The sequence below is a fragment of the Falco punctatus genome, assembly GCF_963210335.1.
Source record: "Falco punctatus genome assembly, chromosome: 14".
Lineage (NCBI taxonomy): Eukaryota > Metazoa > Chordata > Aves > Falconiformes > Falconidae > Falco > Falco punctatus.
Window position 1 is genome coordinate 16,642,684 of NC_137594.1, and position 241,752 is coordinate 16,884,435.

The 241,752-nt window shown below is 39.9% G+C and overlaps 1 protein-coding gene and 2 long non-coding RNA genes across 4 annotated transcripts; 2 read left to right on the top strand and 1 right to left on the bottom strand.

Moving 5' to 3' along the window:
- Window positions 1–52,346: 52,346 nt before the first annotated feature.
- LOC308073255 lies at window positions 52,347–72,823 on the bottom strand. The gene is made up of 2 exons (XR_013931963.1): window positions 68,790–72,823; window positions 52,347–68,380 (listed from the first exon to the last, which is right to left on the bottom strand). It is a non-coding gene; the product is annotated as an uncharacterized lncRNA (long non-coding RNA).
- A 24,368-nt stretch (window positions 72,824–97,191) lies between these two features.
- Window positions 97,192–211,434, top strand: NKD1 (NKD inhibitor of WNT signaling pathway 1). Of its 2 annotated transcripts, XM_080411229.1 has the most exons (10): window positions 97,196–97,449; window positions 97,590–97,622; window positions 97,826–97,983; window positions 167,282–167,339; window positions 186,195–186,301; window positions 188,945–189,040; window positions 197,532–197,679; window positions 198,707–198,791; window positions 203,719–203,849; window positions 204,610–211,434. In XM_080411229.1, exons 1-10 carry the CDS (start codon window positions 97,425–97,427, stop codon window positions 205,182–205,184), a joined length of 1,416 nt encoding a protein of 471 aa, XP_080267355.1. In that variant the 5' UTR covers window positions 97,196–97,424; the 3' UTR covers window positions 205,185–211,434. The 2 variants fall into 2 exon arrangements, with proteins under 2 accessions (XP_080267356.1, XP_080267355.1); XM_080411230.1 differs by lacking the exon at window positions 188,945–189,040 and having other exon boundaries at window positions 97,192–97,449.
- LOC308073254 lies at window positions 167,352–171,823 on the top strand. The gene is made up of 2 exons (XR_013931962.1): window positions 167,352–169,638; window positions 169,670–171,823. It is a non-coding gene; the product is annotated as an uncharacterized lncRNA (long non-coding RNA).
- Window positions 211,435–241,752: the final 30,318 nt, after the last annotated feature.

The following is a 241,752-nucleotide window of genomic DNA, read 5'->3' on the forward strand; positions in this document are numbered from 1 at the left end:
CCAAAAAAATCTAATATTTAATCCCAATTGAGATCAAACGTTGAACTACATATTAGTCAGCTGTATATTTTTTAGTAAAGTGTGGTTGTTGGTTTTCAAATGTGTATGAAATAAGTAAATATATTGAAATGTTTCACCCTGAGATTTTTATATTGCTTTTTCTAATGGGAAAGGTTCTTTTATTCTTCGGTGGGTTAATTATTCTTACATAATATCTTTAGGCACAGGAGTTGTGAAGGCAGCTGATAATCCAGGAAGAGAGGGTCAAAAGAGTCTCCTGTATAGATAAAAGTTTCCTGAACATTCATATTTGCAGGGAAATGTAAGAAAAATGTTTCAGTTTGAAGGAGTCTCCCCACCTTTTGGAGTTCCCTAAATAGTTATGAGGGTATAAAAGCTAACATCTTCCCCTAAGCTGAAGTTCTTTCCTGTGAATGGGTGTATACCAAGTCCCTGGCTGTGCGGGCAAGTAAGCACCTATGACTTGTCACCTGGAGGTAGGGAGGGTGAAGTTTTCCTTCCTTTTACTTAAGCATGGTTGTCTTTCCTTTCTTTCCTTCGGTGTGTCTTTCCATTTTTTTAGTGGTGATGCGACTGAATTGTAAATGGTTGTGAAGTTTGCAAATAGTTGTATTTGGTTTCATTTTAATATGGCTTGAGATAACTGATTTCCGACTAAGTTGCATTGTATTCCTGCAAGGGTAGTGATCCTTAAAATGTGGCCGCTCTTCTAGTGCCCTGATTTCCAAGACATTTCTCTGTGGCACATAAAGGATAGCTGACCATACCAGATCTCTGCTGGGCTGTTTGATTTAAGAAAGAATAACACAGCTACATGTGTGGAAAAAGTGCTTTCTGATGACCTATAATAGCCACAAGAATTTGTTGGCATGTGGAAATGTAATTAGGAACACCTGGATCCCAGGAGTGCAGGAGGGAGTTTGTGGGACAGGATTTGAGCCAGGAGCATGATGTGCTGAAGTTGTGAGTAGAATGACTAGTGACAATGGTGTTAATTATGTGTGTTGGCAGCATATAAAAATATGCCTGTTGTATTGCATCTTTTTATGGTAGATGCAGAAAAAAAGCACAAGGTTGAAACTATGCAGCAAGAGTCATGGCCAGAATTAATTTAGACTGATAACTTCTAGTATCTAAGTATGTACAGTACCTAAATTCCATTTGAGCTGTACATATCTTTGCATCTAGCTGCATTCCAGTTTCATAGTAAAGCTGAGCTTCTAACCTTTTATTTTCATCTTGGACTAAAATATTTAGTGCAGGACTGAGCTTTTTGAAAATTAAAAGGGAAAAGAATTCAAAAAAGCAAAGCTGCAGTTTACAGAGACCCAGATAGATAAACTCTTGAGTGTAAAATATAGAGCTAATGGGGTCTAATGCAGATATTACTGCATGACCTGGTGATAGGAGGGCTCCTAAAGAGGTGTGGAGTCAGTTTGAAAATATAAGGGCCAGACTAAGCAAGTGAAAAAGGACTGCTCTTCTACTGGGAGGTTCTGGAATATCAGCCTGGCAAAGTAAATGCAATGTGGAAAGAGATCACACAATAGAGAAAGCAGGAGGCCACTTTTTTTTCCACGCCATTTGTACTCCATGGGGGCTTACACCTGAACAGCAATAAATTTGTCAGAAACCTTGTCAAACAGCTGGTGGATTACTGAACATTTTAATTGCACTGCATTTGGTTACCTTTGCTGGGTTGCTTCAGCATATTGTGCATCAGTCAGCCGCTTTTATTTATATCATAATTACATATGATTATTTATATCAGCAAAAGTTGTTTCCGCATCTGTGCGGTGAGTGAGCATAGCGTGATGTATTCTAAAGTGCTTCCTTGTAATTTTGTCAGTATGTGTGAAATTTCAGAAATAAGAAGGCTAGTTTTTAATAAAAACTGATATTACAAAATTTATTGGGGCCATCAAAGCTACTTTCCAAAGCAAGTTTTTATGGAGATGATTTCTTTTAATTCCCTGCTCAGCAAAGTCTCAGGTGAGCTACCAGTATAGGAAACTAGCTGCTTAGAAGATGTTTTGCTCCAGACATTTTGTGTTACAGGCAGATGAATGGAAGACTGCATCAAAGAGCTTTGGTTTTTTTCATGGTTCAGTGTTCAGGTGGAATACGAGTGCAACCAAAGCAAATGCTGTCAGCCTTACATTCATCTCAGGAACCTTTCCTCCCTTCCCTTGAGAGAAAGTGAGCTGAGAAAAAGGAATCTATAGAGTTGCATCTAAAATTCCCTAATTATTTCAAGTGATATTTCTGGGGGGAATTAAAAAGTGTGAGGCTAAAATGAAGCAGATTTTTTTCTGTTGTTGTTCTCTTTTTGTTGCTTGTATATGACTGCCTGTTTTAAGGTATCTGCAAGACAATATGCATGCATCAGTATGTAGTGAAGAATTACTCTGTTTTTAAGCTATCTTAATATTTCCAGTGGTTCCAGTGATCGATATGTCAGAGTTTGAATTACATTATAATACTGGAGATAGAATTTTGTGGGTTTTGTTTTTTGTTTTGTGTTTTTTTTTTTTAATTAATTTGGCACAATTAAATATATGCACTGAGATCTCTTAGCAGCTTAAGTTTGGTAGAGACTTAGTTCATCACTGACTTCACGCCTGCTCAGCTTTCTGCATGAACATTGCTATTTCTGATTTTACTGACAGGAAATTGCATCATCTTAAGTTCATCTGGTACTCACTGTAGTAATAAATTAACTTACTAATGCTTCTACATTTGTGAACAGTAAGATGGTTAGCCCCCTCAAAAAACTGCCCAAACTCATATTTCAGACTGGCAAGTATATAATGAGGTTATGACTGTATAGCTGTAGAAAGTACAGGTGCTAATTGGAGAGATTTTGCAAGTGATTGGCATATGAAAGCGGCATATACTTTTGAGACACTTCAGAAAAAATGAAGTATAAAGATGGTGCTCTCCATTAGTTGTTTCTCTTAAACCATATTTTCCTGGAGATACATCGCTAAATATTACAGAAAGTTGTGATCCTTACAAGAGTGATGTCTTGCAGCACAATCTTTTACAACTGCTGTTGCTATGATGTGGTTCTTTTGAGGCAGTATTTCTTGATGTGCCACAAAAATTATGCTGGCGCAAACTAAAATTTATGAGGAAACATAGCTGCAAATGTATCTGTTAACATGATATATCATTTAATGGAAGTATTAAGTAGGAATTGGCCCATCTGTATAGGATCAGACACCTGGCCAGATTTTCACTGTAAAGATGTGACTGTGTCTTTCACTGGGATACAGGTTTTGGTGAAGAACTCAGAGGAGTACCAGTCCTGTTCTTCCTTGCCTGGTCTTTCTTTGGCCCATCCTGGTCTGCTTTCGAGCCATGTGTCTTTATGCTCTGGGAAACAATATCTTTATTGGAACAGAAAAGACAGTGAATTAAATATGGGCATATGAGAGAACACGAGGGAAGGCAAGGAGAACAGAAGCACTTAGTGTTACCACTTGTGCAGGTGGATCTCTTCAGGTGCTAACAAGAACCACCCTGTGAAAAGTCTGATACGTGGGAAGGTAGTGAGAAAAAAAAACATATTCTGTTGGCAAGAATAGGTATAATTTTGTGTAAAAGTTTAAGAATATTAGTAGCAAAGTAATAATTAAATGCAAGGTCTTTGGTGCTTTCTAAAATGCATTGCAAGCACCATTAAATGTAAACTGAATTTTCTTTTTAAAAACCCAAAGCAATATTAAAAAAGGGGCCGTGAAACCATCACTACCAGTAATTGGGAATTTATCATGCAGCTACTGTGCTGCCAGCTAGCATCAGGTTATGGTATATGGTATAGAAGGTAACAAACTGAGGGTTTCTTAAATAGCAGTCCTGATGTTAGTTCATTGGGTTTTGCAACTGCATTCATTTACATTTCCAAATGTTTCTGAGACATAATATATTTAATTTTTCAATCTCATTTCAGTAGGATAGACAAGTATGTTTATTTCAAAGTTGTGTTAAGACAGAAGAAGATGCGCAATGGCCATGTAATAAGCCTATGGCAAATCAGGAATATAAATTAGGAGAGAAGAGTTTCACTTTAGATTCCGGATTCCTGCTCTAACATTAGGCACCTAGAATATTTTACAGTAAAAACACAGTTGTGTCTAGACTTTAGTGTCTATTGGGCTATATGGCAACTAAGGGAGAGTTTTATTGATCAGAATTTTGTTCGCAGGTGTTCATGCTTGTCTGGCCAAGCGTACACCTGCTATTTGTTTTTTTTTTTAATTTTGGCCTTGCGTTATTAATCCCACAATCTGTTCTTAATCTAAAATTCTTAAATAGTTCTGTCTAGAAAAAGATGGTAGAATTGGATTGACAGTCAATTTTATTTTACAGTTGGACAAATACAAACCTCTGCAGTTGAATGGACTTTCTGTTCTGTGATGTTTTCCCAATGAACCTTGAAGAGAAAGTTGTAACTGCATGTAGCATTCCTTTGAACGTCAGAGGGCTAGAGGGCTAAATCACAGCTTAAGGCTTATAAGTCAAAATAATTTTTTTCATGATATCCACATCCCCTTTGTCATTTAGTTATGAAATTAAGATGATGTGGTGCAGTGGGATGTTTTTACATAAGGACCGTAAGTTACTGGTTGTGCCTGTTTCTGTTTTACAGCACAGCTCATAGTACATTAATATACCCCTTTAGAATGCTAGTTGCTCAATCAGAAAGGTCCATCAGTCCAAGCCACTTTATATGGGAATTACATTTATAATTTCTTGTATTGATATTTTTATTCTTTTTTATTTTTTAAATAATTCTCCCTTACTGAAGTCCTGGAATAAAGAACTCATTTTAAATGAGTTGTTGTCAGCCTAGGGTCTGGCCTTTATCCTCATTCCTTAACATTAGCCTGAAGGTTTAATTCAAGTTGTATTTAGTGGAATACTTTTGTAGTCCTTCATTTACATGTATGCCAACAAGCTTAAATGCACTGCAACCTTGGAAGACTTTCAAAGGAAGTAATAATTCCTCTGAAATAGGTCTTTTCAAAGCTTTATCTTGTTCTTTCTCTTTTTGTTAATCTTGGAGCCCCTTAGCATGTCAAAGCAATTTTTCTAATGTCACATCTTCTAGACATTAGCATGAAAGAGCTTTAAAAGATGATTTGAGAAAGAATAAATGTTGAATGAGCATTTATTATAGAACCGTTTATGCTACATTTGCATTTTGACTATATTTTTGACGTGAAATGTTTGAAAAGCAGGCTAATTCGAAAGTCAATAGTCTCTAAACAATGTATACTATAAGTCTGTTTACACTGAGCTGTTTCCTTTGTGCATTAATTTACAAAAATAAGATTTCATTAGGCTTAAGCTGATTTGTATATAGGGATGAGATTAAACTAGTCTCATTAGTCTTAACATTGAAATGGTATTCCCTTTAGAAATTTGGAAGTGCTCAAATGTTCCTCTCTAAGTTACATTCAAGAGAATAGGGGAAAACTCATCCATCAGTTGATATTGATCTTTTTTGTGTTCTGGTTCCTTCCAATTCAACTATTATGGAAATTAATTACTGAATAATACCCAGGTCTGGAATTAGAAGAATAAGATTTATTTATTACAGTACTACAAAGATATTTAAACAAATTTATTTTAGATTTTGAAAACATGGCAGACTGAATTTGTCTTAGTACATAGTGGCTAACAGACTACAGTTGTGCGTAATTTAAATGATTTTGTTTATCTTTGTGTGTGGAGACTGGCCAGATAACATTTGGAACATTGATAGCAGTAGTTGTATGCTACCAGGCTAACATATCATGTTTCATCCATGTGGGTATGTTATCCAAGACATTCTGGGGAAAGTAGCTACAAGAATTTCAGTTTTCAGGCATCACAAGGCTATATATGTCATTTTAAAAGTCCATGCTGTTGTGGCGTTTCTGGAAATACTACTTTGCAGACAGCTTGCTAATTACCAAAATTTAAAGGAAAGTAAGAAAAAAAGAAAAAAGGATCATTCTTCCATTGTTACATTTCCAGTGAAATCTCAGCTTTATAGAGGCATAAAAATACTAAATTAAATTACAGATATGTTACAAATATCTCTAATGGTCTGGAAAAAGATAAAACCAGGGATGGTGTGAGCACCCAGCAGGCAGTAGAAAAAAACTAGACTAGCTATGCCTTCAGTCACCCTACATGGTTGACAGGACTACTATCATAGCCCCCAGGTCTGTGATATGATACAGACTTGGAGATCTATTGATCTTTTAACTCCAGAAGAGAAGTTCCCTCTTCTCTATAGAGGTCCAGTAATTACATTCTTCATAAAAAATATTGTCTTTTAAAAATTGTTATGCATATTCATACATATTAACATTAGTTAATATTATTTTGAGAATTACTGATGTGAAAGGATTTTTTTTTTTTAGTATAGCAGGTTTTATCATAATTTTGGGATTATTATTTTCATTTTCTGGATGACATTTTTGTTGCAATTTCTGAAATGTTCCTGTTACTGAGTCCTCAGTATGAGAAGGACTCAGAGTGCAGTAACAAAAGAAGATGTAGCACAGAGAAGGAAGGGAGCATTTAACCATTGCGTAAGTCCCATAAGGAATAGTCTTTAAGTAATGCATAGGAAACCCACTTTTTCCTCATCTGCACTATAGATCCAAGTGTTGCTGCCATCCAAAGAGGAATTGCAATTTTCCCAGCCTAGAAACATTAAAATAATGCTAATAATCCATCATTCTGATGTCAAGAAAGCCATAAACATTGCTAGAATGGCTAATGTACAATTACACAGAAACTACCCTCCTTAAACAATCCTTTTTAAGTTCTCACAATATACAGAGGGCAAATCTTGTGGTGCCAAGTTGTAGAGATCAAAGGTCCTTGGTAGTAGCAAGGATTCTAAAGTGCCAACAATATCAAAAAAAGGGGAATCCACAAAAATGGAGCAATTTTTCCATGGGTGGTCTTGGAAGGTGTATTTTTCACTCCTCTTGAGATATCTGGGTTACTTTTTAAAGGAAGCTCAGTTGAAATATATATTCTCGGAGCAGAGACACTGAAGAAGATTCAGGAGACGACTAAATAAAAAATGGCCTAGTGTAGGTATGTATACATCTTAAGGTATAGAAAAGATGCATGGACTATTTTATTAGGTGTTTATGTGTATTCATGTGGAGATATATATATATATATATGCAGACAAGTGTGATACATAAGTACACATACATGTGTGTGTGTGTGTGTGTTATGTATTTAAATATCAGTTGCCAGTGCTACCTGAGGATCTTGTAACAATTATTCTAAGACTTGCAGTGGCAGTCTAATTGAGAGGGGATGTCAGGGAGGGTTTTAAATCTGAAACATAACAGACCTTAAGTGGACACCCCCTGGCCCCAAGTCTTCAGGTGGCATTTACTGCAAGAGAGTACGTAAAAAGCAAGTTGCTCTTGCTGTTATTCTCAGACACACACATGCATATATGCAGGGAAAGAAAAAGAAACTATTTGTGAACTTTCTGAATAAGGTAAGAGTGTTCTCATAAAAGTAGGATTTTTAAAAAGGAATTGTTGAAAATGGCCTAAGAATAAAACTTTTGAACACTGTCTCCTTTTTTTCCTTGGTATGAATAAAAGCTGTAGCCTTTAACCTTTTCAGGTCTTTCTATCCTTTTTCTGAAGAGATTTACATGAGAGATGTTCTTTTTTGTTTGAGTTGTTTGATATAGGTGATGATCATGTAAGTGCAAGGGCCTATCTTTCTCAGGATCTTAGACCTCAGTACTGAGCTAGAAGCTTGCTCTCAGCAGTGGATAGCAGATGAAAATAGCTCTGTCCTCTGTTAAATGTTATTTCTCTGGAAGCTTTAGCATTTTGGGGCTAATGCTTTAGGACTTGGGTGCCTACAAACCCTAGCCTTCAGATAAAACTGTAAGAGGTTGTGTAATACCCTGGGTAATCCTAAGAGGACACCTACTAGTATGAAGTAGTTGCCTGGGGGCTGAACTTCATCAGTCATGACATCCATAGTAGTCTTGTGTCCCTTCTCTCTTTTTATATATGCAAGTGGGCTTTGCTCATACATTTAGAGATGAGAAGAGAAACGTTCTTTAAATGGGAGACTCCTAGGGAAATACTAATTCAGAAGGCAACAGTCCTGTTGTCTGAGTAAGTTCTTGCCCTATGCATGTCTTCTGGAAACACAATACTAAAGCATAGCAATTCAAGAAGCAGAATGCTTGTAGCTGGAATTTAATATAAAGTCCCAATCACTTCTGTATGTTAGAGATTTTGTGGCTTCTTTTATGTGAATAAATAATAATAGACTAGGCAAATACTGGCCATCCTGAAGTTGATTTTAAACAGGAAAAAGAAAAAAAAAAAAGAAAAAAAAATCCTATTCCATTTACTAGGTCTAGGATTTAATTTATTTGCCCTAATAGATGGGGTTTTTTTTTTCAAATTCCAGCTAAATTAGTTTTTCTGCTTGCTGTGTATTATCTTGCAGCTTGACCATTTCTTTCTTTATTGCCATTCAAGACTTGCTTTCCAAAATGTATTCCATGTTATTTCCTCTTCAGCAGGAGGAATTATTGAACAGAAGGAGCAGTTCAGCAATTTCACCGTGTTTCACAGTGCTTTGCATAATGACTGCCTTACATTATATTCTCCTCTTTCCTTCCCAGCTCTCATTTATTGTATCAGTGATTGCTAAAATTTTTGTTTGCACTACTATGTGGGGTTGTAGCAACAGTGACTGTTGATCTGACAACACCTACTACTGTATTTTGCAAAGCTTGCTCTGAATACTGTGGTAAGAACAAGTAGTTTCTAAACTTACCTGTGACAGGTGGGTAAAAAAGGACTCCCCCCCAGTTATGCTCATCTGCTGTAATAAAACCCTTTTCTAAATAAATCTTGCTTCACTAGAAATGTAGAGACATAGGGACTAGAAAGCACACAGAACTTAGTTTTCAGAAAGACAGGAACTGGAGACCACAGTGGCCACCTTCTCTGACAATAGCCTTGTGCTCCCTCCTAAGCAAACCGTAGCCATACAAACAGGGTCAAAGTTCAGTGTTTGGCAGAACCTGAATTGTGTTTACATATTTCGATATGAGCCACAATATCCTATAAGATAATGTCTGCAATTTCTGCACGTTTGGGTCACTTTCACCCTTCTTAAATTACTGCTTCTGCTTTTTACTTTTCTATTCTGAATGAGCCTTGGTGTTCCAGGTTAATTTAATCCAGTTCATGTACCCAATAGCTTTATTGTTTGGTAATGTCCTCTCCTGATATTTCTTGACTTTGTCCCCATTTTTGTTTTCCTTATGTAATCCTCCTTTCCGGATTTTAATTTTAAAGTTAATTCACTTTATTCAGAAACATTCCTTTCAATACAGACATATTTTCAATAGTCAAATATATGGTCCCGTTCTATAAATAATTTACTCTCTTTCACACTACTTGTTAGACTAGTGTTGTATTACTTCTGATATATTTGTGAAAAGTTTAATACATGAAATAAGAATAAATAGCAATAAACGCTGACATCTTAATTTCTTTCTCATGAGCATAAAAAAATAGAATAACATGGAAATTCTGCTCTGAGATGGATGCTTCAGTGTTATGAATATATGCTTGGAAAAACGTGAAAATGACCAATGGTGAGGTGAAAGTATTAGTTCTACATTTTATATTTTTTAAGTTTAAAATTGTCACTCTTACAACTCACTTGCTGAAAAGAAATGCAGCTTTCAATAATAAAAGAACTCTGTAGGACAGGTATTGTTCTATTACAGTGCCCTGTTCTACTTAAATTTAGAAGGCTCAGAACAGTGCAAATAGTCTGGAAGTTTGTCAGGTGATTATTTTACAAGGAATCACAGATCTGCTGAGCCTCACCATTGTGCAAATTTCTTAAAGTTACCACTGCTGCTTAATTCTTCTGCACACAGAACTTTCTAGTTAAAACTTCTGCCTAGTTGTGTTTTTGGAAGATAAGGGAATGTTAAGTATAATGTAGCAAAAGCTGACCCCCGATAACTGTGCACACATAAAAAAAAAATCACCAAAGGTTGCTTTGTCCAATTCCCTGAAAATAGAAAAGAGGGAATGAAAAAGAGAGGTGCCCAAGAGATTTCGAACAGATGATTACCTTTTGAGGTACAGGCTAGGAGCTCATGGAAAAGGCAGAAGTCAGACTTCAGAATTAGTGAATCCCCTTGAAAGCTAAACAGCTCACTGGTTTCTCAGACTGGTTTCTCATTGCTTCTGGCTCCCTGTAGGAGCCCAGCAACCTTAGGACCAGAACTGATCTACTTCCGTTGTTCCTGTTTTGATGTTCTTGAATATGTTAAGGTATTCATTGGAGAGCAATGTCTGAGGTTGAGTTGTTGATCAGCAATTAAACAGAACATATAACTTGTCCAGGTGTTAATTAAAATGTTAATTCACACTGCTGTTTTAGAGTGACATCAAATGGGACGTGCTATACAAAATTATATTCTAGTAACTCTCCCTGATGACAGGGAGGCATGTCTTTTACTAACATCTCATTTTTTCCCTGTCTTTGGGTCCTGGTTAGTCAATTGTTACTTTGATACTTTTGCTGGTATAAACAAAACTTTCATGTTGAATGGCGGTTGGTGTGCTTCCATGGAGAGAATATACACAATGCAGATGTATATCCAATCCTCATGTCTCCCACACAGTCTCATAAATAGGCATTAAGCTCTATTTATGCCTATTCATCCCTGTACATTGACATGGAATATAAGAATGTGCTGGTCCTGCTTTTTTCCATGTTATAATTAACTGAACAACTCTAAGTTTCAACACAGTGTGATAAAACCTGTATGTGAAATAGGGCTCCAGGGATGCTGTTTTGTTGGTTGTGTCACGTTGGCATTCGGAACGCTGAGGTGGGATACAGATGGGTTTCTGTGGAACAAGGCTGGTTTACCCCAGCTTAGCATCTGGCTGCTGTTTTTCATTGGATCCAATTTGGTATTTGGTGATTGAGCAAAACTCCAACTGACTTCACTTAGAGGTTACCCTGAGTATGATCTAGTGTAGTAAGTCTTTGTAGGTGTAACATCACAAGTTTCATATGCATATGGAGGTAAAAATTGTATTCATGTAAGTTAACGAAACAAACCCATGAACTCTTCCCAGGCTGCTCAGGTCAAAGGTCCCCCATAGCTCCCTACCACCCAAGATTAATATTGTTTGGGTCATGAAGGAGGAGAATTCTGCAGGTACCAATAGCTGGGACTTGTCTGTCCAATTAATAATCAGAAAGAAATGCAAATATAAAGGGGAACTTGTAGTGATCCTACTATTAAAGCATTAAATATTTTTTAACATAAGACCACTAAGTCAGACTTCACTAAAGCATTTGAAATTAGGACCTCTTTAAAAAAAATAGAGCAGTTGGAAGGAAAAAAAAAAAAAAGCTTCAAAGCTGCTTTTTCTCCCCCTTGGAAACCTGTTGGTGTTAGGATAAAATGAATAGAGAAAAGAGAAAGGTTTGCCTTCTAATAAAGCATCTGTTGCCCACTTTGAACATTTCTTACTTCTTTGTGAGTGTGTCTCTTCAGTTAGAGCGACTACTGACAATGAAGAACAGAGGTATTGAAAAAGACAATACCTGTTATATAGCCAATATTTCTGATTTCATGTCACTTTGAACAGAATCTTCATTTGACCACATGCTGTGTCCAAAAGGAATTTCTTTGTTGGCTGATCCAAAGATGCCATAAGATGCTCAAAAAAGTAAACTGCAGGGATCTGTTCAATAAGAAAGATAAAAACAAATCTTACAATTCATTCAGTGCAATGCTATCACTTTTAACTTCAGCCTATTTTGGCATGCTGCATAAAAACTGAATTCAAATGACTTGTGCTTTTTTCCCCTTTCTTTTAATGTTGTTAATTCTGGTCATGGACTGTAGATTTCCTTCGTCTTGGAAATAAAAGGTAATAAAATAAACAACTTCACATAGATTCAAAATGTCAGAAGGAATAAGATGTGCACGTACATCACTGGGTTGTTTAGAAACCCATGGACAGTAATTATTGCCGCTGAATTTTAGCTGCTGTAACCAAGCTTTGTGAGAGCTACCCTCCACAAAAGATTTTCAGCCTTTCACAGTTAGAGGTTCTCAGATTTGGCTGAGATACACACCTGAGTGATTCAGCAAAATTTTGGCCAGACCTCAGACACTTTATTTTTTCTGTCGGCTGTGAATGTTTACAATTCAAGGCCAAAATGGGAGGAGATTGTATTCCAAGGGCTACCTTCATCTCTTCTCAGTCAGTTTTTGTCCTGCTTGCGATGGATAAAGTCAGCTCATGACTGGCCATTGAAGCATTAAGCAAAGGCAAAGTAATGAAGTATAATCTTAAAGCTTGACCTAATTCAGCTGAGTTTAATGAAAAAAAAAGACATTTTAATTTTAAATGGATATAGGAAATTATGAAGTTTTATATAGACAAACATTTGGATCTTTGAATAGTTTAGAATAGATAAGGTTGCAAAGATGGGTTCCTTCGCAATTTTTTTTTCTTTTTTTTAATACTTTAAAGCTCTCAAAACTTTCTCCTCACATTTTTTCCTACTTAGCCTCAAGTCTATTTTAGAATTTGAAGAAAAGCATTTGTCTTTTAGCTTGTTGGGGATTTTTGGTTAGTGGGTGGATTGTTTTGGGGTTTTTTGGTGCTTAAAAATATTTATGCTTTTTCTTGTAAATCACACTATTAATAAATGGAAGGAGGGCACCTGTGGGACTCAACTCAGTCAAGAGTTGTAAGGCACTCAATGACGATGATTTTAATTACTCAGATTTAGTTAATGACACAGATTCCTACATGTGTGAGTTGTAAAGATGCTCTGAGATACTCACATAGTACAATAGTGAGAATTTTTAGCACATGGATATAATTATTACAGTTGAATTTTGTTGTGATTATAGTCTAGTACTATTAGTCATGTGAACTAGTATATTGGATTTTTAAATTTTCAAGCTAGCTTTAATTTCTCACTTGCAATGTCTTCAATATAAGAAATGTAGCATGCTTTTGGAAGGAGTTGGGGGAGGTTATACAGAAATTACATTTATCAGACACTTTATGGTATTTATATGAAGCCTTGTGGTGATAAAGAGAAAACAAGACGTGAATGCATCTTACAAATGTTACAAACAATTGGTGTTACAGATGGAAACTGAGATTGATTTCAATATCAGTGCGGATCATACCACAATACAATAAAAAAATTGGTATTCAAAATCAAACATGCCATCAATCAAATTTAGTGCCAGAGACAGCACAGGATTTCGCAAGAAATAGTCTCATGACATGATCCTACTCTTTGAACTCAGTAGGAAAGCTCATCGACGTTAATGCAGCAGGGCTGAGTCCTTGCAGAATAACCTGTTCCTACAGAGAAAAGTGTCTCTGTAACCCTTTCTTTAACAGTAGTTGGCTTATAAACAGACTGATGAGGACTTGAATCCCTTCTAAATAATAACTTAACCTCCTTATTTAATAATGATATTCCTGTAAATATCTAATTCCTTGTTCAATCTCATTCATGTCTCAGACTCAAATTTGTCATTTTGTCATGAGTTCCATAGGTTTAATAGCTGTTTTGTTGAATGTTTCCTTTCATTGGTTTTATATTTATGGCTTTCCTTTTTAATTCACTTTACCTTTGTATGTATTTTGAAAGAGAGCAAACAGGAAATTAAACTTGTTATCTATGTTCTTTATTACTGCTAAATACTGTTTTAGGTCACCTTTCTCATTTCCTCCACAAAATATAAGGATTTTTCTGAGTCCTAATTAAGTTTACCTGGGAAAATACCTGTGCCAGCTTGCAAAAATTTAGGAGAGATCAAAAGAGTAGTCTGAAAATAGTTTCTAGAATATTTTCTGTTCATTCTATAATATTTTTAAACCTGTCAGTTTGTTTCTCAATGAAAAGTTAAAATATTAATTATGGAATCCCTGGAGTCATGAAGGAGCAATGTATCCACGTAAGTCTGAGATAGGTCTAGAAGATCCTAGCCCTTTAAGAAAAGATGACACAAGCTTTGGGGAATACAGGTTTGTGCATGGCATACAAAATGGGCAAATGAACTCTGCCCTTGTATAAGCTTCTCAGGACCAGTCGTTCCTTAATCCAGTATGGCAGAAACAATCAGGTTCTGCAGTGAAGCTGACCAGGCTTGCTCTGGGATGGGGAAGGGTGGCAGGATTTGTGCTGACAGGCCATGTTACTAACCAGATTTGAGGAAGAGTCCCGTTCACTGTTGGTTCCATTTCAAATGAGGGCACAGCAGATACTCCTATTTAATCATTAGCAATTTACCTCTAGGCTGTCCACCCTCTGTCTCATTTGAACTCCTTGGTCCACAGCCACTTCCAGGTTTCCTGAGGGATTTACTCTTTGAATTATGCATTCCTTTTCTCCAGTCATCAATAATGTTACTCGGAGCAGATGTATGTTCTGTAATTGATTAGTTATCTCTTCATGGCAAATAATAGGTTTTGTGATCAAGTAAGCAGGTTCATAGATTCCCTTGATCAAAGCGTCAGAATCTGATTCTGCTTACTATAAAGAACGTGCTTTGAAGTGGATCAGCACTCAGGTAATTCAATTATCTTCTTCTGGAGAATTCATCTTGAAAGGAGGTCATTTGCTCAGGTATGAAAGAGGGTTTGTTTCCATTATGACCCATCTTGTGACTTTGTCAGCCTCAGAAAAAAAGGAGTATATGAAGATTATTTACTATATCTGAGAGGTAAAGATGTGGTTTAGGTTTCTTTAATTCTGTAGTTTGAATAGATATGATAATGTCTCTAAAATGGATCCCATATTATATTCATCTGTATCTGACCATTACTACTATTAAAAAAAAATGAACAGTTACCCAGTTTAAACTTACTCTGCAGTAGGACTTTCAGAGTACTATACAAACTGAAATTTTTGCCTATGTTTGCTTGTCAGCTGGTTTATTAGTTCTTATCCTCCTCACAATTCTGGATAAACTCCATTTTTCAAACCAGGCATTAGTAGTCATTTTTTTTTTTTCTGTCTTTTTACATATGGCTGAAAGTTTCTAAGGGATATCCAGTAATCCAGGAATTATTTTTTTCCACACTTTTTCTTTCCCAGGAGTGTATCAACATTTCTTATTTCATTATTAAATTAGATCAATGTTTCTGATTTAGGTACCAAAGGAACTTTAATATAAAGAGAAAAGTACTGCCAAATACTACTTTACAGCTGAGAACTCCCCCAAAAAAGTAATGGAAAACAGTGAGGCATTTTTAATTTGAGCAATTTTAAACATTTGAATTATGTTATTAATTTCCTTCTTAAACATGAATTCTTTAGTGTCATTCATACTGTAGATGCATATGAAGTTTGCAGCACAGTTCCCCAATGCAATGGACAGGTGTTTCATACAAGGCCTATAAAAGATCGTGTTGGTACTGAAATCTTTCTTCAGGTCTCAGTTAAGGAGATATGGTGGTGCATAATTGCTCTGTAGCATGACGGTTTCATCCTGAGAGCATCAGGAAGACTCCAAATGGATGGAAGAGATTTTTCCTCAGATGGGGACATAATATAAAAATGTGCTAAACCAAAGTAATTATTTTTTTCTTTTTTTTTTTCTTCTACTCCACAACATGCCTACTATAACCTTTCTTTTCTTATTCTCAGTGGGTAGACCAGGTACTAGAGGGACCCTTTTTCTCTCTAATTTGGGTGGGCCTGGTGGCTGTAGGATCTGACAGACACTGCAGTGTTAAAACTAACATGAAGGCTGAATGCAAGGAAAGAATTCAGTTAAGAATATGGAAAAATCAGCCTTTTAACTATAAAAGTAACAGCCTCTTTCTGTGGCATGTGGAATATTTGAAGGGGGGGGGGGGAAATTACATAGTCTTTTATTCTCTCTTTCTTTTTTCTTCCCTTTTTTGGATTTGCTTTGATGAATTCCATGGCGGTCATGGTACTCCAGTTCCCATCTCCATAACAAAGGGCAACACAACCTGACAGGATCCAGTAGGGAACTTCCAGTTAGGAGTCTCCACCTCGATGTTTTCTTTCCTGTCTTTCTTTGGCCTTCAGGATCATAGCTCCCCAGGGCAGAAAAGAGAAAAATGTGAAGGTATCATAACATCTTTATAAACAAGTTCTCTTACACATTCTTTATTATTATGGGGCATCAGGGAACATACAACAACCATATTTCCTGAAGTGGTGGTATACAGGGTTTGTAGTTAGCTTGAGTTATGTGAGGTTTCACTTTAGATCTCATACCATCTTTTGCTGGTGGATGTTCAGTGGCCCTTGGTAAAACTGCCCATAGTAGAGGACAACGTGGTCCCCCAGATTCAGTGTTTGTAAGAACTGACAAATCCTGCCAAGTACATCTTTCTAGCCAGAAGGCAGAAAGATATAAATTGAAATAGCTGAAGAAAAATGAAAAATAGCCAACCTTTGAGAGTTTAAAAGGGAGCAGTCTCCTTAGGACCATGTGGAATTGCTGAAAGAATTCTTTAACCTTCTTGCTGTGAAGAAATGCCTTTTTTTGTGAAAAGGTAGCCAGGCCCACAAAAGTATATTGAGGATTTAATCTTTCTTCTTTCTTCAGTTGGTGTCACTTGTGTCTCCTCCTTGCTCTTTAGGTTCCTCCATGTTTGCCTACCTGCGGCCCTTTTGAGATACCTTCTGGGATAAGAAATGTTTCTCTGTACAATTTTGATGGGAACTTTAAAGTGGAGACAGAGGCTTCAGGCTCCTTGCTCTGGCTGGCTTTTTTTACATTAGTTTTGTCTCATTTGGGTGACCTGTGAGATTAGCCCAAGCTAATTAAGACTTCCACAGCGTTCCATAATTTCAGAATCTTCGTGCACACATACGCACACACTTTTTGTGTTAAAAGTATTTATGGAATTATGAAAATAGGAAATTCAAATTAAGTTTGCACATGATTCTTCTGCACATTGCCTGGTTCTGCTCTCTACCCATCTCACCTGTTCTACATTTCTTATCTCCTGGGGCCATATTTCTAAGTATCTCAAAGCATGGTATGTAAACCACTTTATCTGAATGGTGTGAGGATTCATTTTCTTACTAGAGTATGGTTACAGCATTCTTTTTCCATAGAGTAAAGTTGATTTAGGTATATTTTCAGGAGAAAAGGAAATAATTCCTTTCTGCAATCCAGACAATGATCTGCTTTTATGACTAAGGCATTTTCTTGTTTGCTAGCTCCATGGTCTTTTTTTCTTAGAGACTATCATAAGTTTTAAAATAATTGCTCTTGATTCTGGTTCTGCATGTCCTTTTTTCTTGGTTATAACTCTCTCTATATAACAACAATAATTCAACTGTAATGTTTTGTACGTTCTTCCTTTAAGGAAGTGCAGTGTCTTTCGTTATTCTGAGTCTTACTGACCAAAGCTATTCTTTCTATGAAACATAAGGAGTGGTCTGAAAGCAGACATTCTTCTAGATATGGATAGTTAAGGTGGCCAGAAAGATGCTTTTGCCCAAAAGAGGGTTCATGCATCCTTTAACAAAACAAACACAATTTTAATCCACTTTTCCCCTTCCTAGTGTAGGGGTTGCTGAAAGCTATCTTTGCTTGTAGAAAAGGAAGTAAACTTTCTGTTTGACTACTTTAATAATGGCATGAATTGCTTGCTCCCAGATTTTAAAATCCTTGAAGTGACTTCTTGGGCTTGAGGCCTGAAGTTACATTTATTCCCAAGTGGGTATAAGTATTTACAAGAAATTTTGTGGTCCTGTTCCGTTGGGGTGGTCCCTTTGCCTGCCTGAGCTCTGTGTTTCAGCTGTGTGAACCTGAGTTAGATGACCTAATTTAGTTTGCCTATGTCTGTCTATTCTGTAGACTGAGTAAGAGACAAGGCTGCCTGTTCCAAGTTGTCTCTAAAGCACCTACTGAAAATAGGACCCTGGTTTTGGTTAAACCTCCTAGGTGCTAACATATTATTATTAATAATGATTATAAGAGGTTAGTTAGTAGCCTGCATTTTACCAACACAGATGAATAGAATGCTCTTCTCTGGGAAGTCGTTAGTGTGGGAACTGCAGGATGAGACTTTTTTGATTGTGCAGTGCAGGATATATGTAGGTCAAGCTCTTAGTGCTGTTTGGCCTGCTGAATCAATACCTCATCCTCCATTACATATATCTTCTATGGAGTAATAATACATTGCTTTGGCACAGTTGACCTAATTTAATTATTACTATTCTACATGAACCTATGTAAAGTATTTTGAAGTGGAAAACTGCAATCAGAAAGAAAAGAAAAGAAATTACATAGCTGCTGCTTAGATTCTACTGCTTCTGTAGGAGTAAAGTCCATTTAGTATAATGAAGGTAGTTGCATAAGATACTGTTGCATTACAGTGTGGACGTGACTGTGGAGTTATTCCGTTGAAAGCCACAGAACACTGACAAAATGTAGACGTGTGAATGCTGGAGCAGTAGCCAAGCAATGAGGAAGTTAAGTGGATGAGACTGTTGGAATGGAAACCAAAATCATTAAATGTAGGTGTCAGGATTTTGACATGTGACTGTGACTTCAGGCAGTTTTGCAACTGATACTGAAAAGAAAAGAGAAAAAAAGAAACATCCTATTAAAAAAAAAAAAAAGTTTTCAAACTTTACAGACCAGAAATATAAGTCATTTGAACAAATCACTGAAACCACTCTTACGGTTTTGATATGTTGTACTTCTTGAATAGATGTAGTTTGTTGTGGTCCATCAGTGGAGTGGCAACGGAGCGTCTGGACTGACCAGTTGGGGATGCCTGGAGTCCAACTGGTGTAACGCTGCTCCCTGTTGTGTCAGCAAGGCTCAGGCCTGTGGGTTTGGGAGCCCTGTCTGATGGGTGAAAGAAATGGATGCTTAATTCTTTCTTCTTTTTCTTCTTCTCTCTCTCTCTGTATATGCCTACCGCTGTATCTTACACAAACTTTGAGTCATTAGTGGACTACCTGCTGTAGAGATCTCTGGGCTTTACAAAATCTGGCAGTCTCTCTGTCACTGGAAAGGAGATCTAAATCAAATCACAGCAGAGAAGAAGAAAAATTTCTCTTATGAGAGCTGTCACCTTGCTTTTAAAGGTGGCTAGGATTTGAAGAGGAAAAAAGTATTCAGAAAGAATGTATTTCCATAATCCAGCCAACTTTTTCTACCTTAAAATATTTTATCATTGTACAGGGAGTTTTCTTTTGTCTCCTTGGTCTCTGTGACCTCATATGTGACTGGTCCCTCACAGCACGGTGTGCACAGTAATCTTAATCTATCCCATCCATGGAAGACAGTAGCTACTGACTGTGATAAGTCCTGTGAATAACTTCTGGAATTAAATAATGTTATGATAATATCAATTATACATGTTATAAATATATGTCAGTTTCCAGCTGAAAATTGCGTCTTAGGTTTTCCAGAATAAGTGGAACTGTGGATCTGATGGCAACAGAGCTGTGGTATGTCTCTGTTCTGTATTCCATTTAAAAATAAGGATAACAAAGAACTCCTAATTGTCTTGAACTCAGCACTGTGGCTGGACTGCAGTAAAGATTTGAATTATATCTTTGCTGTGGTGAAATGTGTTTGGTTCTGCATAAGAAATTTTGCCAATATCATGTCTACACTTGTGCGTTGTGAATGTATAAGTCTTGTGATTTTTTTTCAGCACGCTGACATTGCTGTTATTTCTTTTCCTTTGTCTCTCTCCATATGAGGGGGGGGGGGGGAAAAGAAGACAAAGAAACCCACCAGGCTCTGGTGCCAGATTGTACTGCTAGAAGCCCCTCTGGCACCAGACAGAGCGAGCACCTAACTCGTTTTCTTGCACTTCTGGCAAATCAGATTGGTTTTAACTGGAGTATATTTTTCTTCATATGAAAACACTTTTAGCAGCTTGGTTAGGACTTTATCTTTCACAGTGCTGTGTTCATGTCAGTGTCAAGTAACATCTGAAATAAATGAGTGATCTCTTCTTCCTCTTGTGAATATTCTGTGTGTAATATGTGTTTCAACTTCCACAAACCTCAGTGGCTTTCTAGAATTACAAGCTACAGGATATTTGCAATCCAAAATACTTCATTTCACAATTAAGTTGTCTACTAATTGATAAAGCATCTCTTGTGTCCTTTTGAAAAAGTCAGGCTCTAAAAGATGGAGGAAATGAAAACTCCAGTATGACAGCAATTCCACCCAAGCAGTATGATTAACGTGCTGGGATGGATTCTCAGCTGTGCTGAGTTTGGCCTCCATGAAGCTGAGCAGAGCCAGAGAGAGTGGTGGCACTGAGCCACCTTTCCAGTCCTTTGATCCTGGGCCAGCCAGGGGCAGAACTGGCTGTCTGCATACTTTAAAGCAACCTAAGAGGTGTTTTAAACTGTGCAGTTATAAGGATGAGGTAGGGGCTGCTACCCCAGCCCACCTTCAGTGGTATCCTGGGCATTGCTGTCTTCTGCTCCCCAGCCTAGCTTGTGACCCCATCACTTGTCACCAGGAATCCTAACTGCATCTTTACAGTTACTGCTTTTAGAAGTAAAAAAGCAGCCATAGTCAGAGGCAAAAATATTGCCTATTACATTTACACATAGCAAGAAATACCTCTTTCACCAATATATTACTCTTAGGAACAAACCTATTTTTAATTATTCATCTTGATTTTGGTGTCTAAATCCATTCTATTAAGTGTTACTATTAATCTTGAATACATATCTTATTTTTAAAATTTCTATTTACCATTAAGTGTTTACCACTACAGGTATTTCAGGAAATGACATTTGCATTTTTGGAAAGCATTTGCATATTAGAAAAACACATGTTTCCTGGATTAGGGTGAAACACTCACATTTTGGAGTGAAAATGTTTCACTTGTTTCTTAAATTTACAAAATTTTACTTCCCAGGATTTTATTTTGTGGTAGTTTTGTGGTGATCTTAACTCTGAGAAAATATTATTTCTTCATTAATCATGTTCATAAATTACATACTTGTGAACTGCTTGAGATGAATGTGTTTATGACAAATATCCATTAGACTTTTCTACTGTGTTGCAATTTTCTGGATTTGAAATTTTCAAAGTATTCTGTTTGAATTTTTCTTTTCAAAGGTAAGAGCTATTTAAAATAGAAGGCTTGCTACTCACTGCTACTGGAGTGCTCTTTGAACTAGGTTGTCTAGATTTTTCCCTTTGGATGAGACCTTTATAGAAGGAGGGACAGATGATCCTGTGTATCTTCCCAGTGTGTGGTTTCTGAAACATCTGGTGCTGGCTCTGTTGGAGACAGAGGAGTGGGGGGACAGGGAAGGGGGGAGGAAGCATTCTTCTGGAAAAACTGCTTTTTCTCTTTTGTTTATTTTAAATTCTTAGTCTGAATGTCTTCAGATTGCTCTAGTTCTGAAATTTCTGGCTTTCCAGTTGATGTTAGTGAAATGTTATGTCCTCATAACATGCAAGTGTAAAAATAATACAAAGAAAGAGTTGCATGGTACACTGTTCCTGAAATAATACTGCTTAGTGATCAAGCTAGCAAAGTCTGCATCTTTGTACAAATCTGTACTTAACTTTCATGTTTATAAATTGTGACTGGATTACCTTGCAGCTTTAATATTCCATTATCCTATCTAATTTTCAGAGCTCATTGAAAGAAAAAAAAATCACAGCTTTGAGAGTCAAATATTTTTTTTTTTTTTAATATGGACATTTGATTAAATTTTTTGTCCTATATATTTCTTCAGCTTTACTATTTTTCTAATTATTTTCACGTTTTTAAAAACTAAATTCATTTTGTAAAATGTTTTTATTTCACCTGATGCCATCAGAACACCTTCAAAAGGCTGTGTAGAGTTCCTACTGCCTCTGCTGCAAGACCAGTTCCATTCAGTCCATACTTCATGAAAGTGAAGGCCTGATGCCTGTCTGCTGTGTCCGTGCATGCATGGGTGTATTGCACAACATGCTGGCACCTTTACGGTGAGGGAAGTACTACACCCATCCCTACCCCAGGCTGTATTAGGTGGCACAATGGCACAGACCTTCTCTGGTCTTAAACCACTAGGAAACAGTGATCATCGTTCAGATGTTCAAAATCTTTGTCTCTTACTTCATTTGGAAAAAGAAATGCGTTTCCCTAATCTTTTTTCAATCTCTAAGTCTGAAAAATAGGTTAAAAAAACCAAAACAAAACACAAACCAGTCTCAAAATACATGAAAAACTTTGTGATGGAGAAGTGCTAGTGCCTTGTTCCTTTGAAGCAGGGACATCAAATTTCAGATAAACCTTTTTCTACTCCCATGAAAAATGTACAAGATATTAACTGCTGAAAAAATGTTTATAAATTACCATCTGTTTCTTCCTAAATGGTTCAGGTTTAGAAGATAGCATTTTGAAACAAGATTAGGAGATTTGGAAAGGCAAGGCAGTGCAGCTATAGGGAGGTGTAGATAAAAGCAGGAAGCTAACCATGACAGGGAAGTTCATAGAAGACTGAGACCCAGAGAGCAGCATTTTGGAGGAAGGAGATGGAATTTAAAGGGAGAGCATACGCTGGGTAAAGGCAAGAGAGACTTTTAGCTGCACTTTAACTCCCTAACCAATGACACAGAAGCTCTGTGCTAGCTAGTCCTGACCCAGCTTTAGCTTGAGCCTTATCCTTTCCTCTCCCTTAAAGAAAATAGTTTTTATTCGTTTTCAACCAAAAACATCAGAGTGTGTTCACAAGGGAGTAGTGTCCATTGCATGACTGGAATCCCTTTCATGCCTTTTCTTCTCTATTTCTATCACCGGTTTAGGAATATGTTCTCCTTCTTGAGACTTTACAATTCCCATTGATGACAGTAGACCAAAATTTTTCCTATGACTTTTTTTTTTTTTTTTTTTTTTTCTAATCAGCTTCCAATGGGAAACCTCAAAGGGCTTAATGCTGACGTCAGCATCTGAGGATACTTGGTACTTAAAAGAATCAAGACCTTAGAAAAATTACTTCCTATAGTAGTAGTAAAGCTGACCTAGTATATTTCCAAAATAGTCTTTTCTGTGAGATATTAAGCTAACAAGTTGTGTTAAACTCATGTGTCATGCTTTGAAAGATTGAGAGTTTAGAAGTGGGAAGCTCTCTAAAATCACGAGAAAGATGAAAAAGGAGAGAAACAGAGGAACAAGAGGGGAAGGACAACGTAAGGCAATTTCCCCTAACCCTCTGTGACCAAGGCAGGCTCAGAAAGTTACAGTCTGTCAGATCGAAAGAAACAGTTGGCAGGTACTTTACTCAAGTGAGTAAGATTTCAAAAATGGGAAAAATAATGAAGGGCTGTATGTTAAAGGTTTCTGAAGCTTTCAAAGAGCTCCTCTTCTACCAGTTATGTTTCTGTACATAAACCAGAACGGCTTGTAGTCTCTTGAATTTTTTTCTCTAACACATCTTTCTAGAAGTCTTTAACTCCAAAGTATTCATTTATAACCATATTTACAGTGTAAAATTGATTCATGAATTAGTAGCTGTGTACTACTTGAAACTTTTCATATGTTATAAAAAAGTCATTAATTTATCTTTGAGAAAATTCCAAAACCAAGTGCTTGACTTAAGGTCAGCACTACTTAGCAGCAACTAAAACATCCATGTGTTATTAACATTATTCCTATACTAAATCCAAAACACAGCACTGTACAAGCTACTAGGAAGAAAATTAACTCTATCACAGCTGAAACCAGGACAGTGGCACTGCTTTTTCCTGCTCCAGCATGGTGCTTTTCAGGCACAGCAGGTTGACACGCAGCAGTGCAGGCCAGGAGAGCAGCAGTAAAGCTGTGCTGTTGTGGACCACCATGTGCTCGTCAGCAGTGTCTTTGCTCAGAGCATCCTCCCTAGCACAGGAAAATGCTCCTCCCATGACCAAACACCCCACTGTCTGTCTATGAGTCAATGCATCAGGGTTGCACGGAATTGAGAGGATCAGCCATACAGTATTGTCATCCCTAAGTACTGAAAATTAATGATATTTTAAATAAATAAAATTAGAACTTTATTTTCTGGTTTGTGGGCTTGTAGGCTATATTTGAGTGACTTTTCTCAGAAACCGCAAAGGCTAAAACTTTCCTTCTTTTGAGATTCTTATGTTAACTAGCTCCAGATGTTGTAGCTGTAAGAAAATAAGTACTGGGAGAGTTATAACTGTATCATTCATGTGCAATATTGGGAAGAGCAATCTGAAGAAGCTGGTAGTAAGAGGCAACATTGAAGGCAATTAGGTGTAGCTGAGCAGATAAATATTTGAGAAGTAAAATGTATCCATGGAGGATAATGAAAGATAGTTTGGGGTTTCTCTGTGACCACTAACTGCAGAAGGGTCATTGGATTAGACCAGAGTAAAAGGAAAGTAGGTATCTCATTTTCTGTTTCTACACCGTGTACAGAGATGCTTTAAGGGAGCCTTTACAGAATGCATCTTTGAAAGGCCAATGTTTACTGTAGAAAGGAGGAAATTCTCTCTAGAATAATTCACACATAAAATAGATTCAAACTTTGCATACTCTTTACACGAGATCTGAGGTGTTTTATCTGTATGAAGCTGTATATTGCTGGTCTTGCACTGACTAGTGCATGTGGATAGGCATACTTGTAGCAAAATATTTAAAGCATAGAGGTTAAAAAAGATGCCATTAGTGATGGATTCTACAGTAAACATTCTCTTTGAGAAAATGTGTCATAGTATATATTGTCCTCTATAAATTGTACTATTTTGTGGTTTAGAAAAACTGCAGGGAAATTGGATATTAGGATTGGGTTTGCTTCCATGACTCTGAGACATCCTGGCTTAATAGCAAAATTCAAGACAGTATGTAAAAAGTATGAGGAAATCAACATAGTAGTCACACTGTATTGATGCATTTAATGCTTGCTTTTGGACTATCGTTATTAATATGTCTGAGTTTTATCTGATTACCACACTGATGTTCAAGAACATGCACACAGTAACATACATTGAACTCTTGTTAAGGCATTTTGAAAAATAGAAGGATATCAATTAATTCCATGCAAGCTGCTGAAGTAAACTGTACTGTAAATGCAAATCCTTCCTGATGCTGAGGACGACAGTTGCATTCACTAACATGCAGGTGTAGCTGTACTTGAAGAGACTGATACAAGAGACAGCAGAATTGTAGTGGATTAAAACAGTGTTATCAGATGGGGCTGGGGCTTAGATTTTTTTTTAATTTGTGAGGAGAGCAAATCTACGTTTACTTTCAGACAGTTTAGAAGTTGCCCCAGGAAGCCTGGCTCAGATTCCCAAGGGCTGTAACCTTCTCTGCATGCAAAGTGTGCAGAAGGGGCAAGGCAGCACTGCTGGAGCTGTGTGGGAAGCACCGAGCAAACCGCTGCATGGAACAGCAGCACCAGTACCTGCACCCTCACTGCCTGCCCCTGCTTGACACACAGGCTGCCAGCTGTGCTGCCCCATGAATTATGCACTGTTTATATGCTATGAAAATCAACTTGCAGTTAGGACTGCGCTTCCACCACCTAACTCATACTCACAGAATCTGGGGCACATTATACACAGGTCTCTGAGATGAAAGGCCAGCCGTGAGCTAGCCATTCTTCCATCAAATCCTTTCAGTCAGTCAATCTCTAATGAGAAACACTAAGGAACATGTTTCCAGCTCTTCTCTGGTTTTGGCCAACTTCTAAAAGGAGTCTAATTGTCTACATGTGTGTTGTTCAGTTGAAACTGTCAGAAAACAGTCTATCTGGCTGGGTTTAAAAGTTAGCTCTGATCCTGTCAACCACGTTACTCTCATTTAAGCTGGAGGTTAAATTCCATTGATATTTTAGGTGCATACTCTACTACAGTGCACAAAGGAAAACTAAGTAATTTCATTCGGTCTGAGACCCCAGTGGGTTAATGAAATGTTCTTAAAATAAACAGCTCGCTGGTGTATTTGCTAGCTTTATTTAGGTTGAGTAATCAACGTAATGATATTGTTTTGAGATTATAGACCTCAAATAAGTGGGCAGAGTTGACAATTAATGCTTCTGTATGTAAAATGATATCTACCTATTTGTATAATGTAAAAGAAAAATATTAACATGCTCTTTAATGCTTTTGAAAGAGAAAAGGTGTGTTTCGTTAACAGCAATTTTTAAAACTTTCCCACCATTAGAAAAAAGGCTTATTTTTAATATGCATTGTCATATTAAAAGTCGGTCTTCCTTTAGCAGCAAGAAGGAACTTACTAAAAAATACAGGTTCACCTTATTCATTGTCACATATTAAAATCATGACTTGTTTTGCCTGTGTTAGCATCTGACTATTAATGTATTTCTAAAAATAACCTTTAAATTGAGAGCTTTTTGCTTTTGATCAATTACATTGCAGTACATACATGTGATAGAAATTTATTTAACTACAATTCAGATTAGACACTAGCCAATCTGGTGGTTTTTGTTTGGTACCTTAAGTGACATATTTTGTGCTTGCTTGTTGCCCATACATTACACATGCACAGAGGCTGTTTTTTGCCTACTGGCACTGAACTTTTGGAGAGGAATGAAACAGTCTTTTCCTTGCTATTTATTTTAAAGAAGAAAGCTAGGAGGTGCTCATATTTTTGGTAGGCACATGTGGAACAAGCGTGTAATTGTATGACTGATCCAGCAGATTGTTTAGCTGTATATCGTGGTATGCCATTTAGGGGAACAATCTGAGCTATGAATTCTGTGGAGCAAAAGAAGATTAATGTATGAAAATGCCCTACTCACATACCCCGTGTGTAATTATGCAGACTATTGCATGCATCTCTAATGCGCACATTTTACTTTTAGTCCAATCTGCTATATCCATGAGACCATACAGACAAAAGATATATTGGTCATTTTCCAGGCATCTTAGGATGATGAAATGGCTAATATAGTCCAAGTACATGGAACATCACAACTGTGTTGCATAGGGCTGTAGCAATGTGATGGATTGTGTGTCTAGTTGCCCTCAGTTATTCTCATTTTCATTGTAAGCTGGAAATTCTTGGGATAAATTAAATACCTGAAAAGTATTTGGAATACAGACAGCATTTATTTTATTTTTACTTTTTTTATCTTTTGAATGTAACTTCATCAAACAGTCCCACAAGGTAAAACTACTTGGTGAAAATGCTGCAAGCATGTGCCTTGTACTTGTGTAACCAGTTCTGTTTGTTTATTTATTTATATATATATTTTTTTTTTTCAGACAATGCATCAGTACTTCAGGCAACTTCTTAATGCCTCAAAGTGCCTCAAACCTCAGTATACCTTAAAGCACCCTTAGAGCATGGTGACACACAGCATCCTAGGCCACATGGAAACAGAAGTGTTACAAAGCAGTAGCAGCAACCATCTGTCGTGTTTCTGATATCAGTGAACCGCAACAAGGAAAGGTAAGAGGAAACTAATCTGTGGGATGGAGAACTTAAGCAGCAAGTTCCTAGGCTTGTTTCTGTGCCATGTAAACAGAAAGTGCAGCAGATGCACTCCCTGTCTGCTACGGTATAGTAACATAAATATAAAGGAGACATTAATGCTATGAAGTAATGTTGGTAAGTTAACTCTTAATGTATTGCATCACTCAAAATATGACATTAACTTCAATAGAGGTTAGATAACTAGATATTATTGCTGTATAGATGGACATGTAAAACAACATCTGCGTTCTGTAGAGTGCTACCTTAGCAGCTTTTTTAAGGAGTGATTTTTTTGCTGATGTCATGTGCTGTGAGTTGCTGGTCACATATAAGTTCTCTGTTGACTCACCTTTCTCCTGAAACTTTCCATAATAGTTCTGTGCAATACTGTGATGTCCATTAATAGTGGAAAAGCTGTGATCAACAGCACCGGGGAAGGCTTACTTCTGTCTTACAAAGGAGGCATTTGAAGCGCAGGCCAGATCTTGCCTGAAGCCATTTAGTAGCAATGCTAGGAAGAGGAATGATGAGTCTTGACAGTGTTCATTTCACCAAATTGCAGAAGTTGCTACTGTTCATCCCTTTTTCTTATACAACTTGACTGCAATGTAGAGGTTGCTATAAAGACTTGCCTAATTATGGAGATTTGCAAGAACAATTAGTGAGTCAAGGAAGTGAATAAACAATTAGTGAGTCAAGGAAGTGAATAAACAATAGCTTCTTACAATGATTGAAGGAGACATAATACAGTTGAAAATGGTTACATTTTGAGGACTATCTTTGTAATTCTTAATATTATTTAATACAGAAGAGGAAAAAGAAGCAGGTCTTCTATATATTTATAGAATGCAATGTATATAAATTTACTATTCATGTAATTCATGTGTTATCAATTGCAAAACAAACAAAAAATTGAAAAAGGAATACTCAGAACAATTTAACAAACTAATGCTCATTTGCTTAGGCCTTGACAGCTTGAATCTGCAAAGTCAAGCCCTTGTCAAAGGTACTGAGGAATCTCAGCTTTGTGGCTGCTAAAGAACTTGAATTTACTCAGCAGCACTTCCCTGGATTGGAATTTGGGCCGCCAAAAATAATCTGATAGATGACAAGATCCCCGAAAATTGAAAGAAAAGATGTGATCTTAGCCAAAGTATGTGTACAGTTTGGGGAAATTCTGTTACAGCTTTTAATCTGATGATGTATTCAGTTTGGCTGTTGTTCCATTCTGACCATATTGTGATGAAATGTTTAAACCAGCATAGCTATTTTACTGCCTGGATAAAGATTTAAGTAAGTATTCTGATTTGGCAGAACAAAATGCCAAAAAAACCAGCCAACACTTTTACACATTGTTTCAAGTGTTTGTGTATTCATATCAGGTGGGCAAAATAATTCAGAAAAGTAAATTCTGACTGACATGACTGAATTCACACATATCATACCTGTACAGGATCAATAGAAATTTTGAAGGTAGGTCTCCTCTGAGATACTCAGTGTATCTATGAATGTCTGAATTGTTTGTTCCATCCAATAGGCTGGTGTCTTGGCCCCAGGGGTGTGAAATAGTTAAGTGATAAATATTTGAGCACTTACACATTGCTTTCAGAACAAAAAGATGGGTCAGTTTCAGTGGAAAATATTCTATATTGAGGTAAAAGCTTGGTTTTCTGTGGAAAAGGTTAATTTTGAAGAAATAACAGCATAACTAAACTAAAATCATCTCCCAAAGGAATGCAGGAAATATTTGTTACTACATGTCCATTTACAAAATGTTGTGAACTCTTGGCTTTGAAAATGATTTCTAAAGTTCAAAGGAAGAAGTTTCCCATTTTTGGGGTGAGGGTATGTTGCTGTCATTAGCGTTGCTTTAATGAGGAATAGTGGGAAGAACTATGAATATGAATTTGTATTATTCAGTGTAAAGCCATCTGCTTTTTGCTGTAATGTGAGAGACACAGAACTAGAGCGAATAGAGACACCACCATCACTACCCTAACAAAGGTCTGTGATTTCTAAAGGGTATTGATTTCTCTTTAATACTTCAAAGAAACCAACCACCCTTCTCTGTCCAACTTTAGGCTTGAGACTTCCGAGCTTTTCTTTTAAGGACAAGTTATGAACTGCTGAAATGTAGGGGTTTATCATAGAACCCCCAGTGCAAGCTGAGCTCTGGCCATAGTACAATTTAAATTATTTATGCACAGCACTGTGTTCAAACCATGTGCACATTTGTCCTTGTCAGTCAACAAGTGTTCTATTAATCAAACAGGAACCCTGGTGCGCTCATTACAAAAGTAAGAACATTGAATTTGGGATGGTATTTTTAGTGCTTTTGACAGACAGGGATTATTAAGCTGTCACTCCCTCTTTTCTGCCAACTCCCCTATCTTCCTCCCCTTCTTCTGCAATGCATTGTCATTTTATTATTAAGAGCACACTAATAGTTAAACGACAGGAACCCTAAACCCCTGACTAGTTCAGTGACATGACAGGTTATTTTTTCCCTCTATTCCCTGTCCAAGAACCCCTGCTGATCTTCCCAGCATGCAGTGCTGTGTGACCCTTAACATCTGGCAGTGATTAATTGTCTTAGTGTCATAGCGATCGCCTTCCTCCCTCTGATCCTCACTTACTTTGTTCTCTCTTTTAAAGCCAGTGTGCTGGAACCTTTTCTTCCCACTTTTAAATCTGTCCAGTATCCAGGATACTGTGTGTGTCTACTGCGATACAACTTGAAAGAAACCGAAACAGTTAGTTATCTGGCCCTGAAAGTCTGGTCATGGATTCAGAGGGCTTTCTGTTCACTGAAGGGGTGTGCTTGAAAAACAGCACTAACTAGAATGACACAGATCTTGTTGAACTTGATCCGGATCTCAGGTCCCTTCTAAGCAAACAATGCAATTATGGGAAACACCATTTTCAGCAGACAGATGCGGTATTGTGTAGAAGGCTGTTGGCTGAAGCTTACACAACGTTACATAGATTAAGGGCCTGACACCTCCTGACAGCAGTTGCCCCTTTGTGCTCAGCTCACCCTGCAGTACCATGCTGCTGCAAAGGTTTGAGCCCTGTCTGGGCCTGAGCTCTTCTTGCTCAACTCCCACCGAGTTAGGCAGGGTTCCTGCACAGGTCCCAAGGACTGGTGCGTAGGCTTCAGTGCCGCCATTGCCTGGGGTGAAGCTAAAACAGAGAGGGTGTTTGCAAGTGAATTTTGTTGGTTGAGCAATATCTAGGGAGTGCTGGTACGCGCTTTAAACGGTTGTGTGATAAGATTACTGGTGGAAGAGGAGAAGACTGTATCACTGAGATAAGTGTCAGATGTCCTCATTCTGCTCTCAAGCCTTGGTAGACTCCTCATGTGACTTTTAAGAATCATTTTAATCCTGCCTCAGTTTCTCCTATTGTAAAATAAAGACAGTAACTGCTTTGAGGTAAGGGAGGCTTAGAGTTTTTGGAGATCATTATTGTTCCTGTATGAATATGAGGTATTGCTAGGCAATTATTTATATCTGTGTATTAAAGATCAGCTGCCAGACATGGGGAAAGCAGTGTAAGAGGGAGGAAGGAGGCCACGTTGTGCAGAATTTTTTTTTAGATTGCTTAGATTCAGGATGCCTGTGATCTATTCACAGTTTGGCAACTTGCATGGGTAAATTACCAACTGCTCTAAACTTCCATTTCCTTGCATGCAAACGGAGGATGAGCTAATAGTCTTCTCTGCAAAAAGACTAACCCTCTTAACATTTGAGGATGAAAGGTAAAAATAAACAATTGTTTTAAATCCTGGTTGAATAGCAGAATACATGCACTGAACTTAAACTACTCTTATATTTACATTTTAAGGCAAAATATCTGAAAGGCGGTTTCTCCTTCACTTACCTACTGAATGTTGAGTTCAGAGTCTCTCTGTCTCCCATGACACACATGCCTCACAAATAGATTTCTCCAGAGCAGTGTTATGTTCTAGCTCTCCATGTATTTCAAATTACTATAAGGACATTTATTTCCTATTTCAAAACCAAAATAGTAAAATGGAGTGCATGGCCTGTTCTAGTTGCTAAGCAACACTTTGTAACGTGCATCCTGCATTTTGCTGTGCCATTTGGCAATTCACACAAGATCTTGTTTGTTCATTTCCAGTCTAGTAACATTGGTTGCTATATTTCAAGTGCCAGTATAGATCAAAGTATTTCCTAGAAGGATAAACATGTTAACTGGCAGAGAGTGGATGATTAACATCAAGCACAAGCCTTTTAGTATAAAGGACTTGGCATGTCATCCATTGGCAAAGCTATTCAAATGAATGCCATCTATACCTAACAGATGTGCCACTAGGGAGTTATCCTCCTCTTTCCAAAGTACTGCTTGCTGTGCTGGTGTGACTGAATAAGGATGATAGCCACTGCTGAGCTTTGTAAGCCACTGAGCCAAATGCTGTTGTCAGGCATGGTAGTGTATCTGGAGATCTCTTCTGACTTTGCTTGAGCTACTTCAGTTTTGCATCTGTATAACTAACGGTAGAATTATATTGAACTGCTATTTTCTCTTTCTCTGCCCTTTACGAACACTTACAAGCAAACCAGAGTCTAATGCTTGACTACTTACTATTACTTGTCTCCCATAAACTCCAAGTGTACGCCTAATGAAAGTTATCTTTAAGTAGGGAACATTCATTCCTCATAATAAGGCAGGACGTAGCTAGTTTTTACTATGCTCTCTGCATTTCCAGACTTCTGATTAAAAACTGCAGATGATCTAATTCACTTTGTTAGCACACTATTTGGAGGGGAGAGCTGAAAGAGGGTTGGTTAGGCAGTGCTAAAAAAGCATGCAAGAAAGAAAATTTTAAAAAGCTGTATATAGCACGTATTTTTTCCCCTTAGTCTCTGTTTTGTCATCGCCAGCTACTTGTGCATTTGTGTGGCATCTTTAATTTGCAACATGTGTCAGAATCTCAGTGGTACTGTATACACTGGACCAAATGTCAGATACTAAGAAGCATACTCATTAAAAGCACTACTAAGTGAGGAATGCTGTGGTGCAATGTTAAGTTTGACATGGGTGGCAACAATTTTGACTCAGTTACAATATTCCAAACCCTACAGAAAAGCTGAGGGGAATTTAAAAAAAAACCTGTATTCCTGTTGTAGAATACTAGAGGATAGGTCCACAAGTGAACATTTCCCGTTACAGCCACTAAAATTAGGAGATTATCTAAGTAATTCTTATAAAACTTTATTGGGTTAGTTGTGTGTCATTGTGAGTATATTTTATGGTTTCCCTGGATGAAAACTTACCTGCCAGCAGTACTGGTAGAACTGTAAGTGCTAGAAGTGATTCGTTGATTGAAGAAGCAAGCCGGGTACTCTCTTGTGCAGTCATATTGTTATCCGAACCTGATAGTATGGCCAAGGTCAGCCATCTGTTCAGACCTTTTTTTCCTTGATCATATACCCTATCTCAGACATGATTGTAAAGAAGAGGATGAAGAGAGAGGTAAGGCAGATTTGCCTTGTGTGATCAGAGAGCACAGGCAAGAGGCAGATTCTTTACACTGTCAGAACTGTGTACAGCTGGGGAGAATCATCCCTCTCATTTCATGGCAAATAATCAGTTTCATATTTTCTGTGGCAACCATGAATATACTACAGCCTTAGCTCTAGGCCTATAGGTAAAGTGATTTGCTGTGACTGCTTTTCTGTTTGACCCCAGAGAGCTGAGGATTCTCCAGCAAGTCCATGGTGAGCAGAGCGATGTTCTGTCCTGTCTGATACAGCAGCCAGAGCAGACTCAGGCTCATTATCTTGTAGCTGTATGGGCAGATACTTCTCACTGATCTAGAAATACATTAAAGAAGGTCTTTCTCATGCACAGGAGGAATGCACATAAGTCAAAAGATGGTATTATAAAATTGACATGTACTATCTTTAAATCATATTCCCTGTTGTTCATTTTGCTTTTTTCTTAATATTGGAATCATTATACTGATTTCTACTGAGCTGGCTAGATCCTTTAGCCAAGCCATGATGCTGAGGTAGCATGAAATGAGAACAGCACCTCAATAATACTCTACATGCCATGGTTCTTCAAGTTTTAATTTTTGAACAGCTTCAATGTTGATTTGGGAGCTCATAACTTGCTTCTCAGAATGGAGTGTGTTTTTTGTAGATATGCCTGTAATAATTGCGGTTAAAAATAAAATTAAATGACACAGCAAAAATATACTTAAGATTTGAAGTGTAATGGTGCAAAGAAAACTAATTTGTGTAGTCTTGGCCCAGATTTATACAGCTATCTAACACTGATTATAAGCTTAAATGCCCACAATGTAATGTCAGCTTTTCAATCCAGCATTTGTTTTTGAGACTATCTAGGACTCCAGTGTAAACACTGCAGGGGTTGGAAAGAATTGGGGATAGGGAGTCATACTGCTCCTTTGTCATGTTGTGATGTTCTGGGCTTCAAGTTTAAGTGCTCTGATTTGCCTTTCTGTGTATACCTCCACCTTCTCTGAGGAAGCAGCAAATTTATGCTCCTAATGTTTGCCACTGTGACCTGCACCTATCTCTAAACCAGCCTTAAGTAGATAACGCGATGACAAGATAACATCTTTTTAGTGTCAAATGATGGTTTCCCATGGCAGATACCAACGAGGAAGCCGCAAGCTGTAAGTGGGAGCAGCCACAGCAGTCTCCATGCCACTTGTGTCAGGGGACCTGACTGGAAGGGGTAACAGGGTCCCACCATGATACGCATGCACACAGTGCACAAGAGCAGCCCCAAGGCAGCCTGCAAACGGAATGTAAACAGCTTTGCACCGCGTGTTTCACCCCCCCCCCCACCCCCCACCCCCGCTGCTGTCCCTGATGACACCTGAGCAAAGCAAATGAGGGAGATTTTCCTACAGAGAAACCGAGGCTAAAAAAAAGTTGGAGACGCATGTGTATCTGCCTCACGCAGGTGCTTGGCGAGCATGTTTGCCCCATCACCAGAGTGGTGCTGCCTGCTGTGGATCATGCTGTGCCTGTCCTGCCCTGTGTGGGCGTCCCTTTGGCAGGCAGGAGGTAACACGTTTGGAGCAGCAGCTGCTGTTTTCTGTGGCCGTGGGTGTCACTGCAAAGGCACTTGGGCATAGTTGGTCTTGGAGGGCAGGACTTGGGACAGCATTAGCTGTAAGGCTGCAGGCAATAATACTAAGCTCTGGTTGTCATTTTAACTGAGTATTATGTAAATCAAATAGACTAGCTGTTAAATTAAAGCGTGAGAAAGTAATGCCTTCAGGTAATGCCCACTGCAGCCAAGGCACTGGATTTTAAAGAAATATGGAATTTGTGATTTCCGTATTTCTTTCCATGGGAGATGGAAGTAAAGGCTCAGAAAAACCCTAATTATTGACTTCCCTAAGGAGACACACTGACAGCTCCCCACACACAGAAATTAACAGTGTCAGGGCAAGCCGGTGTGACCACAGAGCTGATCAGCTTATCGCACAGATCCTTTCTGAGGGTAAACTAGACCCATTTTTACATCCCATGGGAAATAAGTGACTTTTTCAACAGGGCTTGCAATAATGAAGAATTTATCAGATGGAAAATTTTAAGTCTTTTGCCATCAGAAATGTCCATATGCAGTATCTTGGGTGTTCAATCGAATGTGAATTCTGGTATCTCATAGTAAAATCTCATTTGGAATGAAGCATGAAAATTTAAGAATATGTCATCTTATTGATTTAGTGTCTATATTAGCTTTGAATGTTTCTTAAGAAAATATAATTTAAAAAATTTTAAACACTTTTCTAAGGTTAATCTATGCATTACATATAGTTAACTATTGCAATGAATAGTTTTTGAGGTATAGCAAAAGGACAAAAGTTCTAGATTAGGACTACATTGCAGCAATATTTTAAATTAAAATGCAGGTTTAAGTTTGTAAAAATTTACAATTAATCGAAATATCTTCTCACTTTGAAAAAAATTATACTGTTTTCTTTAGAAAAAGTAATTTTACCAGGATGTTCCAACTATTGTTCAAGTATTGAGAAAACACTTCAGGTGTGGACCACTGATGGTGTTGTAATGCAGGGTGACATTGGTATTCTGAACAGTTAGATTAGCAGTATCGCTGGGCACATGACGATTACCCAAACTCATGAGAATTTTCAAGATTTAATATTTTTCCTGGAGCTAGGATGAAAAGCCAATCTAAATATTACTAAAATGTAAAATCTCGTAGAAATTTGGACTGAGTCTATGGAGACATTCCAGTTTTATTTGTTGACTTTCAATGTTATAAACTCAGTTTAATGTGCTTTTTTGAAAATCTGAATGAAGAAGGGAACTTCCTCATTTGGAGATACGTTCTTTTAATTTCAATAACTCTTCCATTTCCCCTCCTTGTTTGAACAGGGTTGTTTGGGTTTTTTTGAGCTATTGAATTTTTAATGGATTGGCATATTCAGATGAAAATGAAATTGTGAAAACATTCCTGGCCATCTCTGTATAATCTCTGCGTGTATTTAAAATATAATTATCAGTAAGTTGGGTGCACTTGAAATTAGATCACAAACTCATGTAGAAATCAAAATACAGTTTATATAAACACCCTTTCATCTGTCCCATTTTAGAATAGATAGTTTACAAATGTTTTTTATAAAAGTAACAGACAGCAAAGATAAAATCGCAGTGGAAAAAAATAATTGAGACAAAGAAGGAGATAGTTATCTTTCCTACAGATTTTTACTGCTGGCTGCTTTTTGTTGCCTTGCTGCGTGTTTGCATTAATGCCTGAAAAATAGTATATGACCAGATAATTCACAGACAGTCACTAACAAATAATTATCCTTCTTGATGCTTACTGACGACTGAATATAGTCTTTTACTTTGGTGCATTGTAAATTGTCGGGTAATTGCCTAAAGACTGATTTTGATCCCGTTTACACCAATAGAGTAATAAATAGAGTATAGCTACATTTGCTTCAGAGGAGATAATCCAGATATCCAGTGTGCAAGTGGAGACCAGTGATGAGTGGTGTTCCTCAGGGGTCGGTACTGGGACCAGTGCTGTTCAACATCTTTGTCAGCAACGTGGACAGTGGGATTGAGAGCACCCTCTGCACGTTTGCTGACAACACCAAGCTGTGTGGTGTGGTTGACACACTGGAGGGAAGGGGTGCTGCCCAGAGGGACCTTGACAGGCTTGAGAGGTGGGCCTCAGCAAACATCATCAAGTTCAACAAGGCCAAGTGCAAGGTCTGGTGCACGTGGGTCAGGGCAACCCCCAGGATCAATGCAGGCTGGGTGGAGAATGGGTCGAGAGCAGCTCTGCAGAGAAGGACTTGGGGTGGACAAAAACCTCAACATGGCCCAACAACGTGTGCTTGCAGCGCAGAAAGCCAACCGTATCCTGGGCAGAATCGGAACAAGCATGGCCAGCAGGTCGAGGGAGGTGGCTGTCCCCCTCTGCTCCTCTCTCACAGAGGACCCCACCTGGAGTCCTGCGTTCAGCTCTGGGGCCCCCAACGTCAGAAGGACATGGACCTGTTGGAGCGAGTCCAGAGGAGGGCCACGAAGATGATCAGAGGGCTGGAGCAGCTCTCCTGTGAAGACAGGCTGAGAGAGTTGGGGTTGTTCAGCCTGGAGAAGAGGAGGCTCCGGGGAGACCTTACAGCAGCCTGCCAGTCCCTGAAGGGAGCCTGCAGGAAAGCTGGAGAGGGACTTTTTATGCAAGCATGTAGTGACAGGACAAGGGGGAACGGCTTTAAACTGAAAGGGGAGAGATTTAGATTAGACGTTGGGAAGAAATTCTTCACTGTGATGGTGGTGAGACACTGGAAGAGGTTGCCCAGGGAAGCTGTGGATGCCCCATCCCTTGAAGCATTCAAGGCCGGGTTTGCTGGGGCTTTGAGCAACGTGGTGTAGTGGTAAGTGTCCCTGCCCATGGCAGGGGGGTTGGGACTACATTGTCTTTAAGGGCCTTTTCCAACCCAAACCATTTTATGATTCTATGATATACGTTGCTTAATTAAACCCAGAATCTAATCCTTTTTTGTCTTATTTGATGTATGTGTTGGTATACACTGACAGGAAAGCAGTCAGTGTCATGGTAGTTATGCTGAAGATAACTCTGAGGTAGATTTGCATTGAAATTTTAGTCAATTTTTGTTTGATAAATCCCTCTCCTACTCTAAACAGGTGTGGGTGTTCTCTCGGGTTCTGGCAGCATTGCAGCAGGTCTGTTCAAGCACAGCTTACTCGCAGGAAATACCATTGACTATCACAGGGATTTTACACCTGGAGCTCTTGGAAGCTGGGCCAAGAGAGCACCCACAGATTAAATCGACATTGTGGACTTGAGAAATTACCTTATGGTACAGCATATCCCTTAATTTCTTTTAGATATCAGTGACATCTTGGATCCCTATGATATACTGTCTAGGAAACTGCTGCACCAATGTGGTTGGGTAGTATTTCAGCCTGTACCCAGCAAATTAACTTCTATGGAGACTAGCTTGGTAAGGATATGTGATCTTGGTAGCCTTAGTGAGAAAAGCTGTGATGTGGGCCCCCTTGATATTCTTAGGAATCATAATGATTCATGTACAAACACACAGTTTATATTCCCTCCATAACCTTACCAGCAAGGGAAGGAAAACTTCTATCCCTTGGCAAGAGTCCCCAGTGTACTCAGAGCTGTTGGCTGCATTTGTGTGTTTATGAATTCTAACAACTCCATCAGAAATGTTGTCACCCGATACCTGGGCTCTAGCCACAATAACTACATTTCCAAATGTTTAAGCATAGTTTGCTGTTAGGAACGTGCTCTCAACTGTATTATATAGTTACTATAAACAGTACGATATCATGTGATTTTTTTTTTTTTTCCAATTTACTCCCTAATTTTTCTAGTCAAGGATGAAATACGCATGGCATTACTTCCAGACTTCTTGTGTTTTCTGTTTTTCAGTGCTATAGAGATAGCTTTCTCTTCTTTTTCTTTTTCTTTTTTTTTCTTTTTTTTTTTTTTTTCCCTAAGACCTTATATCCTGAGATACAGAGCACAGAGACACAGTGGAGAGACCACCACCATTGGAGTTAGTACAGAATGTGCATCTGGCATTTTGAAAACATTGTTTGGCCTCCTGGAGAGAACCAGTATAATTTTTCATCTGGAAAGTATTCAAAGGGTATTTGCTGGGAAGGAAAGTTGTAGCTGTGTAATACAATTTCACAGACAAAAGTTGCAGAGGCACTATCCAAACAAAATGGGGTTATGGAATGTGGGGGGGCAGGGGGGGGGGGGGAAACAGGATGAGAAAAAATAGTGAGTAATAGTTTTATTGCAAAGGGAACAAAATGTCTCTTCATATTGTTTTGGATCAATAACAGTGTCCTAAAAGACAGAACTCTGAGGAGAAAAATTACTATCTCCACAGAGAAAGGAAGAAATTTACTATATTTTTGTGTGTCATTGGAAGGATCACAAAGTACCTATCAATCTGACTAAGTCAATGAAAACTCTTCTTTAGATTTCCACAGATGTTGGCTCAAGCCAAATTTGCATAAAGGGTTCTGAGAGGGTTGGAGGGGTAAACAGTATCTTCTCCGGGCTGAAGCAGCAGAGTAGTAAGAGCAGAAAGTCCCAAACTGGTAACAGGGGAAAGAACCTGCTTTCTCTAGATCACATGGAAGTTTCCAGTACAAAGCTGGCAATTAGGATTTTAGGGATGAGACCAATTTTTGGCCTAATGGATATTTTAGAAGTGTATATAAATAAACAAAACTAATTTATGTTTCAAGTAGGTGTAAAAAAAAAAAAAAAAAAAAGTAGTCTTGAATAAATCCTGTGAAGCAGAAAAGAGCATAAGAGCAGATGTTTACAGTATTTTATTCCTTGGCTCTAACTCTATTTTGCAAAGCTCACTGAGAAATATTTCACCAGTCATGTTTTCTTTAAGTATGATGAAAGCTCTGTTTATTCACATCAGAGTAAGAAAATAAATTTCTGTATATCTCTCTAGACTTCTGTTACCATAACAGGTCAGCTTCAGTGTGTTTATCTCAGGGAGATAAAATGTAGATAGGAAGAATCACCAAGTGACCAGCCTCAAGTCACACAGTGAACCAACTCATTGCAGAGCAGTTAATGAGTCTGTCTAGTGACAGACTGTCCCAGTAACCACTGGACCTGAAAACTTGCTTGTTCTGCAAACAGACCTAAGCACTGCATGTGTAAGTTTTGCTTGCCCACTTTCAGGTAACTTGTCTCTTTTGCATATTGCAGGGTGTTTCTTCATTTTCTTCTTAGTTAGCTAAACACAGGAAAGGCACCTCAATTCCATTCATGTAAGATCAGCCTTTTGGCAGCCATACAGTTTTCAGGAGGAAAAAAGGAAGAGCGCATTAGGAGTAAGATGTCAGGCTGTTTTAAGTGCAGGATGTTCAAACAGCGGGTCCTTGTTAGAAGTGTGTAATTTTTGGACATGTCCCGAGCCTAGACTATGTGCAGCACAGTAGCATTTCCAGAAACGAGTAGTGGGAGAAGTTTTTATCATTATATCACACAACATAAGACAAAATTTGTTTTTAAAACCCCAAAGTCTTTGAGTCTTTGAGTGCATAAAAGGCATTATTTCTGTATGGTTGTTTTTGTTACCTTATTATAAGCTTTAAAAAAAATGAGGAGGTTTTTACTCCTCAGTTTTGGAGGGAAAAAGTTGCTTCCAGGGTGAGATTTGGCATGCAAAGTCTCTGGCCAGAGCAAATTTTTAAAGCTGTATCATAAACCTCTGAAAGTAGGAGTTTATAATAGAAATGCAGACATACAGTTAATTATATCGTCATGAATGGCGCCACTATAATTAGCTAACTTCTATATGATGCCAAGTTTTAAAGTATTTTCTTTTATGGTACTGGATATCAAAAGCTATTTATGTTAGTTTCTTTCATTTTTTCTTTTATTGTCTTACTGACCTGGCTCACCAGGTTAGTAAAATGGCTTGCAGATTTTTCTTCAGTTCTGAAGAACCTTTGCAGCCTCGATGGTTAACAGATCTCTAGAACCTGGGGTGTCAAAGGGAGTGGATTCCCTCCAAAGGTAGGCGGGAAGATACCAGCAGAAGCAGACTGCTCTGAATAACCTCGGACTTGTGGTTCCCATTGAAGGGCTTATTTTGAGATCACTGACAATCTCAGCTGGTCAGGAATCTGCTGATATTTGGGTATTACATATACTTTTAAGGTGATGGTTTTAAAGAAAGATAAAATACAGAGAAGAAAAGGAATATAATCTGTTTCATAAATGCAATATTTCCTACAGGTTCAAAACCAGAGAAAGGTGCTAACAACAGAGGCAAGGAGATTATGGGATAAGAAAAACTCCTTCCTTAAGTTTTTGTTTCCAAGTAACTGTAGCCCTTTTGCAGCTCATTGCTTTTTAGGTGCATTATAGCACACACAGGGATCACCATTTCACCCGTCACTGAAACACAGTTTCCTCTGGAACTGAATATAAAAAGCATTAAAAAAATGTGGCCAGGGCTATTGTTTGTGTTGCAAAGTAAAGATGAATGTATTGGTCAGTTAAAAACCAGGAGAATGTGTGCGCTAACCACAAATGCTCAAATATTATTTTATAATATTTATAAATTTATAATTTATAACGATAGCTTAATAGTCATTATAATTTGAATATCCAGGCAAAATCTGTGCCTGTTTTTTAAGTTGATAACGTTGACTTTTCATAATATTTTTTCATAGTGAATGTAAAATTTTCATTTTATCAAAGAATATCCACATGCATATACTAGCATCCTTAAGTTGCTAATAATCTTTATTATTTAACACATCTATATTTATGTGTGTGTATATAAAACTATTATTAGTATTCATATGCTTCATATCAGTTTTCTCAATTATAACTGATAAGTATTTGGAGATGAAATTTTAGTTCAAATAAATTGCACCCTGTAGGTTGTGGCTCTTTAAGGATGGTCTCAATTGTGCTGCCCCAGGGAGGTATTTTTGTCTATGGATGATATGTAAGGTGATATGTTAAGGCAATCCTACTTCTGTTATTTTGTATGAGACTATGTGAACTACTACTGTTCTAGGAGTGTTTGGGAAGCAGACGTTAATAGTCTTTACAATCTGATAGTCCTGAATCATTATGTCCGACTGGCTGTTTTCTGCTCATCTGCATTTCTTCTAATCTGCCATCTAATTCTATCTCTTCCAATAAAACTTCCGATGGTGATTTTTAATGTATTTTGTTATGCATTGACAACACAGTAGGAATTAACATGGATTGTGCTGTACTTTTTGGGGAACCTCTTCCTTCTCTTGGCTGTGTGCTTGTCACCTTTCCACAACAGCTCTTTTTAAGATCATTTTTGGTTATATGCTATTTACTGGCTACAAGGAGTTCCACACATGCTATTACCCTGTACAGAGCTGTACATAATGCAAATGAATGACATGAGCTCAGTTACCACACAGTCCCTTTTGTCATGTGTTTTATAGGATCCTCAGGTGGATCCTTCCAGCTCTGATGCATATGAGAAATCCTGCTGACTGCAGCAGAACTGCCCAAGTGAGTAAGGAATGAGGCCCTGGCCACTGAGTGAAGAATAGTAACTTCTGCTCACACAGGGCATGTCAAATCAGTGGCCACCAGCCAGTGTGATGGAATTAATGAGGTGAAACAGTAGCCAGCACTGACAAGTTGGGATAAACTCACAGAGTTGCAGCGCCACATCCAATTACTATATTTCATTGTTATTCCTTGGAGATGGGGACCCTCTGACAACCTCTATGAAATCTGAACTGGAAATCCTGGGAACAGAAAAAGCAAGTAGGAGTAAAGCGCATGCTGATCTCCTTTAAAAAAACCCCACCCTAACACTGAGAAAGCCTTGTCTTTCTTTTCTGTCCCTGACTTTGCTACAAACTCTGCACTTTGCTGCCTGGCAGGAAGTGTTAGAATAAATTGCTTTCAAATAAAAAGAGAGATAAAAGTTAGGAAAATGTTTTTTTTTGGCTGTGCTTAATTTTGTTGTTCTGTTGGAAATGACACTTTTACATTTTGACACAAAGCATATTTTGATCTAAACTTCATGTCTAAACCAAATTGGACTATCAAGATTCCTGGGACTGCTTTAAAAAAATAAAAGCTAAGGCATCTTTTTCCATTCCAAATAAGGGCATTTGCTAGTAAAGGAACCAGAGAATTAGTCCGAAGAGTGCAAAAAATGTGTTGATGCCAATGATGTTTTACTCCATAAAATACTTCACTCAACCATAGATTCCAACACATATGAGCAAAATAACAGCCTGGAGGAATGATTCATGTGGAATTATTTAATTCTGCTCAGCAGAGTGCTACTTTTAGCTGGGAAAAATCTTCTCATAGACTGGTAGGCAACAGAATATCCAGTACAAAGCCAAATGACATCACCGGCTTCTCTGTGTAACAAAAGGCCAATGGCATCCCCCCTTGCTGAGTGAAAATTAGCAGCAGGTCTTTGCACAGTGCACATACTTTGAGAAGAGGGAATTGTGTCATTGTTATTTGCTATTTCCGCAAGCTGACACTTATCTTGTAAGCACATCAACTGTTTGCTTTAGCTCCACAAGCCATTTCCTATACATTATTTCAGTTAGTCATGCTGTTCTGCATTGTGTGCAAAAGAGGTTAAATTCCACATGTAGAGAAACCAAAGATGAACGAGAACTATCTAAATAATTGTTTTAGAATGGGAACAACTATTCATTTCTTTTAAGAGTGACTGTGTGGGTAAACTGTTTAAGACTTTTGCTTCTACTATGTTTGAAGCCAGATCAGCACATCAAACTCTTAAACTTGAAAATAAATTAGATCAACTCAAATTCTGCCAGTTGACTGAATTAGGATCATAACTTTTTCTTATTTTTACATCCTCAAAAGCACACAGAGTTATCAGGAGAAAAAACAGAGTTGACTGTAGTTGCAAACAGTGGAATATATCAGGGATTTTTTCATACGTATTTCCATATGTGAAGAAATACATTTTTGTAATTGTTGCATCTTTGCAGACTTTGCCCACTTTTATTAGCAAATGTTCTTCTTTATGGCTGTTGGGGAATTGTATCCTTGTTAGGGAATTGTATGTGATCTAGTATTTTATTTTATTTTTTAGCTCTAATATCATTGAAGCTTTGGATTTGGTTCTGTCTTTTTACAGTAATGTTTGCTTACTCTTTGTTTTTATTTAATTAAACTATACTGTCATGTATAGTGCTGCGCTGTACATCTGAGAATATAAAAAAGAAAACTGTAACCCCTTAAGCACAAAGGGAAAGTAAGAGGAGAAAAAGAAAGCAAAACTATAAGAGAATACAACATTCTTTGGCAAATAATAATGCATATTTTATTCAGCTTGGTTTGAAAGATTGTAAGATTCTGTTAGAGAGCTAGAATATAGCTCAGTATATTCTTTCAGTCTCTTGGCCCTATAATAAGATCCTGAGAAATGAATTTCCTTAATCCATGGTTGGATACAAACTTAACAGTCAAGATTTTCACATTCTGTAGGTTTCTGTAATAGAAAGAGTTCTAATACTCCAGTGATACAGAGTTCACGGGGGTTTTTCTTGTTCTCACTGTCTCATTCGGGTGTAACTGTATTAACATCACTGCTCTTCATCTTTTCTTTATTTTTAAATATCCCAGAACAATATTATAAAATCCTTACAGAGAGAAATGTAAAAAGTTATGGCTTCAATTTACCAAACACTTAAGCAAGTGCTTAATTTAAAGCATGTGGATAATCCAAATTTGCTTCAGTCACTGGCTTCTGGACCAGAGCCAACACATTTGGAATGTATCCTGCATATTTATTCTACTATATACATGATTCTATCTACGTGTGCAAAGTTGTTTGTGATTAAATTTGTTGATTACAGTAACTGGATTGAAATTTAACCCTAGCATTCAAGGCAAAATATCTATGTAAATTTTGTTTTTTCCTTTCTTGAAAAGTAGTAAAACCCCCTTAAATTTGGTTTGATTTTTTTCAAATAAGGAAAAATGATCAGATCTGTGGCCTTTGATATTCTCCAGACGTTTCTTTTGATGCTTAAGTGTACTAGAAGTATCTGGAGAAACTGCAGCCAGTTTTCTCATCACATTTCTCTGTTAATTTTCTGTTTGATTCTCCAAGTATTTCCCAGAATAGATTTTGTGGAAAAAGCTTCCATTTTAGCAGTTAATCTGAAAAATATTTCTTCTTTTGAGATTTAATATTGATTGTTTGCAATATTAAAATAGTGCTGCTGTTCCAGTCTGTCCTTTGCACCTGTCCTCCCTGGTGGCCGTTTTCTAAAAAATTTAAGGGATTGTCTGGTAGCTCAATACCACCTAGATCGTGTGTGTATGTGTTTAAATTGTGTGTGTGTGTGTATATATATATATATATATATGTATATAAAAATATAAATCTGACAGAGAGAGGAAAACAATTTGTATTTCATTAGTAACAACTAACTGGTAGTAAAGAGCAAATAAAACGCTCTAAAAAGAAAGAAGCTGATGTTTCTAAATGATCTGGCTGGACTCCTACATTATGTACTTTTATTCTTAAAGAAACTGTAATCTCAATGAGTTGCTGTTCTCTGTCATTGCCTGCCTACCGTGTTATACAGAACAAGCACAAGAATACATTATTCTTTTGCAGAAAATTTGCATGGCCCTAACTGATAAAGTCCATCCTTTGCCATCAACAGGAAGGACTAATGTATTTGTGTTGGTATTCGTATTATTCATTTCAGAAATGTTGTTGAGGGTGAAGGGCTTCCAGGATGGCTATAGCGATCCTACAAAATGTTTGATGTGCTACTCTAGGAAGCAGAAATTTCCTTTGGTTAGTTGGATAGAAACTTAGACTCTTTGTTCCCTAGTTCTCTGATTCCTGGACTACTCTCTTCAAAAGAAATTTCATCTTTTTGTGTTATTTTTAAAACAGGAAGAAACAGTTTTTTCTTTGTTTTTATCACTGAAAGCAAAACTTGAAAGAACTTTTTAACAGAATTATAGAAACATAAGCATCTGTTTTCCTATCACTGGTGAATAGTTACATGTCTCAAAGGAAGCTCCATTCCAGCATGACTTGCTTCCATCCACACCTAAGCTACCAGCATGTGGTGTAGTCATCAGTGGCAATGGGGGAGTTGATATTGTTCAGGTGCACTAACAAGTGGAAACCTTCCTTGTGGAAATGTCCTCATAGAAATGGTGCACAAAGCTATTTACAAAGTTTTTTAAATGAGACAGTTAAAAATCTTTGGTGTTTGTGCAAGGTACAGATTATTAGTTTCTTCTAGTTTGCAAGGGCCAGATTCAAGTCAACCAAAGCATGAGTGCCAAAGAGATTCTTCCTATGGTGCTCCGATCTTACTTTCATTTGCATGTGATCTGGCCCAGATTTGAAATGAAGCTGAATTTTATGTCCTCTCTTGGTTCCTCTGGGGGTTTAATTCCTGAAAGTGAGACTGTGAGGCCTACTTAAAGTTTAAAAACCCAGAAGGTCAATATGCTGAATATTGTTGAAAATAAGGATAGAATGCGTTGTCTGTGACATTACTGGAGACCACAGGTCTTTCTTGAAGGTCTTTCTTGAGACTCCAGTCAGCTCCCATCCTTTCACCAGACTCCTAAAAAGGCATATTAGTATTCTACAACGATAACAAGTGACAGAAATGTCAGACCAGCTCTCAGGACCTTGGCGTCTGTTAGGGGTAGACGACGTATGAGAGTTTCAAAAGGAACAAATAAATAACAAATGGTAGCATTAGCTTGTTCAGAATTATGCTTCTCTAGAGTAATGTCACTATTTGGGATGACTTCAATATGATGGCCTACATTTTGACCAGTTTGCTTTCCTCCTCCTGTTCTCCTTCAGAAGATCTCTAATGGACATAGTAGAAATTACCCTGAGCTATTAGTTCTGCTTTCATCTTCAGAGGCGTCGGGTTTCTTGAATCCTTTTTTTCTTTTTCTTTACTGGAGACAGTCAACAGAGTATGAAATTACTAACAGAAGAATCAAGGCTCCTGAACAACTTACTGCTATTCTTTTTCCTTTTTAACTGTTCAGCTTTCCTTTTCTTTTTTTCTTCTCCATGTGAGCATTTATGCAAAAGTTTTAAGGGCTATAGGTGATCTCTTCTTTATTTACCCACTAATCAGTAAGACACTTAGATCCTGCTCAGTAAGTCAAAATCTGAAGTCTCAGTACTAATTACATCTTTTCATTTGATGATTATGAATACTTTACCTTGTTAGCTCACATTTGAGTGCTTCATTCTGAAGTCTGCAAGAGTCAAGACTCTTCTATTGAAATGTGTTAAAGGAGGGACTGCTAGTTTTTACATTGTAGAGATAAACGTTATATATGTATTTCAGCTGAACAATAATATCTTCTCTTGCATATCTGTGCAGCCAGTGTAGAAGTATGGAGTGAAAGGGTCAAGTCTTTTGTTAACCCAGGAGCTACCTTTTGTTCTTGTTAGACCCAAAGGTAATGATGCCTTCCAATTAGCATGAATCAGTGCAATGTTAAATGAATGACTAGAAAGCAGAGGGAGGAGGGGCAGTGGAACTAGCAAGTGGGATGCTATAAACCTTGAATGAAGATTTGGGCTGTGAAAATTCACCTAACTACACTCATTGTTTATCTCTCTCTCACATTCCACTTATGTGTTATAGCAACCTTCGTTTCCTTAGGCTAACTTGCTATCTGGAAGTAAATACTGAATTACCACTAATGTAAACTTTATACTTATCTACTTGCAAACTGCAGGGCTTTTGACATCAGAGGTGCCATAAAGTATACCCACTTGAAAGGGTAGTATATGGCTAATTTATTGACATGCATTCCTGATCTAACTGCTGAAGAATGGTGATTCTCTAGGCATAAGTTTTGTGAGTGACTTTCAAACAGCTTTTGAACTGATTTGAAACATGCCTTTGGCAAAGAAATCACTGGTTGCTCTGAAGTAAACAAGGTGACTATACTGGTCACCAGCTATTACTGTGTAACACCAAGGAATTTTCCTTCTAAAGTGTGTCAGCAGTGGTGCAGACAGAGGAACCTACTAAATTCATGCTGTCAGACAGGGGAATTTATGGAAACCTGCATGTTGACAGGCTGCAGCTGAATGCATAGAGAGGATCAGATAGGCAAAGCAGGTGGTTTATGAGAAGTGTTTCATACACAGAAGTGTAAGATGCAACCTTTGTTCTATTAGGAGACATGGCTTTACTACAGATAAGGTACTGAATTTCAAAGAACTCAAGTACTTACAAACCAATGGTGAAACAGAAAACTAGTTTGGCTACTCATGCATGCTGAGAGAGTCTGACCGTGCTGGAGAATGCATGTTTTATTAGCCTGAGATTGGTACAACTGTTAGTTGCATGACTGTAAAACTTTAATGAATTTTCATGTGAATTCCCTTCAAACACTGCTCTTAACACTGTTAAGAAATTACCTCCAGGCATGACTTAAGAGTTATATTTTGTAGGAGAAAATATATTAGGTTTTTTTTTTTTTTTTTTGGTAATAGATTTTGAGAAGACATTTCTCCGCTAGCAGTTTCCTTAGTGGGCAAGTCTCCAGGCCTAGGAAATAGAAAGCAGTATTGCTTGAAGTTACACAAAAATTATATTATCTACCCACCTATCTGGCCACAGTAGCTACCTGCCTCACATGCTTTAGCAATGAGGCATTACACCATAACAATGTGATTTCTTCTAGGCAAAGTATTTAGAGTTTTATAGGTTAGAACAAGTGCAGTGCTTCTTTCTGGCAGCATCAGACCTGTATGACTGGCTGGCTGACTGCCTTGTTGTATGTAGTCTGTTGCAAGCAGGGGGTTCTGGTTTTCTATCACTTTCCACAGAGTAGTAAAGATGAAGTCTGAGCCAGCCAACACAATTAATAGAAAAGTGCATACATATTCTATAGATTTAAACAAAGTTAGATTAAAGGCATTGTGTACAAAAAAGGAAAGTACTTCAAATGTAAATATTTTGAATTATTTGTGTATTTACAGAATTTTTTCTTTTTCTTTGGACTTAACCAAAGTAGCCACATAAAGATTCAATACCTGCTTTTGTATTTTGAAGGCATGTGTCTCCCAGTGGTAGTTGGTGCTGCGGGGAAGGAGATGATGAGGGAAAGAAAGGTTCAGAGAAACACCTGACAAAATTTCATTAATGAAGTGTAGATGTGAGATAACAGCTTGACCTTGCTGACTGACTACATTCTTGCATCCTTTCTATAGAAAATACTGTTTACTGGAGAGCAGCTTCCTACAGCAGTATTCCAGCCTGCTGACAGAACTCTGTTACAGCACAGAATTAGCAATGCCAGGATGAGGCCACAAAATTTCTATGGATGCTCTGGACCTAGCACATCAAAACAATTTCAGTGTGTGAATTGCAGGTTTGACTGAGGGGTAATTAGAGGATGAGGAAGGAAACAATTATTCAAAGGGTACTCAAGATGTTAATTAATAGTACGGAAAATGCAGTTAGACTTGGATGATTTTTAAAAATAATTTTCAGGTTAACTGGATTAATTAAGCTATGCAAAGAGGGAAATACTTAAATACACTGGGCCACATACTGTTTTGGCTTACAGGCTTGCTGTAGCTACTCCACTAAAGTCAGAGTAAAGGGTGGGAGTGTCCACGTTTTGGAGTTACATGCTAACAGCTGGTCATATCTGTGATCTTTTACCTCTTGATCTTTTCTTAATCCTCCAAGCATAGGCTTAGAAGCAACAGCTTTCTATGCCAAAGTGTAACTGCTGATATTTTCCAAGCCCCGTTTGCAGCTTGAGTAGTTTGGTACACTTAAGCTATATGTTTGACAACATACGGCTTTGTGATCTGGGAGGGAGCATTACATTTGGAATCCAGAGGGGACAAAGCAGAATTCAGTACTTTCTAAAGGAAAGTTGAGAGTTTGTTGTTTAGGGTAAGTATACGAAGTTAGTATAAATTTAAGGAATGGATTTTTGCAATAAATTCATTCAAAGGTCTTGAAGATAATTTTAATCTAATGTTATACTCTAACAAATGTACAAGCAACAATTAAGCAGCAACGTCATCTTGTCAGAGATGCGGTCTATACTTACAGATCTCCTTACTTGTTACGGGTAATTTCTGTTTCCTGGAGCATTTTATTTGTACTGTTTACTTTTTAGGGTCTGTCATCGATTAAACAAATCTTAGGGGATTTTATGAAAACTTAACTAGAGTACAACTTGTCCATGTGTCCTTGTTCTGTTTTTCTAAAACTACACCAAAGTTGGAACCAAAGTATGTGTGTGGGAAGGACATATGGCTAGGTAGAAGACAACATATGTCTTCAGTATGCACTTACCATGCAGCTAGTTTAGACAGCATCTGTTGTCTGTTTAAACAGCTTTTTTTTTGGTGATGATGGGTTGGTTTTTTTTGTTTTGGTTTTTTTTTGCTTTTTTTGGGGGGAGGGGGGGAGAGGGGTGCAATCTGTTTAAAGGGGACCTGCAGAGAGAGGGAGGGGAAGGGTTTCTGTCTGTTTTCTTTTTTTCCTTACGTTTAAGGAAGAATTGCTTTGGCTTGCCTTTTGCCTTAGAAATATCAGGACTCTGAAGCATGATCTTTCATTGTTTTGTTGCAGGCATTTTTAGATGACTAAGGCTCTGGGAGTTCTTGTCACCTTTAAATGGAAGGGGGAGTAGGCGTGGAATCCTAACAAAGATGATTTCTCCAAGCTCTCCCAGTGAAATGCATTTATATTTCTGTTACCCTTGGAGCACTTGGCCACCTTATGCATAGTTAGGACCCTGCAAGGCTCTTTCGTGTCACGAGCTTTATTTAACATATGTATTTGGCATGTGTTGTGGTGATCTGTTATTGCAGTTCAGGCTGCACATATTTATTTGGTGGGAGCAGATGTTCCTCCTCTTGCCCCCTGGGAGCCCCTGTTCAGCAGGCAGCTGCTGCTGTACCCAAGCACTGAAGAATTAGGAGAGGCACAAGAAGAGAAGTCTGACCTGGCCCCAGGTTTAGTCCAAATGCTGAAGAACAGCTGCCCTGAGCTCTCCAGAGCTGCACCCTTCACTGAGCAGGCACCTACCTGAATCCACAAGCCCTAGCAGTCTCCAATTTGCCACCAAGACTTCCCACCCCAAAACCCTGACATACACAGCAAGCTTTGAGTGGCTCCATGACCTCCCTCCCCTGCATCACGTTTTAATAGTCATGAGCCTGCAACCAAAATCAGCTATTAAAGAATTTACATAAAACCTCACACGTGGAGGAGGCCAGAACTTGGCAACTGCGGTGGTGTTTTGCTAAGCGAGTACAAATATAGAGGCAGACTCAATTTTGGCAGGAAAGAATTCCCAACTCATTTAATAGGCCTTTCATATGTGCGACCTCTCAGAAGTCTCAAATCAACTGGTTTGCCACTTGTCTTCTAATTTCCAAGGAAAAGCAGAGTAGGCAGACCTGGATTTGTATGGTGCTTGTTGTTTTAAGAATTCTCATACTAGAAAGAAAAAGGGGAGACAGGAGAGGAGAGTATCATTTGTCATATGAGAATTGTAATTGCTCAAATGAATACTTTTAGTATTTTAATTTGAATTCTCTTGGGGCCTCTTGGTATCATGAAAAAAATATGTGTAGTTAGGAGCTTCAGTTTTAAGTTGGCCCTCAAATCTCACAGGCTGGATGAAACCCCACGAGTTTACGTGCTACAGACTCCAGGCAGTCTGACCCATAAGTATGCTTCTAGTTTCCACAGCCTTGAGTGAGAGGAGCACACAAATCAATTAGATAAAGGAAGACACGTTTTAAAAATGTTTCACTATTGTCCCCATTGATTATTTATCCATTATTATTTTTATGCTAAAGCCTCAGCCAACAGAGTGAATAAATTTCATAACTAAAAATGAGACAATATATCGTGTCTTATTTTTAGCAGGACAAAGTGTCCTTGATTCTAGTAACTAATAAGGGGAGTAACTTCATGGAGGCAGATACGTTACTGTAGGAAATGGGAAGAAGAGGACAGAAACAATTAGAATAGAAAGAGACATCTGTTGCTTTTTCCAAACACTTTTCAATAGTTGTGGGAGAACTATCACACAACTGCATCAAAGAAGTCCTCCTTCTCTACAAGTTACCTTTGCTGCAGAAGTCACATGCGAGAGAGCTATAGTGTGACTGCAAAATCAGCTGGAAAATGGTATGTTGAGAGTAATCACCAATAGCTCCCTCTCAAAGTGGATGTTGGGATTTTGCAAATGTCTATTATGGATCCAATGTGGTTCAATAACATTATCAATGAGTGTAGATGTAAAAGTAAGTTTATGTTTCAGATGTACAGTGGTGAGAGGCTGCAAGGAGGTAGGAAGTGAGTGCTGGAATTCAAAATGCGGCATAAGAAGTGACTTGTTCTTTCTGCCCCAGTCATCAGGCATATAGCCTTGGTTGGAGAGTTGGATAGGTGTGAACAAATTGGAAAGAATCCAGAGGAAAGCAAGGAGAATAAGCAGAGGTGTTGCAAACATGGCTGAGGAGGAATGATTGAAAGAAGTAGGATTCTCTATTTAAAGAAGACTAACAGAAGACAGAATATGCAAATGTGCAAAAGCTGTGAGAAGAAGAAAGGAATAATCTATTCTCCACATCTGTGAGGCACAGGGAGGGAAATAATGAGCTTAGCTTGTGTCAAGTGACTTCTGGTTTAATGTTGGGGTTGGTTTTTTTTTTGGGGGGGGTTTGTTTTTAAATATATCTCTAATTGTTAAGATTAAAAAAAAAATGCTAATGCGCAGGGAGGTGTTGAAGCTTCATTTTGGACATCTTCAGATAAACATCTGCCAGAAATAACAAGAGTATAATTGATGCTGCTCTGGGGTAAGGCTGCGCAAAATACCTTTTCGAAATCCTTTCTGGCCTTATTTACTATTATTCTCTACTGCTGAGTGCTTCAGGCTCAGTACATAGCTTGCTTACTCCTGCTCCTCTTCTGTATATCTTTCTGCCTATCTGTGAAAGGCTAGGGTACCCAGTTGGGGGCTAGGATGCCTCAGTTCTCCTGCACCAATAGGCACAGTGAATTAGTTTTGGTAAACCCTATGTTCCTTTTAGACCTACATAATTTGAATTCAGTTTTCAGCAACTTTTCTCCCAGTCAAGACATCTAAATTCCACTTTTGGACCCATTGTGTGGTAACTACACTGCCAAACCTGTCTGAGTGCTGATTTGCATATTCAGTTATAAGAGTGGGATAGCTTTTCAAGAGCTGTATGTTTGCATATGGGTTCGGCTGCATTAAAGGAAAAATGAAGATGTGGAAATAAATTAAGCAATGTTAAATAGTTGCTAGAGGTTTGATTGAGGCGCTGTAAGGATCAAATGCTAACTTTATTTTTGGACAATATTTAACCACTGTATCAGAGTATTCTTCAACTACTGATCCATATAATATGCCTTATATTTTAAGGTATTTTTTTTTAGCAGGAAGAATGCAGAAGTAATTTTAATGTAAGTAATTTTATTTATATGCACCCCAAACCTATTTGTATACACAGGGAGCTCCAATTACAGTGTAATTAGAGTAACATGAGAGGCTTAAGATCAGGAGTTCACATTTATATTTGTAAATACTCCACTAACTTCTAAAACACTCTTCAAAGATGTTTATTATCTCCATTTTCTGATTGATAGGGCTGTCATACTTTTAAATACAAACCACATTAGCATTATCAGAGAGAGAGTTTTCATCTATGTACAAGACCTTTATTACTTGAATGCTGGAATGATCATAACTAAGATAATTGAAGCAAGAAACAAGTATGTGGATGGGAGTAGGAAAAAGATAAAGAGCCTGAACACATATTTCTATTGCATCATTGCATCTAAATATAATCTACATTTTTATTATTACTTTTACTAAACTCTAATAGCTGCTTGTATAAAAAACCAAAATGGGACCATGAGCAGTACAGCACACTGTGGTTTTACTTTACAGGAAAGGTTTGGGGATTTGGGAGATGATACAGACCTTCAGAATCTTGAAAAAAATCTTCATTTGTTTTATAAAGTGTATGACAACATTGATCCATCCAGTGCTGTCCAAAGAAAATTTTGTTCTATGCGATCAAGTCACTTACTGGCATTGAATGCTGGAAGTGGTGTGCACACAGCAGATTCATCTGTTGATTCACATATTACCAATAGGTTATGGCAGGGTTTAGTCTCTGGATGTTGTATGTTCTGTTCCTTTCAGGAAGATATCTTTTGGACTGGTTGTTATTCCTGGAAATAAACCTTTTAAAGAAGCCTGGCAAATATCTATTGCTCAAAGACAAATGTGGAAAACCAAGGGATTTTTGGCAAAAACAGATTAAAAGTAACATTACCTAAAATATATGATTTTAAAAATCTGTTTTTACAGTCTTTACTCAAGTAAACTGCCATCATCCGTAGCTGGGATTTCTGTAATGTTGTCTACAAGGAAGGATTCTTATTTTCTCCTTTTGTTTTTCAGTAGTTGATTCTGGGGGAATATTTTATGATTAATTGATTGCTGAGAATGGTTCACCTTTATATCAAATCAACCCGTTAAGATTACTCATTCTGGGATAACAGGTTAGGATTAGAGTCTGGGAACTGAAGGCCCTCAGAGCTGGAAATCCACTGAAGTTCTATTCAGCAAGAGAGCTCAACCACTGGTGTGATCCATTCTGCTCTGTTTGGTGTAGGGGTTGAGATGGGGGGACTGGAGGCTGTCAGAGCTGGATGTCCTGTGCAGGCATGCCCAGCCTGGAGACCTGAGATGAGGGCTGGTTTAAAGATGGAGCTGTACTTAATGCACATTTGGGGTCAGAGGGACTGAGTCAACAGCTTAAAGGAGGTCTCAATTTTTAATGAAAAATACCTTTTCCCAGTGTATTTTGAAGATGTTCTATTTGCAATTACTGTGGAAAGTCAATGTTGTGTTGCTGTTGAGGTGCCTTGTGGCATAAAAGATGTAACACTGTTCTTCAGTGAGTTGTGGGCCGGCTTCTGTTGATCAAACTTAGTTTTAATAGTAAGCAATAAGTGCAGTAAAGCTTAGATAGCCTTTTTTTGTTAGTTTGCAGATTTGCTTCTTCCGACATTTTCAGTACAGAAATTTATTTTTGTAAGCTCTTGGCGAAGAGGTAAACAAATAATTTTTCTTTGGGAGATAGTAATTCCATCTGCTAATTTATTCTCTAGTGCAGCCATGTTGTCAATTGGTTAACTCTTTCAGAAGGGAAAGAAAGAGGACAAAATAGTCTCTCTTTTGCTCCATGGAGACTTCCTAAAGCTAGTATGCTCCATTAGTTGAAAAGAAAAAGAAGGCAAAAGGCATGTGTTTCATAGCACCACCAGTATTACATCCATGAAGCATGAATTCCTCACATAGAAAAAGAGCCGAAAGAAACATCCTTGGAATAAGTATATTAGCAGTAGCTCTGTTGATATGAGTAAGATGGGGTGGGAGAGAGATGATTTTATTAACAGCTAGGATTTGGTTTGTAGTTTCTAGAAAAGATGAATTTTCTATGAGGCCGCCTCCCTGCTGCAGGAGAAATGAAGGAGAATCTGGATGTGAAAAACAGTTGCAGTGGCTGCAGAGGCAGAGAGCTCTTTCTGAGATGTACATGTGTAGGAGGCTGGGCATCAGCCCAGCCCTGGGGAGGTGGGGGGACACCACTTCCCTTTCTCCCTCTTCATATTTGGGCTGCTTGGGATCTCTGAGGAGGGAGAATGGCTCTGCTGCAGTGAGGTCCCAAGAGAGACAGGATGGAACTGAATCTTAAGAATTGGGTCTTTACTTGCTCTTTGGAGCTGTTTTATTTTTGCGTTGTAAGCACCATTCTCAAAACCTCCAAGGAAGGAGAATTTTTTTCCCCACTCCAGAGGACTGGTCTTGCCCTTTCTAGCTAGGGACGTAGGTCTAGAAATTACTCCAGTAGTCATACATGAAGCTAAATAGCTTCTCTTATTCTGAGATAGTAGTCTTCGACAGTAAATGCTTTTCTAGCAGCGTTACAAAAAGCTGAATAAATGTTTAGCAAACCATGCTTCAAAGATGGTCAGGACCATGGTTTCAACAGGAACTAGGGATGTGTTGCTGTAGCTTCTACGGTATGGATTTAGCACCAAGAAATGAGACTGAATATGAAACAGCACAGGCCACAGTTACTGCAGTATATAATCTCATGTGAAAATCCAAACAACTGGGACTCACCCAGCATGCAAAAAAGTTTAATGGGACTAGAGGGAACAGTGGACTTGAAACAGTGCTGGTTCTGCTGAAATCTGAATCTATGCAGGGCGTGGGGGAGTAGCTGCTATACTATCACCACTAAATTGCTGTTTATAGCTTTATGGAATTCTCTGCAATTCCTGCTTCTCCCCATGTTTTATTAATCAAAGTGAGGACTTTTGCTGAAAGTCGCAGGGTATTTCTTCTGTACCACTTGCTTAAGTAAGGAGGAGGGATTCACTGTGTCTTCCAAGGGGTTGACAGTGTTTCTGTCCTTTCCTTGTGCCCTCCCCCAGCCTCCATTTTATTCTGGGAAAAACACTGCTGGAACACACCTGTGGGTAGGTGGACTAGAAAGAGATTTTGTGTTTCAAATGCCTTTGACTCAGAGATGTAAGCACTATCTACTGTTCTTCCTGTCTGTCTTGTTTAATAAATTCATCCTTCCTTGCAAAGGAGACTTTGGAAGGGGATGACATTACATCCTCAGCTGAATCCCTTTCCATGAAGGACTATAAAGGAGCTTTCTTCATTCTACCTCAAATGGTGGCTTTTAAGAAACTGTTACCTAGTAAGAAATGCTTCTTGAATCAGTCTATTTTTTTTTTCTCTCTTAAATGCAAATCTCCTACTGTGTTCTTAGCACTTTGCATTTATATGACACTTTTCATCCAAGGCTTTAAAACTGCAGCGTGTTATTATTTTCCCTAAAGTAAGAAAATTTTACTTAAGATACATGTTTTTAATTAGACTAAACAAACAGTAACAAAATCATGGCCCTGATTCTACAGGCTGATCCCACTGATTGAACCCAGCTCTCATGAATTCTCTGTGAAACAGGGGCCTAACTTCAGATGCCTTTCTTCTGGAAATGAAGGAGCTCAGCTGCACCACATGATTAGTTTTTTTAAGCAAATAACTTTTTGGCTATCAATGAAGGGAGCCCAGGAGGAATGACCTGCAGGTGTGGAGGAAAATTTAACTTCCCAACCATGCAGTACTAATTCTTTGTTCTGCTGATGTAGGATTAGAGCTCAATGGGATAGAAAAGATCAATGACATTTTAAGGCTTTGTCTATATGGGGGTAGGATTTTTATGTTCTCAGCACCCATAACTGGGACCAGATTTTTCAGTACTACTCAGCTCCCACTAGATGATTAAGTATATACTTGACATTAAAAACAGCTCAACACCAAATGTAGTGAACTCCTGAAAATCCATCCACTTGTAGACCTAAGTTCTCTTTCCAGAAACACAACTCTGTAATTTTCTCACATTCTTAATACGCCAAAATAGCACATAAAATGTGTAGTGTGGGTGACACTACTGTGAACCTGAGCTAGTTGCAATTAATGGTGTCTGGTCACTGTTGTGGAAATTCCATTAGCAAAGATCCCAAAGTAGACCCAACCTAGAGGTAAGCAAACTATTTAGGAGATAATTAGTAATTATTCAAACTGTTTCTCAAGGCACTATGGAAACTTAAACCACAAAACTCTCTGAAGTTTAGAACATTCTTGTATTAGTAATCTGTATTACGGATTTCTGTGATTTGGATAGATCTGAATAGATGATTTTAAACATGAAGATTTTATCCCCTATTGTTTTTATTCTAGAAGCAGCAAAGTAACTTGCTAAGGAAAGACTCTTTTTATTTTTTTTTATTTTTTTTTTCTTTGACCAGAAGTAAAAACGGTCTACAACTCTCTTAGGAAAGGTCTGTTAAAGTGCTTGTGTTTGGCAAGTACATGCGCATATACTTTTTACAAGGGCATGTAGTGATAGGACATGAGGTAATGGCTTTAAGCTGAAAGAGAATAGATTTAGATCAGGTACAAGAAAGAATTTCTTCACTGTGAGAGTGGTGAGGCACTTGGGAAGAGGTTGCCCAGAGAAGCTGTGGATGCCCCATCCCTGGCAGTGTCCAAGGCCAGGCTGGATGGGGCTTAGAGCAACCTGGTCTAGTGGAAGGTGTCCCTGCCCATGGCACGGGGTTTGGAACTAGATGGTCTTTAAGGTCCCTTCCAACCCAAACCATTCTATGATTCTGTAGTATTTGAAGGATATTAATCTAATCGGTCATAACTTGTAAGAAGGTCAGCACTCAGAGATCCCATTAATCTAATTTTTAGATTAAAAAACTAATTATCCAGACAAATTTGAGCCAGATGACAGTACTACAGTGATTTCTGGTCCCCATGTCTTTGAGTTCTTCTGGACCCAAATCGGTGCTGTAGAATTTTGCCTTCCAGCAGCTTCTCTGAGTGCTGAAGGAGGTGGGACTCCCCTGAAAGCTGACATGACACCTAGAGCTACTGGTGAGACTGCTTTACAAATATTAGGTTTTTCACCTGAGTGAGAGGCAATAGTACTGTAATTATACAGTATAGCTTTGCTAATGTAGCTAAGAGCCCATGAAGAATACTTTGCCATGTTGGTATACAAGCACAATGATCACAAACCCTGTGGAAACACAGCCTGGTTGGATGGTGCAACTAGATTGACAGGCTTCCACTGCTTATGTGATTCTTTAGGTGATGAAGGTCAGTTTATTTTTAGTATGTGCTTGGCTGAAAAATCTGTTAGTTAAGATTCCACTTTGAGGGGCTTGGAAGTTGTGGGGATTTATGGTTTTTTATTTTGTCTTGTTTTGAAGATATAATGAGGACTTTGCACTGGAAGCCTACAGCAATCCTGTTATGCTGTGATTAATGTCACTGTATAATTCTGACAAGCTGAAGCCCTCCCAGGGTGCTCATTCATCATGGATCTCTCTATAGCTCTTATTTATTTATTGAACAACATGTAAGCACAGTTCCCTTTTTTGTTTAATGTATCAGCATTTCAGTGTATGTGGACTTCAAGGTTTCAGTTTTGTTGACAATAATGAGATCATCCAGACAATTATCATTTGATTTTCACTTCACTAGTGAGGAAGATTAAAGAAAAGTTAAGGAGCTTTGTCTGTTTCCTGTTACCCGTTTACTGAGGGGGAAGAAAAACTAACTGTTTAAAATGTATAAATTATGAGACTATAGATCACGCTCAAACAGTACGTGAGGAGACTGCATACCATTAGTTCATTGGATTTTTGAATGGGTCAAGCTGGCTTTCTGCCAAACTAAACCATGATTTGGATCCCCACTTCAACAGCGTGTATAAGTTAAGGGCCAACATGTACTTTATGTGCGTACCATGTACGACTGTTTGTCCAGCTCATACACCATCAGGTTCGCAGTGCAGAAATCCATTGCTTGCAGAAGAAGGATCTATACCTAGTATCAGCATTTTGTTAAGGCATCCAGGATCCTGCAGGCTCCCTGCACTGCCATCTTTCATTTGTAGAATAAAAATGGATGAGAAATTGAACACGAACTTGTAATAGGATGCCACACAAGGTTCCAAAATCAGGGACATACAGTGTCATAGGCTAGGCTGGGAACAAGGACACAGGTCACATTCTTTAACACGTTGGAAACTGCTCAGATACTGCCTTGATAGGTGATGTATGAGTTTGAAAAGAAAGTGGTTCTCAATAAAGAAGTAACACTACACCTACAAGACAAAGCACTGCTATGGACACTTTAAGATTGGACAAAAATATCAGAAAGTTGGAGGGAATTCAGAAAACAGCCACAAGCGTGATTAAAGAGCATGGAAAGATGATGGCAAGAAAAGATGAAAAGAACTAGACTTGCATAGCTATATGATGATTAAGAAGGCGCATAAACGTCTACAGCTAATTGAAGGATATAAATGTAAAGGAAGGAGCGTAACTGTCTGGGGTGTTATGAGGGCTTGTAACTGGGAGTAGTTGGATGAAATTAATCAAACAAAAATTTAGGTTGGGAAATTTCCAAACAGTGGACCATATGTTCCCTTCTGGCATAAAAACGTGTGAAGGGGAACAAAACACTCTGAAAACCATGTGGCTTTTGAAGTGCAGCTGTTGTTCCACATTCTCTCCCCTGCTCTGTGAAACTAAGGGCCATGGCCAGGTTTCTGAAGTGCACATACTATCAACACAAGTGTTAGAAAAACCAGGAAATCACTAGTTAAGCTTATCCACCCCTTGAAGTCCCAGTTACAAGTTGTACCTTTGCCTTTCAACCTTGCCCATTTTTACTTCCCACGTCTCCTCCCTCCACCCAAACCTTGACTCCCACTGAGGCAGAGTGTTTAAAAGTTTATGTTTTTCCTTTGCTGGAAAGTTGATTGAGGCTTTGAAGTATGATTGATGTGGGGACAGCCTTTCAGTTTGGGTTATGTTCAAGTGTGTGGTACTAAAAGGATGGATAAAGAAGGGAGTTGTACAGTGTTTAACAGTGTAACAGTGTTTAATATCAGTCCTGATAAATAATTTTAGTACCTCCCTCCCCTTCAACAGCTAATGCATGTGGCTGAAGTTACCACACTGTATGGAGAGCAGAGTTCTTCATGGCTTCTAGTTAGCAGGTAGAAATGCTGTGGAAGAAGGAATTTGGTTTTATACCTTGCTAAGATAAGAACTCAGTACCTAATTTCTGGGTGTATGATATAAATACGTGGGTGACCTCCACTGGGTCGTGGGTTTTGTTTTGTGTTGGTTTGGTGTGGTGGCAGTTTGTTGTTTCATTTGTTGGGTTTGTGTTTTTAGTTTGGTTTTTTGTTGTTGTTGTGGTTGTTGGGTTTGGGGTTGTTTTTTTTTTGTTTGTTTGTTTTTGTTTTACAAAGTTAGGAAGACCACAAGCAACCATTTTGGCAAACTTAAGAATAACTCTTGCTTTTTGATGGGATTCTCAACCTCACATAGTCCCTGATGCCCTCCAAATTACTCCTCCAAATGCTTCCTAACTTCCCACTGCTCCACACTCCCCACAGCTGCACTCCAGATTGTCCAGTGAAAAATTACTATGTCATGTTTGGGGACTAAATCCAATCATTCATATATTTCAGCAAGCCTGAAATCTATTTGTTTAAATGCTTGTCTCAACATTAATTGTACAGTCATTGCTGATTTCTTCTCAATAAAAGCCCACAAAGCAGATTTAGTCATACAGGGATGGTATTTTGATTTTCTGTTTGCATTTTTCTAAAGGAAACACTTTGTCCAAAACAGTTCTCCCATTTCTAGATTTTAAGGAGACATTGGTCATTGGATAGTAAGTAGGCTAAAGGAGTTTGAAGGAGTTCAGTGTATTAAAAGCAAAGTCCTTAAAGAAATAAACAATTTACATTTTGCACTAAACCAGTTATATTTAGATGAAATTTGCTGCTGATATAAAGAGGTAATTTTTTGCTGCCCTACAGTAGGTCTACAGTTGTTCAGGGTAGTCTTCATGCCTTTGTATTATACTGTAAAAGCTATAGACCGTCTAAGCATTACTGGTGATAAATTTTGACAATAGTAATTGCTCTATTTGATAAACATTTAAGAGTGTCAGTACTACTGAGTTTTATTTTGTCAATATATGCAAGTAAATAACAGCATATTAACCAAAACCTAGCAACAAGTCTTTTTTTAATGTTCATTTTAATATTCTCAAACACCAAACAATAAAAGAAATAGACCTGCACCCAAACTGGATTAAAATTTCATCAAAAGCACAAAGGCAAAAGAATTCTGAATTAACTGAACCTTTGCCTCCTGCTGTGTATCTAGATGTTGCTGGCGTTCCCTAACCTTGATTAGTGTCGACACCAAAGGCTATATGTTATTGTAGATCAACTCGCACAATTACTGCTGACATCTTTAATCTAGCTTTTTAAGCATAAAAAAGATATAACAGTCTAGCGTTCAGAAGCAGGAGCTAGACAATTTCAGAACTGAAATAATGTGCCCATTTTTAACAGGAAGAGTAAATTAACCACTGGAACAATTCACCTAGTGACACATTGCTTTTTCCTTCACTTGAAATCTTTGTATTAAGACTGGGTATCTTTTAAAAAGAGGTGCTGTAGATCAAACAAAAATAATGGTTTTGATGCAGAAATTAATGGTTGTGATTCTTTTGCCTATGTTACCCAGGAGATCAAATACAATAGTTGTAATAGCCTATTTGGGTTGCCACGTCTAGTGATTCAGTGAGTGAATTATGTATTCAGCAACATAGCTATAGACAAATAAATACTGAGATATCTAGCTTTCATTTATTTGCTATTTATATGAGATATGCTTACCTTCAACATTCTCTGTGAAGAAAAGCAGTGTCTAGATTTTAAAAAGATTGACAGGCGATTTAACAGACGTACTGCTTCACTTACTTTATTTCAGTAAATAGAAACATTTTGTGATTATGTTACCACATGAAGTTTCTTCAAACAAAAGATGAGCTGGCAATTGTAATAATTTCTATTATGTTGTCAAGATTTTCTAACTTCTAAAAACTGCCTTAAAATGTGTTCGCACACAAAGTGATGTATTTAATTTCCCATTTCACGAGGATAGCTTAACAGAGAGGTTTGATTGATCTCCAGACAGAATTTTAAAAGAGCGTGTATACTGAGTGTATGGGGTTTTTGTTTTGTTTTAATTTGTTTTGGTTTTAGTAATAAATACAATGACTTAAGTCAATTTGTTTAACAAAGCAGACTGGGACTTGGTGAATCACCTTAATAGGTTTCAGAGATGACTTTTTAATTCATTGTAGTTCTTAAGCTATTGAAAGCAGAAAATGAATTAATTATATCTTTTAAAAACAATAACAACAAACTCAAGTCTAATGACTTCATGGAATGATTTCAAAGTAATGTTGCCCCTGGTGGAAAAATGGGAGCCGCCTGCTTTCCAAATGAGCTGCACCTGTGCAGCTCTCATAAAGGTTAAAAACATATCAAAGAGTTTCATCTGTGCAGGGCCTTCTGGGACATGCTAAATGGATTCAGAAGTTGGAGGAGGATCAGCACTCCTGGCATCATGTGCTGTGTTACCGTTGGTCCCTGTTTCCTGTTAATTGTGATACTGCCAGAGAAAGACTATTTTTCCGGTCTCTTATAAATAAATAATAATAAAAAAAGAGTCAGCCTGCAGGCATGGGATCTGCTGCCTTTTCTTGCTGCAGAGATGCAGTCATCTGGTTTTAGTGCTCAACATCTAATAGCTGGCATATGGACAGAGTGCAGCGTTCTGTGCAGCTCCCCTGGCTTCTCATAATCATCAGTTGAGATCCATTATTTCAGCAGGTGTGCATGGCTGCCTCACTCTCAGAAACTGAAGATGTGTGGCTGTAGCCTCTCAAATAAAACTGTTAATAAAATTTTAACGGGTTACATTCCCATTCTACAAAATGGGCAGTGTCCTTGGGGAAACACATGGGGCGAGACTTCATTTTGTAGTGCTGTAAAACTAACTGAAGAATGATAAAATGAATGATAAACCCCAAATTAGTTGAGTACTACAGATGTATGTGCTCTTAAGTACACGTTTGTCTTCAGGAAAACAGTTGTATGCTGAATGCGTGTGGCTTTTTCCTAGGTTTGTACCTCCTGTCATTATTCTATGTGCTCAGATTAATGTAATTGGTAGAAACCAGGTATCAGAAATTCTAGTAGTGGCCAGGTTTGGTTGGATTTCTTTTGCAAAATACATTCAACAAAGAGAAGCTGATGTACAGCTCCCATCACGTTCCAGCTCTACCGTTAATAGCAAAGTTTGAGTAAGATGTGTCAGTAACAAGCTGTAGGAGCTAAGAGATGATGGCAACAGCAGGAGGCTGGTAGCATCCCATAACATAGCTATTACGGAAGTGCACATATCTTTAAAGATGTATTTATATTTCTGAGTAGTTCCTTCTCCTACAAACAAGAAATTCTAATAGCATGTTTAGCACCATCACCCTCACCAGCTGCCCTATTTCTGATATGAAAATCAGAAGCAGCAGCATGTATCTTTGTACATCTGTTTCCATGTTCCAAAATTACACGTCACATGATATAGAGGGAGGCTGAGTTAGTAATGCCTGTAGAAACTTTAATCTTTGTACTTGCATTTATTTATTTGTAGACGGGCTTACTCTTGTTTCATTCTTTGCACTTCCTTTCAAGAGGCAGAGCCATTCAATTGTCTAGTTACGGGACAATAACAAATCTATTTTATGACAATGTTGGCATATCACGCTCCCAGCTAGGAACATGGTCTTGAGATCGTTTATTCACTGGAACATGAGGACTATGTTTGTGAATAAGGCTCTGCAGGATGAGGCTACATTCTTGCAAGTTTAATTAGCCTGGGGTGGGGTGGGGTGGGGGTGGGGGGTTGAAAGAATGGAGAGCTACCACTTAGCCAAGGCTCTTTTGAATGGAGACATTTCTCTGCAGTGCTGCTTAAATCTGTGCTATCTGAATTGTGCTGGCTGTAATGTGTGGCTCTGAAAGACAAATAGCTAGGCACTAATGTAGCTAAGCCTGGAAAGTCCAACTGAAATCAAGGAACGTTAAACATTTCATTCATTACAAATGAATAAACTTGAGCTCAAGGTCAACGTTTTCTGTGTATAAATGAATACTGATTAGATGTAGCAACAAGGTAGCAATGTAACAGTGCAGAAATCACAGTTATCTTCATTTTTTTTCCGAGGTGACTGCTGACACGCTATGGTATACATTAGAGCACATCCATGACTTCTTCATGCTAGCTGCCAGCCACAGTGCTGAGTGCCGGTGAGCGCCTAGAGGCTACTGTGTGTGCTTCCCAGCTGTGTGTTAACAAAAGCTCTGAAATCACAAGCTCCAGGAAAAATATGGGTTGACTGTACAAGTAATCAGAATTGACTATTATTTTTCCTCTGTCTTCTGAGCTTTTTAACTATAAAGGAAATCACTAAATTAACTAAACAGCCCCATCAGATTTCAGCTAGGAAGTTCACCGTGGTTGCTGTGTCCTCGCAGAATTTGAGTCTCCAATGTTATTGTTATTGTCTCCAACTCTCCTGTCTTATGAGGCCTTTCACTACCCTACATATCTTTACTCATTGTTTGCCTACTCCTTTTTCACATCCATGTTCTTCTAGCTAATTCCCTTCCCCTTGTTCCTTTTCCTAAAAAGTTTCAGTGTGTGACAGGAGGCAGAGCAAACAGTGTTGTACCTTACAGAGTGGAAGCATAGAGCCATATGGGAGTAAAAGCAGCTGAGCTTAAGCTGTGAAAGATATGGTGAGAAATGCGTCTTTATTAGAGGCAGAATATTTGTCATGTGCAAGTGAAGACTATAAATGAGAGATTTTTGTCCCAAATCTATAGAGAAAAAAATGAGAGGTAACCATAACTTTGTAAGTGGAAAAGAAGTCATAATGCATTCAAATTGACATCTGTATATATGAAGAAATTTTTAAGCACCACTTCAGGTCATGAAACTGGAATTGAATTGTGGAAAACGGTTTAAGTTTTTGCAGTTTCTTTAGATCTCAATGGATATACACTGGTCATGCTTAGAAAGTGTTTTCTTCTCTTTTTATTATTATTATTATTATTATTATCTAATGAACTCTCCTCTCCCATAGCCTGTTACCTAGTTACTGAAAGGGAAAGAAAATCAGCTGTTTAAAGGGTACAAATTATAAGACTATGTTACATCCAGACAATACGTGAGGAGTCTGTGTGCCATTGGGAGTTCTGCATAAGGTAAACCTGTGTGTGCACTTGACAGGTCACTGAGTCAGCCCCCTACTTAGAGTGTGATTCCGTGGTCAAGATGCATCTTGGTATGTGTTGGAGATGTTCATACACTGCAATTCATTACAGTGTCAACTTCCTTCTCAAAAAGAATTTATATAAAGGATTTGTATTTAATTTTAGTCTCTTGCTAAGATCACCATTTCAGTCTTTGGAGCAGGGGGAGGTGTTTCAATTAAAAAGCAAATGCTTGTGCAGGCAGAAAGGTGTTTTTCTAAAAAAGCAGTATGCTTCCTGAAAGAGTCAGTCAAATCAACCAGAAATAAAGTAGAAAAATCTTTCCTGGTTTGACTGCAACTCAGATTTTGATGTTTGCCTGGAAACAACTCTGGACAACACCTGGTTTTCATTTGCCAGCACCTGGTCAGCAAAACTTTGAAAGCTGTTTCTACCTCTGTACCTCTCTGTATTGCCCCAAATATTTTTCATAGTATTCTGAATATAGGCCTATGTGTTAGCCCAACTTTGCTTCATGTTAATGCACACAATTGTCATGCTTTAATGTTCTACCTATACTACATGAAGGTATATGACGTAACATCTTTTGGAATTCACCCTGAAATGTAGAAGAGATGCAACTTTTAACTCTCCAGGACAGTATATTTATTTCAAAACAACTGAGCTTGCATGGCCTATAATTTTCTCCTCCATTGGAGCAGTATCCTGTATGAAGGAGTTTGAGAAGCAGGGTGTATTATGTCTTCTGCAAAGGGATTTTTTTGCAGTTTCTTAATCTGTTGCAGCTCGGACAGATGCCCAGTTAACTACTAGACATTGATCTAATCTGCAACATCAGGCACATTGCAAAAGTTCCACAGCTGATGGAGCAGACAAGGTGACAGCTAGAAAACCCATTCCTGAACAGCGTACTCCATTTGTTAGACTTATCTTTTTAAACTGAAATATGTTGACAAATGTGCCTTTATAAGGTAAACTGGTACAGCTTGAACACAATCTGCTGGACAAATTGACAATCAGTTACGTTAGCATCTAGAAAAGGCTGTATAGTAAACCCCTTCATATCTCTTCTTTGGCTTTTACTTTTAGTTGTGAGGAAGTGAAATTTCAACTCCCCCCCCCCCCCCCCCCCCCCCCCCAAGCCAGACAGGATAGAGAAGAGACTGTCTTTTGGAGAAATTGAGGAAAAAAGAAGAGATAAAATAGTTATAAGAAATACCGTTTTCCTTATTTTAACAGTGTTTCTTAACTAATGTTGTCATATTGCAGTCATGTACTATATAGTTGTCAACAGCTCATGAAAAAAATGTGCATTGTGATGCTTCCTCAGGGCATTCATTTCATGTTAAGACCTGCCTACTTTTTAACCATTGTTCTTGCCTTTTACAGTAAGTGTGCCACTGGACATGCTGAGCTATGTAAAAAATATTTGTACTATATTTGAACTCTGACTTGGGTGTTTAGAGACTGACTTAAGCTTTGTTCTTCTCACATCTTACAGAGCTTAAACTACAGTATGTGATGTTTTAAATGTGGTCCCTGAGCCAAGTTGTTTCCTCCCTAGAACATGCGTTAAGCATCAGCTCTCGCCCATCATTTGCTGGGATTGATAATGTGCCAAGTCTTGAAGTCTTGACTCAGTTCTTACTCCGACAAGACTCCCATGGAAATCAATGGAAGTTTTGCCTGATTAAATACTTCTGGATTCCTCTCCAAAACATTTGGCTTCTTTATATCAGGCACGTTTGGAAAAATCCAAGATTTTAGCCCCTGTAAAGTGGGATTATCAAAATCTTAACTGATGGAGGACATTCTGAAGGCAAAATACCCAGGGGCCTGCTTGCCGGCAGTGGAACACTGCCTATGTTTTAAACCCCAACCAAAACAAACCCAAAGGCTGCAGGACAATATATAATCTAAAAAGCAGTTAAACTTATCTGGCAGTATCCACATATGAACAACATGAGATGACGTTGTCTTCTTCCACTGTAAGGTGATTGATCAACGACTTGTGTTATTCAGAGCTGCTTTGAGACTAAATAGGCTATGAGACATTACATATAAAGATTTTTCCCCTGTTTGTGAAAATTAGAAAAACTAACTATGCAATAGATGCATACAGAAAGACGTACTGCAGTTTAGTAAACATTTCATTGCAATCAATTTCAATGAATACCAAAAACCACTTCAGGGTTAACATAATCACCAGAAATAAACAGAAATTAACTTTAATGATCAGCTTTTAATGTATGAGTATCATCCAACTCTTATTTTATAAACATGCTTAGGTTTTCATAAAACTTGGCATGCTTTATGTCAGACAATACACGTTGCTTTGAAAACAATATGTTTTGCAGCTGGAAAAAGAAGCCATTTGGGGGGTATAGGAAAAAATAATGTCTATACATTCTTCATCATTCTGCCATGGAGTAAATCTGGTTATTTTAAGACACATGCAACTTTCATTTTTTGGTGAAAGCAAAGGAAGTGAAACAGTTTTCAGACAGAGTAAGAAGTAACATCATGTGAACCAAAACTAGATGTAATTTTTTTAGTTATTCTACAAAATCTGTGCCGCTCTGTGGAGCATGAGAATTCCATTCTGTACTCTTCAGTCCTGGTGGTATGATTATCCCAGTCGGGCCCTGCAGTTACACAGGATGGCGCACATCTTTGTTGTGTCTTCATTTGTCTTCCTTGTGAGGTATGTGCACATAGCTCACATACCATATGTGCACATCCTTGTGAGATGTGCACATGCGTGCAGGGCTATGATCTGATTGGCATCACAGAGACATGGTGGGATGACTCATGACTGGAGCGCTGGAATGGAAGGATACAAGCTCTTTAGGAAGGACAGGCAAGGGAAAGGAGGAGGGGGTGTCATGCTTTATGTCAGCAACTAGCTGGAATGCTGTCTGGGGATGGATAAGGAGCTGAGCGAGAGCTTATGGGTCAGGATTAAAAGGAGGGCAGGGACAAGGACAGGTGTTATTATAGTGGGGTTTTTCTACAGACCACCTGACCAGGAACACCGGGTGGATGAAGCGCTTTATAGGCACATAGAACCTGCCTTACATTGACAAGCCCTGATCTTCATGGGGGACTTCAACCACCCTGATGTGTGTTGGAGGGACAGCACAGCAGGGCATAGGCAATCCAGAAGGTTCTTGGAATGCATTGATGATACCTTCCTTCTCCAAGTGATAGAAGAGCCAATGAGGAGAGCTGCCATGCTGGACCTTGTCCTCACCAACAAGGAGGAGCTGGTGGGGAATGTGAAACTTAAGGGCAGCCTTGGCTGCAGTGACCATGAAATGGTGGAGTTCAAGATCCTTAGGGCAGCAAGGAGGATGCACAGAAAGCTCACTACCCTGGACTTCAGGAGAGCAGACTTTGGCCTCCTCAGGGATTTGCTTGGTAGAGTACCATGGGATAGAGCTCCAAAGGGAAGAGGCATCCAAGAAGCTGGTTAATATTCAAGGATCACCTCCTCCAAGCTCACTAGGCATGCATCCCAACAGAGAGAAATTTGTGTGAAAAAGCCAGGAGGCCTGCATGGATGAACAAGGACTTCCTGGACAAAATAAAACACAAAAAGGAAGCCTACAGGGGGATGAAGTAAGTACAGGTGGCCTGAGAAGAATGCAGAGAAACTGTTTGAGCAGCCAGGGATCAGGTTAGGAAAGCTAAAGCCCTGATAGAATTAAATCTGGCCAGGGACATCAAAGGCAACAATAATAATAATAAAAAAGCTTCCATAGGTATGTCAGTGATAAAGGAAGCCTAGGGAATGTGTGAGCCCTCTCCAGAAGGAAACAGATCTGATTACCCAGGATATAGAGAAGGCTGAGGTGCACAATGACTTTTCTCCTCAGCCTTCACCAGAAAGCATTCCAGCCAACCACCCAAGTCACAGAAGTTAAAGGCAGGGACTGGTAGAATGAAGAACTGCCCACTACAGGAGAAGACCAGGTCTAAGACTATCTAAGGAACCTGAAGGTGCAGAAGTCCATGGGACCTGATGAGATGCATCTGTGGGCCCTGAGGGAACTGACAGATGAAGTGGCTAAGCCATCGTCCATCATATTTGAGAAGTTGTAGCAGTTCAGTGAAGTTCCCACTGTCTGGAAAAGGGGAAACAAAACCCCCATTTAAAAAAAATGAAAATAAGGAAGACCCAGGAAACTACAGGCCATTTAGTCTCACCTTGGTACTTGACAAGATCATGGAGCTTTTTTCCTCCTGGAAACAATGCCAAGGCACATGTAAAATAAGGAGGTGACTGGTGACAGCCAGCATGGCTTCACTAAGGGCAAGTTGTGCCTAACAAATTTGGTTATTCTTCTGTGACAAGGTTACAGCACTGATAGATCAAGAAAGAGTGACTGACATCATCTACCTGAATTTCTGCAAAGCTTTTGTCACTGTCCTGCACAACATCCTTGTGTCTAAACTGGAGAGACATGGATTTGATGGATGGACCACTCAATGGATTGCGGTCAATGGCTCCGAGTTCAAGTGGAGACCAGTGATGAGTGGCATTCCTCAGGGGTCGGTACTGGGACCAGTGCTGTTCAACATCTTTGTCAGCAACGTGGACAGTGGGATTGAGAGCACCCTCTGCACGTTTGCTGACAACACCAAGCTGTGTGGTGTGGTTGACACACTGGAGGGAAGGGGTGCTGCCCAGAGGGACCTTGACAGGCTTGAGAGGTGGGCCTCAGCAAACATCATCAAGTTCAACAAGGCCAAGTGCAAGGTCTGGTGCACGTGGGTCAGGGCAACCCCCAGGATCAATGCAGGCTGGGTGGAGAATGGGTCGAGAGCAGCTCTGCAGAGAAGGACTTGGGGTGGACAAAAACCTCAACATGGCCCAACAACGTGTGCTTGCAGCGCAGAAAGCCAACCGTATCCTGGGCAGAATCGGAACAAGCATGGCCAGCAGGTCGAGGGAGGTGGCTGTCCCCCTCTGTTCCTCTCTCACAGAGGACCCCACCTGGAGTCCTGCGTTCAGCTCTGGGGCCCCCAACGTCAGAAGGACATGGACCTGTTGGAGAGAGTCCAGAGGAGGGCCACGAAGATGATCAGAGGGCTGGAACAGCTCTCCTGTGAAGACAGGCTGAGAGAGTTGGGGTTGTTCAGCCTGGAGAAGAGGAGGCTCCGGGGAGACCTTACAGCAGCCTGCCAGTCCCTGAAGGGAGCCTGCAGGAAAGCTGGAGAGGGACTTTTTATGCAAGCATGTAGTGACAGGACAAGGGGGAACGGCTTTAAACTGAAAGGGGAGAGATTTAGATTAGATGTTGGGAAGAAATTCTTCACTGTGATGGTGGTGAGACACTGGAAGAGGTTGCCCAGGGAAGCTGTGGATGCCCCATCCCTTGAAGCATTCAAGGCCGGGTTTGCTGGGGCTTTGAGCAACGTGGTGTAGTGGTAAGTGTCCCTGCCCATGGCAGGGGGGTTGGGACTAGATGATCCTTAAGGTCCCTTCCAACCCAAACCATTTTATGATTCTGTGTGTACTGGTTCCACTGCAAAGTACACTTGTCCTGCAGCGCAGACACAGCTTTACAATAGCTCTGACAATGTGAACAAAGATCAGGTTGTGATTCTTTCCGTTGCCTGGAGAGACGTGTTAAAGGAGTAGTGCCTTGGCTTTTGGAAAGAAAGCATATCATATTTCTCTCCAAAGTCTTTTTCCAGCTGTCCAGGAACTGCATAGTGAGATTGTGGGATTATGACTACACTGTGACATGAAGAGTTGTTAAAGCCTACGGAACCCTATGACTCACGCTTTATTTCCCAATGACTATTAGCCCAGCTGCAGTTTTGACTTAGAACATTCACATATTCAGGAAGAGTTGGCTTGTGTTATCTTTTGGCAGACTGTTCTGTAGCATGTATGGTTTGCTTGTGTCTGGTCCATGCAGACTTAGGAGCAATAGCCTAGGCCCATGCTAAAATGCCAGGCATGCTTCAGCAACTATAGGTACCCTTTTCTGCTCTGATACCTGCATTTTATTTTCCTTTCCTTTACTATTAAACAAAGCTTATGATCTTAGAACGGATTCACTATTGCTGTGCAACCTGCACAGACACTACTTTTTCTTGTGCCTCCCAAAAGTACAATGTTTGGGCTGAGACAGACTCTTAATATGGGAACGAGGTTTTAGCTTTGAACTGGGGGTGGGCCAAGCCCTGAAAATGCGTATAAAAACATCAGCAAGGCTGACTTTGTGGCCACACACTGTTACACTGCATATGGAGGGTAAGAGCAAAGAACTATTTGCAGGGGAGGATTCTTTAGGATGGAAGCTGCTGAGTTCAAGATGGAGCAGGGCTAGGCAAGAGCCCAACTTGCTGTGTGCAAAATGTTCTCCATCCTACAAGAGCAAGTTGGGAGGGAAACTGCCTCCAGTCAGCTCACAGCTGTGTTTGGAACCAGATTGCACTGCAAGTTTTGAATGCTTCTTGCTTTAGTTCCTGTATGGTCAGTTAGCAAGGGGAAGATAGATGTCCGAAGGACAGATGCAACGGTAATGATAACTAAAGCTAGGGAGCCATTATCTGGTCAGCTGTTCTCCAGACTCTTGACTTCATGTACAAAGAGAGTAGTCCTGAGGTCTCTAAAAAAATGAGCATGATTGCACCATGAAATATGAACAAAGCTACCTTCTTTGAAGCAGGGAGACATATTCAAAAAAATTAATTTTATTTTTTTTCACCAGTTCATTTGTCTTTCTACTCTCCTATTTAATACCTCTGGAACTCCCTCTGCTTCCACAGGGCCTATGGATGCTCCTCATCGGGTAGCATCACTCCCTGCTAAGCCAGAAAAAGTTAAAAAGCTTTACACTACTTCTTTTCTCTGAATCTCTTGGAGTGAGTCTGTTTTATCTTCTCTGCCTTTCAGCTTGTATGCTCTTTTGGCAGGAACTGTTGGCCTGATTCTGATCTTATCTGAAGTGTGTAAATCAGAACAAAGCCCTGTGCCTTCGTGTGAGATATGGGAGCAAACAGCCTGGCATGGTGTATGGCATTAGGTACTGCCAAGAATTCCATTTGGATTTGCAGCAAAAGGGAATTCTTAACCAGGTTCAGTTTATACAAAGGGCAGTTTGCTACTTCAAAGGGAGTCAAATAAATAGAATGACTCAATACTGAAACAGAAGTGGAGGTAGTAGGGATCACAGTAGTGAGTTTTAAAGGCATTTGTTAGAAAAAGTCTGTAGAAGGAGGATAATGTGAAAAAGAGGGTAAGAGTCAATTTAGCACAGGTATGAAGAGTCAGTATAGATTCATTTTTCTGGAACATATTAAGGTGGTAAGACACCTGATATTTTGTTGAAAATCCGATGATTATCCTTTCATTGTCTATTATGACTATGCTTATACCCTCGGAAAGGGATGGAGGTCGCATCAGACTGAATGGAGAGCAGCCATGGTAACTAGTCAGTGTAAGCAAAAGTATAATTTTAAAAAAAGAGTGATTTTCAATTTTAAGGTTCAGTGTTCTGGCCAGCAGTGATTTCGGCAGGAATACAGAAAAAAACATACAGTATTTTAAAGTGACTAGTGGTAACACCACGACTTTTAATTGTTAATTTTGGACTGACACAGCTATGCATCTCTTGGTAACATCTTTGCAATTTGCCTTTTATGTTAAAAGTAGGAAAGAAGTTATCTTTTAGGAGAAAAGAAAATTTCCAAATTCCCAAATTTCTTTCTTTGCATTTTTGCAGTCAGTGCTTATGTACACGTATGGATTTGCCAACCAATCTATAATATATTATGATAGCTATATTGCTGTAAATTACACCACCAGAAATGTAGTGGAAAAACTTTACGGGAGTTTTTCTGATGGTAAATTTTATTAGGCAGAGAAATTCTTCAAGGATGCTAACATTTGCTATCTCAAAATTTTCCCTGCACTGGAAAGTTTGAAAGCATCCTTGAGATCCATTGCTACTGAAGTTGCACAACTCAGCTAGCAAAATCATGCATCTCAGTCTCACTTGCTTCCAATACAATATTGCTAAAAGTGGGAGAGCTCAGTTTGTTTCACTTCAAGTGAAGGAAGCACTTTTTCATAATTTATGATTCAACTGCAGCACTTACCAACACAGAATTTTGTGGAAACCAAATAAATTCAAGAAAGGATTAGACCTATGTCTAATTAAGCACCACTGCTGGGTTGCAGACTGTAATTCAAGTAGTTCCTAAATTTCCACTTGTTGGAATCAGGAAGGATGATGGAGATAGACCTCTGCATACCTTGTTCCTCTCTTTAACAGCTTGTAGTGCTTAGAAACACGATACTGAATCATTAGCTTGACAAAGTGTGGCAGATCCTACACTTTTAATACTCATGAGACTCCTCCTGGAGATGCACAATGAAAGGGTAAAAGGGTAAAAAAATTTACAAGGTTTTGGACTCAAAGACCTCCAGAGTCACTTCCAATCTAGATTATTAAATAATTCTGCGATTATCAGATTTGAGGGAACTTGGCAGTATGTCCAAATCACTACTATTGCAGGAAATATCCCCTTTCTGTCTCTTCAGTCTCTTTTACAAGTTGATCAAATTCCCTTTTCAGAATGGTAGGGTCAGTGAAAAAAACATGTCTAGGGAGCTTTCCAGCTTCAGCTTCTGTGCACTGCTCTTTTCCTCTTTGAGGTTAGGTCCAGTGTTTATAATTTAATGTCAGTTACAACTCATTGCTTTCCTCTTCACATAGGATCAGATACCATCAATCTAGAGCTAGTGTTCTTTGACCCACACAGCTGGGGATTCCCTGACTGAGAAGACCTCTCTCTTCCCTCCAGTAACTTAAGAGTAATAACCATTTATGACAGTGTGTCAACTGAGAGATTTCTAACTGCATATATTTGCCAAAATTAGACTTCAGTAAGCCTACCAGAAAGAGATTAGGACTTTTTCATTAGTTTCCTTGCTTTGTGTCTTCATAAATATGGAAACGAAATTCCTTTTCCATTCATTATGCCTTCTGTTCCCATACTACCAAACTGAGGATCCTGTCCTGCCTGCAAATCCCCCGTCACAGCACTCACTCTTACCTCATTAGACAGCTGGATGAACTCTGCTTTGCTGATAGAGAAGCCCTAAGCTACTCAAGGCTCTGTAAAAGTGCAAACATCAAAATGTGTTTTCCATGGGGAAAAAAAACATCAAGAAAATGGTATTTCTTTTCTTTCCCAGTCTTAAACCTGCACTAGTTTGCAGGAACCAAAATGTTGTGTGTCATATATATTTCATGCATTTTCAGCATTTCCCCATGCTTTTCAAGAATAATTTATGCTTATTTGTTCCCTTAGTATTGTTCACCCCTGAAAATATTTTACTTCAGATTTTTTTTTAAAGTTGTCATTATTCCAACATGTGTAATGTAGGTGTACTATAGAGGTCTTCACTTAAAAGGAAGGTTTAATTTAAATACAATCTAAATGTTAGAAATGTTTTTCTTTTATACCTGGCTCATAACCCTATCGTAGTTCACAAAATATAGAAATCTATTCGTAGTACTTCAGTTCATAAAGGTTTTATTTTGAAAGTCTTAGATCTTGCGATCTGTACTTCAAGTCACACGAACAATACCATCTGTCTTAACTTTTTACATCTGCCAGATCCTCTTCTTGCTGATTTCTGGTTGATTTAATACTCTTCCAGATGAGCAATTGGCCCCTTTGTCTAGTCTCTCATTTCCCGAGTGAAAAGAAGTGACCTTAAGAATGTCCACACTCCCTGCAGCCCAGCCGTGACAGAACTGCCTGCCTGTTCCTTGCGTGCAGCACTTTTCTCTCACAGCAATTTCCCTTCACAGTAATTTCTTTCATAACCAAATTTGGCTGAAAGAGAACAGACTGTGGCTCTCCTCTGTGAGTATGGAATCTCTATTTTTATTTTGATTTGTTGTTTGGTTTTTTGTATGTCAGTGTTCTACATACTTCGCCTTGTCAACTATGTTTACTCTAGAGTAGGAAAAGACATGCTGGTCAGAAAATGACATGGAGTTGAGCAGTTGCTGGACTGCTCTTGTATCATTCTGTAACTGGGTTATCAGCTCACATTCAGGGAGCTGAAACCGGATATTTCTGCATTAGAGGCACAAGGAGAGCTTTTGATTTGAAGTGCTCCATATCTAACTATTTCTTTGTGATACTCATCTTGAGATTTCAAGAGGAAGGTTAAATTGGAGACTTATTTTATAGATGGCTTTAGGCTTTATGCTTCTCTTACTCACTTACCATGTGTTGGGCCTTTCTTGTACCAGGGAAGTTGTGAGCTCTTCCACAGCCCAACATGTGAACTCCTGTTTTCCCTGTTCAACCTCATTGTCACAGTGCACTAGCATTTCTGCCTTTTTTGCCTCTTTGAAGTGAAGAAGTTGGTAATCCAGAGCGGGCTGGCAGAGAGTGGGAGACACCAGAATGAAAAAAATGCTGCTCTGAAAATACCATCTTAATGTTGTGTCCTGATGTTAAAATTCATGTAAGTAGCTGTCAGTGTATGCAGACCAGAAGCTAAAGCTGTTTGTGTGCTGTCTAACATAGCAGGGGAGCCTTTTGATTTGCTGAACAGCTTTGTCTAGATCCATAGCTGCTTCTTTGCATGCTTAATATTATCTTTACAGTTCTAAGAACAGATAAGCTTTCTGACCCTCAACAGGATCATCAGATAGATCTTCTTAACAGCTATTATACTGATTATTTTTTTAATAGAAAATGCACTCACAATTCTGCATTAACATTGGGATTATTTTCAAGATACAAGCACCCTCAAAAGAGCCTTCAGAGTGAATAGAGCTTTTTTCCCATTTTGTTGTCTTTATATCATCAAATATAATCTGGCAATGAGTTTATCTGCTCTGATCATCCTCTCAGCTTCAGTTATTATCCCCCCATAGTCATGGGCTGTCATTAGCTGGGCACACTAGATACTCTAGAGTATTAATGCTTTGTGAGTATCAACGCTTTGCATACTTGCTGGATTGCTTTCAAGCTTGGTAAGTGTCCGGCAATGATAACTGGATAATCTGTGGTTTTATCAAAACATCCATATAGTTAATACTTCAGTTAAACATGACTAACTTATTTCCAAGCACCCATTTCGTGACCTTCTTGAGGAATCAGTTCTCTTATAAACTATAGATTTACTTCTGTTATGAGAAGCATCTGCTGTCTGATCACAAGCTAATATTTTCCATTTGTTCAATAGTCCTGCTTTTACATGTGACCCTACTGATAGGTACCTGGATTCCAATCAGCATTACTGTTGTGACATTGCTAATGTGTTTCATCCCATGGATGTTGTACCTGAACTCAGCATAGTGTCTCCACCCTAATGTATTCTAGGTTCTTAACTGGCTTAGGCAATGTTAACAATCCCTTCCACATAACTTCAGCATTTGTTTAGACATTCTTCCTGAATAAGATTGTGGCATAGTGAATTGAGATTATTTTACAACACAGGTCTTCAGTACAGGCATCAGTTCCTTACCATTTACCTCCAATTGGCTTTCCTTTTCTTTCCATCATGCTCTGTGGCAAGATGAGCTCAGGCTCCGTATTTTGTTAGGCAATTTGGGATAACAGCTAGGCTCTGTTAGGATTCATAGATGTTAACACATTTGAGGAATACAGTGAATGTAGACAGGGCAAGATGGCATTGTGACAGGAAAGTGAATTTGCGTGGATACTGAGCTGTATTAAAAGGGTGTGTCAGGCCTTAAATATGCATAGCATGTGTTTTTTTCCTGTGAAGAATACAGAATCTACAGAATTGGATCTCTGAATCACTGTTGCCATTTCATATGGCTAAAACTTTTAGGAAAGTTTTGAAAATAAGCAAATGGAGGTGACTTGACTGGAAAGCAGAGACTGGGAGGTGTTATCCCATAGATGCCTTGATAAAGGCCCTATTTTGTAGCAACTTTTTGATGTCTGAGCTGTGTGAACGCATGTTTCAAAGTCAAAAAAGTGTCCTAGAAGTGTTCGTTCTAGATCAGGGACTAGCAGGCCAGGGGCACTTCCACTCTACTCTGTTTTGGAAGTTGGAAGTTCAGAAATGAAACTTGGGTTTCCTTCTTTGTGAAAGGACTCCATACCCTGTTTTTGCTGCAGGTTGATCTTTGTTTAACAATCTCATAACAGGATGAGCAAACAGCTTCAAAAGAGTCAGAATGAAATATCCATTGCTGACCATTTAGAAAAACTCACGATCAGGGTCTTTAGTAAGACTAAAGACTTCATCATCTAAACTAACACACAATATAGATGTTTGTTAGCTTGCCAGCTCCAACGGACTTCAGCAAAAGCTTTAACCGGAGAATTTCAGACTCTGAAAAGGCTCAGTAGTAACTCATGCATAATGCCATATCCTGCACCTTTATTTCAATTTGAAGCACTGGGATTTCATTCTGTGATGGAAAAAGCACTAACCATGATTATCTGAAACAAACTGCATATTGGAGTGCTTCATTTACCAGATGATTCACTGTGGCATACTGTTCTGATACGGCATCCCTCTTAGGTAAGTATTTTGGCACTCTATAAGCTATTCTTGAAAGAACAAATCCATTGTTCCAGTCAATGAAGTGGGAATATTTTCAGTTGTGTAAATTCTGGATGTACTCATGCTTTTTCGTGAGCCAATTCTTTCAGGTATATTTACCCTAGATATTAACAGGAGTTAACAGAGGCACAAGGAGCCATCTGGTTTTTGTCTTATTCAGTTTTGTTTGGATGACTTTACCTGGTAATTGCTCTGGTTGGGATAGCATTTGCTGTTAATTTTTCAACCTAGTGATAATGGATAAAGCATTATTACCATCCTTATATGTGAGCCTGTTTGTGGTTTAAATCTGTAAATCTATGGCAGCAATGCATGATTTGTCCAGATCATAAATTTGCTTTCCTTAAAATTTAAGTAGAAATGCCCTACTGATCTAAAATCTGTTGCTAGGAGTTACACCACTATGGAACATAAACATCACCTCTACTAAAGCACACTCTTACTTCTGTTGCATGCTCACCCTCCATCACTGGCCTCTGGGTTCAATCTGTAAAAACTTTGACTCATGGATAGTCTAGAAAATGAGCAGTCTTTGTGTGCATTTGTACGTATATGTGTATGGAAGGGGTGAATGAACTCTTAAAACTGCCAAACCACAATTTGCTGACCACTAAAAGGGTTTCTCTTTCTCATCCAACCCATGTTGAAGTTTTCACATACTGGAAAACTCACAAATAAGTCTCCTATACCCTTTGAAGCTCTGTGCATCTGTGATCATCTGGGGACCTGGCCAGTCTTTTTAAAGGAATTTTTTTCATGCTACCAGGTTTAATGTCTTCATTTAATGCTCCAGTTGTTCCCATTTACTCTTTTTTTTTCTACCAGCTGAATTGATTGCTTTTGCTAATTGCACAAAAATATCTCAAAATACCTCAGACTTCCTCTTTCCCAAAATATACATCAGGCTCTGAGTTGTGCTGCCTCAGCTCAAAGCAATCAGTTGGTGTCTTTTTCAGCTCCAGTTGCCTTCCTGTTCAGTGGGCTGCTGAAAGGGAAAGGTTCAAGTTCTATGGGCAAATCCACAGCCTCTTGAAATGACTGTTGCTTCTTTTTTTCTCACCTGATCTTGATCTGCAAGTCCAAATGCATCTGTGTATAAACTAGTTCATTGCCTGTTTATCCTGGAAGACCTTACAAGCACTTGAATATGCCAAAAATAGAAGTTTCCTCAAGTCCTTTGCCAGTTCAGGTGGGGTCTCTTCCTTCCCTCCTGACTTCTACTTCCCAGCTGTGGTGTGGCCAGCTATGCCCTGTGCGGGCTGGTTCAAGGGTATCAAGGGCTGGTCCTGGACTGGAGTGATCCCATTTTTTGGAGGGGAAAAAAATTTTGCAACATCGTTGGTGCTAGATCAGACTAGCTGACTGCTAAAAAAACTTCTGCCCTTTCTGACCATCTTGTGAGCCATTCATTTGAGTTTGACATTGAGCTGAAAAAATGCCAGAGCTTGCACTTTGGCTTAGCAGGAATAGCAACTTGAAATTTCTGGGCTTATACTTCAGATCTCATTGCTAACACCACTAATCCCTTTTTGACCTAAGGGGCTCACCAATTTTAGCTTGTTTCTGTTGGGAGGAGAACTTGACTATGGAGTGAAGTATTTCTCTGGGATAATTCTGTTTAGTTACAAAGAATATGTACTGGGGCCTGTTTGCCCGAGTACAGCAGGGATTAACGACAGAAATCGGAGATCTAGGCCTTTGTCCAGCCAGCCCTCTACTCTAAAACTCTTTTTCTTAACTCTTCTCAGATCATGTCACCTCTGTTTGCCTTGGATTTCTTTTTGCTGCCTTCATTTGTTCTTTCATTACTTCTTTCACATGCTGAAAGATGCAGCACAAAAATTGAGTACAAACCTCTCTGTCATTGCATTTTTAATTGAACCCCAATTCAATTCCTGCCGGCAAGGATCAGCCCATTCCAAAGTTTTTCCGGGGATTCTTTTCTTTCAGCTGTCACTTAACCAAAGGAAAACTAATGGAAATTATCTCACATTCAGTAGAATGACTTGTTTGTGTGGTACCAACCAGAGTATTTTGAAACAAGAATTCTCCATTGATGTTCACTAGAGCAAACAGCCAACAAATGGAGTCACGTTTCTGTGGGCATGTTCTGGAAGTCTGAGCATATCTCCAGAAAGGTACCCATTTAGGAATTAATGATAATTTTGGTCTCACTGTGTTGAAAGTTATAGATGAATTTGTGGAAGTGGAAGTAGGAAGAATGCATCACTTCAATTTAGTAGAATGGTGCATCACTTTTGTTCATCTACCCAAGAAAGGACATACTTACCTCAGAAATGCATGCCTGTGAGTTGGGAGTGACTTACACTTGACTGTGTTTCTTGGCTATCTTTTAGTGTTTGGGGAAGAAGGTGGAGGAGGATGTTCTTAACAGAGGAAGTTGTGTCAAATATTATGCCCTACTTTTTTGCATCAGCTGAATTGCAAGTACAAAATGAGGATGGGCATTGGACTTTCAGCTGTAGTGAATAACTTCTAAAAAGGGGTGGATAAGAAAGTTCTGTGACTGTTCAGCCTACAAGTTCTGGTCATCTCTAGCAAACTTACAAACTAATCAAGATACTTGGTCTGTACTCTATCTGTCTTTGGTAATAATATAAAATAATTTGTGAAAGTTTCACCCCCAGCAAAATAGATTACACAGAAGTAGTGGCATCAAGAGCACACGGTAGTATATTAAAAGGTATTTTTAAAGGTTCTGCTGGGAAGGAAAGAATATGTAGAGATACAATCAGAAAAGTTTCTATAGTACAATACAACTTTAGCGTTTTAGTGGTTATGATCATATATCATCTGACTTCTCAGTGTGAGCAGTGCTTGTCTTTCTCTCCGTGTAGGGCACTTGCCCTAGACTGGTCTAGACATGGTCTAGAGCTGGAGTTGGTAGCTATCAGTAAACTCCTTGTGACTCTCTCATGTTCAAATATTAAATATTTATTTCATCAGTTTTAACTGGGTACATTATAAATGCTTTTCCTGGAGAGCTGATAGGAAGGCCAGGGCCCTACTCATGGCAATTCGGAAGTGCTGAGTCTCTTAGTAATTATTAATTTTAAAAAAGAATACTTTAAAAAAGAACATGTTTAGTGAGCAAAAGAGACAATTAAGGGCTTAACTGTAGAGATCATCAGGAAATATGTCTTTGATCCTCAAATAAAATCAAGAGAAGCTGAAAAGAGAAAGAATTCTCAGGCAAAATTCCATCTTTTCCAGTTGTGCTGACATTATATTCTAGGTTCTTGATCTCTCTCTACTATGAAAAAAAAATTCCATTAAAATGTTTGGGGTTTTTACCCAAAAAAAGAGGATTATTTTCACTAAAAAGACTAAGTAACAAATTTCAGTCAGCTTAATTTAGTGTTTTACATATGTAGCTGTGACCTAGGATGGTCACATGTTCAGAATACATGATGTTTCTGATGCAACTCTAGAGTTTTCAAGGATGTTAAATTAATCATTGAAAAAGGAACATTAAATCTTTTTTTCTCCCAGGTGTTTTGTTGTTACTGAAAAATCAAACTGAGAAGCAGCACACATATTACTTGGGAAGGAGGGAATCTTTCAAACAATTTAGGGTTTTGAATAGATTCACTGTGACACACCAAGGAGGTGCTATCTGAAAAGCGCTATGAGCAAAAGAACAGTTTTTGATGGTCCCCATGCTTATTTATTTTTCCCCTGAACTTGTAATACCATTCATCACTCAGCACTTCTTCCCCTGAACTCTTATGTTCTTGATAAACATAAAGCCAGTTCTATTTTGGATAACAGTATGGTTCTGGCAGTCATTGTGTACTAAAAAATATGTGTTGTATTGGCTGGAGAAAGCCTTTATTTAAATTTAAAATTTGTAGGGCTCCTATTAAAAACCTGGTCTACCCAATAAGACCAAGTCACACAACTTTAGGCAAATGCTGCTTGGGAAGGCCTTTGAATGAGAATATTCAGATTCCAAATCATAATAGGGCTCATTGTCTTTCACCTTGTCAGTAAAGTGATTTGAATCTACATGAGCAAATAAAAAACCACAAAGCAAATATGCTCAAGAACACAATCCTGTCATCTAGAATTCTGGTGACATCCAAACACTAGAATTACTCCTCTCGTCGTCGTGTGTCCATCCCCACCCCCCCCACCCCTGACTCCTCCTGAGAGACAATTCAGACTTTATCACTATTTCAGACCTTTGTGAAAACAACCATAAATACATTCATTTGGGTGACAATCATAAATATGTGAAATGTATTACATACTTCGAAGTCTGTAGAGTTCAATCCCTGGGAAAAAATAAAGTAACATAAAGAGTTTGTAGAAATGTAGGAGCAAGGGATGGAATTTGTGCTGAAAGCGAAATCCCCAACTCCATAAATGTCTGACCATTTAAAACTAGGGGAATCACTGTAAGTGCTTCATACTCCCTAACACATCCATTCTCATATTAGATGATCTCTGTAGCCCTTTGTACCCATTGTGGCAGATTGCCAGAAAAAGGCATACTTTAGCTGCTCCTCATTAAGAAAAACATCTGAGGAAAAATTTTGAGAACTAGACTTTCAGCTGTATTTCTTCTACATTTTCATGTTCTTAAAAAAGAATTTTTATTGCCACCAAAGAATCTTCAGCGCAAATATCTCCAGGCTTGAAAGCAAAAATGGAAAGCATTGTTTACCGATAATTTGTAAAGTTTTGTGTGAATTTTAGAGCACGTTTTATGTATAGAGAACGTGCACATCTGCCAGCAGAATAAGGGCTCGTGTCTGAACTGCCAACAGCAATAGACTGCGCATGTATCAGGAAGGGTTTGTCAACTGCTCCCTTCTTTTAATTTGCACGGTTAGTGCTGTGAGGTTTATGCAAGGCAGCTCTCAGGGGAGGGGACTGAAAGTTCTTTGAAGTCCTTTGTGGTGGCTGTCTAATCTGGAGAAGAGGATTACTTTCTTTCTGCCAGAAGCACATGACAGTTTGGTAATTAATGAGCATCATAAAGTTCTCTTTTTCTATTAGATACCCATTAGTAAACCTGAGATGGTTGTCATTTTGGACAAAACCATGCATATCCTCATTTTATCCCAACATCAAAGGGGATCTCCTACTGTCTGATGCTGAATGCTCTAATTGTGTTTGCGTTCGGTGGAGTTGGTGCAGAATGCATCTGAAACAAGTCTTGGCATAAACTGTAGGTCCTGTGATTGGACACACAGCCTGAGCCTTCCCAAAGCTAACAGCTTAAATGAGTGGTGGGTTTCTCTATTATTTTAAACATACTGCTCTCTTCCTCTCCTGTCTGTCTGTTTATGCTATTTGTTTTCCTTTGAGAATACAGGAATTAACATACTTTCCACATCCATATCATGCTGAAAAAAAAGGAAAGCACTGTGTTGGGCTATTTCCCTTTCCCCTTTTGATATAGTATTACAAAAAGTCTTTCTTTAGGATTTAAGAGCATTTCAGGTATTAAAGCTCTCTTGGGTTGTCTTTTTCACATTATTCTGAAAGTACAGAATGGTTTCCTGCTCTTTATATTTGGCTCTTTTATACTGAAACAGTTGAAAAGTCCTAGTCTGTGGACTTTTTCTTTTTGAGAAAATGTCACCCTTTCTTCCAAAGGGTCCAGTTTCTGAATGCAGTGTAGTTTCTTCAACTGCATTTAATCTCCTTTAGAAATAAGAAGAATGGCTAAGCAGCCTGTTTTATATATTCTGAATTTAAGATTTTTTGAAGGTCAGATGCTCATCCTACACTTGAAATCTATGCCGAATACGGACAGGAAAGAACTCAAGGATATGCAGGCGCCTTTTCTATAAGTGAGGTTGGACCAGAAAGGTCCACTGTAATGAAATGTGATGGCTTCAGAGAGACTGTACGTTTGTAAAGCCAAAAGAAGAATACACATACATAAGATGTCTTATGTTTTATTTCGTCTTGTATCATACTATCTTTTTAAGAAGATTATGCCTGGATTATTTGTAGTATCTGATGGGGACATAGTTCTTGTTAGAGTTAGTCTGGATGCTGTACATTGTGACTGTTAACTCAGTATTAGCAAAGAAAGTATTGTTAACTTTTGCACTTCACGTGGAGAAAAAAGTCCTGGTGTTCTAACAATGCAACTGTAAAAATCTTCAGTGTAAAAATACATAAAATAAAGCCAACTGGCTTTAGCTAGCCAAAATGTTTAGCATAACTGAAGGCACCCTGAAGTATGGGTGGAAGGGAAACTGGCAAAAATAAGATGTTCTTCCTTTATAGTAAAACTGGAATAGAGACTGAAATGCTTCTGAAATGAAAGTGCACCTTCCTCACTAAAATCACTGGTAAGATGAACTTAGATAAATAGTTAGGTGAATGAAAATTGGAAAATATTTTTTTCAGATGATATCTTAAATCTTTAAAATATTATAAAATAATACATATAATTATTACATTTGTTATATCTAGGTTCTGACCTTTCAGTCATGATTTTCTGAGTCATCTTTGCCCTTAGGAGATGAAAGGGATGAGCAATACCACTGATGATACAAAATCACTTGTAATTATAATCCTTGTATTCTCTCATGTTTCAAATTGGATCTGGTCAGAAAATTTATTTTTCATTGCAAAATGGCAATCCATACAAACTTTTGACAATTTTCTATGTATTACAAATATTGGAGCAGGATATTTCAATGGACTTGAAACAGAAGTTCTTTATAGTTTTGGAATAGAACATTTTGACCTGGTAAAGTAGCTTTTTAGCCCATTGTTTAAAACTAAGATGAAAACCTGTGCTTTGTAACAGAAAAAGCTTAAAAAACAGAACGATCAGTTTCAACACCAGAAAAATATTTTAAAAGTTAAGAAAATTTCAAGAGGTTTTTTTCCTCTTTCAGAATGATTAAAAAATATTTGTGGAATTTCCTACAAAGAAGAAAATCTACTTTTTGCACAGCTCTGATCCCAGCTATAAACTTGACAGAGGCTTGGACCATTGTAGCAGTTTTAAACTCTTATATTTGCTTGTAATATTTACTTAAAATGAGTGCATAGAATCATATCTGGACTCTTAATTGCTAAAGTGAGAATTAGGATGGCTGGGATATTTTGTGGTCCTTGAAAAATTCAATCTCTTCTGCCATTTTGCACCCAAAAGACTGTTACATGTTTACTTCTGAGATTGGTACATTACATTTGTAACTGACTCTAGACACAAACTCCAGACATGTTCCACAGCGTAGCCTCTAGCAACCCATATCAGTGTGGGGCTGGGGCTGGGAAAGCCAAAGCCCATCTGGAGTTGCATCTGGCAAGGGATGTGAGAAGGGCTTCTGCAAGTTTATTAGCAGGCGAAATGTGTGTCTGCTGCTGAATGAGGCTCTGGGCCTGGTCACAGAAGACACAGGAAGGCCATGGTACTCAGTGTCCTCTTCAGCTCAATCTCCACTGGTAAAACCAGCCTTCAGCAATCCCAGATTCCTGAGTCCAATACAGGAACCAAATACTGTTTAACATCATTAATGACCACGATAAGACTATGTTATCTGTTATCTTTTAGGTCATTAATCCTGTTTGACCTGATTTAAGACTGATATATTTAAACTCCTGAACTATTTGCCAGGGTCCTCTGAGTATACGTTTCAATTGTGTGAAAGATTAGCTATGAAAATATGAGACTTCATAGTAAAGATAATATAGAATTTATAAACAGAAGCTACATTATCCATCTCGTTGGTTTGTGCTACAGAAAAGAATTTGTGGAGAACCATAGAGTGTTCAACAATAATCCAACAGCAGGAAGAACTGAAGTATATTCTTTTTCCATAGAAATTTATGCTGATTTGTAGAATTTTAAATCCAGTCTTATTAATGCCTTCCCACTCTCAGTAGGAAATACTCCCACAACATATGAGGAAACTGTCTTATGAAACAAGATTTTATTTTAATAATGTGGATATTATTGTACAGCTACTCAGACATAAAGAGAATGAGTTGTACCTCACTGGTCTCTTGAAATCAGTATGGAGTCTCCAGACCAGCTCAGTCGTTTAGTTGAACTTGGTGCATGCATTTTCTTCCTTTCCTCCATGGGGACAATACTAATTGAACTTCTTCAATTGGTCTCAAGCACTCATGATGCGCTTTATTTTTGGTGGCAGGTAGTTTAAGAATTGCTGTACAGGACAGTGGTCTCTAATGGTGACCAAAAGCAAATGTCTGGGGCAGATTATAATAACAGGGCTAACATATCATGATACTTCCACTCAGTCATGTGTCGGTCTCTAACAAGTTGTTATTCAGGGAATTTTTGAGTTTGAAATGGCTTCTATGTATTTAGAAATTGTCAGTGGATTTCCCTTATATTGGTTTGCCCAATCTTTCGTTGAGCCTATGTAAGCTAGAGTACTCCTGCTTTTTATTCAGTTAAGAATATCAGAGGACTAGAGGTGACAGAGCTGTTCTTTCACGTATTTTGTCTGCTGGAGGTTGATGGGAATGCTTGGTCTTGTTGCTGGACAGTGCCGTTCCTGTCTGCACAAAAGGACTGATGAGAGCAGACTCCAAGATCAGAGCAGTTAGAAAAGCTTTTTATTGATACAGTGGGTTTTATGCTATTAAAACTTTCTGGTGGCAACATTCTTATTCCTTGCAGAAACATAAAATACACCTTAAAACATTCCACAACAGCCACAAATATGCATACAGGAATTGGCTTAACACATATGTAACTTACACATTGACTGTCTTCTGTGTGATGACAAAGGTGTGATCTCTCAGGCTTTTTATATATGTTCACTTGAGCTGTGTTCAGCTTAGTAGCAATTTGTTTCCTCTGATCTCCTAAATGTTTTGCAGTACATAGTAAGCAGGGGTATTTTTGTGTTTAAAAACCGTCATCTCTCCCTTCAAGACCAAAGGGGAAAGGAACCTTAAGTCTTACACCACATACAGGGAGTGGAATGCATCTCACCCAACTTTTGGCTGCCTACAGTATCTTCACTTGATCTAGTCACTCAGTCTCCCCTTATAGCCAAGGGAGGTGAATGGCCATTTAATTTGACCTATTTTAAATGTCTATATTAAGATAAGACAAATCATGTCCCTATTAGTTACTTTTAGAAAATGATTCATCTCAACGTAATATAGACGTATAAAATAGGTCAAATGAACCACCTTTTTCTCTCCGCTGACTGTAGAAAGAGATGAAGTCTACCTAGTATTTTCAGGAATGTATCTGATTTTTTTAAAATCTAAATTTGATTGAGTAAATAAGAGACTGGTCTATTATTGCATAAAGGCAGTATTAGCCTCAGTGATCCAGCCCACAGTCCTATAAATGCCTCAAAATACTGAAGGAGTGTCCTACAGGGAAAGATTCCCTTAAGATCTTGCAAGAAACTCCCACAAGTGAGGGCAGTAGGTAACGCTGTGAGGAAGTACGGGGTGTGTGGTTAATGTGCCAGAGTCTTTCACTTGTCTGACCTTCTGCTGACAGAACAGAAGCAAAAGAGAAAGCCTGCTATGATGCACTCTGCCTTGCAGGATGCTGGCAGAAATGCTGCCTTGGTTAGACGTGGTCTGGCACTCATTCAAAACCACCATGGCAAAATCACTGAATGCCAAGAGAAGAATTGGGGGCTTGTTAGTTTTATGCAAATCCCAGAATTCCTGTAGCTTCTGTCATGTATTTGAAAATACACAATGCAAAAGGACACAGAGTGTGGAGCAGAGCAGCAAAGTGGATCTCCATGGGTTATCTTCACTTCATTCAAACTAGTACAGCCTATCTGAATGCACTAATTATGTCATTAATGCCATAAGAAATTGTTGCAGAGGTACAGTGAACAGGCTACATATACCGCACATAAATTAGATCAATGTGCAATGTGCTGGGTAGGTACAAAATTTTGTAACACTGACAGTTAATGGTAATAGAAAATCAGGAAAGTATAAATTAAATATTCAGAGTTTACCAGGTCATCTTGTGCCTGCCCATCTGCCAGGACTTCAGAAGTTTCTTAGCAACAGTGAAGAAGACTTTGGTTTTAAGCTCATTTATGATAGTGTCTTATCTGTATGAGCCAGTCCTATGGTTCCATTGGATGCATCTTGTAAGAAAAAACTAAGTGAATTTTCAAAACAAAGCTGCTTTTCACAGAAAAGTTTAGAGAATATAGTAAAGAAGGGCTGTTTATCTCAAGCTGTTTACGCTGTGCTGGTTGCACCAATACAGTTGAACTGCATCAGTGATTTCTGGTTTTCTTGCAAGGAATTCATGCACACAGGGCTCGGTGTGTGTCTCATCACCTGGAGTGTGTGTGTGTAGTGCTGGGCAGTGCTAGCACACTCTCTGCTTCTGCTGTGTGCCTCTACCTCCCTAGGTCCATATCTGAAATAAGTCTATTGCTGGTTCAACAACTTCGGTAAGCTACACAAATGCTGAGCACTGAGCCAGCACCATGCTTTCTGTGCTCCTTGGATGAAGTTCTAGAAAACCTGTAGTTTACAGTTTGGAGCTTTTCTGTTTAAGTCTTGTGCAGTTCATCACCAGGACTGTCTGTAAGCTACAGGCAGCCAGGGTCTGCTCTGTGTCTAGTGGAGCACCGCTCCTCACCTCTATCGGTTGCTGTATGCCTGCTGCATCACAAGCTTTGCATCAACACCATTCCTTAGTGTACACAGAGTATCTGTGGGGAAAATCAGTAGTAACCAAAGATTCCACGTGTAAGCAACTTAAAAATAGACCTGAAGGTTTATTATGTTGTATCTTAATGTTCAGAAGGTGGCATTCTTTTATAGCCAAGTTTATTTTAGAATGATAAAATACTTGTGGCAAGTCACTGGTGCCAGATTTGTACAGTGACATGGTGGCCCAGACATACTTTTTAGAGTAACGTTTTCTTTCCCAGTATGATACGGTTATGAGTGAGTTTGCCAAAACACTTTGGAATTGTTATAATTCACCCAGAGCTTAAAATATAGTTTTGTTAACATTTTTTATACTTTTCAGACATCTATTAAGTTAAGCACTTCTTATGCTTACTTATTTGTAAGCACAGCACCAACCCTGCTTACTATAGCAACAGAACTTCAACAAACTTTATGCTTATTTTAAAAAAAACAAGCAAAACTAACATAGAAGTGCTGTGCTGAACCAACACACATTGAATTCAAGCCTTTCACATTTAATGAGAATTTTGCAAAGGCTATCATTGAAAATCAGGCCTGGGTGTCTGTCAAGACTTATAAAGTGAAAAATGAAAATAAAAATCCAGCTTCATGTACTTTAAAAAAACTACCATAACATTTAGCTAGCCGCAGTAGAGTGGAAGAGCTCAGCTGGCTTATCTGACAGTAGCCATTTGCTTTAATGCAAGACAAGTTTCTTTTGTCCACGTGCAATGAGTGTCCTCTAGAATGGATATGAAAAGTAACAGGGAATTGTATGATTTAATGGTGACTCTCAGTGCCATGCTTTGAACAGACCTATGCTGTCTGTGTTGTCAGCTGTCAGGAGCGAGGCTCTCGTCAGTCATCAAAGCATTTAGCAGAGTTTACAGTCTGCTGTTTACATTACTGGCCAGTACTTTACTTTCCTGAATACAGTTTAACTATTCCACCACCCCCGTGATGAGTATTCTTTTCAGCAGCAGCAGTCCTCACAGCCTTGGAACATTGTTTTTGGACACAAACATACACAAGTTATTAGAACACAAGATCAAAGGAGGTGTCCCACTGTCTTCCTTTCAATGCTCCCATTGTGTTTGTATGCTGAAGCCTGCTAGAGAGTTAGAACCGGAGAAGGGGGAGAAGGGGGGAGGAAACCTTTGTACAAAGGTACTTGTCACTGAGAGAAGCCCATAAAAGATGATGTGAGAAAAGACACCAGGTGGAGTATAAACCACCCTTATTGTTAAGAAATGCAAATAAAACCCCTCTCCTATATTAAAACTTTCTTACTTGTCATTTCTTGGATGCTAAGGGAAATGTTCTGATTATTGAAGTCATGGCATTACTTTTTGCCTTGCTTCTTTTCTTTTCATGTGTGGCACACTGTACAGGATGTCGGCAAAAGTTACTTTTCCTCTTTCTCTGCATATTGTTATAGCTGTTAGCAAATTTCATCTCAGCAAAATATTCACTGGAAAAAACCCTCAGAAAAATCACACTTTAAAATATCTCAAGGATTGCCTTTTTTATGAAGGATATCCTTTCTATTTGTAAATAAACTGCAAGTTAATTTTATTTGGATAGAAACTATGTTTTCCTTGGGGGAACTTTGACAGAAAAATTCCTGGTAATTCTGTATGATCTTTGAATTCTTTCTGGTGGATCTGCAGTGAGATTCCATGCAAGTAGATTCTAGATCCAATACCCATTAAAATCCACTGAAAAAGTCAGTTGCTTCTAAATTGCTGTAAGCCCTGGTCCAGCTTCCTTCGCTATAGAGAGATATATGGTAGCAACAGTATCTCAGTTGTTCTGAGGCACCATCTCTTGTTTTTTTCACCTTTCCACTCTTCTGATGAGCTGAAGTCAAGATTATTGAGTTGGCTATGCAAGGTCCTTTGAAAGAAAAGGTACAGGACAAAACAAGTGACAATTAGCAGTTCACAACAACAAAGCATTTCTGACAGAGAAGTCTTCCAGCTGCACCAAAACTCAGGCCCTTTGGTGAAGGCAGTTGCTGATGTGGACTTTCAGAGTAATAGATAGTGAGAACAAAGATGAACCTGGCATGACCCTATTTCCTCATCATTGTGGATTCTTCCATGTTAAATGTCTTAGATTAATTTACCTGAATACAATGCAAAGAAGATGTGATACTACCTGAAAAGGAGTATTTTAATGGAGGCAGTACAAAGGACACCTAGCTGTCTCTTGGTGGTTGTTGTGGGAAGCAATTAATCTGCTGAATCAGCACTTGTCATCCTGAACTACCAAACCTTAAACAACTATCTGTGCATGATGGGTTTTCTTCCCTTTGAAGAGAGGTGAAAGAGGAAATACTTTGATGATGGAAACTATATCCACTGAAGTATGGAGACATAGTGTTTTAACAGTTGAGGACCATGAAGTTTGTGAGGGTTTTCTCCAGCTAATCATCACAGGCCCTTTGAAGAAATGTAGGGATAATCTTGAAGAAAGCCTGGAAAAATTTCTCATGGTATCTGAGCATGTGCAATATCTGGCACGCTTACACAGAAGGACAAGTGATGTAGTGAATGTGCTCATTTGTGATAGACATCTTCCTGCTGAACAGACAATGTTTGAACTTGCTGATCAGTCTTTCTTCCCCCCTAGGGTCAGGGCAGTTGCTGACATCCTAAAAAAACCCAAAGAAAACCTGTGAAGCGAGTAGGTTTGGAGTTGAAAGGATGCCACAGTGCAGACTCATGCCAAAGCTTTGAGGGAATAAGCCAAGGCTGCAAAGTTGCTAAAGCTAGTAGATGCTGACATGCCAGATTGCAAAAATGCCTGAGGCAAAAGTGCTGAAAAAACTGCCAAGACCATAGGTACCAAAGACAAAGACCCAAAAGCTGAAACTGTGTCTTGTGACAGGCATCCCATTTGTGTGTGTTGGGAATGAAAGAACAAAGCACTCATATAGTCACCAAAACAAAATTTAAATGTCATTAGAAGGATCATTCATACCTGCAAGAGCAGGATTGTGACACTAAATGCATCAGCAGGATAGTAACTGAAGGAATTGTGAAAAAGTAAAATTGCTGCGGGCACTTCATTAACTGAGCAGCCTTCTATAAAATATAGACATAGATTCACAGAATCATAAAATGTTTTGTCTTGGAAGGGACCTTAAGGATCATCTAGTCCCAACCCCCCTGCCATGGGCAGGGACACTTACCACTAGACCACGTTGCTCAAAGCCCCAGCAAACCCGGCCTTGAATGCTTCAAGGGATGGGGCATCCACAGCTTCCCTGGGCAACCTCTTCCAGTGTCTCACCACCATCACAGTGAAGAATTTCTTCCCAACGTCTAATCTAAATCTCTCCCCTTTCAGTTTAAAGCCGTTCCCCCTTGTCCTGTCACTACATGCTTGCATAAAAAGTCCCTCTCCAGCTTTCCTGCAGGCTCCCTTCAGGGACTGGCAGGCTGCTGTAAGGTCTCCCCGGAGCCTCCTCTTCTCCAGGCTGAACAACCCCAACTCTCTCAGCCTGTCTTCACAGGAGAGCTGCTCCAGCCCTCTGATCATCTTCGTGGCCCTCCTCTGGACTCGCTCCAACAGGTCCATGTCCTTCTGACGTTGGGGGCCCCAGAGCTGAACGCAGGACTCCAGGTGGGGTCCTCTGTGAGAGAGGAGCAGAGGGGGACAGCCACCTCCCTCGACCTGCTGGCCATGCTTGTTCCGATTCTGCCCAGGATACGGTTGGCTTTCTGCGCTGCAAGCACACGTTGTTGGGCCATGTTGAGGTTTTTGTCCACCCCAAGTCCTTCTCTGCAGAGCTGCTCTCGACCCATTCTCCACCCAGCCTGCATTGATCCTGGGGGTTGCCCTGACCCACGTGCACCAGACCTTGCACTTGGCCTTGTTGAACTTGATGATGTTTGCTGAGGCCCACCTCTCAAGCCTGTCAAGGTCCCTCTGGGCAGCACCCCTTCCCTCCAGTGTGTCAACCACACCACACAGCTTGGTGTTGTCAGACACATGCAGAGGGTGCTCTTAATCCCACTGTCCACGTTGCTGACAAAAATGTTGAACAGCGCTGGTCCCAGTACCGACCCCTGAGGAACACCACTCATCACTGGTCTCCTCTTGCACAGTGACCATTGACCGCAACTCTTTGAGTGTGACCGACCCAGCCAATTCCTCACCCACTGAGTGGTCCATCCATCAAATCCATGTCTCTCCAGTTTAGACACAAGGATGTTGTGCAGGACTGTGTCAAATGCTTTGCTGAAGTCCAGGTAGATGTCATCAGTTGCTCTTCCCTTGTCCACCAACACTTTAACCCCACCAAAGAAGCTTTAGAGATAATTTAATTACATATTATATATATGGATTTTATATATTATATGTACATATGAATTACAAACTATAGATTATTTAATGCAGAGGAGGAGCAGCACAGTTTTCACTTTACTGTCTCTGTGTGCAAAATTTGTTTAAGAGTTACATGTTTGTTTGCACTTTAAAAAGCACAGGTCTAGCATGATATTGTGCCAATTCCAGGTGGAAGAGAACAGCACCCAGCTGAGACCTTGGGGGGCCAATGCCAGACTTCTTTCATCTTCAGCTGCATAGGATCATGGCAGAAGAGGGGAAGAAAAAGGAAGGAGATAAAGCTGAAGAGCTGGAAAGCAGTATCCTATCACTTACCTCATTACCCAGGCAGGAAAATCAGCGTGATTCTTTCATCTATCATATGTATTCGTCCTCCTCCCTCTGCTCCTACAAGTAGGAAACAGCCATCTGGTGGAGGGGTGCATCACTGCTCCCCTGCCTTGGGCACTGAGAGGAGCTGTGTCAGTGGTTCTGGCATGTGGCTTGTGTGCTGTGCAGGGCTGGGCCTTCTCCTCTGGCCCTGTGGACTCTGGGTGTGTCAGCAGAGCCTGCATACTGGGGCGGCAGATCCCATCAGCTATTTATGTTTGCTATGATACGCTGCGTCTCCGATACGTCTACAATACGATCCATGTCTTTGTGATCTCTGACTAAGTTTACCGGTCTAAAGCCAGGTACACCATTAGTGTGTAGTGTACTATTTCTGCCCTGGCCTCTAAACAACTGGTTTTAGGACACTTGCTTTCATGCAGCCTTATACCATACCTAGTTATCATTAGGTCATGTTGAATTGAATCCGAACTTTTTCAGTGCTGGTCTACTTTACCATACACTAGGTTAGCATGTAGCTTTGCCCGCTGTGCTGTAGCTAATATGCAAATATAGAATAAAACTAGACGTGTTGCTTTGGCTGGTACCATTGCATAAAGTACTCCCGGTCAGGATATCGGAGAAACCTTCACTGGCACATACAGGGCTCTTCTCAATCTAACTGATGATATAACTCTTTCTGTTGCAAGTGTTGTCATCAATTTCATTGCACTATTGAATATTGAAAATTAATTTCCAGAGTGGTCTTATTCACTTGTTCCTTGGCTAAGATACATTTATTTCCTATCATCAACTAGTTTATAGTATATCAACGTTCAAAAGGGTTTTCCATCCTCTGAAAATGTCGAGTGTAGTCAGCACTAATGAAAGGGCAATGAATAATACTCTACGTCATGGCTTTCAAACTTTAAGAATTCCACTGGGGTCACTGGGTTGAATTAGAGACCCTTTAATCATTAGTACAGTTTTATGAATGGTGTACTTTACTCTGATATTTTACAAGACGTCACTACTTAACACACTTCTGGCTCCATGGAAGGAAAAACAAAAGGCTTTGTGTGCCTCGAGGTCCCTGTAGTTTTGAGGATCATTATAATTCTACTGAGTCAAATCCTGAGGTCCCTGTTTAGTTGTTATACCATGCTAAATCCTTCTGGAATCAAATGGAATTTGTCTGAGCAAAACCATGCTAAGAATCTCCTGATTTGGCCATTTAAGAGTAGCTAAAGATTTCTCTTTCCCAGATGGAGGAAGAAATAGCTGCAGTTGTGATTCCTACTCAATGTAATGTAACCAGCTTGTTTTTGTGTTACTCCTGTGCCCAGGCATTGCAATCATGAATCCCGTTGTATGCGGCACCCGTTACTGACATTTGGAATTCTTCTGTCAGATTTGCTCTCCTGTGAAAACCTTGGTCTTGTGGGGTGTGTCATTGACTGTAATTACAAAGGGCTTGCTTTAAACTCTAGCAAATGTTGTGTACGTGAAAGCAGTACTGTACAACAGCGGATATGTTACAAATGCAAGTCCCTTTGTCTCCGTAGCTGGGACACAAGTGGACCTCTGTAATCTGCTGTGAAAGTGAGGGCTTCTTCCCCTAGTCACTTGTTCAGACCTGCTGAACTCATGACATTTCCAAGGCCTTATTTTGTTCCGAAGAGCTGAATGATGAGGGCACCATTTCACAAAATAAATGAATAAAGCTGTACAATTTCAGGGGTGCTTCCACTGAGGTGTTCTCTATGTCATGTAAAACACTGAAGATAAGCGATATGCCAAATAAAACATTTGCTGATGAAATTACAAAAGGGCACTCAGGTATATGCCAAGCTGAGGAGAAAATAAAATTGGTATTAAAATTTTGAAGTTCTTAATATGCATCAGAGAGTTTTTACAGGTTTTCATAGTCTAGGTGAGGCTCACACCCCAAGGAGTCTGCTTCATCTAAATCACTTTCTTCCCCTCTTTTTCCTCCCCAAAACAAGAGGCAATCTTCAAAGGAACAAATATGTCACTTTAAATACACAACACAAAAAATGGGCCAAATAAATTATTAAAATACATAAAAAAGAGATTCGCAAAAGATGCATGTTATTAGCTATTTGACAAGCAATTGATGCTGTTGCAATGGCTGCATTTCACAACACAAGTGTTTTCTTTGCTAGACAGATAAATAGTCAACATAATGTGAGAAATGACTTTGCAGTCATCCAAAGAACAATTTGGCTTTAAATAGTTCATTTAATGGCTTTCCACTGGCTGTGCTGCGCAGTCATTTCATACCAGACCTTCACCACATCCATGTGCTTTGGAATTCCTTCTAAAAATGAGCTCCAAGCCTGACCCTCCTCTCCCCGTCCCAATTCCCTGCAGAAGTGTTACCACATATGCTTTGAATCTTTTTTTCAGATGAGCTCCCAAGTCTAACTCCTTCCTCCCTGTGCTTGAAACGTATGGATTTGAAAGCACTGATGTAGCCTTGAAGTTTTTGGACCAGGCCCATCTGGGTCAATCCCTATGTAGTTTGACTAGTAGTTTCTGGAGTAAAATTCTCAGAAGCCTTCATTTTTTCTTGTTCTGAATCTACTACGCACTCCCTTTTATCTCTCCTAGTTGAACTACAAGGATCTCAAGGGAGATGTGATTTTCATAAACAGAAAAATAATGACCAGCCAGAGGAAGGAAACAAATTTTTAATGACTGGGAGAATTGTCTTTATGAAAAAGTAAGTTTCCTTTTAGTTTATTATATATGTAAAAAAATACATCATTCATCAACTGTAGAAGGGGAGATTTCTTTTCAAATCTCATCCACTCAATAATAATGATTTTAAAAAGCTCATAGAGACTTTGTCCTACTGCTGCCAACATTTTGAATCACTGAGAAAGGTTTTCCGATCTGCCCCTGAAAACTGCATATTGGCATTAACGGTGACTTTGGAAGGATCACTCGTGTGTGCAGAGATGCCCGTGAAAAACAGTTTGCAGGACTAAGTCAATAGAGCAGCCGCTTTTCCAGGCATGCAGGCTTCCTTCGCAGTCAAGATGCTGCTAAGCAGGGACACGAGGGGCTTCCGGAGCGCTTCAGCACCGCATCCGCGTACCAGGGGCGATGGGAGGCAGTTTGCGAACCGCGCGGAAGGCGTGCGGGCTGCCCGGTGCCCGCATCCCCTCCGCAGCCCTGAAGGGGCGGCCGAGCGGCAGCCACAGAGTCGCGGCTGGCCCGGCGACCCTTCGGCCCGGGTGGGAGGGCTGCTCCGCCGCCGGTACCGGGGGCAGACCCGCGGGCGGCGAGCGGCACCCCGCAGCGCAGCCTGCGCAGGGCGGCGCGGCCCCGGCAGCCCCCCGGGCCAGGCAGGGGCAGCCGGGCCGGAGCAGCTGGGCCGGGGGCCGGCGGCAGCGCGGGACTCCGCGGGCGGGCCGGGCGGGGGCCGGGGCAGCGCGGCGCATTGTCTGCCCGGCGCCCCCGGGGCTGCGCGGGGAGCGGAGCGGAGCCGGCCCCGCCACCCGTGCCTGGCTGGAAGTGAAACGCGCCCCGGCTGCTCCTTTTTCTTTCTTTCTTTTTTTTTTTTTTCTCTCTCTCTTTTTCTCTCTTTTTTTTTTTTTTTTTTTTTTTTTTTTTTGAGCCTCCAAAAGGCTCACTCGCCCCTTTCATCTGCCGCCGCGGCCCAATGGGAAGGCGGAGGCTGCCTGCAAGTGGTCTAATCTCAATGAGGTGTCAATCATGTTCCCCGGTGGGTGAAGTAAGGTCTTTTGTAACCGCCTCTGTCTTTGGGAAAGAGAGGCGAGAGGAGGAAGGCTGGAGCGGAGAGGGGGACGCCGGACCGTGCTGCAGGAGGAGAACTCAGATTTGATCTCGCTTGTGCGTTAGCAGGGAGAAGCGGAGCACATGGATTTCTAAACACGCTGGGATTTTTTTTTTATATCTACAAAAATAACAACAAGCGAACCTGACCCTACTGAAAACAGTCAAATGAATCGTAACTGCAGATCAATGCAGAGAGATGGGGAAACTTCACTCGAAACATGGTTAGTTCCTTTCACTTGCTACTTCCTTAGTCCCTTCCCCTTATTCGGCTTGTTCTCGGTTTGTTGCTGTGATTTCTGTACTGGTGTCTAATGATCTTCCTTTATTATTTCCCCGCACACTTTCCTCCGGATCTGCCTAGCTGCCGTTTGTAAACCCAGAGAAAGTCCAGAAGGTAGGGATGGCTCTTTACTGCTCGTAACTTTGAACGTGTTCCCCCGCTCCGGGTGGCTGCCCCCGGCCCCCTGCCCTCTCCCCTCAACTTTCCGGCGCGGTTTGCGAGCTGCGTGCCGGGTCCCGGCTCCGGCGGCGGGCTGGCCGCGGGTCCGGGCGGGCTCCGCGGGCGGCTCAGCGGCGGCATTGTCTCCTCTTCTCTAGGTGATAGTTTTGCGGTGAACGCCTCTCTGGCTCGCAAAGGGCTGGAGGACTGGATGGTGAAGCAGAAATACTCCGGGGGCAGCAGCAGCGGAGGCAGCAGCTCGGGACTCCAGCAAGGCTGCCAGCACCGGGCTGTTTGCAGGCTCTCCAGCGCCAGGGTATGTCAGCTTCCTCGCTGCTCCCACCCCCCCGCCCTGTCTTTTGGAAATAGGGAATACCAAAAGCTCTTTCTACATCCCTCTCACCCTCCCAAGGGTCGGTTGTGCAAAGGAAGGGTTTTCTTTGCCCTAATGCTGCCCCGGGGGGCTGCCCCGTGGGTGGTTTCCTTCAGTCCTTTGATGAAGTTAGGAGCTGCAGAGCAAACTTGGTGCTGGTACAAAAGCCAGAGGAGTAAAGGGACCTGTCCCCTAGTGTCTGGGCAGCGCGATTAGAACAAAACCCTTCATAAACAGGAACAAACGGACAATCTCTGCGAAAAGCCCAGCACCCTGCCAGTGTGGGTAAGCTTGTGAACCCTGATTGGTGCACAAGTTTGTCTGTGACATTTTGGCAGAGGAATTCAGGAAAGAAGTCGTCCCCGAAGAGTGTATTTTTATTTACTTGCTCTTTGCTAATAATGCGTGGCTGACTTTATCTGTAAGAGTTGCTGCACATGTCACTTGCCCTGGCTGTTACCAGACTGGTCGCTTTCCACCCTTCCTCTTTCCTCCAGTACTCCTCCACTGTAAAGCTGGGCTGAAGGAAATGTGTAAATTACCCTCCTCCCCCCCCCCCCCCCCCCCCCCCCCGCCCTTAATGTTGTCTCTTTAAACAAAAAGGCATGATGGGAGGTAAACAATTCTTAGATATGGTCCTCATAGTGTTTCAGGGTATGATCCAGAGCTTATTGATGCTTACTGAAAGACTCCCATTGACTTCCGTGAGCTTTGGATCAAGCCCTGAAAGCTTCATCAGTGGAAAAGTAACCTGAGAGATGGGGAGATTGGAATCTGTGCTTCCCAGCAAGGAATGTGGCTCTGAAAGCACAAGCAGAGCAGGGCCACCAAACCTCCTGCAGGCTCTTTGCTTTGTTAGCCACCAGTTTTATTGTCAGAAGCCTGGACTTCTCGTGTCTCAGGAAAAATTAACTCGCAAGTGGACAATACTTCATTTAAGGTGGGGTGTTGAAGTGCACAGAAGATGTATAGCTTGGAAAACCTAATGATGACTTTTTAGATTTCACCAGTATTGTATTTAGAGGAGGATAAATTGGGAGTCACTGGAAGTAAGGCAAAGGGGGTAAGATAATGATGTGTTTGTAACTGATGAGCATAATCACTTCACATTCAACTTGCAGGTATGTCTGGTTGAAGTGATTCTTAACGTGCTTTACTTGGAGACAATGTGCCAAAGAAAGAAGTTCTCATTAATAACGGTACATACATGTATGATACAGATGTGAAGAGTAAACCCGTGTGCTTTTAATTATTTTTCATTATGCCCATTTCTGTGAGTCAAGCTTTTTTAGATATATTCTACCTCTCACATACATATTTCCTAGGAAAGAGGCTCAACTTACCAAACTAAACATAGGTTTAAATTCAAGAGTTAAAGGTCAAAAACTCTGACTTCAGCTTTGTGAAATGTATTTTCTTCCACAAAGACAGTTTGCTTTTTGAAAACAAGAAAAAAATATCTTTTGTCAAAGATACTTTGCTATGCACTGAACTCTTCAGTTTTCAGTTCCATGAGTTCTGCTCAGCTGGAATGGCAGTGGAACAGTATTTCTCTTCTTACTCAAGGTGTCCTCCTCATGATAGCTGAGCAATTAGCAAGCCATTAGCTAAAAATTAATCTACTGGTTTAGTACATTATAAAACTATAAATACATTTAAGTATGTTTAAAAGCACTGTTCCCATGAGGCTTTTTACTGTCATCCTGATAGAGTTGTTTGTGAATGTTTGAAAATATTCACAATTTATTGCCTAATATATTTGGTAGTATCTGTATGCATATATAGCCTGCTAATAGTTTTATTTTAATTGTCATCCTATCACAGGCACACTGTGACAGCTACATTAAAGTTCCTTTAAAATACGAACTTTTGGTACTATGGAGGGATGCATTTCTAATCCTCCATTGGAACCAGATGTGCCATATGTACAGTCTTTTTGACAAGGATTATGGAGTCACAGCTTTTGACTCCATAACTGGGATTGCATGACTGTTTCCTCGTCTGAGATCTTTGATCTCTTGTATAATTATACCAAGATACAAAGTGAATTGTAGTCTAACCTCTTGGCTCTTCATTCACCTCAAGATGTAAAAATACTAGTTACCTCTGCTAATGGTTAGTTACATGGGATTGTGTGGGACAGTTGTATATTCCCCAATAATGTAGTACTGTTACATTGAATCGACCAAGGGATTTTATCCATACTATTTCAGAATACCTCCTAAAATGTTCAGTTAGCTTACAAGGCTCTGTGGAACAGTACAGTTTTATTGTGTCACAGTTGAAACTTTGGCTTCTCATTAAAACACGTTTTTTCCCCCTGAAATAGTTCCTAATTGCTGTGTTTGTGACTTATGGCAGAAGGAGTTAGATCAAACGCTGATGAAAATATCTGCATTCAGAGAAATAACCAGTTGAGCTTAAAAAAAATAATGGTCCTAGAAATAATTTTCCTCCTAGGAATCCTTAACCTGAGTTTTGTTGATGGTGGTTTCATTAGTATGCAGGGCCCTATTTGGTGAAATCCAGCATGCTTCCAAAGACCTGTTGATGGGAGGGGAGAGCACTCAATTGCTTCCACAGCTGAAACTTCAAAGATTTTAATAATTTTGATTAGAACTTGAATGTAATAGTGAAATTTTACTTACATTGCTGTATATAAGCCAAAAATTCTGTCTTGGTTGTAGTTGGAAGACTGTTTTCCTCAAGAACAGAGACACTGAATTGTTTTGCTAAAGTTAGTCATCCAGGGGAGATGACACTGAACTTCAGGGGGATACATGTAGCATTTTACAAGAGGAATGAATGACTAATACAGGAAAGCAATAAAATTTCATTTGTGCTCCTCTCTAGAATGATTGAATTTACAATAGTTCTGGAGGGGAGGTCATTATGTTAGTTCACTGAAGGGGTGTTTGACACAAGGCGAGGGGATTCAAGAATACAATGCTTTTCCTGAACTCAAGTTTTGAGAGTTTCTTGGTTAGAACAGATTTCCCTCAGCAGATGTATCATCCATGTTGTATCCCATCCATCCATGTCTCCCCCTTCCAATTCACTGGAAGAACAGTAACTAGTGTCCAGCTATTGCCAAATGCATCAGACATCTGAGAAGGATCTCATAGTAAATTGTTGGGTGAAGGCAGGAGCCAGGGGAAGGGGAGTGTATCTGAAATATGCGCTTCTGGTGCATATACAACTTTTCTGCTCTAGCTAAGAGCTCTGATCTCATTAAACCATTGCCATCCACCCAGCAGGGGCTGCTCTGCTCTAAATGTTTTAATTACTGTGGAGGCTGAGGGCTGGGCTGCAGCCTTCCATTCCACATCAGGTAGAATTAAAGAAAAAAGGAATTCTGTTGCATCTATGAAAAGTATGAGGTCCAGAGTCATCTTCTAGTTTCAAAGCTAATTGAAACCACTGGGGCTGTAAATCTGTTGAGGCAACTGAATACACTTTTTTTGCTGCTTTATGAATGAGTTAACTTGTGCCCAGAAAGGTTTTCTGACACTGTGGATTATCCCATATAATTCTTAAGTTTAAATTTATTCAGTGTGTTTACTTTTACAAACTATTTTTGGAGATCATCATTGTTTGCAAATATTCATGTATTTATTTATTTAGCTGAAAAGTAGTGCTGTGCTAGAGGGGAAAATATTAAATATGACATTTGCTTAGTTCAATTTACTTTTATCTTCAAAGCCATGAGAAATTTTACTAGTTTCTTGCATGTCTCATTGAGATCTGTGCTTGGGATTGGAAAAAAAATCCTATTTTTAATTTAATCTCAAACCAGCTCACAGTAAGCCAAGTTGTAAGTAATCATTTTAGGTAAAATAGAGCAGTCTTTAACTTAACCACTTCTGCTGGGCTCTGGTGCTAGTGATCTTCATGTTCAACCCTAACTGATATTACAGTTTAGTATCTGGTCTGGGAATAATACAGTATGAAATGCTGAAGCACATCACACTACTTCAGAGGTGGGGCTTGTTCTCCATTTGTTCTGTGCCTGTAACTGCCAGTGACATTAATGGGCATTCCTTGCATGGCTGAGAGGAGACTACACCAGTGTCAACTTCACTGCATCTCTAGCATGCTCTTTCTTAAATTAAAAAAAAAAAAAAAATAGGCCCTTCCCAGTGCCTTACTGTTAAATAGCATTTGTGTGTGTGCATGTAAAAATATATAGCTTTATGGAAGACACAGCTGGGTAGGTAATTCCTCCAAAATAAAAATAATGAAAGGAAAAGAGACTTTTTTTAGTGGTATGTATATGCTATGGCTTAAAGGCTGTTGAAGTGGAAGATTTAATTGTAGCACTACTTCGGGGTCATCTCATGGGTAGAATGACATTTGAAAGACTGCCTTCTTACAGATATGGTGACAAGAGCAATTAAAATTTCCTGGGGTGCTATCTTGTGTTACTGCTTGAAGTAATCTTTCAAACTGAACTATTTTCAAGTACATTAATGTCAGTATTGTATAGACAATTATTTGTATTGACTCTGAGGATTAAAAGAAACAACAGACTCAACAGTGCTAGATACTGGTATGACTAAAAAAAATATTTTGATAAACAAAATATTGTGTATGGCATTTAAAATAAATTGCCAAACTTTGTATTGAAAGAGAGAAGCAGAATCTTATTTAGTGTTGAAATTTGGTGCCAACAAACCAAGATAATTTAATTAGTGGTGTACATAGTATATCTTGACAGCTCTGGTTTGGGAAAATTATAATATGAATATTAACAATCAAAGAGTCTCTGAAAGTATTAGTGCCATGGTGATGAGATTAGTGAATTGGCCAATACTGTAGCAGAAAGCTGGATTCCAAGGGAATTATCCTTGAATGATACCAGTTGGTGCAATTAAAAGCCACAATTCAGTTGCCATATGGAAAGTGTTAGGCATCCTTACATGGTTTCAAAGCTATGTGCCGGAGGTTAAATTGACATGTGAAGAAAAGCATAAATTAAATATTTTGTGTTATGAAATTAAAAGTTGACTTTGCTTGAGCCATATGGAGGAGGTGGATGGAAGACAGTCTGTATTTCATCAGGGCTTGTTTTATAGGTGTTTCAGATTTAATGTGGCACACTTTTAATTTGGCATGTTGATTGGAAAGCTGAATGGCCCGTGAAGTTTCTGCAAACAATCTCATTAAAGTAACTTTTTTTTTTTTAAATCTCTAACAACCCTCTTTCTCCTACCCTCTCTAAACTGGAGTTACTTAGGTTGATGTTTGTAAGAAGAAAGTGTATTCTGTATAGTAGCGGGGTAAAGGCCTCATCTAATTATTACACGCTATGTCTCTTGGGCTACTGATAGTCCCTCTTGGTTTAGTGAAACCTTAATTCTTCTGAATGAGGCGGCCTTTGTTATGGAGGACATTTTCTTCTGTATATTGGGATGAAAAGTACTAACAGTATATTATATTCTTTAATGACTTAAATGTAAATAATGTAGTCCAGACTTTACACTAAAACTTCGGTTATAACAAAAATGGGAAATTTGTAGCACATGATTGTCGACATATGGGAATGTTCTTTACAGCAGCATTCATTAACAGAAGGGTTTTCTGTAGGTTTTTGTGAGATCTGTAATAAGACCCAGGAGGAGCTCAGTAAGTGGCTATTTGTAGGCACCCTTCAGAAGAAGATCTTAGTTGACTTTTATGGTTTCTTTTGAATTGGGTTATGAACAGAGAAAAGAGAAGTCTCATGAGTATTGAAACTTTGTAAGAGTTAGTTTTTCCAAAGTTGGGGAAATAATTGTTCAGTGATGATATTTAAATCAAAATGGAACATTGCTCCCTGTGCTGCAGATGTTGGCCTTTATAGAAATCCTTGTGGATGGATTTTGCTTCGTGAATGTCAGCATCAAAACCTGGTTGGAAAGTAAATGGTAGCTGTTGAAATGTACAAAATACTTGAAGCATTTTTTTGTAACTAAACCACTTCTCTAGTTAATATACTAGTTACTCTGAGTATTTGTGAGTTTTCAGACTATGTGATATTTATAGATATCTTTTCATGGAAAATGAGGTATAGTTTTAGTTAAAAAAATTACTGTGAAGAAATGGTGCAATGGACTTTCTCTGTGAATTTATTTAGTCATATCTGCCAACATTGGCAGCAAAACTAAGCTTGTATTTACTCCTACGGAGTAACTACAGCTATGGGAGACTTGAGTTGGCCTGTATGCCATTCAAGAATTATTAACCAAGTTCCAAATGCAAAATCTTCATTGTGTCTGATTTCTTAGCCAACAAAGTGTATTTGTGTTGGAATATCTCATGACATTTGTCTTGCAGTGGTGGAATGCCAGTGGTGTTAGCTGTGGTGAAAGGGCTGTGCTGGCACAGATATTTTTACTACTGCTTAATCTAAGAGAGAGGGGAAATTGGCTTGTGTAGGTTCAACTATTGCTGTCCTGGTCTCTGCAAGGGGTACAGCCATACAGTGCACTTGCTTTTTGTGAACTTCTGGATTTATTGTCATCAGAGCAATATGGCATATATTTTGTCTTGTAATTTGCAGAATAGCGATGACACTTCTGAACATGTGAGACATCCTTTCTCGACTCGGAAAGTCCTGTATAGTTAGTGTCCTCCAAATAGACTACTGTCATGTAACCACATGTCCACAGTTCATTAAGGACCAGTCCACTGGCTTGCCATGGGAGCTGGCATTCCAACAGGCTTACATCTGCAAGTAAGTGTTCAGCCAGATCCCTTAATACCTATACATGTGTGTCTCACATGACCTGATAATGTGCCTATCATATGTGAGAAACACTTCTGGTTTAGTCATACAGAATCTAATTGTTTGAGGAAGGGAACGATGCAGTCTCTTGTTGGGAGGTCCTATAACAGCTGTGAAATTGACTACCCCTGGTTTTGTTTGTGTGGTGTGGCCTATTGTATATTATAGGGCAATAAATGACCCTATTGTTTTAGTATATAAAACTTCTGGTGGAGTAAATCCTTTTGCTCCTCAGAAGACCAGATTGTGGCCATAGGAGACTGAAATGCCATCAGTGCCTGAGAAGCTCCTTAATGGCCAAAAAGAGCCCTGTAAAAATATACCTAAAAGATCCCAACACTAACCCCTTGGCAGCAATAACGAAGGACCCAGTGGTTCCCTGGTTCAAATCAAGGTCCCTACCAAATGTGCATGAGAAGGAGTTATTCCTTGAATGTGAAGCTGTTGTTAATAAAATTTAATACTTGCGAACAAGACTTATTAGGCAAGCAGCTTCTCTGCTTTTTGTCAAAGTTCTACTAGTTTGATAATTTTCTCCCATAACCCTTCTTGAACTGAAAATTCAGTGGAACTCTGAAACTCAAGTTGACTGTGAAAGGTTGTCTTTTTTTATACCTTGAGAAGTGCCATCTACCAGTCTTGCTTTTGGTTTTAACGGGTTTGATTTAAATGCAGGCTGAGTGGACTGGTCCATTATGTCATTTGTAATGACAATCCCTTGAGAATATGAGATCCTTCCTTAAAATGTGGGAGGAGATCAGTTATGGTTTGCACAAAATTTGTAGCAGAGAACTTTTGAAGTGCCTGGAATTTTCAGCCACGTATCCTTGGACTTCAAACTAACAAATGCGGGCAGTATATGTTGCTTTAGCTCAGAGATGGATTGGCATGTGGTCAGAACAGTCTACGGACTGTCCATCTAGAGAAATACTTGGTGTTTTGCGATTAGGGTGGAATTTAATGCATTTGGGGGCATTACTGTGGCAGCTTTCAAGGGATTAAGTATATTGAAGTTCCTATTAAAGTATAACATTGTGATTCAAGATCTGTGAAAGAAAATCATGCATGGGTGTTTGATCTTGGGGTGCAGCCACACATGCTGTGAGGCATAAAATAAGGGGATAGACTCAGTAGGGAAGTGACAGAACAAAGTACTGTCTTGCAGGAGAAATGGGATTTGGGAGCAGCCTTGGATCTTTTGATCCATACTCTGATGCGAATGATGAGTGGTATGGAGGTGACAGATTTGTCTTGGGGGAGGAAGGAGAATGGTGGGTAGTGTGTCGCATTGCCCTCGGAGGTAGTTTGCTGTCTGATTCCCCAAAGATTTGATGTGGTAGGTAAGGACTAAGCTGCTTCTTGTCCTATCATAAAAATCTTTTATAATTCCAGAACAGTTAGTTTCAAGAGAGTCAGGTAAAGAAGGTAGTAGCTGTAAAGTTAAGCCTTATGCATTACATGCACCTAAAGAACAAATGCCTGTTTGCGGGAGCAGGAATTTTCTCTGAGCATAGAATGCCCCAGTCCTGGGCTTACAGAATAACAAGCAGTCTCTGTGTTGCATAAGATGCTGTGGTTAAGCCTGTATCAGTGTTTCTGTAATAAACTACTCTTTTTGAAACAATAAATAATAATTTTGCTTGTGAACTTTCCAATGTTCACATAGCGTACGTGTGTATATACTACAGACACTCATTCCCCTATAAAGAGAGAACATCATAGTCTAGCAAACAGAATATCTGTCATTCCAGCTGAGCAAAGGTCTAAGGCAATAACCCAAAATATCCTGGAAGAAATTCTAAAAAGCATTGAAGAAATCAATCGTCTGATCCTAGAGGAAGGTCTTTGATGTAATCCTGGTAAGTTTATACTGGGAGCCTGCCTATTTCTTTATGGTCAGCCCTAGACTTTCTATATGAAAAGTGGATCAAATAATTTCATATGCTCCTGCTTTAAAAAAAAGGTGGTTGATAGTTTTCTAAAGCGTACACACTGTTTAAATGTAGATTGTGGCTTTTAGCCGAAGCCCAGGTGGGGAGGAAAGGCTTTTCAAAACAAGTACTTACAGGAAAATAAATAATACTTTGATATTTTTCCCATGGAAAAACTGTGCCTCATTTAGCCATCACGAATATTTAATTTTATTTTGAGGATAAACTTCATAGGTTATCTCAGTTAAAGCCATTTTTATTTATGCAAAGCTTATGTGCATGGTCTTGTTCCTGATGTGGATATGTATGTAAAAGGAGTTTTTCAGAATACCATAAATAAATTACTTTTAAAGGTGTACTTTTAACTAACTCAATGCAGTTAGGTAAGTCTGGTTTTATCCTCTTGAAAAATTCTGCAATATTTCTCTGTTGTGTTTTGATGCAAAAGTCCTGCTGTAATAGAGGGAAAACTTCTCGTTGCTTTCAGTGGTTTTGTATCAGGTTCTCGGCCACATCAGTGGGAGATGAGGGAAGGTTCAAGTGGTGAGACTAAGAGTCTTTTTATGTAGCAGCTACATTGCTGGTGGAATGACAACATATTTTTCCCTGCAGATGCAGTTTATCTGATTGTTTTATGACAGGTTCACAAAAGTTTTTCCCGGTTGTACTGCCACTTAAATTCCCATTTGTAATTAGCAATGTAATTTTGCAGAGAGGTTTAAAAGTATGTTTTGAGAGAGGCTATTCCCACAGCACTGCTTAATACCCATTAAAATACCACATTTTTATTATATGAAGGTGTTTTTTTATCTAATTAGGTTGGTTTATTAATGTACTGCAGCACAGTCTCATTCTCTCCACCCCTGACCTCCACTCGCCATTTAAGGCTGTTTTTAATTGTTTATTTATGACCAATAGGAAGCATGCAAAATCTTTAACACTGGACTAATGCACAGTGTAAAGAAGTAAATGAGATATCTGCCTGTCTAAGCTATTGTACAGGGCTTTTCTTTGAAAGACAGTTGCTCTTGGATTAAAACATGGTGATGTGTTACAGAGAAGACAGGAAAAAAACCCCAGCATTGGAAAGGAAGTCTTGTATTCATTGATGCTACATAGACTTCACTGGAATGTGGTCATCAACCTTACCATGGCACTTTTTTCCAGATGTGCTGTTTAATTTCTTTTTTTTTTCTTTCTTTTTTTTTAAATTCAATTTAGAAAAAAAGGAATGAAATAATTTTCTGTGAGAACTGTGTGATGAAAGTCAAAAGTAAGGCATGTTCAAGTAGCTCTGTGTCCTTGAACATTTGCTGTTATCCAGGAGGGACTAGTAGTCTGCAGCATGCAGGTGTTGCCTGTGCTTTGTCAGTGAACATACATGTGCTGTTTAAACACAGAACAAACCTCTGCTAAACCGATTTATTCTTAATCTGTGGCCACCTCTGATTTTCCCCATTTTGGAAAGACTGAAACCGAAGGCACTGCAGTGAGAAGTCCCCTAGATTTGCCAGTAAATGAATAACAGACAATGGGTAATGCCCTGTGGGAGCAGCAAAAAGACTGTGAGGTCCCTTATTAGCTCCCCAACAGGAATCTGACCCTCCTGGTGCGTGTCTGATGGCAACGCTGACAGTCTTGGTCTCCTCAAAAAATGAGGAGGATTTCACCACCATTGGGGAAAATAGGAAAGCTTGTCACATACAGAGCAGAACAGTTAGACAAGAAAAATGCTAATGTCATGCCTTTAGGGGTATGTTTTAAGCAAGGAAGGAGTCCTGGCCTACTGCACAGTCAGAGTGTCTCCTCGCATCAGCAGGAGCCCTGTCCAAAGGCCGGGTGAGGCTTCCTCCTTCCGTGCTCTCCGTAGACACGGGGTCTAGTCAAAGTCTGCTGTTCTTGTGTATCCATTCCAATAGCCAGTACTCGCAGGAGAGGATAACCGGTTTTGCTTTCAGTCAGAAATACGTGCAGAGACTTTCCTGAGAGGTGTGCCAGCCTGAGCGACATGCCAGATCAGGGGCAGGATTTGGCTTTCAGCTGCGTTGGCACAGCTTACTGATGCCGGCAGGCGGGGAGCTAATAGCTGACGGCAGGACTGGGTGGAGGGAAGTAACTCAGCTGAAAAAGCAGACTGGTGATGTTCAGTCTTATCTGTCCCTACGTGTCCCCACGTAGTGTGTGTTACCTGGACTTGGCCGTTCACAGCCAAGAATCTTTCTTCTCATGACGATGGTGACTAATGGTGAGTATTTTTTGTCACACTCGGCTGCGTGCCAAACTATATTAGAAGTTTTGTGCACCACTGGTTTGCAGTGGCCCTTCTGGCGGAGTGACACACGCCTTCTGTGTCAGTGCTGCTTCGTCCAGGTAGAGCATCCTTTCTTCTGTTGACCAGGTTCTCCTTTAGCAGCAGGCTTTTCCCAGACTTCACATGCCTGTTGGAACTGCCTGCCTGTCTTGTACAGAGGGTGAAATGGTACAGGGTTTGCCACACAGTTTTATGACTGTATGCTATTGATAGGACAGATACTGGAGTGAGTGAACTTTGTGGAATATAAAGGGTTACGTTGTTGAAGTTACACAGGCGCCAATCCACTGGCACACCGCAGGTGATCTCAGAGTGAATGTTGTTTAAAGCGCCTGTCCCACGGTTTCACAAATGTGCTCTGACCAGAGGATGTTTTTCTAACTTCAAAGGGCTTCTCAGGCTGGCTCGGTGCCTCACAGACTGAGTCCACAATTCCTCTCTGCTCGTGATGTGTTCTAACCATGTGTGATTTTTTTGGTATGCAATGTTTTCTTAAAGCGGCATTGACCTGTGTTCAACTGAAACTTGCTCTTAAGCTTGTAAACACAAACTTGTCGTGTGGGCAGTTTTCATCTTAACCTGATGTGTGTATTTTTTTTAAGAGCAAGAATAGACATCAAAAGGAGGGGTAATTTATAGGAAAAGAAGGAAAAAAGAAATAAACTTGCAGCAGCCTTTTGAGTTGCACCATCCAGAGGCTTTTCCTTGAAGATCGAAGTGTGGGTCCTTTGCTGGCCACGAGGAGAAGAGCATATTTCCACCTCAGTACTGGTAGTGTTACAGTAGGCTGCTTTGTCTGAAATGTGCCTCTGCCCAAGGGGTGTGCAAAGGAGGGGAGAGCAAGGCAAAAAGGAGTAGAAAGTAGAAAGAACCTAGGACACTTAGCAGTGACCTGATTTCCCCCCCTTCCCTCTTTAGCAATGTTATATTAAAGTAAACTTTTAGGAACATGTTTTTAAATATTAAAGGTTTTTTAGGTTTCTTTTTCTTCTGTAGTACTTTGTAGTGTAGTTTTCTGAAGGGGATTATTTTCAGGTTAATGCAAAATACACTTTCATGCTGAGAATTAGAAATGACTGAGTCTTTATGGGCCAAATTCTTTTACTGTTGAAGTCCAGTAACCCTCCATTAACTCTGCTGAGAGCAGGATTCGGCCCTGAAACATCTCCTGAGGTACGCTGTGCTACATGAGCTGTGGTTGTGAATCTGGGAAGATGTCGTGTTCCTAAGCAAGTTGCATTGGTGGGCACTGGTTTTTGCAATGCTTGTGTGTTTGTTAAGGCTAGAAAAAGTAGGCTGGTTTGAGATTTTGAAGTCATCATTTTTAGTTTACTGTTATTGCTATTACGGATGGGTTTGAGTATATTTTAAAAAATCAAACCACTAGCAAAACAAACCCTTTTTTCAAAGGAAACAATACCTTACAAGTCAGGCCGTAATGCTTGCTTTTTGCCAAGTGATTGAAAAGGATCATCTGCTGTGGGAATAAAACATCGTAGTGTGAATGGCATGCCGTGAACAATATATCTCAGCTGTGCAGTGAGTGAAGTTTTGCTCCTCATGAGTAACAGCACTGCGATCTAGCACGTAATAATTAGTCTAGCTTTCAGATGCAGCTTGATCCCCCAAGGTCCTCATCCGGATAAGATCCTGGAGAAGTTAGTGATGTCTAGGACCTAAGCCCTAACAGCAAACAACCTGTGCTACCCTGCCATCCCATGGTTATCGACAGGAACCATCCCACCACATTTATTTTGGCTAGTTTTAAAGCAGGTGGCCAGGATGAATTCCTAGTTTCAAAGTCACAGCTGCTGCTTTGAAATTGTGTAAGAAGGGCTTTGGTTTCCTAACACAAAATAACTGAGCTGCTGTTTGGTATTAGAGCATCATTATTCTGGGAAATGCACTCTTAATTTTAAAAATATCTTCTGTATGGAAATTGAAAGTTTATACCTCACGATTTTAAGGGCAAAGAGTTGAAAAGATTCCTTGTTTGTTTGATGATTGTAAATACTTTAGAATTCCTCAGTAACCTGAGTGAATGGAATCTGAAAGTAGTGTTAAAAACTAATATCAATACTAGAAACACAGAGTTACTGCAGGGATCTCGTTTGTTGGTGTTAATTAATTAGTGGGGGATGGGGGTGTAACTATAATTTAAGATTTTTCTCTTTTAACTGGATGTCCTTATGGCAATTACCCCCAAAATGTTATGTCTTTATCATTAAATTGATTAAAAGGACCAAGTGGACTTTGTACCATCACAGTAATGATGATGTGATTAAGTAGAAGGAAATGTTTAGTTACAAATCCCCATTTCCTCTCCTTGTAAAATTTTATTTTAAAATGAGCCTTCTTGGGTGACTTTTTCAGTAGCGTCAGCAACAGTGTCAGCAGAATGGTGAATTTGTGTCGCTGGAATTATAAAGAGAATTCAGAAGGAGTTTGTGTTAAGCATAGTTTTCTTTTTTTATAAAAAAGGATTCTGTTCACTGTGGTTTTTTTCTTCTTTTGTATTCCTTTCCATCTTATGATATTATAATGTTTTTTGCCTACTTTCAAAATTTCATAGATCTATATTTATAAAAAATATATGTCATGTAAGCCTTTTTCAGTGTAAGAGAAAGTACATTTTATGCAAGGTACACAGCATGGGGTTTTCTGGGCCTTCAATCTCATATGATCGTGTCTCACAGTAAATATATGAAACGGGAATGAGCAAAATGCAATCCCCTCAGACTGGGTGAAAATGTGCTCTTAAGAAAGAAGATGCGGGAGGGCTGTTTAGAGGCAAGTCTAGACCTTTCATCCGAAAGGAGGCCCGAGAAAAGCGAGTAGGCAGAGAGTGGAGTGTTTCTTTAGCTGATGTAGACAAGCTTGGTAAAGGATGGAAAAGGCAAAATCAGAGTTCAATTGGTATTGGGGACATGGTCAAAGAAATGAATGTAGGATTCACGCATGCATAGGATTAACAAAATTGTTAACAACAATTGGTTGTTAAGGGGAAGAGGTGAGAATGGGCACATTGGTACAGGCAGTACAGATGAGATATCTGGGCTGTGCCCTTAATCATCTTCACTTGGATCACAGAACAATTTTTGTTCATATTTTTATCTTGTAATAGTAATTGCTGGTAGCTCTCTTGTCTGTTGGAAACTACATGTTCTAGTGCAGCACTTAGATTTATCCATTAACAAGTGGTGCTGGACCATATTTTATGTACAGGTATGGCAGAAAGATCCCCAATAAATTAAAGCTGTCAGTGGTTAAAACACGGGCTTACTGTGCAATCAATCCTTGCATCTCTGCTAACAGGGTGTGCCGTTGGGGGCTGGTGTAGCCCCTGGGTCTCTACGTAGTGGCTGGGATTTCCTTGGGTAGGATGTCAGCCCTGTTGTACTTAAGGGTAATAGGTTAAATACAGCTTTCTTAAGCACTCTGAGTCACAAGGTAGGTAGGCTTTGAAGTCATCTGAGATTAGCAGACTGGTCTGTGGGCTTGGATGTGAAGGTGGGAGGTGTTTGTGATGTGGGTGATCAGAGATGGATAGCCATTGCTGTAGTGCTGCCTGGTTCTGAAACTCTGCATTAATGGCTTAAGACTGAGATGCAGGAGCCATGTATTCTAGTCTAGACCCTACCTTTAGCTGTATATCCTTTCTCAGGTTGCTCAAATGTGAATCTTCACAGAGACCCAAGATAGCTAGAGCACTTGCTACTCATTTAGTCTCATTTGTCTTCTCTTTGAACCTACCAGTTTTATCCACTTCTTCCCACTTCCTCATCAGGGAAGTGGGGATAGGTCTCATCCTGTTACCTACCCATGCTGTTGAGGTAGACAGAGAAGTATTTGAAGTTAATGAAGAACTTCAATGCTAGCTGTAAAGTTAGTTCGTTGCTATGTTTCTATGAATAAGCCAGGTATTTATTACCTGCTTTCCTGAGCAAAGTAAGAAAATAAGAATGAAAAAGAATGTTTGAATTCCCCACAAAGTGTATATAATCCCCGTTTGCAGAAAACCCTCTTACATTGTTTCTTCTTTTGCTCTACAGTAATCTTCCTAAAGTCCTTTGGGAAAAGGGCCTTTCTGAACTGTCCAGCTCTCATCACAATCCAGTGGCCCAAAAAGCCTAACTCTATAAAAAGGGATTTTAACATACGGAGAAAAAGACATTTTACTTCCTGCTCATCCAAATGAGTTTGGACAAGGTTAGAAAGTGGTGGAAGGGACATGTCTTTAATGTATGAGCTGAATCTCCACTCCTTGTGGAGGCCTGTCCAAGGATACGTGCATCCAAGTGATGTAGACTTCCTGCTTATTGCTGTACCTTGCTTTTGGTAATGCATATAAATTCAGTGCAAGATGAGCAGGAATGTAGGGATAGAGCGTATGGCTAGCATATGTATAAATCATATTAGGTAAATAATATAGGATGAAGAGAATGCCAGACTTTTACCACTGTTACTAGATGAAGTGGACTACACAGACATAACTAAAGGGTGAAGGGAAACATTTGTTAAAAATTCGACTGAAGATGAGCTCTGATGGACCATCTAGACTTGAGGCTTTGCCAGGGGATGAGCTTTTTTCCTGGTGTTTACTTGAATAATGAAATTATCCTCTCTTGAAGGTTATTCTTTGGAGCAGCAGAGTTTGCATATGAGTGAAATGCATGTCAAAATGTTTACAATGAACTGAAGTGGAGCACTGAGTCAAAGCAGCAGGCTTTTGTTTGCACTGGCTTTGTAATGGAGAGCCTTATAATGAGGGTGATCTATGCCTCCTGTTCTGGTGGGCATTTGTACTATCTGGAACACAAAGTGGAGCAGGTTTGCAGGTTAATGAACACCTCTTCCCTCCTCCTTGTGATGCTGGCAGTGATGTATCACCCACAGTCATGTTTAGAAATGGTGACTGATGGTTAGTGATGGATACCTCCAAGCTTTTTAGTTGTTGCCGCTGAATTCTCTGTTGGGAACATCATGTGTTCTCTTAAACAATAGAGAGCACGGTTAAATGTATGGTGCTGAATAGGCACATGCTGTCTGATTAGCCTGGCAGCAATGAGCACACCTGTACAGCTGTGTGTTTGCAGCCAGGGACATCACAGCCTGTAGCTCCCCTGCTCCGCCCTCCTTAAAAATATGAAGAGAATTCAGGCAAATTCTGCCCGTCTAAAGAGGAGTTAATGGCATCTTGGAACCCATTATTATGTATTTAAGGATGATTTCTCTGAATATTGAAATGTAAGGATGACTTTAATCTAGTGGCTCTGTGGTTTTGGAGAGTTTGGTCAGTCTGGCTGGAATTGTACTTCAGGCTGTGTGTTGGATATAGGCACTTGTTGGTGTTTTTTTCTCTCCCTTTGGAGACTTAAAGTTTTCTTTGTCACCTGTTGCCCATGGATGACACTTTCTCAGCAGCTGCCCAGTGCTTCTTTCTTTCCCTCCAAGTTCCTCAGATGATATGTGTTAGATACCTCTATTTTAACAGCTATTGCCTTTGCCTTACCTTGATTTAAATGTGACATTGTTCAGAAACCAAATCTTGGTGGAGAAACAAAGCCATGTCATGGTCTGACTAGCAGGGTGCATGTCTGGGTGTGGAATATCGAGAATCCTTTTGCTACCTTGCATTGGCTGTGCTGTAACATTTGAGGCAAGTGTGCACCATACATACTGCCTAATCATACCGTACCCACTCTACAGATTGCTAACAAAAACCATGTGTAGCCTATATGTATTTTTGGAGCTTAAAGAACATCTCCTCACATCTCCTACTTCCTTACTTGCCTGTTTGTAAGTGGAAAGACGGTGGAGCGGAGCCCAGCTCAGGAGCAGAGTCATGTTGGGAAGAAGACAGTGCAGACGCAGTGCTTGCTGTCTTCCTTGAGGCAGCAGGGAAATTGGAAAGGAAACTGTGATTCAATGAATCAGTCATCTCTCGGACAGCTCCAGGGGCAGTGCAGCTCTTAGCTGCTGCCTTGCTCGCAGTGGATTATAGGGTCATAATACAGCCCACTGTGCCGAAGCAGAAAAGCAGTAAATTCGCCCTGGGGAGCTGCTTTATGTTGTCTAGAAATGAAGAATTCCTCTGTAAGAATGTAATGCTTTTTATCCAACTTCCCAATTCCCATGCTTCAGCAGTATATTTATCTTCACCGTTTTCATGCTGTGAATAGAGGAAGGCCAAGAAACAGGTATAAAGGACTTCCTTTACAGCCAATGATATGTACAGTATAGCATCCTATAAAGTTAACAGGGATTAAGGTGAATGACCATGTGAGCAAGGGAGGCATCCCATCAGGAAATAATGTCTCTTTCTGTGTAGCAACTAAAGCAATACTATCTACAGACTTTGAATCAAAGGCTTGGACAGCTAAACAAAGCTAATCCCCAAAGATGTACTATTAAACTCATTTCCTGTGTATGGAACAAATATTGCACGAGTTTTGAAAAGCATTTTCCAGATATTGTTAAGAGAAGAGTTGGGGTGTGAGCTATAAAATTCTGATCTGAGTTCAGACTTTCTCCGTATTTGTGGTTTTGGTTTGAGCCTGTCTCTAGTTAGCAGGGATATAAATGTTAAAATTTACCCATGTGGTTTGAGAGCTGTGCTGTGTTATTAGTGTAAGTCTTGCTTTTTCAGTGCGTCCTTATTTTAGAAAACTTTTCTTTCTGCTGGAGTCATATCCTTTCTTTGACTGGGCAAACTCTGAATATTCTGGCAAATAAGGACAACTTGACTAGACCTAGTAGAGCTGCAAACGTAAAGTGTTATTGTCTTTGAAAATAACGTATTTCTCTCTCATAAATTTGCTTGAGGTGCAAACTCAATTTTGTATGCCCTTACAGAGAAGACAGTAAATGTTTTATCATGTTATCTTTTTAGGAAAGCTTTTATTTCTTTATTTCTTTGTTTCAGCTTTGATAGCTTGTTATATTTCATTACTCAAGCAATTGAAATTAATTGATAGATGGGAAAAGGTTTAAACTGAAGAATGAATATCCTTGGTTTTGGAGAACTTTAAGTGAGAACGATGAACACGTAAGAATTGGGTCCCATAGTGAATGTAACTTTTTTTATATTTTACTTTGAGCCTAAATGCAATAGCAAGAACAACTCTCGCTTTGGGTGAAAGAGCTGTCTGCTCAGATCTGTTAGGCTAGATTTGACTGGGCAGTATGTTTACAGAGTGGGAGGGTAGGGCTTTAAATTTAAATTCTTGTCAGAAGACATAATTTATGAATGGGGCAGTGAGAAATGTTTAGCCACATGTGAATAGAACAAATAAGCTAGGCATTGAACATGCTTTCTTCTAGGCTGCTACCCATTGTATCCGTAGCCTGGTGTGTGGCACTTAGTGTAATTTCAGACTGGCTTCATTCTGAGCAAAGGCTGATAATGTGTGAACATGTGTGATGGTCCTGAGATGATGGCAAGCAAGCCCATCAGATGCTGCATGGTGTCTGTTTTCAGAGGGGATTTTGGTGCTGACTTCTGTAGAGGTAGGCTCCGGCAGGCATAATTGCGTAGCAGAGGATATTACAGAAAAGGGTATACAGGCGCTCTCAAATGCTTGGCACTTTGTCATAAAGTTAATCTATTTGCATATTTCCCGTACCTCTGTAAAAACAAACCAGTGGGCAGAGTTCTGAAACCATTTTCTCAGGCAAAGTTCCAGTTGATACCAAAGAGGTCAGGATTGAAAATAATCACTTGTTTAGAAGCATTTGAATGTGACCTTTAGAGAAATCCTCTTTCCTTTTGCTGACTTTTTGAACTCCTCATTAGGGAGTTACTGAAAATCCGTAGGATGTTTCAACGAGTTCAGGCTACAACCCCAAGCTGTCTTTTGTTCCTTTTGGAGCATTGCAGGGGACATTGCTTCTTCAGAAACTAGCATAGACCTACAGCATTGTTACTCTTCACTGTTTCTCATTCCTTGTCAAATTGGCAAGTACTCCTCTGTTAGCCTTGTTAGATCTGGTGGGTAAAATTTCAGCATAGATGCTGAGGCCAATCCAAGGCTGGTATTTTGCATGCATGTAGAGATCTAATCATGGAACCAGTATGGGTATATGGTTCTCTGCCACCATTACAATATCCTTTTGTTTCCAGAGAAACCCCGAAAAAGATATTGGGTGAGCTTGAAGAAATTCATAGAAATGCTAAGGGTGGTTGATCTAAGGTGGCTGAAAGAGTAAATTATTCACTGCTTCTATACTTAGGGAAACTGATAAGAAGGCTTATTGTTATAGACATGGAGTGAAAGAATCAAAAGTACTTTTATTTGTCAGCAATTTATGTGCTTACTTGTACATACTTGTACAGACTTTTATTGTCATACAGAGTGTTTGTTCAGCCGCTATTCTGGAATATCTATTGCAATCAGTTTCCATATGTAAACATGCCAGTAAATACTACTGAAGCAACGACCGAATGAGAATTAAGTCTATATTTTTTGAAGCTTAACAAAGATTATTTAGAACTGTGAAGAAGTGTCGCTATGAATAGCAACAGGGGAACTTCAGAAAGATTGTGTGTAAAGACATGGTAATTGAGGTCTGTTTGAATGCTGAATAATTATTGGAAAATGGTATAGGGTTTTTTTCTCTCAGAATTGTTAAAACTGCAAAGTTTACATCTCTAACTTTCTGAACTATATAACATATAAAGGTCTTCAAAGTTGAGTCAATTAAACTCAGTCCATTTCCGTTTGTTCTACTGAAAACATAGACTAATCGTGTGCATCTACATCAGTAAAATTGAGATTTATGGAATTTTTCTCCCTTTCAGTGAATATCTTGTGCATGATACCATTCAACATAGAAGTGTTGTTACATTAGTCACGTCTTTAGCAGATTATGCAGACAGCAGTTAGTTGTAACACAGAGCTCTGTCCTTTATAAAGATTAATGATCCTTGAGATAATAAATATATTGGAAATGCCAACCCTGGAAGTTGTTTTCAGTTAATAAATGGAATTGTTTGTGTAACAGTAGACATCTTCCCCTGCTATTTCCTATAAGAGAGCAGAAGTAAAATACTAGAGCAGTAAGGTTTCAGTATCTCAAAGGTGCTATGGGAGAGAAAAGATCCTTTCATGAGGAATATATGTGTTGGGAAGGGCAGGAAGAGGGTGATGACAAGCAATTTTGCAATATCACCTTTGCTTATGGCTTACGGGGAGTGCTGCAAAGAGCTTGAAGCTTTTAACACGTCTGAGTATTGTTGAGTTTTATTCTGGTTGCCATCATTCCGTAGGCAGAAAACAGGTCAGCAGGCACAGGGACCAAAAGCTTGCCTTCTGTGGGTGGGCATTGTTTTGGTGGAGAACCATTAACTTATTTTTAAGTTTGTTACAGTATAGACTTAGCAGTAAATTAATCATGACATTAAGAAAGAATGTATGTATAGACATTACTTCACAGAGTTGTCATAAATTCTGCTCTTGCCATATTTTAATTTCCAAAGCTTTTGAATCTCAGACAAGGTGCTATAGATGTAGTTATTAAATTCTGCAGAAATATTTTTATTGGGTAAGACATTGCTTGATGATGTAGCTGTGAAAGCCAAATTCAGAGACTAGCAAAAGGTTCTTTATCCATGCATTTAGGAGGAAAAATATTATTTTGTAGCACTCACTTATTGAAATACTTGTTTTAAATTTACCTTCTTTTTCCTGAATATATGTGTGCGTGTATATATTGTGTCACAGTCGTGACAGTGTAGGGTTCATTCTCTTTGTTATTGGATCATCAATAATGTTGTCACCAATAATGTTGTCACCAATAACACATAGGTGGGAGCACACCTTTGGAAACAGTGATTCTAACTCTTGTGGCTCAGCAGACGCTTGCTACTGTAGAGTGACCTGAGGACATACTGCCCTTTTTCAGCATTTTTGAATACTCCTGGGAGAAGACACTGGGTAGGATATAAAGGGGAAAAAAGCTCTTAAAAGGTTTACACAGTGTACTGCTTTCAGTGCAAATGTTAACTTATGTGGGGGCTGAGTTAGACTAAATATTGCTGAAAAAACAGTGTCTAGTTCCCTGCTTTTCCAAGATTTTTCTTTCATGTGCACTGAATGGAGAAGCCATTTCTCTGCACCTTTCTGTACAAAAACACGTCACTAACTAGTTGGTTTCTTGTGGGCCTGTTCTTTTGGGTGGTGGTTTGCCTTTCCCTTCAAGCATATAGGGACAGAAAATGCGAGAGGAATCTTAAAATAGGTTGTCTGAGCAGAGGATGAATTGGCAACCAGGCAAAGCATGGAATGGCAAAGTGCTTGAAGAATGAAACCCCACCTCATCCCACCTTATCTGTGTAGCAGACTGTGCCTGGCTGTGGTGGAGATACCTTAGGATCAAGTACCTTGAAGACTGATATGAGGGTTTGGTTGCAGTTTTGGACAGATGGTCTCTGGATAAGTGAAGCTGTGGACACACCAGTAACTGGCTGTTCCATGGGAGTCCTGTCTGCATTCCCTCATACCCGTGGTAAATACAAGGTAATTTGAGGCAGCTTATGCCTTATTTATCCCAGTGGAAGTGTTGACATGAGCTATTACTGTGGAATGCCTGCCATGTAGCCATACTCTCAGATGTCCTAATGTTGAGAAACTAGCCCAAAGCACTTGGTTGAGGTTCATCCAGCGAAATTTCCTAGCTCTTAGTCATTTGCTCCATAAACTGTGATAGCAGAGCTGTATCAGTTGGCAAAGTCCTACGGCTCCTTGCTTACGGCTTGGAACAAAATTTAAGAGTTATGTATCGAGTTTAATTTGATGTAATAATAATATATATATAGTGTAAACACGCTAGATATATATTCTGTTGCTGGATTTATTCAGGAAAAAGTCATGTATGTAGAATTCCCCTCTTCATCTTTCTTTTAAAACCATATGCTTGCTCCTGGTTCGTATTTAACAGCACTGGTAAATGAAGTCCTCTGCCACAAAACAGGTGCAAGCCACCGTCCTGCCCTGCCAGCACGCCTCTGTCATTGCTTGGAGAGCCAGAGCTTGGCCTGTCTGGTGAAACTGCCAGTTGTGTTGCAGACACCTACTTAACAGAAACTGGAAGTGAAATCACTTTTTAATTGAACTTTGGCCACCTATTGGATAATTACTTTCAGCCACCATAAGACTGGGCTGGATTTGAAACAGCAGCCTGTTACTGAAAGACACCATTTCCCTTTATGATCTGCCGAGCCAGCTCGTCCTCCAGAAGCATTTGAAAACATGCGAGCGGAGGGTGAGAACATGAAATTTCCCTGCCTCCTCAAGTGTGTTTGCCTGGGTCTCGTTCTCACACGCACTGTGTAAGCCTTCAGTTCATTGTTTGATCTTTAGTTCTCAGGTGCTGGTTGACACCAGTTTTGATACAAAATTCTTGGAAATCAGAGATGATTTGGAAGGGGATGAAACCCTTGTCCTACCAGACTCTTCCTGAAGCAGGCGGATGGTTTCCTTTCTTGTAAGGAGCAAGCGAGTACTCTGAGCCTGTGAGAGCCAGCTCGGTTCCTCACTCCTCGCTCTTGACACACACGAGTCAGGACACGTCTGCCAAGAGTTTTACTTGCACTTATGTTAGCAGAAATGTCCCTGATAAGAAGTAGTCGTCGTTGAAATCTCATCGCTTCAACTGTGAAGGCTTTTCATTTTTTTGCATGAAGACTGCCAATCCATTTATATTTTTTGTTGTTGTTATATAAAAATGTGAGTGAGTGTTTATCTTTTCCTTTGAGATGTATGGAACTAGCTCTGGAATTGCTTCCAAGTTTACAAAACAAGTCTGTGGTTTAGACCTCTCTGATAAACATTTTTTTGTTGTTGTTGCAAAGTTGGATCAGACTTTTATTGTCATAATGGTTGGTGCACTTGGCAGCTTGCTTTTTAAATAATTAGGAGATAAAATTGGACTGTGCTTGAAATCCAGCATATCTGTTGTTTTCTTGCTTTACTTGGTGATGTTTTTAATCCCCCTTTTAACTTTGAAGACTAATGTAAAGCAATTAAGAACTGAGGGTTGATAATTTTTTTTGTCATTTTTGAAACCTAGATCCAAGCCAGCTTCTCTTACAATTTTTCAGTCTCACCCTCCCAGGACACTCTGAGATAAATCAGTGTCTTTATCAAAAGAAGTAGGCCTTTTGTGGTGGTAGCATTGTAACATAAATATTCATCCTAATTTGCAGAGTTGAGACAATTATATAGAAGTTCCTGATAAACTTTACTTTGGGTTTTGAAGATTTAAAAATATGCTACTTGCTTGATTTCATTCATCAGTAGCCAGTAAGAGAGATTACTGCTCAGATGCATGAGAAGTGAGATGTTCTGAAAAGCTTGTGGAAAATCTTCAGCGCCCTTCATGGCACATGAAACAATGTGACAAAATGAAAGGCAGGCATTAGAGTTCTGAGAGTTTTATGTCTTTCTCTTATTTTTTTCTTTTTCATGTCCTCTTTCCCTCTTCTTTTTGCTGGACACTGCCATGGGGGTGGTGAGGGAGGAAGTACAGCAAAACAGCAGGCTAAATTGGGAAACATTCTTCCTGCTTAAGGAATTTGCTGTGTTAAATGTATATGTTGAAAATATTCTTTGTATAATTTTGAATCCAGCACACTGAGGAAAAGGATCCTCATTTGCAATATTGTTCAGCACCTTTTAAGGAGCTATTGGTTGCAGTTCTGGTCTGGAAGTGGAGGCATTTTAACAGCTGGAGAAGTAATTTTCTGTATCATTACAATCAAAATTAAAAAAAAAAACCAACCCACAAACAAACTTGGTTTAACTAACAATAATTTGGCAATATATTCTGCATTCAGCAGAGGATTAACAAGACAAAATTTGTGACAGTGTGGCTCAGGCTGTATCTTCAATATCCAGGCTTGGGAAAAGAGGTGTATTTTGGAATTAAGTAACATACACTGCAAGCATAGAAGTCTAACTCATATGCAGATCTTTTTTTATTATTTTTTATTATTATTATATTTTTATTGGGCAGCTTGTGGGAGGAGGTCCAGATGCATAGGCAACTGGCAAAGCAGTTTTGTTCTGCTGCTGGTGGCCTTAATTAATCATGTCTATATTAATTAGCTGATCCATTTGTGGATGCAATGTTTGGGGAAGAAAGTAACTGGGAGTGTTGTGAGCCAACAGTTAGGGCTCTTGCCCAATTATGAATAAGAAAACATACACTAGCTGATATTCTCAGAGCAAGTGTGGTCCCTCTTCATGCTTCCTTGTGCATACATATACACATTTTAAATGGTGAAAATAGATGTTAAAAAAACACCAACTGAAATTTGAATGATAAAAGTATATACATAAAATCAAGCTGTTTCCTTGTGGAATGCGACTTCTGGGGAGGAACACCCAAGTTTTAAACTTCCTCCTTCAAAATTTATGGAAGCCTCAGAAACTTTACTTTTTTTTTTCCTTTTTTTTTTTTAATACATCAAGATCTCTTTCAGGATTTGACTTTTTTTAAAAAAACGTGTATAACCACAGTACATTTCACAACTTGATTTAATGCAGCTTCCATGTGTCTTGAATACAATAGTAAATTCTGAAACCAATATTTCTTTAGAGAGCAGTAAAGTTGTTTCTTCATGACACCAGTAAGTAGTTCTCTTGCCAAGAAGTATATTGTAAGATTTATTAGACTCTCCATTGCCCTCCCTCAAGTAACCCAGATTTTAGCTTCAAGTAAAGCAAACATGTTCAAAAAGTACTCTTTAACTTCAGGCTAGGCGGATACAAAATAAAATCCTCCAGGGGTATATTACAACTAAAAGATTCACAAGCCCTCCAGGGGGTTTAACTTTTTAAGTAGGCATTTCACAAGTATTTGTTGCATAAACCATTATATGCTCCAGGCTGGAGTTCCTGGAGACTTTTTTTTTAATATAAGACATGCAGCAATAAATGTATTTTTGTGAAAAATAATATCTCATCTTCGCTTAGAAGTGATGTTCTTTGCTTTAGAGCATGTGTTTTCTTGGTTTAATGTTTAATATCAAATTTCTTGGACTGTCATTTTAGTCCACTCAGTACCTTGAGGTGCTGCTGTATGGAAGTGGGGAGCACACATTCCAACTAACTTCCTTCAGTCGTTTTTCGAAATAAGATGCTTTTGGTCTACTGCAACTCCATCTTTGGCAGTTGGAAAAACAAGTTTTGGAGACTGCAAAGGCAAGTGACAGCCATTTATATGTTGGTGTCACATAATTGAATAGACCAGATGGGCACAAATGCTCTGGAAAATATCACATTGGAAAGAGGAGATAGGTAGCCTTTCAGTTTTAGGAGATCTGACCTCACTTTTCATATCTGTCAGAGACTTCCTTGTAAGCTTGGACAAGTCGTGTGTCTGTATTTTCCATGCTATTTATTCTTCTCACAAAGATAATTGTCCTTTATTTGTTTCTTTCAATGTCTAACTCCTGGGGCAGAGTCCCTGTATTCCAGTACTGTAATGTGCAAACCATTGTCTACAGTTTCATTGGAACCTCCAAGTGCTACTGAAATGCAAATGACAAATAAGAATATGAAGAATGGAAAACAAGTAATGCAAGACAACAAAAGGGTCCTTTTAAAATTGTAACAGAAAGCAATATAAGAAGTTTAATCCAACTTTGAGCCTTCCAGAAGTGAATGAGGAGCTGTAACTCAAAAGAGATGTTGGAAGAGAAGCCCTTGAGTATTGCAGGCTACCAAGTGACTAGGAGAAGGAGTCTTGATTGCCTTTTTAGATACCTTATTAGTGGAAATGGTGCATTTGAATAAGAATGATGATCAGTTTGAAGTAGAAAGACTAATAAAAACCCTTGTAAAAAGGGAAATTATGTGTCTGTCAGAACAGTGATATTCAAATCATCAGACATGAAGGATAAAGACAAAATACCAAAAGCTTCAGAAAAGCAGGAAGGGAATGTAAATCCCAGCAAATTTCTCTCTTTCCAGATCTGAGTCCCTTACACAAGAAAAAGGAGAGCCCAGATACCTGTAAGAATGCCTTCTTGAAAGACGGATTGAAGCCAAAATATTGTGTGCATCAGAGCTGAGAATTATATAATAGGAAGTGTTAGGTGTTTGATAGACTGGCAGGGCTCTTGGTGGACAGATAGTCATCCTGTATCCAGAGATATTTTGAGATCTGGCAGTAGGAGGATAACTACTAGACATTACTAAAGTGAAATAGTATTTGTCTTGAGACTTCAGTGTTGGAAAGGCACTCGTCAACACAGTCTCTCAAAGTGGTCACTCCCTACACCTCCATTTTCCAGAAGAGACTACTTCTGCCTGTTTTTTGCAGGAGCATCCTTGTCTCCAACAGGAGCTCATCAAGCTCTGACAAGACAGCTATAAGTTTGCTTCTATCAACCACTGCTTTCAAAAATCGAATCCAGGAACAATGCTTGCTTTAAAACCCCAATTTGTAGGAGAAAGAGGAAGCTCTGCCTGCACTACAGTTCAATACTTCTACACCGGCTGCATAAAGTTTAGTGCTCTATTGCTGATTGCCAAAGGGCTTTGCTTATGCTTTGTCTCACATAGAAATTTGAAAACTGTTCATGAGAGCAGATTTGCACAATTATTGATTCATTCCAAACACTGCATACTTTTTAAGATGTATTTTACATAAAAGCACATGGCTGGTACAATCCTGAAGACCTCACTAGTTAATCTAGCTGGCGTGGTAACCTGCTGGATTTGTGCACAGCATAAATATGATTGGCTTTGGTGCCTGGAAAAGTATGAAATTTTTCCTGATGTGGGCATGTGCTGACTGGGGAGGAAAGAGGTGGCAGTAGAAGGTTACCATTAATTAGAAGATGGTTTGATTTTTTTTTTAATTTTGTAAATATTATTTTTTTTAGTAAAAGCACACCACTTGTGATAAATCACTTTTTTCACATCCCATCCTCTGTACTCTATTTTAAATTTCCTGCACTGGAGGAGTTAATTATATTAACAGGCTTATACTCAATTATTTATATGCAAGGATTTTTTCTGTAATTTCTGTAAATGTTTTGATGTCTATTGCAGATAGTCTTTGAGGTTTTAGTGTTCTGGCTCTGTCATTTCCATTTGCATTCTTCTATTTGGACCTGACAAATGATATCCTTTTCTGTTGTGGTTATAGCTGATGCTGGTTTTCCATTTTACGGGCCCAGTAAAGTCCGTGGATGCATGTGTGCAGTTCAGTCATCTATATATTTTTTTTTACAGTCTTATTCCCCCTTCAGATGCTCATCATTTCAACATGACAGTATTCAAATGTTGCAGCTTCTCCTGGTCTCCTATGGACTAAATAAAGTGAAAATGAGCCAAATTCTTTTCACGTTTACACAAACACAGTGCTTCACTTTGGGAGTGAATGTGTAAAAAAGAGAGATTTGTTTCAACATGCCTGAGACTTTTATGTCTCATACCTGTTCATACAACTTGTGCAATTTTTGCAAAGTCTAACTACGTTAATGACAGAGCAAATTTCATTATTAGGAAGCAGTGCTGTTAGTCACATAATATGCTGGAATCAGACAGTTGGCAATAATAACTGGTATTGTTTCAACTCTTGTCTCACTGAAAATTACTAAAGTGAAATGTAAATTGCATAAATAAAATTACTAGAGGGCCTTTGAGGGCATCATTGTTATAGAGCAGTTCATTTGTTGTTCACCTGGGATGGAAAGAAATGGTTTTGAGAGGACACATATACTCTTAATTCAAGCTGTCCTGCTTCACGGGTAGAAAGAAGGCATAGCCAGCTGAGGGCTGATCTGCTTGTTTGTGTATTTATTTCTAGTGTCTTAATGATCCTCTGAAAGTTTTTTAATTATTTTTTTTTTAAACCAGATGCTAACTAGAAATAAAACCCACTACTAACACATTTACTTTGCATTTAGATTGGAGAGTGTGTTGTTCATGATATAGTTTACAGACAAATTGGAGATCAGGACGCATGATCAGATTTTCTCCATCTGTGGGAAATACATTGGAAACTTAACATGGAAAGAGGCAAAAATCTTAGATATCTTTTTGGTAGCTTAGATATCTTGGGCATTTTCCTTGTAGCCATAGAGGTGCTAGGATGCTGCTCCGTCTTTGGTTCCTGATAGCTCACCAGCTCCTCTGTAGAATGTTGGGATAGTCCTCCTAGAGAGCTGATGGAAAATCTAAACCAATGTTACATTGCGTTATCTTTTCTTTGGGGATAAAGAAGATTTGGAAGGGAGCCAGGGTGATGAACCATCATGGGTTTTCTTTGATCTCTTCCTGCCAGTGTGATATGAAGCATTTCCTTATGACTGCAGAGCAGCAGTCAGTCCTGTGGATGCAATTGAAACTCATTTTTGTGTTGCAGATCCAGCTAGTCTCCTTCCTACATTTACTTACAGGAAAAAGGGAGAAGATTAACCTCATTTTGCTGCCTGCATATTACCTTGAACAGGATGGACTGAAATCTGAATAGTGTGCTGTTGAATTCTTGCTGGTTGATTTTTGTGGAGAGCCTGCATGACTTATTTTAATTTTGCTTCATTTTTTGATTTTTCTTTTTCCCTTGATTCTTCCTTTTTTCAGTCATTTGAAATAGGGAATGTAACTTGAAACTGGAAGCAAAAAATTTGCTTTGAGAGATCAAGAGTCTTTTAAGCAGCTTACTGGATCAGCAGTTGCAAAGTTATCATGAGGCCTGAACTCTTTCTATGGGTTTAATGGAAGCAGCACAGTGCAAGAGCAAACATCACAACTCTGTATCCTCAAGGGAAGACTTAGTGCTTTACACATACAAGCAGAACTAAATACTGTACTTTGATGTACTCCTTTTTTTTTTTTTTTTTATTAGTTTCAACCTGTTGGGAATAAGTTTTTCTGCACTCATGGTGAAGATTTACCTTGATGTTTTGTGGATTTCATAAACATTATATAAAACTGGAAAGAAGGACACTTCTTGTAGATGGTAACCATCCTAATAGCTAGAAGATACAGATTTGTGTCAGTGTGAGTTTGATACAGTTCCATGTGTGAAACTGTAGTCATCATGTGACGAGATTATTGCAATGTGTAGTATTTGGTGTTTGCCTGGTACTTTTTTTGCTACGTTTGGTGAAAGCAGAATGGGTGCCCGGTGTCCATTTCGCAGAGGTGGGCTGAGCTGTTCCATGTGCTGAGTTAGACCCAGTGGGTCTCTGATCAGATACAGTACCAGGACTCCAGTTTTCAGACTGTATATGGTGGGCAGTTACCACAGCACACTGAACTCTGGTGCTAGTCATTATGTTATCTGAGTGTAAATCTGGGTGTTGACAGGTGAGATACGGTGGGCTTCACTCCTGTGAGAGTCTCTTTTTAAAATTCAGGGTACTAAGTTCTATGAGCTTTCTCAAGGCAGGAGCACAGTGCTTCAGCTTTACCAGAGGGTTGGCTAAGCAAGGTCAGCAGCAGCCAGGGAGCGACTCTATCTAGTTTGCCGTATGTTTAAAAATCTTGTTTCTCTGTCTAGGATGTCTCATGTGCATTGGGAAAAATGAGGCAAAGAGCTGGTGTAATCCTCTGGGCTGTCAAGGTTATCCCCTGTGGTTCCAGACAGCCATGCCATATAAGCACATTTATAAACTGACCAAGATCCATTACAATAAAATAACCCAACAATGCTCCAGGGTTTTTGATTGTTCATTTTGGGGGTCAAGGGAAGAGAAGATTGCCCCGTTTTTCCCGTTGAAAAGGTGTTCTGTTGCTGAAATATGGGTAGCAATGACATCTAATTGCAGCCTAAATTAGTTACCCTGAAATACAGAAACACACCTTTTTAGCAGCAAAAACAAGGCCTCAGAAAAGGAAAACTAATGGCTCGTTCATAGAAGCATCAGGTTTCAACCACTGAAATGCCCTGACACAACAGATCCAAATCCTGGTAATGCCTGTGCTTATCCTTCAAAGGTAAATAAATTAAGCACCATGGACTTCAGTGGCTGGAAATCTGTCATGGAAGGGTAGAATTTCCTTTTGTTCATCTTCTTTAAATACAAAGTGTCCCGATGTGCCTGATGTAAATTCCCTCCCCCCACCCCCCACCCCCTTCTCCACTGTATAATGTACTAAACTGATTTCATCAGCTCACTAAATGCTATATGTCAGATTAAGGTATGTTTAAAACTTCCATAAAAACTTCCATACCAGCTGGTACGCTGTGGAAATTCAAGTGCAAAATAATAATTTAAAAAAAATCTTTGTTGTAACAGCTGAAATACTTGTATTTGTGTCGACATAACAAAAAGGTATTTTGAACCTTTCCTAGGGTTTTTGTGGAAGGGAAAAATCTGCAGTAAAAAAATCTGTAGGTATTTCTTGTGAGGTTCTGCAATACGTGCAGTACTTCTTCATATCTGGAAATCTGGACTTGAACCAAATTTCCTACTGAAACCAATAATCGTGGTTGAGTAATATCAGTAAAGACAGGGGGACAACCCAAAGCTGGTTTGGAATCCTACTGTGAATTTTATTTCCTAGACAAAGACACACTGTGTGATAAAACTTAATTTCAAAAATAGTCACATTTTATTCAAAACTGCTGAAATGTTTGATTTTTATGTGTATGAAAAGAATATTTCTAATGTTTGAGCAATTTTTTGTTCGGATATTTCATTTATAGCAAGTAAACAAGCAGAGAAGGTTGAAATTGAAACATACGTGTTTGAAAATTATCTAAATAAATATCTAGATGCTTTGAATGGCCCAGGAAGACTTTTTAGAAAAAGATGAATATGTCACTTGTGGCTTTTTTTTTTTTAATCCTTCCTTGAGAGGTAATTTTTCTGAAGTTTTGAAAATTATTGTCCAGCTCTCCAAGGTTTTTAGCTCACATTACATTTATGGAAGTCCATGTTTAAAGTCTGCTTTGATCCTTCCTTGTGTATAGAACTATATGCTATGAACATTTTACAGTTTGTTACCCAAAATAATTGGGACCTGCAATAATTGTATATGCAACAGCATTGTAGTGAAATAATGCTGAACTTCCCATGTGCAACACAAATGTTGCCTCAAATCCAAGGACTCACGTGACAGCTCTTCAAGAAGGTTTAGCAATACTTGGCTTTAAAGGGTGTCTTAGCTAATTAGTGTATTAGAGCTCATGGGCCACGGCTTGTGAGTTCAGAGCTTCTGCTAATTAAGTTTTGAATGTAATTTTAGTTAAACTATTAAAGCTTTGTCCCAGGGCTGTTCTCATTAAGCAGCACTCCAGCTCTCCTGGATTTTCTTTGTTCAGAGCTCTCTTGCAAGTGCATGGAGGCACATCTGGTACTGGCTATGGCATTCACATGGGTCTAAAACTGCTGCAAAAGAAACAATGCAATGAAATTTATCTGGGAAAACAGTGAGATCACAGCATAACATTTCCCTGGAGAAAAGCCTGAACCTTTTTTTATGATCTGGCTTAGTACTTAGTACGGTACCCTTAACCATCAAACTCCAGGGCGTATGAAATCCCAAAGGATGGAAATGGAAATATTTTTTTGTTTAGTGAAGGCTAGAGTACACCAAGATAATGATTTCATCTCCTCCTCCAGGAATCATTAAGGGCCTAAGCCCCACTGAGTAACATGTACATAAAAGAATAGTAGGTAGGTAGTTCCTGCAAATGGGTATGGGATCACATACCATGAACCACCTGTGACTTGAGTTACACTGAAACTTCGCAAATCTCTGTTACATTTCTGGTGTTATAATATCACTTTGTTTACCAGCTTTGGGCTTTTAATTAAATTTTACAGGATACTTGCCCACAATATGGATTAGGCCCATTATGTTACTTGGGGGGAAAAAAAAATATTATCAAACTCGAGGCTTTAAAATTGGCAGTTGCTCAAATTTATTTTTTCTTAAGACTTAACAGGCATGTCCAAATGAACATGGCAATTTGTTTAGAATAGAAATGAATACACTGTTTTGTTGTATTCGAGATCTGTGTAATAGACTGTGACATCTCCTGCTGTGATACCAGGTGAAAAATCTCTTTGAAAAGGGCCAAACCCCACCCGTTCCCATTGGCCTATAATGCATCATTTTCTAGCTGGTGGCCATAGCCCGCTCGCGTGCAGTGGGGGAGGCTGCAGCCTGCTGAACTTGTAAGCTGGCTGCACTTTCACGCTAGTGTTGCTGCATAGCATGCAGATATGGAAAGATAAGTGGAAAGATAAAACTAAAATGGATACTTGGGAGGTGGCATTCTGTGGAGGTGAAGGGAAGTAGAGGCAAAATTTTTCTCTTTGCATCTCAACAGAGCGCCCTATGTAGCAAAAGATAACCTGTTGTTACTGTTTTTCTTTGTCTCCTGATTTTTTTTTTCCCTCTCTATCTGCCTTTCCCCCAGTCTTTCTTTTCCCCCCCTCTACTTCTCATTTTTCCTTTCTGTCATCTTTTCTTATTGCTTATGGAACAAGAAGCTTCAGGAGTGACAGGACAGAGTTTGGACTGCTGGGCTAGGGCTGCAGCTGCTGGTCACTGCAGCGGTTCACCACTTGGAGGGAGCTGGAGGCAGACTACCAGCTGGGAAGTGGAGAGGGAAGCCAAGAATGCGTATTTGGTTTGCCACACACAAATACTTTGCAGCAAACAGTGCCCAGCACCTGTGCATGGAGATCCTACCCTGTAGAGATGCTGATAGATCTTTACCTGTTCCTGGGTATAACTTCACTAGGGTGTTTAGCTGTGTTTCTGTGTGTATGATGAAAGTGAGATTTTTCTTAAGTGTTGGGTTTGGCTTGGAGTTCCTGGATTGGGCCAGTCTGAAACTCCAAAAGAACCTCAGAAGCTTCTCCCTGAGGAAACCATAGCCATGGTCATGGTTTATCTAAACAGCGGGAACTTGGAGTAGTAAGCTCTCAAGAGAACCTTTCAGTCATGTTCAAGGACAGTATTTGCCCTTACACCTGACTCATGGACCTGTCCTTTTAACTTCTCTTCCATGCCAGTTATAGTCCTCCCAGTTCTTCCTGGGGCAAGAACTCCGCCTGAGCACCAGCATCATTTCAGATTGCAGCCGCTCTTCCTGTTGTTTCTCTGGCAGCACTTGTTGAGACTGTGGCATGTTTTACTCAAATTCTGGTTTTCTTTTTTACCAAGGAGAAACCACCATTCCCTCAGTTGGCTTGGCAGGCTACCACAGTGAGTTAGCAGTAGGTTGCAGCTCAAATTTTTAACCCTTTTATTATGTGTCAGGGAATAGTTGCTGCTTTTGAGACTGTAGCAAGGTAGCTCAGGACTCATCCTGCTAGGCTGATGGGCTGGCTTTGCATGTCTTTGCTTCCTCTAAATCAACACCATTGAGAAAGTTTGTCAGATAAGGTTTATCTATGTCACCTTGTATTAATTTTTCTTTTCACGTACCCCAAGCTAAACATCAAAAGGAAGATAATGGATTGTGGGCATAGTTTAAGCTGTAATAAGTCTTTACTTATGTCTTTGCTATTAATAAGATTTTGATTACTTCTTTTGAGGGGAGCAAGTTTTCATAACCAGCAGAACTTGGTGAATGTGAGACCAAACGCAAGGACAGTGCTTATACTTCTACAAAGGAGATTCTTTGCATGATGGATATGTTAGTGTGTTTATTAGATGTTGCGTTGGTATGAGGCTATACCTCTTGGAGGTAATAAACAATTCAGCTCTTATTTCCTGTCAAAGACTAGCCCTGTGGGAAAAGAGAATGCATCAGCAGATATGTGTTTTATGTAAAATCCAGTTACTGTATTCTTAACTTGCTCTAATGGTTGCTTCTAAGGAGTGTCATGTCTACGTTGAGGCAGAAACTTAGGTTAATTTGGTGGTGAGATTATTACTAATAGTTGTATCTAAATAGTATTTGGCATGATAGCCTGAAACGGTGAGTGGTGTGGATGATAAGAATCCTACTGTGTCTGGCAAAGAAAGTAATTTGAATGGCTACGATTGTGGTCAGAATGGGCCAGCATACACTTGTATGCTGTCCGGACTTTTCTAATGTAAGCTGCGACTTGCCACGGAGAAAGAATGAGTTGGAGCCAGGCCCGTTTCCCCAGGCTTTTCATTCTCTTATTCCTTCCCCCCACTACAGTAAAACACTGGATATAGCAGTACAGCAGCAGGTCTCTCCAACGACTTGATTACTGTGAGGCTGCTCATCCCTCACCATGCTCGGTGCAGAGCTGTTTCTTACAGCAACCCGGTGTTACTGGCTTGTCTTGAAAAATGGGCCACAGAAAAGGTAATGCCTTGCTGAAGTTGTCTTGGGAGCCTAGTATTAAAAAGAGAAGTTATCCTAAAGCTGTGGGCCAATACTTTGTTTAGCTATATTAGGTCTTTGAACTGGTATTTTCCTTTCCTGTCTGTCCCCACTTTTTGTAATTGTTTTTTTCCAGCTCAGCCTCAAACCTCAGACTGCCTTGGACATTTCTTTTTCACTTTGTGTTCTATGTTTGCTCTTTTCTCTCCATGTTCATCTGTGTCCACATCTTTGTTCTCTGAAAAACAGCAGAATTTCTTCTGTGTCCTAGAGCAAAGTTGTACCGTAAGAGATTTCTGCTCCAACACCACCAAAGCTAGACGTAGGTTTGCCTTTTCTCTCTTCCTCATAGACACAACATATCCAATATAGAGATGTGCAAAAGAAGAAAAGTTCAACTTTTCTTTGAATAATGCTAAAACTTCTTGGCATTGCCTGGCATTGTGTCTGTGTCCATTCAAGAAGGGTGACAAAGCAAGTATTATGTGGAACATTTTATCATACTTCTGCAATTATATACAGCCTTAAGGCCATCATTCAGGAGATGGGATGAGGGGACTTCTACACTATTTTCCGTGTTCTATTGAACCCTTATGGGACTGGGAATAAGTAGTTTCACTTCTTTTCGATCGTTTTTCCATTACTATGTTTACTTACATTTCTCACCTATTAAGAATGTGTAGGGCAGGATATATCTTCCACTTGTATTTAGAGTCTGAATATTATTTGGATTTTTAGACACTTTCAAAATGTAACTGGTATTTTCAAAGTTTGCTTAATTGTGTAATCAACTGCATTTCTATGATCATAAATTTCTCTGTTGTCTTAGCCATGAAAGATATCATTGAATCTCTCATATGTTCTGTTCATTTTGGAGGAAATAGACTCCCTTTTGTATATATCAGATTTGTTTAATGGAATTAGCTGTCTTCCTTACCAGAATTATTTTGATGATTTAATCCCTATGGAATTTGATAGGAAATGTAATCTTGTTCTTGTATGTAGCACTTTAGTTATGATGTTCACAGCTGTGAACTGGGTTTCCCTTATGCCTGTCTTACTTTCCCTGTCTTTGTTAATATGAATTTGGCCAAATGTGGTTTATAGTTAGATTTCATGCTCATTACAGTGTGACATGAACTGGTAGCCTGCTGAAATGGGCTTTCAGAGGTTTAAGAGATGGGAAGCCTTACTAGTGTGTTCGAAAAATAAACACTGCGAGGAAGTTTCTTCATTAGATGGTGCTGGGAACTAAACCCTGGGAATTTGAGAATTATCTATGTACATATCTGAGCACTTAAGAGCTAAAACAGGAAAGGTGTGAGGTTTCAGCTTAAGTCATACCTGTCAAGGGTTAATGGGAGTTGAAGCTGGGCTACTTCCTTTGCAGCAGTATCCTTTTACATACCTGCTTTTAAAGACCTGCTAACCAAATACAATCTGGCCCTTCCTTAAAAACCCGTTCTCACTTTCCTAAGGTTTAACTAGGGCTGTCTGTCCAAATCTGCTCACATACCGTTTTATATCACATGGGAGAATCGTAACTACCAGTGGAAAAGGCCACAGATTTCTCCTAAGAGCAACGTCTTCCAAGAGTCCATATCTTACGTGACACCTGAGCCGAGAGCTCAGGATTATACCAACTTGGAGACATTCATTTGTAACTTCAGTTTCTCTTAAATTTGGTATTTGTATATGAATGTGCCCAAAGTTTTATAAGTACATTTAAAAAATCCTTTTTTTTGGTGTGGTTTCCAGAATTTGCCTTTATCATATATGTTGCTCTGCTTATTCATTTTTAATGAGGACATCTGATTGCTTGCATGATTGACACAATGAAAGGAAAACTCAAAATGGAAATGCAAAAGCACACAGAAGTTGATTAAAAATAAGTAGATTCTAAAATGAATTAAGAATTGCTTTTATTTATGTATTTTCATTTAGGAAAGATATTTTAGGAATTTAGGAAGATATTTTATTGAATGGGGGAGTAGGTTTGTCTGTTACAGCCTTCTCCTATGACTAACTTTGCTTAGAGGCAACTGTTCTCTTTTAAATCAGATCCATGCGTGTTGAGAAGAGCCGTTGGCCAGAAGAAAATTGGGTTGTAAAAGTAAGAGTTCTACAGGTTACCAGATGTGTGTGAGTTCACCCTCATTTTTAGGTCTGAGGTTTGATAAACCCTCCTCTGTGGCAGGTATAAATGACTGCTCAAATAATTTTGAGGGATGCATGTTAAAATCAGGCTGGCTCGCTGTTTTTCGTTACGGTGAGTGGCGGGTTAGCCTCTGAAGCCTGTTATCTTACTACAAGTCCAGAGTGTGCCAAAAAACATGTAGTGCCTGAGTGTACCTCTAACCATATAGGGATAAGAGTTGTTTTCCCTTTTTTGAACTAATTAAAGATTTTCCTTCCTAACTTGTATAACATTTTTTCAGGCATCTTGTTAGTTCAAAAAAGTTGCTCAGTGTTTGTAGAAAAATGAGAGGGAGTTTGACTTCTGCCTTCTATTTAACCACAGCAGATGCTCTGAACTGTACTCTGCTTCCCAGTAATTAACCTTGAAGATGAGAAGTGGAAACATATTGTTTAAATAGCTGACTTGATTACTCAGAAATGAGGCTGACCAAAATGAGTTGATGACTTGTACCTCAAGACTAGGCTATTAAACAAAACTGAACATACAATGGTATCAGCAAAAGTCTGGGAGAATCAGACCTCATTGTAATGGGGACGTTAGGAGTATTTTTTTAAAACAAATAAGTACGCTGAGTCAAGGAATAATGAAAGTGATGCTGCAGTTTGTCTGCAAAACTGCCATTGGAGGTCAGGAATGAAACTAAGTGGGTAAAACAGCAAAGTGCCAAAAAAGAGGGTACTGGAGGCACGAATGTTGTCTAAAACAATGAACAATGAAGACAAATGTGCTGCATATGACACAATACAGGAAATGATTCTGAATTTTTTAATGACTTGAGCTATCAAGAATGTTGTAAATTATAACTAAGCTGGAAAAGTTTCAGATGCTCAACTTAGTAAAGTTGGGGTCAAAACCTGCAGTACCGACTTGGCTAAATTTCCATAGTTATCTTTCTAAGGTATTCTAAGACTTCCAGCTTTCACAAATAGGAAGTTCATTACTAATTTGGTAACAGTTTGGATATCTTATTTAAATAAAACAGGCATAGGAAAACTTGCAGATTTTATACTACTTGCATGCAAAATCTGCATTTAATTTATGGTTAGCCTTTGTCTTGCTAACACCCCTTGTCACAACTGCTGAGGCACCGTGCAAGTACTCTGTACTTCTTGTCATGTCCTGAGCTCAGTTCATCTTGGCTAACTTTAGATGTCTACAAGGTAAATGTTGACATCTGAGCTAGTCATGCTGTCTCCTTTCATCAGTGGAAAGAAAAAGAACCTTAAGTGAGGTCAGTTTTAACACTTGTGACTCTTTCTGGTAAGCCACGTGAGCAGGGATGTCTATTTTGCTGTTTGTGTTATGCAGAGCAGAATGAGACCTCGTCTCTGACTGGCTCCTCTGGGCAGTACTGTTATATATAGACCATGGGTGAGAATTTTCTTATAGCATTGAGGACGTTGTTATTTTTGAATATATAGCAGGAGGTAAGTAAGGTAGGATTAGCTGCTCAGTGTCTAGCTGCTTTGAAATTTTACAGTTAGTTGTGCTATTTTAACCAGAGGAGATATATCAGGTTTCTAGGGATAGACTTATGTCCACTGTGTGTGCTGGAAGTCACTGCTGTGTCCAAAATTGTCACCTTCTCTCAGGAAAAACAAAAACCCCAACCATGTTCAGTGGCTGAGAAGGAAGAAACTTACCAAAAGAAACACTGCAATAAAAATCTGGGAGAGGGTATGTGTATGTATAAAAGGAGAAGAGCAGATGACAGAAAAAGGAGAAAGGAAGGCTGCCGACTGTCTTTATTCATTGCTGCTTTAAGGAAGGCCATTAAGCTAGAGAGCAAATTGGAATGTCAGCAGCAACATGCAAGCATTAATCTTGCGTATCTGAAAGGGAGTAGATTTAGGAACCATTGGCTGTGAAGCTTGGCCTCTGTTGCACTTCATTAAGTGTGGGTGTTTAAGGGACAGCGTGTTTGTGTGTGCATGTGTCAGAGAGAGAGAAAACAGAGGCCAAGGGGCTTATCTTGGCAGAACCAGAACATGACACCCACTATCAACAGTGGGTGCATCTCCTCTACAGATAAGAGGGGGTTTGTCCCTTGATCATCTTGTTCTCTGTGTTTTCAGTGTTTGCCTGTGTGTCACAGCACTGGATAAGCACTCACAGTACTTCCCAGCCTTGTGCTAAAACTATGAATTATCCCGTATATCTTGGTATCTGCTTTTCGTATTGATCAGACAGAAAATCCTTGTTTTTTTCCCTAGTGGCACAACTCAAAGTAACAGCTCCATTATGTTAGAGGTGAGATGTGTGCCAGTAGGAAGAAGTGTGTGTATGTGTAAATAACTTTAGCAACTTTAAGCTTTAAGTTTTTTCCAGACTGGTTCAAAATATTGAACATCTTTTTCACCATATGTACAACCAGCATAAGGAGCAAGTAGTAACCCTTTCACTCTCCTTTGGAAGGATTATTGGCCAATGGTTACAAAGTAGGTGAGGTTATAAGAAGTCCTGGGTTCTTTGATCAGTCCTCTTGAGCTCTTTAACTTCTGTGTGCCATGCTTTATCTGTCTTGAAAATACCTTTAAAGTTTTTCAATCCGCCTTGTGTCTCGTACCATCCTGTCACCTGCTGCCACTGCTCACCACCACAGCTAGTTGTCATACTTATTTTACGAGGTTCTGTTAATATCTATAAAGCAGTTTGTACTTACTTTCAGTCATGGATTTCAGTGTTTTCTTAGTATCTTCCTGATGGCATGGTATTTAGGGACAAGGCTTTGTCTGTTAAATAACTTTTCATTTGAGAGTGAGTAATGCTAGTACATGAGACTTTCTTGAACAAAAGATGATGTCAGCCTCTTGCAGGAAGGAAGAAGCCTTGCCTGTATTTTAGTGGCACAGATAAGAGGAGGGGAAAAAAAAATATCCCTTCCCTGAATACTTGTGCTTAAAGTAGAAGGAACTGCTATCACTCAGATCTTGAGCTGCTTTATTGTAGCCTGGTCTTCCTCTTTGATGCCTTTTTTTTCCTTTAGAGCCCTGTAGTTAATTAACTCACTTGATTAAAAGCAAAATGTCCAAACTCACGGGTCACCACACTTGGGAAGTTTAGATGTCCCATTTAAAAATAGGCATCAGCACCTGATATGCCTTTTGAAGACAGCGGGAGCCAGTCCTGCATGAGCTGGCTAAATATAGCGGCAGCCCCACCACTTGCCAGAGAGATTAATAAAGAAATTCCATTTGAGCAGGTAGGGTGCAGTAGATCCAGAAGATCTCCTAGCTGTACTGTCTGGTGGCATGGGCTCTTAGAGGAGAATTGCTTTGATTTTATTGTTTCAATATAGCGGTATAGAGAAACTTGCTCAGTCAGATAGTCAAGTTGTGAACGAGAAGGATTTTATGTACCTTTTACTCAGTTATTACTTGGACAGCAGAAATACTTGAAAATGGCTATTTTGCTTCACAGCTGCTTGCACAGCTTAGCCCTGTGTGCAACCTTCACTTAGTGAAATAATGAGAAAGCTAAATGATCCTAATTGCACAGTGCACCGTGACTCCATGTTTCAGCTGTCCTGCATTTTAGTTTTGTATTTACTACTATTCCACACACACTATTTTTTGCTTCATTTGTGTTATTATAAATGATTGGCATCAGCTAAAAGGGATGGTGTAAGTGTAGTTAAAGGAGCTGGACTGGCGAATTACTTAAACTAAAGTTTAATTCCACAAATTTCTTTCTTGTGTTCCTTGGTTTAGGCATATGTTTTAAGTCTGTGAGATTTGGAAGGTTGGAAGGTTTTGATGTGTGTTGATTTCTGTACATAAACACAAGCCACCAACTGTCCAAAAAAGAAGCTAATCCAGTGAAAAGGCTAAGATCTGAAATGTGAAATAGAAACAGTGGGTAAGAGGAGAAAGCGGAGAGATTAGCCAAGTTAAAGATGCAGGAACAAATTCTGAAGGCTGGCAGATAGATAGCTTTTGGAGTGCTTTTGCTCCAAGTACTTACACTAAGTAATCCATCCTCTGAAATGAAGCCTGAAAAGTTTTGCTTGCATCAGTCAAAAAAAAGAAAAAAAAAAAACAAAAAAACCAGCTTTAACTGAAGGAGAGGAGACTGTTGTGGAATCGTTGATCTGTATGATCAATATAAACTTCCTTTGCTTGACTGCAAAGGTACCTTCCAGTTTTGGACAGGGCTCTGCTGAGTGTAATGTCTTAATATCTGCCTTGGTCTGCAGGCAGCACCAGAGCTGCTTGTTGCTGCCATTGTACTCTTACATTTCAGAAGTGTGAACAGGAATTGTCCAGGACAGTTTGGAACAGCATCAAACGGACTTCTGCTGCTTAGGAGAAATTTGTAATTCCTTCGCATGTCACTAAAGATGTAAAGTAAATTCAGTGTTGACCAGATTTTGACACACACAATGTAATAGTCCACTGTTATAATTCAAGTTCATCAAAGATCAGTCAAACACAGCAAATATCTCCAACACAGGAGGCCCTGAAAAGCTGCTGGAGATAGTGTGCCTCTGGGAGTGTGGCACCTCCAGCAACTGAGAAAGAGAAGGTTGATTCTGTACCATGACATTGTGTCTGTACAGGAATAAAAACTTGTTGATACCCTGTCATTAGACCTTATCGCTGCATTTGGTGTGTAGTGAGCAGCATAGGGTTACCATGTATGCCTTGTAATTATAAAGCAGGTTCCTTGGGAAAAAGTTGTATCTGAAAAGCAACTTTTTAACCTTGATTGGTAGGGTTAGTATTTCAAGTATGTGGTATTAATAGATCTTTCACCTTTGTAGATTATTTCATCTTGTCTCCAAAAATCTGATACTTAGAAACACACCCACTTACTGCATACAGATGTTCTGATCTGGGGACCCTCTTCAGGTAATAATTTGGCCTCTTTGAACATAAGAGCTTTTTTTTCCCCACAGGCCACTTGAAGCTGAAACAGATGCCTGCCTGACCAGGAGGGCATACTGATGAACACCAGACTGTCTAAATACTAGCAAAAGAAGGAAAGAACAGTGACTTGCAAGAGTGGGAGAAAACATACTCTAAAAAACCTTCTATGGCCTCTGTATCCATGGTCAAAATATGCTGAGAATTACTCAAACACACCTAACACAAAGGTGGCACTCCTCTCAGTGAGCTCTGTCCCGTATTTTGTCCCAGTAGGTGTGTGATGCAGGCAGGCAGATTCAACATTTCAGGTGGGGCTGAGAGCCAAAATATCTTTGCTTTAATTTCTGAGCTCACATTAATGAGCCTCAGTATCAGTTGCTGATGGAAAGTGTTTACCAATGTCACCGTCTTTCTCCACACTGAAATAATGCTGTTGAAATAATGCCTTTTAGTAATTAAAATAATAATAAAAAAAGAGATATGGAGCTAATTTTGTTTTGTCAATATTGTTGCTAAAGATGGGTAGTTTCAGCAGTTGCAGGAGAGGCACAGGATCCAGATGAGTACTGCAACTGAATGGAGAAGAGGCTGAAAGAAGTATGTATTCCATAGAAACCCATCAAGTAATTCTCACCCCTCTCTCTAAGAAGGAAAACAAAAGCATATTCCCCAGACTCTGCTGCCATTCTCTCCATTCTCTATATATTCCTTTAGTATGGAAAAGATAGAGAAGCTCGTTCCAACAACCTTTTGCATTAGGCAAAAAATAAATTTATTTTTAACACTTGCACTGCCCTGGGAGGGGCTTGTCTCTGGAAAGCCTCATGTAGAGATGCTCCCCTGGGAGATGATCTGGTGAAATTAAGGCAGGGAGGTGCTGATTCCTGGGGCTTGCTTTTTGTGGGGGATGGCAAGGAGTCCTTTGCACACAGGACAGCTAGAAGCCCAGTCAATGCTCACAGGCTCGTTTAAATGGTAGTTCAGTGCTTAGTGCAAGGGGGTTCCAGCTCATCGTCGGGGCATGGAGGCATAGCTGCGATGCAGATAATTATTGTTACTGGCCTGTCACGTTTGTCTTGGTTCTGGCTGGGCTAGAGTTAATTTTCTTCCTAGTAGCTGGCACAGTGCTGTGTTTTGGATTTAGTATGAGAATAATGTTGATAACACACTGATGGTTTAGTTGTTGCTAAGTCGTGCTTACCCCAAGTCAAGGACTTTTCAGTTCCCCATGCTCTGCCAGGGAGCAGGGGCGCAAGAAGCCGGGAGGGAGCAGAGCCAGGACAGCTGACCCAAGCTAACCAAAGGGATATTCCATACCATAGAACATCATGCTCAGTATAGAAATGGGGGAGTTGGCTGGGGCCAGTGATCACTGCTCGGGGACTGGCTGGGCATCGGTCTGTGAGTGGTGAGCAACTGCATTGTGCATCACTTGTTTTTCTTGGGGTTTATTCTCTCTTTCCTTCTAATTACAAATTATTATTAATATTATCATCATTATCGTTATCATTGTATTTGACTATTATTATTTAATTATTAAACTGTTCTTATCCCACGGGTTTTACTTTCTTCTGATTTTTCTTCCTCATCCCCCTGGGGTGGGGGGGAGGGGGAGTGTGTGAGTGGCTGTGTGGTACTCAGTTGCTGGCTGGGGTTAAGCCACAACACATTTCAAGAGTAAATAGAAGCTAAACGCCATATTAAGTGAAGTTTGAAATAGAACCAGCAAGGAAGAGCTCTACAGCTGGTGTTGCACATTGGAGCACATAAAATCTTGTCTATCTCATCTGCTTTCAGGGGTCTTCCTTTGTGCAGTATGTTTGTATAGAAAATTATCTATAAAAATCTACTTGTGTTTGAACCTTCCGGACTCTTTTTGTTAAAAGCTTTACTGTTGGGAAACTTGAAGAGGGGAAAACTCCCTTCCTTTTCAGAGTATATGCCAGTAGTGTCTTCTGGATACTCAGTCGCCTCATTCTTCCCCTGTAGTTATGTCCTTTCCCCTTTTGTGGAAGAGAGATATTTTAAGTGTGTTGTATTAATTTTTTTAAAGAAAAGAATATGTGGTTGGAAGTAAGCAAATTTCAGGTGGGCCTGGGTGGTTGTTATTCTCCTAAGATGTTGACTGTGTTTCTAATGTCGGCTTCATTTTTACACAGATATTATTTAAAACATAAAAAAAACCCCAAACTTTCTAGTTTCTTCAAAACCATATTGTCCTTCTGCCTGTATTTCCCTTAAAAGTTGTCACCCAACTCTCAAGTCTGAAACTGCAGAAAGTAATTGTTTCAAACAACATCTGGTCTTAAGAAGACATTTTCTATTGTCTGTGCTCCATTAAAAACAATATTTCCCTTTCTGAACTCTTCAGCTGCTTTTCTTTCTGCTGAAAAACTTGGCCAAATCAGATTTAAGGGGAAGATTAACACAAACAAGAGGATAGAAGGTCAAGGGGGAAGGAAAGTATTTAGTGGTATCACCAGTTTTAAGAGCGTTGTACAGCGATACTATTGTATCAGTCTTTGGGTAGTCTGTGCTCCTGTGTAGTTTCTAAATGTGTATATCGCATGAGTTTACAGTAAGGAAACTAATTACTTAGTTTAACAGGGGTTGTTTCTTTGGAGTCTTCCCCAGCTTTATTTTGGGTCCTGAAGAAGGTGGATAGAAGCTTTTGGAAATCTGCAGCGTTCCCCTATGCTGACTGTGGAACAGATAGGTAAATCCTGACAGACCAAGACAAATTACATGCACTTGCCTGTCTGTAAGAGACAGTAATATATTGGAAATATATTTCTTTGCCAGCACCTTTCCCACATTGATTCATCTCGTTCCAGAAGCTTAATCATAGCCATTTGAATGTGCCATTGCAGATATTAATTCAGTTTGACACATCCATTTTCCATACACTTGGGAAGGAAATCTCTTTCTACTGGTTCCCTACTTTAAGACACAAAGCAAAACAAAAAACAAAGGAACGTTATGTGATTGGTACCAGCACCAGTTGCTCTATTTGTTTGTAAGTTCTTGTTCTTTTTGAAATAAGCTTTAGTGGCAAGAGAGGCCTTTAGACAATCTGGAGGGGATATAAAGAATGTGCTTTGTTTATACTGAGCAAAAATAATTGGGCTTTTCTGTTGCTGCCTGAAAGCCATGTCTCCTGTTTCTGGGACCTGTTTACTGTGTACTGTACAGAGAGCCTGCAGCCTTTCTGCAGCAGATCGGGACTCCCCTAGCCTTTCTGCTGTTTCCTTTTTTATGGTTGGGCTTTTGAGCAGCATTGGTATGCCCCAAACACCTGCCAGATTTGCATATCATTCTTGCTTGGCTTGAGCATCCACTGCAAAGTTGGCACATGAACTGTGGAGAAGCAGGGCTAGTGTTTTGATTGTATGCCAGAGCCTGATACTGAAATAGGCAGTGGGAAGGAATCCAGTAATTGTTGGCCTCTGATCAATGAAAACTGTCATTAGGCCAGTAAATCGTCGGTATGTGGGCTTAGTTCTATATATCATCTTTGGGCTGGTGTCACCCTGACTCCAGGACGAGAACATTATCAACATGTCATCAAGTCTGCCGGGAGCTTTTTATTACTTTTTCTCCCTTTGATTTATATCCATTCTCAAATTTCACACAGGTCAGGTTCGACAACACGCTGGAGAGACGTTGAGGGGATTGTTTCTTCGGTGCAGAAATAGATTTGCGAGCGCCGACTAGCAGGGAGCCCCTCTCCCTCTCCCCTGTACACCCCAAATTGCTGCCGGTAGAGCTGTGGCCTGGCAGAGCCTCCCTCAGTCGTTGCTAATTGCTGTGGCAGGAAGCAGAGCCTTCCATTATCTCTGCTCGGACCGTTTGCTGGGGTTGTGGCGAGACAACACCTGATTAGCTTTGGCCTTGTCCACACACAAGAGTGGCACAACTTCCGTTTAAATAAAGTGCTACTTTAATTTGGATTCAATGGTGAAGACTCTGTTGCAGGCATTAAGGATTCTGGCTTTTTTGTTTGGCTTGAAATGATTCTGAAGCAATTAAGCCAAATAAAAATAAACCATACGAAATAAATGTCCACGTAGCTTTTTGCACTTTAAAGCTAAGCCTCCAGTTTAAATCCAGCACAGCTTGCTTTTGCAGACAAGCCCGTGCCACCTGTGGTGCTGTGGGAGTAATGCTGGAGCAGCCCCCCTGAGCAGCGCAGATGTACCAGCTCAGGCAAAACTCTCCCATCTTGCCGCTGGGAAATTTGAATCTGTACTGGCCACAAAAGCTGTAGCTTCTGTGGCTTTGCTTCTATTTTTCTAAACAGAAAAATGGATGATCATTACTATATGTGGATGTGGGGTGATGTTAATTTCTTCATTAAGGTAGTTGTGAAACAAAGACTTATTCTGCAGTAGCACCTGCAAGAGGGAGATACATTGCTAAAGCAGCAGCAGAATACTCGTAATTGTGATGAAGGCCTAAACCTGCTTTAAAGGAAATCATGAATGTTCTCAGTGTAAAATACTGGCCTTCTCTTTGAGCTGGAGATGGGGAACTAGCAGGTGTTTCCTCAGTAACCTTTTCCGTTAGTCCTAACTATCCTGTATTTTCAAGGCAAAGTAAGGTTATTTCTCAGTTACCGCTCATGAGAACGATTAGCGTTCAAAAGGATGTGGTGTAGGCAATTAAAGCCTATTGTAGTATAAAGTTCTGAATTCAACTCTGAATTGCAACTGAATGCAAGTGATGACTGAAATCTGGAAAAGATCACAGCTGAAAAGAATTTGGCCAGAAAATATGGAAGTTGCCTGTTGGATTACAAGAGCAAGACGGCACATTCAGAGTTAAGGCTGAATGCACCAGTGGCTGTGGTGTACCAAGGGGTTACATGCTGCTGCCTTCTACGTACAGGCACAGCGAGGCCCGATACGGTTAAGAGTCCAGGCCCTGATTTTTCCCACATTTAGTTGAACTTATGTTCTATTTAAAATACCTCTTTGTGGATGCCTTCCTTATATGTCAGATAGCTTTATTTAAAGGCCAAGTTAGATAAAAAGTTGCTGGTTAAGGTGAATGGCTAGCTTTCTATAGGCTGAGTGGCTTTTTTGGAGACCTTTTATTCTAATGAGTAAATCCTCATTAAGGGACATTTTGTTTAAATGTGATCATGGCCCCATTTCAACAAAGCACTTAGCATGTGCTGAAGTATGTGGGAAGTCAGTGAGATTACTTGGATGCTTAAAGTTAAGCAAGTGCAGTACTGAATCGGGTGTGCATGAGCACAAGATTAGTTGCTACACAAGTACAGACCTTATTACTCAAAGTTAAATGTTTTGAATTCTTTTTTAATCTTCTTAATGGGAAAGTGAGTAGGCTGCCTTGAAACTCCTTTCTTGCCAAATTCTGTTTCTTAAATCAAAGCTTGCATTTGAGTTACATGACCACAAAAAGCATTACAAAGTAATAAACCTCTGAATTTGTTTACAGTTGTGTAAATTGAAAAACAGAGAAACCAGCTTAAGATTTCTTTGTTCTTATTTTTGCTTTTCTTCTTCTTTTAGTATTTCCTTTCAGGCTTGGGCCTTTCAACTGTGTTCTTTCCTTGGCTGCATTATGCTCTTCCCTAGGTTGAGCAGGCAAGGAGGGCTTGTGACAAGCTGTCTGTACCGAACTACACAGCTAGCCTTGTTACGTCCGAGCACAAAAACTCTCTTCAAAGGAGCCAGTGTCTTCTGTCAGTACAGTTTAATATGTACAGAGTGACGTACCTGCCTGGCCCAGTCTGTTATCAGAAGGCTTAAATGCAGCCCTGGTCATCGAGGGCTGCATGACTTCTTCTAAATGTCACAGTGTGGTGACTTACTCTGTGTATAGTTAGGAAACTTCTATTCTCCCCAGTTCCCCTCCTGCTTTGGTGAGAAGAGCAGAACACACAGTGTAAGTGCAGAGCTAAAGGCTCTATGTGCAAGGGCATAACAAAAATAAATACAGTGATAATACATTCAGAAAAAAAAGGCAGAGGTCTCTAAACAAGCTTTTGTGTGTTATCTCCAGCAAGCTTATAAGAGAATTCACAGCGTGAATTTGTGTATGTGTGTGATCATTGGCGTGATCATTGGCTTGAGTATGTAGGTTTTAAAGTCTGGTACAAATTGTATTTGTTAGTATTGTCTCTTGTCCTAAATTCTATCCAGAAAGTGAGATCTTCAAGCTATGATAGTTTCTTGTTCCATTTATTTATTTATTTTTAAATCTTTTAAGTTTGTTACTCTTAAATGGAAAAGACACCAAAGCAGAGGAGAAGGAGCTCTGCCCATCAAAACAGGCCTATGGAAATATCCCTAGCTAAAATAAACAGAGGTTTATTGGGCACATTAAGGATTCAGTCAGGATGCAAAGGAGTACCCAACCCATAACAAGCACAGCAGCTGCAAAGTTTGCTTTTTAGGCATTGTGTCAGAGATTCACAAAATTAAGCTATTAACAGAGATTCTGCTGCCACATTACAATTGGTAAATATTGGGTATGCATACTTATTTGCCATAAGGGCAGAGAAACGTGAAATGAAATGGTCTGTTAATAGTACAATGTGAGCAAATGGAGAATACCTCGGACTCCAGGGCAAAATCCATATGCTGCCAGCCTGTGTGAAACACCTCAGCCCATCCTAGGGCAGAGACTTTTTAAACTGGTGTGCTGAAACTATCCCAGCCACTGTGCTTTATGATCTAAGCCAGGCTGCAGGCATGTTTCCTGAAGTCAAAAGCTTGTTCCATGTTAACAGACGCTCTCCTCCTAGGCTTCCCTGCAATATTTGAGTCTACAGTAGTCATCAATTCAGACGGACCAGGAGGCTGTGTAAAGCTCCGTTCTGTGCACCGCACACCCCTCTGTGCCTTGTTTGCAGAGCCTCTAAGTCTGCAGCAGGTGGCTTTTTAGGGACACTGTCCTCTAGCTCAGGCTGCTGGGGCTGCTGCTGTGGCCCTGGAGACCCTGGAAAAAACTGTACAAATAAGGTTTACAATGAACATTTGAGAACTGCATTTTTCCATAAAGTTGGTCTAACTTTCAGGGTCTTCACTTCCATTACGAATGTGTCTTCCCAGCCTACCTGTATGCACTGTTCCTGCTCCTCAGGTGTTTGCTTTGTTGTTTTCTAGCACCCCTGTTATGGATTATCGCCTTTGAGCAATGTCACTAGAGACAGTTTCTCCTTTCTGCCTTGTACAACGCATCTGAAGGGAATGTCTATACTATAAACACTGGTGTAAGAGCAGCTCATGTAGAAACTGAGGATTGCTTTAAAATGTTGCTCAGGACGTACAGGCAGTGCATGGCAGCATGGTGGAGCTTGGCGGGGTGAGATACTGCAGTCAGCTGGCCACACTCCTGCAGCAGAGTGACACTTTGCAGAAGTTTAAATGGATGGAGAATTAACCTGCCTTTTTTTCAATAGTACAGACTGAAAAGGCTTCACTGAAAGACATCATCCACTGATTTATCTTCTTCATACCCAGTTGTCTTTTAAATTCTTGATTTTACTTCTTGCAATGCAGCTCCATGTGTATGTGTGTTGATACCTAACTTTATTTAACATATACACAATCAGAGAAAAGTTCGTTTATATGTTAAAGAAACCTGTCTCGCTGGGGCGGTGTTCTCAGTGCTTTCTGAAGCGACAAGGCAGCAGCACATCTCATTTCTGTCAGATAAGCAGTAGAACATCTCCATAATTTCTCAGAAAACCCAGTCTTCACTGGATATCTGTCTATGCATTGCACCCCATTTTGTCACGTTCCCAGCAATTCATTCTCACTTGGATAAAGGCTGTGGCTGTTGGAGCCACATTGTAAGAAAAATGAAACCCTGAAAGGGCTGTGAGCTGATGACTAAATCTTGCAGATGCACACGGGTATGCTCATTCAGAAGAGAAGCCCCTACAACTCCAAACCTAGGAAAGTGTTTGAAGAGTTAGACCCAGGCTATCATTGAAATTCACAGCAATGGCCATAGCTTTAGTCTTTTCATCAGGTGTTAAATGTTTGCAGGTGTGGCCCTGAATTAGGGGATAAAGACATCTGGGCATGCCCTTTCTCTTCACCCATCCCATTATTCTTTCTTGCTATAGTGCTTCCTTCTTTGCCTCATTTTTTGCTTCAGTCTTTCTGATTGCTCCCTTTTCACTGTGTTTTCACTGCATATTCCATTATATACCTTAGCCTAGTTTATATTAATGCTTTTAAATCTTGCCTATATTATCATTTGGATTTCTTGTACCCTTTTGAAGTTTATTTTTAATGAGGGATAATTAGCATTAGTATTAGTTTTATATGATATTTCATATGCTGCTATTATCTTACAGTGATTTTGTATCTATTTTTCATTGGTTTAAAACATTCTTTTTGTAGGATTGATCCTGCAAACTATAAAATCTACCCAATTATGGAATCAAGTTGGTTTCAAAAAAAATTCATTTCAGTAAGCTTTAGTGTCTGTGTAAAGGTTTCCATGACGGAGTACTTTTAATTTCTTCTGTGCATGTTTTCCAGTCTTCTTTTGTCATTAAGCCTTGCCTCTAACTTCTTCTAAACTCAATGTCTTTGGTGTTTTAAAAAATAATAATGATAATAATTGTTATGTATGTGTGTAACTTCCTCTAGATTTCTTATGTTGTCACCGTCCTGGTCCGCGTGAAACTGCCTTGCTCCTTCAGGTCAGTTGGTAGTTTCAAGTAATAACTGTAAGATAATTGTTAAAGCATATAATGGCAGATTTACAGTACTTTGGGGTGAAGGACAACCATAGTCTAAGCTGAGACCTGAAAGGCATGACATATGTTCTGGGACGTTAATCTGCAGATGGCCTATGCTATGCAATGGAAATAAGGTCTCCTTCCATTAAAATAAACGGCAAAACTTCCATTTACTTAAATGGGAGAAATAGCAAATCTACAATGTGTTTTTTCTATAATTACACACATCGGTGTGATTCAGACATTCAGACTTCTGAAGGAAATACCTTTTGAGGAAGGTATGTATTTTCCAGTGCAGTGCACAGGTAAATTAGTATGATAAGATTATTGGTGGCTCAGCTAGGAGAGTGTGGAGGCAAGCAGCAAGGTTCCAAGTTGTGCTCCTCCTTTTCCACAGTCCTCAAATGTCTGCTTGCTTCACTCAGCCATTCCTCTTTTCCTCCTTCTCCCTCTCATAACTCTCTTTTGTAAGAGGAAGAGGAAGGCAGGCTTTTATACAAAGCAGATAAGTAGAACAAGGTCTGCAAAACTCTGATGCTGATCGTGGTGAAGAACGCTAGCTTTGACGGCTCGGGTATTGTTGTCCTCTGTTTTTTAAGACCTGAAAGTGGAATTTATGTAACAAATCAAACAATTGGTTAGAGATAAGTGTTGGTGAGAAGCTGTGTTGGAGCTATGTCTGCCTTGCTTCAGTTATGTCTATCAGCTCCAGAATAATTCTTTGTACTTTCTATAACCCTGTGCTCACAAACCAAATTGTAGAAGGCTTGATTGAAGTCAATAATGAGATAAGAAATCTTTCAGGCAATCTAACCGTCTTCAGTCCGTGTGGGGAGAATTGACCTGTCCTTGTTCTGCTTTTCCCATAGAACACTGAAGCTTATGCATTTGCAATATTGAATCTTAAATTCTGTGTCCCTCTAAATCAAATCTGCAATTAGTTGAAAATGCCGGTGTATCTTCAGTTGGAGAGCAATAACCTTTCAATAATCCTTGCTGGGATTTATGAATTAATTTTATCTTAAGGCAATACTTTGTTTAGCTATTGTACATGGTTACAGCCCTGGGCTGGGGCATTGTTAACACTAGTGCTGGGACAGCTGGTGTAAATCTTAATAGCATCAGTAGGAAAGACTGATCAAAGTTTTAGTTTTTTTGCAGCCTTGTGCTTCCTTTTTGTGTATCAGGAATTTCTTACTCTCTGCCTTCTTTCTTTCTGTTTGCTATACTTTTCTTTATGGTCAGAGAGGAACTGTAGCGTCACAAGAGGTAAAAAAAAAAAACAACCCGAGGAAGCTCTTTAGTGACTAGCATGAGCAGACGACTGTTTAGATAATGAGGTTCATTAAATATGGTGCAAATAGTGGTGCAAATGCCTTCGTCAGTCAAGTGGCCCTTTAGAAGACTTTGGAGCCAGGATATTTCCTTTCATCACTGGGGCTTTGTCAAGGTGCACTGTTGATTAGGGACATGAATGTCAGGCTGTCAGGGTGCTGAGTTGGGAAAGCGTGTCTGAACAGACTTCCAGCAGGAAAATCACTGAACTACACTTAATAGGTGAAATAAGGTGGGAACGGAGAGAGAAAACCGCTGCCACACAAGGCAGCTGACTAGAGAAGAATAGTGGTAAAACCCCTCATTATTATTATTATTATCATGATAATGTCATCTTTTCTCATTGCATAGTAAGTGTCTTCTGAGGAAAGACACTGCACAGTAAACAAAGTTCACTTTTTGCACCTTCTCTAAGACTGCACCAGTCACTTGTGCAGATGCTTGGGATGCTCTAAGAAAGCCTTTTTGCAAGGTGCCTTTCTCCATTATACATTTAGCATGTAGAGCGGCTGTCCTTGCAGACTGTGAGAATTACAGACACTGCTGCACTGCCTGGCTACTCACTAAACTTACATATGAGGATGAGTCCTGAACAATACAAGGTAGTAGGACTTCAGAGTCTTTTAAGGTCAAGTCCCATAGTTCAAAAACAAAAACCCTGTTGTATGGCTTTGTGATTTTCACTGTGTGTCAAAAAAGAATGATCTACTAGCTGTAATTACTTTGTAAAAGAAAAAAAAAACAACCGGGTGGCACAATTTTTCTAACACAGAGTCATCAAAATGCAAACCTTGGTACTGGGGCAAGGTGGTGTGCCTGGTGTCTGTGCCATTGCTCCTGTCGTGTTACAGTATGCTCAGATTGTAAGGCTGCTACATGTGGCTGGCAGGACAGAGTCTAATACTCGCCTGTGCTGTCACATTCATGGGTTACTGTGTCATTTGGAGGACTTATCTCTAAAAGTATTTCTGTCCCCTGTGATGCAGTTAGAACCAAAATTTGGCCTTGTAGTTGAGTTAGAAATATGAAGTGTTGCAGACCAGAGCAGAGCACAGTCGAGTGCTGCTTACACTGAGATCATTTTATGGGATCTTTAATACAGGTATCTTAATCTCTCTGCTTGCTGCTTCTGACTTCTTTGGTTGTGTTGGCCTGTGTGCACCTCTGGCCTTGTCAGTTACTAGGTTTCTAAATAACAACCCCCCAAGCGCAGACGGCAATCTGAGCCATTAGGCCATGTGCGTGGCAAGATAATGGCTATGACACACTTGAAGTGGAGATGACTCTTTAGTCTTTGTAAGATAATGAGAACACGGTGGCTGAAAAATCCTGCTTGTTAAATCACCCTCCCTGCCTGTGACAAGTGTGGCAGCTGAGGTGCTTTGCAGTGGCTTCCTACATCTTCCCAGCACGTGTTCCTGATTGCGCAGCAGCAGGCAGAAGCCCAGCAGACAGTGTGAAAGGCCTGGCTATGCCAGTGCTGTGCTGTGACCGTGGGGCGGACGGTTGTGGTGGTACCAGGAGGGTGGGCTGCTGCAAGGGATGAGGGTTTATACAGCAGCTTGGGTTTGAAGCAACATAATGGTGTTGGCTTTGTGCATGTTTAATGGAAACAGCTTCTTCAAATGGCTCCTAGCCCTTATTTTAGTAATTTTTAAATAAAAGTTTTCCTTTTATGAAAGGATGTTACTGGCTCTTTTGAATGCACCTATTTGCAGAAATGGTTTTCATTCTCATCTGCTTCTCCCTGCCCTTTTTTGTTGTGTGGTTTGTTTCTTTGCGTTGTTTGTTTGTTTGTGCCGAGATCTTTTTTTCCTTTGCAATTTGATTGATCCTCCTTCTTTCAATTCCGCATTGGCTGGCTGCGTGTGGAACCCTGCCTGGCTTTAGCCGAGACAAAATCGACTGCACACGATTTCTCTCTGACAGCTTGTACAAGAGCAAACATTTCCGAAGAGCTGAAAGTCTAGAAATTCAATCAGCGGAAAACCTACTGTGTGGAACAGCTTTGCTAGTGCTACAGCTCCCTGCTGGGTAGAAAAGCAATCCAGTTACAATAAATCCTTAAGAGTGGAGTCATTTGGGTAAAAGGAAAAACAAAAGCTGGTTTATACAAACTGATTGAAGTCAGACGTTTTGACTTCCCATTGAAAAAGGAGTCAAGGCCCGGGCTTGCTTGGTAATTTAAAGGGGAGATTGGCTCCTTTCATCTTTCTCTAGAGCAGGGTTCTTAATGTTTTGCTTGTGGAAGAAATATAAAGAGTTTTCAACTTAAGTTAAAATATCTACTTTGATACCAATATTGATGCTGTAGCTGACTATAAAATGAGTTGGTCCTGAATGCTCCAGCAAGAGGTAAAGGCACAATTTTGTTTCCAGCCACTCTGTTTTTGTTCTACTGTAGTTACAGAACTGTGAAACTAGGGTAAAACTGGGATGGATCAAAATCAAGGCTTGGATGCCATGCCATGCCAGCTTGGGCAACGATTTGTGCTGTGTTGCTGCTGTGTTGTGAGCTTATGAAGCTGTTGATGCACTCCGGGCTGCATTCTAACTTCTAACAGAAGTTAAGAGTTGTGCCTAGTGAGTGAGATCTGTTCTGTTTATGTTAATTTTCTTTCATGCTTTAAATACAAGGACTTAAAAATTAGCAGCATTAAAAACATTTGACATTAAAATAATAATAATAATGTTACCTGAGATGCCAGTAATGACTGTAAAGAAATATTTCTCTTAGTTTATATTTAAAAAATTAAATGAAGGTAGCTTGGGGTAGTAAAGTCTCCTGTTGTTTTCCTTTATTTTAATAATTATTTGCACCATTCCTCTTTGTGCACCTTTCATACTGGAACATGTTAAATTGACCAACAGGCTTGAATCGAAAAATTAAGGAAACAATCTTCATAAAGTCAACTGAGCAGAGTGAACTGACTGGAAATGCTGAGGTTTCCTGCCTGTAATGCCTTACAGGTGTTTGCATAAGACTAGGTAAAATTTTTCTGGGCAAACGTGAATGTTAAGATGCTGCTGTCCCTTTAATAGCTGCATGGGGTTGGTCAAGCGTGCAGCTCTGCATATAGTCTTCATTCGGCTGTCATCTCTCCTCCCTCCCCTCCCAAATGCATCTGGTCCTCATGGAAAATATTAAAGATTGTATAAACATTGTAAAGGATTTCCACTGGCCTTGCTGTTTAAATAAGATGTTATAAATCATAGCAAATGAGTAGAAAACCTTGCCACAAAGATGGAGTTAAGTTGGCTTTAAAAAGAAAGTAAGGCAGGATGGTAACCTGGTAAAACTCTTAATGTTCCCATTTGTGTCACTTGCTAGTCATAACCACATGAGGAAGACTTTGTGGACCTGTGATGAAACCGAAGAACCCTGAGTTTCTCTTCCAGCTTTCTCTCAGCCTCTCTGAAAGGAGGAAGTGGCCGTTGATCCCAAGTAATGCCACTTGTCAGAGCGTTTTGTGCTAGTAAAGGAGTTGTGTTTCTGATGCTACCTGTTTCAGGGCCGCCCCCTTCCAAGGGGAGCACATCAAGGACTTGCTGGCCCTGGTGATGTGCTCAGAACACAGAAATGGTGCTCTTAACAGCTTTTGACAACATCCAGTATCCTTGGTTTGTTGGCTTCTCCCACTGCTAATTTTGGCCTCTCCCGTTTTGTGTCTGACGCCAAGGCCAGCTTTTGCCTGATACATGCACTGTATCTGAAATTACATATAACATCGTGCCTGGAGATGGATCCCTGGCATTTGGAGTTGATCTTGGAGTACCCGTGCACTTGTGGAACCTGGACCAAAAGATCCAGTTTAGTTGCCTGAGACCTGTGCACTCATCTTCCTCTGGCCTTGGCCACCATAAGAAGCAAACAAGAGAGCTGCTCCAGATGCTTGGTGGGGTCTTCTGTACTGCAAGCACCTGCAGGTGGCAAGAAATAAATCTCCACATACTTTGTGGAGGGCATCCTCCTGGGCCAGGGGAGGGTTTGTGGGTCTTCATAGCACTGGGAGGCACAGGCAGTGGTCTCTGCTAGAGTATACTGCAGAAGAATAATAATAACAGTCATACTTGTTCATGGAAATAGTGGAACAAGGTAAAACAAGGCATTGAAAGAGGTCCTACAAATACTAGCTCCTGTAGTGCTTCAGAAACCCAGGCTTGGCTTTGTCATTGCAAGATGAATTCTTTTGTTTCAGGCTAAGGAACTGCATATATATTCTGTAAGACTGCATTACGTTTTTCTATCAGTGTTTCTTGAGAGGAAACTTAATGTTTGGCAAAATTATCTTTTTTTTTTCTTAAACTTTATGTTCTCCTTGCAAAACACAAACCCTGTATCAGAAAACCAAACTTTTTCCCTGAAATGGTGAAAAACAGCCATAAAAAGCCCTTCCAAGGTTGTTGGATGTTTCTGGGTATAATTCTACCCAGTTCAGGAGACAAAACCATACCAGTGGCCCAATGTTCAGAATTTTGCATGTCCAGAATGTCAGTTGTATCAAAATGAGGATCTGCTCCATCATGGCAGACTGGAGTAGCTTGTTGGAGTTTTTTTTAATTCCTGTCTGTAGCACAGCTCTCGCGTATATCGGCAGAAGTCCTGTTTGAGGAAGATACGCACATCTGAAAGATTTCTGTTTAGGCCTTAGTGTTCAGGAGGACATGGCTAAAAATACATTGATGGTATCTTTGACAGTCAAAAAAAAAAGAAAGAATTTGGGAAAAATGTAAAGAATTTTAATTCCTTTTAATTTGTCTGCTTGAGATTGGAAAGGAATTACGAGATTCCAAGAACAATCAATAGTGCTGGGCCCCTACTGCTGAGACCATCTGTAGGAGATGCACTTGAAAGATTTTGTGCTTTGGCTTGTCTGTAAGTTGTTTTTTTTCTTTGACAAATTCCAGCAAAAGTAACTTAGCCTATTGAATGCAAATTTTCAATGTATAGAAACAGCTGAGAGAATCTAGCCAGCTTACTAAAAAGCTGGGCGTATCAGTTCCTCTGTAATTATTGTTTCAAGTATAGAAAGCAGAAACATGGTATAAAGTCAAGAGTATTGCTATAGGTGCAAATTTTTAAGTCTTTTTTCAGGCAAAGCATCACCAGCTTTAGGAGGAACCTCAGACTGTAGTCATACTATATTAATACTATATATACTGCTGACTGCTCTCCTGCTGAAGTTTCCTGCCACCTTGAAATGTGTATAACCTCACTACATTCAGTGTTTTACTTACAAAGCCACATGGCTTGAGGATGCCTGCCTTGTTATTCCCTAGAGGAAAGGATCCATCCCCAAACAATGAGGCAGGAGAGATAATAAGGAATCATTTTATGACAAACCACATTTTATCCCGAAAAAATCTGATAGAAGATTTTAGTTCTGTTTTTCCTAATCTGTTTACCTGTGTGGTTGGGGGTAATTATTCTGGAAAGAAGGTGTGCATGGGAGTAGCATGAAGTGGGGAGACTATTGAGCTGCTACGAGGGGAAAATTTTATGTAGATCGGAGTGGATGAGAAGTGTGGTGCTTTGAAATGAGCGGCAGTGAAAAACTTATAATTCTGCACATTGTGTTATGGTACTATTGTTTAGATGTGAACCATTCAGAAAAAGAGACCATGTGTTTTTGCTGCTGCAGAAGCAGGGCTGACTGTTTCTCCTCTTCCACCTAAGCCCCTGGAAAAAAACAAGCAGGAGAACACACCTGTTTGTCTAAAACCTTTAAAACTCTTTACATTTTAATTGTTATTTGAGAGATGCCTGTGATTGTGTAGTGGATTAGATTCTCCCTGCCCCGTCCCCTGATATTTTATTTCTTATTGTTACTTGTTTTGCGTGAAATCTGCAGTTCACTGGTAAGGAACTTTATACAGACTTTTATACAATAACTGCAATAGTGGATTTTTAAGGGGTTTGTGTATGGGGGCGGGGGGGAGAAATTTAACATCATTGTTACATTTTCATTTGTTTTGATTTGATATCCATCCTGATGGAGGGCAGAGCACCACCGAGAGAGGTGCTGCCAGGTGTGGCTTCCTACTGCTTTCTAATTCTGTGATCACAGAATACCCGATTCTGCAGTCCTTGCACAGACAAGTCTCCCACTGATTTCAATGGGAAATTTGCCTGCATCAGGGATAAAAGAGCAGGCCCCAAGTTGTGTACAATGATGCAATCTGATCCTCCTGCTGTGGAAATTGATGTAATCGCATTCTCGCCCTCCCCCCTTTTCTCAACCCTTCTTCCTACCAACCCCTGGTGACTCCTGGGGGGCTTCTCACCAAACGGAAAGGAGGATGCAGCTGTGTGCTGAAGCAGCAGGGGAGGTGAGGAGACCTGCTAGAAAAGTCTGTGAAGGGTTGCATCCTAGATATAACCCTAGAAAACAGCTAAGAACACGGACCTGCCTGCCCTGAAAAATGCAGTCACCTGCTTTTGCTACATGAGCAAATGTTCCTTCTCTAGAATTGTGAGATTCACGCATGTCCCCCTGCATATGTTGTAAGGCTGAATTCAAGTGCCCTGTGAATTGAGCAATGTCATCGCTGCCCGCATTCATTCTGTGCAGAGGGACGGGGTTCGCTTTTTTTCAGGGCTGCCTGTATTGTTATTGTTGACAGTCTCCGCTTTTCAGCGGTGCTTTTGTGCCCTGGCACGGTGCAGGTTGCTTGGGAATATCGAACGTCGAGAATGCTGCACTTTGTTGCTGGGCGAGCCAGGCGACCTCTCTGATGCTTCCCTCTGCTTTGCCATTTGTATGGGGTTTGGTTTTCTTTTTTTCCTTTGGGAATTCTAGGCTCAGCTGAATTTGTTCTGTGTTTTGCGGAAGAAAGAGCTTGTTAAAGAATTCCCTGATGACTTTGAAGTGAACTATTTATTTTCTCTCAAGGCTTATTCAGTGTAGCCATTTGCCCCCTCTCCTCTGTTTTTTCACCCCAGTGTTTCCTGAGCTACAAGCATTCTTGGAATATATTAGTTGTAATGAGTTATGTGGGCATCAAAAGTTTTCTTTGAAACTATATGGCATCAACATCTGTTAGCTCTTAGAGAACAGAGACGCAGACAAAGGGGCTGAGGGGGGGAAGGAGGAAAAAGATATTAAATTCTGGAGTATGAAGTCTCCGTCTCAAAGACTCAGGGGGAGGGGAAGGGGAAATCTGCTAAACTCCGCAGCTTTGATGTGGTCCTCTGGCCCTCTGATTCCTTTTATGGGAATGTGCGTGGCAGACAGTCCCGCACGGCTCCCTGCCCGCCCTGCCCGCCCTGCCTGCCCTGCCTGCCCTCCCTGCCTGCCTACCCTGCCCACCCGCCTGCCCTGCCCTCCTAGCCTGCCTGCCCTCCCTGCCTGCCCTGCCTGCCCTCCCTGCCCACCTGCCTGCCCTCCTAGCCCGCCTGCCCTGCCTGCCCTCCCTGCCTGCCTGCCCTGCCCTCCTAGCCCGCCTGCCCTGCCTGCCCTCCCTGCCTGCCCTGCCTGCCCTCCCTGCCTGCCTGCCCTGCCCTCCTAGCCCGCCTGCCCTGCCTGCCCTCCCTGCCTGCCCTGCCTGCCCTCCCTGCCTGCCTGCCCTGCCCTCCCTGCCTGCCTGCCCTGCCTGCCTGCCTGCCCTCCCTGCCTGCCTGCCCTGCCCTCCCTGCCTGCCTGCCCTGCCCTGCCTGCCTGCCTGCCCTGCCTGCCTGCCTGCCCTGCCCTCCCAGCCTGCCTGCCCTGCCTCCCTGCCTGCCCTGCCTGCCCGCCTGCCCTGCCCTCCTAGCCTGCCTGCCCTGCCTGCCTGCCCTGCCCTGCCTGCCTGCCTGCCCTGCCTGCCTGCCTGCCCTGCCCTCCCAGCCTGCCTGCCCTGCCTGCCTGCCTGCCCTGCCTGCCTGCCTGCCCTGCCTGCCTGCCTGCCCTGCCCTCCCAGCCTGCCTGCCCTGCCTGCCTGCCTGCCCTGCCTGCCCGCCTGCCCTGCCCTCCTAGCCTGCCTGCCCTGCCTGCCTGCCTGCCCTGCCCTCCCAGCCTGCCTGCCCTGCCTGCCTGCCCGCCTGCCCTGCCCTCCCAGCCTGCCTGCCCTGCCCACCTGCCCTCCCTGCCCCTGCCCTCTCTGCCTCCCTGCCTGCCCTGCCTGCCCCAGCACTCCCTCCCAGCAGCCTGCCCAGCCTGCAGCGTAAATCCTGCTACAGCCCTTGTTGCTACAGTAACATTTTCAAGGAGAATGCGGTGTGCTCAGTTCTCAGCTATTGAGATGGGGAATCGAAATTCCTAGTAACAGACGTAACTCTTAAGTAAAAAATAAAATAACATAAATGTTTAGGAGTGAAGTTTTTATTTGGTTGTAATCCTCCTGACCCTGTGGATCAACATGCAACTGTTCATCTAAATCAGGTTTTTAAATGGTGTGTGTCTGTGGTTTTTTATTGCCTGTAATTAAAAAACATGTGTCTGTTTCTATGTACGCAGCATCAATCTGCATTCAGGCATGGTCACTGATGCTGTACTACTTACAGGAATTGTGTGGGGTCGGTTTCTGCTTTTTCTTTTATCTTTTCCTGTAGAGCCTCAGTGTTTGTCCTACGTGCCAGGGAGCAGAGGGGAAGAGGAAAAGAAACCTCTATGTCTGTCTTTTCCTCTTATGGGCTCCATTTTTAGTCATAATGCTGGTGGCATTGTGCTTCGGTGTGACTTCCTGGCCCATTAAAACCCTGACCAGTTATAAAATGATTAGTTGACATACCTGGGCTTTGGGGACAAAGAGGTGGTTTAAAAAGGAATGTGAACCATCTGTTTTGCCAGCACCTCCTGTTGACAGATTTATGGATCAACATTAGCATATGTGTCCAGGGTCACACACCTGTGCTTCCTAACAAGGTAATATTATTTAGCAGGGTATGTTTTCGTCCTGAGGATTCAGAGTTCTTTGCAAAGGTGGGCATCAAGCATTCCGTTTTACAGTTGAAAAATGAAGGCACAGAGAGATTTAAGTGACTTACCCTACACCACACAGTGAGTCTGTGGTGGAGCAGTTATTGAATCCAGGTTTCCTCCAGCTGCATAAATATACGTCATCCATTAGCAGGAAAAGACTTAGAGCTATAAACATAATAGAGGAGCATTGATTATCATTCTAGGGGAGCTTTAAGCCCTTGTGCTCTATGAAGACATAAGCCATGTAGGAGGACACAGGCTGTTACCACAAGAAAGGTTCAGAATGCAGTATGTTAAAGCTTTACTGATCACTGAAGTCAGTGGAAAGAGCACCCGTGATTTGAGTGATCACATCTTAAACGAGCAAGTTATTCTGTAATCAAACTCTGTAGCCGTTTTCTAGACACTCGTTCCCCAGCGCACGCCTGGGTAAAATCACCTCAGTGCTCTTAAGTCTGTTTGTTAAAGAGTTTCTTGGTAACCCAGTCTATCGTGAAAAGAAGTTGAACAGAAAATCAGATTTACTATATAGCTACACCCGTCTATCTGCTGTGATGAAGAAGCCCAAAATAAAGAGTTTGGAGGAGTTATTGAGCTTCTCCAGGCTGGAAGGTAGACGAAGATTTGTCCTTTTTTTATTTGTGTCCATAGACTTGTTTGTCAGTATAAGCTATGTTGAGGATAAGATCTTGGGGGACATGGGACAATTGATTTTCCAATCAGCGAAGAGATTAGAGGAAAGGTAGAAGAACAAAGTAAGGTAAATACCTGTATCTGTAGAGTAAGTTCATTTATCCTTCTGAAGTAGCTTCAAAGTAAATTTAAATATAGCAAAACCCAGTCATTTCTTTTTTCACTCCTATTTAATCTCAAAGACTGATGATCTTTTTTAGCTGGAAATGGTTGGACCCTTCAGCTGGAAAGTAACTGCTGAATCCATACGTCTATTGATAGAGTTGCTTTCAATTATATCATCTCTTATCTGGGAGAAGTCCTTGAAAAACTGTCACCCTATCACATTAAAAAGTAGAAGCCATAATGTTCTAAAATTCCATTAATAGTGTTAATGGAAGATGTCACTTTGCAACACCTAGCAAGAGTTTCTACAGATTGATGGAATCCAGGGTGAAAACATCACAGAAACAGTAACATTCTGCCTTGAAACTGAAATGGCCTAAATAAAACTGTCCCCTAAATGGGTCTTCTGACTGTCTACAGGTCATTTGATAATTTTATCTGTTAATGCTTTTTTGGTAGCTACAAGTAATATTAAGCAAGTCCGCAGTATTTTTAAGCTATTATTGCTGGGGTTTTCTTTTTTCCTCTCTAGAGATTTTTTTTTTTTGTATGCAGGATATAAATATATATTTATGAGCATGCTTATCTTCCACAGCACACAACATCTTATGATTCAAGTTAAATGTGCATTCCACAAAAGCTATCAATATGCTTATTGCAGTGATTGACCACTGAAAGAGGATGCTTGTTTACCCACTGCAGTAGCGATGAAAAAGCTACCTGCAAAGAGCATGTTTCAGTGTTGCCACTACCTGATTTTCATGGGCTGGGGAAAAGAAATATATCAGAAGAATAAAGAAAGGATTTGTGTTTTATCCTGCTGGAAAGCCAGATCCATGTGTTGGATTGGGACAAAACAAATTCACCTGCATGTTGCAAGCAACCTGGAGCAAAAAGTACATTTCCTTTCACACTTACTCAGACGTCCATCATGAAGGCTTTTGTGTAAATGTTCATCTGCTTTGCGCTTCACTTCCTCAACAGCCTCATGTTCGTGTCCCTGTGGATGGGATATCCTTACAACCATATCATGCAACTAACTGTTCCTTGTACCCATCTGAGGGTCTGTGAGAGGGATGTAAAGATACTGGGGATATTTGTTGCCTCATAAGCCTCTAATAGTCCACAGTCTTCTGTGACTGGAGATTAAGAGGTGGGTTTTTTTTTGAGGGGGGTTATCCTGTCTTTATCTTCACAGTATTTTACCAGCAGCTGGAATTGCTCTACAGTCTCCTGTAAGATGAGACCGCAGGGGCTCCAATTCTGTCAGACTGGTGGAAAGAGATGCGGTGATCTCAAACACCATTACCGTGTTATTATGGCTGGGAATTACTGATCCTAGAGCAGAGACAGCCAAGCCGAATGCATTTGTGAGCTTCACCATCATAGTTTTTGAGCTGGTATATTTGTGCGAACTTTGTGTTAAGGTACCAAAGGATGAATTTCAGTATCTGTTGTGCTACACGCACTGTGTTCTGCTATCTCTGTTAGGAGTGCTGTAACTTTGGACATAGAAGCCATCATGGCAGATAAAAGCACTAATATCCTAAACCACAGCAGCTAAACCTATCCAAGATCATCTGTCAGACATCTTAGAGGAGAAATATGTTTCCTTAACAACTCTACCTGCTGTGATTATATTATGAAGAAATTTTATCTGAGAGAAGCTTCTGTGCATGGTGGAGGAAGAAAAACCCATCTGTAATGGATCATAGGGCACCAGGTTCTTGTTTCAGAGAAAGAAAACATTATAGAAGTTGAGCTTGCTGCTTCTGCTTAACAAACTGCATTATTGCAGTTGCAATGTATATTTTAATGTTAGTATAAAAGTTAAAGTCACCTTGACTTCTTCTCCCAGTATGAGCTGCTTTACACTTCCTTTACAGAAAGTTGAATTGTGGTGAGTTATGTTTATTATTAAATTATCTGGAATGGCAAACACAAAAAGAATGAAAAAAGTAAAACCTTATGGTTGCCAAAGGAAAGGTAAAATATGCTGCAGGAGAAATAATATTAGGCTTAAACCAAGGCATAGGTGTGTATTGCTCTATATGATATATGCTTTAATTCTTAATTGTATTTGCCTGTTTTCAATTTTTGTTATAGTGAGGCTTGGAATATATGTTTTATCTGTGTAAGGCTGTAGGTATATAGATTACTTATGAACAGGGAAGGAAAGGAAGCTCTCATCCTAAATAGGACACTGTAATACAGAAGCATATATTTTATTTGAAAAGGCTTTACGAGTGGGATCTTCAAGCATTTTTGAATGAGAATATTAATATGAAGGCTTCACTTCCAAATGCGGAGAGAGCCAAATGCACGCCCAAAACGCATTCCTATCTTTTGCCTGTTAGTCATGATCACACAAAATTGTGTGCACAAATGTCCATTCCTGTGATATTTGACTGTGTGGATTTGTATGCATGGAAGCTGCTTACCTAGCAAAATTTCATCTCCCAGGTGTGTCTGACTACAAGCAGTTCAATTTTCTTTTTTAAATTTATTTATTTATTTATTTAATTGGAGTTTTAAGCCTGGCTGTAAAGCTGTATTTGTAAAGAATGATGATCACCTTAGATGACTGAATATCTGCTTTCACCTGCGTTATCCTAAAATGAACGATACTGGTTTTTGAGGTGTGAATAGGTTTCCTAGCAGTGAAGGCTAGGCTTGAGTTGATCATAGTTACACAAGGCTATGTTTGTAGTCCATGGGAAATTTCAGGTACCCCAAGGGGTACTAGGTTCCTCCCATCAATTGTTTTTCGAAAAAGTCTTTTACCTCTTTATCTTCAGGTCTGGACAAGATTTAAAAATAAAGTAAAACAATAATAATGACTGCTTTGGGGTTTGGATGGGTTTCCTGAAGCATCTTCTAGAGACTAGTTTTCAAAATCTGCCAAGTGCTTGCTATATGAAAATCAGACTCATTTTGGCAACTTGTTTCCTGCAAGTGAGACTGAAGCATTCAGAATAGCCACTTAGCAGTCGACAGAGCCCTCAGTTGTTTGGGTGAAAGGTCAAAGGGCATCCTCATCCTCTTGAACCTCTGTTTCTTGGGATTGTTTTTTGTCTATGTCAAGAATGGAAGCTTGTGCATAGGTGACACAGCGTTCTTGTTGGCAGCTACTTTAAAACCATTATAAAATCTACTCTACAAGACGTTAGAGTTACCACATATCTTGCCCCTTGCAGTCCTGTTGTGAAATGCGTTTCTTCAACTTTGCTCTTTCCAAAAATACTGGAACTTTATTGCATCAATCTGAGAACAAAGAGAGAAAAAAATGCAAGTCTCAGTCCGATGGTTAAAAATAGGGAGGAAAGTGTTCTTGGTTGAATTTGTCATTTTGCATTTGTCATACTTGGAGAAAGTGGTGGATATGATACCTTGATAAGAACTTCACTAAAACAGGAAATGTGTGCATATTTTCTGCCAAAAAACGTGGAAAATTGGGTATCTTAAGGCTAAATCAAAGGATTTTAATGAGGTGCTTGAAGGAGGGGTAAAGCAACTTGTTTCTACTTGTGGAGAACACCTTTTAGAAAAATGTTAATTAACACAGCATTGACTGTGGTGTAATACAGCGAGTAGGAGGGTCCAAACTTTAAAAATGTACTTGTTATCATGATAAGCTACCTAAATCAAACCTTCTCCTTTTACAGAACTAATACATTTATGGATGTAGCCATCTCTACTTACACCAAAAGCAGAACTCTTTAACACCATGCTAGTCCAAATGTGAGTTGCCAGAATACATACTCTGTTTGCATTCGGTAGCTTTGGCTCTTACATGCTGGATGTCATGGAAGTGGCGCAGAAAGGCAGAACCAGGTCAGGGAGAGTTATACTGATGACCAAGATTAAAGGATTCGGTGGGCATAGGGGCTAGGAGGTAGGGCTCAGGAGCGTGAATGCAAAAACAACTGTGTAGATCCTGGAAGGTGAAGACAAGGAGCTTAACCTCAATGTAGGAACAGAAAGGAAGCCAGCAGAGACATGAGAGGAATAAAGCAACGTAGGCAGAACGATGGGTGAGGATTTGGATGTCAGTGTTTTCAGATAGCTGGTGAAAACTAAGTCAGTAGCTGGAAGCCCCAGAGTGAGTGCCTGGCCTTTAGTCTCTAGAGACTTGTATTAGTAAGAAAACTGCACAGGGTGGTTAGGGCTGACAGGGTTAAAAAAATAAAATTCCCAGTGAGTTGGAATTCATTGGAGTCTGATTGCACAGCAAAGGTGGGAAGCGAGTGACGATTGCCTGACTTGTAACCAGCTGAATAGAAGCCCTGGGGTGTGGGAGATTTTAGAGATTGTTTTTCTTCCTTGTGTATGTATATACTCAGCAGCATTGCTGAGGGAGTTGCAGTAATTAACTCTTCTCTCCACCCCCATCCTCTTAAATCTGAGCTGGGTACGGCAGCACCTATCAGAACGGGATATATGGGACACAGGGTCCTTTCTACCCAGGCCAGGCCGCCAGCTGTTCAGAGTTTTGAAGTAGATGTTTGAGCCTGAATCTTAGTCATTTGTGTGATTTCTGTTGGTAACTAATGGAGGCCAATTTATTTCTCTGGGAGACTCCCAGTGAGGTAGAGACGCTTACAGTAGATGGGTTCCTGTTTAGCCACCTATAGAAATAGTATGCTGGAATAATCCTTCTCTGTAAATGTTTCTTTGCTTTATTCTTTCAAGTACTCGCTGACCTCGTTTATATAGTATTTCACAGGGTACATCTGGTTTTGGTTGTTTCGTGACTCAGTGTTCCAGTCTGAAACTGCAGTGTTGTGATTTAAAACATCGTGTCAGGACAGTGATATACAACTACCTATGACCTAAATGTTGTTGCTTTTGCTCTCGGACACGGCTCCTGCCACAGGCCGGGCTCCCGCAGCTGCGCGGGGAGGCCCACGCCGCAGAGCCCGGCTGAACGGCATTGCCGCTGCTGGTTATTTCATCCCCTGGGGCCTGCACTTCCTTTGTGCTCGAACACGCTTCTCCCCAGTGTCAGATATTCCTACCTGGCTCTATGGTGTTTGCTTCTCACTAGAATTTCTTGAGCTGTAAGCTGTGTCTTACACATTGGCCCTTTTCTTGTGCTCTCATCCATTGGCTGAACTTGGGTCACTGGGGGTAGATGCACTATTTTATTCACGTTAAGGCAATTTGTACAGGTTACTGTGAGAATACTCCATTATACGGTATGAGCTGCAGTAAGAATTGTTTTCTCTGATGCTTGCTCCGCTCTTGTACTTTTCTTTGAGTGTGAGTTTGCATACACTGTCCAGAACCCTTTTCTCAAACAGGTGCATTTTGGTATTTAGCCAGGTTGTGATGTCTGTCTCAGTGGTACTAAAAATATTCAGGTAACTCTCTGCAGGATTTTTGTCAGAGTTAATGATAATAAGATGAATGATGAAGTTCGTTTTTTCCTTCCCCGCCCCCCCCCCCCCAAAAAAAAAAAAAAAAAAAATCTTAGAGTTGCCCATGCTGTTCACAGATACATATCTGTCTATCAAAGATAATACATGTCATAATCTTAGACACACAGAGGAACACATTGGAATGAGAGCTGTGGAATTCCACTTATATGTGTCACTAAAATGTTCAAATGATACTCTCATCAGTTCCAGGATGGATTGTCAGTTTCTGTGCTATTCAACAGTTACATTAGGGTTGAACATCATAAAAACACTTTTGAAGAATTTGGTAATTTATAATAATTTGGTTTAAGGCAGAAACACTTACTGGAAATTTGCTTGCATTAAGTTACTACTTTAACTTAAATAACTAGGAGCTAGAGAAGGAGTGAAACTAGACTAGAATACAAAACATATTTACTTAAGACCCATGTAATGATTAAAAGTGAGAAAATAAGGACGCTAACTTAATGAATATTAATGCTTCACTCTGCTGTTTTACACTTGTCTTCCACTTTTCTGTTGAGTTACTTGATAGTGCATTTTACATCAAGAAATGTTATGTTCATTTTTAAGTGACGTCTTTTGAAAAATCATAAAAATTAATGACTTGTGGGTTTTGTAGAGGATGAGATTAATGACATCATTTTAACAGGCAACATTTGATACCCAGATGCACTGCTTGCTTTGCTAAAATTTTAAGAGATGAAGGCTACCAGCTAGATAGTACTCTCCTCAGAGTTACATCACAAGTAAGATCGTACCTACTCATTGCATATTTGCTGGTCAGGTTAACAGAAAATATACTTTTTTTCCAAGAAAGCAGTAGGAAACGGGAATTCTGAGATTAGTTTAAAAACAAACACACGCACACCCCCCAAACCAGTTATTAAATATTTAACATTGTGGGAGAGAGCACAGTCACTTCTATGTATCTCTTTATCTACAAGAGCAGTCAGAGGTGTACCCACAGAGCTTCATGGAAAATGATGATATGGAGGAATTTGATCAAACAAAAGTATACTAATTTTTACAAGGCCCTGGAAAGACCATTTTCTTGCAGAAATATGATAAGTTATGCCAATATTTAATGGCTTCTTTTCCTTCACTGTCCATTTCTTCCATAATTTTTAAGGTAATGATTGATATTAATCAGCACATACTCAAAAAAAGAGAACTTTTTTTTACTGGAACAAAACCTCAAGGAAACAATGCAGGTTCTGTGATTTGCTTCTTGGAAAGCTAAATCTGGAATGACAGCTTTTATAGCAACATTGTGCTGTGCAGAATCCTAGCATTCCGGCCAGGTTGCCAGCATTTCTCAGAGCCATTTGGCCCATGAATTCTGACTTTATTTCAGGGTATATGTTCATGGACAGAACAATATTTTCGGGGTCTCTGGGGTAGCTATCCAGTAGTGTTTGTAAAATCTGATTTTTAAAATGCTGTTGCAGAAATTGATACTGAAGAGTTCCTAAGGTATGCTTTTGTGGCTTAGTTACTTTTTGATAACTAATCTCAAAGAATAACATCTGGGCATGTGGAAGGCAGAAAGAACCTCTGTCAGCTTTTTCAAGAAGAGGTGAACCGCTTTTATCATGATAAAATTGCTTAACAATAAAGCTAATGAATACAACCAGACATTAATTTTCACAGGTTATTCCCTTATTCTTACCTTGTACAAAAAGCTCTGTGCTGACCATTTCCAGTTCCCAGACTGAAGCTGAGAGTGCAGGCTCTGTGTTCCTGCTATGTTTTTGCAGGTGAAGTTGAAGTGGCCATGAGTGCAGCATGCCACCTTTTTAGGACCGTATCCTTCCTTATTATTGTAATTATTTTTCAGTTGCAGAGAGTGTTTGTGGAGAAGCTGGGGAGCCAGAGAATATAATGTAAAGTCAGTGACATTATGGTGATGCTAGAGCCTTCAGAATAAATGGGAGATGGCAAAACGTGAGGATAGCTGTCATTGCTTATGGTTTAGCTGGGGTGGGGGGCCGGAGCTGGAAGAGTCTGCTAATAAGAGAGTAAGAATGCTCTTCAGGGTCTTTGTAAGTGGGATTAGCTTCAAATCCCACACTGATGCCCTTTATTACTACTTCAGCACCATTAAAGAAATGTTTTTTTGGGTCTGAGATAAGATCATCTGCATATCTATAGCATCTGCTTCTGTGTTGCTCTAGACATAGTGGGACTGGCAAAATTTCATTAATTTTGGGACTGAAGGATCAGGCAGCTCTTCAGATTGTCGTATCTGCTTTTCTTGGGTGACCTCTGGCATATGAAAGTTTTCTGTTTGTTGGTGGAACCAAGTGTTAACATTCCTCTGTAGGTACTGAAGGGCTTATTTCTGCTTTATCGTTTCCATTTGGAGTATTTTTATCTTGCTTGATTGACAGAATGTTGAAATGCTGAATATTAATCTACTTTGTCAAAGGATTTGAATATGAACTTCTTTTTTTCTTCCCCCTGTACAATCTATTCATCTCCATTAAATTTTTGTCTGAAAGTATGTCTAGAACATTGTAAAATAGCACCAAATGCAGTGACTACCACTAATAAAGTTAATGACTTCTTTCCTGGAAAACAACTTCTGTGCTCTTGTTAGTATTTTAAATTAATCCTGGTGATAATAAATACATATTCTTAACACCTCAACACTTTGTATATAGTATATTTGTCATTAATTTCTAATTTTTTTTTTAAACAGGATTTATCTGGGGAAGGCTACAGAGACACTATTGGTGATGAACACTTTCATCTAGAAGGTATTTAAAGAACAAAATTTCTTGGTTAATATTAAGGGATATTGGAGTATGTCAGTGAACAGCTCAGTGTGAGAATGCATATATGAGAGTGCAGTTCTTGATACACTCATGTACAGTTTGCCTGGCAAAACTGTTAAGACGGGAATAGGGTATTATTTCTGTATCTCCCACCACTGTTCTTGTATCAAAAGAAGTCACCCAGTTGTATCATAGGCACCAAGTGTTTTAATTCAGGGTCTCACAGTTTTTTCCTAGGTACCTATTTTGGCATTGGTAGTGGTAGTGAGTATCACTGGCCCCAGCAGAGGTGGTAAATGCATTCACTGAAGATGTTAGCGTTGGGGTTTATGGTATGCTGCACACCTTTCTGTTACACAAACCAGACACAGAAACTCCTGCATTGATTTCTGATAAAGACCAGAGACTCTTACTCAATACATTTCTCCTGAATACAAATGGAATAATTATTGCCTCAGACAGTATATTTCCAAGGCTCATCTCTTCCTCTATGATCAGGCTTCTCCTTGCAGTGGAGATGGAATCACTGTAGTGGGAAGGGCCTTTGCGGGTCTTAAGTATGGACACTGTATCCTACGTGCCAGAGAATACATCTGAGGTACCTTGAATTTCAGTTGGGCAAGTGGGGGTTGATGAATGAAAGAGATTAATCTGAGGACATTGTTGCTCATTCTTTTAAAAAAACAAGGAAATAAGACATAGAAACTGTCTGGGATATTTATATTTATATATGTATATGCATATAAAAAAAAAGTGGTTGCATGTGCTGTGTGCTAGGTTTATATTATAGGATAGTGGAAACAATGTGCCCAACTTATTTAGAATGATTAATCATGTAAAGTTTAACTTGGAAATTTCTGTCCTTTTATCATCCAGTCATTTGTTTTTGGTGGTAGGAATTTCTGTCTACACAGAACTTGAAAGATTCTCTGTGTTAAGAATGTCTGTCTTGCAGTTCCCTACGTGTGAAATGTGTTAATATACTGTGTTTCTTGGATCCCATATTTCTATCATGCCGGTAGTGTACAAAGGATGTTCCCTTATATGTGCCTGTAACATAGGAGCTAAATTTCAGCTGGTGCTTGTAGGATACTCGTACTTGTCAGTGTTTGTTAAAAGTGTTTCAGCATTTAACTTCACCACAGTTTTCCTTTCTGCTCACAGTAGGACATAACTCTAATAAAGGGTGGGTTTTTTATTTTCAGAAGTATAGGAGAATCCACTTAACACAGGATATGAGATGTCAGCAAGGTGAATAATTTCATTTTTCTGTGTCGCATTCTACGTTTCCTTGCTACTAATTATTTCTTACTTTGTTGTGTAGAATTGTCTTGCATAGCAAACATAATATCCAATATATAATATTTCCAAACTAGTCGGAAGCAAGATTGTTTTTATTAGACTATAAAATCTTTTAAGCTACTTTAATTTCAGTCTTTCAGCAATTTTACATTATTACTTCTGATGCGTCTCTTTCTTATGAAGAAGCTGAGTATTGAGAAAAGATTTAGATACCAGGAGCAGGTCCTTTCTCTGTGTGCTACCACTGGGGAAAAGCTGTTCTGTGGCATCTTTCCAGCTGGGAGGCAGGTAACTGTTCCCACCCAGTGCTTAGGCAAACGCGTGCAGATTGCCAAGGCTTGGTCCTCATCCCTTCTGCTCTCAGGTCTCCAGGCTATGTTTTCCATGCTGGGGACAGCGTTAGCCACTTCATTCTGGAGTGGGATATTAAAAGTCTTATAATTAACAGATGATCCTGGAAGCATTTGTATTAAAGTAGGTTGCTTTCACACTTTTTGTTTTAGTGGCATAATATTTTTGCATGTTTGTGATAGTACTAGCATAAAATTGTGAATATATAGCAAATAAAGTGAAGCTGAAACATGATTTGAGACCTTTGTTAGGGCACAGCTTGAATTCTGTGTGGTACAAGATGGCCACTGTCATAGCTCTTTTCTGCATAGAAATATTTTGTATGAAAATGCAATTAATATTCAGGAAAGATACTACTCTTTCCATCTGAAGTAGTTGTTCTGCCTTTATTTGGCTACTTCACAATCTTTACCTATGTACTGGTGTAACATATATGCTGCATGTGTGGTAACGTTAACATTACTGGTAACTAGTTTCAGAGGCAGGGAGCTGTAATGCGCTGAAATGTGGTTGGTTGGGCTGAGCTCACAAAGGACAGGAATGGCAAAACAAAGACTTGAACCCCACTCTACCAAGTACCAGGCAAGTGTCTAGTCAATAAACTATATTCTGTCTTCATAAATGCATGGTGGGGGTGGGAAAAAAAGAAAAAGAAACAGGTGGGGGTGGGAAAAAAAGAAAAAGAAACATTTCTCAGATTTGCAAAAAAGCACAGCAGGTGCCACAGTTCTTCTGGGTTAGGGGAGAGTTACAGCCTTCACACTCAGAGACTTTATTGGAGAATAAATCAGAGTTCTTTAGAAGACTCTCACTGAAAAGACAAAGTGGCAATAAGAGAAATAATTGAATTCCTTATTTTGTTTTACATAGCCAAGTTCATTGCCTTTTTTTTTTCCTCCCTCTCTTTTTTCCCCCTCTTAGCCGTCTGAGCAGTACAGATAAAAAGAACTCTCTTTGCTGGATTTAACTTCTGTGTTGTTATGTAAAGCTTGATCAAATCCTTTCGTCTTAACAGACTTAACTGGCCAACAGCAAAAGGCTTGGGATTCTGGGATTAAGATTGTATTTGGTAAGAGGACTGGTGCATTAGTGCTTTCTTTTGAACTATGGGAAGAACAAAGTAAACATCAAAAGCATTAAGCCATGAGAGCGGATTGTTGACTCAGTGTTGCTGCATGACAAGAGGTTAGAACTCAATAGTGGCGACTCTGTTTACCGAGTGCTGTGCAGAAAGAAACAGTTTGACCAGTATTGTCTATTATATCCAGCACCTGCCTTTGATTTTGCTTCGGGACAAGACACTGAACTGAAATTTTTTGGATATTATTTTACATGTTCCGTGATTTCCTTAGATAAGAGACACCAATGAAAACCTCAGTCTCTTCTTGTATTACTCTGTTTCCCTTCTTCCTCTTTCAGTAATAACTCAACAATTGGGCATGTTGGATGTGGGTTCTGTAGTGGATTCATTTGCAACTTCCATTCCAAGTTCAGTAGTGCTTTCCCACTGCATTTCAGAGACTTCCACTCATCAAACTTAAGAGTACTTGTGCAGTCTGCTGTGGCTGTGTACAAACTTCTTGTGCTTCAACTTTCTTGTCTAGCATCTGCGCAGGAAGCATGTGCTTCATCCCTCTTCACGTGTAATATAAAAGAACTTGCTTGTGTTTGCTCTTCCTTGTCCCTAGATAGAATAGTAGGTCCGAATGACTGGAGGGGCTCTGGAAAAATTCACAAAAACTAGCACAGACATTGGGAGATACTTTTCATTTCATTTCGATGGAGAAGCTAAAACGGCTGGCAGGAATTGAATGTAGCACCAAACAGCAAGTCACTCTTCCATCGTGGAGACATGCAGGTAACTCAGAAAGATATCTGCTATTAGTGTATTCAGTGATGACATCCAAGTTCTCTCTGCTCTTCAAGGCGTTTAAGTAAGCTTTTTAAGGAATCATTCAGGAGCCCTGCTCCTGTTTTCCATAACTTTTTTCACCTCCTTTCCCCAGACCTTTTGGGAAATTTTCACAACTGAAGCCTGCAGACCAGGAGAGCTTTCATACCTTAACCACTCCATGTCTTTATGAAGTGAACTGTGTTTCCTCCATCGTATCACTTGAACATTTGGGGTTTTTTCAGAGCAGCCTGTTTTCTCCCTGCTTGCGACATCTGAACCAGAAGCAGGAAAGTCTCCCTCTGACACAGACTGATCGTGGAAAAAAAGGTGATTTCCTTCTTGTCTCAATACAAGCTTTTTAGAGCCCAGTGGGATATAGCTATCAGTCTACTTCAGCTGCCTTTTGGAGTTCAAGGTGAAGTCTTTAAGCTCAGGAGGCACCGAACCTATCACCCCTATTAGTTAGTTATGTGATAATGTGATTTCTCATGTCACTGTTCTGAAAAGTATGACTAGTTTTTCTACTAACCAGAAATCTTGCATCTCTGTGAGATCAATCTAGTCCTGTACCTGTCAGAGGAACTGCCTCTTATGCTGATAGGAATCTGTTCCCTGTTGCATTTGTCAAGCGAGGGTGATGTCTTGATTATTATTCTCTCAACAGAAGACTGGAGAAGATCCAAGCCTTCCTGGTGCCTTATCTGAACATGATATCCACAGTCCTGCTGAAAGTAGTGACAGAGCTTGACCTGAATCAACAAACCCTTTTTTTGATATGTTTCCCAAACCAGATGTATCCAAATCCCTAGATGTAAGATGTTGCCTTGTCTGGTACCAGAAAGGACAAAATTATTCAGGTCATCTTCTTGCCCATAAATACTAGAGAGCCCTCCAGCAGAGTTCAAAGCACATGTTGTTGCTGAAAAAAAATTCTGAGATCTGTAAAAGAGCTACTTGTAGCACTTTCCACACACTTACAAGACATAGAATTTCTAAACCTGCAAGTAAGACATGCTGTATTCAGCAAAGCAGAAAAGTAATTAATTATGTTCTTAATATTATTATATGTTTTTCAAGATGTTACTAGTATGTCCAGACAGTCCTTCATCTCTTCTTCCCCAGCATCCACGGAATCTGTGGTCAAGTGGGAGCAGAGCTGTGGTTAACTGAGTTCCACCATGCAGAGCTGTGTTGTCATTTTTGACTTTATTAAGAACTGATAAGCAAACAGGGAGCCAATAGTAAGGAATGAACTAGTGGTTTAAGGGTGCTGATCTTATGCCCAGTGCTGGCCATCCTGCTTCCCCTGCTGTACACATCCCAGACTTCCCAGTAAAGAGATCACACTGGCTTCCACATGGGTGCTGCTGATGTACCCATGCTTCCACCTTGCTAGGGCTGCAGCTGCAAGGGAGGGCATGGGGTGGAGTGTGCCTTCTCCACAGTGCCCTGCAGCAGGGCTGCGCTCATGCATTGCCAGAAAATTCCCTCTCCTCTGTCTCTCCATTTGGGAAAAATTCAGTGAAGGCTTTAGTTCCTGGAGTTGTTTCTACAAATAGTAATTGAAAGAGTATCTGTTGGGTTGTCCACTCAGAGGAGGAGTGGCAAGGTATGGTGCTTGGGCCCGAATTGTTTAGGAAATTGTCAGCAAAGGAAAAATTGATCAAGCATTTTAACTAGTTTTAGCTAACCTATTTGCCTGTGAGACACTTTTTACCATACTTTGATCATCTCTTAGCTGTAATAAATTCATGTATTGTGCTAGACTGAGCTATGAATGGCTAATAAAAGGCAGTTATTTCAAACTGCATGCTCCTTTCTAGTTAATGCCTTCAGTTATGATGGTTATTTCATTTATTTTCTAAAGCTGAAATAATTTTCTATTATGTATATGAAATTCCAGTGTATTTATAGAAAAGACATAGATTGGATCTTGCTCACGAGCAAAGGTGCTTTATCTCAGCACCATTGTTATTACCTACCTAGTACTACTGATGGAGGCTTGGTGCTTTGCAGAAAATTAAGGTCCCTTCTCTGTCATGTTCTTAAACCAGATACCTATTCATCGCTGACACTGCAGAGTACCTTAAAAGTGCTGTTGTGGTCAGCTTTCTGGGACATTATATGGGAACTCTGCATTTTAATGACTTGTTGCTAATCCTGTGCACTTCCCATAGATTTGGAGTGCACAAATATATGCTACGTGATCACCTCAGCCTGGTGATCATTTGCTCACTGGCTGTATTTTTTCAGCTGCCAAGAGGTTTCTGCTCTACCCTTTCCTACTACTCAATATGACATGAAACAACTCTGAAAAATACCTTCAGCTTCAGGGTGACCCACTGGCACCAGCCACCCATTATCTGACAAACAGCTAGTCCCTGCTGAGGCTGGAAGCTGATAAGCTGGTTACTGTGAATTGGAAGGAGTACCAAAGAACATGGGGTGGAGGGGGAAGAAAAGGAGCAGTGGAGAGTGCCAAGAGAAAACTGCTTAGTTTGGCAGTCAGAATAAAAGTCACCAAAGAACATGAGACTGGTAGGATTAGCAGAAGTTTTCCTGTGGTCGTGCACAGATCCAGGAAATTATAAGAAGCAGGTAGGCTGTTTGCCATGAGTGGGAGGAAAATCTTATGGCATAAGGCACTTTAAAAAAATATTAAAAAAAATAAAAATTGTACAAGTGTTCCTTAACATTAGCTGTTCCAGTTGAGGGGGGTTGGTATTTGGATCAGAAGCTTTTACTTCTAGAGCTGCTGTTTCAAGTGCAGCCAGGTCAGTAGTGATGAAAGACTGTTGCCATCCAATGGTTGTCCATGGCCTGTGTGTAATGAGTTAGTGGTCTCCAGGTGTCTCCAAATGGACCTTTACAGTGTCTAACAGCTCCCACCCATGTTGGCAAGCAGAGCACAGAAAGGCAGTGAAAAGTGGGCTGCTATGTCACCTTGGAGGGCGAGCTTTCCTCCTCACACTGAGCCGCTGCTGTGCAGAGGCTGTGTGCTCTGCTACCAGTGCCGTGCTTGTTCCCTGCATGTTGGGTATCGCTCTCTTCAGCTGACAACCCACCAGCTCCTGCTGGTGCTGCCTAACGGTTTTTGATAGATGATGTGTTTTGTCTACGGTTTGAGAGTTTTGTTCTGAGTTATTAATCCTCTGCATTAGACTGGGAAGATCATACCTGCTGTAAGTAATAGTTTCACATTGAGCTCTGTATTCAGATCATTCTGCACTGCTGGAAAGTTGTTATTCCTGAACACAAGCAGGTTGTGTGTTTGGTTCAGGGATAAGATAGCAAAGCTGAGAACAGAGCCTGGGATTTCCTGCATCCGTGTCTGTCCCTTACAATATGACAGAGAATAGGTTTTTAACTGTAGCACACAAGGAAACCGTCCAAACTTGCAAGTGGTCTCTCTTCTTCATGGTGGCTGAAGAAAGCCAAATGTTAATATTAATATAATTGTGTGTAACGTATAGAAAATATTTTAGTAAAAAACCAAAATAATGAAAAGGGAAGTGTACTAGCATCTCAAAAAAGCAGGTGATCCCCAGTGAACACCTTAAACATGGAAAGCTTCAAAATAATATATGCCTGCTTGGTATTTATAATAATACTGGTTTTCAATACTCTTCCTTTCTACTTGAAACTGTCAACTTTTCTTTCTTTCACAGAGAAACTAATGATCTTTCTGAATGTTCATTTAAAAAAGAATCCATTAACAATAAGAATATTCATTTACTCTCAGTTCTAGGGTAGTTGTATACTAGTTTGCTAGCAGGCAAAATTCACCTGTGGGTATAGCTGTTGAAAAACCTCTGTCTGCACATCTCTCAGGTTGCTTCTCGTAGCATGTGAGAGCCCACCATCAGGGTGCACGTGGGAAGCAGCAGAATCAAAGTGCAAAAAGGGTGTAGCTTAGGGACATCTCATCAAAGGCGCGAGAGCTCTTGTATTTGCCTTCCATATCCCGAAGGTGAGCAGAGCATCACGGCAGAGCTCAGGCAGCAGACTGTGGGCACCCAACTGGTTGCTTGCATCGGTGAGTGAAGCTCAAGAGGAGCTGCCACGTAGCGCGACTGAGGTAGGTGTGAGAAATGGGTTCCAGTGATACGAGGCTCATGCTCTGTGCATGAGGTTTGAAAGGGCTGGGCCTCAGTAACCTGGACTCAGCAAACTGGTCTTGGTCATTGGTGTTTCCCTTGGGCTGTCGACATCGTGATTCAGAAGAGGAAGGAACTGGTGGCGTGTGTAGGCACATCTGGGTGAGCTGTTCATCTAGCTCAGGCTGGGTAACAATCGCACAGGAATGCAGGCTGGTGCACAGCTCTGCAGTAGCTGCCTCCTGTGTGGCTACGCCTGTCAAACCCTTACCTCCACCCAGGGCTGGCTGGGTTATAGCTAGCCGTGTCTATCTGCACGTCCTGCTCTCCTGCCTCTGCAGTGGTGGCTAATCTGGGAAGCAGGGACTTCCATCAGATACACCTTGGCAAACTGATGGACTTGGACATATCTGTGAAGGACAGCTAATGTAGTGTGTATGGTACAGAGGTAAAGCTGCATTACTGTACATGTGCAGCAGGATAAATGTACTTGAACTTTGCCCCAGGACATCCACCACCAAGAACAAAGAATGAAATATGGGAACAAGTCAGGAGTTTGAAAACAATCTCTCTGGAAACATGATGAATACCAGTGGTTTCATTTATTCTACTTGAAGAACAAAGGTCCTTTTCTACTTTTAATTTCCCAGCAACGATTATTACCAGTTATTTTTCTTGTAGCTTTGACCACAGTTCATGGAGGTTTTATTAAACATGTTTTTGTAAAGTAAGTCAAAATGCCATTCTTCTCTGACTCTCTTGTGACTCTCTTTTTTCCCCTTTTTCGTTTTGCTTTTTCTTCCATTTTTTTTTTTTTTTTTTTTTTTAAACTCATATGAAACTAGAGCATATTTCCAGGCAAAGATTTGGGGCCAGATAATACTCTCATGCTGGTGTTCATGGAATTATTTCAGTTTTGCAGTCTTGTAATTGAAAGAAGTTTTGGCCCTTGCTATTTCAGAGGACAATCTATTTGTTTCAAATCCCTCGCCTTTTCAGGAAACAATACATTCATTTTTAGAAACCTTGAATACTGCATTTAATAGGCAGTATGTCCTGCTGCAACTCTGAAATATTCCTAAAGTTGCCAGTTCTCTTGTGTTTGACTTGACATTGACACAGCCAGGCAACTGAATTTCAGAGTGCTCTCTGCTGGGTTTTTGGTAGCTTTCTGCAATAAGCTTTTGTTTAGAACCCGTGTGCATCCTCCTGTAGGGCCCTTCTCTCCTACCCATAGGGAGAAGACCCAGAGTGTCTCATGTGAGGATGTAGTTTATGACAGAGTTAAATAGTTCTTGCATTTCTGGGATTGAATTTAGAAGCCATCATTTCATATAGACAGCTAGATCGATGTAAAGCCAGGTAGATACCTGAACCTTCGGGCTGGATATTTTAGACACAGCAACCTGTCATCCTGCTGAACCTTACAAATACACAAGCATGTACATGCAGACTTAGAGAGGCAATTTCAGTGAAAAGCATATTGCTTTTGCCAGTTGCTGTTCCAAATTCAAAGTGTGTATCAGTCAGGGTGCTTTTGTGTGCTTCAACTCCACTTCTGCTGCAGTAGCTACAGAAACCCAAAGTTTTACCTCACCAGGCAGAACAAGTGCCCTTTGTTACCTAGACAGATTACAGCTTTTTCTAAAGTCTGCTCTTCATAAAAGCCCAGCTTGAACAGTGGAAATTCTGACTTGCCTCAGATACTGAGGAGACTTTTATAGTTTCAAGTAGCTCCAGGGTTATATTTTAAAAGTTGAATTTCATCACATGTTTCAAGTTTGGTGGAAAAAAAAAAAAAAAGGCATGATATTTTTAGCAGAAAAAGGTCCGTGTGTCCGTCCCCCCCCCCTTTTTTTCTTAACAGATGTTTCATCTCAATCATATCCAAACCTCAAAGCACAAGTAGCAGTCAACCTTATTCTCCTGTGGAGAAAAAGATAAAATGTCATTTGTTTGGAAGAGTTTTTTTTTTCTGTAACCACAACTAGTTTGTGAGTAAAAGCAAATAATAAATGCAGCACTATGGGGTTGTGGAAATGAACCTGAAGCAACATTTCTGCTCTCTTGAAAGAGCTCGGAGTCCAGCTGCTCTTGTTAGATGGAAAGTCCCAACCCCCCAGCCTACCAAAAAAATAAAAATACCAGTAATCAGGCTTTTCTTGCTTTATAAACCTAATCCAGCAACCCAGGTCCTTTCACTAGTAAAATATGTTATACAAAGTGCCCAACTTTGTACCAGAAAGGATTTAAAACTATAAGGGTAACAAAAAGAGTGGAAAGGAATAGTAGTTGTAAAACAAAATATCCAGAAGTAACAGAGCTGCTACCCGAGGAATTTTCACAGGGCTCTGGAGGAGCGGAGAGCTTTGCTGTGCCTTGCAGCTGGGGCTGCGCGCAGGGCTCGGTGCCGTGGAGGAGTGGTCGAGGGGAGCCAAGGCAGCCCTGGACTCTGTGCGCAGAAGATTTGTTTAGGAGGGAGTTATAGACCCTCTTAAGGATTTGGAGACATAAAGCTAAAGCGTGGTGCTGCAGACCCTTGTTTCGTTACTTTAATGGAGCCTTTGCAGAGCGTGGAGCCATCTGGGTGTGGAAGGATATTCTTGGCAAACTGGCCTTCAGGGGAGGACTGCTCTCTGTGCCCGCTACAGGACCCTCTGGGAGCTGCACTGAGCACCCACCCACCTGCCCTGTCCCAGGCCACCTGTGCCTCTGCAGGGGCAGCTGCCCAGGCCCCACGAGCAAGTAGTGATTGCCCCCCAGATGTTAAGATGCTACATATGAACGAAGTTCACGGTGATACTGTCTAGGAGAATATTGCAGGGGTTTCCACCAGAGGGGTTGCTCAAAGTGGGAAGCTGAATCTTGAGTTGCAAAACACATGGGCTCTCTAGAGCAAAGGAAAGGCTGGCTTCTCCCAGCAGCATGCTCCAGCCTGTCTCCTTTTCTGCATTTTGAGCACTACATAGCACAGCGGACTTCCATCTCTGGTTGTGGTCTTTAGGCGGTACAATACTTACAATGGTGAGCAGTTACCTGCATTTGTTCAGTGAGAATCATTTCTTCTGATGAGATCTTATGTGCTCTCCAGACTTTAAATAAGGTGGTTGGGTCAGGCCTTGATGAATTTTATTTCTCTGCATGTTTTGCAGTATGTGAAGTATCACCCCAGTACCATTTCTCACCCATGTGTAGATATGAAAAGGAAGAGACTTCCTTCCTTCCCCACCTCTCAGAGTAAGGTGTAGAGCTCTGAGGATGAGAACCGTGAACCTGCTACTGAATATTAACTACAAGAGCGTTGTCAGATGTGCAACTGATTCATCACAGCCAAAATAATGTGTTACAGTACAGGTCCACAACATTGCTCTCTACAAAAGGCTAGCTTTGTGAGGGTCAGAGTGACATTCTTCCTTGTGGGCAGCAATTCTGATGAAATGAGTATTACAGTTCAGATACCTTTAGCAGCCCCGTTATCACTGCAGAGGTGGTGGAAATACAGTTTTTCCTACTGAACATCTAAGTTAGATGGGAGCAAGTTGATATCAAAACCTACATTATTAATAACATTACCTACTCAGCCTTCATTTGAATAAAGGTTTATGTAGTCACTGGGTTTTTTTCTTCTTTTTCTTCCCTTGTGCATCCCAGGGGGAAAAAAAAACAGAGACAAAATTTAAGATAGAAAATCCTATGTGAAGAGAGATATCAGCAACTTAGAGTGAGAAGGAATTTTTAAAAAGTAAAGTTGTTACCAGTTACTAACCAAAATCAGTGTATGGCCATCTTTAGAGAAGAGAGGTCTTTCTTCTTTTGCTTTAAGTCACAAATGATCAGTTGGTGTCCCCATCTGTCACTGTTCAGCAACAGAATTCAACACTTTGCAAGCCCATTCAGAGCTCCAGGGATACATAATACTGTTGGAAAGTAGTAAGTGGTCCATATGACAGTAACAGTTTTCACTTAAGAAGTACTTAGCCATGTTAAATGACACAGATAGTTATAGCAGATTGCATTCTGTTAATGTGGCTTTTGATATGCTCACTGATCAAACAAATCTTGCTGCTACAGGTATCATCCTGAACTATTCTGACCAAAGCTTATGGAGATTCTTCCCCCGTGTCATTCCCTGTCCCCCCTTCCCTGTCCCCCCCCTTTTTTTTTAAGATAGGGGAGGGGAGGGAGAAATGATCTTCTTTGATCTCCGATGAGGAAGGGAAAAAAAAAGACTGTTCTGTTCAGGCTTTTGGCTAACACAACAAACAGTGTTTAAAATTTAACTTTGCTTAATTAATTAGTGATTCTGTTTAGTGCTGTCTGATCTTCATCCAAAAGGTATTTTGAAGCTTGAGAACTGAACATCAAAGTGTGTTGGGTGAAGATGGTCAAGTAAGGCATTTAATCTGGCAGTTGCTGTTGATGAAATACAGCCAGTTGGGGAACTAATTGGAAAAGGGAATCATAATCTGGCAAAATTCAGCAAACTCCCTCCCTTCAGCAAACTCACTCCAGAGAGAGTGTGAGAAATCTAGGTTTAGTGTTTAAGCATGTATGAGTTACACCCTAGCTAGCAGAGAGACTGTATTGTCCTTTGTGTCTGCATCTTTAGTACAATTTTTTTTTTCATAAGGAGATAGTAAAAAATTCCTCCCCCCCCCCCCCAACCCAACCCAACAGCTGAAAAAGAGATGCCAGACCTAGACAGAAACCTGTGATTCTGTATCAAGGCTTGGAAATACTTCTGCTTAAATATGTCAAATTATTGGTGTTGACAAAAGGAATCGAAGCTTTATGGGAGGTGGTGTTGCACAGACCTGGGAGTTTGACTGTTTTTTATTCAGGAGAGAAAATGTTGCCTGAACGTTTGAGTGAATTTCAGTTTAGCAATTCCCCAGTGTCCTAGTGGTGACTTGTTGGTTAGAATCATTATCTGATGCCTGAATGATTAAAACATATTTTGGTTGTTTATTTTTGTTGGGTTTTTTTGCAAGCTATCACATGGTCTGAGTCACTATCCGTCTGTTTTGCGCTTAACTGTCTCCCCCTGGTCGGGTGCTGGCATTAGGTCTTGTGACATCACGAATTTTATTTTATTTTTTTTACTCTGTGGTGGGCAATTGAACCTTTCATTTGTGTTGTGACCAGCAACAGGAAACAGTGAAATAGAAGAACATGACTTCTGTCTGTATTTTCAGGTTGAAATACCCATCTCAGACTAGTACAGCACTTGCTAAATTGGTTTTGACTTGTCCCACTGGACTTAAAATGGACAATTAATTTCCCTACAGTAAGTTTCAGAGAAGGCAGCTTGATCTTTGTTGTTTTGAAGGGTGTGTCTAATTCATCAGCTTCAGCTTTCAGCCAGAGAAAGCTGAATACATGCTTTTGGCACTGACCCAGGGTGAGCCTGTTTTCCTATGCGCTTGTTCTGGTGGCTGTGGAACAGGAATGTTACTCCCTTCCTGGTCCTGTTCTGCCTACATTCATTTGCCACTGGAGAAGACGACCTTTGCTCAAGCAAAGCTATCTCCATCGGGGATGTATTTCAGTCAACTCTGTGGAATAAAACCAAAGCGTGTGCTTAATGGGGGTGGTATTTCTTAATCCATGGCCTCCAGGAGAACTTAAAAGTGAAATCTGAATGTGAATGTAATTGTTAATTAAAGGATGACTTCTCAATTTAGGCTTTCAAACATAGTTGTTACTGCTCTGGTTGTTGTCGTGCAGTCAGCGAAGAATGTCAGTTATGTTTGTCAAACCTGATTTGCAATGAAAGAAACGTTGACAGAACCAGATAATTTAGACATCAGAGACTTCAGGAAAAACAACACAATTAATTCTTTTTCTACCCCTTTGGTCCTCAAAGTCTCTGACTTTTAAGTTCTGCTGCATCTGCTGGATCTGTAAATTGGAAGTGAAGCCCTTACCCTGTTGACGTCAATAGGAATTTTACTACTGAGCTTGGTTGGACCAGCTCTTTGACGCTCAATCCCATCAGTCAAGTATTGCTATGAAGTTAAATTTGAGCTGTTACAGAAGTACTTCTGACTTCATCTTCTTGCTTGATATGTCTGTTTTTCAGTTTTCCTTTTATCCTGCTCCCCCACAAGTCTCAGGTTCTAGTGTGTGGTTTGGTTTTCCCCACATAGAGATAATTCAGTCCCTTTGTTTCTGGTAGTCGTTTTAAAGAATTGCCATGCAATCCAGTCTACCCGACTTGAGGTGAAGGCTAATATTTCATTTCAAAGGGTTTGGTTTCATGTATGCCAGATGCTGACTTGCATAGGTGGCATTTTTGTCAGTTCTCCAATTTTACCTTTACTCTGCTTTCTCTCAAAAATTATTCAGTAATGACCCTGAAGTTAAGATAATAGTCACTGGTAATGTCCAGTCGTAATTTATCAGTGTGGAATTGCATAGCTTCTCCCATAGTTCTGCTTTCTGAGTTAAGGCCCTGTGATCCATCACATACCTTTTGGAATGGCTGTCATCCCAAAGAGGCTCCGAAGCAGTTCATCTTTAGCCCGAGTTCTCCTAACTACTGTGCAAATTTGGGACATGGTAGCTGTAACTGAGACCTGAACATTCATCAGAGTTGCATCCTTTTTTTGTTTCTGGCCACAAGATCCTCTTAATCCATCTGACTGAAACGCTAAACACAGTTGAACAACAGAGTGAAACTGTCCTTGCTTCGAGAAGGAAGATTATTTGCTAAAGAGCAAGGTGCCACGGTCCTTTGCTTGAGATGAGGCTTTGAGAAATCCAAAATGACAAGCCACCTGAGTGAGGGTGAAAGTTTAAGCAGTCACTTTTCCACCTGACTGCAGCTCTAGTCCGGCTCTCCCCCCCAGCCCCTCTCAGAGCAGGGTGGAGGTGAGTGCAGGACGGCTTGGCTGTCTGAAGCCTAGTACTCCGTGCTCATTCAGTACTTGCAGCACAGCAATCAGTTTTACCTTGTTTCTGGGATTTTTTTGGTGATTCCTAAGAAGCAGTTGGAAATATAACCCCCATCTTTTCTTAGGAATGAATAAACCCCTGCAAAAAAGACTTAATTTGAGTCTTAATACCTTTAAAGTGGTGTTCATTCTCCCTCTCTCTTCCTCCCCCACCTCAATTACAAGCAATTGGGTGGTAGTAATTAACAATCTTAGAGACAAACATCTGCTAGTACACTTAAGCCAGTCAGTTTGTTTTTCATGAAAGAATGGTATTTCACAATTTTTCCAAGTTAATATTTTTTCTTTATTGTCTTTCCAATTTCAAATATTGTCCAGACACATTTTTATAGTTTCTTAAGGTTATAGAAGTGAATACAAGACCATTAATAATGAACAAGAACAAGAAAAGAGAACGTCGTAAAGAAAACATATGCAGTATTTCAACTCATGAAACATTCTGTTAGGGAGCATTGTTTTTGAGAACATATGGTTATTCCCATGAGAAGCAACATATATATACTTTTTTTTTTTTTCCTCCGATTGTGGATTCCCACAACAAGGCTACGTTTCTCTGTGTATTCATCTATATAGCGTGTTCTCTTTGTCAGGACTTGTTATCTGAGCGGGGAGGTAAGCAAGTATTTTTGCACAGATGATATATTGTACGTGGACCTATTTCTGATGGGCTAGACTTTGGGAACACAAGTTTATAAATTCTCCACACTCCTTTGAGATAGCTATCTTGTCTGGTCTAGTTTAATATCATTGGCAGAGCTGAAAGGAAGTTCACATTGTGAATATATCTGAACCTTGGCATGCGGCTCACTGGTGGATCTCTGTTTACAGGCTGCCAGTTTTAACTGTCCCAAGCAGACATTCTCATTTTATTTATAAGTAGGTTCAGCATGTGTTTGTATCCTTCATGAAGCTGAGAGAGCGCATGTCAATAGTCAAAACTAAGTATAGAAACAAGATACCAAACACCCTTCTTTTCTCAGACAAAACACTCGTACTCCAGTATGTATTTTTAAATGTTCATTGGGTTTGGATAAGGCACACAAGGATATATGCACAGACACATTATTTGATCACTCGTAAATATTAGTTTAATACCTCCATATTCCCCTTTAAAGTTTCCTCATTTAGATTTCATTTTTCTTCGCTGAATGAAACTTGACATCAGGATGAGATCACCAGATTTCCCCATTTCATCTGAGCTCCAGAATGAGTAACTGATTTCAAAGGATAATTCCCCAGAGCAGCAAGGCCAATGAGTTCTTCAGATCAAAGGTCAGCGAAGCTCAAAGAGGATAATTTCTGGCATACAGTATTTAAACTCTCTCAAGGAGTGTACTGCAAGATGTATCCCCTCCTTCCCCAACAGTTGAACTCTTGTTTTTTGAGAAGACTAATTTGTCAGAGCACATTTTTCCTCTGGTATATGCATTATACATTAAAGTGAAAGCTTCCAATCGGAACACACAAACTGTATCTCCAGAAAGGTTATGAAATGTGCCAGTGGGAGGGCTGTTCCTGAACCCAGAAGGTAACTGTGCCGTTCCTCTCTGAAGCACCCTGTGGGCTGGGGAACTCTTGTGCACTTTGCACACACCAACAGCTTTCAGCACAGTGCAAGAGCACAGTGGTGGAAGGGAGAGAATGGTCTGTAAGATGTTTCGTTTTGACAGAAAAAACCCACAAAGAGCATTGGGGCAAGGAACAGTCACCTTGTGCAGGATCAGTTCTCTCAGCCTAATGTGGTTTGCCATGCCAGTGCCATTTGGGATGCTGTTCCTTAACATATACAAGACCACTGTAGAAGTCTTTTGGCCATTATATACATTTAAAACTGTGTGATAACAGGAGTGGATTTTTTTTTTTCTTTTCAATTGGTTGTCCACTGTTTCAACAAAGCTAGGGGTCATACCTGCCCAGCTTTCATTTATTTCACATTCTCTAGAACAAGTTGGTGAAGGATTGCAAGAGCCCCTCATACAAGTCTATCAGCTTAGTTAGAAATGTTCATGTGAGAAGCTCATTGCTGGTACCAATGAGCCACTGAAAATCTAGGGGCACGTATAATAGTTACGAAGAACCACCTTCTTCCTTGTTGTGAAGGTCCGTGCTACCTTTTCATTTCTTGTTGATTTTAGAAGGAAACAACAGGGCTGGGCTAAGGTAGACAAACAAATGTTGTCTTTTGTTTTGCGGGGGTCTTTCTGTGGCCTTGGTTTGAACTCCCAAGAATATGGAGTAGTATTTATGGACCGGGTGAGTACAAAGCAAATGGCCCTTCTTCAGATATATACTTCAAAGTTCTGCATTGTAAGTAATATTTATTTTAGTATGTGCCTTCATTATGATAAACAATTTACAAAAACCTCCTGAGGAACAGTCCCTCCTCATCCGATAACATCAGGTTAAAAGCACAAGGGAAGAAACTGCTGGAAGCAAACTTTTTCTTCCTTCAGCTGACCTTCCTGCTTAGCTTATGTTTGGTGTTAGGGAATCCTGGCTTGGCTTGGAGTTGAAATCAAAGTGTATCAGTATGTGTATAGTAAATGCCATGTCTGCTTGCATTTGCACAGTGCAAATTACAGGTGTGTGTTGGGAAGCTTGCGTCAGTATAATATCAAAACTGCAAATAAATATCAAAGACAGGAAATTCCAAAGGTTAGGGTTTCTATCTCATTCCCCCTTTCTTTACTGCACATGCAGAATCTTTTATAGACCACTGTTTTGAAAACAAAACAAACAAAAAAAAGTAATACAATAATGTTAAATTTTAACAAAGAAATAAAGACTAGATGGCGTGATATTTATCGCAGGTTGGCAATGAGAATGTTGTGGCAGAAATCTTAGCTTTTGGAATTTCTGAGTACAAAGCTATGGTACGGGTAGTTTTTTGTTGTGGTTTTTTGTTTGGTCATTTGGTTGGTTGGTTAGTTGGTTTGGTTTGTTTTCCTAAGATAATGGCTCTGTTTCAAATTTGAAAGAAAATGCTGGAAAGTGGCTAATATAATATCTTAATTTCTAGTGTGTTAGTGACTTGTTTTCCTGGGAGAATGATTGGGAGGCACCTCAGTAGTGCTGAACACCAGGAAGGCCACAGAGTAAACCCAGTTTGAAATGGGTCATCCTGAACTGGAGGGCATTATGTCTCCGATTTTTCAGGAGTCTGACTATACTGAACTGGCACTTATATAAGATCTTACTTACAAAGGCATCCCCAAGAAACAGTTCCTGCTTAGCATTAGGATAAAGGATTTGGGTAAATGCAAACGTGGCAGTGCAAGAGAAAAAACACTGACTTTTTAAGACCGGCATTTTCACAGTATATTCTATGTTTTGGGGAGCAGGCAGGATTGCTGCTGTGCCTAATGAAATATGGGCGTAACATCGTTGGCACAGGTATGGATGTATAAAAAAATCATCTAAAAAGTTCAAGGGTAGGGTTAAAAAAATCTGTGTATATTTTCATAACGCTAATGAATACAGAATTAATTTTCTTCAGATACAGGGTTTCATCATGTGCAAGGCTGAGTGCCTCTGCAGGAGCCAAAGGCACAGCTATTAAGTTCCTGGGTATTTGTCTTTTAATCCACATGAGAAGTATATGTATATCTTTCTGTATTATATCTGATATGATATGTTGTGATATATGTCTAAAAGATGTTAATATTGATGCTTTTTATGAGTGCTATTGAATTGTGCAAGTACATAATGTTTTAACTTGAAACTTAGGTGAAATACAGTTTTTCATACGTACATGAAAAAAATGCAGCTTAGCCTTTTTGGCAGGTAGTGTTACCTTCTTGGAAGGTAGTAACGTTTTGTGTATTTGAAGAGGGGAATTGGAACAGGGTGAAGACTTCATTTCAGCTTCAGTACTTCATTCACTGCTGGCGAATGCAATGTGTTTTTGCAGTATGTCACAAACTTTCAATATTTTGCAACTTATTAAACTTATTTACAGTAACAGTTCTGCTGATTTATATTCTCATAATACTGTGCGTGAACTTCCTGTGACTCTAGTGATGTTTGTAGGAGAGGCTGTGTACCAAAAGCTGTTGATAGATTGTCTGCTGAAATTATCCCAGATGTATAGTGAACACAAAAGCAAATCAAGTATAATGATCCTCTCATACAAGTTTGCTGAAATCAATTTCACCCTAAATATAAAGACAGATTTGCAAATATAAGTCTGCTTTGACATTTCCTTGTAAGTGTTTTTTCTTAAATATATTTTTTGCAGTGGCTTTGCCTCCAGAGAAGACAGATGGAGTTTGCAGTGGAGATGAAAAGAAAGCAGAAAAAGAAAGTGACACATGCACAGGTTCCAAGAAGCAACTGAAATTCGAAGTAAGTCCTCTATATTTTAAAGTTTCGCTGTACTGACATAATTATGGTAGAAAAATAACCTGTGGACCAAATAGTGTCCTCTGATGCATATATATAGTTCCCAACAGTTGTAATGGGTACAAGAGGAAGTAGAATTGGCACAAATCAGTGTCTTACTATTGGTGCTTCTTAGAGAGTGATTAGTGACATTTATTTCCAGGTACGGAGAGAGTCAAATGATGATCATAGGATCTGTAGGATCTGAAATGTTTAGTAAGAGGCAGCATTCAGTTTAACCCTTTATCGATGATCCTTCCATTAGTAATTTATTATGCCAGCTACCATGTTATCAGATCTTTAGATTGACTTCCATGGACTGTTGCACTTGATTAAATCTGCCTGGTGTAAAAGATGTAAGCTTCTTTAACCATCGGTCTTCTGCGCCTGGGCCTTCAAAGCGAAATAACTCTGGCAGGCTTCACAGGAAATCCATCTGATCACATGGCAGGAGGAAAAGGATCCTGCAGGGCAATGAGTCTGATGGTCTGTTTCATTTAAGACTTACAAAAATCATAAAACTGCCAAACAGTGTGTGCAGTTGGCAGGTTCTGTTTATAAAGGGAGTGATTTAATAAATATAAGTATTGAAACATGCTGTCATCCAGCTAGAGGGTTGTCTGTCTTGGTGAGGAGGAAGATACTGTGGTACCGGCAAGAAACAGTGTGATTTTTCATCTCTCTGCACTCCAGCAGACATGGCAAACTTCTACCTTTCAGTGCTGTCAGCCTGTCACAGTAATGAGCTTTGCGTTCCTCAATTGTTATTTAAAAGACCATGCAGCCACCTTGCAGCATGGCTTGAGTGTTCATTTCCTTCTCTAGAGCAGATTCAGTCGTCTGGTATGATTTATTTTTTACTGTTTTAAGGCTGATTAAAAGGACGTAGCTTTCCCATAGGCAGTTCAGGTGTTGCTAGGTGCTTGTGTGCCTTCTGGGGGGAGGTGACTTTTCCTGCCTTTTTTTTTTTCAACCCTCCTTTCTTTCTTTTTTTTTTTTTTTTTTCCCTCCACAGCAATAACTTTTTCTAGGCACATGTTACAGCCTACCTTAAGCAGCAGACATTTGCAGACAGGGAAGGCATGATAAATTGCAATTAACAGTGCCTTTATATTTGAACGTTGGAGGACACCTGTCAACATGGCTGGTGCCAGAGTAGCTGGAACTCCACCATACCGGCAGAGTCGGTGTTTGTTCCCAAGTAGTTCTTGGCATGCCATAAAGGTTAGCACTTGGTGCTAGGCACCATGACTAATGCAGGGAAGGTTGCCATGGCTCTTAACTAAGCAGGGCACATCCTCACATAAAGATGTTATGTTAGGCAATGTGGGACAGGGAAGTATTAATATGTGGCAAGAAACCAAGTATTGATATTTTTTCCCTTGTTCTACAAATGAAAGTTTTCCAGCTATATAAGCTAGGAGCTAAGAGATCGGTGAATGTTTCAAAAGTATAAAAGAATCCGAAACACAAGTGTTGAGACAAGAGGTCTAAATCCGAGGTGGATGTGATTTGGCTTTTAAAGGTGCTGGGAATGTTTATGTAATACGAAACTGTGTTTCCACAGTAGAGTGTGGGGCACTTGGCAGCTTTCAGCCAGGCTTGTTATAACTGAGAGCAGACTGCCTTTGAACTCAGCAGGGGACAGGGGGTACCCGTAACTGCTGTAGGGAATTGGTTTCAAGTCAGAAGATCAACCAGGTATTTTGAGCTCTATCATGCTGAAGCTATTTGGAGCTGTTTATTTTACTTGCATACAGTGGCTTTCATTTTAATAGCACTGTAACTTTTCTGTTTTGCCTTGTTGTGGCTCTGGATAATTCTGATTGCACAGGTTTTGAGAGAAAGCAAACGATTTGCACCCAGGTGACTGGAGTCAGTCAAAGTGCATCCTTTGTTCTTGACTGAAGTCTTGGTTTTGGTTTGGGGATTTTTTTTCCCTGTAACAAATTGATTCTTTCAGGCTTTCCACAGATCACGCTTTCACTGACAGGAGCACAGTTAAAATAAGGACTAGGCATTGCTCCCAGGTTGTTCTTACCTGCCAGTTCCTAGGCAGGCTCCATTTTGGGAGCCTCAGCGGTGTGATGCTGTACTGCACGAACTCTTTGGGTATCTTTGGGTATCAAATATCTGTGTCAAGGACAGGTGCCACTGGTGGGGATTTGTGCCGCGTGTCCACTTTGTGTTGATGACTGCGGGCACTGTGGTGTACCGCCTCATTCTGTGAGTCTCTTTCTCTTACTTTTCTCTTTCTGAGTTAAGCAGAGTTTTCCTTCTCACTCTTTAGTGGGAAACCTTATTATATTTCCAGAGCTTCAGGGAGTCCTTTTCTTGTACCTTTTTGTGCTTTCTGCAATGAGGTGGAAAGCATCTTGCAGATTCCCTGAAGTCTAGCCCAAGGGAGTTAGGATTATCGTGTGACTGTGATGAGACTCCTTCCTTGTGGTGGACAGAGGCCTCCCTGGGACATATCCTGAAAGCTTCCTCCCACGAGAGAGGGAGGAAGGAAGGAAGCAAGCGAGCAAGCAGCCTCCTTCCACAGGCTCTCCTCTGCAAACAGGCCGTTCGCTTTAGGTAATCAGCTGCTCTTTGCATGTTTCTTAGGAATTGCAATGTGATGTGTCTGTAGAGGAAGATAACAGGCAAGAATGGACCTTCACACTGTATGACTTTGATAACAACGGAAGAGTCACACGCGAGGTAAGCAAAGTACAGCTGCCCCTTTGTGTGCAGCGTTTGCTAACAAGAGAAGTGTTTTATAACAGGAACATTTTTTCTTATATGAAATAGAGGTGTCCTGCCAACTTAAACAGCAGTTTCCATGGACCCTTCACTCCTAGAAACAATCCCACCAGTAGTTTACTGTTTTCAAATGTACTGTACCACTTTTTAAGCTGGTCGTTGTTTAATATCTGGGATTAGCCTTTAAAAAATAGTACTGGCATTTGAGGACAAAAAGTATCTGAAACAACTGAACAACTAAAGACACTGTCAAAATAAACCCCTGCAAATGTATATTGTTCTGGCTTCTATCCTGCTTTTCAGAGTTAAGCTAACCAAATATCAAGGTTGCTTTCTGACATTCTTTCCAGTAGGACTAACTATACTGTTCTGTTGTTTTCATGAATATTAGTCTGATCTCTGCCTTCTCCCTCCAAGTATAAACAGCATTGATGATATTTGCTGGAGGACCATAGTGAATGGCTGTCAAAGCATACCCATGTGTATTTTTTATTATCAGGATGTCTTCAAGATGCATTTCCTGTGCAAATAAGAAGCCAAATAAGAGGATGTATAGATTACATTTTCAGAACTTTTTCTATCTCTATTGAATGATACTTCTTCTAGAATAACGTCTTTTACTGACGTTTACTGCAATATGCTGTCATTGATTTTTTTTTTTTTTTTTGTGAGGTGTGTTTACAGGCTCCCATGCTTTCAGATAATTAGCTGAAAATTGACAGATTTTGTCTCTCTTGGCTCTTATGCTGGTTACTGTGAAAATTACTAAGAACTGGTTGAAAGGAATAGGGTAAATACTGAAAGTGTAGTGGCCTTAGGCACCAAATGAGGGCAGAATTTTTTCCTAGAAGACTGAAGCAAATCTCTTTTGGCATTTATGAACAAATTGCCAAATGTGGTAGTTGTTCAGGGGTTTTAATATATATATGAATATCATTACTAGGCTTTTTTTAATGTCTCTACTCTGACAGTTCTTTGAATATCCAAATGAAATCTGTGCCCCTCATGCAAGAGAATAAGCAGATGAAAAGTTACAGGCGAAGTCCGGAATTCAAATGGGAAGATGAGACAGAGAGAGGGGGGCAAGGAGAAGGGTGGGATGGGGTGAGGAAGTAGTATTGTATTTGTTAATGTATGGGGAACAGAGACCAGAAAAATGTAAATAACTTGCCTGAAGTCTCACAAGAACGTAGTGGCAGATTGAACCCAGATCTTTCAAGACCCAAGGCTAAGTCTTCGTTACAAGATTATCGTGACTCTCAAAGAACAGGGGAAAAACACACAAAACCCAAACCCACACACATGGGTGTCCTTTACATTCAGGCATGGAATTCCCATTAATGTCAGTGGGAGTTCCATGTGCTGAACATAACAAGAATATGCTTTTAAGTATGTATACAATAATTATTTGTGATTATGTGGTACACCAAAGAGCTTAATTTGACTGTACTTAGAGAATATGTTACAGCCAAATTCTACCTCTCCCTGCTACAAGAGCAGACTGCAGCTTAACTGAAACCAAATCTGTGCAGGGATTGGAAATTATACTACTCTGAGGTCTAGAGGTTGCTATGTTCAGGCTTGAACCTGTGCCAAAAAAAATTCTTTTAACCAAGGGACCAAATAGGTTGATAATTTTCAGCTCTTTACATGTGACCAAAGATAGAAACAATTAGTATGCACCATTGCACTTACCCAGTTAAGTTTCACACTTCTTTTTCAAGCTGTTCCAGTGCCATTTGTATAATCCATCTTGATGGTTGTCTTCTGTTGAATCCAGATGCTATTTAAGAGTTGTTTGTGCAAGAATGACTAATGATAGCAGCTTATAGATAATCTTGGCCACAAAAGAAGAATTTCAGTCTCTTCATATGACATAGACTTTCTCGTTCTATTAGTCCCTGAGAGACTGGCAGTCAGCATCGTGGGCCTGATACTGTTGTTTGTTAAGCAGCTCTGTTCCTGATCTACCAAAGGACTTAATGATGGCGAACATTAAACATGTGAATAGTTTCAAATAAAATGAATGGGACACATGCTTTGAATTAAAAGTATCGGAAGCACATTGCTGGATCACGGTTGGAACAGCCAGTCTGAGGAAGAGGACTGATCTGTACTAGTGCCATTTAGTGAGCTGATGAAAATGCTTTCAGAACTGGTCAGCTTTTCTAAATGAAGGTCCAGTGTTCTGGTGAGAAAAGCTAGTGTGGACCTTTTCTCCTTCTTTGAAAATTTCACTGTAATGTCTCCTGGATTTATAGCTGGATCTAACAGAGAGATGAAATTTCTTAAGTCATATTTCTATCTGTAGACCTTAAGCTTCTTTACAAAAAGAAGCCAGCCTTGTCATTCTTATTTTTCATGTTGGAAAACTGAGACGCTGGAAAAGGAAGTGACTTGCCCACCCACATTCATTTAATTTGATTCAAAGTCATTGTGTTTAAAACATTGGACTTCATGTCCAGAGACTTTCCAAAGTAATACAGAGTGTTAAGTTTGTAAGAGATGTGTAGGTGGGGTGCAATTTTACAAGCGGTCTAAATGTTTTTTTCATTAAAATGTTTGAAAATTGTAAATAAGAGATGGGTTTAGTTACTGGATAAAATTTCCCTTGGGTTTTACATAATGACAGATCACCACAAGAGCATTCAAATTCCATCATAGTGAAATTTCTTCTGGACCTTAACAACATCTTCAGAACTTAATACTGCTTTGATTTCCTCCTAGAGTCTGTATGACTTATTCCGTAGTCCTTATAATTAGAAATTCAGATCTAGTCATGCTTCTTGAAGAGAGACACCCGTTATGAAAGCATAATATTGGGATGGCAAATTATAAAATTAGCATTACTGTATGTTATTAAACTACTGCTTTTTCTGTCATAGACGACCGTTATTTTTCAGTCCTTTTGGTGTAGTGGGTGATAACTTTTCGTGCTCTGATATGTATATTAGAAAATTTGGCTATTAGTGTTCCCCTTCATTCCATAAGCCAGAAGAGGACAATTCATTATGTACTGCAGGCCTTTTCAGAACTGACAGCTGTACTGTAATTATCTTCACATGGATATTTGTAATCGGACTTGAAACTTGGATAATTGAACTAATGTGTTTTGATCCGTGAGGTTTTATATTGAGCTCTCTGAATGTAATTATACTTCATAAACACTGGCCTTTTTTCTTTTTTTTTGCAATCAGGTCTTTCTTAGGAAATTGAGTTTCTTTGGTGAGTGGCTGCACAGGAATAAGCACACAAGAAAGTTGCTTGTCAGGAGTTAAAAAGAGGGAATTTCTTCTAGTGTAGTTGTTGAGTAGATAGCAAGTGAGGCTCCTTTCAGGTTCCAAATAAGAATTATTCAACAACGTATGTGATCAAACAAAGCTGATGTTGCAATAAAACCACCCTGCTGTATGTAAAAATCAAACTACAAACAAAGTACAAATAAGACATTTGTACTTTTCTTTTTCTGCGGGAAAGGTAATGAACTGATATTGATGTTTCTCTTCATGCATTTTTAATAGTAAAAATGTTCTTTGTATCTTACATTAAATACCCAATTTTTCCTCTTATGTTTCCTTTCTTCTTTTTTCTTTCCCTTTTTAGTTATTTTTGTTCATATCCTCTGTAATGAGTGAAAGGGCTTGAGGTTATTTCTGCATTCAGAACTCAGCACTGAATCTCTGACTTTGGGAAGAATACTGGCTTTTTGGGGGCTACTGTTTAGCAGTCTGACCCTTACATGAAATTTGCTAGTTTTCAGTTTGTCAGCACCGTATTAAGTCATGATTTAGAAAGAGCCATGGAACCAACGGGTAGAGGAGTACTGCCTGTGTCACAGGGGCTATCATTTCAACCATTAGATTTGGTGGATTTGCACCAGAGAGAGATATTAAGAGAAAATACCGCTTTTCCTTTTGGTTTTGAGGGGAGCCAAAGACATCTCTGCCAGCCAAGTTACAAAGAATCAAATTGAAGGTTTTCTTTCAGTGTTATTATTTTTTGTTTGTTTGTTTGTTTTGTTTTGGTGGGGTTTTGTTTTCGTTTTTGGAGAGGGGTGGGGCTTGTGCCAATATCTCATTCTGTTAAATTAATTCTGCTGGAAAAGTCTCGTAGTTTCCTTTACAGAATCTCTAGTTTGCTAATTAGTCCTAAAATGAGAAGCTATGCTAATACTGGAAAAACAGGGTTGTCCCTGTGCCACTAATGTTCCTTAGAAGTAAAAAATTAATACCTGGCATAGGGACTTTCTCAGTCACATGATTTCTGTGAGGAATGAATAATATTTCCATGTAATTTACTCTTGTTCTTTTTTACAGACCCATTAGTTTCTCTGAGTATTCTAAATTCCTGGTAATCTCCTACTGGAGATCTGTAAGGTATTCTGTGGATAAACATGTCAGTTCAGCATACATGTGTGGCCTTAACTGTTCACTCTTAAATATTTCAAATGAAAGGATTTCTGGCAATCTATTAAGGTTGCTCTTTTTAATATACTTTGTTGAATTAGCTGCTTGATAAAATAGCATGTGAAGAACACACAGATTAACACTGTTAAATCCTTCAGCCCTGGAAAAACCAACTGTAGTGTTCAATAAGCAAGACACAAATAAATCTGGGTATGACACATGGTGGCTGTTTGGATACTACCCAGCAAACCTGTGTTTTGCTCTTTGAGGAAAAATATCATAGTTTCAGTTTTCTTAATTGATTAAACTAGCTATCCCAGCAGAAATTCCACACGCTATCAGCCCTTCAGAAGTTACGTTATATTCATGCAACCTACTTCCCAGCTAAATATAGTCTGTTTTCTGTAAAGGAGAGAAAATAATTAAAAAAAAAAAATATTTCTCTTACCCATTTAATATATTAGTTTAAAAATCCACAGTGATTTGTAATTAGAAATGGTTTAAAAGTACATTTCAGTTACAAAAACAAGCAAATGGTATTTTTGGAAAAATGGGAAACACTGAAAAATCTGTTCTTGTTTATTTTTCATGCAAAAAGGGAGAAAGTTTGAGAAATGTGGGATGAAACTTCTTGCATGGGAAGTGCCAAGCAGTCTTAAGCAAAGCAGTTGCAAAATTATGTGACTACTAAAAATCTTAACCATTATGCAGAAAAGTTAGATTCTTTGGTAGCAGTTCTCTGAGACATACTAGCTGGTGAACCAGAGAAGAGGAGAATTTAACTACCTTTTATTCTTAATCTTTGATGCTGAATTTCTTGAGGACAGTGAAATGTGCAAGCTGGTGTGTAGAAGGTAAAGCTGTCTCAATGGTTTTAGGGAGTTCTTTAAGGAATTTAAATACAGATAATGTTCAGTGGGACAGCTTTCAAGGGGAACATAAATTGCCTCAGTCTTCTGGCAGGCTACTGGAAGATGAAAATTCTTTTGGGGGTAAATACAGACATAACTATAAAATACAAATTTTGTACCATATATTTTAATAGTCTAGTGCTACTAGTTTGACAAGAAGCCATTACCATCTTAGCTGCCAAAAAAAGGGCTGTGAGACAGTAGTTTTAGTCACAGTTCAAAACTTGGTGATGAAGACCATTCCTAACAGATCAGTGCCTCAGGAATTTATATGTGATGATTGTGAAGCAATAACTGGAAAGCAACAGGAGGTTCAAGCTGCCTTGTAGCTGGTACCTGCTTGGCCGAGACCCTGGCAGATGCCAGAGTAGCGAATGACCCAAGCAGAGCTGTTTGACCAAATGAGAACTGTCAGTTTGCTAGAACTCCCAACCTCAAATTAGGACCTATGAATCCTATAGTAAATGAATCCTATAATAAAAATTTTGGTGTTTAAAAGATCAGCATAAGCATCCCTGACCTCGATCTTGGTATATATCCAGTCTGATGACCACGTTTTGTTCAGTGCTAGAATGCAGATCAGTTCAGATCATTGTGGAGGAAACTGGTCGTTAAACGTGTAATAAAGTGCACAGGCAGCAGAGCGTCCTGATACCTCTGTGCAGCCTCTTAAACTGCTTGGAGCCTGGACATCAGTTTGGGTTAATTTGGGCCTGTTTGGCCACGGGATGTAAGTTGTCCTGATGTGGTACATGCGTGCACATATTTCTGACTTGCCAAGTATGTGTCACACAAATGCTGCATCTGGGCTTCCTTGGCAGAGTTTGGGAGTACTTGTTAAACTGCCGAGTCGAGCGTCTTCTTGAGAAAGACCCTCACAGAACACAAGGGGCAGATTGTATGCCAGTTAGCAAGTTAGACTTCATCACTGGACAAAAATCATGTGGAAGGACAGTGGGAGTAAAGACTTCTTTTGTCCTTGCCTATTGGATTTAAAGTAGACTAGATGATCAGCTTGTCAAAAGTCTGGTGTAGCAGAAAAAAGGAAGGAGGACAGATTATGGTGAATGAAAATGTGGCTAGTAACCTCCTGATAGGAGCTTTGTGTGGAAAAATGCCATGTTGGCTAACCAGCACTTGTGAAGGAATGTATGGGAAAGGCTCCATTCACCAAAGCGCTGAGTATATGAAGCCCTCTTAAGAATAAATATGGTGCTTAAGTATTGTGCTGAAGGGGAAGGTCTGGCTTATCAAGGTGCAGGATTATAGCACAATGCTCCTAGAACATAATTTATGGAGGGCATGTAAAACAACAGATATGTTTTGTTTGTCTGTCTGTGTCCTTGCTTAGTTGGGTGTTTTTTCTCATAGATAAAAAAGATCCAGCCCTTCAAGCTGGCTGTCAGATACAACTGTGTCTATTTAGAGGCTGGCTGGGTTTCAAATTAGGGTGGCAGTGAGAGAAGTGAGATGTGTTAAAGAGCTGTGAGGTGTCCACCAGATTGTCACTGAGCAGTCTTTCCCTCATTCAAGCTTTAGACAATAGTTCTTGTCAAGAGGATAGAAAGCAGCTACTGACATGGTAGTAACAGCCCATACGTAGAGACTCTTGCAGCAATGGTAGAAAAAATATGTCAATGGGGAAATAAAGGAGACACTGCAAATTCTACTCTCTTTTTATGAATATATTGTCTTAAACTCACAAGTCTGGAGAAATTCCACGAAGTTCAGAAAAGTTAGGGTGCATTTTAAGGCAAAGTCTGGACCCTCTAGGATTTAGTTATTCATTCTGTCTTTTGAGTTGGAAAATCACCTACTGTAAAATCATTTGTCCTGACCATTAGGTCAGTATTTCCGTAGATTCTGTGTGACTAGAAATTAGTATTTCTGTGTAACCTTTAAAGCTGGTTAGCTAATGAGGACTGTGTGCTATATTGACTACTAAAGCGCTGAGACCCAGTAGGGCATACTACGAGCTGCTGTTATTATGAGCAAGACCCCTGGGAAAAGGAATTATAGTGGAGGTTTTGAATTTTTATAGACCTGACTCTTGATCCTCAGAACCACGTATACTTACAAAATGATAATGTAGATATTTCTGTCATGCTCACAGTCACCTGGAAAGAGGTTATGTACTAGGATAAATCAAGGAATAGGGAAGACCAGCATGGAGAAATTCTCAGATATTCATTGAATGGGATCTTTACAGCCTACAATGATCAGTAGTATGCTTTGGCCTTAGGTTGGTGCCCAAGATCGATTTAGGTGAAATCCCTTTGAGGAAAAGCAGTGAGCCAAGAGATCTGCTTTTCATCCTGGCAATTTAAGGCAGTACCTTATTTGAGACTGGCTGGATTAGATCAACCTGAGAGACCTCTGAGCATCGCCAGCTACCAAACAGTGTTCCTCTGCTTTGAAACAGTTGGCTTATTAAAATTAGCTAGTGTTCTTTCTGATATAGCCAGACATGAAAGCATTTGTTCACATCCCGTTGCCTTCAAAGAGAAGTGTGAAGACTGTTCTGTAATAGGCCTAACTGGATAATCTTTGCTGTTCAACAATGTACGCTTAGAACTGGTTTGAATTTTGCAAAATAAACTAGACCCCAAAACACATATAGTGGTGACATTCAGACATAATTTATTTCCAAGCCTAAGGTTTACAGTTCTGCCACTTCCCTTACTGGTTTTCCTCTATATAATCAATCATTTAACTATCCCAAGAAAAAAATCCCACAAAGTAGTAAGACTGTGATGTCCAAGATTTTCTTCAATTGCTGTATTTGTTTTGGTCCTGTGAACTCAATTTTAAAGTGCAGTATGAATTCCTGCGTTCTGTCGAAATCAAAAAGAAGGGGCAGAACACAATTTTGCTGATTCAGTTTTGGGAAACCTGCATACCTTGTGCTGCTTTTCAGTGTTTTGATCTGGTTTGCCCCATTTCATAGATCTTATCCCACTTGATGAAGGTTTTAAGGTTCTGTGCAAGTTCGGCTCTTTTAAATTCAGTGAATTCTGAGGATGTTTCAGCATTTAATAGTCCCCAAGCCCAAAATAGTTATAAGTATCAAAGCAGTACGCTTCACACCATTTTCACAATAGTTTGTCTTTTTGTGTTTCAATCCAACTATAGGATATTACCAGCTTGCTTCATACCATCTATGAGGTAGTTGATGCATCAGTAAACCATTCTCCTAGTTCCAGCAAAACTCTGCGAGTGAAACTTACTGTGGCACCAGATGGCAGCCAGAAGAAAAAGAGTATCTTGTTAAATCATACTGGTAAGGATGCGCAATCAACCATTGGAAAAAAAAAAAACAGGAAAAACTTCAAGACTCCCTTAAAAATCCATCTTCGTATGTTGTTAATACAAATAAATATATACTTAAAGGAAAATAATTATGTATTTTAAACCCCATGAACCTGTTTTAAGACCTTGGGTGCAAAGTTGCCTACCCTTCTTTCAGTATCTCTTAAGGAGATTAGGGTTACCTCTTCTGACTGATTGTTTCTTTTTGGAATCAGCAAGTGTTGTCTAATTGTCTTTGTGTACCGCAAGGCCTTTTTGACTTGTACCACTTGAACTCTGCTGATATTACAGTGCTCAGTTTGTGTGGAAACAAGTGTAGTGATATAAAACGTTTTTTGCAAGTGCATAGTTATCACTGCTGCTGGATAAGAATAAACAATTCAGCATAAATAACTTTTATGCATCCATGCATAAAATTTGCACATTCTTCTATACTGACAGAGCCTGCCATTATAAAATGGCTTGTACTCTGATGGCTTATTCACCTTATATGCACTGTAATAATAGTTTTATCAGCATAATTACCTCAGTAAGTAAAGTAGTACGAAACTGAAATACTTTAAAAAGTAATACTTCAGTAGAAAATGTGGGTACCTTATCCAAAAGGAGAGCCTTTTTACCTCAGTTTTAATATATACATCCACTCAGTCAAGTGCAGACATAAGCAAATTCACACTGCTGGGGAGCGAGGTGATGCACTAGTACAGTGTCAGGCTCCTGACTACGAGCCCTCCTGAGGGGCAAGTCTATCCGTGTGAATGTGGCTCCATTTAACCTGCCACATGGCTTGCAGCCTAACCATGAGTAGTGTCCTACAGTCAGGGTTATGGCTGCCTAAAATCTATCATGTGGACAAAATTACTTTTGAGAAGTTTACACAAAATGATACATTACATCTTGATCTGCTGACAAGAAAAAAATGTATTTGCAGTGTAGCATGTTGGTTATGCTGATCAGCAGGGACAGTAAGGTGAGAATAATGTACTTTCTCTTGGCAGATTTGCAGAATGCCAGACACAGAGCTGAAAGCAAAGCTAATGAAGAAGTAAGAAGCTCTGAGAAGAAGCAGCGGGCTTCTCTCAGGTAAGGGGAAAGAACCCTGCCTCCTGACAGGCACTGGGTACCTCTGAGGAAACCTCAACCACTGCTTGCTTGCTTGCTTGCTTTTTAAAAAATAGAGGAATTACAGGATTTTTCACTGTGGAACTGCCAGCAGATTCCATGGATGGATAGTTTGTATGTTAAAACAAAAAAGCAATCAGTAGCACCCATTACTCAAATTTTCTTCTGTTGGCTTTTTGGAGGACATGCAGTGTCTTTTTAGATGCCATCTGCAAATATTGGACCTACTAGTGGTGTTTATAAGCACAGCCTTTTGTCTAAAAGTTTCCTAAAACCTTTCCATCTTCCTAGGGGCCTTTCTCTTGTCCTCCTTCCAGCCCTTCTTTTTCACTGGTCAGCTCTGTTAGCTCCAAGCTTTATTAAGTCAATCTTGTTTATTAGGTCAGAACAGACCTGCTTCCCCTTACCACCTTTCCATCTAAAGGAGGAAGCTTTGAGCTGGCACTGGGTGTACAGTACCTAGCAGAAGGAGGAAAGAAGGGAGCTCACAGCAGAGCAGCAGTCAGCTTTACAGCAAGTGGGCTATATAGGCTGCGTCCCACAGAGTAAGTGACAAGTAAAAGCTTCCAGCAGGCTGCCTGCTCCATGCTCCATTCTGCTGAGGTGGTTCTGGTTTAGAGCAACTGGGGGATTGCTCAGCTCCACTTGCAAAGTGTGTTTGCACGTTCGGTAGAGGAAAATTCATCTCCTTCTTGCCGTCTCACAGTGACTTAGCAGAGCGGTCATCTCTGCTGGCTCCCATCTGCCAGAAACTGTGCTTCCCCGCTGCCACATCTGCTTTAGGTCAACTTCTCCCTCACAGAGTTAGTCAGTAGGTAGTACCCCTGTAGGAATTAGCCTGCTTTGCTTAGAACCAGTATATTTAATGTAATCTTGCGGGACAACTGGGTTAATTTAATTTCTCTCTTTTTAAAAAAAAAAAGTTTCAGAATTCATTTCACCATTTGAAAAAACACCTGTCTGTTATCTTTCAATGGAATCCAGCCTGTGTGACTCAGAATGCATCCATTTCCAATAAAGCACAAGCACAGTGGTTTCTTTTATGAAGGGCTGCAGGAACACTTGCAGTCATCTGTTAGGTAAAAAAAATGTTTTGTTGAATGTACAATATTATTTTGGATGCCAGTCCAGAAAAGGCCTTTCTCCTCTGAAAATGTGTAATCTTGTGTATCTATCCTGTTATCATGAGTTCTACCTACCTGATATTACCTGCACTGAACTTCAGAGTACGTGATAATAATTTGCAATGTATTTTTCAAGTAATAAAACTTTTTAACAGCTAAGGAAAATGTTAATCTCTCAGTCACATGTAGGTGTGCTATTCCTTTTCTGAATCTGCTATTTTAATAGATAGAAAAACAAATCAAAAGCAGATATTTTTGGTGCATTTTAATGTAGATCAGTTCATCCAAACAGGTTGTCTTGATGTATAGGTTTGTTTTAGGATTTTGTGGTTCATGCTGAGGCAGAGGGAAGTGTTTGCTGAAATGCTACAGTAATGACATTGAATCATTAGTTGTGTTTGTTTCTTCAGCTGCAAATTAAAAAAAAAAAAAAAGAAAAAATCCACTTTTGGCATTCCTTGGATTTAGGGTTATTTGTCCAAATACATAATACATTTATCAGGAGAAGGAGCATTCAGTCTTATTAAAAATGACAACAAAACAGTGCCTCCCTTTTTTGGAAAGAATGAAAACGCTAGTGAGTTATCCCAGTGAGTAAATCCCAGTACAATCACATTTCAGATTAAAAGAAGACTAAAATGACTTCTAATCTTCTGTTAGCAACTCTGTACAAAATCCTCTGTGAACTAAAGAATGCTCCATGGCTTTGCTTGCTGGCCTAGATGTGTTGTTCAGATCCCTCTGCCCATTAGCAAAGGTTTGCCCTGTGAGAATTGAATGGACTGCTTTTGTTTGATAACCTATCAAACTAACCTAACAAAAGCAAAAATCCCCTTTCTGTTTGAAGTTCCCCTCCCATCCACCTTAAATTCTTGGTTTTGCAAATGTAGTGGTCTTATGAACAGCAGCCATTTCCACTTAAATCCACAGTCATAGAGGCATCAAATGTTGGGGTAGAATCTTGCCTCTGCTGCATTTGTCCTTCTCACCCCCTAGACAGTATAAATCTGTATCTTGAGCAGAGCATGTCCACATCAGACAACTGTCAGCATCTGACAGTTTTTTCTTGCATCTCATTAAATGTGCACAGGATAAAGAATGCCCTGTTCACACTGTGTATGTTGCAAGGATGTTTGTGCACTCTAGCCGAATTGCCCACCCTCAGGAAAGCTCCCTGAGGCTCATATCAGAATCTCACAATATTAATGCAGAAGCTTCCCCTTTGAAAGCAGCAATGAGGACTTGTGAGAAGTGCACAGATTTCACAAATTCAGTCACTTAGGAATTCTAGGCAAGATGTGATTAATATTCAAGATAAAATGGATTAAAATGTTTTTATCCTGAAGGTGGGAGATAGATGGGTTAGATTTTTCATCTGCTGGAAGCTACAGGCAGGAGCTTTCACCTGTAGGGCTAATGCAAGCATCAAGATCAAGTAGCTAGATTCATAGCTAGCGTGTCTGGCACATGTGGTACGAAATGGATGGTGGGAGAGCACTGGCAGGCAGCCTTGTGGACTGGGTATCTTCATGCCATTCTAGTTTATATTTTGTGTAGTGCAACAGGGAAAATATGATGCACAGTGGCCTCTAAAACATCTTCCTTTTACCTGCACAGATACGTTCTCACTCTCATATTTTTTTTCTGCTTAAGTGATTTCTCCCTGACTGACTTAAACTCTGTTACCAGTGTGCGTAGCTGTCAGGAGGCGTCCTTGCTTTTTTCTACCCAGTGCTCTGTCACTGCTCTGTTCCCCTCACCTACTACACTGCTGTGTGCTTATTACCATCAGCATGACACTCCAGTGTGGGAATTTTAAGAGGCGCTTTCATACACGCCACAAACACTTAAGCAGATGCCTTTTTTTATTAAAAACCAAACCAAAGCAAAGCAAAAACCAGTAACAGTACTACGTTTTTACACACTGTGCTTGATACATGGCTGATACATGCCTGTGTCTTCCCATGTGTATGCAGGAGAGAATGGTGCGGCTGGATGCCAGACGCTTCAGTTCTCAGAAGTATTGAAAGTTCTCTTTGACAGTGGAGCCCATCTCTCATCAGTATATAATTGCTTCACCATGTATATGTGCATGAATATTGTTGAACGTCATCTTGTATGTAAGAAAGCTATTAGAATGCAGGGCTGTGGCAGTACTGGCGTAGTTTTCTCCACTGTCTTGATGAGAGATGGAATTTATTACAGTAACAAAAACCCCAAGGTTCTCTGTTAACTTTGTTTTCAACAGACAGTGCTGTATACAGTGTTGCTTAATTGTGTTGGATGAAATGCAATGATGTTTTTTCTGGGTTAGCTGTGCATTGTCTTCGGCACATGTGTGCAAGTCCCAGGGTTTCTGTAGGCAGTTCATGCCTAACAACTTCACTTAGCCAGGTTCTAGCCCCAGAGGTCTTTTATGTTGACCTGCTAAAGTATAACAGCCTGTAAAGGTGTTATCGAGTTGGCTATGTATCCAAAAAAATAAAGAATATCTGGACATTCCTTCTTTTTTTGACAGTACCCCATGTCACTTCTGGAGTTCAAAGCAGACTCAGAGTCTTTAAAGCTTACCTGCTTTCCAGGCAGACTCTCCTCCATTCAGGAGACTCTACCTCTATCAAAGTAGAGCAAAAATGATCTTCCAGGTAGGTCAAGTCTTACGACTTTTATCAAAGAAACTGTAGACCTGTATCTGACAGAGGCACGGGGGACTCAGTTCTGTAATGTCCCTGAACAGTACTACGCTAGACCAGGAAAGCAGTTTGTGCCAAAGCTCAGTGGGATCAGCAGCTTCTGGAAACCTGGAAATGTGTTAATAAACTAAAAGTAGAGTAATGGGCACCACCCATATTTAGCAACTGGTGTAGGATGCAAGGCCAAATTCTGGTCTTAGGTTGACATCAGTGCAATTGCAAAGAGAAAGAGCAAAGCCTATCTTTTGTTCTTGGAGGGTGAACTATCTGAATGACAAGCAGAGACTTAATCAAGAGTTTTCTGCTTGTCCTGTGGGTTATATTGAAAATATTGTTCATATCGGCAGACATCCATTTAAATTGCTGAATTAAATTGTTCGGCATTATGGGCTACAATACTGTAAACCTCTGTCTGACTTCTTTTCTGCCTCATAAATGAATGGTATTTCAGATATTCATTCTCAGGAAATAGTTCTGCTATAAATAAAATTGCAAAGCTGAGCAGGAAAAGGAGTTGAGATTCTGAAGCCAGCGGCTGATCTGACCTTATTAATTGTATTTTGGAAAGTGGTGGTTATCTCTGGGTGTCCTACCAACACCTTCCTTTCTCAGGCTCTCTCTAGTTCCTACACCTGTCCTGCTGCCTGTCTTTCTGAAGCAGATACACACGTGAATGTTTATCTGACACAAGGCGTACCCCAGCGCTTCCTGACAGCAGTGGCAACAGTTGTGAATCAAACAGCAGTTTTTCTTTGGTGTGTCCAAATTGGAGAACCAGTTGAATGGTTTGGCCCTAAGACAGAGTGTAATAAACCCTAGAAGCATTTTTATTTGTTTTTGCATGCATGATGCAATTTGAAAGCCTCCTTTGCCTTTCAACATTGGGGGGAAAGAACAGTCAGTTCAGGCCTATCGACTTAGCAAATCCAGTCATCCAGAATTTCAAGCGTTTGTTGTTTCTTTGTGAACAACTCCTGTCACTTCAAAGGGGCCATTAGCTGTTGGTTTGCAGATGGTGATCACAACTTTAAAGAAGTTCTGCTGAATTGTAATTTTGCTTCCTGCTGACAGATATCACCAGAGTGAGAACAATCCAGAGCAAAGTGGGTGCTATCGTCATTGTGTTGATGAGAACATTGAAAGGAGAAACCACTATTTGGATCTTGCAGGAATAGAAAACTACACATCAAAGTTTGGGCCAGGTAATTTGGTAATTTATGTTGCAATCTTTTTGTCCTTTCTTTCTTCAGTTGCATGTTCCACATCAGGGGCAGTGAATTGTGAACCTGTGTGATTTGTCTGTAGTGACTTACTGGAAGGAATAGGACTGTGTGAATACTGCAGGATAATTATTGGTGAAGGTGGTATCACAATGGAGTGGCTAATGTGCTGCAAGCCTGCTTTGAAGTACTTGTTTGTGTAGCTAAACTTGGAGGTGAGCCTAGAAGAACAATCTTTACATCTGAATTATTAAGTTTAGTCTATGGGTGAGGTGAAGACTGTGATTTTTGAATGCTGGGCTCGTTCCCAAGATGCTACCAGCACGTATTTTGTACTTACTGCTGACCCAAAAATAGGAGAATGTGGGTTCATACCTGGAATTTTGGCTTCTGTTCCCAAATTAAAGGGATCTGGATTTCCTCCCTTTCCCTGTCCTCTGCCAAGATTTTGCTATTCCACTCACAATTATTTTGGTGAATTTCAGAGAGATGATGACCAAGAGAAGGTAATGGAGAGCCTTCTGTACACACACACATTCACTCTTACATAGATATGTACATATATCTGTGTGTGCGTTATTTACTAGTCAGAATTATTAAAGGTAATTAAACTAGACAGCTATAATTGCATTCTCTTCCTTAGGAAAAAATCACTCTGCCGATAATGCTACCTCTGCCAACTGCATGCTATTAATTAAAACTTTGAAATACTAGATGACTAACTCAGCTTGTTATTTCCTAGGATCTCCTCCAGCAGCTCAAAAACATGACCCACCAAGCAGAGTTGTGAATCAGACTAGATCCCGTTCTCATGAACCTGAAACCTTCCATGCTCACCATAGGAAATCTCAAGTGGTTGATCCAAGCCACATCAATCTGGCTGAAAGTTCATATGCCAAGATTGCAGAAATCCAACAGAGGCTTCGGAACCAGGACTCAAACAAGCAATTTGTGAGGTCTCCCAAGGCCCAGGGCAAAAACATTGCCCCTGTGCATCCTGGAAGGGCAGTTAGAAATAAGCCTTTTCAAGGGGCACCCATGCCAATGGCTTCCCCAAGTGCACGGGTGGGCCAGAATGTTCCTTACCTCCCCTTGCAATCTCAACAGGTTCACAAGAAACATAAGCAGAGGGCAAAGGATAATCACCAAATGTGCAAAACCTTCCAGTCTCCAGGGACAGTTGTGGAAAAGGAACATGTGAGAGACCTGCCCACAGTCATTTTATATGAAGGCCAAGTTGGACAAATGATACAAAGACATGAGCACCACCACCACCATGAGCACCACCACCACTACCATCACTTCTACCAGACATAGAAGAAATCCCACCAACATCCTCCAAGAATCATCCCATATGAAGGAAACATGTTCTTGTGATACCAGAACTAAGGCATTACTATGATTAATATTATTGTTACTCCATTAATATTCAGCTAGCATATATTTTAGAGGTTATATGGAACTCTTGAAACTTACCCTATTTATATGTTGTGGAACGGCATAGCTTACTTAAACACCTTGTGGATTTTTTTTTTAATTTTATTATTTTTTAAAGTGGCTTGTAAAACAGCAAACAGCCATAGCTTTTTGAGCTGTGATTTAATACAGGTCGTCAACGCACTTCTTTACAAGTACTACTTCCATTGTAGTAGGAAAGATACTTCAAACATTATTGCAGACATCTAGCTTACCACTCTGCTGTATGTCGGCTGATCGCACACAAGCCTTTTATCAGGGGAGCAATGTTCGAAGGGTTGGACTCCAGAGATACTCAGAATAATGGAAAATACAAACAGCTGCTACCTCTAGTATTATTCAGATTTTATTTTCTTTTTATTGATTGTAATGTGCTACAGGGGGGATTTTAATATACTGCATTCATGTAGCCTGTTTGTGTTCACATCCTTTCAAATTATCTTAATAATTACAAGGAAATATTAGCTATACTTGTCAACAGAGCTACATTTGTTCAACTCACGCTTTATTTTTTTGGAGATTCTTCACTGACACAAGTACAGTCTGTTATATACTGGGTAATATTTAAATATAGTTCTTTTATTTTTGGTTTTAATCTTGCTTACTCTCCATTCTGTTTGGGGTAACCATTTGAAAAGAGGAGGATGTGAAATGGGGTTTTCAAATGCATCACTAGACTTTAGTGCTTGGGCCATAAGTATCATTCATGGGGGTTTGAGAAGGAGAGGGGTTGTTTGGGGTTTTTGTTTTGTTTCGTTTTGGTTTTTGTTTTGTTTAAATCCACAGTTCTTTGTTTTGAGGAATTGAGGAAAATATACTTTCTCACTTTAAATGTTGGCAAATATATATAAAATATAAATATAAATATATATATAAAAATATGCACACTCTCAGGTACATTTTGTTGTGTTTTAGAAATCTGTGGTTTGTATATTAACATTTTTTTTTTCCTCAACAGTGACTTTTTAGAAACATATGCCATGGCATTTTCTTAGGTGCCTCCAATTTAAATTTCCCCAGCACCTACCAATTTGTGCGTTTCCCATTTTAGAGACAATTCAACATGTAGAAAAATATCATTCACAATCATTCGGGCCTCTTCTGCTTTTTCTGTATCAAAGGGCTTCCATTCCATGAAGGAGAATGAGACCATACTCACAAGAACTTACTGGCTGCTGAGAAATTTGAAAGTCCAAAGCTAATTGGAAAAGTGAAAAAAAGGGTCAGAACGTTGAAGTTTTACTTTCTGTGGGGCCCAGATTTATAATACATTCAGTTGGATTTTGTACAGATCACCATTTTGCAGGTAGACAAACACCTACATTGCTTTTGGAACATTAAAGCCAAGGAATTCTCACAGGAAAACATAATTGTTCTATAAACATACTTACTTTTGGTTTTAATTATTTTAAATGTTGTGGTATTTTGTCTATAGTTATATTGTAAAGTGTAATTATCCCACATTGTTATAAGCCCTTTATGATTGGGGTGGGTTTCTTTCTGACTAGAGTTTTGATCAGTCCAAAATGGAGTATTACCATACTGCTGACCAGTTGTAGAGGGATGTTGTCCTTTCTAAGAACAGGGATTCAACTTTTAAAGAAAAATAGAAAGCCTTGCCTTCTTGTGGAATTGGAATAGAATCACTGTTTCATGGTAATTAGGTCCATCTCTTGTCTCCCTGGATCAGCAGTTGTTTAGACTTATTGTCCTCTTTAAAAAATCTGGTTTATTTTTTTTTTTAGCTGTCAACCATGTGTTCTGTTAAATCTAACAAACTGTTTTTTAAAATGTGTTTGATCTGTGTGACAACTATACTGTTCTGTTTATTTTTAAAATTCCTAAAGTCCAAAAATATTTATATGCAGAATTTTCTGTAATGAAAATATGGAAAGGCCGCAAATTTGGTTAGTTACCACTGAGTTGTTCTAGTCTAAGCCTTTTTTGCTGCTTGTGTATCATTCTTTTTCAATGTATATATAATTATGGACTGCAAAAAAAAAAAAAAAGGCATTTATATGTCTAGTAGAAGGAATAAGCTTATTTATATTATAGTGTTAACAAAGTCTGATGTATTCAAGTGACTTATGTTATACCGCATGCAAACACACAAGTGTACATTCCATCTAAGAAGGGATGCCATGCTATTTGTTTTGAAGATGTAGTTAAAGCTGTTCTCTTTTCAGTAGAGCATATGCCAGAAAGACTGGGAGGTGGGAATTGTTTCTTAGTCAATCTTTTTAATGCAGATTGCTGCTGAAAACCAGAAGATGTTGTGGAAAGCTCGAATGCTTTCAGAACAATGGGGTTTTCTCAGAGAGGGCAGCAAAGGGGCATAAATGCTCTTTTACCCAAAGATATTTTCCTGGAAAAGATAACAGCACCAATAAGAAACGATTAAAAAGTATGCAGTAGTAGCTGTGCCAAGTGAACGCTGAAATGTAACACAACTGACTATTGGTTACAACCTTGCATTGATTTATTTTGGTTTGTTGTATTTGGAGATTCGAAAGACAAATTCTACCTTGCTCAGATTCTGTGAAATACAAATACATTTTAATAACGTGGCATCCCCATAGAAAAACTTTACACCAGCCATGTATGAACATACAGTATCTAAGTACTGTGTTGCAGTTGTTACGTGCATTAAGTGTGAATAACATGTAGCACAGTTTCTTTTCACAGAACCTTAAATTTCCGTATCTTTTAAAAATGTTTGCTTTTCAGTATTTTGTATAGTAAATAGAGATGGTTTTGACTAAATGCTTTATTTATTTAACAGCAAAAACTGTGCCAAGAGAACCCCCTGTTAATTAAAGTTTTACTAGTTCAGAAAGTATATTTCCTTCTTCTTGTTGTGGATTTCAGGGGCTTATTGCAATTGCTGTCAGTGCTTGCAGATCCCACTGATCAAAGAACTTGCATTAACATTTTGGGGAACAGGATCAGGCCATAAGGTATGGACTGGATATGCTTTGGTTCCATATTTAAACTATCAAAATTCAGAGTTATATTTCTTGTTCCCTACCGTTAGGTCTGTGTTGAGTAACTGATTTTTCAGCTTGTTATTAATTGGCAACCTTTGTGTGCGTGTATATATATGTATATATATATATGTAATTTTAAGTTGCTCAAAACTGTGGCTGAATCAAAATTTAAAATAGATTAGTTTCTGGTTAAACAAAACATTTCAGTTCCAAGGAAAAAAATATTCAGACTTGAGTATATTATTACTGTTTAAAAGTAAAATGGAGTGCCATGAAGTCATTTCAAATGAAAACTCCAGCCTTTTCACTTACTACTTCTGTTTTTTACAGAAAGCAATACAGCAAAACTAAGCCAATTCCAAAATTTGCACTACTTGCTGAAAAAAAATTAACAGAAAAAATTTGCTCACCTCTACCAGCAGCAATTTTTGGGAAGGCAGGTTTTTGAAAAGAAGGATTGCTTAGCTCTTCTCACAACTTCATGGCCACCTAATACAAAGTAAATTAAGCTAAGGATTGTGAAGTAAAATCTCTGGCAAGACTGCCAGATTCCCACTGGCTTCAGGGTGCCTATAATTTCATTCCAGGAATGTGGGTTTGAAGTCTACATAATATGCAGACAGTGATTTCAGTATTTATTTTTACGCATCTTACTGCTGATGGTTTTGTAGTAGCTAATATGAAATGGAAGTGTATACTGCAAGAGATCAAGCTAGTAAATTAGTTAAGATCAGCAGCAAATACTGTGCTTTACAGTCATGTCATTGGAGGTCCTCAAGGCACCTCCAAATGTCTTTGAAACATCCACACGTCATTTAGTATTAGAAATTAAGACCCAGTTCTGCCCTTGGATGAGGAAGTACAGGTTCTGCTAGCACATCGGCAGATCAGCCCCTTAAGGCCATACCAAATTAAAAGGCCCAAAATCTCATCTTTATAACTGCCTTCCTACTTTAGCGATCATGAGCACAGAACAGCAAAATATAGCTGGAGAAGTACCTTAAAGGTGTGTGTGTGTATATATGTATGCGTGTATATATACATACACACATATGTGTGTGTGTGCGAGTGTGTGTCCTCTGGCAGAAGTTAGTGAATGGCACAAGATGGATTCTGACAGAGGTGATCTTTTGTAAAGGGATTAAGTACTGTGTATGCTCAACAGTCTGCAAGTTGCCACATAAGTATACAGATACGATGAACGCTTACTGTTCTCCATATGTCATTGTGTACCTCAATTATTGAATGACAGATTTCATTTGTATTTCAATTAACAGGAAAGTTGGGCCCCTTGGGGCCAAGATTATGCTTGAGAAAAATTCATCATGCTAGAAAATTTGCAAAAAATGTTCACCATAATTTTTGCCTGGAGTACAGGCAAGAACGTTCATGTTTGGAAACATGTCAGCTAATCAAGTCTCACCTTTAATTACCTTGATGCAATTCATCAAGATCTGAAAGTATGTTTTTAAACATGACTTATTCATGGTTTTGCTGAGAACCAAGTTATATTCAGCATCCTGTTAGTTGTCAGCCTTCTTTTTTTAAAAAATGTACCAAGCAGAAACATGTTTGAAAACCCATGAAAGAAAAATTGAACTTAATGTGCTTTCTAAATAGCTTCTGGAAGAAGATTTCTCTTCTTTTCTAGTGCACTTAGCAGCAAAACCAGCCTCGATTTGTCACATAATAAATTATTTTATTTGCATATTTGACAGATGTTCAGTTGATTTGACTTGGAAGGGGCTGTTTTGGGATTTTTTTTGGCTTCTCATGATTCTAGGTAATTGGATCCTACTGAGCTAAAATGATAGAAATCATATGGATGAGATCTTCTAATGTCTTTGTTTTAAAATAGCAGGACTTAAGGACTATTCAGATGGATTGCTCTGAGGGTTGGAGCTGTAAAGAAAGACTGGCAAGGAAAGGATGGAAAGATTTGAGAAGTGTAGGGATAGCACAGAACTGTCCAGCAGAGGGGTGGGGGAAGACAGGCAAGAGGCAGGAAATACTGTAAGGAGAAGCTATATTCATTTTTTTTTTAATATTTTATAGTGCATTTGTTGCTCATAAAACAGCAACAGTAGTTCACACAACGCTTTTCACTGGGAGAGCTTGAAAAACTGTCTAGAAGAGGTCATTCTCCAGTGTGCAGCAGGAGGCGCAAGGAAGGGGAGTTCTAGATAATCAGCGCTAGGGCTGTGGCAGAATAAGGAATTATGCCCCAGTTTCCTGAGTCCCTGTCCAAGCTGAGGGAAATTTTTTTTTCAGAAGCGGAGGTGTTTCTACAGATGTTTTCAATATTCTTTAGAATATGTTTTGAATAGCAGCATCCGTTCTTTTTCTGTTTGATTACAAACGCACATAAGTTGGTCAAATGTTGCCCAAGGCTTTGATATCTGTCCTGATTTTTCTAAACATTAAGCACTAACTATGCTTGTGAAATCTACTGACACAAAATATGATCTTTATATCACAAGAAATGGCAGACTGGACCTATTGATTGCCTTGCCAGCCTAGTGTTTCGAGGTCTGAGAGAAGGAAGTTCCAGAAGTTTTGTAAGAATGTTGGAGACATGATATTAAGGGGCTTCATAAAGCTGGCAATGGGCAAAGATGAACAGTATCAGGCATACTGGTAATTTTGTGCACTGCGCTTTCTGTTTTTTATGACAAGCCTATGAAGTGGGGGTTGTGTCTTCCTTTGAGTGCCTAGTCCATATAGACAAAGCAGCCTGTAATTGCTGCCAGGTAAGAGATGTACTCTCTTGGTGAGCCTGTACTTTGTGGGTGAAGATATGGGGTTCAGATCCTTCTAGTGCTGAGTGCTTATTCTTGCAGTTAATCCTCCCCATACTGTTCTGTTCACAAAGTATAGCACGTTGAGGCTTTGTGAATTTTCTAATAAAGCACCTAACAACCTGGGCCAAATTTGTCTTCAGCTTCACAAATGGAAGCCAGAAGAGCCCCATGCATGTCTTGGAATTTGGACCTTCAGTTTGGTATATGAGTCATCATTTTTTCTTGTATTCATTTCAGATATTTGATAAGCTCTTTTTATGGTTTACAAGTTTAAAAAGACAAATAAAACTTTGTAGATTAAAACACTGGTTTGGAGATTGTATTTTGTATGTTCTCACTGGAGTCCTGTGAATGGTCTTTTTCTGTGGGCTTTAGCTTAAACCTACAAAGTGACTCTGGAGTGGGTGTTTATAGTTCTTCGCTTGCTTGTTCACAGGATAAGGCTGTTGATAGATGAATAAAGTGCCACTTGAGGTTGTTAACAACCAGGACTGGTAACGCTAGCTCAACTAAGATAAACAGTGAAATGCTATGGCAATTAGTATTAAGGTCTCACTTGGCCAGTGCTGATTTTTAAAGTCGTAGATGTGGTGCCATATAGATACCCATGGCCATGAGGTCTGGAGCTATTTATTGCATCCTTGCTCCGAGCGCTGTATAGACTCCCGTGCAGTGCGTGCCCAGGGCATCCTTACATACTCAACGTGCCATTAGGAAGCAGGAGCATGAAAATTGTAGTGTTTCAGTCTGAAGCAATTAACCCTCTCGCCCTGCAAGGAGTGGAGGGGAGGAAAAGCTCAATTAAGGAGACTTGGAGTTTCCAGTAAGTGCGAAAGTATGAAGGGAAGCAAAAAGCAGCACTGTGGGCCTCACATTCCTCCTGTCTCTTTATAGCCTTCTCAGGGAGTATTTTTTACTTTTGATGTCTATAATCGCAACTTCTTGCCATTTGAGTATGCCATCTGTTAAGGCCATAGCCCTCAACGCCTCTGCACACGTGACTTCAATGGGTTTCAATGGAGACTTTGTGTAGCTGTACTGGATCGGCAGATGTAAACAGAGGTAATTCAATTTACACTCGCTTGGAATCAGGGCCCTGGGACACTCATAGCTTGGACTGCTCACGGACAGGTTTTTGTAACAATTTTCCTGGTCTAATAAATGGATGCTAAAATCAATTAATTTAAAGATTACAACCTTGAAAACTTAGGAGTCTAAAATAAGCAGTCATTTTAGCTAGTGACCATGACTTATAAGTGTAAGTCACAGTGGTTTTGGGAGCAGGGCAAGACTTTCATACCTTACTCTGCTAAAAACTTAATCACTGCACCCCCTTTCCTTATAACTGAATCATAAATTCAGCGTTCACAGGATACTATGTGTCTGCTGACCTTTCTAACAATAGTTAATGAAGTTGGTTTTTTTACTTGGAGCCTTTGTTCATATAGATCCTGCTTTTGTTGCCCGCAAATGTAAAGGAAATTCTGTGAACAGCAGGCCTCACTGTGAGCATCCTGCGTGCCCTGCTACCCACCTCCTCAAGGATGTGCAGGACGAAGTGACTCCAAAGAAATGGTCCAAAATTTCTGCTTCCAGGCACAGGAGAGGTATGTTCAATATGTCACTAATCCTGACAGAGAAAATTTAGGAGCCAAGGTGATTCTGAGGCAAGTAACTGAATGTCTTAGCTTTTCCTCAAGAGGATCATCAGCATCCCATACTGCCTAATTGCTCCCCTCAGTGCCAGCATGCTGGGTTTCTGCAGATGCTCTGGGACACAGGACAAGCAGATGCTTGTACTCAGTGAGGCCTTAGATTCCAAAATGCTCTTCCATCCCTTTAGTCAGTGATAGGAAAAGTTTGGAAAGATGTCACCGTGAAAAGAACTTGAACAAGACAATTTTTTGCTGTTGACTCTCTGCTGTGCCCTTTCATGGGTTTAAAATCCACTTATCTGAAAGTGTGCAGCTACATTTTGTCCTTTTTCATCATTTAAATGCATCTTCTTGATCTGAAGAAATAAAAGCAATTTAAAAAATTAGAGATTTTGTTTTTATATGTGCTGCCAAGTCTGATACTGCAAAGTAACTGCTGAATTGGCACAAGCAGTTTGAGAGAGCCAGCAGATTTAGGAAGGGAGAAGATAAACCTTATTATGTTTCTTTGCCAAAGGAGAAAAGAAACGATATTGACTTAAATGTGGGAAATTTAAAAGGGGCCATATGTTCTCACTTTGTGCTTTGTTTCTAATAGATAGACAGAAATCTTTGAAGTGTGGATTGGCACAGTAGGGTGCATGCTTCTGTAGAGAAAAGATGCTAAATGGGGAGGATGTGAGGGGGCACATGAAACTCTATTAGCCATGCAACAGCAAAGAGAGAAAGGCAAATCCAATGATAATGTACATCTGTTTCAGGGAATTTATAAGCTTTGAACATTTTTTATGTGCAGATAAGTGGATCCTTTTCTTACCATAACTTAGAACTTCAAAGCAGATTGTGTGGATAATGCAAATTGCTGAAATATGAGATTTTCCTACAAAGAGGTTTCCAAAAAAGAAAAAAAAAAAGAATTAAGGCTAATTGATGCCACAGTCTTTTATGTACAGTGTAAAAACTCTACAAAAATTGATTTTTATGAACTAAGAAATTGACGAAAAAAATGTTGAAGTCTGCTGTTTGCATTCAGAGACTGTAGTTTGAGGTTCTGTGAATTAAACATTTGTCTCCAATATTACTACAGCAATATTGTAACATAAATTAAGATATGTAGCCAAGCTGTAATTGTATCAAAGTCTGCCATGTCCTAGGAATGTAAAACTCATGAGTGTGGCATGATATGCAGCACCTGACGTTAGCATCACTGTCAAGGTAGCAAAGGAATGTCTAGGATATGAGAAAAAATGATTACAAGTGACAAAAACTAATGAGGGTAAGGCATGAGGTGGAGGATACTGATATGGTAAATCTTGGGAGTAAATGAATGTTTAACTTCTTAACTGCTCAGAAAAATTAGTTGCTCTCTGAACTGGGAGGTTATGGCCAGGCTTTAGGATGCCGGCTACATTCCAGCTGGGAGATACGAATGTCCCAGCTGAAAGTGCAAGGCGATGACACCCTGTGTGAGAAATGACATGGGCGAGGGGATTTGGAAGACTCTCATTTATTGCACGCCCTGCAGAAGTGCATTCCCTTCCTCTCTTGGCAGCCTCACAGGTGGCTGTTTCTTTCCTACACTTCACTCAACAGGCGGTCACGACCTCAGTCCCAGGTTTTGGGGTTTTTTTTATTTATTCCTAAATCCTTGCACAATCTTGGTCACCCATGTGTCATGGCAGGGATCTTCTGGGGAAAGCACCAGGCCTCCATGCCCTGAAGTAAGTTATCTCTTTTTGTGGTTTTGGGATACATTTTCATGTCCAGGGCTTGTTCTTCTGCCACAAGCCTGCCTCAGTGGAGGGGGCCTCTGTGGAACCTTCCTTCTGTGAAGCCTTCTGGAAGGTTCCACAGAGGCCCCCTCCACTGAGGCAGGAAGCGGAAGTTGTTGCCACCTCTTCCCCCTCACCTCACGCTGGTGGTGACTCAAAGCGCCTCCCTCTCACCCCGACAGGTATGATTGCCCTCAAAAGGGTGAATTTTGTGGGGGGTTTTGGCATTTTGACTTTGGAAGGGGCGGTCCTGTGACGGGATGAGCATTGTGGTGCCACACAATCCCTCCCCCTGCCCCGCTGTTCCCCTACCCGCAACTAAACTCAACTCCCTTGAGGTAATGAAAAAATTTACCTCATGATTTGGGCCAAAACTGACTGGTTTAGGCAATCAGCAAGGGTCCTGCCTTTAGACACGGTTACCGGGTAGTATTTGGGTGAATTAATCAGGCAAGAGGCTGTCCTGTGGCAGTGATGGCCCCAGGGCTGCCCCGTCTCTCCAGGCATTGGTAAGCCAAGGCCACGCCGGCAGAGGGTTAAACTTGAGGCCATTTCGCCTTCTCTCTTTAAAATCATACCCCAACAGCAGGGAAAGGGCAGGAGGCAGCGATGTTGAAAAGAACAGCTGTATGCCATCAGTCTAAAGATAGAAACATGAAGCACGCGGACTAATTAAGTTCCCAAGTGGCAGCGTACAAAGTGTACAGACCAAACAGAACAGTGCCTTCCACTTGTTTTGATCAACTCTCTTTCTATCACTTTGATGGAAATAACCGCTTGATTTGTTGCTCACTGTGGCTGCCAGGGGATTGATCCCTCACACCCTGTGCTCTCAGACGGTCTCGCTCCGTCGACGCTGCCCTCATGATGAGCAATGCAGCCCGGACACAGAGCCGTTTTGTGACTAGGGAGTCACTGCGGCTCCTGGTGTTTGCAAGTGGGGCCAGTCAGCAGCACTGAGTGTCAAAAAAAAAGTGCAAAAATTGTTCAGAACTTCTGAATTTACTTTCCTGCATTTATTTCCAGCCAGCTATAGTTATCAGGCACTTTCACCCTAACTAGGGTGAAGTGGGCATGCTCTGACCGGCTTAGCACAACAGTATGGACATTAGTTTTTTACTTTTCCTCCTCTGATGTCTTTCAGTCATTTCTTTTTTCCTTCAGGGGCCCCAGCTGATTCTTGGTTAAGTCAGTCAGCTTGCTTCCAACTGGTTTGTAGCTCTGGTAACTTACCCGTTGATATAGACTGCATATGAGCTAGAACCCTCTTTTTTTTTCCCAGAGTTCTGAGTAGAAAATTACCTTAAGGATAAAGATGAAGAAAAAAAGCGATTTGAAAATCATCTCTCACATGGAAAATGAATTTTTGATGTTTCAAAGTCTCTCATGCTCCAATGGGAGGCAGAAGGGAGCCTCTGGGGCAGTAATCCCATGAACTGCTCTAGCAAGTTTGAGAGCAAAAGGCCTGGCTCAACTGTAGTTCTGCAGCAGGTTATAAGTTGTAAAGCTGAAGGGCTGTGACAGGTTTGAATTCTTTGCTTGTAATGATGCTCAGATAGACTGAAAGATGAAAATGCTCAGTGTGAAGTGATACTCTTTCTTTCTTTCTTCTAAGCGTAATAGTCAGCTCTAAGTTTGCATTGCTAAGCTGCTTCAATTAGAAGCATAGGGCTGACTTAAAATTTTCTTTTATTCCAGTACAGCTTGCAGTGAACTCCAGAATTTAAATTTAACTCTTTTTAAATTCCAGACTTAATCTCTCAGCTGAAACCTTGAGTTTTCAGAAGGTAGTATTATTGATGGCTATTTCATTCCTGATCACCAGCAAGAGTCTCCCCCAAGCCCCACCCCCCACCCCCCCCAGTTTAATCTTTTTAACAGTCCCATTTCCATTTTTCATTCTTTGAGATCTAAGTGCTGAGCCCACACTTGTTTAACTGCAATCCACAATAACGGACTCCTTGAGGGAATTATGAATTAACAAAGCTACATCTTCATGCACAGGAGACCTGATGTCCTGTGAGCTGTCAGGCCTCACTAACATACAGAACATATTGTTAAGGCTGCTGTGTTGTTCATGAATCAAATAAAATGACAGCTATTCTTTACAGTAAGAGCCTAAATTGCTCATGTATTTTATCATGATTGAGTTTCATATCTCTACTGATAGAGAGCTAGACACAGTTAAGTCCTTAATTATTTTGTTTGATATAGTGGTACTTCAATTAGCAATAGGAATGTCAGCTTTAATTTGCTGTATTGGCCACTTGCAGTAGATTGATTTATTTTTTCTTTTCTTTTCCTTTTTCACTTACTGCTGAATGAGTTTACACATCTAGTTCCTACTTCTGAGCTCCTCAGGTAAGGAGGCTAGTGTGTGGATAATGTTTGATGTTGAGGGGTGTAATAGTTCAAATTGTGATAGCACTTCTTAGGTCTTTAAAGATACATGAACAGGTTTTCTCCCTTAATTGCAACAATAAGTGCAATTGGGGAAAGATACATGAGAGTCTGACATTACAGTGGCACGATGAACTTCAGCTGTAGCGCCAAGCAAAAATACAACATACCGCTGGTTTTCTGGAAGGTTTCAGATATGTTGGAAAGATCTGACAGAAGTTCAGGTCACTGCTGCGTAATGCTTGCTATCTGCTACTGTGGAGGAAATGGACCAGTTTCCTTAACCAGGGTTTACAGCTACATGAAATCAGCTAATTAAGGTAGTAATGAACTGGTTTCTTTACGAAATTTCCAGAGATTGCAATGCCTCATAAAGGTCCCAAATCTACACTAAATAAATATTACCAAAATAGGCAATGCTAGCAGGTACTTTAGCTTAGCATTACAGTTTTGACAGCAGCCAGTGCTACTTGTGTTTACAGGATGGGATTAAAAAAATGAGCATTGAGAAGTTACTCCTCAAGGCGTCTCAGCAGCCAGAGCTTGTCTTGAGGCCTGCAGCAAACAGGTGATCCTGTTCTTTCCAAAACTCCCAGTCCCTTGTGCTGGGTGAAGTCTTGCTATTATAATTCTGATTATTCTTTTTGCCCTTATTGACTGCACAGTATATAGTCTTCTACTTTTGTTCATAGTTGTATTTTAGTCTTCTAGTAGGGGGTGTGATTTCAGGGAGGGAGAGGGAGGATTGCTCTTTCTCTTGGGAAGCTACTGAGTGGGCTCAAGCAAGATGTTGGGGTGTCAGAGGGTCCTGGCAGGGCTGCGAGGACTGCAGGAGCAGCAGAAACTGCAGCATAGCCTCAGGGGGTTGCAGACCTTGGTGGCTGCAGTTCAGAAACTCCTGGGGCTGGCAGGAACCATCCCTGGAAATAAAGCCTATTCAGACTGGGAAAGTTCCCTAGCCTGAATGCATTGATACTGGCAGAAAAGTGTACGGTTGCTTCTACAGACAAAGGGGTAGTTTGTGTGGGCATGTAGGCATCTTAAACTGGCATAATGGCTGCTTGAGAATTTAATCTGCTTCCTTTACCTTTCTATCCCTAGTCTGCTGCTACACAGCTTTTACAAAACTAAAAAGGGCTTCTTGCAGCTGAGTTGGTATTGACAACTGTTTCTTTCAGAACAGGCTAATGCTGAGTGAGAATTTTTATGGTGATTTGACCAAGCTTTATTTTGGGCTCAAGAAAAAAATAGGATAAATATGACTTCTAGGTGGCGTGCTTTTCAGTGTTTGGCCTGGGGAACAAAGGGAGCATGCAGGATTTCACCTGGCTAATCCTTACGCCTCCAAACCATTTTTTTCAACATCAACTGATAGGTAGCCTGAAAAAGGTGCCATAGTACAGTACTTGGGTGCTAACAGCAAGGCGGGGGGGGAGGAAGTGAATGTGAAGCTGCTAAAGAGTTCTCAATAATGTACAACCTTCAGGCACAGCACAGCCCTAAATTGTTGTGATATTTCTCATACTGTAAGTAATAGAAAAATCGTTATGAACAGTTTTTCTGTTAAACCTTATAAACCTGGAACTCTTGATCGGCTAATAACAATTGCGAAACCAGAAAGATTCACATGTGTCTTAGAGATCAACAGACAGTCCTCTCGGGTAGACTGACTCAGTGCTTTGACAAGGAGGGGACCTCACTGCCATAATGTTGAAAGCAGAGAGCAGAATAACAATGAGTGTCAGGAGCACTGGGTCTGTAGAGGTATTGAATGCAGAGAGCAACAGTGACAGAGACCGAACTCCAAAAGGCAGAAATAAAAAGGTTAAGTCACACACACAACTTCATACAGTCAAAAGGTGCTGCAGAAATCTGCCAAATCTGTCAAAAAACCCCTGTACTAACAATGGTATTTTTAGGTATTATCATTCTCCTCAAAATCTGCATTAATTCACGAATTGCTTTTTTTTTTTTTTTCCCCGACACTCTAAATATCTGCTGGAAAACCTCTTTCGTTCTTCAGCAAGTGCCTGTCAGCCAAAGGGAAAGGACTGATGCTCTGAGACTTCCATTTTCAAACCTGGCGTATTTCAAGAGTCACCTCTGAAAACTCTGTGCTTTTTGATCAGAGGCATCCATTGGATTTGGTAGGCTCTAGCAGCCCAGGTAATTGTCCAGATAATTTTTCCTGTTTGGTTGCTATGAGATCTAGACTACACTACAAAAAGAAGCATTTTTAAGCACATTATCCCTGTCCCCCCGTCCCCCCATCCCTCCGTCCCTCCCCACAAACTGATAGTTTGTGCAGGCAGAAAAAACACAATATAACCATATGCTGAACCATCTTTTAGCCTTGGTACCTACAAACTTGCTTGTTCTGCTGCTCAGTAGTGGTAACAAAGACAGAAACTGTAGCACAAAACAGGCTCAGGCATTTGTTTTGTTTTAACCCTTTGAGCGACACAAACTACTTTTCAGATTTCTTCGGCATTAGCTACAGGTTTGGATTTTTTCAAGAAACCAGAAGGGGTTATTTGGATTGACCACTGTGAGTAATTTGCTTTTTAATCTTGGTCCATTTTTAGCCTGGTTTCTGCATCTTTCAAAGTAGGCTGCAAACCATATCCAATAATGGAGAAGGGCTTTCTCAAAACCTAGGCTTAATAAAAGGTTTATTTGGTGCAAGCTTAACTGGATAATGGTTGTTTGCTTTTTAATGAAGATAGGCTAACAAGGATTTTCTCTTAGCTCCCTGCAAACTTTGAGCCAGCTGAGATGGTGCATTGTGAGCTAAGCTACTTGGGTTTCATCCACATGCTATCACATCTGTGAGTTTTTGCAGAGCCATCTTCAAAACCCCACTCATTCACTTCTTTCAGAGATGAGCATCAACACAGTTTATGCCAAACTTAATTTTCTAGGTCAGTCAGAACTTCACAGGTTTGAATAAAGTAAACGCAAGGTAGACAAGGTTTAGCTATTAAAGTTCTCTGTACCAATGCTTAGTTGTCTGACAGAATTAGGATCACCTGGGCTCCACTGGGTAATGAAAGCAGGCCAACAGCCATATAGGTGCCACCTTGGCAGCAGAGTGGTAGAGGGCCCTGGGGAAGCTTCTGTGGTAGCGGAGTGTGGTGACAGGATTAGACATGCAAAACCCTGTCCAAACTTCCAGTAAAATCAAATGGCATCTTTCATTTGACTCTGACAGAAGCTGGATCAGGCCTCCCATGAATTGTAATGAATAGTTATATTAATCCACTGCTATGTAGCTGTGAAAATCCTGCATCCCCTTCACTGGGATGGCAGTGCAAGGCTAAATCACCATGGATATTCGATTGCATTCTGGCTCATGTAGCAGTAAGAGCATTACCAGGCAGCATTTTATCTAAGACGAGTGCTCTCTACAGCACTCACAACAAATCTCAACTTATTGAAACTCTGGTGATTAAATGTTTTACAGACCCCTGCAACATCAGAAGACTCTGTGAAATAGGCATGGCTGCTTTCAATATGATCTCATAGGGATCTGATTACTGTTTTGGCTCTCTTCTCACAGTCATTCAAGTGGACCTTCAAGGAAGTATAACCCTTTCACTTTCAGACTTTCTCTTATGCAAAACACTTGCTCAAGGGTAAAAGCCTTGAGTACAAAACCTATACCACTGGAGCCAAATAGTCAAACTGATCATATCTGTGCTGGTCTTTAAGCACAATACAGCAAGAAATGAGGTGAAGTAGCTATACATGTTGTTTTGGAAAATTTCAGGCCCTAAAATGAAAATAAAAGGCCCCTCTATAGCAGAAAGTCTGGGTTAAACACATTCCTGCTGAATCAGTTGTGGTAAATGTTTGACATATGTTCTTGTGTTGGCACCAATTATTGATAAAATTCTATTTCAAAAGAGTAGCCAACACTACAGTATGTGTAGAGTCTATTCACATCCAGTTGCTTAAAACATAGTTCCTGCAGATTAATGGTGTGACCAAAGTTTTCATTCCCTTCCTTTTGGAGCAGGCACATTACAAATGCACATCAAAGAAAATGAGCTCTATTCTGACTTACAGTCTAGGCATGTTCCTGACAAACCACATCTGATGAAGAGTCTTAAAGAAATAGCACAAGCAACACTGCCGGCAGCAAAACAACAAAAGGGCTGGCCCCTTCCACCAATGAAGAGAGGCTGGTTAATCAAAGGATTTTGTACCAGGGAGAGGAACTGTGTGCTTTACATTGAAGCAATGCAGTCGAATAATACATATGCAATGACCTAGCTAGGCAGCATTCTAACAAATCACATTTAATTACATATCTTTTCCTCTCATGATATTCTTCTCAGTTCCACTGCAGTCTGGGAAATCAATAACAAATGTTCATTTTGACTGTCTCTATTCTCTAGCCTTGGACTAATTATGCGCTTTCCTACTGTCCTTATAAGGACAGAGTAGCTCTTCACTTCAAACAATGAAAGAAAACACGCAAAGAAAACCCTCCTCAATAGTATTCCAAACAATAGGAACATAAATTATGAACCAAATCAAGTCCTTCCTATTGTAGTGTGCAGCACCTTCTGATAAGGTACGACTGGCCTCCTCGCAGGGTTATTGGCACTCTTTGTGTCTGTTAACGGTGCTGAGCACCATCACCTTTGATTTCATGACCAGAGAGGGCTGCCCAGTTGAGCACCCGCATAGCAATCAGGACTGCTCTGTTTTATGGGTGGCTATTTGCTATCATGGCCAAACCAAATAACATTTCTTATTGCAGATTTCTTCACCTACAGCATAGGAATGACCATGCTTTTCTAAATCCCTCTTGGTGACCTATGAATGAAAAACACAGCACGTGCATTGTCATTATCAGTATTAGTGAGGTGACACTGGGGTTCATGACACCTGGAGTGTGTAAAAGTCACAGGTGCAAAACAAATAAGCTCTTCAAATAGTGTGTGTGTTCCTTCAAGCCACTGTAGTTTAGTCACTGGGGCCCATATTTAACAGACTGCAAGATGTGGCTTGTTTTTTTTTACCGGGAACAAAACGTTTATACAAGTTTGGTGAAAATGGCAAAGATTTTCACATATTCATGGGGGAAAGCAGCAGTATTTCTTTAAGGGAAAAAAGAGCAAACTACAAGTTCCCCTGGTCTTGGCAAATCATGAGGCGTTTTTCATTTTGTAACATCAAAGTCGGCTCCTCTTCTTTGATGTCTTCGCATGCTGTTTAAGGTAAAGCATGAATGAAGAAATGTCAATCTGCAAGGTGTCCATGTAGTTTATGCTGAACACTGAAGAGGACTTGTAGATAAAAGGCAAACACAAGGTTTGATAATGAATGTCCAACAAGGAGGTGTGCATATCTAAAAGGAAACACTCAGCTGGAGAACAGCTCTGCAAACCTTAAAACTCTGCTTAGCCCAAGTTTAAGAGATTAACAAAAAGTGGATTTTTTTAAAAGTGTGGAACCAAGACGGGAATTCTATAAAAATCTTTGTTGTTTTATAAGAAATGAGTGTTCTTGCATTTGTTTTACTTAACAATCATAAATGCACCACCCACTGTGCTTAATTTGACAATGTGTCATTTTGAGAAGATACAGAGTTAATACTGGGAAAAGTATCAGAGAGGAAAGTATAAACCAGCACAGTATATGCTGGAAATTTATAGCCATTGCTTTGTGTCATCTGATGTCTCAAGACTGGCAAAATTCTATGCTGAATTAAACAAAGAAAAGGGTCAATTATTTAACTCAGTTTCTACCTATGATCTAGAGACTGTAATGGAGTGATAGTCACGTGGGGAGGCTAAGCAATTTTGGGATGAAGGGGAAGGTAGTTTCTGGACTCAAACCCCACATTTTTCAGTGACAGAATATCTAATAATGTCACTAGAAATTTAGCTGTATAAGAAGGTGTCACTACTGCATTGTCCTGCTGCTTGCACTCGATTTGTTTCCCGTTCATTACCTCTGAAGCTGGTGAAAAGGTTGGTTTGATGAACCATGTGTGCTTTGCCTGATTTACTCACAGAGCAAGTGCACCAGGCATGCTGCACTGGAAAAGGGAGCACCCACGGGGGCTGCGATGGGAGCTCGGGCTCTGTGCCAGTCAGCCTTTTTCTTTGCTGAGACAGCCCAGCAGGGTGTGAGTCTGAAATATATCAGTGTCTTAATGTTACCATCTGTCTGCTAAAAACTGGACTGAGACTGCAAAATAATTTTGGTTAATTAACAGGGCATGAAAAACCTGCAATGGGTGCCTGTTGCGGTGGGATGTACCTCAGTAATAACACGTAACGGTGAGTTTGCAGATGTAGCCAGGCTCCCTTTGTGTGTATTAACCTGTATGACACTAAAATGAGCCTTGCCCATTAGGATCAGAAATATTTGTCAGAAAATAGAGATAACTGGATGTTTGATGTATGATAGTTGAGGAATGGATATTCACAGGAATCCAGGGAAGCAGGAGCTAAAACTCCATAGCTTTGGTCAAGGCACTTAAATGCTAATCAGTCTTTTCTTCTGTTAGTTGGGAATAATTATAAGAAAATAGTATTTCTTTGCACTTTGAAGACGGGAAAGAAACAAGCATAAACACGGAGTGACTTTTTCTGTTTAAGAAAACATATCATTCAGAGCTGCCCAAAACTCCCTGGAAACTTTGCAGCCTTGGGATGCTAACTCATAAAAAAAAGCCATTATGTACTATAATGCACGGGAACATTGGCACCTTGCCTGTTTTCATTCTTATGTGTGGGACATCTTGTGAGAAGGTAACAATATTAGTAGTGAGGATGCCTACATTTTGTCTGGAAAGCAATCTATGACTCCTAAGAATCATCTCTTGCATTTCTTGACTTTTTCTCCCTCTCTATTCTACTTCAAAAAAATAATGTGCAGAGACAAAAAATACGATCTGGATAAAAGAGGACCTTTTCTTTCATCCAGATCTCCTTGCCAGATTCAGAGTTTTTTGGCTGAGGAGGTTTAGGTGTGGAAGAAGCTCAGGGAAAGTCCAGAGTCAACAGCCATAAATACCTTTTCTCAGTCAAGGTAGGACAAAAGTGAAGAGAGATTATCTGAGTGTGAGTACGGTCAGCTGGCTATAATACATGCTAGTTTACAGATCCACAGATATGAAAGTGAGACCTGGCATCATGCTAAGACTCAGCTGTTCAATAACTTCTCTAGACTTGGATTTTTTTTAGTTTTATCATCAATCTGTGGTTTTCATGCCCATTAAAGAAATGTTCAAGAATGGGGAAGCTTCCCTGGGGATGATGTACAACTGCACTACCCTTTGGTGAACTCTTGGAAAAATTCCTACTAAACACCATTGTGCACAGGTAGAGCTTCACTGAGCTCTCCCCTTCAAAAGTTCCAGGACATTCTTTTGGGGTTTGAACAGATCATGGGAAAAAGAAAGAAGATCATTGTGCAACAGTGGGTACAGGAGCAGAACTAAAACTGACAGTTGTATAGGAACAGAGAGATACAGGGTGGCTTCTTTATTGTTGCATCTAACTCTCCCAAAGTTTGATAATTGAATCTCATGCTTTCAGGTTTACTTGCAGCTGCAAAGTGGAAGAAATGCTTTTGTAATAATCTGACTCATTAGGCAAAAGAGACTACGCACAGCAACAGGGGCAGCTGAAATAATGTGTTTTCAGTTAAGCTGGTGTGCAACATCTGAGGTCTTTCTCCTTAAGATCTAAAAGAAATGGCTGAGGTCTCTTGTTGCCATTTGAAATTTTGGCTTAATTTGAAGTGAAATTGGATTGTACAGTTCTAAAAATTAATAACAACGTATTAGAAAAGAGATGACAAAAATACTCCCAAGACGTTTTAAAGGACTTCAGAAATATTTCTAGTGCGATGACAGGATCCCACATACCCTCAAGTTCTCTTCAGCTACTTCTGGTGCAGGTAGCAGGGAAGCCATCACAAAGTGGAATTTAACCCAGCCTGTTAAATCCATCTGGGCTGCTGAGCATACTCAGGTCTACACTGTCATGAAAACAGCCAGCCACAGCCAGGCTGGGTTAAGGACAATTTGGTAGTCTGAACACAGCTGTCACACCTCTCATGGCGTTGTAGATATTTTCTTCACTGCGAGCCATGCTAAACTGCTAAGGGATTTGATCCACTATTCATAGAAGCTCTGGTCTCAGCACACAACAGCATCAGCCTTAATATTGCATTTACAGAAGTGAATTTTTAATTCAGGTGGTTTTGGTTTTTTTTTCTTTAAATAGTTGCAGTTACCTATAACTGGGGTAAAATGGACATTATTTTGTCTCAAGTGTCTTTTTAGTCAAATAAAGTCCCAATCTTATAGTTTTTACCTTTGTGGTTGAACTGTTACAAGGAGACATCCACATTCACTTTATTTGTCTGGTAGATATCCAAATATTTGCTGGGAAATATAACTTTTGAGAGTAGAGATTAGCTTTCAAGCTCTGAGTCTTTTAAATGTCATCTCTGTGAAAACTACTGACAGTCAGTAGGTGGAGAGTTAGTATTGTCTGACAAGAATATTCATGGGGAGCAACTTCAAAATGCAACAAGAAGAAAAGAATTTCTGGACCTCAAAAGACTTTGGAAGCAAGAAAGTTTTACCCCTCAGCACTTGTGCAGGAGGAACTGTATTTGTTCTAGGAGGCTTAATCACTTCATTTTGTTATGATCCTCAGTTCAGTTTCTCCAGTCACAGGGAACTGAAACATGACTCTTGGCATTTGAATCTTGAAAAGACAGAAGAACCAGTGAATTAATTTGTTCAAAGTATATTCTCTCTCTCAGGCTGTTGGACTGTAGCATTCTTCAATGTGGTGCTACACTGCTTCAGCTTACAACAGTGGTGGTGATGATTTTTTTTTTATCGTGTGTGCTGTAGTTGGGCCTAAAAGCCCTATTCAGCTTCACTTGTGTGAGGCATTTCATACAAACCTTATGCAAAGATAATCCCTGCTTAGTACAAGAGATCTGTTACAGAATCACTTTTCTCTTGTACTCTAGCTCTGAAATTCAGGGCTGTTGTCACAGGAAGGCAGATGTCTCTGTGCAATAGAGAGAAAGGTCAGGTCTCAAATGGTTCTTTCTTATGTTTTCTGACATAATGAGATGCTGAACATTAGAAGGTATGTGACAACCAAACCTACCACCCCCACCACCCCCCAATTTTTGAACTTTCAATCCATTCAATCCCTTTAATGTAAATTTTAATTTTTTAGCCTCAAGACCTTTGGTCTGGTGTTGGGTTTTTTTCCCTCCGGAGAGAACAGCTATGGTTTTGTTCTGTCCCTCCTCTTGTTCCTTTTGCCCGCTTCACACATTTCTGTCTTTATATCTCCTTCCTTGTTCAGCACGGTCTTCTGTGTTGTGCTTCCTAAACCCACAACTTCCCTCCTTGCTCAAAAGCATGCCTATTACCTGAGTGTACAAACACTGTCCTCCTTGCCAGTTCCCTGAAAACCTGCTGCAACTGCAATGCAGCCAGTGCCTGGGGAACACTTTGAACAGGAACCATAGTGCTGCTGGGTCATCCACTGCACGTTGTCTCCAAATGGTTTGCTGCTCTGCTTGGACTTTGGCTCCTTGGATCTACCTCTCTCTCGTATGGTGCAGAAAACTCTGACAGCACTTAACAAGCAATGACTGGTAACAATAAGAAGAGTCTTCAAAGAGTTATATTTACATGTAAAAAGACACAGGGTCATTTATGTATACCAGATGGCCCAAAGCAGGTGGATATGATGATGTACTTATGGCTTACTGCAATGCCAGACGAGGAGAGAGCATGTTGTTACTAAAGCAGCACCTCACCTCAGGGTCCTAACCTGCCCTGTGCTGTGACTCCCATTTTACTGGCACTGTACAAATGTATCATGTCAGTCACTGACATGAAGAGATCACAGTCTAAACAGACAAGATAATTATAGACTGCAGTGGATACAGAAAGTCTTTGAAGGGCCCTGCAGCCTGTCAGAGGCAAAGCTGGGACCCCCGCTCAGGGCATCTTAGTACAGACTGAGCCTCTTAGATATTAGTCCTTGCTGTTGACTAAATTGGCTGGTTTGTTTATTTGGCCTGGAACCCCAAGCCTTCAAACCCCATCCCCTTCTGTAAGCAAAGGGACCATTAGGAGCCAAGCACATTAATCTTTTAAAGGCTCTGTATATTAGTTCTGAAGAACCTTGTCACGAAAAATAAATGGTCTTCAAAAGGGACTGATCTGGGCCAGCAGTGAAGGTACAAGACTTTGGTTTTATATCATACAGCCAGGTGGAGCTGCAAGCTTTCTGACACCCTGTGCACCGCTGAATGGTCTGAGGCCACTGGATGCTGTGGATTGTACTAATGCTCAGAGACCATTCAAACACTAGCTGTGGCATTCAGTGAGTATACTAAGCCTCTAAAGTACATGAGAAATTTCATACTCCATCTGAATGCCTCTGTCTGAGCTTACTCACTTGGTGTGTAAGTGAGCTCTAGAGGGGATCCTGGGAAAAATGGGACAGTGAGAGCAGAGTCTGTCATACAAAGAAACTTCAGTGAACACACAGAGAAGTGTGGTGCATTGGGCAAGAGCTTCTAGAAAGGGAAATCCTGCCCCTAACCTGCTGCAGTTCAATGAGATGTCAATAAGCATGTGCACATCAGTACTTTGATTTTCAAAAAAACATTATCAAGGTTCCACACAAAAGGTTTTTGAATAAACTAAATTGCCAACAGGTTGGTGGCTAGGTTGCTTCACTGAAAACTGGTTAAAAGACATGAAATAAAGGGTTGGTCTTAAAGGTCACTTCTCCCTTGCTGGAGGGAGAATGCTAGTCTAGATGCATTAGTGGCCTAATCCAGTATTTCTAATGTTCTCGAATCAGCCACACTCTCTTTCCCAGGATAAGTTTGTAAAGTGGTCATATGAATGTCTTCTGCATTACCTAGAAGCAACTGGGAGTATTCTGTTCTCTGTGTTTAGTCAGGAGTGATTTGCAAAGGAGAGGTATGTACATTATGCAGAACTAGAAAGAGTCAACTTTGGGCCATCCTTGTTAGCTTAATTTAGAAACTTCTGAAGTAAAGCGTTAAGTTCCAGCCCTGTTGGATCTGAATATTGCTGTCTTGATCTTGGAGCAGCTAATTTACTTGTGGGGAGAGAGTTCATTTTTACTGTTTCTAAATTTTTGTTTAAAACTGCATTAGAATGTGTAGCTTTTTACCACTGTATTTATTATATGCCTTACTGAAGAAATAATGGGCAAATGAGCTGTTGGAGACCCAAAAGGGATGATTGTAATTTTCAGTTTATTATGAGGAGAAAATACATCTGGAGTGATCAAAGGTAAAAGCTTTGCCCTCTGGAGCAAAAGCAGCCCCTATGATGAGCAGGCATATTGTGGCACACCTGGAGGTGAGCCATGGGTCGGATGCCTGAGTCCTATTTTTGAAAATTTCCATTTAGAGGAGGGGAGTAAAAATGAGAGCAGAGCCAAAGGAGGGACAGGAGCCGAAAGGAAATATAGTGATTAAAACAGACCGAAGGAGTCCATCCCCAGCCAGTGTAGCTTTGCTGCTGGGTCTCACATGCTGCCACAAGTTTTCAAAACCAACAACCTTGTCTCACTACAGAAGGAATAAAACAAACTTTAGCTCCCGCTTAATCTCTCTCTCGGAACAAGATTTTTCAGTGCCAGTTGAGCTGGGGTTTTTTTGACAGAAGCAAGATTTTTCCAACGTGTGATGGAAGAGAGGAGGATTAATGTAGAATCAGCTTCCTTGTAATCTGAGGCACTGGGATCTGTATTTTTAAGTATGTTAGTTTCCCGAAATGGGAGCTTGGGAGACAAACAGTAGCACATGGTTCTGTGATACTGAGGAAGCTGGAACTGTAAGTATTACTTTAAGGAACCTTGAGCACAAAATGGTCATTTGATATCACATTGTATCATGAATAAAGGGAAGAAACCCCTAAATAACCTGAATAGAAGAATGGGACATCCTGAGCTGTGACTAGAGGTCTCTGAAATTATAGGAAAGAATTGAATTAAAGAATTGAAGTTACAGAAAGTATTTGCCATCACAGAATGCCAGTGAAAACCAAGACAAGGAAAAGACAGCTTTATTTGTGAGAATTAGAGGTCTTCGTGCTCTCGATGTATTTAACAGTTCTTAGAGAAATTCAAGCAGTGGAGGCATTCTGTGAGCCCCTAGTACATAAACAGGATAATACTATATTCCTTGTAAAAGATGTGTGTGAATGTCATTTAAGCTCCTTCAGGTCCAGCGGAGAAAAAGCTGCAATAGTGGAGAAGATTGATGGAATTAGAAAATACCTGCTCAGGATGATGAACCTTTAAGAGAATTGTCTTTTCCAATGGCTTCATTCCTTGAGGTGTATGCAAACGAGGTACCTGTGGTATGTTCTGGGCTATAATGTGGGGTAAGAGTCCAGCAGGTAGACAGCATTCTATGGGCTTCAGCAATAAGGTCAAAAGGGTGCTGTCCATGAAGTCTGGGATAGCAGGATGGATGGCAGTGCTGCACAGACTGTGCTGTACTGGAGTTTGCACAACTCCAGTTTACCATGCTCTGTAGTTCTGTGGAGGGTCAGTGGCTCTGGATGGAGAGAGCCCTAGAGCAATCTGGGTTTAAGGACCTCTTGACTGGAGTGAAAGCAGTAATCTGTTTGCAGCCTGACCACCCACTCCAGGTATTTCTATAAGAAGCAGGAGTGCTGAGAACTAAATATCTGACAATGATAATAACTGGGTTATTGCATACTGGACATACCACACCCCACAAAGTTGATACTTGTGTCTCATCAGTGCTAACAGCACTTCCTGGCTCTCTGCACTTTCTGGCTTCCAGTGTCTTGAAAGCAGGCTGACAAGAGCTAAGCCGGTCTATTCTGGTGCTTTTAACCCTCTGATTCTTTCTCTTTTCATTCCATAAATGCCATATCAAAGAAAAGGAAACATCCATACAGCTGCAAGCTTGGGAACTGGGGGAGACATTCAATGAAAGTGTCCTAATTTAAGTTCCAGTTTAAGCCATGGAGTAAGCCTAAAACGAGGCCAGAGTGTTCAGAAAGAGCTTTGGAGATGTTTGTTTCTTTAGATGTGTTGTAACTTGATATTAAAGATGCTCCTAATTCTTCAAGTGCAGTGGATGCACACTTCCAAATCATTTGGCTCTATTCATGCTGAATTACTGCCACATGGAGTGGAAGCCAGTGAATAACTCTCTTCCCTTATTCTCTTCTTGTTAAGCCCCCTTCGCCCCCTGCCTTGGTGTAAGGAATACAGCACTAAAGTTTCATCAGGTCTAATGAAGTCTTGCCCTTTACAGATCCAAATTCACCTTTTTTTTTTCCCCTTTCTCTCTGAAGCACTTCTTGGTAAAACAACTAAGCTGAATTAGGTTCTATTTTAAAATGGTCTGCCGCTGACAGCTTCAGTTCTACAAGCAGTTGAAAATGGCTGGCAAACCTTTATACAAACAGCATGCAAAACATCACACAAAGCCTAGGGAAGAAATGGTTTTAGATGTAGGGATTATAAAAGAGTGAACACAATTTTAAGATAAAATACAAGTGATTAAGTTAATGATGGATAATTTCATCAGTTTGAAAACTATAATTAATAGGAATTAATTGTATATTTAGAAGTTTAGGATAGGTCCACTAAAAACACTACATCAAACATAATGATATTGGAAGCCTATATAATGAAGAAATGATCCAGATGTTCATAAAAGCTTATAAAGCTTTAGAAAAAAAGTGGCTGCATGAAGAAGCTCTAATGATAAAAAGATGCCACTTGCTGTTCTGCTCTTCTTTTAAATACATCCTTTCTGAAATAATGATTATCATTTGCACTTTCATCTTAAGTTAAATAGCATATGGCTTTGGCTGATTAAAGCCCCCTCCTGGTATTAATCAGCATCTTAGTATCATGTTTCTAATGGAAGCAGCAGTTGCCCTGCTGATATTGTAAGCTTTTTAACAACATCTAAAGTCTGTGGATCACTGCTGCTGGCAAGAAATAGCTTTGAGCCTCCTATGTACAAGAGTATTGCAAAGATGTCACTTACAGGTGCAGTTTATGTGAGCTTCTGCAACATACTGTATTTTAAACATTTGCTGAAATGTAAAGTTTAATAATTACCTTTAATACATAGTTACCGTTTTTTAAAAGAAAACCAGAGAACTTCTGTGTATGGTAACATTTGATACATAGAGGCATCACGGAACCAGAGATTACATGGCTGGAGGGAAGTGTCTGTGTGCTTTTGAATGTCTATAAATCATGAAGTCTGTCTGTGAGGCCCCTGCTCTAGCCTCAGTCCAGGCCAGCAGTGATGCTCACCAGCTGACCTGAGAGCTGTGGCATGGCTTCATACAGAAATGGCCTCCTCCAATGGCTCAGCTCAGTTTAGGAGTGTTGTAGATCTGTCACATCATCACTACTACAATGCAAAGGGAGAGCTGCCGACAGTGCAGTGGTGGCCGTGCAGCTGCTCACATTAACACCCAGGGTGCGGTGGCTTGTTGGAAGCACCCTGCTCCTACAGCACCAGGCTGGAAGGAGTGCAGGCAGCCTGGGCTGTGTGATTCAGTGGAGATCATGCTCTTCTCCACCACAGAAATGTATAGAGATGGGGAGGGCAGGGGGCTGCTTGAGTCTGGCATTTCCCACAGGGACTCTGCCCTTCCCAGCTGGGCTGTAAGGCAGAAGTGGAGCCCTGGGGCAAACCACAGAGTGCAGAATGCTGTACCCCGTTTCCTACATCTGGTTGTTGGGGTTTTTGTTCTCTTGAGATTTGCTTGCAAGAGCATTGAGATTTAACAATGCCCCCCAACTTAAGCTACCAAACTTGTTTTGTTTGTGCTGAATGGTAAACCAAACAAAACCACAGAACAGCAAGAAAACTGATGTTAACAGAAATGTTTAATAAACCTTACTATTTCAGAGATTTTCAAAGGGAGGAATATCCTGGTAAGGCTGACAGGCCAGGCAGGTCTTCAGCACCACCTTTTCTATGTATGAAGCAGTTCTGAAGACTTGTTATCTTGCATGCTGTAGTGATAATAGAGTTTACATATATGGATACTTTCCCAGATCCGGTATTTCTGTCTTGGCACCTGGGAATTGTGTTGGACACTGCTTCCGTCTGTTGTTTGATGTAGCTACCTTAAGGCATTCTGGATGCATGAAATCCTACAACCCTGCACTCCTTTTTCTGACTGGATTGCTGTTATTAAAAAAGTGTAGCATGCAATGCTTAATTCTGTCTTACAAAAAAATCTAGTGAAATTACAAATAAATTTTAGTGAAGCAATACTATCATAGCTGTATTGCTGCCACCTTCTCTTCCACTAGCTCCCATCTTTTCTTACTTGTTATAGTCATGTGTTCATCCAACAACCTCCTATATGCCAAGTGGACAATTAGTCTCTGTCCTTTTGTAAATGCCTGTTATTAAACTGTTTGTCCTTGTCTTTTGGAGCTTCTGGGCTCACTGGATATCACCACCCACCACATTTTTGCCGATTGTCTAACATGGTTCACAAGAGACTTGGATGCTTCAGCTGTCGTGCTTCATTTATCTTGCACATTTTACCTGTACCTTCTCCCAATGGCCATGCTTGTCTACTGCTTCTGCCCCACAGGTTAATTTAAATTTTAAATCTTTGGCAGGTGTGTTTGAATTTGATTTTTTAAAAAAAGGTACAGTTGTTTTCCTTACTTGCATTCTTGATATTTAAAGTAATCTAAGACTGTGTTTTTTAATTTACAATTTTCCCACACTCCATTCCATTTTAGGATCAGCTTGTAGTAGAAGCTGATCTGTAAGATCTATTTATTTTTCTGTCTCCCTGACTATGTGTTCTTGCATGAAAGTATCTTTACATCTTAATAAATAACATTTGCCTTATTGATAACCATTGACCATCTCAATACTTCAAACTATTTCTCTTTTAAATGTTAGGGCATATGAATCATACTCATGCACTGAATACATAGGGTAAATTATGTACACAATTTCATCTCTTTTTCTTAGTCAGAAGTGGTGGTATTAGGGCCAATTTACTCCCCAGAAGAGCTCCTCTTGGCAGCGCAATGTCTTTATTTAGTTATTTGCCATCTGTAACTTGTTTCTGTTCCATTTCTTTATTGGCTATTGATGAGGTCAAGATGGCGATCTGGCAGTTGCTGCCGACCACCTGTTTTTCAGCTCATCGGCCCACATGGTTGCCACAACGTCACACAGATAGTACAGAGCCTGCCTCCATGCAGGGGTTTACTCATAATCGACTTCCTTACAAGCCACAAGGAAGTCCCTTCTGCCACTGCTCCATCTCACTGCCAGCAGTGTGCCTGAGGTCCCTCAGAGGGGATGTTCCAAAACAACCATTCTCAAAGGCCGTGCAAATTTCCGTCATCCTTTCCATGAGTAACAGGAGAATCTGCTTCCTGTTTAAAAAGAACCACTGACATTGTGTTTCAGTTAGCAACCAACCACACATGCCTTTTTGCAAAAATTCATCTTTGATCATTACTGTGCCTTCATTTTTCTTCCCCACTAATTTGCCATTACTCAGTTAAAAGAGGAGAACACGAAGTTACCACTGGCTGTGCATCTCAGGAAGTGAGCAGCAGCTCTTGCACTGTGGAGTGGGATCTGCGCCTGAGAAATGGAGAATGGGGGCCACATTTCTCCCAGTTTCTATAAAAGAATTTTAGCAGTGGTATCACTACTGGGTTTCTAGCAGCTGCGTGGATTTTCTACTGCTGAGAATTACAGTTTGGGGACAGAAAACGTCTCTACTATCCTTAATAATTTTATAGTGACACCTACAAACTTACTCACAAAGCATTACCACGCTGTGCTAGGTGCTTTAAAATGAGGAAGGTGTGTTTCAGTGTCATATATTTGCTTACAAGTCTGCAGTTCAGCAGCTGAATTCCATACAGAGCTGCTTCTACAGAGGAAGTAGAGCTGAAACTCAAGCAGTATGCAAGTTGTCGTCCAGGTACTTGGTAGTTCCTTTCTTTCTGAATACTTCACAATCCAGTCCTTATATTTTTGTCTGATATCAGGAATAAACCTGAGTCAGTAAATGTGCCTAATAGCAGAAGAATATGTGTTTGCAGAGTGTCCCAGCTCTCACCAGTCCTTATTTACTCTAAGGCTGCTTACCACCTGAACATGGCAGCTGAAGCCTTCCTCTAGGAATTCAAATGGCAGAAAGACTGCATATTTTCAGTAGTGAAATAGAGTGGGCTTACCTTAAACTGCATTGTGCACATGGTAGTAAGAATCTGCTCCTCAGATTTCTTTTGGATTCCTTGTAATTTCTTAAGATTCACAAGCGTTTCACTAATAATATACACAATGGTCCTGTCAGTCTTAATGTAGAGTCTGCATAGCTATAAATTGCATGACATGACAATTATCATGCAATTTGGGGGTTGTGGGAGCTGTAAACATTGTAATAGTCTGATTTAAATACTCAGTGCTCCAGCAAATTAGGCATGATTATAGTGAATTGAGTTCTGCCTTGAATGCAAATGCAGTTTCATCCAACTCCAATAGCAATTCCATAAAAGTACACAGAGAGAGCATGTGGCTCATAAAGTATTTTTATAAAGGAAAATGTTGTATATATTAATGAACACAAAATAAAACCTAGGGGGAAATATAAATATACTTTGTGGTGCTTATCTCAGGGATAATTGTTTAGATTTTTACATCTGGAACAGCTAGCATTTCAAAAGCTAAATATTTGATTCATACAGTTTATTTTATTTATATTAGACATTCTCCACGTGTCTGAAATCTATCCCTTTGCTCTGGACCTGCATCATTTGCACCCTTATCTTGTACGATGAAGCTGCAGAGCTACACAGGCCTTGCACGGGCCCGCTGCACAGCGGCAGATGCCATGTGCTACGTGCTAGTAAGAGGCAGGCATTCGGTGTGTGTATCTGTCGGTGCTTCTCTCGGTTGCTGCTTGTCACCTGGAGCACTGTAGTATGTAGGAGCTCTAACTGTGGGCTCTAACCCCGGATCTAGTTCAAAGACAGAACAAAAAGTCAGTTCATTTGCCAAAAGCTGTCATTTCTAAGAAAAGAAAAAGTAGATGGATATGGACAGGCAGGGAATAAAGAGAAGCAATGACAGCATTGATCTGTATGACTGTGCAGTCTGCTGCACGTTGTGTTTAGCTGTCTTCGCAGTGAGTGAGGTCTATGAAGAGGGCGTATCTTTATGCAGACTGGTTTTGTTTTGGACTGGGATAGCTGTCTTGAAACTGAGGGCATATGAAGAATACAACTCCCACTTGGGTTTAAAAGATAAAAGTGCCTGTGGTTAACTAGCAGTGCCTGTCTAGAGATGATGGAGAAGCACAAATGAAGTGGTTTTAACATCCAGATTCTACCTACTCAGCTTTCTTAATTGTTGTGTGTTGGAATCCTACAGATAAATACACAGCCCATCCTGAAGCAGTGATGCACCACAGGTTGGTTGTGAAACACCAGGAAAAGCTCTGTTCTGTGGCTGACAGTTGAACCTTTGGAGCACAAGACTCAGTGCACCTTGTTCTGATAGAGAAGGGACATCACAGTGAGCGCTCTGAAGGTAAAACTGGAACGGGGGAAAGCCCAGGGTGCTACCATAGACAGAACAGAGCTGTCAGCAGAAACCACGCTGTGTGCATACACACACTTAAGACTTTCTGTCCTTTTTCCCATCTCCTTTAAAATATGGTAGCTATGCTGGGCAAGCCTAGAAATGCAGGTATGTATTTCCCCCTACCATCTGTAACTGAAACAGCTGGATGAGTAGATCACCATGTGCTTTGGAGGTGAATGGTGTGTGTTAGACGGTCAAGTATGGCGTCTTTCAGAACAGCACAGGCACGACTTTGCTTCTGAGACATTGTGCATCACTTGTGCTGTGGCCTGAGCTGGGGCATTGTACAGCATTTTAGCTGTCATGCTAAAAGACTGGCAGCAACAGAAGCTAAAATGAATGAAGTATTGGCCCATTGCATATCTGCTATAAGCAGAAACATTTGCAGTGATCAGTCAGCAGTTTATTGGCTAAGATCAACAACTGAGATAACTACAAATAAGTGGCTTTGCAGCCTTTTCTTCTAGCATGTCTTTTGCAATCAGTATGAATTATTACAGTGGGTTTCAAGAGGTACAAAGAAAGTTCAGCTAACAAGCAAATAGATATAGAAGAAAAGGATAAAGGGAAAGCCAACGTTAATGGCTTTTCCTTACCAAAGACAGCTGGAGTTCATAACTGTATCACTATTAGTCTGCACAGTGTCATTGTCAGTCTGAAGACAAAAAAATCAATGTGCTGTTTTCTTTTTTCTTTAAGAACAGAAGAATGCAAGAACTAGATTAGGATAGATTAGTTCAAGTATCTGGTCTGATGGCAAATAACATTGGGATCAGAGAAATGAAAATGCTGTATGAACTCTGGCCAGAAATTCCACATTTACTAGAAATCCAGTAGTGCTGCTGTTCTCTACCAGGATGCTGTGATCCTCAGTGTTGTCCTGTCTGTTCACTTCTCTTAGGACATGGAAGAGGTTTCAAAAGTGAAATCTTCCAGAGGGATGACCCCCATTTTAGCCAGAATATTTTTTGCCATGACTACAGCTGCTGTCATTATTTAGTCAGTGCTCAAACAGTCTTTTAGAAAGAACCTAGTTCTGAACTAGTGCTTGCTCATAGCCAGCATCCTGGCATGACCCAAGGAGGAACTCAGCTGGTGACAGTGCACTATGCTTTTGAATATGAAATAACAAATTCCCATTGACTTCTTATTAAAAATCTGTTAGTGTTTTTCTAAAAGTAGGGAATTCTTGCATAAATTTCAACAGGGGTAATGCCATTGTTAAATTTTCTTTGCTGACCTAGCCATTGCTTCTCTAGCTGCCCAAAAGTTTAATAGAGGATTGCTGTGTCCCACTGAACAGCTGATGTACATGGCCTCAGAAAGCACCATTCCAACAGTTCCTGAAACGCAGCATTGCCAACTCTTGCCAGTTAAATGCAAACCTCTCAACATTTTTTTAAAGTTTCAGTGCCTTGACTCAGTGATCAGGTGAAAATCTTAGTTTTCATAAAAAAGTAAGCACCTCATTTTATGAAGATGGATATAAAGAAAAAACTTGGTTATATATACTTTTATAGGATCAGGAAATATCAGTCTCAGAAGAAATTGAAATGTGTTATATTTTTAGAACACTCCTGAGTTTTTAGACTTGACCTGCATGTTTTTAATTCTTGGTTTTGCATACTGAAAGTGTAGAAATTTAAAATTATTTCTTTGTACATTATTTCATGGGATAGTGCTGTATGAATCCACTTTGTTTAATATTTAAAGACTTTTTTGAGCTGAAAATTCAAAAAGATAAATGGTTGTTTTATTACTTGTTAGATAGATTATGTGATGGGAATACATCATATTCCTTTTTTGATAGTTGATTAAGAAATGTCTGATTGCATGCAATGTAGAAAGTGGACCTTTCAATTCACTATTAATGCACATACTTCTTGTCCTAAGATAACTTATCTCCAAAGGAGAAAAGCAAAACAAATAGGTGAACATTCAGTATTTTTCCCACGTGTGAGAAAAGAGCCTGTAATCTGTTGATAATGTAGTAATTGGCCCTAGAAAGGAAAGAAATAACATGTCTAGTTCTGGGAATGCCTTAGAAGAAACCTTCCCATGACAGGCTGTATATGACTCCTTAGAAGTTCTCTGTTGTACTTCCCAGAGGTTTCTTAACAAGATATGGTCAGGCCATCACTTTTTTTGGATACATCTTTGCCCTGGTTCTCAAGCTATATGTTGCTGTCTGGTATTGAGTCTCTGTAAACTTCCCCACCTTGTCAGGTGGCGGTGAAATCAGTACTGATTTTATTAGGGGTGCTTTCTTACTGCTATTTATGGATCAAAATTAAAAAAGAAAGAAAGAAAAGCTTCTAAAACAACTACTGCCACCTAGTGTCACACCGAACTCAGACAATCTCACACAGGCAGCTTGAGCTCTTAAAAATTCTCATCAGTAAATCCAGTTTCCATTGATTTCAATTGGCACCAACTTCCTCAGATACTAATATTACAGCTTGTATAGCAACATCTATATATTTTCCATCACTATATCCAGGGAAATAGTTTTACACAGGATACCCGAGAGTCTGTGTGCGTGCATCGATGTGGTGACAGAGAATGTAATTCCATTCTGCAACTTTACGCTAATGCAGAGGTGGCTGTTACTTGGCAGCCTGTGGCAGGGTGGCAGCCCGCGACAGTGGTGGAGAATTCAGGTGGAGAAATGTGTCTGCCTGCTCATTTACCAGCTTCAGAAATCTGGTCCCGACCAACATAAAACCTTTCTAAAGGTGTTTGCCATACTGAGATAAATAGCACCATTCATTTTAATATATTTAAAGCACGTTAATAAGTATTTTATACCTGATTTTCTTATGATGGAAAATCCTTAAGCTAGAGCTTAGCAGAAAGAATTTGTGATGCAGCATTCTCTTCAGAATGGTACAATTCCTAATGATCCTGCTTGTTCAATAAAAACTACTATGAGACAAAGTGCACCAAAAGATATTAATTACACTTCTTGGTGCTTGTGGCAATAATTCTGATTGAAATGAATTAAATAATTTATTAATGTGAGGCTTGATACACTGTGTGCTCTTAAATATCCTTGCTCCAAGACAAAACTCAGTCAGAACAGTGTTATCACCGCTCACCTCTAATGTCTGGATGCTGAAAGCCAAGTAAGATTATCTTTGGTCTGGTCTGAGTTTTTACCAGGAATGGAATCCACTGAGATTCCTGCAAATACTTTGGGCTCAACTAGTGTGTGTTCTCCGAGGTCCTCAGTGGTCTTAGAAATCAAGTAATCCTCCAAATATTTCTGCATTAAGTCAGTGCATTTTATTGATTACATTTTGTAGACTATTAAAACAAGGTGGGAAAAGTGACACTGACAGCACTTACGTGTACGTTCATGGGAACAGTTTCAGTGTTAGCTGCAGAGCTAGACTCAGAGTCCAAAAGTTTGGTCTGTGTTTCCTGTTCTTGGATCAGCACCCTTCTCAGATTACTGTAGAAGGATTTAGAAAATGAAAGGAAATGGGGCACTAATAGTCAAGACTGCGAAAGGAGCAGGAATTGTCAAGAACCCTGAGTGAATGCTCCATCTGCTCCTCAGACTGTGAAGTAATAGCCAACATGACACAGACACATTCTAGAGCAACTTATGACCTCTTAATTTATAAAAAGCTAAAGTAACTGAAGTAACTGAAGTTACAAAGGAAGGTTTGAATAACATCTTCTTGCACGTCTTAGTGATCATCAGGAGATCTGGGAAAGTTTAGAACTGCAACCTGAGAATAGTCTATGAACTGTGAAGGGCATAAAAACTGGCAGAGCTCCTGATGCAGGAAAATGCTATGCAGCTGTTTAATTTTCAGCACTTGGATATTCCCTGAACTTTAGTGTGTGCTCAGTCTTTGTTGGATTGCCACATTAGCAATGAGAGGTTAAAGGACTATTTTCCACCAACCTTTCATTCCCAGTGCTTTGAAAAAGTAATATACATTTTCTCTCACACAGTATTTTAGTCCATGCTCTGCATAATGTCCTGTTATTTCAGTGGTATTACTCACAAGAATGTCATAATCTGACCCTATGTATTAGTCTTATACGGACTAATACAGACAAAGCTTTTGCACTTGGGAGAGATGGGTGCAGTTGAGGTTAATGCCGAATTTATTGCCTCATCATCTTCCCAAGCCTACCAGTAAAGAAAGAGCAGTAAAGACATATCTATTCTGTTTTTCTTAAGTAAAAATAACTCTTGGTTTTAAACTTTTTTTTCATCCTGAGGGTAGAGTTTGAGACAGTCTTGAACCATTTCAGAACTTACTGAACAAATACCTCCTTACTCTGCTATGCAAAGCATCCACAAATGTTTTAACCCCCTGCTGTTTTATCTTGACATATCTTGGACTAGTCACATACAGAAACAGAAGGCTTAACCAATGGTCTCCATGTTTTCCATCAAATACATTATAAATAATGTAATTAAAATATTGGTCATTCAGATTAACCTGATCTATTTATACACCCCAGGACCCTATTAGACTAAAAAAGAGAATGCCTCTAAGCATTTTAGACAAATGGCTGCAAATCTGTATGGATAATTTCAAGACTTTCAGCTACAGGTGTTAGTAAGCTTTTAAAAAAATTATAAAATCTGTCTACATAGGTAGAACTAATCATAATATCTGCAAGGTATTTCCTGGCAGCCTGCCAAAAAAAAATGCAATTACAGCATGAGTATTCTCTGCTCAGATGCAAAATTACCAGCCTGAAAATTCGCTTATAACATTGTTCGAATGTCTGTCTTGTCTGCTGTATGAAACAAAGTACATTAATATACTTTTTATTTTGCATCCCTATTAGTATACTACACATGATGCTTGAACAGCTGTCATATAGTCAGCCACCAGCCCTAACACCTAATTACATCTTGTATGTATTACTGAAAGTCTCTGAGTAAATTTAAAGTTTCAGTAAGCCTGAGCAATCAAAAATGTATAGGCCAAAAAAATCATGAGGTTTTGAATTAGGATCTAGAAAAGTCATATTGGACTTCCCATTACTTTCTTCTGGAGTTTATGTTCTGCCTTGTAAGCAGGAGGGATATAAATGAACCCTTTTCCTTTTCTTCTTTTTCCATTGAAAGCTGAGACAGATAAGCAAGGAAATGAAGCTTTAAATAGCTAAAATATTACAATACAAGTAATGAACTATCTGGATACGGCAATACTAAGTCAAAGAAACTTGCTATTGTTCTGCACAGACATCTCTCTATTTTTTGGAATGCCTTTAAAAATCAGGGCCAGATTGTGTTTTGCACATTCAAACCAGTATTGAATAGTGGGGAAAGATCCATCAAATCCTTTCCATTCTTTTCTGCAGTCAGTGATACAAAGGGAGACCAAATGATGTTGTACGTGTGTGAGGTTTTAGCTTGTTCTGCAATGTTGTGGTGATTGACAGCCCACTGTTAAAGAGTGGCACAGTGGAGCCCTTAGGGTACCTGTTGTGTTTCAGTCTTTTTCCCCACTTTCAAAGTGCATCCTTACTTCAAAATACAAAGAATTTAAATGCCTCAAAACAGTTGAGAGATGTTTTGAGAGCAGTCCTAAATGTCTAACTTGCTGCTTGGACGGTAGTGCGTTCAGTGCAGGCTGTGCCCTGGTGAACATGTGATTTTGGAGGAAGAAGGAATCAGGCAAACACTTGGGAGAGCCCTACTTTGACAGCGTTTGGGGGTAGCGATTTCCCATTATGATTTCTATACAGTACTGAGTTTTGAATGAAGTCACTGCATCAGCATTAGGGATGGTTTGGACAATTCAGCTCCATGCAGCAGCATTCTTCAAAAAATGTCCTCTTTTTAAGTGTGCATGTCCTCATATTTTGACCTGGCAAAAAGAAAAGACAAAATAAGCCACATCTCTACTTTTTTTTAGCAGGTACCCTCAGATTTTTGGCTTAAATCATACTTGCAACATTCAGCTGCAGTACATCTATTTGGTTAGTAGAAGCAGAAGCCTCAGAGTTCTTAGTTATGGTATTATGAGCTCTGGACAGACTGTTAAAAATAAGCAGTGCCTCCTTGAAAGAACTTTTAATCTATGTAGACAAAAATGGAGCAGAGGCAGAATGTCTTA

Bases quoted from the DNA above. Each gene is read 5' to 3' on its own strand.
- NKD1 (XM_080411229.1), top strand. From the start codon at position 97,425: ATGGGGAAACTTCACTCGAAACATG. The intron at 167,340-186,194 runs GTATTTAAAGAA...TATTTTTTGCAG, and splicing joins TGAACACTTTCATCTAGAAG to TGGCTTTGCCTCCAGAGAAG. The intron at 186,302-188,944 runs GTAAGTCCTCTA...CATGTTTCTTAG, and splicing joins AGAAGCAACTGAAATTCGAA to GAATTGCAATGTGATGTGTC.